Genomic DNA, 257119 nt, shown 5'->3' on the forward strand with positions numbered 1-257119 from the left:
GATGAGTGATCACACCATCGTGATTATCTTGGTTGTGAAGATCTTTTTTGTACAGTTCTTCTGTGTATTCTTGCCACCTCTTTTTAATATCTTCTGCTTCTGTTAGGTCCATACCATTTCTGTCCTTTATCGAGCCCATCTTTGTATGAAATATTCCCTTGGTATCTCTAATTTTCTTGAAGAGATCCCTAGTCTTTCCCATTCTGTTGTTTTCCTCTATTTCTTTGCATTGATCACTGAGGAAGGCTTTCTTATCTCTTCTTGCTATTCTTTGGAACTCTGGATTCAAATGAGTATATCTTTTCTTTTCTCCCTTGCTTTTTGCCTCTCTTCTTTTCACAGCTATTTGTAACGCCTCCCCAGACAGCCATTTTGTTTTTTTGCATTTCTTTTCCATGGGGATGGACTTGATCCCTGTCTCCTGTACAATGTCACGAACCTCATTCCATAGTTCATCAGGCACGCTATCAGTCTAGTCCCTTAAATCTATTTCTCACTTCCACTGTATAATCATTAAGGATTTGATTTAGGTCATACCTGAATGGTCTAGTGGTTTTCCCTACTTTCTTCAATTTGAATCTGAATTTGGTAATAAGGAGTTCATGATCTGAGCCACAGTCTGCTCCACATCTTGTTTTTGCTGACTGTATAGAGCTTCTCCATCTTTGGCTGCAAAGAATATAATCAATCTGATTTCGGTGTTGACCAGCTGGTGATGTCCGTGTGTAGAGTCTTCTCTTGTGTTGTTGGAAGAAGGTGTTTGCTATGACCAGTGCGTTTTCTTGGCAAAACTCTATTAGCCTTTGCCCTGCTTCATTCTGTATTCCAGGGCCAAATTTGCCTGTTACTCCAGGTGTTTCTTGACTTCCTACTTTTGCATTCCAGTCCCCTATAATGAAAAGAATATCTTTTTTGGGTGTTAGTTCTAAAAGGTCTTGTAGGTCTTCATAGAACCATTCAGCTTCAGCTTCTTCAGCAGTACTTGTTGGGGCATAGACTTGGATTACTGTGATATTGAATGGTTTGCCTTGGAAACGAACAGAGATTATTCTGTCATTTTTGAGATGGCATCTAAGTACTGCATTTCGGACTCTTTTGTTGACCATGATGGCTACTCCGTTTCTTCTAAGTGATTCTTGACCACAATAGTAGATATAATGGTCATCTGAGTTAAATTCACCCATTACAGTCCATTTTAGGTCACTGATTCCTAGAATGTCTACGTTCACTCTTGCCATCTCCTGTTTGACCACTTCCAATTTGCCTTGATTCATGGACCTGACATTCCAGGTTCCTACGCAGTATTGCTCTTTACAGCATCAGACCTTGCTTCTATCACCAGTCACATCCACAACTGGGTGTTGTTTTTGCTTTGGCTCCATCCCTTCATTCTTTCCGTAGTTATATCTCCACTGATCTCCAGTAGCATATTGGGCACCCACCGACCTGGGAAGTTCCTCTTTCAGTATCCTGTCATTTTGCCTTTTCATACTGTTCCTGGGTTTCTCAAGGCAAGAATACTGAAGTGGTTTGCCATTCCCTTCTCCGGTGGACCACATTCTGTCAGACCGGCCACTTGGGGGAGCTCAAGTCTCACATCCCTCAGTTACTACGCCACTTGCAAAGAGGTTGCCAGCAGACACTGGATGATTGGTCAAGTCCAAGAACACAGTTAGGGCATTGTGCGAGGGCCTGGAACTTTCTCTATGCCAAAAGGAAGGGGAAACACAATTCCTTTTCAGGGTCTCATATTGCAGGGTTTTCTTTGATTGAGTTTTTAGGAAAACAGGTTTCCTATGGAGTTGGGGTGATCAAAGAGAGCTCTTCCTGGACAGAGATGCTCTACTGTCCCCTGGATGGTCTAGGGGGACAATGAATGACTTTCGGTACTAAGAAGAACTTTTCTTTCTCTCCTTGATTTAATTGAAATTTCACTGGAATTGTCTTTTCTCTCCATCAGAGCCAAACAATGAGGATGACTGCACGCCAGTTAACCTCTCTGGATAATGGAAAAGAAGTGGCCATAGTGCACCAAGAATTAGTTTCAAGGGCAAAGGAGGGCTCAGCTCACAGAAGAAAGAGCTCTGTAGAGAATTTTCGACTGGCGGTGCTCGCATCTGTGGACAGGAGGGTGCATGCACTATCCAAGGGTTTTATTTCCCTTTAATCTCCTTTTTCTCAATATGGGCTGAGATAAATTCTAATAATGGCATAGATATTAGATCACTAGAAGTGTCTGATAAGACAGCACAATGAAATTCATCACTAAACAGATAAAGAGTCCTTTTCTCTCCTTTTTAGTTACCACTCTCCTTCCCTTCATTCATTCCTTTAAGCTAGAAAACATATGGGAGAAAACTTCCTTTCTCCCTCCCTCCTTTTCTCTCTCTCTCCCATCCTTCTTTCCTTCTTCTCTTTGTTCACTCATTCATCTTTTCCTTTTTGATGTGGTTCCATCTAAGATGTATCAGTAATTGCTTTTCCTATTTGGAATTGACTTTTAACAATATAAGTGATTCCTGAATACACTCTCCTTTCAACAGACCAGAAACCTACAGTTAAAGCGGCTATGAGGTCCTCTTGGAGCACTATCTTATTGCCCCCAGTGTGTATCCCAAGCATCATTATTAAAGGAGGCCTATAGCCAGATTATCTTGGCTTAAGTTGTACTCTACCAATTAACTGGCTGTGCAACTTTAGGCAAGTTACTTAACCCGTCTGTGCCTAAGTTTCTTTATCTGGAGAATGGAAATGTTGTTAATACATACCTTATAGGGTGGTTTTAAGGATAAAATGCAATAATTTATGTAAAACACTTCAATACTATATCATATTTAATAAACTCTTTAAAATATTGGCTGTTACTCTGGTTCCCATTTGTGACACATTCTTTTCCTCCATTCCTGGAGGTTATTACTATTATGAGTTTTCAGAATATTGTTTTAATATCATGTGTGTGTGTGTATTTGACAAATGGTGACCTATTAGTTCACCAGGCTCCTCTGTCCATGGAATTTTCCAGGCAAGAATACTGGAGAGGGTTGCCATTTCCTATTCCAGGGGATTTTCCTGACCCAGGGACTGAACTGATGGGAGGCGAATTCTTTACCACTGCGCCACCTGGGAAGCCACCAACATATTACACATATTATTCTGTAATTTGCCTTTTTAAATGAATGTTTATGTTTTATGATTTATCCATGCTGATGCAAATTGATTTAGTGTACTCCTTTTTCTGCTAAGTCACTTCAGTCGTGTCTGACTCTGTGTGACCCCATAGACGGCAGCCCACCAGGCTACCCCATCCCTGGGATTCTCCAGGCAAGAACACTGGAGTGGGTTGCCATTTCCTTCTCCAATGCATGAAAGTGAAAAGTGAAAGTGAAGTTGCTCAGTCGTGTCTGACTCTTCGCGACCCCATGGACTGCAGCCCACCAGGCTCCTCCGCCCATGGGATTTCCCAGGCAAGAGTACAGGAGTGGGGTGCCATTGCCTGTAATCTAACTTGTTTAGCTATTTCCTATTTGACAGATAGTTAAAATGTTACTAATTTCTTCTATCATAAATAGTGCTGCATGGAACCCACATATAAGTTTCTGGGCCATATTATGATAGAAATCTATGTGTAGAACTTATGAGTTGTAGCAAAAGTACAAACTGGTTGAGCCAATTTGTATCCCCACTACTAATATCTGAAAGTACTCATTCCCCAAAACCTTGCAAAAGTTCAAGAAGAAAATCAACCATTTTTGGCAATCTAATGCATAGAAAGTTTGCCATTATTGTTTTAACTTATATTTCTATGGTTACTAGTGAGATTGAACATCTTTTCATGTTTAATGGCCATTTGTATTTTTTGTGAATCATCTGCTCATAGTCTCTGTTTGCACTTCCATTATACCATTAATCTTTTTCTTGTTACTCTGTAAGATAATCTTTAAAGTACATGACAAATACTATCTCCTAATCAGGTTTGCTTATCTTTTAGATTTGTTCATGAGGTCTTTGATCATACATGCCTAAATTTGTTTTCAGTTATGCTTAACTGCACACTTATTCTTGTAAATACCATTTTCATGCCTTTAGTCCTTAGAAGGAAATTGAAGTTCCATAAGAAAAAACAAATTGTGTAGAAAGAACACATAGAGTGAGAAAGGGAGAAAGGTGAGAATCAAAGCTTGCTGCAAAGAGCACCTTCATGTACAAGTGGCAAGTCTGGAACATGGACAAGAATAGATCTAACTTTAAAAATATATTTTGTCTTGCAACTCAATGGAGAGAGAACATAAAGAAAATGATGACATCAATCAGACAAACAGTGTAACCCTAGACGTGGTAGAGGAGGAATGAGAATAACTTAGGAAAGGGTGGGAGTTTGGGGGAAAAGCCCCTAAATTTGACTCTAAAGGAAGAGGGATTCTCTAGGGGGAAATGGAAGTGGAATACAACAGTAAGGAATTAGGTTGTGTTACTATAGGGAAACTAAGATCATGGCATCTGGTCCCATCACTTCATGGCAAATACATGGGGAAACAGTGGAAACAGTGGCAGACTTTATTTTGGGGGGCTCCAAAATCACTGCAGATGGTGATTGCAGCCATGAAATTAAAAGACGCTTACTCCTTGGAAGGAAAGTTATGACCAACCTAGATAGCATATTGAAAAGCAGAGACATTACTTTGCCAACAAAGGTCCGTCTAGTCAAGGCTATGGTTTTTCCAGTAGTCATGTATGGATGTGAGAATTGGACAGTGAAGAAAGCTGAGTGCCGAAGAATTGATGCTTTTGAAGTGTGGTGTTGGAGAAGACTCTTGAGAGTCCCTTGGACTGCAAGGAGATCCAACCAGTCCATTCTAAAGGAAATCAGCCATGGGTGTTCTTTGGAAGGAATGATGCTGAGGTTGAAACTCCAGTACTTTGGCCACCTCATGCGAAGAGTTGACACATTGGAAAAGACTCTGATGCTGGGAAGAATTGGGGGCAGGAGGAGAAGGGGACGACAGAGGATGAGATGGCTGGATGGCATCACCGACTCGATGGATGTGAGTCTGAGTGAACTCCGGGAGTTGGTGATGGACAGGGAGGCCTGGTGTACTGCAGTTCATGGGGTTGCAAAGAGTCGGATATGACTGAGAGACTGAACTGAACTGACTATAGGAAAAGAGGTAGAGAAAGCAGTGTTCTTCTTGACCTGAAAGAAAGCTAGGACATGCATGGGATAAGACATATTGCTGTTTCCTGTACCACTAAAGGCTTGAGAAATGTTACCAGTGGTAACTTCAGAAATATACTGATGGAAGGATTCTCCAGCTGGTACAAATGTGGTGGCAGAAGGAAACGCTAACCTAGGAAGTAGGATTGTTAGGACTAAAAAAAATTTTAGACTCCAAAGTCTAAAACAGTAGCATCTTCAGCATAGATGACATCATAGGACTGGAAACAAACACATGACAGCTGGTGGGAGAAAGAGAAGCAAACATGCGCAGGAAATTGGAGGTATGGGGAAAATACACCGGGCAATGGGAGATGCCCTTTGTAAATGAGTGAGAACTGTTATAAGAGAGAACATGTGCTCTTTGATGGGGTTCAAACTCAGTTCAGCATTTGGACAGTAGGAATAAGGCAATAAATATGAAAGCAACTTAAGAAATTTTCAATATGCAGAATGAACACCAATGAGAAGAGAATCCTAGAAAGCCCTGGAGACTGGTGGACCCTCAGTGCAAATTTCTGAGTCATGCAATTAAAAGGACAGTTTACAGGGGTGATGGATTCTTTAATAAAATTTGGAATTTAGTATCATAATTAATCTCTTGGTTGCATTTCTTCTAGGTGTAAGGTCATGGGGTTGATGGAATGGACTATGGAAAATTGCATGGATTATCCTGGCAATGCTTTTTGTCTTTTCTCTATTCCTTTTTGGAATGTACCTGTGTTAGTCTTACAATAAATATGCATTTGAGCATTTTTCATTCCTTGGCTGGCACAGTTGTTCCCTTTGGTTAGGTTATCTTCGTGTCTTTGGAAACAAGGCCATCCTTGAGGACACTGTGATGCTCTTCAACTTCTGACTCCTGACCAACAGATTTATCTATAGTCACACTTTACTTTCGTTTCTTTCCAGACTTCCCCATCAAGTGGTACTGTGAGCATATCCTTAACATTTCCTTTCTGCTCCAAACCTAAAAGACCTAGCAATGAGGAACAAAAACCCAAACAATAACTCAACATTTTCATGCGCCAGAAATGGAAACACTCGGCAGTAAGCCGGGACTGCAGCATAGGCCTGCTGGGCTCTAGGTTCAGAAATAGACAGAGTTAGGAGAGTGACTTCTGCAGCAGAAAGAAAACCAAAGTGACTGATGTGGTGGGGCACCAGGGCCAGCCTCCCCATGTAAAGGCCCAGGCCAGGTGGGCCCACCCTGACCATGAAAGGAGGTGGAAACAGCTCTGATCACTGCTTGAAGCTGTGGCTTTATAAAACTGAGTCCCTGCAGGGGGGGCAGGAGGAAGTAGAGCAAGCCCAGCGGCAGGACTTGTTTGGCTCTGCTGCTAAATCTAAAATAGCCCCATCACTCTGCACTTGGAACTGTCCTTCAGTTTAAGACCTGGTTCTGGACTTGAGTGGTGGGTCTCCCTGGGGGCCGAGTGGAGGCAACCACATAGTTTATAGAGAGAGGTATCGTCACAGAGAGAGAAAATAAGATAATACAAAACAGCAACAAACCTGTTCCGTCTAAGATTAGCCTACCAACCCATAATACAAATTCAGCATTATGAAAACTACCATTAAAAAAGAGAGCAAAATATTCAGATGGTTCACTCCTAGTAAAATGCAAAACAATAGAAACATATTGAATGATTTTAAAAAATAGGTTTCTGATCTTCAAAAAAGAAAAAGAACAAGAAATTATAGGACTTCCCTGGTGGCACAATGGATAAGAATCCACCTGCCAGTGCAGAGGACATAGGTTTGATTCCTGGTCCAGGAAGATTCCACATGTGATGGAGCAACTAAGCCTGTGCTCCACAACCACTGAGCCCAAGCTCAAGGGCCTGTGAACCACAACTACTGAGCCTACGTGCTACAGTTACTGAAACACTCGCCTAGAATCTGTGCTGTGCAACAAGAGAAGCCCCCAAATGAGAAGCCTGCATACCTTAACAAAGAGTAGACCTCACTTGCTGCAACTACAGAAAGCTCGTGCAAAGCAATGATGATCCAGCACAGCCGAAAATAAATAAAATAAAAATATATGTAAATATGTATGTAAAAAGAAATTACAAAATAGGAATAGCAGATCTGAGTAAAGACCCAATAGGTCACAAATAAAAGACAATTAGGAATTGTGAGAATGAAAATTCAGTTAAGTTTAATAGGGTAAACAATACACTAGACACTGTAAAAGGACATTTTAGGAATTAAATAATCTTACAAGTATGACATTTCCCCTCTTCTTCTGATGGTCTTGTATGTGAATGCTCTTTAGAGCAATCTTTGATTGTCACTTTTCTCCCTTTCTCACGCTAAGTGGTCTTCCTACACAACTTGTTTTCTCCTGTGGCTTTAGTTTCCTCCTATAGCCTAAAGGCATGAAAATGTAGTTGCAAGACTAACTGTGCAATTATGTGTAATTATGCAAACATGGTCGATGATACATGAACCACTGTAGCTTTTGTTATTGGATAGTTTGCTAGAATAGTAAAACTGGTCTTCAGACAATGTAAAATATTGGCTGAAAATATTGCCACAGATCAGCTTCCAAAGTTTCTCCTAACTTTTCTGCAACAGGTACTATGATGAACAAGCTGCAGAGGTTCCAACTATTCATGTGACATATAAGTTATAGAACTATTCTGTCAGCTCACTCTCTCTTTACCACTGTATTCCTTTCATAAAATTGCTCTTGAATTTAAAAGCTGCTTGGAAGACTCTCTAACTGACAGGAAGGTCTTAATATGCATCTACTTGAATAAATAGTTGGCTTCCCAGGTGGCGCTAGTGGTAAAGAACCACCAGTCAGTGCAGGATATGTAAGAGATGTGGGTTCGATCCCTGGGTTTGGAAGATCCCTGGAGGAGGGTATGTCAATCCACTCCAGTATTCTTACCTGGAGAATCCCATGGACAGAGAAGCCTGGAGGGCTATAGTCCATGGAGTCGCAAAGAGTCAGACACGACTGAAGCAACTTAGCAGGCATGCACAGGACTTCTAGGCTGTGACCAGTAGTCTGATGACTAGGATGAGGAAGGTGTGGGAGACGCTTCTGGTTGCTTTCCAGTCTTTCTACTCCCTTCTTTGCTAACAGAGCCCCAGTTTTATTCAGGGTGGTAATGGGTTCAGTCTTAAGGAGGAAGAATTCCCAAGTAAAACCCATGGTCCAAGAAGCCAGTTGTGACAATCCTGCTTTGTTCTTTGTTCTTTCCGCCAGCCTCCCTCATCCTTCCCTGGTTGTGACCTTGTGACTCAGTTCTATTAAGTAGGATGTGAAAGGAAGACTACTAAGTAGAGGAGCCATGTGGTTAGTTCTGCTCCTGCCTCTTTCCTCCTGCCTTGAAACTGATGCTTGAAAACTGTGACAGCCATCTTGGGAATGAGGGACAGATCAAGAGAACCATAGGAATACCAGTCCTGGCCCACTGAGCTGGGTGAACGCCAGCAGTAACCTGCCATTGGACATTCTGTCACATAAGAAAAACTAGGTTTTATCAATGTGCTTTAAGCCATATGCAATTCTAACTGATACAGTGTGGGAATAAAATAGTTGGCTCTTTCAATCTACATTTTGAAGACTAAAGTGATTAGATCAATTCTAGGCTAAAGTAAAAGAAATACATGTTAACTGATCTGTATTAGATAAAAACATAGGCTTAAAGAAGAGAATAGGAAATATTTCCCTCACAACTCTTGTTAGAGTTTTTCAATGAATGTGGTGATGGACTTAAATATTTGAGCTCCTGTGATATCTCGACTGAAATAACTGAGTTTTTTTTTTTTTTTTTTTTTTACTATTCTTACCACTATATTTACAGAAATGAGAGTAGCATATAAAGATTAGAGAACTGAATATGAACTGAGGGTGAATGTGTTGGGCTCTTTCTAGCAGCTTATTACTGTCATCTATTGCCTTCTTAATATTCTTATTTTGAAATAATTTTAAGTTTATAGAAATGTGGTAAGAATAGTGCAAAGAACTCCCATATCCCCTTTACCCAGTTTTACTCATTGTTAACATTTTCCCACATTCCCTTTATCAGCCTCTCTATTTTTATTTATTTTTGGATGCAAACATATTTCATTATATTTTTTCATGGAAAGACATTTTATTTTAAATATAGCAATGTGTGCATGTCAGTCCCAAACTCCCAGTCTATCCCTACCCACTTACCCTCCTCCCACCCCCATATCCTTATATTTGTTTTCGAAGTCTGTGTACAATCTCTCTGTTTAGAAAAGCAGATATAGAAGTAAATATTTTTTTCTGAACTATTTGAGAATAAACTGTAGACCAGATGTTCCTTTACCCTTAAACTATTCAGTGTATATTTCTAAAGAAGAAAGAAATTCTCTATAGTACAATTATAAAAATCAGGAAATAACATTAATGGAATATTATTTAATAATAATATGGGCCTTATTCTAATTTTGGCAATTTTCCAATAATGTGATAGATAGATCTGTCTTTGGGTCCAGGATCAATTCAGGATTGCATATTGTTTTTAGTTGTCATGAACCTGTTAACTTTATAACTAAAAATATGCATATGTCTATTTTCCTAGATGGCTGTATATAACAATCAAAATACAAAATGCTGTATTTACTCACTGTCTGTCATGATTTGTAAGCATAAGGCTATTGTCTTTAATTAGGTTTTAAATTTGCACTGAAGTTTTAAACGCATGTAAAGAGTCAAATAATTCTAAAAGTTTTCTTACAAGAAAAACAATAACAGCCTCTATCTTGACTTTTTAATCTTTTCTATTTCTCCTTTCTTAGAAGCAAATGTGTTAAACAATCTTAGCTGATTCTTTTGATATTTACTTTCATTACCTAAATAGCATGCTTATATTACTATATATTTTTAGAAGAGATTATACAAAATCTATTGATTTCCTGCTGTGACAAATGAGAACATACCCTTCCCATATATCTGACCTAATTTACTCATATCATAATTTTGGTTAGATTGGCTTAAAGCTCAGCATTCAGAAAATGAAGATCATGGCATCTGGTCCCATCATTTCATGGGAAATAGATGGGGAAACAGTGGAAACAGTGTCAGACTTTATTTTTTGGGGCTCCAAAATCACTGCAGATGGTGATTGCAGCCATGAAATTAAAAGACGTTTACTCCTTGGAAGAGAAGTTATGACCAACCTAGATAGCATATTCAAAAGCAGAGACATTTCTTTGCTGACTAAGGTCCGTCTAGTCAAGGCTATGGTTTTTCCTGTGGTCATGTATGGATGTGAGAGTTGGACTGTGAAGAAGGCTGAGCACTGAAGAATTGATGCTTTTGAACTGTGGTGTTGGAGAAGACTCTTGAGAGTCCCTTGGACTGCAAGGAGATCCAACCAGTCCATTCTGCAGGAGATCAACCCAGGGATTTCTTTGGAAGGAATGATGCTGAGGTTGAAACTCCAGTACTTTGGCCACCTCATGCGAAGAGCTGACTCATTGGAAAAGACACTGATGCTGGGAAGGATTGGGGGCAGGAGGAGAAGGGGACGACAGAGGATGAGATGGCTGGATGGCATCACGGACTCGATGAATGTGAGTCTGAGTGAACTCCGGGAGATGGTGATGGACAGGGAGGCCTGGTGTGCTGCGATTCATGGGGTCGCAAGGAGTCGGACATGACTGAGTGAATGAACTGAACTGAACTGAACTGAACTGAATATTTGGAGTTAATGTTTTTATTGCTATAAAATGCTACTGATAGTTGATATTCTAGGATAACTTTTCTTTTTCTGCCCATATTTGCTTTCCTTGGACTTAATAATTGTCTTTTTATATTTGCTTATTTTCTATGTACAACATATAGCTCTAACTCAAGGCCACATTCCTCTAGTTGTCTGTCTCTTTTTATTATATTCAGCTGTATTATGTCTTTTATCAATTGATCTTCTTGACAAGATGTCTCCCAGAGCCCTCTGACCTTCTTCCATCTGAACCAGTTGCCCCTGCCTGTCTAAGGACCATTGTCATCAAGCATCTCTCTTTATCATCATTCTGAGGATTCTCATACCCTTTCTCTTTTGTTACATCTCCCATTTCCTATATTCTGTGTCTTAGTGTGTATTTATTTTTGGCTGTGCTGGGTCTTTCTTGACACGTGGGCTTTTCTCTAGTTGCAGTGCGCAGGCTTCTCATTGTGGTGGCCCCTCTCACTGAAGCACAGGCTCCAGGGCATGCAGACCACAGTAGCTGTAGACCTCAGGAGACGTGGATCTCAGTAGTTGTGGTTCATGGGCTCAGTAGTCACGGTTCCCAGGCTCTAGAGCACAGGCTCAATAGTTGTGGTGCATGGGCCTAGCTGCTTCGGGGCACGTGGGATCCCCCCAGACCAGGCATCAAGCCTGTGTCTCCCACATTGGCAGGCAGATTCTTTACCACTGAGCTACCAGGGAAGCCCTGTTCCATGTCATCCTCTTTCTTTTTTCTGTTTCCTGGCACTGTCAGTTTTTGAGATTTTTGACAGTTCTAATGTGTACGTTAAATCATATCTTTATCATTTTCACTGCTGGCTTTAGATTCTGGTTTTCTTATAATTTTTAAAGACTCAAGAAGCAACACATGTGACAACACAGAGGAACCTGGAGGACATTATTTTAATGAAATAAGCCAGTCACAGCAGGCCAAATACCCTGTGATTCCACCTATATAAGTACTTGCTACTGCTGCTGCTGCTAAGTTGCTTCAGTTGTGTCCAACTCTGTGCGACCCCATAGACGGCAGCCCACCAGGTTTCCCCATCCCTGGGATTCCCCAGGCAAGAACACTGGAGTGGGTTGCCATGTCCTTCTCCAATGCATGAAAGTGAAATCGCTCAGTTGTGTCTGACTCTTAGCAACCCCGTGGACTGCAGCCTACCAGGCTCCTCCATCCATGGGATTTTCCAGGCAAGAATACTGGAGTGGGTCGCCATTGCCTTTTCCGATATAAGTACTTAGAGTAGTCAAATTCATTGATATTTTACAGACGGTAAAATGATGGTTAACTTTTAGAGCACCTGCCACATTCACCAGAAGGTTTGGACCTTGTGGGTGGGCCGATGCAACCCCCCTGGCCCAGGCCGTGCCAGAGAGCTCACAGAGCCAAGGAGGCAGAGTAGAAGTATGTGCGCTCATCTCCTCCTGTGAGTACAGCCAAATTACAGCTAGCTGTTGAACACCCATTGACAGGAGGATGTTGGAACCCACCAAAAACAACATACCCCGTGTCCAAGGACGAAGGAGAAACTGCAATGAGACTGTAAGAGGGGCACAACCATGATAAAATAAAATCCCATACCCACTACCCACCAGGTAGGTGACCCTACCTGGAGAACTGGAGAACAGAAATACCAAAGAAGTTCTCGAACTGCTGTAAAAGTTCTAGGCCCCGCATTAGACTGCCCAACCTGGGAATCCATCAAAGAGACTGGGAATCTCCAGGGAATCTGACTTTGAAGGTCAATGGGATTTGATTACAGACCATCCACAGGACTGGGGGAAACAGAGACTTTTGAAAGACACAAACAAAATATTGCGTGCTCCAGGACCCAGGGGAAAGGAGCAGTGACTCCACAGGAAACGGAGCCAGACCTGCCTGCGAGTGTTGAAGTCCTCCTGTAGAGACCTGGATCGGCAGTGGCCTGCTATGGGGACAAGGGCACCAGCAGCAGCAGTCCTGGGAGGTGCATGTTGGCATAAGTCCTTTCGGGGGTCACCAGTAGCCCTTCTATGGAGCCTGTAGACTCCAGGACTGGGTCACTTCAGGCCAGACAGCTAACAGAGAGGGAGCACAGCCGCACCGACCAGCAGACAACTGGTTTAAAGATTTGCTGAGCATGGCCCTGCCCACTGAGCAAGACCCAGTTGTTCCCATGGCCAGACCCTCCCATCAGGAAGCTTGCACAGACCTCTTATCCTTATCCATCACAGGGCAGATGCATGAACTATAAGAAGCAAAAACTATAATCCCATAACCTCTAAAAGAAAAACTGCAATCACAAAAAGCTAACCAAAATGATCACATGCATCACAGCCTTGTGTAACTCAATGAAGCTATGAGCCATGCCATGCAGAGCCACCCAAGATGGTTGGGTCATGGTGGAGAGTTGGAACAAAACATGGTCCACTGGGGAAGTGAATGGCAAACCACTTCAGTATTGTTGCCTTTGAGGACCCCACGAAACGTAAGAAAAGGGGAGAGTGAGGAGTGGTGTATTATTGCTTAAAAGGTATAGAGTTTCAGTTTCATGAGAAGAATTCTGTGAACTGGTGGCAGTGACAGTAGCACAAAGTTGTGAGTGTTTTTAATGCCCCTGATGTGTGTACTTAAAAATGGTTGAGATGGAGCAAAACGAGGGAGTAGGGAGACTTCTGTCATTTTCTCTCCCATGGACACACTGATTCCACAACAATACATGGACCAATTTCCCCTTTTTTCCTCAAGAAATCAGTTGAGATGATTCTATCACTAAAGAGAGCAAAACAAGCCACACTGAAGCTGGTTGGAGAATCTGAGGCTCCATTTTGCCATAATCCTTCCCTTTGGTACAGTCCCACATGATGGGAAACTTCCAGCTCCCCAGATAAGGAAAAAAAGATTAGACTGTGTGTCCAACATTGTGACTTTTCTGTGGGCATAGACCATATACTGGGATTCTTCCTTGCCTGAATGTGAGTGCTGATAGATCAACACCCTGCCTTGGGAGCTTTTAAAAGCAAAGGCAGTTCTTTGGATTAACATGCAAGGACTCACCATAGCCTTTCCTGTTGGCTCAGTACTGAGTTAGAGAATGAAAAAAATTCCAAATTCCAGCTTCTCTCTGGGGAGGGAAAGGATTGGGCCACATGTCCAAAATTCCAACTTTTTTGTAGTGCTGTCTGAGAGACTGATATCTGTCTTACCTGTATCAAAGCACTGGATGGGATCAGCATATTCTAGATTTCTGAAGGCCATTGAGAATAAAGTCAATCATCCATCAGAGCTCCTCAAAACAGAGTGAGCAGAAAAAAAGTCCCAAATACAAGGTCCTAGCTGGGCAGGGATGGAGAAGGGGATGGCACTCCACTCCAGTACTCTTGCCTGGAAAATCCCGTGGATGGAGGAGCCTGGTAGGCTGCAGTCCATGGGATCGCGAAGAGTCGTGCATGACTGAGTGACTTCACTTTCACTTTTCACTTTCATGCATTGGAGAAGGAAATGGCAACCCACTCCAGTGTTCTTGCCTGGAGAATCCCAGGGACGGGGGAGCCTGGTGTCGTACCTAACTGAGGTGACTTAGCAGCAGCAGCAGCAGCTGGGCAGGGGAAGGATTAACAAAATGGTGACATCAAGTATTAACCTACTGACAAATACTTTTTGTCTAGAAGTGATGTTCATTTTTTTCTGCCTGCATCCCATTGGCTAGAACTCAATCATATGGCTTCTCACAACTGCAGGGGAGGCTGAGGAATGTAGTTTTACTTTGTGCCCAGAAAAGAGAAAGATTAGATTGCCATGGGCTAGTTGATGAGCAGCTAGGACCCTCTGTGACTGTGTCCGTCATTCCTTATATTTTACTTCATAGGCCTGTGATATTTATTTATCTGTATGTTCATTTTTTAAAATCTTAATATTAGAGGCATGTTCATCGACAGATGAATGGATAAAGAAGATGTGGTATATAGAATGGAATGTTACTCAGCCATAATAAAGAATGAATTTGAGTCAGTAGTAATGACGTGGATGAATCTAGAGCCTGTTATACAGAGTGAAGTAAATCAGAAAGAGAGAAACAAGTATTATATGTTAACATCTATATATGGAATCTACAGTAATAGTACCGATGAACCTATTTGCAAGGGAGGAATGGAGATACAAATATAGAGAAAGGACTTTTGGACTCAGTGTGGGAAGGAGAAGAAAAGACAAATTGAGAAAGTAGCATTAACATATATACACTATCATGTGTAAAACAGATAGCTGGTGAGTGGTTGGTATATAACACAGCGAGCCCAGCCTGGTGCTCTGTGATGACCTAGAGGCATGGAGTGGGGAGAAGGAAGGAGACTAAAAAGGGAGAGGATATATATATATGTATATAATTATGGCTGATTCCTGCTGTTGTATGGCAGAATCCAACACAACATTATAAAGCACTTATTCTATAATTAAAAAATAAAATTTAAAAGTTTTAGAAGCATGTGAGTAGAGGGAGTGGAGAAAAATGTTTGGATGTGTTTCAAAGGATCTTCTATATCAATGAACATTTGTGTTTATGGTAGAGTGACCGGGGTTATGGCCTCAGGGTGGGATAAGGAGAAAAGAGGCTTCTTGCTGAATAGTTTCTCTGATGCACTAAGTGCTTCATTGGAAAAAAAAAAGTCTTAATTTTAAACTGATAGTTCTTTGCCAGCTAAAATGCTGCTATATATAGTAATTCTTTTAATTCCCAGCACATTAAAATCTAAAGTGATTGGCAGATTCTTTCAGTTGGTAGTCTGAAGAACAGAAAGAAAAAAAAAATTTCACTGTTTGAATAATTTTGCATCTTTTATAGGTCCTTGGGGTCCTTTCTGTTTTCATTCTAAATAGCCAGAGTCCTTGGAAACACAGAATTGCTCATTTTCTAGCCCACTGGAGGTAATACCAGCCGGTACTTTGATAATTGGGCTTCCTGAGGCTCACACTGTCAGATTTACGAAGCACAAGGAAGGAATTTCAGTAACGGGACAACATTCACTTCCAAGAAGGGGAAATGTCAGCCATGTTGCTAGTTCATGTCAATATAGATCAATGGAAAGACAGTCTCCTTGACCATGTGTGGAATGTTGTGTCCTTTTTTGACTAACTCTCCACATATGTCACTAATGTAATGAATCTTGGTAAAACATATTGAAGGTGAAAAAGACAATAAGGAGACATCACATTTTTTTAATTGCCTTTATGCTAAACAGTATCTTGTTTCTAGAAATGCTTTAAATTTGAAAACTGACTTAGCTGAAGTTGTTTGGGATGGAAAGGGTACAGAAAATGTCAAAGTTTAACAGCTGCCCTCAAATCTACCAGTGACTGTGGACTAGATTATGAAGATGGAGTTGAATGGGGTCTTTTTCAGGCTTACAATGAGTCTGTTTTAGTCTCACTGGTGTTTTTGCCAAAGATTTTTTTCTTTGCATGCTAATAAGATCCTCCTCTAACTTACCCTTACTTAATCTCCTACTTTGAAAACTCTATCAAGTATCTCCTAATGGTTGCACTTAGAATGAAAAAATAAGGGACTTTATTGTTATCAACATCAAACTCATGCCTACTACTGACTAACTAGTTTGGGGGCAAGTTACTTAAATTCTCTGGAATTAATTCCTTTAGCCGCAATGATCAATGGGCAATTTCTGAGTTGGGCTGAATCTTCAGAGTTGAGAGGGAATGTGGTGGTTATATTTTTCAGAGGGCTCAATTAATAGCTTCCTAGTTCTCTAAACAGAGTCTATACAAGTCAAAAGAGGACTAGAGGCCAAAGCCTAATTCTGTTCTGATGGAGGACTTCTGTCCTCTGTGGGTCACTCAGTCCCAGTAGGAGAAAGGAAAGCTGATCGGTGATGTCCAGTTTATTCATCTCAGATTTACTCATCAGACAAATCACTTCTGTGTTCCAAAGGTGGAGCCGGGAAAGTGGCAGAGAGAAGCCAGGAGCAGAATGCAGTAGACTTCCACTCCCTTGGAAAGAAACATCAGGAATGGAATTATTTCCCACTAATAACATTGTATACATGTTAGTCACGTATGGAGGTGATAGTTGGACTATAAGAAAGGCTGAGGGCCAAAGAACTGATGCTTTCAAACTGTGGTGCTGGAGAAGACTCTTGATAGTCCCTTGGACAGCAAGGAGATCAAATCAGTCAATCCTAAAGGAAATCAACCCTGAATATTCATTGGTAAGACTGATGCTGAAGCTGAATACTTTGGGCACCTGATGCGAAGAGCTGACTCATTGGAAAAGACCCTGATGATGGGAAAGATAGAGGGCAGGAGAAGTGGGTGACAGAGGATGAAATGGTTGGATGCCATCACTGACGTAATGGACATGAGTTTGAGCAAATTCAGGGAAGCCTGGTGTGCTGCAGTCCCTGGGGCCGCAAAGAGTCAGACACGACTTAGTGACTGAACAGCGACAATAACAACAACATGTTAGAGCAGAAGATATAAACTAGGAGGTTTATATGGTAACCATGGGTCAGATCATGAAGGCTCTTGAAGTAAAAGGCAATAGAGAGTCATTGTAGGTACTTCAGAAAGAGCAAGATGAAAACAATTTAAAGAAAAGCGCAACTCAACAAAAAATTAAAGAAAAAATGATGGTTTGGAGAACAAAGAAGGTTAGAAAAGGAAAGAGGTAATAAAGGCTTAGGTATTTTGTTTTTGGAAGACATATTTCAAGAACAAAAAGCAAGTACAGGAACAGGATTCTCCTGTGTTGATCCAGAGAATAGAGTTATATTAAGTGGAAGTTACACTAATATTGAAAGCTTTGGTTCAGAATAGGGAAGCATTCAGGATTAGAGGTGTTGAAATGTTTATTGTGCTATCAGTCTGGTTTTTCATAGAGAAAAAGTCGCCACTGTGAATCAGGTCTGGTTCACGTCCAGGTTTTCTTTAACTTCAGGCAATATTTTAAAACATTTGAATAAGTTGCTAATATTTCATAATTTTTAAAAATCACCAAAAATCTGGATTTCCAGTTTTTAAAAAATTGAAAGGTCTAGCAACATTAAACTTACATTAGACAGACAATGATTGGACTGAGCTATGGAAGGACTGCCTGATGTAGACAAGACATGCACTTTCCTGTTTACCACCATGGCCACCATTCCTTATTGTATGGCAAATGCTTTTTTATTACCTGCTGGTACCTATACACGCATTTGACTTTTCAGCTCTTGTGCAAGAAATCTCTACACTAAGAGGGGGGATGGATTCAATAACTCTTGACTCATGGCTTCTCTGATTCCAAGGTCTTTGGCCATTTTTATCTAAATTTATCTCATTTTAAATAAGACCAGCTTCCTTCTGTGATGTGCTATTTTTATTACCATTTTTCATCTCATAGTTCATTTCATTGTTCTAGTAATATTTCCTTTTACTTTGGAACAACTATGTGAGGTTTTCACCTGGTATTAAGCATAGAAATGGCCCACAGAATCTGTAGGTAGGCCTGGTGTCAAGCAAAGAGGAATGTGACCAGATTAGCTAGAGGTACTACTTCTCCCTCTCAGTGTGTCATCAAGGAAGATGGGGGCTCTTTGGGACACTTGCTATAGGTATGTTGTCACAGCTTGTACTCTCAAGTCCCTACTTAACAAGGCCTCAGAAACCCTGGGCTTCCTAGATGCTCAAGTGGTAAAGAATCCACCTGCCAGTGTAAGAGATGCAGGTTTGATCCCTGGGTCAGGAAGATCCCCTGGAGGAGGAAATGGCAACCCACTCCATTCTTGCCTGGGAACTCCCACGGATAGAGGAGCCTGGTAGGCTATAGTCCATGGGGTTACAAAGAGTTGGACATGACTTAGCGACTGAACACACACACACACACACACACACACACACACACACACACACACAGCACTCTACATGGTTGCTGGCCAGCCTATTGGACTGCTTGCATGTGTGCTAAGTGGCTTCAGTCATGTCCAACTCTTTATGCTCTTATGGACTGTAGCCCTCCAGGCTCCTCTGTCCATGGGATTCTCCAGGCAAGAATACTAGAGTGGGTTGCATGCCCTCCTCCAGGGTATCTTCCTGACCCAAGGATCGAACCTACATTTCTTATGTCCCCTGCATTAGCAAGCGGGTTCTTTACCACTGGTGCCGCCTGTGAAGCCCTTGGACTGCTTAGCATGGCTTAATTTCTGAGAAGTGATTCTAAAGCCATGCCAGAATGGTTACATACTCCATAGTCAGCACAAGGAAACCTGATCCACAAGGAAATAGATAAGTCAGAAATGATTCTAGAGAAGCTAGAAAGAGATGCAAAGGACATCAGGGGACAGAAACATTAGGAGGTCAGGTGGTCAAGGGGGCATCAGTAGGGCAGGGGAGGGACTGTCAGGGGTGGGAGTAAGCAAAGTATCTGCATTACAGAGTGGGCGTAGGAGAAATGTTGTCAAGTAGGGATTCTGATTACTGTTGTCACCTTTATGTATATTTTGGTTCTGGACTGCAGATGCGTTGCTTTTTTGTTTACCTTACCTTGTTGACTGACCATGACTTGTATCTTATTTCTTCATAGTTATTAACAGAGAGCCAATAAATTGATGAACAGTTGATATTATGATAAAGGGAAAGGAACTCTTAGATACTAAGGAACATGTATATTGATAAAACCACTATAATATATTATATATATGCAGCACTGAACCTCAGAGGGTGGTTTTTCTCTCACAAATGTTGCCCCATGTCTGGGAGCTGTTCCAGAAAATGAAAGAGAATACATATCCTGGGTATCAACAAACTACAGCCATGATCTGCTCCAAGGCTCACATTACCGTAAAGCTTCATTTTCTTCCATGACATAAATATCAATTACCAGAGATGTATGTCAAATCTGTCCCTTGCCTCTAATAATTTTTATCAGCCATAAACATTTAATTAAGTGTAAATTCCAAAATATGATAATTGACAAGTTTGCAGTATGTCAGAGTTTATCTAGTAATTCCATGTGTACCCCTTTTAAAATTCTTCATAAGACTGTACTGAGACAAGACCTTCAATCGTGAATTGTATGCTCCCACAGGTGCACTACATTGCCTTTCTGCTGCTCTTACCAGTTCCTGATTTTTGCCAAAATGCATTATTTATCAGCCCTTCAATATAGCAAGATAGACTGTGTACTCCCCAAAGAATGTTATAAATGAGGATTGCCTTCTTTACTTAAAACATGCAATCATATTAAATAAATCAAAACAAACTACCAGTATTTCCTCTTTAAAATCCATTAATAGTAAGTCCAATAAATTGGAAAGGAATGTCTATACATGTTGATTTCACAACGGCTCAAATACAGCATAGTTTATATAAAGTTTGGCAAATTTCTAACTCTACTTTATCATAAATACCACCCATCTAAAGTACATATGCTGGTTAAAATAACCATCAATTAAATGTGCAAGACAGACCTATGTATTTTAATGTAACACTATAAAAATATTCAGTGATAGAGTTTTAGGTTCTACATTGCAACTAACCTTTTGAAAACCAACACTCATGTAGCTTTAGTTTAGTAGCAAAGAAAAAAATCCAATTATCTAAAATGGTTATGAATAGTACTCATATGCACTCATTGTGTGAGGCTGAATTTTTTTATATCCTGAAGCTCAAGCTGGAATTAAGATTGCTGGGAGAAATATCAATAACCTCAAATATGCACATGACACCACTCTTATGGCAGAAAGCAAAGAAAAACTAAAGAGCCTCTTGATGAAAGTGAAAGAAGAGAGTGAAAAAGTTTGCTTAAACCTCAACATTCAGAAAACTAAGATCATGGCATTTGGTCCCATCACTTCATGGCAAATAGATGGGGAAACAATGGAAACAGCGACAGACTTTAATTTTGGGGGCTCCAAAATCACTGCAGATTGTGATTGCAGCCATGAAATTAAAAGATGCTTACTCCTTGGAAAGAAAGTTATGACCAACCTAGATAGCATATTGAAAAGCAGAGACACTACTATGCCAATAAAGGTCTGTCTAGTCAAACCTATGGTTTTTCCCATGGTCACGTATGGATGTGAGAGTTGGACTATAAACAAAGCTGAGTGCAGAAGAATTGATGCTTTTGAACTATGGTGTTGGAGAAGACTTTTGAGAGTCCCTTGGACTGCAAGGAGATCCAGCCAGTCCATCCTAAAGGAGATCAGTCCTGGGTGTTCATTGGAAGAACTGTTGTTGAAGCTGAAACTCCAATACTTTGGTCACCTGATGTGAAGAGGTGACTCATTTGAAAAGATCCTGATGTTGGGAAAGATTAAGGGCAGGAGGAGAAGGCGACAACATAGGATGAGGTGGTTGGATGGCATCACTGACTCAACGGACATGAGTTTGGGTAAACTTTGGGAGTTGGTGATAAACAGGGAGGCCTGGCGTGCGTGGTCCATGGGGTCTCAAAGAGTCAGACATGACTGAACGACTGAACTGAACAACAATTAAAGTGAATATTATTCTATTTCAAAACCAGCCTCTGCAATATTCAAATACTGAATACATTAAAAAAATATATAAGAATAGCCATGATTCCTCTCATTGTTCTGTTTATAGCAAGAGATAAGGGGAACATTAGACTGGTTCCAATTAGACTGGTTGGAACAACAGACTGGTTCCAAATAGGAAAAGGAGTACGTCAAGACTGTATATTGTCACCCTGCTTATTTAACGTATATGCAGAGTACATCATAAGAAACGCTGGACTGGAAGAAGCACAGGCTGGAATCAAGACTGCTGGGAGAAATATCAATAACCTCAGATATGCAGATGACACCACCCTTATCGCAGAAAGTGAAGAGGAACTAAAAAGCCTCTTGATGAAAGTGAAAGAGGAGAGTGAAAAAGTTGGCTTAAAGCTCAACATTCAGAAAACTAAGATCATGGCATCTGGTCCCATCACTTCATGGCAAATACATGGGGAAACAGTGGAAACAGTGGCAGACTTTATTTTGGGGGGCTCCAAAATCACTGCAGATGGTGACTGCAGCCATGAAATTAAAAGACGCTTACTCCTTGGAAGGAAAGTTATGACCAACCTAAATAGCATATTGAAAAGCAGATACATTACTTTGCCAACAAAGGTCCATTTAGTCAAGGCTATGGTTTTTCCAGTGGTCATGTATGGATGTGAGAGTTGGACTTGTGAAGAAAGCTGAGTGCTGAAGAATTGATGCTTTTGAACCGTGGTGTTGGAGAAGACTCTTGAGAGTCCCTTGCACTGCAAGGAGATCCAACCAGTCCATTCTGAAGGAGATCAGCTCTGGGATTTCTTTGGAAGGAATGATGCTAAAGCTGAAACTCCAGTACTTTGGCCACCTCATGCGAAGAGTTGACTCATTGGAAAAGACTCTGATGCTGGGAGGGATTGGGGGCAGGAGGAAAAGGGGACAACAAAGGATGAGATGGCTGGATGGCATCACTGACTCAATGGATGTGAGTCTGAGTGAACTCCAGGAGATGCTGATGGACAGGGAGGCCTGGCGTGCTGCACTTCATGGGGTCACAAAGAGTTGGACATGACTGAGCGACTGAACTGACTGAAGGGGAACATACGTCTGAGTTTTTTCAAGATATCCCAGTTTATGCCAGTTCTTCTTTTGCTTTAAATATTAATCACGCTACTTTCACTCTCAAAAGTTTCTTGATTTGGAAAACAAATTTTCTATTCTCCTTGGTCAGGATCCTCCTAGTGCTTCTCATTGTGGGTGGGCACCATTTCTGACTTTTCAGAATGTGAAGCAAAGCTGCTGATCCATATATCTCCAGAGAGGGATCTACTTTCTTTTCTTAGGTCCGATTTAAGAAAATTCCATAAAAGGCAAGGATGTCCCCTCTCACCACTCCTTTTCTACACAGTGGAAATTCTGGCTAGTGCAAAAAGACTATTTTCCAAGAATAGACAGATACACACACACATATGTACATATGTGATATATACACAGATACACACACATATATATATGCTATATATATCACATGTTCAGTCCATGGGGTCGCAAAGAGTCAGACAGGACTGAGCGACTAAAATCACATTTTCTTTATTATGTGTTGATGGACACTTGGGTGACTTCTATTGTAAACAGTGCTGCTATGTACACTGAGGTACATGGATCTTTTCAAATTACTGTTTTCATTTTCTTCAGATATTCATTAAAGTGTGAAATTGCTGGATCATATAGTAGCTCTATTTTTAGTTTTTTGAGGAACCTCCAGACCATTTTCTATAGTGGCTGCACCAATTCATATCCCCTCACCAACAAGGTGCAAACATTCCCTTTTCTCCACATCCTTACTAACATTTGTTATTTGGAGATTTTTGATGATGGCCATTCTGACTAGTGTGAGGTGATAGCTCATTGTGATTTTGATTTGCATTCCTCTAAAATCAGCAATGTTGAGCATGTTTTCACGTGCCTGTTAATCATCTGAATGTCTTCTTTGGAAAAATGTTTAATTAGGTTTTCTGTCCATTTTTTAATCAGGTTGTTTGATTTTTTTTAATATTGAGTTATATGAGACTATGCATTTGTGGGAGTAGAGGGCATAGGGGAAATTACTTTACCTTAATCTCAGTTTTGCTGTGAAACTTCAGTTCAGTTCAGTTTAGTCACATCCAACTCTTTGCGACCCCATGGACCACAGCACTACAGGCCTCCCTGTTTATCACCAACTCCTGGAGTTTACCCAAACTCATATCTGTTGAGTTGGTGATGCCATCCAACCATCTCATCCTATGTCGTCCCCTTCTCCTCCTGCTATCAATCTTTCCCAGCATCAGGGTCTTTTCAAATGAGTCACCTCTTCACATCAGGTGGCCAAAGTATTGGAGTTTCAGCTTCAACATCAGTCCTTCCAATGAACACCCAGGACTGATCTCCTTTAGGATGGACTGGTTGGATCTCCTTGCAGTCCAAGGGACTCTCAAGTCTTCTCCAACACCACAGTTCAAAAGCATCAATTCTTCTGCACTCAGCTTTGTTTATAGTCCAACTCTCACATCCATACATGACTACTGGAAAAACCATAGCCTTGACTAGATGGACTTTTGTTGGCAAAGTAATGTCTCTGCTTTTCAATATGCTATCTAGGTTGGTCATAACTTTCCTTCCAAGGAGTAAGCGTCTTTTAATTTCATGGCTGCAGCCACCATCTGCAGTGATTTTGGAGCCCCTCAAAATAAAGTCAGTCACTGTTTCCACTGTTTCCCCGTGTATTCGGCATGAAGTGATGGGACCGGATGCCATGATCTTCGTTTTCTGAAGGTTGAGCTTTAAGACAACATTTTCACTCTCCTCTTTCACTTTCATCAAGAGGCTTTTTAGTTCCTCTTCACTTTCTGCCATAAGAGTGGTGTCATCTGCATATCTGAGGTTATTGATATTTTTCCCGGCAATCTTGATTCCAGCTTGTGCTTTATCCAGCCCAGCGTTTCTCATGATGTACTCTGCATATACGTTAAATAAGCAGGGTGACAATATACAGCCTTGATGTACTTCTTTCCGGATTTGGAACCAGTCTGATGTTGCATGTCCAGTTCTAACTGTTGCTTCCTGACTTACATACAGATTTCTTAAGAGGCAGGTCAGGTGGTCTGGTATTCCCATCTCTTGAAGAATTTTCCACAGTTTGTTGTGATCCACACAGTCAAAGGCTTTGCCATAGTCAATAAAGCAGAAATAGATGTTTTTCTGGAACTCTCTTGCTTTTTCGATAATTCAGTGGATGTTGGCAATTTGATCTCTGGTTCCTCTGCCTTTTCTAAAACCAGCTTGAACATCTAGAAGTTCACGGTTCACATATCACTGAAGCCTGGCTTGGAGAATATTGAGCATTACTTTACTAGCATGTGAGATGAGTGCAATTGTGTGGTAGTTTGAGCATTCTTTGGCATTGCCTTTCTTTGGGATTGGAATGAAAACTGACCTTTTTCAGTCCTGTGGCCACTGCTGAGTTTTCCAAATTTGCTGGCATATTGAGTGCAGCACTTTCACAGCATCATCTTTTAGGATTTGAAATAGCTCAGCTGGAATTCCATCACCTCCACTAGCTTTGTTCATAGTGATCCTTCCTAAGGTCCACTTGACTTCACATTCCAGGATGTCTGGCTCTAGGTGAGTGATCACTCCATCGTTATTATCTGGGTCATGAAGATCTTTTTTGTACCGTTCTTCTGTATATTCTTGCCACCTTTTCTTAATATCTTCTGCTCCTGTTACGTCCATACCATTTCTATCCTTTATTGAGCCCATCTTTGCATGAAGTGTTCCCTTGGTATCTCTAATTTTCTTGAAGAGATCTCTAGTCTTTCCCATTCTACTATTTTCCTCTATTTCTTTGCACTGATCACTGAGGAAGGCCTTCTTATCTTTTCTTGCTATTCTTTGGAACTCTGCAGTCAAATGGGTATATCTTTTCTTTTCTCCCTTGCTTTTTGCTTCTCTTCTTTTCATAGCTATTTGTAAGGCCTCCTCAGACAGCCAGTTTGCTTTTTTGCATTTCTTTTTCTTGGGGATGGTCTTGATCCCCATCTCCTGTACAGTGTCACAAACCTCCATCCATAGTTCATCAGGCACTCTGTCTATCAGATCTAGTCTCTTAAATCTATTTCTCACTTCCACTCTATAATCATTAGGGATTTTATTTAGGTCATACCTGAATGGTCTAATGGTTTTACCTACTTTCTTCAATTTCAGTCTCAATTTGGCAATAAGGAATTCATGATCTGAGCCACAGTCTGCTCCTGGCCTTGTTTTTGCTGACTGATTAGAGCTTCTCCATCTTTGGCTGCAAAGAATATAATCAGTCTGATTTCAGTGTTGGCCATCTGGTGATGTCCTTGTGTAGAGTCTTCTCTTGTGTTGTAGGAAGAAGGTGTTTGCTATGACCAGTGTGTTTTCTTGGAAAAACTCTATGAGCCTTTGCCCTGTTTCATTCTGTACTCCAAGGCCAAATTTGCTTGTTACTCCAGGTGTTTCTTGACTTTTTACTTTTTCATTCCAGTCCCCTGTAATGAAAAGGACATCTTTTTTGGGTGTTAGTTCTAAAAGGTCTTGTAGGTCTTCATAGAACCATTCAACTTCAGCTTCTTCAGCATTAGTAGTTGGGGCATAGACTTGGATTACCATGATATTGAATGGTTTGCCTTGGAAACGAACAGAGACCATTCTGTCATTTGTGAGATTGCATCCAAGTACTGCATTTCAGACTCTTCTCTTGACTATGATGGCTACTCCATTTCTTCTAAGGGATTCCTGCCCACAGAAGTAAATATAATAGTCATCTGAGTTAAATTCACACAATCCAGTCCATCTTATTTCATTGATTCCTAGAATGTCGATGTTCACTCTTGTGAGCTCCTATTTGACCACTTCCAATTTGCCTTGATTCATGGTCCTAACATTCCAGGTTCCTATGCAATATTGCTCTTTACAGCATCAGACCTTGCTTCTATCACCAGTCACATCCACAACTGGGTGTTGTTTTTGCTTTGGCTCCATCCCTTCATTCTTTCTAGAGTTATTTCTCCACTGATCTCCAGTAGCATATTGGGCACCTACCCACCTGGCGAGTTCATCTTTCAGTGTCCTACCTTTTTGCATTTTTATACTGTTTATGGGGTTCTCAAGACAAGAGTACTGAAGTGGTTTGCCATTCCCTTCTGCAGTGGACCACATTTTGTCAGAACTCTCCACCATGACCTGTCCATCTTGAGTTACCCTACTTGGCATGACTTAGTTTCATTGAGTTAGACAAGGCTCTGGTCCATGTGAATAGTTTGGCTAGTTTTCTGTGATTGTGGTTTCAGTCTGTCTGCCCTCTGATGCCCTCTCTCAGCGCCTACCATCTTAGTGGAGTTTCTCTTACCTTGAATGTGGGGTATCTCTTCACGGCTGTTCCAGCAAATTGCAGCCACTGCTCCTTACCTTGGATGTGGGGTATCTCCTCACCGCTGCCCCTCCTGACCTTGAACATCACGTATCTCCTCTCGGCTGCTTGCTGCTCCAGTGCCAGTCGCTGCTCCAGCTGTGAATCTTTTTTTTTTTTTTTTAAATTTAAAAAAATTTTATTTTTACTTTATTTTGCTTTACAATACTGTATTGGTTTTGCCATACATTGAGATGAATCAGCCATGGGTGTACATGAGTTCCCAATCCTGAACCCCCTCCCACTTCCCACCCCATATTATCTCTCTGGATCATCCCCGTGCACCAGCCCCATGCATCCTGTATCCTGTATTGAACATAGACTGGTGATTTGTTTCTTACATGAAAGCATACATGTTTCAATGCCATTCTCCCAAATCATCCCACCCTCTCCCTCTCCCACAGAGTCCAAAAGTCTGTTCCAAACATCTGTGTCTCTTTCGCTGTCTCGCATACAGGGTTATCATTACCATCTTTCTAAATTCCATATATATGTGTTAGTATACTGTATTGGTGTTTTTCTTTCTGGCTTACTTCACTCTGTATAATAGGCTCCAGTTTCATCCACCTCATTAGAACTGATTCAAATGTATTCTTTTTAACGGCTGAGTAATACTCCATTGTGTATATGTACCACAGCTTTCTTATCCATTCATCTGCTGATAGACATCTAGGTTGTTTCCATGATCTGGCTATTATAAACAGTGCTGCAATGAACATTGGGGTACATGTGTCTCTTTCAATTCTGGTTTCCTTGGTGTGTACGCCCAGCAGTGAGATTGCTGGGTCATAAGGCAGTTCTATTTGCAATTTTTTAAGGAATCTCCACACTGTTCTCCATAGTGGCTGTACTAGTTTGCATTCCCACCAACAGTGCAAGAGGGTTCCCTTTTCTCCACACCCTCTCCAGCATTTATTGCTTGTAGACTTCTGGATAGCAGCCATTCTGACTGGTGTGATATGGTACCTCACTGTGGTTTTGATTTGCAATTCTCTGATAATGAGTGATGTTGAGCATCTTTTCGTGTGTTTGTTAGCCATCTGTATGTCTTCTTTGGAGAAATGTCTATTTAGTTCTTTGGCCCATTTTTTGATTGGGTCGTTTATTTTTCTGGAATTGAGCTGCATAAGTTGCTTGTATATTTTTGAGATTAGTTGTTTGTCAGTTGTTTCATTTGCTATTATTTTCTCCCATTCAGAAGGCTGTCTTTTCACCTTGCTTATAGTTTCCTTTGTTGTGCAGAAGCTTTTAATTTTAATTAAATCCCATTTGTTTATTTTTGGTTTTATTTCCAGAATTCTTGGAGGTGGATCATAGAGGATCCTGCTGTGATTTATGTCGGAGAGTGTTTTGCCTATGTTCTCCTCTAGGAGTTTTATAGTTTCTGGTCTTATGTTTAGATCTTTAATCCATTTTGAGTTTATTTTTGTGTATGGTGTTAGAAAGTGATCTAGTTTCATTCTTTTACAAGTGGTTGACCAGTTTTCCCAGCACCACTTGTTAAAGAGATTGCCTTTAATCCATTGTATATTCTTGCCTCCTTTGTCAGAGATAAGGTGTCCATAGGTGTGTAGATTTATCTCTGGGCTTTCTATTTTGTTCCATTGATCTATATTTCTGTCTTTCTGCCAGTACCATACTGTCTTGATGACTGTGGCTTTGTAGTAGAGCCTGAAGTCAGGCAGGTTGATTCCTCCAGTTCCATTCTTCTTTCTCAAGATTGCTTTGACTATTTAGGTTTTTTGTATTTCCATACAAATTGTGACATTATTTGTTCTAGCTCTGTGAAAAATACCGCTGGTAGCTTGAATCTTAAACTGCTCTATAAAATCGTCTTAATTTTTAAAATCTCAGGTAAAAACTTGATCGGGCACACTGAGCTGGGGGAGCAGACCATGAAATATAGACATAATCATGGGCACCTACTCTCAGAATATTTTCAGCAGTGGGTGCGGGGGGCCAGCGTGAGGAACTCCGCCCATGGCAAAGGTCATGAGGGAGGAGGCTTGGCATAAGCAAAGGTGTGATCAAGCCTCAGGAAACCCCCTGTTCCCGAGCATCTACCCCAAAACCAGAGTCTGTTTTATGCTCTCACCTACACCTCTGACTTTACGGGGGGCTCTCCCCCATCACCATTTCTCTCGGAGAAGGAGTAAACGTGCAGCTCCAAGGCAATAAAAATTCCTGGGCGTGACAAGAGTGTTTCAGCTTACAGACTCCTCTGAAGGTTATCTAGCCCGCCTGTATAGGTTCGTCCGGCCACATGTGATTGTTTACAGCCTTCCAATCTGAGAGGCATAAGATGTTTTAGACTTACTAAAGGCAAATTCTTTTGGGGAGTTGGAAATTATTAGTATAGTGGGTTGGTTAGGAATTATATTGGTGAAGGGTTTTTCATTTGTCGTGCCAATAATTGCTGCTAATTCCCTGTTCTGGGTAGGACAAGGGTGTCTCAGGTCAAACCTCTCTGCTGACAGACTACCTTGTGTGACAGGATTATCCATACTCCTGCCACTATGCACATGATTGTTTACTACCTCTTAACCATAAACAGCACAGAGAGTTTTGGAGTATTTTGAGAGTCTTAATTAGCATAGGGCTTTTTCTTCTTGTTGAGTCAATGATTGCCGCCAGGGCTCCATATCCTTAGGCACCTGGGAAAATAATAATCAATATATTTGGAATATAGAAAAGAAAATATAGTAGTTTTTAAGGTTAGCAATACTAGACTTTTTGAGTTAATGGATTTTCTCTTTTGTAATCGATCACTGTGCTTTGTTATAAATCACTGTGTCCTTGTTATGTAAAAATGTAACTTTATCACTATCTTAAGACTAAATAGATCTTAAGGGGAGCATTGGTGAAAGGATTTTCATTTGTTGGGCTGATGTTTGCTGCTAAATCTCCATGTGCCCTGCCCTTATAATGAATATAACTAGCATATAGGAAGAAGTAAGTATTAACCTTTAAGCATATAGGAGAAATAAGCATTAACCTTTAAGATTAATCATGTTAACCTTGGGTTAAATAAATTCCTTTCTTGATTGTAACTCACTAACACCCTCACCCTATAGGAATGTAACTTTATTTGGAGGGTGGTGCCTGGTTTAAGAAAACACACCTTTGGAAGAAGTAAGTTTTTTGGTTATCAGAAAGAAAGGATCATAAAATCCCTAAGACCTTTTTATGTAAAGCACCTGATTTTGATAAAGGTCAGGACTGCTGACCCCTACGTGACTCTGTATTCATCCCTATGTGTAACAAAAGGTATATAAGCAAACCCAAAAATAAAGAAATCGGATCAGTTTCTGGAAAGACTGATACCCCCATGTCATTCTTTCTTGCTCCTCGTTTTTCTGGCTGAATTCCCATCTGGAGCATGGATGCTATTCCATGTAATCCAAGTTATTCAGCCTCTTTTTCTCCTCTAATCTTCCTACTACACTATCCGTTTCTAATCTCTCTATATATCTGTAATTAAATATGTATTTTTCCAAAGACGTCGACGCGGTCCCCACCTTCGAATTCCCTGGATCCACCGGGGCTGGACCCCGGCAAGTGGGCATTTCCCAAGAAGGGTCTATGTGTGGGACTACTTGTCTGTTCAAAATTTCTCTCTCAAATTTCAGATGCCTCACCTTCATTAAAATATTTTAGGATTTGGATGGTTATGTTCACCTTATCTACACTGTTCATGCTTTTAAATTCTTTGAAAATATTCCGTCTCATTCTTTATCTTGCCAGATAATGTGGTTCTTATCTTCACAGGTTGTTCTCATCTGACAGCAGCTTGGTCTTTTAAAATGCTCTTTCCTGAATCATGCCCAGTTGCTTTATAGAACTTGTGCATCACAGTTTGGTATAATTTTGATCATATTTTCTATTTGGTTATCAATATTGCTTTGCTGGCATTTTTAAATAAAGTTGTTTTATTCAAGTGAGAGTCAGCTCCACAGTCTAACTCCCATGTTGGTGTGCAGGGGTGTGTGTGTGTGTTATTGCCAGCTGTGATGTGGATAATACACTATGTGTGCTGTGATATTTGAAGGTGGGATGTATAGCTATGTAGATATATAAATAGTTTAGATTACTTTTTCCAAAACTTACTTGTTGATAATGAAATTCTTTTCTTAGTTTTTTTTTCTGGCCAGTTCACACAGCCTCAAAAATTTTTGTTTATAGTTTATCTCAGTTCAGCCAAACATTTTATTACATGGAAAAACTTCATGTTTTCTGCAAGAGCATCTTCAGCATGCAATCTATCCCTCAGATAATTTACCAAAATAGCAAACAAAAAAGTCTTAGAATTGGATTCAGGAGAAGCCTAGAGTTTTATCATTTCCTTCTAAAGAAGTGATTATCTCTATCACTCGTTTTCTATCTCTAAGCTATGTCTATGTCCGTGACATGAATAGTCTAATTCCATGACAGTCTTACAGAAATAATATAGTATTTTAGCTTTAACTCGTGTACCAGAATATAGTAAATGACAAATGTCACAGATAGCACCAGAGCACGCTATATGATCTAAGGAGCTGTTAGCTATTCCCCTTGCCTCAGAATAACAAAAGAATAAAAATATTCAATAGCTGCTGATCAGAGTTTAAGCGTTCTTTGTTACGTCATTAGAAATCTGAACGTGTTAATGTGTTGGCAAAAGCTAATATTATTTTATAGGAGTAGATTAATAAATGTTGCTAATTATAATTAAACTAACTTGAATGGGTAGCTATGTTGGTTAATTTGAAATGTAGAAAAAGTTGAATTCTCTAGTGAGGATCTTGGCCCTCTCTTGTGGAATGGTATTTTAATTAGAATACTAAATATCTGGACATAGCTAGGTTTTGTTTTGGAATTATACAAATAATTATATCGAATGGCGGTAGAGATTCAAAAAATCTCTTCTGTTAAGTAAGGAACACAATTCAGAACAATTCTGTGTGTAGATCAATATGTTTATGGGTTTAAACAGACAAAAACAAAAATAAAAATTCTATTTATAGTCAAGCGCCATGATTTCAGAGGGCTATAAGTCCTTTGAAACGACTGTTTCAGGTGTTTGTTTTGAGGCCAAATAAATTATACAGCATTGGTGTTTCTCAGCTCCAGTTTCAAACAAAATTAATTTCTGATTAAATGTGGGATGGATAGAGGATTGAATTTTAGTTATTTTGTGGTAAATTTGATTATTAGACTTGATAAATTGACAGTGTTTTTGACTCATCATGATGTGGTTGAGAGTTCATTGTTTGTAACAAGATCATCCAGTTAAAGTGCTTAACCCAGTATCTAGCACATCTTAGGTGCTGCATAAAAATTTCTCTTCTTCCTTTTTCTCTTTGTTATCATTGTTATTTTTTTATTTTGGAGGCTTACCAGGTGGCTCAGTGGTAAAGAGTCCACCTGCAATGCAGGAGATGCCAGAGAAGTGGGTTCAATCCCTGGGTCAGGAAGATTCCCTGGAGGAGGAAATGACAACCCAGTCCAGTATTATTGCCTGGAGAGTCCCATGAGCAAGGAACCTGGTGGGCTACATTCCATAGGGTCACAAAGAGTTGGATATAACTGAGCATGCACGCACTATTTTATTTTTATTGTTATTATTTGTTTTCTTTCTTGGTTTCTCACCAAATTTGGTACTACCTAAACCATGATTTAAGAAGTTACAGTTGTTGAATTCTTAAAATATGCTGAGGGTATTACAAGAAACTCATTGGATGAGAAAATTGTCCCTTGGAAATATTTCAGACACAAAAGACAAGAGAAATAGGAGAAAAATAGGTATTGTATTTCAATGGATTACCTCCAAAGATGTGTGGGACCTTGCCCCATAGTTTCTACCCCACCTCCTCCATGTTGAGCTGCCTCCATGCTGCTATACAAGACTGTATTGTGCTTCCATGCTGTTGAACTAGGCTTAGTGGAACTGATGCTGTAGGGCCCAGACCTCATAGCTCTATCTTTCTTTATCTTTACACAACAATGTCGAGTGGAACACTAAAAATGAATTACATTGCAGACTGACCAAGACTTTTGCAAGTCAAATTTTTTAAAGCAAACTATTTACAAAGTACAATGGAATGTACTGGAAAGCCTGGGAAGAGGAACTCTGAATCCAGCCCCAATTCTGCCACAGATTGGTGTGAATTTGGGTAACAAGCTTAAACTCTGGGTCTTTGTTTCCACAACAATGGGTATGAAATCCTGTATGTCTTCAAAGTTAACTTCTGGCTCAAATGCTAATTCTGTATTTTCTTAAATCCTGCAGCAATTGTTCTAAGTTAATTTTTTAAACTTTCCTTGTTCAGGGTAAACTTGTTATAAAAGCAGAAATAGGGAAGAACACCTTGGGAACAGTGCAGGACTTGAATTCAGGGTTCCAATTTGAGTTCTGATATGTTAATCTTGTTATGGTGTGTGATGTTGGGAAATCCCTCTTCTTAGTATATCTTAACTCTGCTTCACATTCAATTAAACTGGGAGAAATTTTAAAACACTGATGTTAGACTCCATTCATGAAGGTTCTAAATACTTAGCCATCAATAGGTTGTTAAAGCTTTCCAGGTGACTAGAATGGAAAGGCAGGATTGAGGATCACTGCAAAAACCAGGGGTTCTTAATGTCCTTGCATCCAAGATGGAACCCTTAGGAAGAATTGTAATTACTGTCCTCTCTGTGACAGAATTGAAGATCAAATAAAATAAAATAAAATAAAATAAAATAGAGAAAAGCACTTTAAGGCTTCCCAGGTAGCACAGTGATAAAGAATTCGCCTGCCAATGCAGGAGACGCAACACGGGTTTGATCGCCTGTAGAAGGAAATGGCAACCCAATCCAGTATTGTTGCTTGGGAAATCCCATGGGCAGAGGAGCCTGGCAAGATACAGTCCATGGGGTTAAAAAGAGTCGGACACTACTGACCACGAGTGTGCACCATGCAAAAGCACTTTGTGATGTGTAAATGCACAGTAAGTATTAAAGCAAATGTTATTAAAGAGCTTAAGTATTATTATTATGTAAATGTAGGGATTAGCTTTAGTACATTAACTCTGTTGGTGGGATTCTACCCTTTCAGATAAAATTCACTTACAGTCTCTAAAAGTATTGATAGTTGAGGACCTCCTTCCCCAGTCAGTACTTGGCAATTTACCACTGCAGAAACTCGAAGAGTTGCTCTGTGATCCAGAGAGAGTTTAATAGTGACGTGTTGCCTCAGTGATTATTATCAATAAACACAATTCTTCTGAGTTTTGCACAGCATTGATCATCACCACAAATCATCACGACACGCTTGTTTATCCCTTTGTACTACAGCTTGTAAGTGCAGCAAACTGCGATAAAATAGTCAAATGTTCGTGTAGTGGGGAGAGAAGTCAATTGTTTTAAAGCTGTATCTTATTCTGTCAGGAATTCATACTTAACCTTCATTTAGTATAAGTAATATCCTTTAAGAATTAAATTTTATGTGTTCCCAATGGTTATCTTTATTCAGATATATTCATGCTTTGACACTTGGATACATTTTTGTCTGTTCAACTATTCCATTAGAAATATGTCTGTGACCATTGCAGTTTTGATAATAAATACTTTTACTTTTCCCAGTAGAGTTAGAGTAAGTTACACCTTGACTTCTGAAATTGGCCCACTGTGGTCTATCCTTCAGATTGAGCAAGTGTATTTAGTACAGACTTGCAGACTTATTTTTCATGAATTTGTAGGCTGCCTGTGTAGCTGTGTACTTGCTGCCTTGCAGCTGCTCTTCAGGGTTGAGTTTGACGAACACATACTCAGGACACCTATAGTGACAGCCTCCAGGAAGGGCTGTCACTGCGTGTGTTAGTCCATCCTCTGACTTGTCACTGCTGGAACCTTCATTCAGCATCTCTCTGCTCACCAGAAAATGCATCTTGGCAAAACAAGACAAAGTCTGGGATGTTTTCTGTATCTGTATTTTTTTGGCAAATGATTTCTGACATTTCCCTCTGTTTTCTAAGTCTGGGAATGATCTCAAAATGTAGGAATGCTTCTTTCTTTAGGAATCCCTTCAACTGTTGAATGTCTATTAACAATTAAGCAATTACATACTGATTAAACAAATCATAAAGTTCAAGGAACAGCTAGTTCTTTTGGAGTGAGAGCCATGCATACTGTTGCACATGCTTTCTGCTCACAAGCATATTGATGCAGTTGATGAAAAAATTTAACCTGAAGTCATATATATATGTAGTTAAAAATGATAGGTTGACAAACTAGGGCCTGCAGGCTGCATGCTTTTTACATTTTTAAAGGGCTATTAAAAATACTGGGAATATGCATCAGAAACCATATGGCACACAGGGCCTAAAATATTTACTATATGAAACTCTAGAGAAAGTGCTTGCTGACCCCAGAACCATGTGGAAAGTGCCAATAAAGAGCTCACCCATCTTTGGCTTTTACCAAGAAGTACATTGTCTTGTTTTGAGAGGCTGGAGCTGGGGGATTGAGCTAAGAACATGCAGATTATGACCTGCTGAAAGGTGAGGGGCACAAGCCACTCACAGGGGCAGGCTAGTTTCTCTCTCAGTTATCTGAGCTCCCACTGTGGGAAAGTGTAATCAATTAAGTCAGTTGGATTGAAAGCACAGTTTCAATAAACCCACACAAAGGAAGCAGAGAGACAAGATTTATTACTTACAGATCCCAGAAGCTGGGGGAGTGGTGGGAGTAATGAGCTGGAGAAAGGGCAGTCCTCTGTCCCAGGTCACCAATGAGCAGGAGACAGAGAGTGTGGCAAGCACCCTTATAAGGTGGTTGGGGCAGAGGTCACTGGCCTTTTACTGGCTTAACCCTAGGTGGTTACTTGAAGAGGTACAGGGGAAAAAGCAAATGTGACCTTAAGATGGGAATCTGAAGGTCGAGTCCTCATCTAAATGTTGACTCTGGTTGTGAGCAGGGTTTTCATACTGTCAAATGCCTAGGCAGCAAGTCAGAAAAACAAAAAGTTGTTTTTCTCATCACACTTCTTCCCTTGGAAGCATTAATTCTCACTTGTAAAATCAGTCTTCACAGCCAGTCTAAAAAGAGAATGAGAAACCTCCTGTAGCAGACGCTGTAACAGAAATCTCGGCTCTTCAATCAGAGCTGCCACCCTTTGGCCCTTGTTTGCTCCTTTGCTCTCCCTCCCCCAGACCGCTCCTCAACATCATCACCGGCCACCAATTTGCCACCCGCTGTCTTTGACCTTGGCTTCTTGGTCAAATGATTTTTCCATTCTAATTGCTCTTGTGAATCTGCTTTGCTACATTGTCCTACTTTTTCACCTGCTTTCGTCTTCCAAGACCCCTCTTCTGTGATCTTTTTTTTTTCCCCTGCCTTCTCCACCAGAATCTCAGCCCTGTAGAGACAGATGTCTCCCAAATCGAATATTTCTACCCTTTTACTTGCTCCTGTGCAGGCCCAGTTTGCTCGCTGGTTCTGGCCAGGCAGGTCTGGTTCTGGCCCCTGCTGCAGACGATAGCAGACAGAGGACTTTGGGCATCTTCCTTCACCAGCCTAGCTGCACCACTTTTGGGGAGCAGCACAGCTATCTTTCGTGGACACTGCTTGCACACATCCTTCATCCTATTCATTTAGTATCCATATTGCTTGCTGTAATTTTCTTCCCGTGGACCTTCTGGCTGCTTGCTTTCCCCTATAACTGCAGCAGTTTTCCCTATCTATCAAACTGACCGGTCCACTCCAGTGGTGCCGGCTGCTCTTGGGGTCCAGCACCCGTGTCTAACTAGAGCTATTGCATGCTGAGTTGGTAAGTCATGCCTGACTCTGAGACCTGTGGATTGTAGCCTGCTGGGCTCCTCTGTCCATGGGATTTTCCAGGCAAGAATACTGGAGTGGCTTGCTGTTTCCTTCTCTAGGGGATTGTCCCAACTCAGAGATGGAACCTGCATCCTGCATCTCCTGCATTGGCAGGTGGATTCTTTTTCACTGTGCCTTCTGGGAAGCCCAATCAGAGCTATTACAGCATTCAAATTTCTGGTACATTTCTCTCTTCATTCCAGTTCAGCTTACTGAATCCCTCCCTCCTACCTGTGAGAGCCTCCTCTACCCAATACACATTTATCAAGTGTTGACCCTATTCTGGGTGCTATCTAGGCTCTGCAGATGAGGGATGACTGACAGGCAGCCTAGGTCTCAGTGTTTTTTGACAGAGGAAAGATGATATGCACAGACATGAATATAGAGCAAAGCAGTAGGTGGTGATGAATACAATTACTAAACATTATGAGAGCAGAGGAGACTGTTTAGAACTAAACTCTCTAATGATAAAACTTCCAAACTACCTAGTGAGGATACTACTAAATCAAACAAATTAACCACTTAAAGAATCTTTGATTCTGTTTTTAACCTTCCCTTAAATATATAGTTTAAAGGTCAAACTCCTGGGACACTTTTTTCTGAGTGACTTATTCCTTCTCTGACTCAGTTTCATTTACTGATACATTATCTTGCTTCCAGTCGAGTCTACAAACATTAAAGTTCTGTAAATAAATGCAGTTTTTGGATTATAGTGCAAAAGACAACATCTTTTTTTTTTTTTCTTTTTGCAAACACTCCTGCTTCTTACTAGAAATGAAATTCAGTCCTTATTCCGTTTCTCAAGTCTGTGGGATGGTGTCTGCTGACAGGTGGGTGTGCAGTTGATCCAGGGTGATTCATGGCTTTACTTATTGGAAGAGGCTTTGAGAGGTTGTCACTCGATTGCAAGAGATAGCTTTTAAAGAACTTTGCATCTGGGCATCCATTGTCTTCATTTCCTTTTTCCTTCTTATTCCTTATCTACCTCCTTTGGCCCAAACCCTTTCCCAGGATTATATTGATATATCAAATATAAATTGGGAAAACCTGGCCATGACCTGCTTGTCTTGAGGGGGATATCCCCAAGAGCACTGGGCTGCAAGTAGGAACTGTGGGGTTTTGAGTGTGTTTCATCAGCTTGTCCCATGTGACTCCTTGCCATGGGCACCACCGGCTGGTCTAGTCATTCAGGACATATTTTCTGAGAGCCTTCTCTGTGCCACAAACACCATGTTAGGTTCTAGGGACACAAATTGAGTCAAAAGGAAAACTGTTGCTGCCCACATTCGGGGGAGGTAGCATCAATTACAAGTTCACATTAATAAATTTGTTACAACAAATTATCCTACCTCTGATACAGAGAGGAAGAGCTACTATTAGTGTTTATTTCTCTAACAGTTCTGAGGTCTCTGCTCTCTGTGGGGTGTGTCTCATCTCTCTTTTTCCCCCTCTTCCCTCTCTTTTAAGTGAAAGTGGAGAAGACAGCTAACACAGAGTCCTGCATGGTGCAATATACCCACATCTTTTCTTTTATTATTATTGCTTTAATTGGAGTATAATTGCTTTACAATGTTGTTTTAGTTTCTGCTGTAGGACATGAATCAGCTGTATGTATACATAGATCCCCTCCCTCTTGAGCCTCCCACTGCTCCCCCATCCCACCCACCCCTCTAGGGTCAACAGAGAGTACTGAGTGGGACTCCCTATGCTATACAGTGGCTTCCAACTAACCCTAACACATCATTTAAAAAAAAAAATCTATTTTACACATTTTTTTAAAAATTGTGGAATTCTTGATCCCCCAAAGTAGACGTTATTATCTCCGTTTAAAATATAAGTAACGGAGAAAAACACTATTGTTATTACTCAGACTGTCATCGGGAGCGGGAATAAATGAGTGCTTGTATTATGGGAGCTGGGGGCCGAAATCTGCCACAGGCCCTAACCGGAAACCATCGGATTTAGTGGCTGCTAATCCATTCAATTCAGGCATTTATTTTTTACAGCGGTGAGAGAGAAATCTCTTTTTCTCTACAGAAGTCATTTCAGATCTCAAAATCTGAAATGCGTCCTCTCCGATGCATGCCCACCCACAGGGTTGACAAATGCTAGATTTCCCAAGATAGCTGCCACACGGTAGGTTTCTAATCTCCTTATTTATTCCCCGCCAGAATTTCTAAATCCTTCCCTAGTACATCCAGCCATCCTTTCTGAACCTTTGAGTTCCATCTGCTTTTCACAAAGCCCCTGGGCACTAGTCGGGCGACAGAGGCCAGGGCGGAGGGCCCAGTTGGGGGATCCCTGCACCCAAGGTCTAACTCTGCAAGGCCTCTGGGCGTTCTCGGGACAGCCAGCCCGCTACGCGCCAGCGTGCTTTCCAGTCTTAGTTCCCCCGGCGCTGCCAGGGAGCTGAATGAGGAGCAGCGCTATTTTTACCTTCTCGGCTGCAATCCCTTACATATATTTGCAGGAAGGAAATAAATAAAGGATTGAGAAGGAAAGGCTTGGCCTAAGTTTTACACTAGAAGGAGGAGGTTGGACTAGGAGCGGGTATGTAAGGTCTGGGGGGTGGAAAAGGCAGGTCGATTTCTCTGGGTGGTTGTTTCCTCCATATCCTTTTGCCTTGGAAATCCTCACACTCTTTTTTCCCCCTCTGGCTAATCCCTGACTGCCAGCGTCCTCTCTCCCCCGCCCCCACCTCTGGAGGTGCCACCATCACCTTTGATGTTGCATCACTCTGCTGCCGTCCCCCCCCCCCCCCCATCTCTTCTTCTTTTTCTTCCAAAATAAAGCATGCGCAGTGCGTCCGGTGCCGGGGAACAGCATCAGCATCAGCATCAGCATCAGCATCAGCATCAGCATCGGGACGCGGAGCCGCGCTCGGGCGCGCTCTCGAGGGCGGGGAGCACGCCCGCGCCACTCGCGTCCGCGCGCAGCCTCAGCATCCTTAGCCCCCGCAGTCGCTGGAGCTGCCGCGCCCGCCGCAGGGAGGGCGGAGCATCTGGGGAGGCTCCAAGTTGGCGGAGCGACTGGGAACCCCCGGACTCTTCAGCGGCCGCCCGGGGAGGGGCTGAGAGGCGAGCAAGGGAGGGGGCGCCGCCCAGCCCTTAGCCTGGACCCCCTGTTCGCGGCTGCACCATGCGCGACGAGCCGGCGTGACCGGCTCCACCCGCAGCCTCCCCTGCAGCCTAGACCCGCGCTCTTGCTGGCCACACCAAGCGGCGCCCGGGAGCTATGAGCCATGAAGCCACCCGGCAACAGCTCCCGGCGGCCACCCCTGGCGGGCTGCAGCCTTGCCCGAGCCTCCAGCGGCCCCAGCGGCGGCTCCGCCGCCCCGGCGCCCATCCGCGCCCTGGCCCGCGCGCCTCTCTGCCGCCTCCTCCTCGTCCTTTTCCTGCTGCCTCCACTCGCCGCCTCGTCCCGGCCCCGCGCCTGGGGGGCTGCTGCACCCAGCGGTGGGTATGGCCCCGGTACCCTTTGCATTGCCTTGCCCAACGGGCCCTGCAGAAGAAAGCGAAGGGCGCGCGGGACCGTGCGCTCCGGACACGTCCAGGGCTCGGCCTTTCCAAGCCTCCCTGCCTGTCCACCTCTCTCATTCTCAAACCCGCGTTCACTCCAGTTCACTTTTTGAAGTCCATTTTTTGTTGCAGTCACTAAATTACTGCCAGAAGGTATTTAGTGGATGCGGGGTCTCTAATTGATTTCTGTGCAACTTGGGGAGACCGGTGGACGGGAGATGCAGCGAGGGAGCAAGTTTTTTTCTCGGGTGGTGGAGCCTGAACGCGAATGCAGGAAGATGTGATGAGAACAGTGCTAATGTATCTTTTTAAATTGCCTAGTGGGTTTATTCACTGCTGTTGGAATTATAGGTGGGGGAGGGAAACCGGGGCTCTAAACCTTTGGCTTGTGATTTCTCAAAATGCTTATTATTATCATGAACAATTAAGATAATGTAATGTTCACTACATTGATGACGGAAAACCAGTGAGAGCAGAAACCTGGCCAAAGCAGGAAAATGAAATTGGAAAGCGGCCAGCCTCTGCATCCCTTTCTGGCAAAGGGTTTTTTTCTCATCTCAAAGTTAAAAGAAAAAGGAATTGTCCATTTTGTTTAATGAGTCAATCAACATTCAGTGTTCAAGAATTCAACACTCAAGTTATCTTAGGAGTATTCTTAGCTCTCAGGTGGGATACTGCTAGTCGGAGTCCCATTGAGCTTCTGCAGAAGCCGAAAGGGTGGAGATGAGGGTCAAGAACCACTGAGCATGTTTGTTTAATGACCCTACCTTCAAGTCCATTCCCTCCCGCCCACCCACACATATTTAGACATATAGACTTAAGACTATAAACAGTACATTGCTGTATATGCCTTATTGGCTATTAACCTATCCAGACCATTTCATTGTGGCAATTACTTGCTTTCCTGTGTCTCTACTCCTTACATGCTTTTAAGTAGAAAACTTTGGTTTTGCAATTAATGGAAAAAATGCATCATAGTACTTATGTATTGATAGGGTACTTGTGTGTTTGTCTATGTTTGTGTCCTTCCCCCCCACCCCAGCTCCGTATTGGAATGAAACTGCAGAAAAAAAATTGGGAGTCCTGGCAGATGAGAACAACACATTGCAACAGAATAGCAGCAGTAATAGCAGTTCCAGCCATGCAATGCAGAAAGAAATCACCCTGCCTTCAAGACTCATATATTACATCAACCAAGACTCGGAGAGCCCTTACCATGTTCTTGACACAAAGGCAAGACACCAGCAAAAACATAACAAGGTAGGCAGGGACTGGGTATGCAAAAGTGGCTGCTGTGAAGAGTTGTCCTTTGATTTGATTTTCTGCCAGAATCTGATTTTACAAATTTTACTGCAGCATTTTATTAGGAAACCAATTAATGATAGGGGAGAAGCTGAAGGGATTTCACCTGGAATCTACTTGGATAGGGTTGCTGTTTCTCTTTCCTTTCTGACTCTAAACTGAAATTGGAATTTTCTTAAGGCCTTATAAGTTTATCAGCTGAAATGTGGTCCATTTTTCTTGTAGGTGCATTGAACACTGAACAGTAGTTAAACCAATATGTTGATAGTCCTGACTTTTATCTGTGAGGCTTTATGTAAGGGTGCAGTATTCTACCTCCCATGATGAAAACTGCTTTCAGTCTGCACACCCAGAAAATTGCTATAAGAAGCTGTTGGGCCGTAGATTTCGCATCTACACTTTCACTTAGAAATCGAGTCATTAAGTTTAAACAACCTCTTTCTTTAGTTAGTCAATACTTTTTTTTTGGTTATATTTTCAGTAGGTAAATAATATGACATATTGAAGTATTATGGTGAATATAAACAAACAATTTATGTAACTCAGAGATCAGTTCTTTCAAGACTTTATCTGTCTTGTTCATTGTGAGCAGTTGCTTTACTTTGGTTCAGAAAGTGTCACTGATTTTTTTAAAAAAGCATTCAGTGGAAGATGAAGGTGCATAATATTCAAAGAGTTTAAGGAATCTTTTTTTTTCCTGCTTACTAGTCATTATTTGAGTTAATAATATTTTGGACCCCAAGCAGATTTCTGTAATGGATTATCAGTGCCTTTTTCTTTATTAGCAACAGAAAATAGAGTTTCTGTGTTAAATATTTTACTTTGGACTTGTGAGAGAGGAAGAAAACTTTCTTCTATGAAAACTTTCTTCTAGCTTTCTAGGTTCTTCTCGCTGGTCCAAATATTAAATTGACATGAGTTTGATTAACAAGAGAAAGTGAAATTTACTTTCATATGTATACATGTGCAGGTCTGAGGCCCCTGCATACCTGAGAGGGTCAGAGACGGAAAGATAAAATGAGGCATGTATACCATCTTAAGCTAAGGAATGGCATAGGGCCCTGGAGCTCCCAGGGACAGGAGGCTCATTCATAAGATGATAAAAAGAGTGGATGGCTGGTAATTAGATGTTTGCTGGCCATATAGATGGGGCCACTTAGCTAAAATTAATCTCTGGTAATAAATCTTTTCTGGGAAAAATCCTCAATTTAAATTCTTCTGAGTTGTTAAGGGAGGAGCAGTGGCTTCTCTTGAACTTGCAGGGTCTTGATTGCACCTTTAGCTCAAAATAATCCTGATGCAAAAGTGACACATTGTGGGGGAAGTGGTTCTGAACACCTACAGATTATACTTGTTCAGTTGAGAAGAGCAGTCATTTTCTAAACATCTGGAACTTAAGGAAAGTAGATGGTTTGCATCATTACTTTCCTTAGTTTTCTAAAACTTAGGTAACAGTATTTATTCCCATTTTCCAAATGGGGAGTTAGACATTTAAGGTCATCAGATGACTTTCCGTGACTGTAAAACCACCAACATAAAATTCAAGGGGCCTGAATATTTAATATTTACAGGTCAGGTTTCTGAGAAAATGCATCCTTCATATAAGATGTTATTGGAGAAGTTAACTTTCTTCACGTTGTTGTGAAGTGGCTGCTCCCCACCTTAGCTGAGGTGCAGGGGTCTCTATACTCACAGCCCTTTTCCCAGCTGCTTGTATGTAACTTGATGGGTTGACTCCTGAATCTTGTCTACCCATTTGTCTTGTTGGTAGGAGGAGTGGGTGAGTCTTCAAGGAAGAAAAAGTTCCTCTTGATAAAGACACTGAGGCCAATTTTATGGTTTTCCTACTAATTAATAAGATCTTCTATAGTTTGGTGACAAGTTCTCAAACTCACCAGTGCCTTTTGCATAGGGTGCTGGAGGAAGAAAAAAAAAATGGCCAGAAAGTCTATTTTAAAGAAGTTCTCTTGAGTTGAGATGAAGGAAACTTTAGGGGAACTTTTTTTTCTTTTTTTTTTAACAACTCAGGCTATGGCTGACTCCTGTCTTTGTTTGGTGGGACTTGGTTTGACTACAATATATCAGAAGTTTTATGATAATGAGGTTGTTAAAACTTTACCCACCGCTCATATAGAGGAATGGGTTTCCCAGATGGTGATAGTGGTAAAGAACCCACCTGCCAATGCAGGAGACGAAGAGATGTAAGTTCAATCCCTGGGTTGGGAAGATCCCCTGGAGGAGGGCATGGCAACCTGCTCCAGTATTCTTGCCTGGAGAATCCCATGGACAGAGAAACCTAGCAGGCTCCGTAGGGTATAGGGTCATAAAGAGTTGGACATGACTGAAGCAACTTAGCATGCATGCACTCATGTACACATGCAGAGGAGTAGATTTCTCACTGTGGAGCACACTTGCTTTTGGAAGGATATTACCTCTATTTCCACCGCTCTTGGTGGTTGAGTTTCTCCTATCTTCAAAACAGCTGTTTATGCAAAAATTACATTTGAAAACATTTTCTACTTATTAGTTTGACTCAACAAGTATTTGTAGCACTGTTCTCATGTGCAAAGTAGTAAAGATTCAGAGATAAGAGATAAGGAGAACAAGGATGAACAAGACATGGTCTGTCTTCTAGGAGATGCAAGAAGAGGTCAGCAAGATTCCAAACAGTGCTCTTGGACAGGTGTAAGCAGTGTTCTTCCTGTATGGTGGTTTCGCTGAAATTTCCCTTTGTGTCCTGTGATTTCCCCTGGGCTTCTGTTTTGAAGCTTCTCTCAAACTCGTTGACAAACGGTGTTCCATATGTTTTCTGCTAGATCTTTGGCTGACTTACCTAACATAGTGATGGGAGATGCATGTCAATCCAGCAGCTTTCCAAATGCTTCAGTAAGAGAGAAAGTATACAATTTCCTTATTTTTGCTTTTATAAGAAGTTTTGATTTTAATATCTGTGTATTTTGCACCTTTTTTTCTCCCCTGATTTTATTGCACTCAAGCACATTTTAATGAATGTCTTAGAAATGCTGAATCACTGTGCCATTCTCCTGGGTCCCTAGATTGGGGGATAGAGGTGGAGAGGGAGATTTCCAGATATAGATTTCGAGGCAGAGCTCCGTATTTACTTCTAAATATTCAGAGTTGACCAGGCGCTACTACTTTACAGCTGTGAAAGTTACAATGTTTGTTAACTCTTTCAAAATCAGTAAGTTTAAAAGCAGACTGCAAAGCACTGCTGTTAACACTAGTGCTTTTGAAAATCTTAAAGTTTTCTCTGTCAAAGATGGTTTAGGAATCCTTTTATCTCTAGATAGGGTTTTGTGTAACTCACCGTCCAAACTGTGACATTTTTTGAGAGTGAAAATAGGTGCACCTGGTAATTATGCCAGGATAATTGGCATAAACCTAGATGGTTTAGGGCGGACTGGAAACTTGGTTACTTCAGACCTAAGTAGTAATATTCCTTGATTTTTGGAACTTACCCAAATTCAGGTGTTTTTAGAGACAGCATTATTTTCTGATGATTTATTGTAATTTTTTTCTTACTAACTAGGAAGTTAGTTTACCACCATGTGGAAGTGATAGGGTCTGAATTGGAAACATAGTTTTGCTGTGTTATCAAGACTTTTCTTTACTTTTAGAGACTTTTATAAGCATAAATGGAATTTATGATTACTAAACACAAGCATTTTATCAACCATTCATTCAGTTTATTGATGAAATATACATTTGAAAAGGAAAATAATCCATTTAGATAAATAAATAAATTAATTAATTAATAGATAATCCTATGAGATCTGTTTCTGAGAAAGTTAATGAATCTGGGGAGGAATAAAAAGAATTTTTCTTCTACTTTTCAAGATTCTTGGCTGAGACACACCCTGTGACAGGTTAATAGGAGAAAAATAGAAGTTTAACACCATAACACTATAATATCGACAGTTAATAGTTGTATTTAATAATGTGTATGTCTTCTGTGTGCGTGGGAGAGACGGAGTAAAACCGAGTAACTTTGAAATGGCCCAGCCATCAGCTTAAATAGCTGTCCTGCTGAAGATCAGCTGTGGGGACTGGGGAGCCACTGATGAGAGACTGTCAGGAAAAGCACAGTAAACGAGGGTAAGATTGTATGCAGATTTAAATTGTTGCCTTTTATGCTGATTAAGTGTTTCTGGTGTCTTTGAGCATCTTCCTCTTTCCGGTATGGAGAGGGAAACCCCTTATAAATAGAGACTTCTTATACATATAAATGTCTCTTACAAAAGAGTAACTTCTGCTTGGTTTACAGAGCTTCTCCTGTGTCTGGTGTTTCTTAAAAATAACCAGCCTAAAATAATGTTTATGCCAAAGAGGCATATTTTGGGATAGTATATTCTGCTCCCCTTCAGATCTTTTCCTGAAACTTGCCTTTAGTCAAAGTACTTGCCTTGAATCCTACTTTTTGAGGATTCCTTTCTCTTGCAGCTGGGAAGGGATGGAACGGGTACCTTATGGACAGCACAGGCTCTGGGGGAAGATGAAAGTCATCTCCTCGGCTCAGTTTTTTGTTACCTTCCCTCCTGTGTTGAAAGTGTTAGTTGCTCAGCCATGTCTGACTCCTTGCAACTGTATGGACTGTTGCTCACTGGGCTCCTCTGTCCTTGGGATTCTTCAGGCAAGAATATTGGAGTGGGATGCCGTGCTCTTCTCCAGGGGAATCTTCCTAGCCCAGGGATCGAACCTGGGTCTCCCACATTGCAGGCAAATTCTTTACTGTCAGAGCCACCAAGTCAGGAATATCCTCCGGAGGAGGGCATGACACCCCACCCCAGTATTCTTGCCTGGAGAATCCCAGGGGAAGAGGAGCCTGGTGGGCTACAGTCCATAAGGTCGCAAACAGTCAGACACTACTAAAGTGAATTAGCACGCACACACGCAATGACCCTCATTACTGTGTTGAGGGGTTGGAGCTGGTGTATTGAATTAAGAACATACAGATTATGACCTGTTCAATGAGGGGGCTCAAGCCACCCACATGGTTTGGCTAGTAACTCCCTCAGCATCCAGGCTCCCACTTCAGGGAAGTGTAATCAATTAAGTCATTTGGATTGAAAGCACACTTTCAGTATACCGTGCAAAGGAAGCAGAGTCACAAGATTATTACTTACAGATCCTAGAAAGGGTTATGGGGCAGTGAATGAGAAGGAGGTGGGGAAGGAAAGTCCATTGTCCCAGGTCATCAGTGAACAAAAGATAGAGAGGGTAGCAAGTACCTATCACTTATAAGGTGGTTGAGTCAGAGGTCACTAACTGTTCCCAGGCTTACCTCTAAGTGATTATTATTATTATTATTTTAATATTTTTTTATTTGGCTGCACCAAGTCTTAGCTGAGGCATGCGGGATCTAGTTCCTTGACCAGGAATTGAACTCAGGCCCCCTGTGCTTTGAAAGTGCTGAGTCTTCGTCACTAAGTGATTATTTTGAAGGCATCTGTGGAAAGCAAAGAGGGACTTTTGGTGGGAATCCCAAAGTCAAATTTTTATCTAAATGTCCAGACCCTGGGTGTGAGCAGGATTTTCGTTCTGTAAAATGCCCCAGCAATAACCCAGAAAAACAAAAGTTGTTTTTGTCACGCCTATTCCCACCACCCCAGGGTGACTAGAAAGGTTTAAGTGGCTTTAGATCTCCGTGGTTATTGTTACTGCCTGCTCTGCTTCAGGACAAGGCTGGTTCCACATTTCTTGACCATCCAGAAGCCAGCTGCTCCATTGCTCTGGGTGTGGGACAGTGGAAACAAATACAGTGTCCTCAGAACTGATAGTGTGACCACTACTAGGTTATTTGGTAAAACAGACTTTGGTATTGGCCTCAGTGGCCTTCCCACATTTTCTAGGTCTTCCTAAGCAGTCATTACAAAATTGCAATACACAGAATTCAGGCCTGTAATGGTTTTCCTTATAATGCCTGGCATATAATAGGCTGTCAGTAAATATCTGTTTAATGAACTGATGGTTGAACACTCCTGTGTTAGAAAGAGTGCAGTGCTTTCTGTGAAATTTCATGTTATAATTAAATTGACATTCAAAAGAGCCTGAAGTTACTGTTAAGTATTTTTGGCACTGTGACAGAGCAGCCAGAGACAGAATTTTGGTCTCGAGTTATTAGCACTGCATAAATTGCACTTATATTACCTAAAATTGTGAGAATATTTGTATTAACAGTTCTTAGATTATTCCTGTCCCTGTCACTCACCGTTAATGTGGATAATCACGAGCTGACTGTGTGGGAGATTTTGTCATTGCAACTGGTTAATTCTCAATGGTGGAGCCCAAGGTATCCACTCATATAGTTTCTAGTCAATCAGATTTACATCTGTGAGGTGTTCAGTTCCATTGGGTTAATGCCTGTTTTGAATGAGGCCCTGTGTTAGACTCTGGGAAAAGTGAGGAAGAGAACTACTCAGTCCCTCCCTTTGCTCTGACTTGCTGGACATCAGCAACAAGGCAGCTGGCGGTGTGTGTGTGGTTCCTCTCAGAGTATTGCTGATTGTAGGAAGAAAGGGCTGCAGGGACTCAGGAAAGTCAGAGGAAACCTCAGCCAGGAAGAAATGATGGAGCTGGTCCTAGAGACCAACTAGGAGACAAGTTTTCGGGAGATGGAGAGAATGGAGAGGTGCAGAGGGGCCCACAGTCAGCAGCTTTGGCCTTGGGGAGAGAAGTGAGGTGAGTGTGGGAAATTTAAAAGAAACAGGTGTTATCATTGCATTCATGTTGCTGTTTAGTTGCTAAGGTGTGTCCAATTTTTGTTGCAACCCCAAGGACTGTAGTCCCCCATGTTTCTCTGTCCATGGGATTTCTCAGACAAGAATACTGAGTGGGTTGCCATTTCCTTCTCCAGAGGATCTTCCCAACCTAGGGAGCAAACTCACGTCTCCTGCATTGGCAGGCAGATTCTTTACTGCTGAACCACAAGGGAAGCTCATTACATTCAGAGTCAATTTAAAAAAGACTCACTTAATTCCTCCAGAAATCCGGTAATGGACATGTTTATAGAGGCAGCAGTTGAGAATTAGTAGTAGTAGTACAAACAGCTAGTGCATGGCTGACAGAGTCAGGATTCAAACCCAGGTCTTACCCTTTCCAGAGGCCAGGCTGGAGAGAGACTTGGGTGTGTTGGGCATGGCAGGTGGCCAAGGAGAAAGGCTATGAAGACTGTGAAGAGATCAAGCATTTTAATTTATTTTGTGTCAAATGGTTCAGTTCTGACAAGTCCAGAGGTGAGCGTGTGACTGGTTGAACATCGAAGGCCAGTTCTTGGCTCCTTAGGGAACTTGCCTTCCAGTGGGAGGAGACAGACTGTAAACACAGTAGCAACAACAGCACAAAGATTTCAGGCATTGGCAAGCGCTTGAAGAAGATGAAATGGTACATGTGGTAGAGAATCGTGGGTGGGATGGTTGCTCTTGGCGAACTGGAAGATCGGGCCTATGGTCTTGGGTGGGAGTAACTTACCTACTGTGGCTTCTCTTTAGATGGGGTGGGTGAGTGCTGTTTCAGTGCCCCGCAACCCCATCCTTACTGCCAAATACCTACCTGTCCTTCTGTTACTTGCCGGGCACTTGGAGGAGTTTGAGTTTGGACCCCAGTCTTTGATTCTTCTCTCCCACAAAGTCTGAACCATTTTTGATCATTTCACCTTGGTTTGATTTGATGGCCACAGTGCTTTCCATGGTAGGATTTCCCAGGTGGCACTCGTGGTAAAGAACCCACCTCCCAGTGCAGGAGATGCAAGAGATGCAGGTTTGATCCATGGGTTGGGAAGATCCCTTGGAGGAGGGTATAGTAACCCACTCCATGGGGTGGAGAATCCCATGGAGAGAGGAGTCTGTGGGCTATGGTCCTTAGGGTGGCAAAGAGTTGGACATGACTGAAGTGGCTTAGCACACATGCTTTCCACGGTAAGTCATGCCCTTCAAAGTCTTGCTTCATCCTGTGTCCCTACGTTATATTTTCCACTCTTTCTGTTCCTGGGTTGGCTCCTTCCTGATAACTATATAACTACTGTGCCATTCTGTCTTCACTTACTCTCAGGTTTTGTTAACAGATTATAGGCCACTGTTGTCTCTTTTGTTGTTGTCAGTGTTCAGTCTCTCAGTAATGCCCGAGTCTTTGCGACCCCATGGACTGCAGCTTGCCAGGCTTCCCTGTCCTTCACCATTTCCCGGAGCTTGCTCAAACTCATGTCCATTGAGTCACTGATGCCATCCAACCATCTCATCCTCTGTCGTCCCCTTCTCCTCCTGCCTTCTATTTTCCCCAGCATCAGGGTCTTTTCTAATGAGTCCGTTCTTGGCATCAACTGGCCAAAGTACTGGAGCTTCATCTTCAGCATCAGTCCTTTCAATGAATTATCAGAGTTGATATCCTTTAGGATTAACTGGTGTGATCTCCTTGCAGTCCAAGGGACCCTCCAGAGTCTTCTCCAACAACACAGTTCAAAAGCATCAGTTCTTTGACGCTCAGCCTTTATGGTCCAACTCTCACATCCATACATGACTATTGGAAAAACCATAGCTTTGATTAGGCAGATCTTTGTCAGCCAAGTAACTGTCCTCTCCAAAGCCAGTCATAAAATAACAAAGAGCATTTATTTGCTCATTGGCTTTGCCCAGGGACTTTCCTGGTGGCTCAGATGGTAAAGCGTCTGCCTACAATGCTGGAGACCTGGGTTCAGTTCCTGGGTCTGGAAGATCTCCTGGAGAAGGAAATGGGAACCCACTCCAGTATTCTTGCCTGGAAAATCCCATGGACGGAGGAGCCTGGTAGGCTACATTCCATGGGGTTGCAAAGAGTCAGACACGACTGAGCGACTTCACCTTTACTTTTGCCCGGCGTTGGTGGCATCACCCAGGCTGAGGGTAAAGTCACACAGGGCCAGAGCTGTCCTGGCTGCCTTGCTCATGTTTCTCAGTGGTACCACTGTTTTCTCAGCCACCTGAGAGTGAACCTTGGAAGTCATCGTTGACTCTTTTCTCTCCTTCGTCTTCTGTCTATAAGTAGTCACATATTAAGTCTTGACGTTTCTCCCCAAATCCATCCTTGCCTCCTCTTCTGCATTGTGTTCTTGTCATCGCCTCTTGTCTCTCTTTTTCTCTCTGTCAATCCATCAGCCCCAGTGCTGACAGATTAATCTTCCTGGAACACTTAGTGCATCACATGACTCCTTTTATCCACATGCAGCAAGCATGATTTCAGCTGATGAATTTTCCTTGTGGGATGAAGAAGAGAAAGTGAAGTGCTCTGGAAGAGAGCTGTTGCCCCTGCACCACCCCCCCCCCTTCTGAATCCTACACATTTGCTGGTCTTTTCTCCTTTCAGCATTTCTCCAGGCCTCTTTTAACCCAAAAGTCAGTCCATGGCAGGAGTTAATTTTGTCCAGATGATTCCATTCATATCCATGCAAACTCTGGGTCTTATTATGGAAAACCCTTGTGTGTGTATGTGTGTTGGTTGCACAGCTGTGTCCAACTCGTTGCCACACCATGGACTGTATCCCACCAGGCTCCCCTGTCCATGGAGTTCTGCAGGCAAGAATACAGGAGTGGGTAGTGATTCCCTTTTCCAGGAGATCTTCCCCACCCAAGGATTGAACCCAGGTCTTATGCGTTGCAGACAGATTCTTTACGATCTGAGCCAGAGAAGCCCCAAGGGAGCTAGTTATGGAAAACTCTTGTGATCAGTTGCAATAACTCAAACTGTCAGTAATGTGTTCTTGACCTATTTTTTTACGTTCAAATACCTAAATTTGCAGGTTAAATTCCTGCTTCAGAAGGTTCTTCCTCTCCGTCTTTAAGATCTGAATAATTAATTGCTCCTAGAGAATATGTTTTCAGATGAAAATATTTTATTCCTTTCAAAAATGTATGTAATCATAAGGCTTTATTCAAAGTATTCAGTTCACAAATGACGTGGGTATCTGTAGTTTTATGGAAACCTCATTCATTCACAATACACAGAGCCTCTTAATTTTGCAATTTTACAAAGGAGCTTTTGTGTTTAGAATTTATATAAATTCAGTACAATTTAAATCAAATCCAGTGCTAGGAATTCTATTATGAAAGGGTGGATTCAGTTATCATATTTTAGTTAGAATAATGAGAAGTTAAAAACAATTACGTTCATTCACAGCAAATCAAGATACGGTTTTTGTGTCTCAAGAGAAAATGAGAGGTGTGTCCTCCATCGTTGGTTACCAAGTACAGACAGAGCCAGACGGGGAATTATGTTCCAGATGATAAGGTTTTTTAATACAGGTGTCTTCTTTGGCTCAAGAGTAGACAGAGGTTACTTTCCTCATCTGGAGCATTGCAAATTAATGAATTCAAGATCTATGTTCAAATCTATTGTGATAAATGTTTGTCAACGAGAACTGCCTCAGTGCTAAATGTTCTCAAAGCTTTCTATTTAGACATAGAATGGATAGAAATATGTATCCAAGTATCTCTTCTACTGATAGACATGAATTACAGAGAGTTAAGTTAAACCAATGAACAGAGAAATACAAGTGGGACCCCATAACCAGTGGTCATGTTGCTCTTTAGCTGTGATTTGTTATTATATAGCTGGGGACATTCACCTCTTTTTTATTTGCGTGGCAGTGTCCACATGAGGGAGTCATTCTGGCATGTTTTAAACCTTTTGTGGATAGGAAGAACAAGATAATCACACATTCCTAGATCTTCTTCTGCCCTCAGTGGGGCTAAAGATTAAGTGTACGAGTCAAATCTAAGTATAACGAAAGACATATCATACAAAACAGTCCAGAGCCATGAAGACATTGATTTTTTGAGCATCTTCTTGAACTCCAGTATCTGTTCCAGTGCTGTTGCTGCTTCTTTTTTTTTTTTTAACTGTGGATGTTCAGGAATTTGCTGTATCAAGTTGTAGTCTGGATCACTTAGCGGGGTGCTTTGTATTGTCTTTTGATTGTTAACAGGCCTGCTAATACCGTAATACTATAATATCAATAGTTAATAGTTGTGTTGCAGATGGGCTCCATTAATAATATAAACCAGTCAACATTTAGATCATTCTTCCCACCTGCATGTGCCTCCTTGCTCTTCACTTTTTCAGCATTAAATCAACCTGCACTCATTCTGCAGTACACTGGTAGTAACACATATAATACTCATTTTGCAGTGAACCTGCACAGTTTTACTGAGGCATTTTCATATCTATAATCTCTCATGGTCCTCAGAGCAATAACACAAGTTTTTCTTTTACTAGATGATTATTATTTCTGTGCATGAGAAAACTGAATCCAAAGAGGCCAGATCAGTTACTCTAGGTCTTGAATTATTGGCATGACCAGAATGATCAGAACCTTGGTCTGTAGACTTTTAGGCCCTTGTTCTCTTTGCTTAGCACTTCTGGAGTTTGGGTTTGACTGGGGAAGTTTACAACCTTTTTAGACACTTTTCATCTCAATAATAAGGGCCTATGAACCAGGGCTTCCCTGGTGGCTCAGATGGTAAAGAATCCACCTGCAATGCAGGAGATCTGGGTTTGAGCCCTGGGTTGGGGGTTGGGCATATCCCCTGGAGGAGGGCATGGCAACTCACTCCAGTATTCTTGCCTGGAGAATCCCCATGGACAGAGGAGCCTGGCAGGCTACAGTCCATGGGGTGGCAAAGAGTTGGACACGACTGAGCGACTAAGCGCAGCACACACAGCACAGCACGTGAACCAATCACACACCAAGGGTTCACAACCACATACACCTCCCCTGGTCTTCCTCTGCAACCAGTTGGTTTTCTTAACATTTTTTTTTTTCCTAAATGAACTCTAGATAAACAATCTTGTTGAAAATGCTGCCATTTTCATAGTATTTTCATTATCTGCTTACCTTTGCTTATTGATCTTCCTTAATTTCTTTATTCCTCTATTAGATTCTCCTTCTGCCTTCTTTACTGAACAAGGGAGTTCTTGTTGGGCATTTCCAAATCACATGTCGGACATTTGACTGTTCTATGAGAGCCTTTTATTTTTTAGTATTTTAAAATATTTTTTAATGTAGTAGTGTGCATGCAGCCTGAAGAAATAGGTCATAAAGAGCTGAACTTACTAAGAACTGGTTAATTTGCCTTCTTTTCCCCATTAATGCCCAATTTAAATGTTTTACCAGCATGTGATAACCAGTGTTTCTACACAAACATGATATTTCAGTCCTAAGCAGGGAAACTGGTATTTTAATGATCCAGTATAGGCATTTATTTGTGGGATAAATATGATTCACACTAGGCTGTTTAGTGGAGAAGGCAATGGCAACCCACTCCAGTACTCTTGCCTGGAAAATCCCATGGAGCAGTCCATGGGGTTGCGAAGAGTCGGACACGACTGAGTGACTTCATTTTCACTTTTCACTCTTCACTCTCATGCATTGGAGAAGGAAATGGCAACCCACTCCAGTATTCTTGCCTGGAGAATCCCAGGGACGGGGGAGCCTGGTGAGCTGCCGTTTATGGAGTCGCACAGAGACGGACACGACTGAAGTGACTTCGCAGTAGCAGTAGGCTGTTTAGAGTGTCAGATATTACTTGACTTACTTAAACTCCTTTCCCACATAGCAGGGGAAGAATGGTTGGGGAGTCAGAGGTCAGAGGGTCTCTCAGATCTGCTAATACCAGCTATTTAGACTTGGGTAGGTTACTTAGCCTTTCTAAGCTCTAGATTTTTTTTGGGGGGGGAGGGGGGTCAATAACATGGACTTAATAATAGTACCCACCCCAGAGGCTATGCTTGGTCAAAATGGTATCACCCACGTAAAGTAGTTTGCACAGTGCCAGGCATGTAGGAAGTACTCAGTAAATGTTATCTGTTAATTACTGACTAGGAAATCCAAGCTGTGCTCTTTTATGGACAAACAGTTGTTTTATTAGAAAAGAAGGTGGGTTTAGAAGTAATTATGAGGACATTTGTGGGAAGGGTGATTCTCTGAGTCTTCCTGGTTTTATGGTTGCTGGTGAGCTCGACTGATCCACCTCAGATGAGACTAGAGTGTTTATGCAAGAATAAATACTTGCGGGGGGCTTCCCAGGCGGTGCAGTTAGTAAGGAATCCACCTGCCAATGCAGGGGACATAGGAGACTTGGGTTTGATCCCTGGGTTGGGAAGATTCCTTGGAGAAAGAAATGGTAACCCACTCCCTGTATTCTTGCCAGAGAAATCCCCTGGACAGAGGAGCCCGGTGGGCTGCAGTCCATGAGATCACAAAGGGTTAGACACGACTGAGCATGCATGTGCTATCACTAAGTACTCAAGGATGTGATATGATGCCTTGGAGGTTGCCACCCTCTAAACTGCAGTGTGTCTACGTGGTGTTTGTAGTCTGGCAGATAGAAGAGCTTTCCCTGAACCTTTGCAGTGATTAGTACACTCCAAGGTAGGCTTAGAATCAAGCATTTTGACACAGTTTTTAAGGTGAACTGTTTTCTGTGTCTAATTGTATGTCTGTGTGTGCATGCTCAGTTGCTCAGTCATGTCTGACTTTTTGCGATCCCATGGACTGTAGCCTGCCAGGCTCTTCTATCCATAGGATTTCCCAGGCAATAGTCCTGAAGTGGGTTGCCATTTCCTTCTCCAGGGGATCTTCCAGACTCAGGGGTGGAACCTGTTCCTCCTGTGTCTCCTGCATTGGCAGCTGGATTCTTTACCACTGAGCCACCTGGAATCCCTAATTATATGTCTATATATCTGTGTATGGCTCAGTGGGGAAATGACCTGCCTGCCAGTGCAGGAGACGCAGGAGGCGCAGATTCGATCCCTGAGTCAGGAAGCTCCCATGGATGAGGAAATGGCAACTTGCTCCAGTATTCTTGTCTGAAAAATCCCATGGACAGAGGAGCCTGGCAGGCTATAGTCCAAAGGGTCGCAAAGAGTCGCACACAACTGAACAACTAAACACAAAAACAACATCTCTGTAATTGCCAGTTACAGATATGGTGTGGCACCAAACACTGTGTGTAACACACATTCGTATGATAATATCCCTGGAACTGTCCCTATTGGATATTCACCTTTCTCTCCTCTCCCAAATTCCCCAAACAAGACAAAACCCAAGAAATATTTTCATTTGCTATTGATAGTTTTCTGGCTTTGGAAGGGAATGCCAACAGTTATAAAATCATAGCAGATAGAATAGTATGTAGTCCTCATAGCCAGAAATATTTAACAGGGTAAAAATATTAGAAATACAATTCTGTTTTTGTTTGGACCCTGTGATATTATTGAACAGGTTATGACCAAGAAGTGAAATTTTGGGCTATGCCTTTTAATTGCCTTAACCAAGTAGAGTTCATACACTGACTCCCCTTCTTTTATAAATCATGGCTAAAAATAGTTAGTGAACTCTTGTTAATTGCTATGGTCTGCCCTGTACAATGTAACGGACTTTCATCTCTGTAGAATGTTCAGACCATAGTTAGAGGCATTTATCACTGCTGGGCAGCATAAAAGCGATTACTCGTTCCCTTCAGAACCAGTGGGGCATTGGGATGATGCTGCCTTATTTTTGGCTTTGCAGTGGTGCATAAAACTTTTTTTTTGGAAATAGTTAACTATTATTGCTTCCTTTCTAATGAAATATGTCTATATTTTTCTTTTTATTCTTTTATTTGGGACATTAATCCTTTTAAGATCTGCTGATGCGCTTTAGGATTATTACTCAGTTAGTTTATTTATGAACTATCCTGTCTGCTCATCAGCTCTTATGTTGTTTTTCCATTTTAGTTCTCTGGAATTCCTGGCTCTGCCCTGATGTGTTTGAACACCCTAATGTGATAAATGTTCAGGAGCGTCTTTGATTCATTTCTGTCATACACTTGTTTGTCATGGAACATTTAAGAATTTTAGTTCTTTCACAAACAGCATCATCTTCCTTGATACCCAGACATTTCCAACTATTTATCTCACATCTCCACTTGGATGTCTAAAAGATGACTCAAACTTAACATGTTCAAAGAAGAACTTTTGCTTCTAATATCTCCTACCGCATTGTGCTCCTTCCATGTTCTTCTCATTTGAGTAAATGGAAAATCATCCTCCCAACTAAGCCCTAGAAGCTTTACCCTTCTCTTAAACGTAACTTCAAGCCATCAGATCTTGTTGATTCTCTCTTTAGGGCTATTTAGAATCTGACCATTTCTCATTGGCTCCACTGATGCCAACCTGGTCTAATCTACCATTACCTTGTATTATTAAAATATCTTTCTACCTCTTAATCCCTACTTGGGTCCAGTTCCTGTCAGTCTGGCTCCAGTCTGTTTTACACTCTTCAGGCATAGTGATTCTTTTAAATACTAATTGGGATCATGTCACTCTTCAGATCAGTAACCTGCAAGGGCTTCCCATCTGTTTCAGAGTGACTTTTTATCTCTCTCAATCATAAAGTAGTCACTACTAGTAGGAAGTTTTGTATATGTTTTATATACACAGCTTCAGTTCAGTTCAGTCACTCAGTTGTGTCTGCCTCTTTGCAACCCCATGGACTGCAGCTTGCCAGGCTTCCCTGTCCAACACCAACTCCTGGAGCTTGCTTAAACTCATGTCCATTGAGTTGGTGATGCCATCCAACCATCTCATCCTCTGTCATCCCCTTCTTCTCCTGTCTTCAATCTTTCCCAGCATCAGAGTCCTTTCTAGTGAGTCAGTTCTTCAGGTCAGGTGGCCAAAGTATTGGAGCTTCAGCATCAGTCCTTCCAAATGAATACTCAGGACTGATTTCCTTTAGGATTGACTGGTTTGATCTCCTTGTAGTCTCTAACACCACAGTTCAAAAATTCTTTGGCGCCCAGCCTTCTTTGTGGTCCAACTCTGACATCCATACGTGACTCCTGGAAAAACCATGGCTTTGACTAGACAGACCTGTGTTGGTAAAGTAATGTCTCTGCTTTTTAATATGCTGTCTAAGTTGTCATAGCTTTTCTTCCAAGGAGCAAGCATCTTTTAATATCATGACTGTAGTCACCATCTGCAGTGATTTTGGAGCCCAAGAAAATAAAGTCTGTCAGTGTTTCCATTGTTTCCCCATCTATTTGCCATGAAGTGATGGGACCAGATGACATGATCTTCATATTTTGAATGTTGAGTTTCAAGCCAACTTTTTCACTCTCCTCTTTCACTTTCATCAAGAGGCTCTTTAGTTTCTCTTCGCTTTCTGCCCTAAAGGTGGTGTCATCTGCTTATCTGAGGTTATTGATATTTCTTCTGTCAACCTTGATTTCGCTTGTGCTTTATCCAGCTCAGCATTTTGCATGATGTACTCTGCATATAAGTTAAATAAGTAGTGACAATATACAACCTTAATGTATTCCTTTCCCAGTTTGGAACACAGCTTAGGAAGATTGCTAAGACGTAAGCATCACGCTCACTCGTGGTTTACAAATACTATAATAAGCGGATTTACCTACTTTGTCCCATTCACATTTTAATTAAAATTTTTTTGATTTTTTCTGTTTTCAAGCCATAGATCAAGCAATTAAAATGGAGCCTTTTTTTGTTATAACAATAAAAGTAAGAATAACACCAAAATATATTTATTGACCTTGTGACAAGTTCAAGATTGTACTGTTTAAAAATGCTTTTGATGTGTCAGTGGCTTTCAAAATATTATACTGTATTATTTACTGCAAAAAGATAGATGGTGCTTCTGAGATCAGCAGACAGTGGGCTGAATGAGAGAAGGGTTATTGCTATAATAATGAGCGTCACAGTTTTTATTTCCATAAAGAGCAGTACTTTCTTTAGTAGTTGGGGAGATTGCTTGAGGCCAGAGAAGAGGAGCTTCCTTGTGAGGTCAGGAGTCTTCACAGAATTTTTGGAGGGGAACTCTTAATATCAGAGCTAAAGGAAATAGATTGTACTGTAATCACTGGACTTCCTGACGAGTGGATGATCACAGAAAAGTGGGTTTCAGCTGAAGCTCTTGAGAAGAAAATTGCTCAAAAGAAGTATTTGGAGATGTTTTGCTGGAAACTGAGATTTGCTAATTGCTAGATGAATAAAACAAATGGAGAGTAATATTTAAGAGAAAGAAAAAGGAGTAGTTCTGTTTTTGCAAGTTAAACTTCTTTATAGTTGCAAAATAGATATAACATAAACTTTAACATTTTAATCATTTAAGTGTACATTCTGTAGTATTAAGGAGGAAATGGCTACCCACCCCAGTACTCTTGCCTGGAATATCCCATGGACAAAGGGACCTGGTGGGCTAGAGTCCATGGGCCCTCAAAGAGTCAGACATAACTGAGTAACTGAGCACACGAGTTTTATTGTGCAACCATCATCATCATCCGTCTCCATAATGTTTTTCATCTTCTCCAGCTGAAGCTCTATAAGTATTTACTCCCTATTCTTCCCTCTCCCTGGCCTCTGGCAACTAGAATCTTACTTTTTATCTCTGCGACTCTGTCTTAGATACCTAATATGACTAGAATCATAACGTATTTGTCTTTTTTTTTGTGACTGGCTTATATTACTTAGCATAATGTCTGCAGGGTTCATCCCTATTGAAGCATGTATTGGAATTTCTGTTCTCTTTAGGGATGACTAATATTCCACTCTAGACCCAGGTTTGATCCCTGGGTTGGGAAGATCCCCTGGAGTAGAGAATGGCTACCTACTCCAGTACTCTTGTCTGGAGAATTCCATGGGTGTAGGAGCCTGGTAGGCTATAGTCCATGGGGTTGCAAAGAGTTGTAGACGACTGAGTGACTAACACTTTCACTTTTTTCATGCACACAGACACACACACACCACATTTTGTTTATTCATCAATTTGCTGAAAGATACTTAGACTGTTCTACCTTTGGCTGATGGGAATAATGCTGCTGTGAACATGGATATAGAAATATCTGAGTCTCTATGTTCAGTTCTTTTGGGTATGTACCCAGAAGTGGAATTTCTAGGTCATATGGTAGTTCTATTTTTAATTTTTTGAGGAATTACTATAACATTTTCCAAAGCAGCTTCATTATTTACATTCCTGCCAGCAATTCACGAGCATTCCAGTTTCTCCATGTCCATATCAAAACTTGTTTTCTGTTGTTGTTGTTGTTGTTAATAACAGCCATCCTAATTTGTGTGAAGTAGAATTTTATTATGGTTTTGCTTTACATTTTTCTGATGGTTAGTAATGTTGAACACCTTTTCATTTGCTTATTGACCATTTGTATATTTTTTCTTGGTGACATGACTATTCATTCCTTTGCCTATTTTAAAATTGAGTTGTTTGTTTTCTAGTTGAGCTGTAAGAGTTCTTTACATATTCTGGGTATCAATCGCTACCAGTCATATTTTTCTCTTATTCTATGAGCTGAGTTTTTTAGTTTTAAAATTTAGTTCTTAATTTTAATGAAGTTCAACTTTTTCTATTTTTTTCTCTTGTTGCCTGTGCTTTTGGTTTCATAGCCAAGAAACCATTGCAAAACCCCATGCCATTAAGCTTACCCCTGTATTTTCTTCTAAGAGTTTTATGGCTTATGGTTAAGCGTTCATTTTAAAATAATTTTTGTATATGATGTAAGTTAAGGATCCAGCTTCAGTGTTTTGCATGTGGTTATTAAGTTTGCTTTTTTTTCCCATCACCATTTATTTAAAAGTCTTTTCCATATTGAATGGCCTTGGCACTCTCATTGAAAGTCATTTGACAAGCATTTATTTCTGGGCTCTTTAGTCCACTGATCTATATGTCTATCTTTCTATCAGTATCATATTGTTTTGATTACTGTTGTTGTTCAGTTGGTAAGTTGTGTCCAACTCTTTGTGACCCCATGAATTGCAGCATGCCAGGCTTCCTTGTCCTTCACTATCTCAGGAACTATGAGACTTTCAGCTTTGTTCTTTTTCAAGACGGCTTTGACTGTTCAGGGTCCCTTGAAATTCCATATGAATTTTAGGATAGATTTTTAAATTTGTGCAAACAATATCATTGGAATTTTAATAAGGATTGCACTGAATCTGTAAATTGCTTTGGGTAGTATTGATATCTCAACAGTATTATGTTTTCCAATCCATGAATATGAGATGTTTTGCTATTTATTTGTGTTGTGTTTAGTTTCTTTTTTTTATCAGTGTTTTAGTGTTCAGAGTCCAGGTCTTTCATCTGCTTGGTTAAGTTTATTCCTAAATACTTATTCTTTTTGATACTATTGTAAATAGAATTGTTCACTTAGTTCCCATTTAAGATTTTGCATTGTTAATGTATAAAAATGAAACTAAGTTTTGTGTGTTGATTTTTGTATTCTTTAACTTTGCTGAATTCATCAATTAGTTCTAATACGGTTTTTTCCTTCTTTATTATTTTTTACTCTATTTATTTTAATTGGAGGCTAATTACTTTACAATATTGTAGTGGTTTTTGCCATACATTGACATGGATCAGCCATGCGTGTATATGTGTCCCCCATCCTGAGTCCCCCTCCCACCTCCTGCCCCATCCCATCCCTCTGGGTTGTCCCAGTGCACGGGCTTTGAGTGCCCTGTTTCATGCATCGAACTTGGACTGGTCATCTATTTCACATCTGGTTCAGTGCTGTTCTCTCAAATCATCCCACCCTTGCCCTCTCCCACAGAGTCCAAAAGTCTGTTCTTTACATCTGTGTCTCTTTTGCTGTCTCGCATATAGGGGTTGTTACCATCTGTCTAAATTCCATATATATGTGTTAATATACGGTATTGGTGTTTTTCTTTCTGACTTACTTCACTCTGTATAATAGGCTCCAGTTTCCTCCACCTCATTAGAACTGACTCAAATATGTTCTTTTTTTATAGCTGAGTAATATTCCATTGTGTATATGTACCACAGCTTTCTTATCCATTTGTCTGCCGATGGACATCTAGGTTGCTTCCATGTCCTGGCTATTGTAAACAGTGCTGTGATGAACATTGGGGTACACGTGTCTCTTTCAATTCTGGTTTCCTTGGTGTGTATGCCCAGCAGTGGGATTGCTGGGTCATAAGGCAGTTCTATTTCTAGTTTTTTAAGGAATCTCCACAGTGTTCTCCATAGTGGTTGTGCTAGTTTGCATTCCCACCAACAGTGTAAGAGGGTTCCCTTTTCTCCACATCCTCTCCAGCATTTACTGTTTGTAGACTTTTTGATAGCAGCCATTCTGACTGGCGTGAGATGGTACCCCATTGTGGTTTTGATTTGTATTTCTCTGATAATGAGTGATGTTGAGCATCTTTTCATGTGCTGTTAGCCATCTGTATGTCTTCTTTGGAGACACGACTGAGTGACTGAACTGAACTGATGATTTACAAACAGAGATAAGTTTATATCTTTTCCACCTCATTTTCATGCCTTTCCCCTTAGTTTTCATGAAAGGCAATGACATTTGTTTTTTTCTTATTTAAGTGTTCTGGCTAGGAATTCCAGTACTAAGTTGAATAGAAGTGGCAAAAAGTGGTATGTTTGTCTTATTCCTGATCTTAGAGAAAAAGCTTCCATAAAGTATGATGTTAGCTGTGGATTTTTCATGTGTAGCCTTTATTATGTTGAGATAGCTTCTTTCTAATGCATGTTTTATCTCCCAGGTTTCTTTAAAAGGGATACCAGAATATGTATGAGTAGAAAAATGAATTGGTTGCATATCAGGTGGGCAGTTTTGGACAGTTCACTTACCTCTCTGGATGTAACTTTCTTCATTTCAAAAATAAGGAGATTGGGTTAGATGAGGAATCTCAAACTTTTGTGTGCACTGGAACTTTCTGGGGTAAGTTGTTGAAAACATTGGAGTTAGTAGTTCTGTATGGAGTCCAGTGGTTTTTTATGTCTCGGGCTATTTTCATGTGGGTGTGTTTGTTCTCTGCAGCCCTTTATCAGTTCTAAAATTCTGTAAAGTATTCTTCATTGAGAGGTGACTGGGTATTCCTAAGAGGTAATGAAATACCGAGATTGGTGGTTGAGTTAGGGATTGTTCATTATTCCAGACAAGGTCTGTGTTTGTGGAGTAGTTGCTTCCTGAGTTTCTGGCATGTTGGAAAAAGACAAGGAATTCTAAAAGGTGGAGTCATTGTTTGAAAGTGTGAGAATAGCTGGCTCCAGAAGTAGTTGGCAATTCAGGAAGGAAGAAATTTTGGAAAATGGAGGCAGAAGAGGGCCTAAGGAACAGTTTTCCACAAAGAGACTGCTAGTGAGGTCACAGTGCCCTTCAGCAAGAAGTCCTTGGTGGGACAGTTTCTAGTAGGGGAATTCCAAACAGCAGTGCTGGGAATCGGAGGGAAAAAATGTTGCAATAGGTGAAAAACTGATGATCCATTTACGTATATAAACATGCCCACCCTCATGGGCAAAATTTGTGTAAATATTTGCGCAAAATTAGTCACTGCTCTACTGCATTTATTTATTTAGTCTAAGAATTCAGAGTTCATTTAAAAAATGAAATGGAAAGTTTCTCTCCCATAATTCCCCAAGGGCTGTTAAATTTTTATTTTTAGTTCTCTTAATGTTAAATAATTTATCTCTGCACTATTTTTAGACCCATCAAAAGACATTATCTTTTGTCTGCCTGTTATGAAATGTGAAGACTATATCACACTGTTTTGTGCTTCTTGCTTTCTTTCCTCTACCTCTTGATTTTTATTTCTTACGTTTCAAATTTTCTGGTAGCATTAGCAGGAATGTACGGTTAAAACAGACTTGGAGAGGGAGGGCATAGGTTTAGAATTATGTGGTAAGTTGCTGTCTTCTGCCTCTGGGGAGAACCATGAAGGTCAGCTCAACTACATGTACCTTCCTTTGATGAGCTGCTAACAGCTGCTGCTCAGCATACAAGGGTTTGAAAGGCTGATGGTAAGGGATGGAGAGAAATGTGGAGGAAAAAAGTTGCATTTTTTCTTCTCCATTATTTTTTAAAGGTGAGAAGGGACCAGAAGATGAAGTGCTTATTAGAATTTTGTTCTGGTTATAATGGCTAACCACTGATGGGTTTTAAATAAGGAAATAACATTGTCTGACTTATATTTTAAGAAGATCCTCTGGCAATTTATAGATGGGCTGTAGAGGGATAAGAGTTGCAGGAAGGGGATCAGTTAGGAGATGCTCACAGTTGTCCAGGGCAGAGTCTATGTGGCCCTGCACAAAGATGGTAGCAGAGGAATTAAAAGAAAGTAGTTCAAAGAAGGCAGAGAGCCAAAGAATTGTTGCTTCTGAACTGTGGTGCTGGAGAAGACTCTTGAGGGTCTCTTGGAAAGCAAGGAGATCAAACCAGTCAATCTTAAAGGAAATCGACCCTGAATACTCTTTGGAAGGACTGATGCTGAAGCTGAAGCTCCAATACTTGGCCACCTGATGGAACAGCTGACTCACTGGAAAAGACCCTGATGCTGGGAAAGATTGAAGACAGAAGGAGAAGAGGGTGACAGAGGATGAAATGGTTGGATGGCATCACTGATTCAATGGACACGAACTTGGGCAAACTCCGGGAGATGGTGAAGGACAGAGAAGCCTGGGGTGCTGCAGTCCATGGCATTGTGAAGAGGTTGCCAAGGTTGCAAAGGTTGCCAAGACCCACGACTTAGCAACTGAACAACAACAATGACAAAAGTTGATTAGAGATATATTTAGTGGTGGAGCCTTCAGACTGTTGATGTAGGAGTGGGTGAGCTAGAAAAGTCTTGCTAGAATAATAACCTTCCAAAGATGTCCACATCCTAATCCCCAGAAACTGAGTATGTTCATATGTGGTGGTAAACGGTGGCTCTAATCACTAAATTCTAACATGTGGAGAGGGTTTCCCATAGCAGCAAGCAATTCTCAGGACACAGCAATGTATCTGATACTGCAATTCATTTCAGACATTATTTACCTGGAGATAGGTAAATAAAATCACCCTCATTTCAGATGCCAGTTGCAAGCACTGGTTATCACCTGTACTTCTGACTGACTGGCTGTAAATAAGAGGTGCCCATGACCTCCTTGGGTTTGATTAATTTGCTTACAGCAGCTCAGAACTCAGAGAAACATTTTGCTTACTAGATCGTTGGTTTATTATAAAAGGAGATAACTCAGGAACAGCCAGCTGGAAGAGATGCAGAAGGCAAGGTACGAGGAAAGGGCGTGGAGCCTCCATGCTCTCTCCGAATCTCCATGTGTTCACCAAACCAGAAGTTCTCTGAATCCCTTTTTTTGTTGTTTTTAAGAACACTTCATTGCATAGGAATGATTGATGAAATCATTGGCCATTGAACCTCCAGCTTCTCTCCCTTTTGCGGAGGTCAGAGGGTGGAACTAAAAGTTCCAATTCTCTGTTCAGGATTGGTTCCCCTGGAAACCAGCCTCCATCCTTAGACGCTTTCCAAAAGTCATCTCAATAGCAAAAACTTAGTTGTGGTGAAAAAGGGCTTGTTATGAATAACAGGACACCCTTATGGCTCTGAAATACTTTCAAAAACTATGACAGAGACCAACTGTTATGACAAAAGATGTTCCTATTGCTCTTATTTCCCAGGAAATTCCCAGGGTGTGGGGAGCTGTGAACCAGGAACTGTGGATGAAAAAATATGTATATATTTTTGGTCATGTGACCAAATTCATATATTTCTTATAAATCACAATATTGCACATGGCAAATAGACCTTGTAGATGTGATCAAGTTAAAGATGAGGAGTTTATCCTTGAATATTTTAGTGGGCAGTGTCATCACAGGTCCTTATCATCACAGAAACAGGTTGGAGAGGTGCGAGGAAGGATTATTACAGAGCTGGCTGCCTGATGTGCACAGAAGTTAGTGCTATGGCTCTGGCTATGGAGGAAGCAAAGAACTTTATTTTGAGGTCATCCGGCAAGGAGACAGGAGACAGGACTCAAATCTGTATCTCCCATCCAGGGTTCAGGGCAAAATTTAAGGGCAGACTTGGCAGAAGCTGATTGCCTGGTCTCTTCCAGTCCCTCTGGAGGCCAGGTTTCCTTGCTGAAGAACTTCTCCCTTCAAAAAGGGCTCTGGTGGCAGCATTTCTGTCTGTAAAATAACTCCAGGTTTGAATAATCAGCCACTTGCTTCAAGAAAGCAAAGCCAGTTTAAGGTCGTCAGTGCTGTTTCGATTTCCCCCTTTTTCTTTATACATTCCTCAGTCTTGAGGGAAATCATGTGCCGACTGCTCTAGCTGCTTCCTGCTGATGAGGGGCGTGGATTTTTATGAGAAGAATGAAATTAGTTTGTACTTAATTGTAAATATTCTTGAGTCCCACCTTGAACTCTTACATCTTGGGTACTTATCATGCTAGTGGGGAGACCTTTTTAAGTATACAAGGCAGACAATATGTACAAAATTTTATAAGACCCATGAAGGTGTCTACAAATATCAGAAAATGTCTGTAATTTCCCATGGCTTTTGGCATAGCAGTAAAGTCAATTTGCCAGTTGTGCCTCGGTTTTGCACCCCTTAAAATATTGTATCTGGTTCTATCCCTTGGTTTTGCACCCCTTTTATTATTGGGGGTGGCTTGGTTTTTGGATTGTTTCTGACCAGGTCAGGAAATTTTGTGTTACCATTTGGTTGGTCCTTTGTGTTTGTGGACCAGCAGTAAATTGTAGCCAGTGATTGGGTAAGTCACTGCCATAATGGGTTCGTTGATGTAGATAACTAATAACTCTTTTCATTAACTGCTCAGGTATAAGCACTAGTCCTTGTTTGTTATAAATCCAGTCTTCTTTGGTGGTTTGGTACCAATCATCTAAGTCTTAAGGTTCATCATGAAATCTCCCTTCATCTGCTTTCTCTAGATCCATATCTGAATACTGAGACTTAAAGAGGGATAGGTCCGCTCTCGGGATGAGTGCTAAGGCCTGAGGATCTGGATTTTTGGTTCCGGCTGCCTGTTTGTGACCTGATCAGGCAAATTATTTCTGTTAGCTGTATAACATCAGTCTTTTGGTGGTCCTGGGCAATACAGTATGATAACTGCTAACATCATTATAATAGAGTCTAGTAAGGCCAGTATCTCCTCCATATGTTTTTTTTTTCTTCCAGATGTTAGTAGATTTGCCCTTCTGTGTGGCTCCATGTGTGTGCACAGTAGAGAGGGCATACTTAGAATCAGTGTAAGTGGTTATCTTATATTTAGCCCTAAGGTACAGAGTTCTCTTAAAGGCTATGAGCTCTGCCTCTTGGGCAGACATTCCTGGAAGGAGGGCTTCCACTTCTAAGACTTCAGCTTCCTGATGAGTTACTGCTCCTTATTCAGCCTTTCAGAGTCCCCAGTCCATGAAGTTGCTCCCATGTGTAAACATTTCTGTATCTGGTCGATCAGGCAGGTCAGGTCTGCTAGAATAGACTTCTTTAGTATTTGTATACAGTCCACAAGCCAAGGTAGCTTCTAGAAGCCAGAAAAGTAAGGAAACAGATTTTCTTCCAGAGCTTCCAGGAGAAACTGCCCTGCTGACACCTTAACTTTAAGCTCTAGACTGATTTTGGACTTTGGACTTCCAGAAGTGTTAAGGTAATTATTTGTGTTGTCTTAAGTCACAAAATTGGGCTTCCCAGATGTCTCAGTAATAAAGAATCCACCTGCCAATACAGGAGATGTGGGTTTGATCTTTGTGTCAGGAAGACTCTCTGGAGAAGGAGATGGCAACCTACTCCAGTGTTCTTGCCTGGGAAATCCCATGGACAGTGGGCTACAGTCCATGGGGTCACAAAAAAGTCAGACATGACTTAGCGACTAAACAACAACAAGTCACAAAATTATGGAAATTTGGTATAGCAGTAATAGGAATGGGGTCAAGGATGACTGTCAGGCTTTTTCCTGGGGAATATATTCATAGTTTTGGGTATTTGATGTGTGCTCAGTAGTGTCCGACTCTTGGCAACCTCATGGACTACACCTGCCGGGCTCCTCAGTTTGTGGATTTTCTAGGTAAGAATGCTAGAGTGGGTTGCCATTTCCTTCTCCAAAGGATCTTCCCGACCCAGGGATTGAACCCATGTCTCTTACATCTCTTGCATTGCCAGGCAGGTTATTTAACACTAGCAACACCTATGGGAATAGGCTACTATAGGAAAGGCTGGGGAGAAAAGAAGGCTAGGAAGAAACGGAACCTGCCCTCTTCAGGCAGACAGTTGGTCATCATTTGGATATGTTGATGGGTGAGTTGGCCTTGGTCTCAAGGGCAGCCCGGGGTGCGATGGAAATGTGGGAGCTACCACCATATAAATGATATTTTGAAACCTGAGGCTTTACACCCCTGGAGAAAGCATATTACATTAATCATGGAAAGACAGCTTAGTAACTTCCAAACAGAGGCCACATACAGACTTATTCCCCTTCATTACTTGCTGTTTAAATTACAGTTGTTTTTTTTTTTTTAATTTATTTATTTATTTTTTTATTAAATTTTAAAATCTTTAATTCTTACATGTGTTCCCAAACATGAAACCCCCTCCCACCTCCCTCCCCATAACATCTCTGTAGGTCATCCCCATGCACCAGCCCCAAGCATGCTGTATCCTGCGTCAGACATAGACTGGCGATTCAATTCTTACATGATAGTATACATGATAGAATGCCATTCTCCCAAATCATCCCGCCCTCTCCCTCTCTCTCTGAGTCCAAAAGTCCGTTATACACAGCTGTGTCTTTTTTCCTGTCTTGCATACAGGGTCGTCATTGCTATCTTTCTAAATTCCATATATATGTGTTAGTATACTGTATTGGTGTTTTTCTTTCTGGCTTAGTTCACTCTGTATAATCGGCTCCAGTTTCATCCATCTCATCAGAACTGATTCAAATGAATTCTTTTTAACGGCTGAGTAATACTCCATTGTGTACATGTACCAAAGCTTTAAATGACATTTCAAAAGATAATAAGCTGCCACTTTGGAAGGAAAAAAAAAACACATTAAGCATCCTTTTAAAAGATCACATTTCTGGACTGTATATAGTTGTAGTATTTCTTTCTTCATTGCTTTTGAAGAATACATGTGAGCTCACTTAACAGATTTAGACCTAAAGTTTAATTTGGGGGGATTTTTATGGGTATAAGGTTTTAAGAATTTGTTTCTTACCAGGTGGATAACCTTTACTTTTGAAAGAACCAAACTCCCCTTTTCTGTTGGTATCAGTCGCTTCGTGCTGTTTTGTTCCAAGGGTTTCAGTTGAAAATGAGCTTTGAAGTTAAAGTTAAATTTTATGTAAAGGCAGCTCATGTAGAGCAATCTGTGTAAACTCACATTTCTCCTAAACATATAGATCAGGGGTTCTCAACCAGGGACAGTTTTGTATTCCCTGAGGGACATTTAACAGTGTCTGGAGATATTTTTGGATGTCCTTATGGGGATGGGATGCTACTGGCCTCTCTTGGGTAGAGGCCAAGGAGGCTGCCAAACATACCACAATGCACAGGATAGCCCCTCCCCCCGTTCACATTAAAGATGTATGTAGCCTAAAATGTCAGTAGTGCTAAGGTTGGCAGACGCTGTAATAGAACTTGTCCACCTACAGGTTAAGAAAATGGGAATTATTATCTTTCTGTCCCTTTGAAAGTGAAAGTCGCTCAGTCATGTCTGACTCTTTGTGACCCCATGGACTATACAGTCCATGGAATTCTCCAGGCCAGTTGGGTAGCCTTTCCCTTGCTCCAGAGGATCTTTGCAACCCAGGGATCAAACTCAGGTCTCCTGCATTGCAGGCAGATTCTTTACCAGCTGAGCCACAAAGGAAGCCTAAGGATATAGGAGGGAATAGCCTATCCCTTCTCCAGTGGATCTTCCCAACCCAGGAATTGAACCGGGGCCTCCTGCAGGCAGATTCTTTACCAACTGAGCTATCAGGGAAGCCTTCTGTCCCATTACATATATACTGTTCCTACATAAATCTGATTGCTCATTGAGCTGGGAGACTTAGTTTTGCTGCCTAGTTGCAAGTACTTCAACATTCTTGCAGAGTGTTTAAGTGTTATTGTGTGAGAAACTGGCTAATTTAGTGTTAACTGGTTTGGAAGGCAAAGAAGAATTTAAAATAAATTTAAATGACTTCTTTGGGGGCTAAAATGAAAGTGCTAAATGTATTATAGTCCTGTTTTGGGGAAAATTTCATATTCTATAAGCAGTTTTTATTTTGGATTGTTTATCAGGTAGCACTAACATTGCACCCTTGCTCAGTTCAGTTCAGTTTAGTCGCTCAGTCATGTCTGACTGTTTGTGACCCCATGAATTGCAGCACGCCAGGCTTCCCTGTCCATCACCATCTCCCGGAGTTCACTCAGACTCACGTCCATCGAGTCGGTGATGCCATCCAGCCAACTCATCCTCTGTTGTCCCCTTCTCCTCCTGCCCCCAATCCCTCCCAGCATCAGAGTCCTTTCCAATGAGTCAGCTCTTCTCATGAGGTGGCCAAAGTATTGGAGTTTCAGCCTCAGCAACAGTCCTTCCAATGAACAGCAGGACTGGTCTTCTTTAGGATGGACTGGTTGGATCTCCTTGCAGTCCAAGGGACTCTCAAGAGTTTTCTCCAACACCACAGTTCAAAAGCATCAATTCTTCAGCACTCAGCTTTCTTCACAGTCCAACTCTCACATCCATACGTGACTACTGGAAAAACCATAGCCTTGACTAGATGGACCTTTGTTGGCAAAGTAATGTCTCTGCTTTTCTAGTCATGACTAATTAAATACTGCCCTGATACAGTTATTTACTTATTTCAGGTAAAAAAAAAATCATTTGAAGTAGCTATAATTGAAAAAAATAAAATTGTAAAAATTGCTTTGCTTCTTATTCTTTGGCATTATTGAAATAGAATAAGCATTTGATTTTAAAATGTATTAATATATTGAAGAAAAGCCTCCTTCCTATCATTTGCTAACTTAAGTAGCAGTCAGGAACAGATGTGGGAATAAAGACATTTGTACAGTGATCTCAAGTCTTTTCACTCCTAGATGCAATATGAACTTTAATTAAAATTGCTTAGAGACTTTCAGAAACCCACATTATTTAGTAGGGTGTGGGATATGCTTTCATTTCTTGCAATTTAAGATTAAGCCTCTAAAGGTAAATTGGTGCAGCCACTATGGAGAACAGTATGAAGGTTCCTTAAGAAACTAAAAATAGTCACCATATGATCCTGCAGTTCCATTCTGGGCATATATCCTGAGAAAATTATAATTCAAAAAGATACATGCATCCCAAATGGGCTGTAAAGCACAAGGAGCTCAGCTCGGTGCTCTGTGATAACCTAAGGGGATGGCATGGAGGGGTATGGGAGGGAGGCTCAAGAGGGAGGGTTTGAATGGGTATGGGAGCGTTTGAATACATTTAGCTGATTCACTTCATTGTGCAGCAGAGACTAATACAACATTGTAAAGCAATTATACTCCAGTTTAAAAAGATAGAAAAAAAAGATCCATGCAGTCCAATAAGTTCCATAGCAGCACTATTTGCAATTGCCAGGATATGGAAGCAACCTAAGTGTTCACTAACGGATGAATGGATAAAGAAGATGTGGGATATATACACAATGGAATATTAACTATGAAAAAGAGTGAAATAATGCCATTTGCAGTAACATGGATGGACCTAGAGATTATCATATTAAGTGAAGTAAATCAGATAGATGGAGAAAGACAAATACCATATGATATCACTTATATGTGGAATCTAAAAAAAAATGATATAAATGAACTTATTTACAAAACAGAAATAGACTCACAGACTTAGAAAATGAATTTATGGTTACCAGAGGGTATAGTGTGGGGGTGGGGAGGAAGAGATAGATTAGGAGTTTAGGATTAACATATACATACTACTGTGTATCCCTGGAGAAAGGAGAGGCTACCCACTCCAGTATTCTGGCCTGGAGAATTCCGTGGATGGTATATCCCATGGGGTTGCAAAGAGTTGGACACGACTAAGCAACTTTCACTTTCACTACTTTGTATAAAATAGATACACGACAAGGATCTACTGTATAGCACAAGGTACTATATTCAGTGTCTTGATAACCTACAGTGGAAAATAATCTGAAAACGGGTATATATACATATAGATCTGAATCACTGTGCTTACCAGAAGTTAACACAACATTGTAAATTAACTATACTGTGATTTTAAAAAGTGGTTAAAAAATTAAAGTAAAGTTTTATGGAGAACAGTGTGGAGATTCCTTAAAAAATTGCAAATAGAACTACCTTATGACCCAGCAATCCCACTGCTGGGCATACACACCAAGGAAACCAGAATTGAAAGAGACACATGTACCCCAATGTTCATCGCAGCACTGTTTATAATAGCCAGGACATGGAAACAACCTAGATGTCCATCAGCAGATGAATGGATAAGAAAGCTGTGGTACATGTACACAATGGAGTATTACTCAGCCGTTAAAAAGAATTCATTTGAATCAGTTCTGATGAGATGGATGAAACTGGAGCCGATTATACAGAGTGAAGTAAACCAGAAAGAAAAACACCAATACAGTATACTAACACATATATATGGAATTTAGAAAGATGGCAATGACGACCCTGTATGCAAGACAGGAAAAAAGACACAGCTGTGTATAACGGACTTTTGGACTCAGAGAGAGAGGGAGAGGGTGGGATGATTTTGGAGAATGGCATTCTATCATGTATACTATCATGTAAGAGTTGAATCGCCAGTCCATGTCTGACGCAGGATACAGCATGCTTGGGGCTGGTGCATGGGGATGACCCACAGAGATGTTATGGGGAGGGAGGTGGGAGGGGGTTTCATGTTTGGGAACACATGTAAGAATTAAAGATTTTAAAATTAAAAAAATTAAAAAAAAATAAAAATGAAAAAAAAAAAATTAAAGTAAAAAAGAGAAATATTTAGAGGTTGTGCATTTTAATCCTCCAGAGACATAACAATTGGAAAAATGGACTAAAAGTTTCTTGTTAATAAAGAGAAGAAAAGTCAAGTAAAAAAAATGATTCAGTTCAGTTCAGTTCAGTTCAGTCGCTCAGTCGTGTCCGACTCTTTGTGACCCCATGAATTGCAGCACGCCAGGCCTCCCTGTCCATCACCATCTCCCGCAGTTCACTCAGACTCACGTCCATCGAGTCGGTGATGCCATCCAGCCATCTCATCCTTGGTCGTCCCCTTCTCCTCCTGCCCCCAATCCTTCCCAGCATCAGAGTCTTTTCCAATGAGTCAACTCTTCGCATGAGGTGGCCAAAGTACTGGAGCTTCAGCTTTAGTATCATTCCTTCCAAAGAAATCCCAGGGTTGATCTCCGTCAGAATGGACTGGTTGGATCTCCTTGCAGTCCAAGAGACTCTCAAGAGTCTTCTCCAACACCACAGTTCAAAAGCATCAATTCTTTGGTGCTCAGCCTTCTTCACAGTCCAACTCTCACATCCATACATGACCACAGGAAAAACCATAGCCTTGATTAGGCTCCTAAGATTGTAGATACAGTTAGTAGGTTAAAATCACAAGGTGTATACCTTAAAAAATTCCTAAAATGGGATATGTAACAGTGTATTTCCAAAAGCAGTGACCAGTTTGAAATATTAAAAGTAATTAAGATATGACCACTTTTAGAATATGGAGGTGGACTTTTGGAAAATCAGAGATAAACATTGTATTGTTTCTTTGGAATACTTAATACAGATACGTTAATACTTTCAACTCATTTGGTTTGTTAAAGAACTGACATACTCATTTGCTAATCATTCTTTTGTAATTTTAACACACACACACATATTTACATAAGACATATGAAAATGATGCTCTTGGACTTAAATTCTTTTGGGGGAATTTGTAGTGCATTATATACCACTTGGATTCCAAAGTGGTACTGTTGTAACAGAAAATGTTATTGTAAAACTCAGTGAGTGAGTTGCTTTGTACTGACTTCTATAGTCCCCTTCTCCCTGTCCCGTTATCCCCAGTTATCTTAGCTTTCTCATTCAAGCCCAAATTATTTTAGACAGTAAGTTATCTGCTTAATAGATTTCAAACAGATGTTCTGAATTCTCTGTACCATGTTTTCCTTCTGCAGCATTCCCCATTTCAATACATTGCTCACTCCTTCTGGTTATTTAGGCCAAAATTTCTTGGTTCCCTTATTTCATTGGAGAAGGACATGGCAACCCACTCTAGTGTTCTTGCCTGGAGAATCCCAGGGACAGGGGAGCCTGGTGGGCTGCCGTCTATGGGGTCACACAGAGTCTGACACGAGTGATGCAACTTAGCTTAGCTTAGCTTATTTCATTTATAGTACATATCTGATCTGTAAGTAGCTCTTGTTGACTCTGCTTTCACTAGCTACCCAGAATCCGACCATGTCTCATCAACTCCACTGTTGCTACCCATGTTAAACCCATCATCAACTCCTGCCTGAATTATTGCAACAGCCTCTTAACTGGACTTTCTGCTTTCTCCCCTGGCCCCTCACCTTTAGTCTTTTGTCAATGCAACAGCCTTAGGGAATTTTGAAAAATGGAAGGCAGGTCATGTGACTCCTTGGCTTAAAATCCTCAGTGACTTCCTGTTTCATTAAGAGTAAAACGCAGAGGACTCACAAGATCCTATATAGCTGAACTTCTCTAACTTCAGTTGCTTCCCTAACTTCAATGCCTATAACACCCTGCTTGATCCAAACTGGCTTTATTGCAGTTCTTTACCATACCCACTATGTTCCTGCCTCTGAACTTTTGCAACGACTGTTCTCTCCACCTGGAATTCTTTCTGCAGATATCCGTGTGGTTTGTTCCTTCAGCTCCCACTCTTTGCTCAAATGGCACCTTTTCAAAGAGTTCTCTCTGTCCGCTTTATTTAATACTGTCACTTCTTCCTACTGTACACTCCCTTTGCCTCTTCCTTCCTTTATTCCTTTTACCTATAGCGTTTATCACCATCCAGTGTGTTTTACATTTATTAGTTGATTCAATTTCTCCCCGTTGCCCCTCAACACATTCTAAAATATAAACACAAGGAAACTGGAGCTTCCGGTTGAAACGTGGTAGATACAATAATTATTTGTTGAATGGGTAAATGATTTCATGTGTGATGTAGAAGCCAAGGAGGTCACATATAATCTGAGGAAATGGATGTGTTCCAAAGTACTATTTTTATTTTTGTATGTCTTCAAGGTTCCATGTAATTATAGGTTCTCATTTGGAGATAAAAATGAGCTTTAATGAACCTAAAACATTCTGGAGACATAGGGAGAGCTATCATTTGTTTTCTAAAATAATCAGAATATTTTGCATAGCAGTCAGTATTCTAAATACTAGTTTTAAGAATTCTGTGACTACAGGCTATGGTTGGCATTTTGAAGAATTCTATAGAAGTTGAATGTTAAAGAAGATATTAGCTTTTCTACATCTAACTTTGAGTAAGGTGCTGTAAAGAGCAATATTGCATAGGAACCTGGAATGTCAGGTCCATGAATCAAGGCAAATTGGAAGTGGTCACTCACTGGAAAAGACCCTGATGCTGGGAGGGATTGGGGGCAGGAGGAGAAGGGGACAACAGAGGATGAGATGGCTGGATGGCATCACTGACTCGATGGACGTGAGTCTGAGTGAACTCCAGGAGTTGGTGAGGGACAGGGAGGCCTGGCATGCTGCGATTCATGGGGTCGCAAAGAGTCGGACATGACTGAGTGACTGAATTGAACTGAACTGAGTATATGTAGTGCCCATGTTACTTGTTTTGAATAATATTATGATACACGACAGTTGTGAGCCTCTGTCCTAGAACACAATTTAATAGCGTGACTTTTGAAGCCTAATGGCATCTATTTGTGAAATGGGAAAATCCATTTTCGGTTTGGCCCCCAGTTTGTAAGTTACTCTTTTCATGCGAAAGGGCAGAATGCAACCCTTTCACGGTCATAGCTAAGATCAGAAGAAAGGACAGAGCCAGATACAACTGAGAACTGGAAAACACAGAACTCTTTCTAATCCATAAATGTAGGCAGAGCTGGGTCCTGTCTACCCAGGACCTGTCTACTCTACAAGACAGAGCTGAGTAACATACAAGTAACATACAACTTGTGACACACATCTTCCAGAGGGTAGTTAAGGGAAGCAGAGACCTCTTAGGAATACTGTTGTCAAATAGCTATGTATGTACCATGAACTCATAAGCAGAGCCTGAAACATTTCTTCAAGTAGAAATAACAGAGCTGATCTAGAGATTCCACTACAAATCAGTTCTGGACAAGAACAGTGTTAGGCCCACCAATGAAGATCAATGGAGTCAAGGTAACTCAAGTGAAATCTGGCCTGGACAGGTCTGCTTAGCCTCTCTAGATTATACATTTTCAGTAGTTTTTAAATGAAGGAGACATGGACATTAATATTTGAATTTGCTCTGTATAATTTATGGTTTGTTGTATATAATAATGCTTAAATGAGCAGTGAAATTACTCTCTCATTTTGTGTTGACTCATTCATTCTTAATTAATCCTTATGTAGTCATCTTAAAGATCCAAGTGAAAGAACCTTCTTTTGCTCTAGATAGATATTTGAGTTGACTTGAGTCCACTGGACTTCATAGGCAGCATTCCAAGGACCAGAGTGGGAAGCCCAGGAAAGTAGGGCTTGTCATGGAGAGCTGCCTCTCAGAGTTTTTTTTTTTTTTCTTTTCTTTCAGGAAAGTATTAATGTTAAATAAGCAAATTAAAAAAAAAACACCTGTCATGTATATGAGTCTAAGACATTAAGCATGGAGCTTGGTGTTTGTTTCTTTTTTGTTTTCTGAACCTTATATCCTACTTCTATTCTTTTATTTAAATTATTTAGTGGGTGTTCAGTAATTCTTGCTAAAAAGGCAGAATTTGTTCTTGTTTTATCATGGAAGTGTCAGCAGCGAGAGAAGCACTCCTTGGAGACTCACAGTTTGGTGATGTAGAAATTGACGAAAAAGAACGAGGTGAATCACACCTCAGCTACTAGATTAATGCATCAAATTAAATTTTACTATTCAGGAAGGCAACAGAAAGAAATGCTTCCATGGTAACTATTGTCAGAGTTGTATTTTCACTCATCTTTCAGAAAATATATGAAAGCTAAATAATATAGCTGTAGTGATATTTGTAATGATTTACTTATTTTCAAATGGCAAGAGCCCTAAGGCCTATGATTTCATCTCTCTCTTGAACTGGCATTGTTGATTTAATATCTGCCAACATTAATCACTAAGGGTAAATGTATAGAAGACAGTTCATATAAATGTCCATTTGTCTGTGGAAGTGTATTGTTCACAAAGTTCTTTTGGGTTGCTAAATGATCACTAAGGAAAATCTTAATGTGACCCATAAGGGCTTAAAAGACCCCCTCGAGCCCTCTTATAATATTAGAGGTAGCTTCTCTTCTTTGGCTGATCATGAGGAATTTTGCAAGTACATTTTTAGTAGAGATAACTCACGGTTTATTCACTGAAATATCTGATGGATTATCCATGCCTATTTTCTCTCTTCTTCAGTGTCTGTCTTTTGTCTGAATCCTACTTTGAGAGCACCTCAAACTGAGGGGTAGGTAAAAAAAGGGAGGAAGCTGAAACTGGATTCTTTTTAAAACTGGTTTATTTAGAAGAGCGCTCTTATAACAGATTTGGTCAGAAATTAGAATTAAACCTGTTGTCCTTTTTTTCTGTATTATCAGATTGGATAATTGGATGTTGGCTAGACTTCTTTCAGAACAGACGTTCTGTCTTCCTTGGCGAGGCTGCCACAGAGAACAAGGTCAAACGGTGTCCTGCTTCTTTCACAGGGAGAGCCTGATCTGCTCTGACCTGTGCAAAGTCTGTGCTTTGTGGTGTTTTCGTATTGTTTCTGTAATATCCGTCCAGGCTAAGATTTCCGCTTCCTAGTTTAAGGGTGAAAGATAGATTAATTAACAAATTATCTTAGTATTTGTTGGACTTGTATGTGTTCACATGACTTACTGATCTCGTGTATTCCTTGTTTTGTAATAAATGACCATGTTTTAATTCTCACAATTAAACTCTACAATCCAAACTGTAGTTTAACCCTCCAGAATGGAAGGCTTCTTGTCTTTTACCTTAAAGCATGTTTCTTAAGTTTCTATTTGTCAGGAAACACTTAGAAACACTTTGAAATTTTATCCTATTGAATCAGTCCTAGAACTATCTGAATTCTGTCTTTAAATGCTGAGAAGGATCTCCAACAAGCTTTTCTTAGTTCTCTCTAGACCTCAACATTCTCATTCCTCATATTTAAGTGCATTTGCTCTGTATACTGTATACTTGTTCATACTAAATTGAGTAATCAATCATGGTTACGTCATCTGTGCTGTCTTTATAAATAATATTACTATTATCATTTAACTAAAGTATTATATTTCTTTTTGGCTTCTCATTTCATTTCCCTAAACAGACTGTAAACTTTTTGATATAAATACTCATTCTCCTATACTTTTGGGCTTCCCTGCTGGCTCAAATAGTAAAGAATCTACCTGTAATGTGGGAGATTCTGGGTTCTATCTCTGGGTTGGGAAGATCCCCCGGAGAAGGGAATGGCTACCCACCCCAGTATTCTGGCCTGGAGAATTCCATGGACTGTGTAAATACTCATTCTCCTATACTTTTACAGCTGCCACAGTACTTCATACAAGATAGGGGTTCAGTGCAAGTTTGTTAATGGGTTAACCAATAATCCTGCGAAATGGAACATGCCAGAAGGAAATGTGATATTCTTTCCTACAAGCTACCTATTTAAATGAATCTTGGGAAGAACATTGAATAAATTACTTTAATTTGCAAAATTGCCTTCATGTAACATTTGCAGCTGTTCCACTTCTCAGGGAAATGATTCATATTATTTTAAAGACACAACAAGGTGAACAAGGTCAAAACATAATACCTGATGGTTATTAGCAATACAGATATAAAAGTTGCAAATTTTGCAGAATCTAAGTGCACATTGGATTTGCTAGGAGGTGGCCGGCTATAATGGGAGGGAGCTTTTAAGATGGAGCTGACTGATAACCTTTGTAAAACAGTAATATATTTTCTTTTTCTGTTTTTCTTTGTCCTTTTACTTTACCCCCCTCCTTTCTAAATTACTGAGCTCTTCCTATGTGGCCAGCCTTTTCTAGGAACTTTCTGTTACATTATTATATAATTTAATCATTGCATACATCCTGTTGGTAAGCTATTATTGTTTATTTTTTAATGACCAGGAAACATTGAGGTTTGGAGGCTTAAGGACTGCTGGCATGAACTTGGCACTTTTTCTCACTGAACCTGATCTTTCTTTCTTTGATGTGCCACCTTGGACAAAAAACATCATTTGACTCCTTTGTGCTTTTTAAAAATGTCTTTCTTCTAGAAGAGGCTAATAAAAAAATCTGCCTTACTAGCTTCATATTATTCTAGATAACTGAGATAATTAAAACATGAGAAATATTGGGCATTATTATTTTTATTATATATGAGTCTTGACTGCATTGGTGATCACCAGTGAGCAAACTTAGAAGAAGGGATTAGAACAAGATTGTAATTTAAAATGATCTGTTGATGTTTTCTTTTGCACTTTAAAACTCCTAAAATATGTTCCCATATTTGAGTTTTTGCATTACACAGAAAAAAATCCACAGGTTGTACTTCTATGTTTCTTTAGCTGTGTGATAAACCCAGATTAGTCAGGTACAGAAAAGCCTGAATGAGCTAAAAGAAAAGTAATATATTTTCTTGTTTATTTATGATTATAAATCTTTGCTATACAACTTTATTCAATAGAATATTAGATCGGTTCAGTTCTCAAGTGGTGATTTTGTACAGCTTATAAGGAAATCGCTTGATAGTGACATTGTTTTAACATTTTCTTTTACATTTTGCTTTTTTAAAAAACTTTAAAAATTTTTATATTGGAATATAGTTGATTTACAGTGTTGAGTTAGCTTCAGGTGTACAGCAAAGTGATTCAGTTATACACATACATATATCTATTCTTAAGAAAGTGATGTCTTTCCCTCAAACTGATTTCAATTTAAACTTGGCAGTTTGTTTCTTATTGCAATTTAATTATTTGGGTCACTGGATTCTGTGTCTCCTGTTTTTCTGTGAAGAGAAAAACATATTGTGCAACCAAGATTGACGCAAGGCTCCCTAGTGAAGCATCTTTCTTCAACAGCTCAACTCATTACAACAAAGGAGGCTCCTTGTATCTGAGCTGCTGGTTCTCTTCCTTCTTAGTTGGAGTATTTCCAAGGTTGTCTTGTCCGAAATATTGTAAAATATCCTGGACCTCAAAAGAAGATAGTCTTTGAAATTCTGTGAATTGTTTCCACTGTGAAGAAAAAAGGGTGGACTCTTGAAGGATCTTTGGAAAAAAATAATTGAGAGTAAGGGAAGAAACCATGAGCAAAAAGATAAACGGAGGAAAATCAATTCCCAAAAAAGTTATAGTTTATGCACCTGTGCATACAAAGATACACACACTGTCTATGTTTGATATTTTAATGAACATAGAATAAGAAATATTATCATAGGAATGAAGGAAATGAGAAAATTTTTACCTACAGTCTCATGTGTGTGTGTTAAGCCACTTCAGTCATGACCAGCTCTGCGACCCCATGGGCTGCAGCCCACCAGGCTCCTCTGTGTATGGGATTCTCCAGGCAAGAATACTGAAGGGGGTTGCCATGTCCTTCTCCAGGGGATCTTCCCAACCCAGGGATAGAACCTGTTTCTCTATGTCTCCTGCGTTAGCAGGCAAGTTCTTTATCTCTAGTGCCAGCTGGGAAGCCCACCTACAGTGTCTTTTCTGCTGGAAGGGATAATGGAAAACATGAAACAGCTGAACAGTTGATTACTAATGAGACCGTGTCTAATGAGACAGTTTTATTAATCTTTCTTTGAACTCTAATTATAGCAGTTTTCTTTCTCAAGCACCTTCTTTCCTGGAGCCCACAGCTCTCCTCTTTAGGAAGCAGAGCTGAAATCATCTCAGTGGTGTCTGCTCAGGCTTGCTTGATACCTTCCAGGTCTTTTGCTCCCTATTTGTAAAGCTTTTTCTTGTATTATTGCTCTGCCACTCTGGATATGTTTTCTTCATTGCTTAAATAAACTGAATATATCTTAAGGGCAGGGAAATGTCTAAATTTTCCTCTGTTACCCTAACCATGTCTCTTATAGAGCACAGTAAAGCAAAATACATGCTCAGTGAATGTTGACATTGATAGCATGGATACCGCAATTCAAGTTGCTCATTTTCTACTGAAATACAGAATTCAGTCTTGTAATGTTTTCTGAATTTGAGAAAGTGTAAACTGCTTGTTTCCCATATTCTGTTTCAGTTATGCACACACTCTGTAGAATTCACAAGTCCTTATAAGTAGGACAGAATACTAATGGAATACTTGTTATGTGTGAAGCATTTTTGCATGAAAACATGTATATCCTGGAAATACTTGCTTTTTTTCATTTCTATAAGTAGATAGCCATCTTTTTCCATTGTTTTCATGTCCATATTAATGTTAATTATTCTAGAATGTAAGTCCCAAGAAAACCACTGTGTCTCTTCAGCTTATATAGTGTACCTTACCTAAAGCTGAATATTTATGATTGCTTAGTAGCATAACACTGGTGGATAAGATGCAAAGGCAGTCTTAGCTGAGGAATCTAATGGTCTTGTAAGTTATTTAATATGGTATTAGATTGGCCACAAAGTTCGTTTGGGTTTTTCTAGAAGATGTTATGGACAAACCTGAACAAACTTTTTGGCCAACCCAATACCATTAGGTGCCATCTACTAAAAGGAAAAAAACACAGGGAAGCAACAGCACATTGTTAAGATGTGTAAATTGTTCTTTAGTGAAGGAGGTTTGTGTATATAATTGAGTTTAGTTGTTTTTGTTTATTGGGCTCCTGTAATTTCCCTGTGCCAGATTCTGAGTCAAAAGAAAAATACCAAAGCGCTTAGGCAACAGCTGCTCTCAGTCCTTCAGGGTGGTAGTTCTGAGCCCAGGGTTGTGCTTATTCTTGTCGTGAAATGACGCTCCTTGTCTCTAAAACCCTGCATTCTTCCACAGTGCTATTATAGTGACGGGCTTGTAAAAACAAGTGTTAATCTTTGAATCTGTTTAGCAGATATCCTGATGGAGAAAATAACCCGTTATGACCTGATGGGTGGTTCATGTACTCTTCTCTGGAGTATTCCTATGATTCTGTATTATTGAACATATTTCTAAACCTCGCTGTGCAGGTCCTTGTTTGTAAAAGAAGAGCAATGCTCTTTGAGGTTGTCTTTGTGTTTTCAGTGGTGCTGGTCAGTTAACTCTAAAATATTTAATAAGCTATAAACAATATGGCCATGTACTATAAAAATTTTCTACCTGTCCTGGCCATTCTTCTTTTTTTTTTATCTTTTAGAAGAATCGGGTTAATATGAAATAAAAATAAATAGTATCCAAAAATGTAATTTGTAAAACAATAATGACTCATTTTACCTGATTTGAAAACATATTTAAAATGAACTATTATCAAAACTATATACATGGTATTTTGTTGAAGAAAAAATGATCAATTGATGTGGAATAGCATAGAGACTCCAAAAGTTAAAGCCCATTTTAATCATGTCAAGGACAGAGCAGAAATAACAGAATGATAGGGAAAAGTAGCATTTGTCAGGTATTTATTTTGGTCTAGAGAAGAATCTGTTCTTTGTGTACAAAGGCAGAATGTATAGCAAAGGAAAGAGAATATGAGAAAAATAGCGTACACCATTGTATGCTATTGAAATTGCTTCAGTGGGTACAGATATTTTATTTTATTTTTCTTTATTTATTTTTAGTATAAAGTTATTTATTTGGAGGCTAATTACTTTACAATATTGTATTGGTTGGGTACAGATATTTTAGATGAATATACTAATTCCATTTGCTATCTATGCAACGAAGATGAATGTTTAAGGAAATCTGAAGTCATTTTATGGGAAAATTTACTCCCTCTCAGCATTAAAGTGAATTCAGATGTTAAAACAGTCTTTCTGATAAAGGTAACAAAATAAAATTTTTTTCCTATGGAGAAACAGGAATGTTTTTGATATCATCGTACTAATTGCTTCAGTTGTTGTGAAGAGGAGTCTGTCAATATGTTTGAATCCTAGTGTTGGTTCTGATGATGATGCTGGCATACGCCAGACACTGTGCTGAGTAAGTGTGGGGACATTTAAAGGAAAGCTCTCTGTCTGGGCCACATGTACACATGTATATGTGAGCAGACGTGTCAGTGAGCATGTCACACAAAGCTCCACAGCCCACCTTTTCAGATTCATTGTTTGACGTTTCCACCAAAAGCCATTTTCCTATAGGCGATTTCATTAAAACCTTTTTTAAAGTTTGTTTTCCACGTTAATTTTTTACTCTATTTTTATAATTGTTTTTCCCCCAGGCCCTGAATATCTTTTCTTCTCCTGGCAGGTGGATTCTTTTTATTTTTTTATCTGTAGCATTTAATTTTATTTTTATTGTTGTTCAGTTGCTCTGTTGTGTTCTGACTCTTTGAGACCCCAGGGACTGCAGCAGTCAGGCTTCCCTGCCCTTCACTATTTCCTGGAGCTTGCTCAAACTCATGTCCGTTGAGTCAATGATGCCATTCAACCATCTTGTCCTCTGTCACCCCCTTCTCCTCCTGCCTTCAATCTTTCAAAGCATCAGGGTCTTTTCCAGTGAGTCGGCTACTCACATAGAATGTATGCAAATATAGGTACTTTATTTTGTATTGATTAACAAACAATGTTGTGATAGTTTCAGGTAAATAGCGAAGGGATGCAGCCATACATATACATGTATCCTTTCTCCCCCAAACTCTCCTCCCATCCAGGCTGCCATATAACACTGGGCAGAGTTCCATGTGCTATATACAGTAGGTCCTCTGGCAGGTGGATTCTTACTCACTTTTAAAACCTTTGTTCAAACTGCACCTTGTCACTGAAGCCTTGGTCCTGGTGGCCCCTTAGACACGTGGAGGTTGATAGCCCTGCCTGCTTCTCTGGCAGATGCTGCTTTCTTGAGCCTGGGCTGTGTCCCAGCCATCTTTCTACATAGGGTGGGACTCAACACCTGTGTGTGGAAGGACTAAATAAAATAAACAAAGGAAAATACCAGTATTAATATTATTTGCCAGGTTTTCCATTAAATTCTGTTAAACTGAAACTTGCCACATTGACTCAGTATAAACTTACTTAACAACGATCAAATTGTCTGACTCTCAATAATTTCTTCGAAATGGAGTAATCAGTTATAGAGGAGCTTAGTGGGCTATAGTCCCTGGGGTCGCAAAAAGTAGGACATAACTGAGCAACTAACACACACGCATACACACAAGCAGTTATTACCCGGCTACATTATTTTGCAACAGAGTTTTCTTGGGGTTTATACTTGTCTCAGTGCTTATTTGCTGTAAAATGAGTCTTTTGCTGGGTCACTATCAGGTTCTTTAGATTAGTTACAGACATACAGAGATTTATCTAAGTTTGAATTATAAGCACTTTTCCTTGGAATACTTACTCATTTGGAAGTTTTACTCCATTTGTTTTGATGTCATAAAATTTACGTGAGGTTTTTCTCTTCAGTACTAAAGAAGTTACTTATTTTCGGTCGTGCTGGTCTTTGTTGTTGTGTGCAGGCTTTCTCTAGTTGCACTGAACTAGGGCTAGTCTTCCTTGTGGTGCACAGGCTTCTCATTGCAGCGGCTTCTCTTGTGGAGCAGAGGCTCTAGACAGCGTGGGCTTCAGTGGTTGTGGTGCATAGGCTTAACTGCTCCGCCGCGTGTGGAATCTCCTCGGACCAGGGATTGAACTCATGTCCCCGGAGTTGGCAGGCAGATTCTTATCCACTGTACCACCAGGGAAGTCCCTATGTGTAGTTTTTGTTTTATGTATAGCTATTCTCTTTTCATCACAGTATGTTCTTGTTTACAAAGATGCTCAAACAAGTACATTTAGCAGCTCTTTTAAGCCAGAGTGCCTTTAATGAACTCTTTTCTACTATTTAATATTCTTAAGAGAAAGTATGCCTAAGGGACGTGTTTTATTCCTAGGAAAAAAGCCGTTTTCTTTTCTTAAGCTTTTGGGACCCAGAGATGAAAAATTTCCCCCTATACAAATTATTCATCAAGTAAAAATTTTCATGCAAAAATTAGTGCTTCAAGACAGAATGAATTTAGGTGAAAGACTTTGTGATAGTTATATTAGGTGAATAGAGGTTTTGCTGCAGATGACAGAGACCACACCTAACAAGACAGAAAGGAGTTGTCTGAATACAGGAAGCTCAGATCAAGGATAGACGCTGTTCTACATGGTTGTTTGGGGTCTGACATGATATCCCATGGTATTAGGGATTGAGGCACTTTCTCTCTCATTGTTCTGTATTTAAAATTTAATATGTTAATTTCCTCTTAATTTTATTTGCTGATTATTGAGTGACTATCAGATCAGCAGTTATGCCTGACAAGAAGTTGAAGTCATGGTTTACTTATAGTATTTTATGGATTTGGCATGGCGAAATAGCCCTGATTATAAATATTTGGTTAGCTAATGAAAGTTCATATATTTTGGGGAGGGATGGTCAATGTACAGATGTTTGCAAGACCCCTGTGATATCAGTTGTGAAGCAAACCGTCCAGAATGGAAAGCGATCGTCCGTCACTTGGAGGGAGGGCACAGAGCTCCTGAAGCCTCAAGTTCATTCCCAACGGGTGTGTGTGAAGAAGACTTACTGGAAAGTAATGTCATTGGTCTGCCCTTGAAGGAAGGGTAGGATTTTGATAATGGGAAGCGGAGGAGGACCAAGAGTGGAACAAGAGGAACAAGCAGTGGCGTTGAGGAGAGTGGGAGTGAAAAGTGTCTGGTTGCTATGCATGTAGCGCTTCATAGATGACACCCACTGTGCCTTAAGAATGAAGTCTGGAGGAAGGGTGTTTGTGAGCAAGGGCTGGGGGGGGTGGTGTAGGTTACATTTATCTTTGTTCTTTTTTTTTCTGATAGGGTGACAAAGTAGAGATTTCTCTTGGATAATACTTTAACAAAACTTCATTGATTGGTTAATTTATATTATTCAAGATGCTTCTGTGAGCTATTCTAATCTTTAGGACCATAGCCCGCCAGGCTCCTCTGTCCATCGGATTCTCCAGGCAAGGATACTGGAGTGGGTTGTCGTGCCCTTCTCCAGGGGATCATCCTGATCCAGGGATTGAACCCGAATCTGTTATGTTTCCTGCATTGGCAGGTGGGTTCTGTACCACTAGCAGCAGCTGGGAAGCCCCTTTAATACCTAGAACATGTGACTCATGTTGAGATGAGATTATCTTTACATTTTGGGTTAAATCATAATGAGGACAGTATTTGTAAATACGTAACTTTCAAAGATGGACGGAGACTCTCAGTATCCACAGAGGGCCTGGTTTGACATGCTTCTGAAGTTGAAAGGTTTTTTTACCGGGACATTCTGCTGATAAATCATTTAGAGAAAGTTCCAATTCCTGATGAAGACCAGAACGCTGACATGAGTTTTCACTTAGGTGTGCAGAAAGAATTGGTTAGCTTTGTGCACAAAATAGGCTGAAATCAAGCTTTAATTAGTCAGACTTTTGCATAATTCATCACAGTCACTTTGAAAGTTCAGTTGAATCTGCTCTTAATTTTTATCAAGATGGATTCCTTTTTAAAGGACTTTTATTAGTTTCTTGCTGAACAGATATTTAGGCCTTCCAAGTAAAACCATGACGATATCCTTGTTCTCTTTTTAAATAGATAAATTATTATATAGGGATACATAAACGAATCAGTCCATAAAATATTCTTCTTATTAAATATCATTCTTGATATCAATATAATCAGCTTTAAAGATATGAAAGTAAACTAAGGTTCTTTCTGTCTTTTTGAATCCATAGGCTGTCCATCTGGCCCAGGCCAGCTTCCAGATTGAAGCCTTTGGCTCCAAATTCATTCTTGACCTCACATTGAACAAGTAAGTATTTAATTATGATCTTGTCAAGAAATAATTGCAATAAAACTCTACTTGATGATAATAGTTTTGTCAAAATAATATCTGTTGTTGAAGCAACGGATATTTTTAAGCTAATTATATGTCATATAGTGCCTAAAGAAAAAAATAAAGCCTGAAGTTAATTATTTTCTTTTGCTGAAAGAAGAGACATTTAATGTATTAAAAATCTCAAATGGAGTACTTAAATGTGATTTTAAATGGAATAAATATTTGAAGTGATGCTAGCTAATTAAGTGCTAACTATAATCCTTACTATATATATGTATATATATAGCAAGCATGATAAATTACTGACTCAAGTGTAATTGGACTTCAGTCTAGAAATTCCACTTTACCTTTCAGTATGCAGTTCATATGACTTCTGTATGAAGAGTAAAGAAAATGATGACTTGCAAATAGTACCTATTTTGAGAAGGTTCTTTGCTTCCTAATTTGCTCTAATACACTTTCTTAGAAATTTTGATCCTGATGAATATTTACCCGATTTTCCTCTGAGCATGTGTTTATGTTGATATTTAAATGCTATTTCCCAAGTTGGAACCGGTTGCACAGATGTCTTTGTACAAAGCATGAAAAAGAGCTGTTGCCTTAAGCAGGACTCTTCAGTCTCTAATTGAGCCAGCAGCGAATATTTCTTTGGTGAAGGAGCATTCCTGCATGGTTTTCTGTAGTTTGAGAAGCTCCAGTCAGTATCTTAAACTCTCATCAGTATTTTGACTAAGACTGCATTTTTGCCAGAAAGATACCACATAATGCTATCAGACACTCTAATGTAGGTGACCACAGTTCAATATCTGAGAAATTACAAAAGACTCTAAAGAACAACTATTAAATTTCTTGTGTGCCAAATTCTGAGAGCTCTGCAGAAAAAAAAAAAAATTGCAGAGTCAGCTTGGGTACTCCTTACTCAAGTGTAATTGCAGCTTTAAGTCAGGATGAATCAGCAGAACTCAGAATTTCCTGTGTTACAGATACTGCAGGTTTTTGTCTTTGAGTCTGCTGAGTATTAGTTGAGTTCCTTTTCACCATGCTGGGTCAGCACTGTGCCTGCCTGGGAGATTTGTCTTGCCAATACTTAGACTATGTTGAGTAACAAGATATAGCTAATTTTAGTTTGTTTGGATCTTCTGTTCCTTTAACTGTTACTGCAGTGGATGCTGTCATATCAGACTGTGCCTTGGTGATAGCAACCAACATTGCTATGAGGTTGAACATTAAAACATTCTGGCTATAGCACAGCGTCCCAGATGACTGAGAAAAGATCATATGGGGATGTCCAGGGTACTTAGAGGTCTGTAGGCACATCCAAAAATTATCTACCACTAATATTTAACATGCAGAAGAATCAAGTTGAGCACCTACTGTGAGCAGCCTTTGCCTTAAGGAGCTTATTACTTGGGAGAGGCCAATAGATATACTTTTACAGGAGTCTGAAATTCATTGTGCTGGTGATAATGAACCAGCAATCCATGTTGGTTGGAATGCTATGGAGGCACTGAAGATTGGAAGCTCTTTGGGCTGGAAGAGTGTGGAAAAGCATTTTAGGAAAGGTGATGCTTGAGCTAAATCTTGGAAGGCAGGTGCTAGTGAGGAAGAGAAGTGTTAGGGGTGGATCGGAGAGTGAGAAAATGGAGAACTGTATTCTAGGCAGAGCAGAGAGTGTATGCTATGGAGGCAGGGCCATGCAGCAGTGTGGCAAGTTAAATTTTGTTGAATTTCTTGGTAAATTACAAGATTGATGCAGAGGGAGATAAGTCAGGAGAGGTAGACCCAGGGACAGCTCAGTTCCTGGAAGATCTTGTATATCATGCTTAAAGTACTTGGCTATTATAGCCTAGACAGTGAAAAATGAAGTAAGGGGAATAAACACAAGTTCTATTCTCAAGAAATGCTAAAAGGCATGGAGAGAGAATGCTTTTAAGAAATCTTTGATTGATAAAAATCATTAGGATAGCTTTGATGTGGGTGACAAGGCAGAAAAAAGACTTAAAGTTAACTGGTACCTTGATTGCATAACTGGGTAGAAGATGGTATTGAGCTGAAATGGGCAGCACAAGGAGCAAACAGGTTAAATGGTGAAGAGAAAAGAATGTGAAATCAGGGTAGACATCATTGATTTGAGGGCTCTGGGACATGTCTACGTGGAGGCTGGATAGAGCGGTCTGAAGTACAGGGAAGAGATGGGGGCTGGAGGCTTAGCTTCCTAAGCTTTAGTTTGCTGTTTAAGCTATATGTTGCTATAAGGACTAACTGAGCTAATGTGTGGTACTTCAATTTCTATGTGGAAACCTTAACCTGAAACATGACTGTATTTAGAGACAGAGCCTCTAAGGAGGTAATTAAGGTTGAATGAGGTCATATGGTGGAGTCTTGATCTAATAAGATTAGCGTTATTATCAGATAGACACCAGAGAGCTTGCTGTCTCTCTCTCTATCATGTGAGGACATAGCAAGAAGGCAGTTGTCTGTAAGCCAAGAAGAGAGCCCTCACCAGGAACTGAATCTGCCAGAATGTTGTTCTTGGAAAGTCTTCAGAAGTGTGAGAAATAGATCTCTAGTTGTTTAAAGCACATACTTTATGGTATCTTATAGTGGCAGCCTGAGTTGATTAACACATTCAATATATATTTGTATTTATGCTTAATTATTATTGCCACAGCAAGGCAGTCATGGGGCTGGGTGTAGGGGAATTTAGGATTGAAAAAGAGAATCAGTGACCTCATGGAACTTATGGTCTAGTAAGAAAAGCACAATAAGTCTTTGCTTTGTTTTCTGTCAGTACTTTTTTTTCTCATTTTTGTACATGAGGGTAGTATACTCTGTGATCTTTACCTTGCTGAAAGTTAGACTGAAGGAAAACTTGAGGACAATTTGACAGGCCAAGGTTGATATGCATTCAAGGTAATGAGCACTGAGAATTCAGACAACATACTTTTGTTGAGTTAAAAACCTATTTGCAATACATTTGGTCCTTCTCCAGCTGCTTACCCGAAATCCATTAAAAAGCATGACAAGACTTGTAAGTCATTGACTGTTTGGATATTTAACTTTCCATTTGATTGTGTCTGATGTGGCTGCTGAAGCCTTCAGCATGCTCTCATGTTTATTGTAAAGTGAAATCCGTGCAGTCCTTCTGGCCTTTGCCTGGCACAGAGATGGAAGAAATCTCAGGATGTCTCAGGTGCAATAAGACAGCAGTTTGTTCCTGAGAGAACACTAGCCAGTGAGAGAATAAGGGGCTCTTACAAGGCTCTCCTGTACATTTGTCTTGAACAATCAGGAAAGCTCCAGTTGAGTGGAATCTGCGTGAGGCATCAGTATTGGAAGGTTGTAGCTTAAAAGTGAGGAGCAGACCTAAAGCAGCTTGGAGAGTCAGGACTTTGCCTTATGGGACCTAAGTGAGCTGACAAAAACAACTCTGACTTGATGAAAGACAGAGTGCTACAAGCTGCACCATTATTGTCAAACAGGGACCAAACTAAAATAATTATGCATGTGTAGTTATCAGCTGTCTGTGGTTTGCTTTCCACACTGCAGCGTGAGCAGAGTTCTGTCGTGAATGGGTCACTCTAGGGGAAGTGCAGGGGAAGGTTGTGGATGAACAACTTGTGTGGCCTTTGGTCTCTTCTTTTTTTTAATTAATTAATTTATTTTAATTGGAGGCTAATTACTTTACAATATTATAGTGGTTTTTGCCATACATCGACGTAAATCAGCCATCGGTGTACATGTGTTCCCCATCCTGAACCCCACCTCCCACCTCCCTCCCCATCCCATCCCTCTGGGTCATCCCAGTGCACCAGCCCTGAGCACCTTGTCTCATGCATTGAACCCGGGCTGGTGATCTGTTTCACATACGATAATATACATGTTTCAATGCTATTCCCTCAAATCATCCCACCCTCGCCTTTTCCCACAGAGTCCAAAAGACTGTTCTTTACATCTGTGTCTCTTTTGCTGTCTCACATATAGCGTCATCGTTACCATCTTTCTAAATTCCATATATATGCGTTAGTATATTGTATTGGTGTTTTGCTTTCTGACTTATTTCACTCTGTATAATAGGCTCCAGTTTCATCTACCTCATTAGAACTGATTCAAATGCATTCTTTTTAATGACTGAGTAATATTCAATTGTATATATGTACCACAGCTTTCATATCCATCTGTCTGCCAATGGACATCTAGGTTGCTTTCATGTCCTGGCTATTGTAAACAGTGCTGCAGTGAACATTGGGGTACACGTGTCTCTTTCAATTCTGGTTTCCTTGGTGTGTATGCCCAGCGGTGGGATTGCTGGGTCGTATGGCAGTGCTATTTCCAGTTTTTTAAGGAATCACCACACTGTTCTCCATAGTGGCTGTACTAGTTTGCATTCCCACCAACAGTATAAGAAGGTTCCCTTTTCTCTGTACTCTCTCCAGCATTTATTGTTTGTAGACTTTTTGATAGCAGCCATTCTGACTGGCGTGAGATGGTACCTCATTGTGGTTTTAATCTGCATTTCTCTGATAATGAGTGAGGTTAAGCATCTTTTCATGTGTTTGTTAGCCATCTGTATGGAAGACACCCTTGTTTATTCCTCCATTTCCCTGGGAGGTGAGTAGTTTGTTCTGATGTGGGGAGAATCAGGGGTATTTGATTTAAGATGACTATCTAGAAAATGTTGATTTAAAGAAGTACATGCATACAGTGGTTTGCTTATGAAGAATAGTTCATGCAATGGTTTTAAAAGAAGAGGGGCTTCTCAGGTGGCGGGGGCTTCCCTGGTGGCTCAGAGGTGAATAATCTGCCTGCCAGTGCAAGAGACACAGGTTTGATCCCTGGTTTGGGAAGATCCAACATGCTGCAGAGCAACTAAGCCTACACACCACAGCTATTGAGTGTGTGCTCTAGAGCCCAGGAACTGTGACTTCTGAGCCCATATGCCACAACTACTGGACCCTGCGCACCCTTGAGTCTGTGCTGTGCAACAAGAGAAGCCACTGCAATGAGAAGCCGGAACACCGTGAGTAGAGAGTTGCCACCCCCTGCTCAACGCAGCTAGAGAAAACCCTGTGCAGCAGTGAAGACCCAGCATAGCCAAAAATAGAGGAATACATAAATAACTGAAAAAAAAACCAAGCAAACAAAATCACAAAAATAATATAAAAAAGAAAGAAGGACACAGCTACATTGATGTAGTTTCAGCTAGATTAAATAAAAACCCTGGCTTTCATGCTGATTAATATGATTAATTTATTCTTTGTTTATTGAGCATCTAGTTTGCTTTAAGATACTGTGCTGAGCAACCCAGGGGTTTCAGGACTGTGTAAAAGAATCCCTCCTCTCTAAGAGCCCACAACAGAGAATAAAATATATACAAATTGTATTAAATATGATAGGAAGTGACTTGGGAGGCCTTAGTGCTGGAAGATCTTATGGGGAAGATGAGATTTAATATTTGTCTTAAAGGATGCTGTCTTGGGTTTGCTTCCCCTGGTAGCAGATCCTGAGGCAGGATTTCCAGAAAATATCTTCAGGGAGTTAGGAAGTGAGATGTGGATGGGGTGGGAGCTTTAAAAGAGAGATTTCCCGTGTGCCCAACTGGAGCTCATTCCCACTGAGGAAATCCTGGGAGTTCTTGGGTTCATTCTCTAGAAGATGCCAGAATATTATCCAACTGAGGATGGAGGAAACGAGTTTCATCCACTGACTTCAGTCTGTTGTTGGTTAAGGGCTGTTTCTGGGAGCAGTACCTCTTCAGCATGTTGCTCTTATCTCCTGTGAGGTACAAAAAAGCCAAGAGTCTTAGGTGTTTCTAGTCATCTGCCTTCAGCATGTTGAGGTTCCTGCTGAAGGCATGTGGACAGGGGATGTCAGGGTCTGCTACAGAAAGATGTGGGAGGGAGAAAGGTACATTCCACGTGGGAAAGTAGCAGAGCAAAGGTTTGGGAGCAGGGAAGCATCGAACCCCTGGTGTGAGTGAAAACCAGTGAGCCCCTTCTCTTGAAGAAGCTTGAACCACCCATTGGTGGATGGGAGGCAAGCTGCCCACCCCGAGTCACTGGATTCAGAGGGGGAATTTCAGTCTTGTTCTGTTGCATGTTTTTTTCAGCTCTTCACATTTGGAGATTTGAACTCAAAGTTGGGTTTATAAGATGCAACATGTGGAGGAGAATAGGCCTCCTGCCCCATTTTCCTTTTGTGAATGAACCAGAGAAGGAGTTCAGAACTGTGGCTGCAGAAGACTGAGGCAGATTTGCGTTCACTGCAGCCCAGGGCGGGCCATCCTGGCTTCCATCCAGGCTTTCATCTTGGCTTCTGAGTTGGCTTGACTCTTCTTTTTTTTTATAACAGAAAAAAAATATTTATTTTTAATTGAAGGATAATTGCCTTACAGTATTGTGTTGATTTCTGCCAAACATCAACATATAACAGAAAAAAAAATATTATTTAGGAAAGAAACCTAAGAAAAATATTAACTAGAAATGCAAGATAGTAAGATTAAATACTGTAAATAACCAAATTTTATACACACAGATTCTCTCTCTCTCCATATATATGTATGTATGTGTGTGTGTGTGTGTGCTCAGTTGGGTCCAACTCTTTGCAACCCTGTGGACTGTATGTAGCCCGCCAGGCTTCTCTGTCCATGGACTTTTCCAGGCAAGAGTACTGGAGTGGGTTGCTATTTCCTTCTCCAGGAGATCTTTCCCAACCCAGTAGGCTTGACTCTTGACCTAGGTTAGCTGGTCATGTAGCTCAGTGCTAAGCCCTGGCCCACCCCTCTTCTCTCCTGCTCTCCATCCTTTAGTCTCACTGCTGGAATTCCTCTTGCACATCTGGACGAGGGAAAGCACTGGCTTTTCGGAATTCAGGCCTTTGGTCTCAGATGTGTGCCAAGACTGCCAACTCAGGCATGTTTTCTGGGTTTGAGTCTAAAAGAGCTAGAAATGATGAGTAACATGGCTCTCTATCTCAGGATTCTGTTTCTTTAAGATGCTGCTAACTCAGAGGCTAAATGCTGCATTTCCTAGTTTCCAGAGTCTGTAGAAGGAAGGCTTTCAACTGCAGTCGTAATAGTAATAGAACCTCTGCTAAGCCCTTTACCCATTTTATCCAATTTAAATCCTGTGTGATCATTTCCAGCCTGAGACCTCGTGACATTCAGTTATGTGCTGGCGTTCAGTCTGTGCTGTCTGTCTGGAGTCTTCTTCTGTTGCTGCTTTGATCACTGGACTGTCAGTTTACAAGGGAGCTGGGCATAATTCTAGTGATTGCTCATCTCGTCACATTAAGTGAGACAAAACAATGTAGCGATTTTAGTCAATTATTTCATTTTATTTATTTGTTTTAAAATTTCTGCCTGCACAGGGTCTTCATTGCTCTGCGTAGGCTTTCTCTAGTTGCTGCGAGCGGGGGGCTACACTTGGTTGTGGTGCCTGAGCATCTCATTGTGGTGGCTTCTCTTGTTGTGGCGCACGGGCTCTCAGGTTCACGAGCTTAGCTGCTCCATGGCATGTGAAATATTCCCATACCAGGGATCGAACCTGTGTCCCCTGCATTGACAGATGGACTGTGCCACCAGGGAAGTCCTATTTTTATCAATTTTTAAAGATATAAAGAAAATACAGGAGACCAGGGTTTGATCCCTGGGTCCAGAAGATCCTCTGGAGAAGGGAACGTCAATCCACTCCAGTAATCTTGCCTGGACAACCCCATGGACAGAGAAGCCTGGCAGGCTATAGTCCTTGGGGTCGAAAAGAGTCGGACATGACTAAGCAGCTAACCCACAAAGAAAATGCAGAAGAAGGCCCAGTGAGGTGGAGGAAATGGAGCCTATTATACAGAGTGAAAAAAGTCTGAAAGAAAAACACCAATTCAGTATATTAATGCATATATATGGAATTTAGAAAGATGGTAACGATGACCTTACGTGCGAGACAGCAAAAGAGACACAAATATAAAGAACAGATTTTTGGACTCTGTGGGAGAAGGCAAGGGTGGGATGATTTGAGGGACTAGCATTGAAACATGTATATTGCCATATGTGAAACAGATGACCAGTCCAAGTTCAAAGCATGAAACAGGGCACTCAAAGCTGGTGTACTGGCACAACGCAGGGGGGTGGGATGGGGCGGGAGGTGGGAGGGGGGCTCAGGATGGGGGACACGTGTACATCCATGGCTGATTCATGTCAGTGTATGGCAAGACCCACTAAAATATTGTAAACTAATTAGCCTGAAATTAAAATAAGTAAATTAATTAAAAAAATAAAATTACCCTTTAAAAAAATTTTATTAGTAACATTGGTTTATACCATTATATAAGTTGCATATGTGCCACATTATATTTCTACTCATGTATACACTATAGCATGCTCACCACCCAAAATTTAGTTGCCATTGGTCACAGTACAGTTGACCCCCTTTACCCTTGTCATGCTTTCCCCTATTCATGCTCCTTCCCCTCTGTTAGCCCCACTCTATTCTTTGTATCTACTTGTTCATTTTTGTTTGGTTTGCTTTGCTGGATCATGAAAACGCAAGAGAGTTCCAGAAAAACATCTATTTCTGCTTTATTGACTATGCCAAAGCCTTTGACTGTGTGGATCAAAATAAACTGTGGAAAATTCTGAAAGAGATGGGAATACCAGACCCCCACCTGACTTGCCTCTTGAGAAATCTGTATGCAGGTCAGGAAGCAACAGTTAGAACTGGACATGGAACAACAGACTGGTTCCAAATAGGAAAAGGAGTACGTCAAGCCTGTATATTGTCACTCTGCTTATTTAATTTATATGCAGAGTACATCATGAGAAACGCTGGATTGGAAGAAACACAAGCTGGAATCAAGATTGCCAGGAGAAATATCAATAACCTCAAATATGCAGATGACACCACCCTCATGGCAGAAAGTGAAGAGGAGCTAAAAAGCCTCTTGATGAAAGTGAAAGAGGAGAGTGAAAAAGTTGGCTTAAAGCTCAACATTCAGAAAACGAAGATCATGGCATCTGGTCCCATCACTTCATGGGAAATAGATGGGGAAACAGTGGAAACAGTGGCTGACTTTATTTTTCTGGGCTCCAAAATCACTGCAGATGGTGACTGCAGCCATGAAATTAAAAGACGCTTACTCCTTGGAAGAAAAGTTATGATCAACCTATATAGCTTATTGAAAAGCAGAGACATTACTTTGCCGACTAAGGTCTGTCTAGTCAAGGCTATGGTTTCTCCTGTGGTCGTGTACGGATGTGAGAGTTGGACTGTGAAGAAGGCTGAGCGCCAAAGAATTGATGCTTTTGAACTGTGGTGTTGGAGAAGACTGTTGAGAGTCCCTTGGACTGCAAGGAGATCCAACCAGTCCATTCTGACGGAGATCAACCCTGGGATTTCTTTGGAAGGACTGATGTTGAAGCTGAAACTCCAGTACTTTGGCCACCTCATGCGAAGAGTTGACTCATTGGAAAAGACTCTGATGCTGGGAAGGATTGGGGGCAGGAGGAGAAGGGGATGACAGAGGATGAGATGGCTGGATGGCATCACTGACTCGATGGACGTGAGTCTGAGTGAACTCCAGGAGTTGGTGATGGACAGGGAGGCTTGGCGTCTGTGATTCATGGGGTCGCAAAGAGTCAGACACGACTGAGCGACTGAACTGAACTGAACTGAAATATTCTACATGTGAATGAAATCATATGGTATTGGTCTTTCTCCATCTGACATTTCACTTATCATAATACCTTATCAAAGTCCATCTATCTGTCATAAATGGCAAGATTTCATCTTTCTTATGACTAGTATTTCATTCTGAATATGTATATACCACATGTTTTGTGTCCATTCATCTCTTGATGGGCACTTAGGTTGTTTCCATATCTTGGCTCTTGTCAATAATGTTGTCATGAATATATGGGTGTGTCTATCTTTTTGGATTACTGTTTTCATACTCTTTTGATAAAAACCCAGAAGTAGAATAGCTGGATCATATGGTAGTTCTGTTCTTAAATTTTTGAGGAATATCTATAGTATTTTCCACCTGTTCACATTCCCACCAACAGTGTGTGAGGGTTTCTTTTTTTCTATATCCTTGCCCACACTTGTTATTTCTTGCCTTTTTGATAATAGTCATTCTAACAGGCATGAGGTGGTAGCTCATTGTGTTTTTGATTTGCATTACACAGTGATATTGAGCAACTTTTCATGTGCTTCTTAGCCATTGGTATGTCTTCTTTGGAAAAATGTCTCCTTTGCTTATATTTTTAATGGGTTATTAGTTTTTTCATTGTTGAATTGTATGAGTTGTTTGTATATTTTGGATACTAATCCCTTATTGAGTATATAATTTGCAGATATCTTCTCTCGTTCAATAGACTGTCTTTTCATTTTGTTAATAGTTTCTTATATTGTGCAGAAACTTTCTAGTCTGATGTAGTCCCATTTGTTTATTTTTATTTTTGCTTCCTTTGTCTGAGGAGATACATTCAGAAAGATAACATGAAGACAGATGTCAAAAGACTGTATTGCCTGTATTTTCTTTTCAAAAAAATTTTTTATTGGCGTATAGCTGATTTACAATATTGGGTTAGTTTCTGCTGCACAACAGTGAATCAGTTATATGTATACATGTATATACTCTTTTTTATATTCTGTTCTCTTTTCAGTCTCTATTTTATTTTTTTTCACTCTGATCTATTTTATTTCCTTCCCCCTATTGACTTTGGACTTCATTTGTCCTTCTTTTTCTGGGTCTTCTATGTGTGGGATTAGGTTGCTTGTTTGAGACTTTTCTTGTTCTGGAGGAAGTCCTGTATTGCTAGAAACTTCCCTCTGAATGAAAGTAATCCAGTTTGTTGAGCAGACCAGGTCATCTATTATGGGCTGCATTTTGTCCACTCGAATTTATATGTTGAAGTCCCAACTAGCCAGTAACTCAGAATGTAGCTGTATTTGGATATAAGGACTTTAAGGAGGTAATTAAATTAAAATGAAATCTTTACTGTAGACCCTAATCCAATAAGACTGGTGTCCTTTAAGGGATTCCCAGGTGGTGCAGTGGTAAAGAATCCACCTGCCAATGCAGGAGACACAGGAGATGCGGGTTTGATCCCTGGGTTGGAAAGATCCCCTGGAGTAGGAAATGGCAACTGACTCCAATATTCTTGCCTGGGAAATCCCATAGACAGAGGAGCCTGGCAAACTACAGTCCATGGGGTTGAAAAGAGTCAGACAAGACTGAGCATGCACACACACATGGTGTCCTTTAACAAGAGGAAATTTGGACACAAGCACTTGTGTGCACATGAGAAATACCATGTACCATGTGAAGACCTAGTGAGAAGGAGGCCATCTGCAAGTTGAAGAGAGAGGCCTCAAAATGAAACTAGTGCTGCCCATGTCTTGCTCTTAGACTTCTATCCTACAGAACTATGAGGAAATAAATTTCTGTTGTTTAAACCTCTGGTCTGTTGTACTTTGTTATGGCGGCTCTAGCAAAGAAATATACCAGTGCCATCCATTTACTTACTGCTTATTTACTTCGGTGAGACAGTCAGCATTAAACTGCTGCTTGTTAATGGGTGAGTCTGTTTGTCCTTGGTAGATAATTCAGCTACTATAATTTGTAAGTGTTGTTCTCAGAGATTATGGCCTCTTTGCATTTATGTACTTCAAAAAAAGAGTAGCATTATTTATGCAGTTTTGAAAAAGTTTCTGCCATAATAAGGAATCTTAAGAAGCAAAGATCTCTAAAGTTGCTATATTGATTGCCTCTGTGCTCTGTGCAACATGATGTAGATAACTATTGCTTTTTATTTGTCCTAGAGGCCCAGTAGTGTTCTAAGATTTCCAGTGCTGGCGGGATTGAGTTGCTATGGGATTTCTCTCGTTAAGTCATCCTTTCCTGTATATTTTTAAACATTTTGATTCCATAGTACAAGGTAGTTCATTTTGCCTTACTTTCTCTGATCAGGTCTCCCTCAGGCATTTCTGTTTGAATAATGAAGCCTGTAATGGATGCTTTGGATAATATCATTATCCTTTGCTTTTGATGACGCATCTTTAAGCTGGTAGATTAGATCCAGGAACTCTTGAAAAAATTTAAGATAAATGTTAGTCGGTTCTAGTTCTATTTTTGAGGATATGTGTTAATATTTGATCTCCTTTCAGAATAGTTTGACAGTGACTTCAACAATTAAATGTAATAGCAGAAGCATTAAAAATAAAATCACAATTGAACCATTGGTGTTTGTTTATTTTTATTTATTTATGGCTGTGCTGGGTCTTTGCTGCGCGCAGGCTTTTCTCTAGTTGTGGTGAGGGGGCTACTCCTCGTTGCGGTGCACAGGCCTCTCATTGCAGTGGCTTCTCTTGTTGCGGAGCATGGGCTCTAGAGCACATGGACGTCAGTGGTTGCAGCACGTGGGCTCAGTGGTTGCGGCCCTTGGGCTCTAGAGCCCAGGCTCAGTAGCTCTTGTGCACAGGCTCATTTGCCCCGAAGCATATGGAATCTTCCTGGGCCAGGGAATCCAACCCATCTCTCCTGCATTGGCAGGTGCGTTCTTCATCACTAAACCACCAGAGAAGTCCAAACCATTGGTATTTGTGTACTGATTCTTGGTGTAGGTGGATGAGGTCTCATGTAACTCTTGAGTGGTGAAGGACTGTGAATGTTTGACCTCTGCTTTCCTTAAGAGACTTCATTTATTCCGTCCTCTTCTTGTCTGTTGACCATAATTTTTATGTGGAAGGAGACCCAGGGAAATTAAACACAAGACTGAAGAACTCAGAAGGGCTATAGGAGCTAGATGTAGATTCTCTAAGCTCCAAGAAATGCAAAGATGTCAAAGTGAAGGAAAGCAAAGTTGCTCAGTAGTGTCTAACTCTTTGCGACCCTATGGACCATATAGTCCATGGAATTCTCCAGGCAAGAATACTGGAGTGGGTTGCTGTTTCCTTCTCCAGGGATTGCCCAGAAATGAGGAACTGCAGTGATAGCCCCTCACACAAAAAAGAAAAAAAAAAGGCATTTGATAATTTCTAGCAAAATCAAGTGATCTAATTACCAATGGGATCACATAGCACTGTTTTTTAATCCAGTATACAAATACCATGTATTGTTAAGAGACTATTTATTGACTGATGGATTAAAGGAGACCCTTTGCAGGTGTCCACCCCAATGCAGAATGTGGGCAAATTAAACTGGAACTTGGTTCATTCTTCAAACTACTTCTTGGTCTTTATGGTTACTGGGGGGAATGATGGGGCAGAGGTAAATTGGGAGTTTGGCATGTACACGCTGCTATATTTAAACACATAACCCGCAAGGACCTACTGTATAGCACAGGGAAATCTGCTTAATGTTCTGTAATAACTTAAATGAAGAAAGAACTCAAGACAGATTAATGATTACTGAAGAATTACAGTAGAAGTTAATTTTGACAAAAAATTGAGAAGCACAGAAGATTAGTGATATAAGGCATCTAAGAGAAGTTAATTGCATGAGTTACTGATTGAAGATCTTGCTTTTCTTACAGCTAAGTGAGAAATGCCAGGTGCTGGGGTATGTAATTTCCATTATCTGATAAAGAAAGCTTATCTGTCTAGAGATATAAACATTTTCCTATCAGGGAGAAATTTATCCCTTTGGTGCGGACATTGCCAGACGTTCAGTAGCATAATGGTTAATGTCTGTAACCATGATTTTGTGAATGACCCAGAAATGTTATTTAAATGGACTTCTCATATTGACCCTCTGTGGTAGCCAAGTGCATAACGTACTTTCTAACCTCAGTGGATTGATGAATAGATTCCTATTGATCAACCCTTTTAAGAACCATTTCAAGCACTTTTTTTTTTCCGAGAAATGTTTACTGAGTACCTGGTAAGTGCCAGACAATGAGGAAGCAGCCAGAGAGACGCTCTCCCCTCATGAAGCTTACAGAACAATGGAGGAGAAAGACAGTTCGACCACATCTAAATTATAGTCTGAGAAGTGCGATGGTGGGGAAAATTGAGGGTGCTTTTATCCCCTGTAGGAGCAGGATTGAAGAGGAAGCTAATGTTCCTGGAGCTAAATGTCTAAATTCAGACCTAAAGTGTAAGAGTTGTCCAGACAGAGGTTAGAGAGTCAGAGACTGTGAGGGTCTGAAAGGGGGCAAGAGAGATGAGACTTGTAGTGAATGCTCACTTGGAGGAATTGAGTTAGGAAAAAAAAATAGAAACTTTGTCCTGGCAGGGCAGTATATTTGGGGCAGCTTTGTAAATACACATCTGAAAGTACCACCACTTGCTATCTTTTACATAAATTTCTTTAAGCAATAGGATTTTTTTTCTCCTAGAAGAGCTGTGGGCAGGAAGGTTAATGAATTCTACGTTCTTCTTATCACCTGACTTAAATTGCTTTTTGCTCTAAGTAAACAGCAATTGCTGTTTCAGTACATCTCAGCAGAATTTTATCCCAACAGAAATGGTCCCTATTCCTCCCCATGTAACCTCCATAGATGGAATGATAGACAAGGGAAGCATGGCTGACCTGCTGACAGGTTAGATTTCTGACAGTCTGCTTCTGATTCAATGGCAGTTGTGTACATGCTTCTCACAATTAACAGAATATTATTTCATGGACTCTATCCTGGCCATTTATTTTATGCTGTGTTCTGACTTTTGATTTATTAAATAGCCTTTTTTTTCCCCTACTCTCAAAAAAAGAAAAAAGAAGAATCACACAGTAAGTGACAGAACTGGCATCAGAATTTAGGATCACCCACTGTCAAAGAGTAGTGATGTTTTCAGTAATAATCCCCTTGAAGTTATGTTTCGAAAGCTCAACAGAGGTGAACCTTAGTTATAAATAGAGATATAAATTTTATACTACTTGCCTTTTACATTTTTGCTTTACTTTCACTACTCCTATTTTTTGCAGAAATCTAGTCCCAAACAATAATGTATTAACTTTCCTCTAAATACTATAAAATGTGTATAAAGTGAGGGTTTGATCAGATAAAAGAGCTCATTAGGATTCTTGGTCATCATCTGCTGCCAATAAGAAGTATGTTATTTTCCAGAACCAATTTTTTGATGATTCATAGACTAGAATCATCATGCAAGATAATTTCTCCTATTCTTTTAAAATTTAATTATAATATTAGAATCTCCACTATTAGAACGTAAACCATGGTTTATTTAGACTTGCTTATAAAGGTGTCCTCTTTAAATGGTCAGTTCTAACTCAACTCCCATAATGATAACTGTGCGCTTTATGGTATTTTGATTGTGTTTAAAGACAAAATCTATTTAGGCTTTTTTTACATGATCATTTGTGCAAGAAGTTTCAAGTCAATTCAATTAAAATAATTTTAAAATGAAAAAAAGATCTATCTGTCTCTCTTACAGGAATATTTTTCAAACAAGAGGCCGAAAACCTCGAATACATTGTAGAATGAACATTTCATTTCTTCCTCCTTTACTTTTCACCAAAATGACGTCATGCACGTAGTAAATCAGACTAAACTATTTGACAATAAGGATCTTACAGCATTAGGACAAGACTATGTTTCTTATAAACTGGTAGAATTTCTCAGCGTCCTAATTGTGTCTGAGGCTCTTCCTCACTGCTCTTAGTGTTTTTTCATTAAATGCTGACTGACCTGGTACTTGACCCTAAAGAGATCTTTTGGTCTGTGAAGCTTTTCAGACAATGGAAAAGGGTTTCTTTATGTGACTTCTGGCGCTTGTCCCATCCTCCCTCCCTCCCTCCCTCTACACTGTCTTAAGGTTAAGGGAAAACAACAAAGAATAAGATGCAGTCTCTTTATGGAGTCTACACTTTAGGGCAGGATCAGGGAAGGCTACACGGAGGGGATGGTTGAGCTGAATTTTGAAGGATGAGTAATTCAAAGATGAATGGTTTAATACTTTTGCATGGGCTGGGCGGGCAGTAACTCTTTGGGGCACCCGTTTAATATTTATTTATTTATCTTGGGCTGTGCTGGATCTTGGTTGCCGTGCAGGTTTTTCTCTAGTTGTGGAGAACAGGGGCTGCTCTCTAGTTGCGGTGTGTGGGCTTCTTATGGTGATGTCTTCTCTTGTGGAGCACGGGCTCAAGGGTGCGTGGGCTTCAGTAGTAGCGGCACGTGGGCTCAGTAGTTACGGTTCCTGGGCTCCAGAGCACAGGCTTAGTTGTTCCACAGCATGTGGGATCTTCCTGGACCAGGGATTGAACTTGTGTCTCCTGCATGGGCAGGCAGATTCTTTACCACTGGGCCACCAGGGAAGCCCTGGGCACTTATTTATTTTTGCGGGTGAGTCAGCGTCGGATACGACTGAGTGACTTCACTTTTCACTTTCATGCATTGGAGGAGGAAATGGCAACCCACTCCAGTGTTCTTGCCTGGAGAATCCCAGGGACAGGGGAGCCTGGTGGGCTGCCGTCTGTGGGGTCACACAGAGTCGGACACGACTGAAGCAGCTTAGCAGCAGCAGCAGTGTTTGATGTGGCATGTTCACTGGACTTATACACGTGGTGGGTGTTGACACAGGGCAGTTATTTTGCATTCCTTCCTCGCCCCCACCAGTATCTTTACCTCATACAGTTTTAATAGTCAGGAGTAGTTTTATGGGCTGTAAAAACAAAGTACTATTATTTTACTGAAGTTAAAAATGCATCTGTGTCCTTTTCTTTTGGGGAGGTTTAGTTAACTATGTTCCTATGAAAATATTAATATACTTGTGATGGAATGCAAACGTTCAGTGACAGCAGTGATTTCAGAAGTAAATAATATATCTACCTTTTCATCCAGCTTTGAATACCTGGGTTCTTTGTGTGCTTTTGATTTCGTGAACTATAAAAAAATGAGAAACTGCAAGACACTATTAATTATTCTTTTTCATAAGAGCAGTTTGAGGCAAGGTTTCCAGGTCTGAGGATTAAAGACGACATACTGTTCCTACAGCCTGCACCATCAGCAAGGCGCCCTTACTGCCTGCTCCTTGTTTTGGCTGTATAGCTCTCCTTAAGATGGGCTGTTTGGATGCACTTTTTATAATTCAGGTATGGCATGATTTATTTGAATTTTTTTTTTCTGTTTTATAGGCAGGATATTTTTCTTTCCTTCTGCAAGGCCCAGTAGATAAGGGTTGCTTATCATCTGATTGTGTTGATCAGATACTAATGTCCACGTAGAGTATTTCATAGCATCGTCCCCGTTGTCCTATAGTAAAACCACATAAAAGCCAACAGAAAACCAATAATTTTGGCTCTTTGAAGGCCACTTCCTGGTAAGTAATAGTTAAATTACAGGGCCCTCAAAGTACAAGCTCTACAGATCCCTAGGAGTTACTCAGCAGGTGTGTACAGCGTAGGTGCCTCTCTCCTGCCTTTGTGCAAAATCCAGAGGGTCAGCCCATCTCTGCTTTGCTCTTGGCATCAAGGTAAGTCCAAGAATGTGACAATCTGTGTTTCTGAACTAGATGTACTTAGGTCTGTTGTTATCTGCCTTATCTCGGAAGGGAAGTCGGTGGTTAGCTGGCGGATACTTTCTTGACAATACTGTTCCTTCTGTCATCTTCCACTTCTGATTTAGGGCTTTGAATATAGCCCCATATTTATTTGGATAATTTTTAAAACAGAAGATATTTTCTTGATATTTAAAGAAAGCATGGTCCAAATTACCTTTTGAGAGTTGGACTTAATCACATTATTTCCTACTCTGGTGTTTTTAAGAGTTAAAAGTCAACATATGAATGTCTTAAAAAATTTTTTTTGAAAGCTGTATGACTGTTTTTTTTTTTTTTTTTAATCTTTTGGCTGCACTACATGGCATGTGGGATCTTAGTTTCTCGACCAGGGATCAAACCTGCATCCCCTGCATTGGAATCATGAAGTTGAAACCATTGGACCAAAACGAAGTCCCTATAAAAATGTCCTTTATAAAGGTCTTGTTTCTTGTATTAAAGGAGGCTAAGAGATGAGTTTGCTTCCTCTTTTGACTTCGCTTAAGTATATGATTTTTGAATCTCCACTTTGAAACTGAATGGATTTACAAAGACTGCTGAATTAATTAAAAGGGTTTTCACAATGTATTTTCATGTTAAGTGGTATCTGAGTCTGTGCGACCCTATGGACTGCAACCCACCAGGCTCCTCTGTCCATGGGATTCTCCAGGCAAGAACACTGGAGTGGGCTGCCATGCCCTCCTCCAGGGGATCTTCCCGACCCATGAGTTGAACCTGGGTCTCTTACCACTCCTCCATTGGTAAGCGGGTTCTTTACCACTAGTGCCACCTGTCAAATCATCACATTCTATACTTTAAATAACTTACACTTTTGTCAGTTATGAAATGTTTGTGATCCCTGAATGAAAGCTCTTGCAGGTATATTTGTGTATTTGGTTCCTGTTTCTAAGAATAATTTACAGCTTCTTTTATGAGCGTCCTTTGAATCAGGAGAGATTGAGGTTAGCTAGGGAAGCCTGGCGTGCTGCAATCCATGGGGTCTCAAAGAGTCTGACACAGCTGAGCAACTGAACTGAATTGAACTGAAATTCTTAAAAGTCAAGCAATCCAGCTCCCAAACTGATGATCAAATCCTTTCTTATCCCCTTGAGTAGTGGGGTGTGTTCTAGAACATCACCAGGCCTCAGGTAGCTGATTCTTAGGCTGTGTTAATTTATTAAGTCCTTTTAAAATATCTTTCTGAAATTTTTTAACTCCCAGTCTCAGACTTTATACTTGTTTGTGGAGACTAAATATTAGTCTACTTCATTCAGTTATCAGCACTTTCTAGAAATTAGTTCCTGAGGCTATTGTCCCCCACCAAATAGCCAAGATTCTGTTCATAAACTGTCCACCTGGATTATAAAATAAGAATGCAGATCATTTCCAAAAAGAAAAGATTGGAAAGTTATAAAAAGAATTTTTGTAATACTTGAAAAGTGCTATTTTTTTAAGCATGTAAGAAGTTATTTATAATTTCTTCCTGCCAGTGTTCAGTACTATTAAACAGCAGGAGCTTTTTGCTGTCTAAAAAATGGTATTTTGAAGTCTTTAAGAACTTTTTCAAGGCGAAAGCAATTCAGGTTGAATTCTGCCAGAGTTTTGTTATTTCAGTATGTTTTACAGATGAACTGGACTTAATACAGTATATTAAGAAAACAGTTAATAACCATTTATCCATTAATTTATATACAACCCAATATATTAAATATAATTTAGTTTTATTTCTAAAACTGCATTGAAATATGATAAACATTCTGATTAGAACTGAAATTCAGTGGCTCAAATATGTTTTTAGTGTCCCCTTTGAAGAAAATTTTAGTCTATTTCATAATCAAATTTGATGTTCAAATTTAATCTGTATGTGATCTGACTGTACTGGGAAGGATAGTAGGAAAAATATACTAACTTCCTTTGCCCTAGTTTGGAGAGTGAGGGTCATGCATAGAAAAATAATCTAATAGCCATCTGTGTGAAATACCATATTTTAAAATTATTATTATATTTATTATACTTAATCATTCAAATCTGATTGAAATTTCTCTTTTTATACACACATAGCAAGCACCTGTATATAAGGGTGTACCTTTTAAATTGGCTAAGTATTTGGCCATCCTCTTTTCAAAACAGATCACTTTCTGATGAGTTTCTCTTAAAAGATTCTATAAATAACTCTAGTTATTTTCTCCCATGTTATCTGTGAACCAGCAAAAGTGTTTGCTCTGGGTTCAGTTCAGTTTAGTTCAGTCACTCAGTCGCGTCTGACTCTTTGCGACCCCATGAACCGCAGCACACCAGGCCTCCCTGTCCATCACCAACTCCTGGAGTTTACCCAAACTCATGTCCATTGTGTCAGTGATGCCATCCAACCATCTCATCCTCTGTCATCCCCTACTCCTCATGCCCTCAATCTTTCCCAGCATCAGAGTCTTTTCAAATGAGTCAGCTCTTTGCAGCAGGTGGCCAAAGTATCGGAGTTTCAGCTTCAACATCAGTCCTTCCAATGAACACCCAGGGCTGATCTCCTTTAGGATGGACTGGTTGGATCTCCTTGCAGTCCAAGGGACACTCAAGAGTCTTCTTCAACACCACAGTTCAAAAGCATCAATTCTTTGGTGCTCAGTTTTCTTTATAGTCCAACTCTCACATCCATACATGACTACTGGAAAAACCATAGCCTTGACTAAACGGACCTTTGTTGGCAAAGTTACGTCTCTGCTTTTGAATATGCTGTCTAGGTTGGTCATAACTTTTCTTCCAAGGAGTAAGCATCTTTTAATTTCATGGCTGCACTCACCATCTGCAATGATTTTGGAGCCCAAAAAATAAAGTCAGCCACTGTTTCCTCTGTTTCCCCATCTATTTGCCATGAAGTGATGGGACTGGATGCCATGATCTTTGTTTTCTGAATATTGAGCTTTAAGCCAACTTTTTCACTCTCCTCTTTCACTTTCATCAAGTGGCTCTTTAGTTCTTCACTTTCTGCCATAAGAGTGGTGTCATCTGCATATCTGAGGTTATTGATATTTCTCCTGGCAATCTTGATTCCAGCTTGTGCTTCTTCCAGCCCAGCGTTTCTCATGATGTACTCTGCATAGAAGTTAAATAAGCAGGGTGACAATATATAGCCTTGACGTACTCCTTTTTCTATTTGGAACCAGCCTGTTGTTCCATGTCCAGTTCTAACTGTTGCTTCCTGACCTGCATATAAATTTCTCAAGAGGCAGGTCAGGTGCTCTGGGTTAAGGGATTTAAATGTTTGGTTTTTTTTTAAGCATTTTTTTTTTTCAATAGCATGTAGTTAATTGAATCTTTACCACATAAAACAAATGTAAGTTGTAAAAATCAGTATTTTCAATTGACTTTGCAGAACAGTAGAAAAGAAGTCAAACACCTATCAATAGTATATTTTGGTGATTATGACCGATACCTTGTTAATTTCCACATGAACTGCAGGCACAGAGGGTTACTATGATACAAACACCATACCGTTAATCAACTTTCTCATTCACGTATTAGATATACATATGGCAATGACATAATACACTGTGTCACTGATCTGGACAAAGCCTCAACATTGTTTGATGTTTTCATCCTTGTCTATCTCCAGCCCCCTTCTTATTCTCCCACCCCTATCCAAATGAGGCAACCATTTTAAGGTGTCTTACATGATCTTTTTTCTGTATGTGTTCTTACTAATATGTATATTTCAGTTTTGTGGGCATGTGATTTTATTTCATATAAATAGTGCTGTGCTACTCAACTCACATAAAGATTTATGTCTGTGACTTTCTAGTGCATTATACCTAACTGTTGGAAAGTACCCTATGGAGTGTGTCCAATACTCTTCTGCTCTCCCAGGGCAGAAATCTAGATTCACTTCAACTCTCTACAACCAGAAGCCATGTTATAATGGACCTGTGGACCCATTGTCCATGGACCTGTGTAAGAATTTCTCTGGTGTACGTTCCCTGGGGCAGGATGCTGGATCAGGCATTGTAGACAGGTTTATTCATAATCTGATGAAGTACTGTAAAGTTACTCTGCAGAAAGGCTCCCCTATTCTATTCTTGAGCAAGACCTGATGCTCAATAGTGTCCAAATTCCATTCATTTGTGGGATGGATCAAGTGATCGTTTTCCTCCAGGCATAGTTATTTTCTGTATGTTGGGAAGCTAATGGCTTATTTTTATTGGTTAATGATTTCAGAAGTGTAAAATTAAACTTATGAGCCAAAGCAGCATCTCCTTCAGTAAAATTAGTTCTATTGGGATCACATGAATTTGGTCAGGCCACTGTGATCCTTTGGGAAATGGACTTTTACTCTTCTGATGTGAAGTGTTGTCTGATGTTTGTCATGGTGTTAATTTGAAAAGCTACAATAATGAAAAAGGAGAAGCATATTCACTTTGTAGAACTGGATTTGTATTTACTTGAAGTCATGTGTCATACTTAAAGTTATATGCCAAGAGAATACCAGTACCTGCAGCATAAGAAGAAAAGTTTATGTGTATGACTTCTTACAGTAGATGAGATAAAAAGACACCAGTCTGAAAGTTGGATGAGAGGAGATAAGAGGTGAGAAAAGGAAGAGGGACAAAGGAATACATGGTCTGTTAGCACCTAGAACCTTGCCTGGCATGTGGTAGAGAAGCAATTGATATTTGTGTGATGAGTGAATTCATAGTGTGGTATGGTGGAAAGTATGCTTTAGATTTATAGCTAAGTTTTTTTTTTCAGGTTATTTTTACTTATTTTATTATCAGCTGCACTTGGTCTTTGTTGCTGCATATAGGCTTTCTCTAGTTGCAGAGAGCGGGGCTACTGTTTAGTTGTGGTGCTCAGGCATCTCATTGCAGTGGCTTTTCTTGTGGAGCACAGGTGGTAGGACATGTGGGCTTCAGTAGTAGCTGCATGTGGGGTCAATAGTTTCAGTCTGTGGTCTTCATTGCCCTGCAGCATGTGAGATCTTCTTGGACCAGGGTTTGAACCTGTGTCCCCTACATTGGCAGGTGGATTCTTATCCATTGTTACCACCAGAGAAGTCCCTGGCTAAATGTTTTGATTTGCATACTGATTCTGCAACTTGGGTAACTCATGGAACTGTTCCAAGCCTCAGTTTATTAAACTGTGCACTGAAATTGAAGAGAGGACTCACCAAGTTGCTGTCTGTTGAAGAGACCAGTGTATATAACAGACACCTAACAAGTGTTCAGTTCCTTGAGTAAAGTACACTTTCTATTTCCTTACCACTAGCAGTCTTTTGCAAATATTTTGTCATAAGTTGATTCAACAACACTTGAACTGTGAAATTCCAGATGTTCAAGCTGGTTTTAGAAAAGGCAGAGGAACCAGAGATCAAATTGCCAATATCCGTTGAATCATCGAAAAAGCAAGAGAGTTCCAGAAAAACATCTACTTCTACTTTATTGACTATGCCAAAGCCTTTGACTGTGTGGATCACAACAAACTGTGGAAAATTCTTCAAGCGATGGGAATACCAGACTATCTGACCTGCCTCTTGAGAAACTTATATGCAGGTCAGGAAGAAATAGTTAGAACTGAATATGGAACAACAGACTGGTTCCAAATAGGAAAAGGAGTATGTCAAGGCTGTATATTGTCACCCTGCTTATTTAACTTCTATGCAGAGTACATCGTGAGAAACGCTGGGCTGGAAGAAGCACAAGCTGGAATCAAGATTGCCAGGAGAAATATCAATAACCTCAGATATGCAGATGACACCACCCTTATGGCAGAATGTGAAGAAGAACTAAAGAGTCTCCTAATGAAAGTGAAAGAAGAGAGTGAAAAAGTTGGCTTAAAGCTCAACATTCAGAAAACTAAGATCATGGCATCTGGTCCCATCACTTCATGGCAAATAGATGGGGAAACAGTAGAAACAGTGGCTGACTTTATTTTTTTGGACTCCAAAATCACTGCAGATGGTGATTGCAGCCATGAAATTAAAAGACGCTTGCTCCTTGGAAGAAAAGCTATGACCAACCTAGACAGCATATTAAGACAGTACAGAGACATTACTTTGCCAACAAAGGTCCGTTTAGTCAAGGCTATGGTTTTTCCAGTAGTCATGTATGGATGTGAGAGTTGGACTATAAAGAAAACTAAGCACCAAGGAATTGATGCTTTTGAACTGTGGTGTTGGAGAAGACTCTTGAGCATCCCTTGGACTTCAAGGAAATCCAACCTGTCCATCCTAAAGGAGATCAGTCCTGGGTGTTCATTGGAAGGACTGATGTTAAGCTGAGACTCCAATACTTTGGCCACCTGATGTGAAGAGCTGACTCATTTGAAAAGACCCTGATGCTGGGAAAGATTGAAGACAGGAAGAGAAGGGGACGACAGAGGATGAGATGGTTGGATGGCATCACCGACTCAATGGAGATGAGTTTGGGTAAACTCTGGGAGTTTGTGATGGACCGGGAGGCCTGGTGTGCTACAGTCCATGGGGTCACAGAGTCAGACACTACTGAGTGACTGAACTGAACTGAATTGAAGTTGACTTTGGTCTTGGCCTTTCTGATGGCTGGTGTAAGGGTTTCTGAACAGTCCCTTATTTTCTACTTTTCTATTCATGGAAGTACTTGATTGAAAACTATAGTAAGGTTCTATTGAAAAACCACTCAAAGTGATTACCACTACGCTTACACAATTGTGTATTCTGAAACTGTGTAAAATTTTCAATTAGTTTATTTTTTGTTGAAGGATTATTGCTTTACAGAAGTTTGCTGTTTTTTGTCAAACCTCAACGTGAATCAGCCATAGGTATACATATATCCCCTCCCTTCTGAAGCTCCCTCCCATCTCCCTCCCCATCCCACCCCTCTAGGTTGATACAGAGCCCCTCTTTGAGTTTTCTGAGCCATACAGCAAATTACTGTTGGCTATCTATTTTACATATGATAATGTAAGTTTTCATGTTACTCCATACATCTCACCCTCTCCTCCCCTCTCCCCATGTCCATAGGTCTGTTCTCTGTGTCTGTTTCTCCATTGTTCCCCTGTAAGTAAATTTTTCAGTACCATTTTTCTAGATTCTGTATATATGTGTTAAAATATGGCATTTATCTTTCTCTTTCTGACTCACTTCACTCTGTATACTAGGTTCTAGGTTCATCCACCTCATTGGAACTGACTCCAATGCATTCTTTTTTATGGCTGAGTAATATTCCATTGTGTATATATACCACAACTTCTTTATCCATTTGTCTGTCAATGGACATCTAGGTTGCTTCCATGTTCTAGCTATTGTAAATGGTGCTGCAATGAACAATGGGGGTACATGTGTCTCTTTCAATTTTGGTTTCCTCAGCGTATATGCCTAGGAGTGGGATTGCTGGGTCATATGGTGGTTTTATTCCTAGTTTTTTAAGGAATCTCCATTCTGTCTTGTGTAGTGGCTGTATCAATTTACATTCCCACCAACAGTGCAAGAGTGTTCCCTTTTCTCCACACCCTTTCCAGCATTTATAGTTTGTAGACTTTTTGATGAGGACCATTCTGACTGGTGTGAGGTGCATCTTTTCCTCATCACCTAAAACCCATCAAGGACTATTTTTAAAGTTATTAAATTGTGAAACTTCATTTACACAAGATTGCTAGAAAATGGATTGTTCTACATTAAGTGGGTTTTCCAGATAACTAAAGTTTGTTCCTTGACATGCTAAGCTTTAAAACTGAGTTATTTTTGAAAGAATTCTTCTAAAATGGGGAAAATATTTTTCTGTTTCTTTGATAGAATATATTTTAGATGTAATTTAACTTTTCAAAAATGTGAAAGGTAATTGTTTTGCTTGCCTGAAGAACAATATAATAGGTATTCCATCTGATTTCTTGTTGCAAGCTGTACCTTTTGCTCTCAGTGAACCTGTCATTTTAGCCTAGGTCTTACTAATTTTTTTTTTTTTGGTATGTTACAGCCAGAATAAGAAATAACCAAAATGATTAGCATTTTATGTAAGAGTTGATAACCTTGAATAAAGACTTGAGGTCTTCTCTAGCCAAGTGTAAGAGATACCCTGCCTTTAAAATAGTGATTTCCGAGACTCAGTAAATCTTTTTTGCTTTCTATCCTGCATGGTGGTCACATTCCAGGTGGTTAAAAGTATCATGCATCTGAGGAAAATAAGGGGTATTATTTTACTTTATAACAAAATAACTGTAGAAACGTAGCTATCAATTTGATACATAGTTTGTAATTTATAGAGTCACAGAGTTTTCACCAAATTTCACCATTTACAGATGAAGACCCTGAAATTCAAAAACAGATTTTTTTGCCCAAGGTGACCCTGGGGTGCGTTGAGTCCCAGGACCCAGGTTCTTGTCATTCTCTTTTTCCAGTATGGAGGGCATTGCCTTAGGGCTCTTATATATACAACTGTGGATTATACACATGATATTATTCAGCTGTACATTCTGTACCCAGATACTTCAAATTATTCAAATAGTAAAGAGAAAGTAAAAAGATAAAGGTAAAATAGTAAAGACAGAGAAGAAAGAATGAATGTATCAGAAATGTGGTGAGGATTCTGGGGTTGATAAGGTAGGTTTTTGAGGCATTAAATACCAGACTTCATTCCCACAAAGTTTTCTCTCTTGGCTTTGATAGAGCCAGGAGGTTTGCAGAGCAAAGAAGGGACTAACACACCCTCCAGTGGTTGAATTTGCAAGTGGGTATGCATTGCAACGGCTTCCCTGGTGGCTCTGTGGTAGAGAATTCGTCTGTTTATACAGGAGACGCAGGTTCGATACCTGGGTCAGGAAGATTCCCTGGAGTAAGAAATAGCAACCCACTCCAGTATTCTTGCCTGGAAAATCCCATGGACAGAGGAGCCTGGCAGGCTACAGTCCATGGAGCCTCAAGAGTCGGACATGACTCAGCTACTAAACAACAACAGCAATATATTTGCAAACTAAGGCTTTTGACAACAGTGGTTTAGATCTGATTTTCTCCAGAATTATCTGCAAAGGGATAAAATTTTTATCCCAGGCTGACAAAGTTAACAGGACTTGGACTTCAGGTATAAATGAAAATAATAATTTCCGTATTGATCACTTCCAGGGTGTGCTGCAGTTCAGAGGACTGTATGTGAAATGACACATTTAATCTTCACCATAGCCAAAGTGATGAGCACATTATTACCTCCCCCTCCTTTACAGATGGTGAGACTGAGGCACAGAGAAGTTAGGTGTTGCACTTTTTTTTTAAAGTTGATTAAAGTATCGTTGATTTATTGATACAGTGTTGTGTTTTTTCGACAGCAAAGTGACTTATTAATACATACATATATTCTTTTTCATAGTCTTTTCTATTATGCTGTATCACAGGATATTGAATATAATTCCCTGTGCTGTACAGTAGGACATTGTTTATCATCGTATACTTTATATATATATGTGTGTGTGTGTATATATGTATATATATATATGTATATATATACATATATAGTTTGCTTCTACTAATTCCAAACTCCCATTCCTTCCCTCCCCTTCTCCTCTTGGCAACCACAAGTTGTTCTCTATATCTGTGAGTCTGTTTCTGTTTCATAGATATGTTCATTTGTATCCTGTTTTAGAGAGGTGTTGCATGTCAGTTCACACAGTTAGTTAGTTAGTGATAGCCCTGGGATTTAATCCCCGTTTTAGCTCTAGAGCTCTATTTCCCCTCTAAAAAGATAACCCCATCTAGTTGTAAGGAAATCTAGATTTTCACCCAGCTTTTTCTTTTCCTTGAGAGAGAGTTTGGGGCAACTCAGATTTGCATTGAATGCTGGGAAGGTCTGGCCTCAATTTAGTTGTGTGTTGACATTTTATAAAATGGATATTCACATTAAGAAGGGTTCAATTTAAAGTTTACTGTTCTCTTACAAGAGAGCATAATTTCTTTGCCCTAAGTTAACCTCTGATTTTCAGAGGGGTCACCAGCTTTTTATTTTCTTGTTTGTTTGGTTTTTGTTTAATTTTTATTTTTTGAAATTTATTTATTTTTAGTTGAAGGATAATTGGTTTACAATATTGTATTGCTTTCTGCCGTACATCAACATGGATCAGCCGTAGATATATTCATCTCCTCCCTCTTGAACCTCTCTCCCATCTCCCACCCCTTCCCACCCCTCTAGGTTGTCACAGAGATATGGTTTGAGTTTCCTCAGATACACAGCAAATTCCCACTGCCTATTTTACTATGGTAGTATACATGTTTCCCTGCTACTTTCTGCATTTGTCCCACCCTCTCCTTCCATCCATAAATCTGTTCTCTCTGTGTCTCCATTGCTGCCTTGCAAATAGGTCCATCGGTACCATCTTTTTACATTGTACATATATGTGTTAATATATAATAATTGTTTTTCTCTTTCTGATTTACTTCACTCTGTATAATAGGCTCTAGGTTCACCCACCTCAATGGCACTGACTCAAATGCATTCCTTTTTATGGCTAATATTCCATTTTATATATGTACCACAACTTATATTTATTTTTTAATTGAAGAATAATTGCTTTACAGAATTTTGTTGGTTTCTGCCAAACATCAACGTCAATCAACCATAATAGCTACCAAAACTTGTTTATCCATTCATCTGTTGATGGACATCTAGGTTACTTCCATGTCCTAGCTATTGTAAAAAGTGCTGCAGTGAACATTGGAGTACACGTGTCTTATTCAATTATGGTTTTCTCAGGGCATATGCCCAGTAGTGGGATTGTTGGGTCATATAGTAGTTTTATTCCTAGATTTTTAAGACATCTCCATACTGTCTTCCATAGTGGCTGTATCAATTAACATTCCCACCAACAGTACAAGAGGGTTCTCTTTTGTCCACGTCCTCTCCAGCACTTATTGTTTGCAGATTTTTTGATGCTGACCATTCTGACTGGTGTGAGGTGATATCTCATTGTAGTTTTGATTTGCATTTCTCTAATAATGAGTGATGTTGAGCATCTTTTCATGTGTTTATTAGCCATCTGTATGTCTTCTTTGGAGAAATGTCTGTTTAGGTCTTTTGCCCACTTTCTGATTGGGTTGTTTATTTTTCTGCTATTGAGTTGCATGAGCTGCTTGTATATTTTGGAAATTAACCCTTGTCAGTTTTTTCATTTCCTATTATTTTCCCCCTTTCTAAGGATTGTCTTTTCCCCTTGTTAATAGTTTCCTTTGCTGTGCAAAGACTTTCAAGTTTAATTAGGTCTCACTTGTTTGTTGTTTTTATTTCCATTACTCTAGGAGGTGGGTCACAGAAGATCTTGCTGTGATTAATGTCATAGTGTTCTCCCTGTGTTTTCCTCTGAGTTTAATGGTTTTTGGTCTTACATTTAGGCCTTTAATCCATTTTGACTTGATCTTTGTATATGGTGTTAGGAAGTGTTCTAATTTCATTCTTTAACATATAGCTGTTCAGTTTTCCTAGCACCACTTATTGAAGAGACTATCTCTGCCCTATTGCATATTCTTGCCTCTTTTGTCAAAGATAAGGTGCCCATAGGTGCCTGGGTTTATCTCTGGGCTTTCTGTCTTGTTCCATTGTCACCAGATTTGTTTGTTTGTTTGTTTTTTCTTACGAGGACTCTAGAAAAGTCCTGCATTATTTTTCACCGCTACAGTCTCTGCAGACAAAAAGCATTCTTCAGCTAATGGTAATTTTTTGTTACATTTGAGCGAGTCTTACAGGGGAAAGGGCTTTTGGGAAGAGATTTGTTATGGTATTCTGAGCCTAGGGCAGGCAGGATGGTGGGGGGCTGTAAAGAGGGAGAGGGGGATGGGGGATGCGAACAATAGTAACTTCAGATGAAAAGTAAAATGTAATGATTTTAAATTAAGCCCCTGTTCCCGAGATTCACCAAGAGGTTGGTGTTTTTGCCAGGTGAAAGAGAACCGCAGTTAGGACTCTCTCCTGGGCTACTCTACCTGCTCCCTATACAAGCTGTGGTACAATTTAATACTCCTGGGTTTCCACTTTCCAGCCTTTGCCCTTTCAAACTTCCTCAGTTACAGCTTGAACCTATATTTGCAGTTCCAGGTAAACGGGCTACCTGCATTTGAATTTTGCCTTCTTACTGTTGAGATCCAATCTTTTTATTTTTATAGATGTCTGCTGTTGAAAGGATAAAAGCTTCCTGTGTTTTATCATCAACTAGAAAAACAATTTTTATCTTCCCTATTACTAACAAAGCAACAGTTTTTTCTTTAACAGATGTATAGTTATGTCCCTTGCATGCATGCATGCTAAGTGGCTTCAGTCATGTCCAACTCTTTGCGATCCTGTGGACTGTAGCCTGCCAGACTCCTCTGTCTATGGGGTTCTCCAGGCAAGAATACTGGAGTGGGTTGCCATTCCCTTCTCCAAATTATGTCTCTTAGTTTCGTCTAAAAAGAATGAGAAGAAGTTTGTTTTCTAGTCAACCATACTTGTATTTTGACGTGGATGGTAGATGTTTGTCAAAACTACTGATTGTCTAAAACTGGAAGTATAAATGAAAGAGGGTACGGTGGCTGTAAAAAAATGTAAGAAGATCTTAGGGGATCTGAAAAACATTGTGGGGTTATATATTAGCTTGCAATATAAGGAGATTAGCCTCTATTTAAGGATTTTCACAGGGTTATTATTTTTTTTTTAACAAGAAGAAAGTGTATTTAAAGTTTTGACAGTTGACAAAGTCATGGCGTTCTGGATGACAATTTGCAGTCGATGCTTGCCTGATAGGATTTACTGTGTAAAGTTTTCCCAAGGGCTTCATTGGAAAATGCACTTTTCTTAATATTTTGTCTGCATAGTTGATGCTGTGTGTTTTCATGTCATAGTCTTATGCATGTGTCAGTCTCACTGATTAAAAAAAAAATACAAACTGCTTTTATGTTCATAGGTGTCTTTAAACTTTGCAAGAGTACTGTTTTTTCCTGGTAGCCTTTATCCCTATAAAGTGTTTATTTTTATAAGCTGGAAACAGATGAGGATTATATATCTGCAGATCATGGTGTGGACTGCTTGGGCTTCCTTCATTGCTATATCTCTTTTCCAATGGTCAGGGTATGGAGGGAATGGGGAGGAAGACATAAAATGATAGCATTTTTCTTTGAAATCGTGTTTGTTGTTGTTCATTTGCTGAATTGTGTCCAGCTCTTTGCGACCTCATGGACTGCAGCACACCAGGCTTCCATGTCCTTCACTGTCTCCCAGAGTTTGCTCAAATTCATGTCCATTGAGTTGGTGATGCCGTCTAACCATCTCACCCTCTGTCTTCGCCTTCTCCTCCACTTAATCCTTCCCAGCAACAGGATCTTCTAATGAATTGGCTCTTTGAATCAGGTGGCCAAAGTATTGGAGCTTCAGCTTCAGCATCAGCTGAATAAATACTCCAATAAATATACAAGGTTGATTTCTTTTAGGATTGACTGGTTTGATCTCCTTGCAATCCAAGGCACTGTCAAGAGTCCTCTTGAGCATCACAGTTCAAATGCATGAATTCTTCAGTGCTCAGTTTTCCTTATGGCCCAACTCTCATATCAGTATATGAATATGGGAAAAACCATAGCTTTGACTATACAGACTTTTTTGGCAAAGTGATGTTTCTGCTTTTTTAATATGCTTTCCAGGTTTGTCAGAGCTTTCCTTCCAGGGAGCAAGTGTCATAATTTCACGGCTATGGTCACTGTCCGAAGTATTTTGGAGCCCAAGAAGATAAAATCTGACACTGATTCCACTTTTTCTCCTTCTGTTTGCCACAAAGTGATGGACTGGATGCCATGGTCTTAGTTTTTTTGTATGTTGAGTTTCAAGCCAGCTTTTTCAGTCTCCTCTTTTACTTTCATCAGGAGGCTCTTTAGTTCCTCTTTAGAGTGGTACCATCTGCATATGTGAGGTTGTTGATATTTCTCCCGGCAATCTTGATTCCAGCTTGTGATTCATGCAGCCCTACATTTTTCTTGATTTACTCTGCATATAAGTTAAATAAGCAAGGTGACAATATACAGCCTTGTCATATTCCTTTCCTAATTTGGAACCAAGTCAATTGTTCCATATAAGGTTCTAACTGTTGTTTCTTGATCTGCATACAGGTTTCTCAGGAGACTGGTAAGGTGATCTGGTCTCATCTTTTAAAGAATTTTCCACAGATTGTTGTGATCCACACAATCAAAGACTTTAGTGTAGTCAATGAAATAGAAGTAAATGTTCTGAAATTCCCTTGCTTTCTCCATGATCCGATGAATGCTGGCAATTTGATCTCTGGTTCCTCTGCCTCTTTGAAACACAGCTTATACATCTGGTAGTTCTTGGTTCGCATACTGCTGAAGCCTAGCTTGAAGAATTTTGAGTATAACCTTGCTAGCCTGTGAAATGAGCATAATTGCCTGATAGTTGGAACACTCTTTGGCATTGCCCTTCTTTGGGATTGGAATGAAAACTGACCTTTTCTAGTCTTGTGGCCACTGCTGAGTTTTCCAAATTTGCTGACATACTGACTGCAGCACTTTAAAAGTGTCATCGTTTAGGAGTGTAAATAGCTCAGCTGGAGTTCCATCACCTCCACTAGCTTTGCTCGTAGTAATGCTTACTAAGGCCCACTTGACTTCAGACTCCAGGATATCTGGCTCTAGGTGAGTAACCTTATAAGAAGCAGCTAATGGTGAATGTTTTAATTAGTTTCCGTTTCATTGTCAGAAATCTTTGTATTTTTGAGACATAGAGGTTGTTGTTTTATTCACTAAGTTGTGTTCAACTCTTTTGCAACTCTGTGGACAAAGGACCCCATGGACTGTAGCTTGCCAGGTGCCTTTGTTGATGGGATTTCCCAGGCAAGAATACTGGAGTGGGTTGCCATTTCCTTCTCCAGGGGATCTTCCCAACCCAAGATCAAACCCACATCTTCTGCATTAGCAGGCAGGTTCTTTACCACTAAGCCACCAGGGAAGCTGGAGACATAGAAGTTGTTGTTGTTTAGTTGTGTCTGACTCTTTGCAACCCCATGGACTGTAGCACAGTAGGCTTCCCTGTCCTTTACCATCTCCCAGGGTTTGCTCAAACTCATGTCCATTGAGTCAGTGATGCCATCCAACCATCTCACGCTCTGTTGTCCCCTTCTCCTCCTGCCTTCAATCTTTCCCACCATCAGGGTCTTCGCATCAGGTGGCCAAAGTATTGGAGTTTCAGCTTCAGGATCAGTCCTTCTGATGAATATGTAGATGACTGGCTGTTAAATCAAAAGCAATTTTCTGATGGAAATATTTTATTGTTTTCATAAACTGATATGTCTCTTTATAAAATTTAAAGTCAGGACAAAATAAGCACAGAGGAAAAGTTTAAAATTACCATTCAGAAATAACCATTGTTATTATTTGTATAGATTTTTAGTGAATGCTCTATGCATACAGGTAGGTGTGGTAGATAATTTTCAAAAATAGGGTTATTTTATAGTAATATTGTAAATATAAATGATTACATTTAATGAAATGCAAATTTAATGAATATTACATTTAACAAAAGAAAAGAAAACAAGGGGAAAGGATGAGGGGAAGGGATAGGGACTTTGGGATGGACCTGTTCCACTGCTGTATTTAAAATAGACCACCAACAAGGAGCTAGTGTGTAGTGCACGGAACTCTGCTCAACCTGATATGTGGCAGTCTGGATGGGGGTGGGAACTTGGGGGAGAATTGATACATTTATATGTATGGCTGAGTCCCTTCACTGTTCACCTGAAACTATCACAACACTGTTTGTTAATTGACTATACCCCAATAAAAAATAAAAAGTTCTTCACAGCAAGGGATGTTACTTTTAAAAAAGTTCTACTAATGTGAAGAACATTGTTCTGAGTCATGAGAAAAAAACTTGTTTCAACTAGATTGTATATTCGAATGAAGTTAAAATTAACACACACTTTTTCGTTTGTTAGTTATAATGCTCTTTTTATGTCGTCAAGGTTTACCATGTTTGCATTTTGTTCAGTAACCACAATTTTCACAGTTAGTATTTGTTCTTAAAAGATTCGGCAGTCACCATGTGTCCTTTACAATGGTTTCTCCATTCTTCCTAGATATTTGTATTTTGCTGGATTGGAATTAATTGAACTTCCCCAGAACTAATATGACTCTTTAGTGTCAATAGTGTTCTATAAAATTTTCCAGGAAAGTGACTTGGCTCTTTGAGCTGCAAATTCAAACTTTTCTTTGATTTTAGGAAACTTATGTTCTATTTTTGCCTTTTTTTTCTTCCATATGTTTTATTCTTTTCTTTGGAAATATCAACAATGTACTTATGGTATCTTCTGCATCTGTTATTGCTGTATCATTTTATCATTGATCCTTGAATGTGTTTTCATTTTTTTTTTTTTGTTTCCAACTTGATTTGCATCCTTGTAATATTTATTTTCTATTTAGTCCTTTTCTTCTGATCCTTGCCAGCTTCTTTTCATTGATTCTATTCTTTTATCCAGTTCTTTTTTTGAAAAAAGAGGTCATTTCTGTTACTTCTTTGAGGTCATAGAGAGGTATTTGCTTTAACATTTTCAGTCTCCTTGTGATGTATATTCTTCATCTCCCCTGGCTTTAGTACTTCTCTCTTTTCTTCCTCAGTACCTCTGACCAAGTTCTTTATTCCTTTTAGTTATGATGACTCCCTGCATGGGGCTAGCTGTTTGCTGAGCATTGTGTGGAGAGGAGGGGCAGTGGCAACAGGAAGGGAGGAATGGCCCCGAAGGCCCCCAGCTTCTTTGGGGTTTGTTGCCTTGATCACTCTTCAGCAGTCTGTTACCCTCCTTTGGAGAGTCACATCTCTCAGCAGGGCCATGAAAGAGTCGGGGGAACTCATTGCACAGCCTCCTTGGAGCTCTGTGTTGTGAGCGGGTGTTTGCACTTTCACCGTCCTCCCTGTATCTCCTTCACTTCACCTCTGAAAAGTGCTCTGACCTGTTCAGATTCTGGGGAGAAGTATGTTGGCTCAGATTTCCAAGTATTCAGCTTCATAGTTTGAAATTAGAACCATTTCTCCTTGAGGGAAATGTAGTAAATTTTCATTCCTCTGTGATTTATTCTTCTGTTGTGATCTATATGGAGTTTATAATCTGTGTAAGAAACATGAAAAAAATCAATGATAGTCTAAGACAGAAAATGGGAGGGAGGGAAACATTTTCAGTCTTTGGAAGAATTCTGACCATCATGTGTTTCTCTTAGGTGTTTACACTGGCAGAGTAGCCTTGAATTTGTAGAATGGATGACTTGGTAACAAGTCTGTTATTAACTGGAAACTTTCACTGAGATGGAGATGACTGGGACATAGGGTATTTTAGATCATTGTTTCTATGACACCTGTGGTAAAATTTAGGCAACTTTAGAAAATGAGGCAGTGCCTCCAATCCAGACAAAAGAGCTCAGTTCAGTTCAGTCACTCAGTCGTGTCCAACTCTTTGCGACCCCATGGACTGCAGCATACCAGGCTTCCCTGTCCATCACCAACTCCTAGAGCTTACTCAAACTCATGTCCATCAAGTCTGTGATGCCATCCAACCATCTCATCCTCTGTCGTCCCCTTCTCCTGCCTTTAGTCTTTCCCAGCATCAGGGTCTTTTCCAATTAGTTGGTTCTTCACATCGGGTGGCCAAAGTATTGGAGTTTCAGTTTCAGCATCAGTCATTCCAATGAATATTCAGGACTGATTTCCTCTAGGATTGGCTGGTTGGATCTCCTTGCAGTCCAAGGGACTCTCAAGAGTCTTCTCCGATACCACAGTTCAAAAGCATCAATTCTTTGACACTCAGCTTTCTTTATAGTCCAACTCTCACATCCATACATGACTACTGAACAAACCATAGCTTTGACTAGATGGGCCTTTGTTGGTAAAGTAATGTCTCCGCTTTTTAATATGCTGTAGAGAACTAATATCCATATGCTTGTTATCTGAGCTTATGGGATAAAAATGAGTTTTATCTTTAATTTTTAATATACGCTATTTAATATCCTCTTAAGGGATAAGCAAACTAAAATTCTTTTCTAGTTAAGAATTCTAGGAATGATTGTGCTTGAGACACACAAAAAGGAAAAAAGTCTCATTATGATATTGCTTCACTCATGCTTTCTGATATTGAGTTACAGTTCATTGTGGGTATTTAAATTATTAGTCATCTCAAAAATATTCTCTGGTTTTAGATATTCTTAGGCATCCAAAAAGGCTAAGTGCCATTACATGGCTCTATGATTTTAAAAATTGTGTACAAAAATAGAGATACTAATTTGACCCTCACAGCATGCCTGTGAATACAGTCCTAGAATAACCTTTTTCAGAATTATTGGATATTCTAAATATCCACTACACTGTCTTTGAGGAAAATGAGGAACTCTGGAAAAGACTTTGTCTTTTTGAGCATACACTGTGGCTGGTATTGTGCCACATGAGTGTGCCTTTGTATAGCTGTGACATGGGTCTTGCTTGTCCTTGGACCCAGTGTTGGTTTTGTCATCCACAAATTCCACCTTCCTATGAACAGATTAGTCTCTTAAATGATAGGAGGATGAGGAGGCAAGAAAGGGAAGATACTTGTTGACATTATGAATTCATAAATTATAAATGGTTACTAAAACAACTGAGATTTGTCTTTTCCAGCCATGACAGTCTTGATGACTGAAAATGAGGAATTTTCTTAAAGAGGTTAAATGTAAGCATTTCAGTGATGGGTATGGGATGGGGTCTTTTGCCATTTTATCTGGAAGGCAGTCATTTGCCATGGCAGTGCTCTCTGGGAGGTTTACTTAACTTTGTATCACACACATTCTTCACTTTTTGAATGTGGTTCCACAGAAAATCCGTGCATAGAAGGGTTTCATTTGCTTCACGCCTTAATCTTCTGTTCTGTTAGCTCTCTAGTCTGAGAGTTAAGTATTTTGATAATAAAGTCATCTGTAGTTCAGATGACTTCTGTCTGGTCTCTTACATTTTATTACATTTTTGAACTTTTCTATACTTTGATATCCAGCAAGAACTTCTTTTCCCTTTCTAAGTTTTATTCTTTTAATAGAAATGGACTCCTACATGAACACTGGTGTCTAAAAGTGGCCTAATAAGCCTGCTATTTTTAGAGAAGGAGAAAGTTGCCTTTTGTTCTCTCTGTGCTTTTCATCTCCCACATGTTCTTTAAAGTTTTTTCCCCTCTGGTCTTAGTAGTGATGGCTTTCTAATTCCAGATGCCTTTTCCTTGGTCCATTTTTGGCTCACTTTGTCTCATGCTCAAATTTTTCAATGTCAGAATTGAACTGGGCTCATCTGTTTCTTGGAGAAGGCAATGGCACCCCACTCCAGTACTCTTGCCTGGAGAATCCCAGGGATGGGGGAGCCTGGTGGGCTGCCGTCTCTGGGGTCGCACTAAGTCAGACACGACTGAAGCGACTTAGCAGCAGCAGCAGCATCTGTTTCTATTACTTACAGATATTTTGAATTCCTTTTTCTTTAATTTACTAAAATGATAAAATATATACACAGAGAAGTAGAAATATATTTTTGCAATTTAAAGAAGAATGATAAGATGGCTGTTCATATAATACCCACCCTTTGGGTTGAAATAGAATATAGCTAGTATCTCAGAGGGGCTTCCCTAGTGACTCGGTTGTAAAGAATTCGCCTGTCCATGCAGGAGACGTGGGTTTGATCCCTGTGTTGGAAAGATCCCCTGGAGAAGGAAATGGCAACTCACTCCAGTATCCTTGCCTGGGAAATTCCATGGACAGAAGAGCCTTGTGGGCTGTAGTCCATGGGGTCGCAAAAGAGTTGGGACACAACTGAGTGACGAAACAACAATATCTCAGAAGCTCTCTGTGTCCCTGCACCAAAGTATTTCCTCCTTCCCATCCCCCACCCAGGTACCTGCTCATCCTAAAGCTTGTGTAGGAGATTTGGATTTTTTAACACAGACAGAAAGCAAGATGAAAGTGAAAGTGAAAGTGAACTCGCTCAGTCTGTCAGACTCTTTGAGACCCCATGGACTGTAGCCTACCAGGCTCCTCTGTCCATGGGATTTTCCAGGCAATAGTACTGGAGTGGATTGCCATTTCCTGCTCTAGGAGATCTTCCCAACCCAGGGATCGAACTCGGGTCTCTCGCATTGTAGACAGATGCTTTACCGTCTGAGCCACCAGGGAAGTCCAGAAAGCAAGATAGTCATAATATTAATTAATAATCACAATAGAGTTTTCAGAAGAAAATAAATGTGGATGCGTGTTTATTCCTTGCATTCTGTAAAAGAAAAGTTAGTTAAGAATTGTAAGGAAAATTAACCCTCTTGAAAGGATTCAGCCATTCATGGTGTCTTACTGGAATTAGAGTTAACAGGTTCGAACATATGTCATGAAAATATTCAGTGGACTGCTATGCAGCATACTCTTGTCTGATGTTGTAGAGATGAATTAGAAATTTCCTATCTTTGTCTGTCATTTTGAGAGCACACAAACTTCTCTTTATCTTGTTGACTCTCGGTGCTCGAGATCATTGCCACATTTCCATGTCTTACTGCTTGTTGTGGATAGCCCATTAAGAAATTACACACACACACACACACACACACACACACACACACACACATGCACACACAGTCCTGTCACTACCTGCCTAGAGGTAGTGGTTGGAATAGTCAAGAGCACTGCTCTTCGTGTAATTTCACAATCACATTTGCTCTCATCCTTCATTTTTTTCTCAGCCTTGTAGTCCCAGTCTTCATGGGCTGATTGCCTGGGATTGGCTTTTGACTTCATGGATACTTATCTATCTATAAGAGAGAGATTAAAAGTAGCCTGAGTCTTACTTTTTCTGTTGCTTTTGCCATGGACTGTCTCTGGCCCCACCTTGCTCACGTGGGGGTGCTGAGCTCTGCTTATAGGACCCTGGAGTTCTGTGGATTCCTTAAGCTAAAGTGTAATGTACCATCTTTTCTTGTCTTTTGTTTCTTTGAGCTCCCTGCTTGTGGACTCATCAGCCACAGGACTTTATATTAGATGTTTCCTCTGTGTAGGTGACAATACAAAGAGCTATGGATACAACATGGTACCTGCCATTTCTATGGAATAGTAGTTTGGAGAATCTCACTTGCTTCTGTGTTATTTATATGCTGGTGTGATCTCTAGACTCTTATCTGCATTTCAACTCATGAATATTCTCTGAGCCTGGAGTTTCTACTCTACTGGACTGTTAGTTTCTGGATTTTTCTCTGAATGTAGTCCACTCCATTTTCTGTCATCGTAGTGAATTACCTATCATGGTATGGCTTTCTTTAGGATTGACAGGTTCGATCTTGTTGTCCAAGATGAGATGCTTGAATGACATCACTGATTCAGTGGACATGAACTTGGGCAGACTCTAGGACATAGTGGGGTGCAGGGAGACCTAGAGTGCTGCCGTCCGTGAGGTCTCAAAGTGTCTGACATGATTCAGCAACTGAACAACAACATGACTTTCTTTGATGTCAGTCAGTTCACGTAGGATCTTTATTCTTCCCCACCATCTCCAACACTAAGTACTTATGATCCTGGAATTTGCTATTGATACTTAGTAACTTTGCCACTATGGATCACATTGTTAATTGTTAGAATTTCCTTCAGTGTTCTAAAAATGTCTGTTTTTAGGATTAAACTAAAAATAGCTTCTCTGAAAGAACCTAAATAGAACAGTTTCTCCTTTTTTCTGTGTCAGTCTCTCTGGGATTTGGCTGCTTCTAGAATCTTTTAAAGATTTCACTTTCCTCCAAACATTGAGAGGCACTTTAATTGTGAATGTGGGTAAGAATGTCTTCTTGGACTTAAAATTTTAAGACAATTTAATGAAAGTTGCCTGGCTTGAGAAAAAACCCATTTGCAGCAATTGTCTTAAAAGTCTGATTTATAGGTTTACTCTTTTGCTTTTTTCTACTACCACTGATTTTATTTTATGACTGGCACTTTACATTTCTTAAAATTGATGGAAAATATCTGATTATACAATATTTAAAATGAATTTTAAGACACATATTCAGAGACGTGCAAATAGCTAATGATCTGAGTAGCTTTTGAAAGATATAAATTCAGATATTATGCAGTATGTCTGGATGTTATTATAAGACTGAAACAGATGAAAGTACTCAGCTGTAATCACTGTTTTATACATGTCTTTCAAAATGATATCAGATGTCATCAGATTTGCTTATCATAAGTTACTTATGCAAACAAATTCTTATTTTTTCCTGTTATCTTTGGTTTTTAGTATCTTTATGATAAAGAATGATAGTTGACTTAAGTTTTTAACTTATTTTTAGTTGTACTCAAGTAACAGGTTTATAATTGTGTTGCCTGGCTTTCAGCATGCCCCTTAAATGTGTGCATGTGAGTGTGCTCCGTCGCTCAGTTGTGTCCAGCTCTTTGTAACCCATCAGGTTCCTCTGTCCACAGAATTTTCCAGATAAGAATACTGGAATGTATTGCCATTTCCTACTCTAGGGAATTTTCCCATCCTAGGGATCAAACTCTCATCTTCTGTGTCTCCTGCTTTGGCAGGTGTATTCTTTACCACTGAGCCATCTAGGAAGCCCTATACCCCTTAAATAGATTGGTGTTAATACACTATAATGTTATACACTATAGCATTGGCAGATCTTAATCATAGCTGAATTTCTATGTAAATTTTTTTTGTTCTTTATTAATCTAATCTGTAGAAAGAGTTTATCACTTCTCTTCTTGGAAATTGAGGTGTTCTTTTTTGGTGGAGGTACATAGAAATATGTAGAATTAGATAAAAATTATAAAGCAGAGCTTTGTAGTATATATGGAACATGAATGGAACTATTCTTTTAGCAGCATTCTGGAAAAGTTGGCCTGAAGTCATCCTAGTATATAGAAAGTTGATTACTTGACAAAGCAGGTACCAGATAGATGTGATATTGTGTTAACAATCCCAAGACCCAGCTTAGCAAGCTGTGCTTTTAGGGTAGGAGATGATGGCAGTCATTTAGAGGTCCTGTAATCCAACATTTTTGGTTTTTGTAAGGGAGAAAACTTGTTCCACAATATTAGGGACTTCTCCCAAGACCCAGAGACAGTAAGAGTCAGGTTAGGAGTTGGATCTCCTCATTCTTATTCACCTGTTTGTTCATTAGTTCAAAGAACAAATGGCTCCTGGCTGCCTGTATAGTTTGGGCATTCATCGTTGACTAAGGGTTTAACAGCGAGCAGAAGGAAATGGCAACCCACTCCAGTGTTCTTGCCTGGAGAATCCCAGGGACGGGGAAGCCTAGTTGGCTGCTGTCTATGGGGTCACACAGAGTCGGACACGACTGAAGTGACTTAGCAGCAGCAGCAGCAGAGTGAAAAAAGGCTCAGTTGGCACTTGAATGAACTACATGGAATCAGAAAGTCTGCAGTAGTTGGAAGAAATTCCCTTTCCAAAGAAGTCACCAAGTAATGGTAGTTTTTCCAATAAATTCTATCATTTTTAGAGGTCTGTTGTCATTATTTTGAAATGGTACATAATTTGGAAGAATGAAAAAATCTCTTTGATTAGAGAAATTAGGAAAATCATGATTTTTTTAAACAATCAAAAGCCCAGTGAATAATTTCTTAATGCCATGAAATGTGCTTAGAACACTGAAGATCATTATCCCAAGTGGTAATTTATTTGTTTATTTATTGGCACTTAAAAAAAATTGGAGTATAGCTGCTTTACAATGTTGTGTTAGTTTCTGCTGTACAACAAAGTTAATCAGCTCTATGTATACATATATCTCCTCCTTGAGCCTCATTCCACCCCACATTCCACCCCTCTAAGTTTTCACGGAGCTCCAAGTTGAGCTCGCTATGTTATACAGCAGTTTCCCACTAGCTGTCTGTTTTACACATAGTAGTGTGTACATGGGGCTTCCCTGGTAGCTCAGATGGTGAAGAATCTTCCTGCGATGCAGGAGATCCCAGTTCAATTCCTGGGTCGGAAAGATCCCCTGGAGAAGGGATAGGCTACCCTCTCCAGTATTCTTGGGCTTCTCTGGTGGCTCAGATGGTAAAGAATTGGTCTGCAATGGGGGAAACCTGTGTTCAGTCCCCAGGTTGGGGAGATTCCCTGGAGGAGGGCATGGCAACCCACTCCAGTATTCTTGCCTGGAGAATCCGCATGGACAGAGGAGCCTGGCGGGCTACAGTCCATGGGATTGCAAAGAGTCTAAGTGACTAAGCACAGCACAGTGTATATATGTCAAGGCTGTTCTCCTAGTTCGTCCCATCCACCTCTGCCCTCCCCCCAGGTGGTAATTTAAAAAAATGGGTGCCACTTTGTTTGAGAGTAATTTTGTAGTTTCTTGAAGAAACCACAAAAAAGTTCTCCTTTTCTTTCCCCCTCCTCTTCCCACTTCTTCTTGCTGTGTGGTATTCTTGTCTTCTGTACTGGTTTGATGTTAACACAGAACAGATTGCTATATTCTGACAATTTGATGAAAATATCTAATATTTAGGAAGGACCATGGTTATCATCTCTAAAGGGTCCTGTGTTCTATGTATGAAGGATCTCAGGATTGCACAGAATGTTGTTTTCTGACAGTAAGAGAAATCTAGCGTGACAGAATCAAATGTCTCTTCCTTTATAGGGCCTTGCAGGCCTTGGTTCTCAGGTCAGCCAGCAGATACCACGCATGCTCAGACTTCAGTAGCTCAAGAGAAGTAAAGGGTTAGGTTCCTCCTTGGTAGGGTAAGAAGAGAGGAAGAGAGCACACAAAGGACAATTGTGATTGTTCTACAGAGATTTTACTAAAACAGCATAAAATGCAGTAAAAATTTGCACAACAAATTTTAGGACAGATATCTGTAATTCACAGTAAAAACATTTAAAGAAATTCTGCCATTTACAGCAACATGGGCTTCCCTGGTAACTGCTCAGCTGGTACAGAATCCACCTGCAATGCAGGAGACCCTGATTTGATCCCTGGGTGGGGAAGATCCCCTGGAGAAGGGATGGGCTACCCACTGCAGTATTGTTAGGCTTCCCTGGTGGCTCAGACAGTAAAGAATCTGCCTGAAATGCGGGAGACCTGCATTCAATTCCTGGGTTTGGAAAATCCCCTGGAGGAGAGCATGGCAACCCACTCCAGTTTTCTTACCTGGAGAATCCCCATGGACAGAGGAGCCTGGCGGGCTATAGTGCATGGGGTCGCAAAAAGCTGGACATGACTGAAGTGACTAACCGCAGCACAGCACAGCAACGTGGATGGACTTGGAGGGGTTTATGTTAATGAAGTCAGACAGAGAAAGACAAATACCACATGGTATCACTTATATGTGGAATCTAAACAAACTAGTTAATGTAACAAAAAAGGAGACTCACAGATACAGAGAACAAGCTAGTGGGTACTGGCTGGGAGGGGAGGGTGGGTCAACATAGGGGTAGGGGAGTGGGAGGTACAAACTATTAGGCGTAAGGTAGGCTCAAGGATGTATAGCACAACACAGGAGAATATGGCCAATATTCTGTGATAACTGCAATGGAAAATAACCTTTAAAACTGTATAAAAATAAAAAACTGCATTAATACAAATAAAAAGGATATGGAAAATTTTAAAATGAATTAATCTTTAAATTTTGGTAATCACTTCTTTATCTAACTTCATCTGCCTTCTTTTTTCCTTTTTGCTTCTCAGTCTTCAGCCATTAATTGAATGATTGAAAGAAAATTAAAGCTACAGGTTTTCATATGTGGAAAGGCCTTTTCTTAATGTCTTTGTTGATCTCATGCCGTTCTCTCCTGCTGCTCACATTAATTACTTTGCAGATGGCTCTAATTGACCCAGTAAAAGAACCTTATCTGTGTTCAGTCCTTCCCAGGCTTTAAAGACTCTGCAGCTTCTGAAGACGCAGAATGCAGTGCTTACGCTCAGCTCTTCCTAGTCTGAGTACTTGGCCCTAGAGTTCCCTTTCCTTAGGAGGTTCAAACTTCTCTGCTTAAACCTGTGTCCTGTCTGGTCCCGATCCTATCTTTCAAACACCATCACCCCATGCCCGATGCCCTAGCCACTGGACTTCTAGCCACTCCCAGAATATCCTCTCTGGCTGCACACTTTGATCCCTGTCTATGTTACCTGCTCTTTCCTGCCTATTTGCCTATCTGTATTTTGTCCTGAATCTACCCTGGCCCTGTTTTCTTTTCTTTTTTCATATTTGTTTCTTTCTGGCTGCCCTGGGTCTTCATTGCTGCACATGCATTTTCTGTAGTTATGGCAGGTGGAGGCTGCTCTCTAGTTGTCTCTCATTGCGGTGGCATCTCTTGTTGCAGAGCATGGTCTCTAGGTGCGTGGGCTTAGTTGCTCCCCAGGAAGCCCGGGGGTTGAACATGTGTCCCCTGCATTTGCAGGTGGATTCTTAACCACTAGACCACCAGGGAAGCCCTGGCCCTACTTTCTCATTGAAAAGCTCCCAATCATCTTGAAAGTGAAAGTCACTCAGTTGTGTCCAACTCTGCAACCCCGTGGACTATATAGTCCATAAAATTCTCCAGGCCAGAATACTGGAGTGGGTAGCCTTTCCCTTCTCCAGGGGATCTTCCCAACCCAGGGATTGAACCCAGGTCTCCCACATTGCAGGTGGATTCTCTATCAGCTGAGCCACAAGGAAAGCCCACCTGATCATCTTAGTTGAAATTAATTTGCCCTTTAGGGGCAGCTTGATGGTTTACTGTTTATGATGTTAGGGTATATGCTGTCCAGTCTTATTTTAGCTGTGAGATTGTAGTCACCTTGAGGGTAGAGATCGCATTTTGTTTCTTTTCCTGTCCTCACCCCAACCTCCTTGTGTTCAGGTATTGTTGATCGCACTGAGTTGAGGGGACAGAAGTAGCCAGACTAGCTGCTGCCAACAGTGTGGTTGGTGGTAGTTGTCATCTCCTGTAACTCTTTTATTTACCTGTGCTTGCAACTGGTCACTAATTAATTAGTTAATTAATTAATCCTCTTCCTGAAGAGCTGTGTTTCCCTTCCTTTAAGAAAATATAACTTTTGGTTTCTCAAAGAAAATATATATTCATTGTAAAACTTTAGGAATTATGGGTAAGGAAAGAAAGAAAATAAAAACCTTTGAAAATTCTACAGGAAGCAAGCCTACAATTATATTTGTGTATCTTTGCAGATTTTTTTGTGTGTGAATATACACATACAGACATACTTTAAAAAAGTTACTGAACATAATATCATAGTATTTTCTCATTGGCTTTTTTTTGATGTGGTATTGTGAGCATCTTTCCAGTGTTTTCAAGCATCTTTAAAAACATATTTTTTAAAATTCAGTTTTTATTAATTTTTTTTTGGCTGCTCTGGGTCTTCATTGTGGCACGCTGCCTTTTCCTAGTTTTAGCCACACTCGGGGGCTTCTCTAGTTGTGGAGCACAGGCTCTACAGCGCGTGGGCTTAGTTGCCCTGCCACATGTGGGATCTTAGTTCCCTGACCAAGGAACTGAACCTGAGTCCCCTGCCTTGGAAGGCAGATTCTTAACCACTGGACCACCAGCAAGTGAAAGTGAAGTCACTCAGTCGTGTCCGACTCTTTGTGACACCATGGACTGTAGCCTACCAAGCTCCTCTGTCCATGGGATTCTCCAGGCAAGAATACTGGAGTGGGTTGCCATTTCCTTCTCCAGGGGATCTTCCCGACCCAGGGATTGAACCCGGGTTTCCTGCATTGGAGGCAGATGCTTTAACCTCTGAGCCACCAAGGAAGCCCAGGGACCACCAGCAAAGACCCCTGTAAAAACACATTTAAACCTATTCGCATTTACATCATCTGCAGAGAAGAGCTCCATGTGTATCTATGTTTGTTTTTGTCTAGTTATTTCCTCAGGAAAGCTTTATGAGCAGCACTTAAAAGATTATAAGAACTTAAGGATTTAAGGTGAAAGTGCTTTCAGTCTTTTAATGGCTATTGTAAGTTGCCCCCTGTGTGCTCAGTTGTATGTCCAATGCTTTGTGGCCTCCTGGACTGCAGCCCACCAGGCTTCTCTGTTCATGGGATTTTCCAGGCAAGAATACTGAGTGGGTTGCTGTTTCCTTCTCCAGAGGATCTTCCTGACCCAGGGATCGAACCCAAATGTCTGCTACATTTGGAGGAGAGTCACCTGGCAAGTTCAAGTTGCCCCCTAGAAAAGCATATAAATTCATGTTCCCAACAGTACTGAAGTGCCAATTTAACTTCAAATCTAGCTCCTATTACTCATTTTTTATCTTCTAAACTGATGGGAGAAAATGGTCTCTTAGAGCTATTTTGATGTACAGGTGTTTTATTACTAATACAAATGGTAGATTTGTATATGATTCATCACCGTTAGCATTTGCTTTCTTTCCTTCTGTGGATTGCATTTTGTACATAATATTTTGTGTATCATCTGCCCATGTCATTTGCCTTTTTGTTGGGTGGTTTGTTTTTGTTTTGGCTCCTTAAAAATTAGCAGCTCTTTGTTTTTCATGTACTTATTTTTTCTCAGTTTGCCTTGACATTGTTCATGTTATTTTAAATTTTAACTTGTGGAAATTAAAGAAAATGTATAGTCTTATCTGTTATTAAAGTTATTTCTGAGTTTAAGATCATGCACAAAATGATCTCTTCTTCCTAGCATTCAGTTATATTTTTTTATAGTAAATTGATTTTGAAACATATATGCCTTTAATGTATATATTGTTATTTGGTGTAAGATCTACTGTAGGGATCTAATTTTCCCCAAAAGTTTAGTCCGTTGTTCCAAACCTATCTATTCTTTATTGATCTTCTTCTTTACCGATTTAAAATGTCATTGTTTTCATGTATTACTTCTTTTGTATGAACTGTATTTTCTCTTTGTCCTTTGGAGTGTCCATCTAATCAGGCCAGTGCTCTGTATTTCATTTACTCTTGTAGTAATGTAAGGTCCTATTGTTATCCCTCTTTTGAAAGCAAACGGGTTGTCATAAACATTTATTCTTTAAAATAAACTTTAAAATACTTTGGTCAAGTTAAACAAACTTTCTGAGATTTTGTTTGGAATTACATTAACGGTATAGAGTATATGTTCATCTATACATATGTGTGTCAATATTCACATCCATAATACATATATAACATTTGTTGCCACTGTTGTCGTTTTTAGTAGCAACTTTCCCCCTGGATTATTTCTAGGTTATTTTTGCTTGTGCACATAGAATTGTATTTTGTTTTTGCATGTATATCTTATAACTGGCTTAGTTAGCTCTTACTATTTTTGGTAGTTTTTCCATTTGTTTCGCTTTCGTCTTTTTGACTTTTTCACGCATACCTGGGAAGACTGGACACTGTATGAACAAATGGAAAGTTTATCCCTATAGACTGAAAAATAAAAGAAGTAGGGAGATCTTGTCTTGGGAGATGACAAAAACTGGAGTTGGAAGGTAGTTTTTTCTTCTAGACAAAGTTCCAAGAAGGCAAGACTGATAAAGGATCTATGTCTATTTCTGTAAAGTTTCACTGCACGTGAAGCCTGGCTTGATGGTTTTATAAAGAAATGTTGGGCAGGTCAGAAAAGAACCTGAATTAGCAATATTCCACAAACTATGACATTCATTATCAATTTTGAAAATGCTACACCAAAGCATTTCAGTTGTGTATAACTGTGTTCAAAAGATATGCTATCTTTATTTGGATTAGGTTTTCCCTATGTTTAAAATTGTTCTTGTTTCATGACATATTGGGGTAAAACCACTTGTGTGAAAGTGACTGCAGTTCTATCATAAGAGGAATCTCAGAATTACTGATGTACTTACAGAGATAGTGGCAGCCACACTAAGAATGTGTTAACTCCCTCAAATGATGTGGCTTAAAAGTTAGGAAGGAGAAATTAAGCATCTTTCATTCTTATATGTGGTGTTTCCTTGTGGCTCAGCTGGTAAAGAATCTGCCTGCAATGTGGGAGACCTGGGTTCGATCCCTGGGCTGGGAAGATCCCGTGGAGAAGGGAAGAGCTACCCACTCCAGTATTTTGGCCTGGAGAATTCCATGGACTGTATAGTCCTTGGGGTCTCAAAGAGTCAGACATGACTGAGCGACTTTCACTTTCACTTTCATTCTTGGGTAATTAAAAATGTCTCTGTTGATTGATGCTACACCTCTGAGAACTCTTTTTTAAAAAATTTATTTGTTTTTAATTGAAGGATAATTGCTTTACAGTATTGTGTTGATTTCTGCCATATATCAACATGAACCAGCCATATATATATATATGTCCCCTCCGTCTTGAACCTCCCTGTCATCTCCCACCCCATCCCACTCCTCCAGGTTGTCAGAGCACCGGTTTGAGCTCCTTGAGTCATACAGTAAATTCCCCCTGGTTATCTATTTTACGTATGTTAGTGTTTACATTTCCATGCTACTTTCTCCATTTGTCCAACCCTCTGCTTCCCTCACAGTTTACACAAGTCTGTTCTCTAAGTCTGCATCTCCATTGCTGCCCTGCACATAGGTTCATCAGTACTGTCTTTCTAGATTGCATATGTATGCTTTAGTATGTGATATTTGTTTTTCTCTTTCTGACTTACTTCACTCTGTGTAATAGGCTTAGGTTCATCCACCTCATTAGAACTGACTCAAATGCATTCCTTTTTATAGCTCCTCAGAGGAGAACTCTTAATTGACTCCTTTTATCAGCTGATCAGGCCAGCTTGCATGGGGGTTCTCAGCTTTTACGTCATCTCAGGTTTATCCCTTACTTCTCTGCTAACTCTTCTTCTCTCTACTGCCTTATCTATTAACTTAAAAGGTTTTAAGTTTCCTATTCTTACTGTGTTGACCAAAAAGTTAGTTACAGAAAAACTCAAATGAACTTTTTGGACAACCTAGTATTTTATATGGTGTTCTTAACTGTATTATGGTGCACGGGCCGTCGGTTATGAGTGCCTACACATTAAATTACTGCAGCCTCTCCTGTGGTTCAGGAACTCATTGAATTCCTGTGGTGACCCTCAGAGAAGCTCACATCTCTACAGCTTGCTTGTACTAGGAGTGGTCTCCGCCTCCAGCTCCAATCCTATGAAATATGCCCACATTCTCCAGCCCTGGCCTAGCGTGCTGACACTGTTTGACTTAACACCAACCCTCAATTCAACCTGTAATTACTTTTACCCACTTAACATATCATTTCTATACTCTTAAATCCAAACCTCTTCTTGTCTACAATCTTTGAACACAGTTTTAAAATTCTCACTGTATTGTTTACACTAAAAGGAGTATATAGTTTCTAGCTGAAATAACTTTTGGTATTAAAAATTATTTCAGTTGGGTTGAGTCTAACTTTTTCTTAAAACTTGAGAAAAGTGGTGGTTGGAGAATCTTCTTACCTTTTAAGTTTGTTGTTTTCAAAAAGGAAAGCACCATGAGGATAATAGTAAATTTACAAGCTTCCACTTGTATGAATGTACTAAGTTTAAAGTCTGTATCTGTCTGGCAAAACCAATACAGCATTGTAAAGTAATTAGCCTTCAATTAAAATAAAAAATTTATATTAAAAAAATAAAGTCTGTATCTCTCCTCATTACAACTTAGAGTGATGATTTAATTAATTAAAAGTTAGGTGTGTAAAAGGAAAAAAGTAAAACTGGAAAGAGGGAGCAAGCATGGTGCTTCGTTGTCCAGTACTGTTCTCCTTGATGCCCCTTGAAGCTGAGACTCTCCATAGTGCTCAGCGTTTATTGTTGTCAAATAAATGAAGGTCCTGGGTCCTTGGACTTTTCCATCAGTAGAAATTGATAAGAGGGCAGATGAGAATTCCAGGCAAGGCTTTATTGAAACTTGTATTGTAGCATGAGAGAGCAAAAACAACAGGTACTCTTGCTTTCTCTCCAAGGAGGGCAGGGCTTGTTCCTCAAATAGGGTGGGGTGGGGGGATGGTGCACCAGTGAGTGGGTGGGGCTGGAGGGGTAGCTTAGGAGGTCTGCCCACCCCCTTGCTGATGCTGTGTGCAGGGATCATGTGCAGGACCTTGCTTTTGCTCCTGGCACCTCCATAATGGTAGTTGGTTTGTGGCCTTTTCGTATGTTATTGCTCATAATTGCTCCCGCTGCAGCAGGCATGTAGTTATTTTTAGTCTCTTATGGTTTCTTGTATTTTGTTGTGCAGGGGCAAATTGCAAGCACCCTGGAAAAGGGTCCCAGGTCCCAGCCTACTTCAAGTGTAAGACCTGGTGGGGTGAAGGGCAGACCTCCAGGGTGAATCTGTTAGGAGCCATGTAGGATGCCCAGGGATCCTAATACTGAGGAGTTAAACATGGTCAAGCAGAAGATAATCAGATGAGTGAATTTCTGTTATGAAAATGGGCATTGGTGACACTCCTTTCTTTTCTAGACATAATCTTTCACTGTTCATGCAAATATTGACCTTCCAGTCCCAGTTTGAAAACATATGGAAGTAATTTACATATTTTACCACCGAGAATGGAATTAGGGTATTAGTGACACTGTTTCTTTAAGAGCAAAGACATTGATTGACAAGGAGCATGACTGGTCAGGACCTGACAAGTCCAGTGTATTGCGGTGAATGTAGATTCACAACATTCTGGTTTTTGTATCTCAAACTGCTCATTCCCCTCTCATGTACTTCCTGACATCAAGCGCTGAGAGAGAGAGAGAGATCCTAAGTCTGTCCAAAAACAGTGGCCATGTAAAACCCAGAAGCAGCTGGAGAAGGCGACATATTCACAGTCTACTGGCTTAGTAACATCTCAGCTTTGGGGTATTTTTTGCCTCATAGACTAGCCTAACCTCTGTAGAACTTAATGTGTGTACCTTAAATTTGACCCTTAGGTAGAGCAACTGTATGTCCCCATTTTTCCAGGACAGTCCTTCCTGGTTTATGTCTGATGTCCTGGAATAATTATTAATATGCCTCTTTCTGTTTCCTGATTTGGATGATAAATCATATGGCCAGCCAGTGCTTCAGCCTTGGTGCTTGCGACTGTTCTTCTAGACTTTTCCCCTAGCTCTGCTGTTGAGGGAATGCCCTATTGGCTTCAGGTCCCTCCAAAAGAGATTGTTCTCAATTTCCTAATCAGAGGTGTAGACTGAGGGTTCATCTCATTAATTGCAGTGAATGCAGATTTCAGAACTGGAAGAGACTTTAGAGGCTGGTAGTTTGACTACTTTTTAAAGGAAGTAAATGATCTTTAACGGATGTAGAACAAACGACCTTCTTGTGGTCCCATGGTTGTCTTTCCTAGTAGACTTCCTTAGAGTGCAAGGGTCTTGTTCTCTACATCATCTCTTTCCAAACAAATTAGTTTGCTTGATGAACCCACTCATAGTCTGTCATGATCAGGATTGTCCAAAAGAAAGCATATAGTTCTTTCTTTAAAGTAAGGGATTCAAGTTATTTTCCAAAGAAGTCATTCACTCTTCTTCACTAATGACTTTTCCAGGCTCTAGGGATTCTTGGTAAGTAACTTTTCCAGTTACTCAGATCCTTCCTTGGCTTTTCTATAATGAACCTCCCTGGAGGAATGTAAGATATAAACTTTTGGAGTTTTGGCCACCTGACTGTTCATATATCTTCTTCCATTAGACACACCATCTCAAACTCAAGGATATCAACAAATATTTATATAGGCAAAATTTCTTTTTGTATGAATTTTCAATGTCTAGATCTTAATAGTAGTTCTCTTTGTATATTTGTTGATGATTCTGAAATTCTTTCAACATAAATTTCTAAAACTTTTTCTCGTGACACATGCTGGCTGTTGCTGCTGTTGCCAAGTCGCTTCAGTCGTGTCCGACTCTGTGTGACCCCATAGACGGCAGCCCACCAGGCTCCCCCGTCCCTGGGATTCTCCAGGCAAGAACACTGGAGTGGGTTTCCATTTCCTTCTCCAATGCATGAAAGTGAAAGTGAAAGTGAAGTCTCTCAGTCGTGTCCAACTCTTCGAGACCTCATGGACTGCAGCCTACCAGGCTCCTCCCTCCATGGGATTTTCCAGGCAAGAGTACTGGAGTGGGGTGCCATTGCCTTTTCGTGACACATGCTGGAATTAGGATCATTTTGAGCATGTTTCAATAATAAAGAGGAAATCTAAGAATTAACAGTGTAATATTTTGTCTTTTAACCATGGTACAGTCTAGTACAAATTGAGTGACTTTCCTAAGAAGCTGTTCTCCAAATCATGACGTAAGAACCCCTAGACTACATCCACCTTGTAGCTTTGCCATCTGGGACATATGACTTCCAGGATTCCAGGGAAGAGAGAGCTCTGATAGTCATGCCTGGATTTTAATGTTCAAACTGGAAGAGTGGACATCACTTCCACCCATATCTCTTGAGCCTAAATTCAATCTCTTGATCCCATCCTAGACACTGGGAAAGCTATGAAATGTAGTCTTACCATGCCAGGAAGAAAGACAAAATGCAACTGGGTGGATACTCAGCGTTATTTCTGCCACAGTCTCCTCCGTCATTGCTATGACTCTTGGTTCATCGCTATGTTTAAATAGTCTTTCCGTTCTCTTGCTCTTGGAGTTCAGCATCTTCAAGGTGCTTACATCTGTTCTTCATATGTTGAATAAAATCATAATGTTTGACTTTAGAGTTCAGGTTTTCTCCACTACCTTTGTGCAGATTCACCATGAAGGTGCTGAGTGAGAGGATTCCATAACAATATCAAAAGAGAATTTCCTTATTCCAATTCTTCCACTCTCTTCCACCTTGCTTTGAACTTCCATCTTATATTTATCCCTTTACTTCCAAAGGCCACCTCTCTTTCACCAGATAACCTGCATGAGAAGCACTATAGTAGCTGTGGTGTATAGCTTTTCTGTAACTTAAATGCCTAGAAAAAGGATGTATATTTCAGAATTTAAAATGTTCAGAAATTCCTTTTCATCAGTTCCCTCACATTATCAGATAACTTAGAACCAAACGCCCAGCTGGCTGATCATCAAAGTAAAATGACAGTTTATACTTGGAACTGTAATTGTTAAGTAGATCAGTATTGGACTGTTAGAACAGTCTGTTCCTGACAGGAAATTCTGCTAGGGAAACTGCAGAGGGCAGAGGTGGAGGAAAGGCCTTGGAGAGCATCTGCAGGCAGAGATTGCCAGACAGCTTATCTTCAGGCGTACAGAGATACAGATGACCTGCTCTTTCTTTGCAGGGTGTAGCTGGAGACAGGCCACCACACCACTAGCTGTTCAGTTCTTTTTCTCCAGTGTTACTTGTCCCTCACTGAAAAGTCTTGTTTTGAAATCACATTAAGACTTTAATAATGAGATTACATTTCAGTTGGCATTAATTCGCCTTCAGGAAGATTACAAATGCCATTTTAGGATGAAACGGCGAATCTCATACGTCTGTGCTGATTTGCTTAGTGTCAGTTTCGGAGAGTGGCAATCTTCATCCCCCCTTCCCAGCACACGGTGTGGGTCTGGCGTGGAGTGGATGTTCGTAGATGTTCGCTCACTCAGCAAATGTTGATTAGGCACCTGCTATGCACCAGGCATCTTGCCAGGTGCTGGGGACACTGATAAATGAAAGAAACAGTTTTAAGGCAGGGATGGCTCTGGTCAGACAGGAGGAAAGGACGGTGCAAGTGAGGATGTGGTGCTATTTATAGGAGGTGGGAGAGAGGAGCGCCTCTGTCACAGGGAGCATATGGTCTTAGGTCTATCTCTGTCTGTCATAGGCTCCTAGAAGAGTGGCTGTTTCTTCTTTAAGATTCTCACATGCGGGAGATAGTAGAAATAGGTATGTCCATGGTGGGTAAAAGACCTTGAAAAGAGAGAAATACGATAAAGTGACCTTTATCATATTTGGAGGTGAGTGGTTAGAATGTTATTATCTGCTTTTGTAATTACAAGCAAAAGTAGGGGGTCTAAAATAGCCTTGTTTTTCAACTGTTAGACATCCTCCAGGGATGGTGTGGTTAAGAATTTTGAAAATAATGAATTACCTGTAGAGAGAGGTAATTAAAATGCAGTTAGTGCAGCCTCTCTGCCTCTCGGTGTTGTGGAAATATTCCTGAGAGAAATGTTGTCATCCACAACCCTGCTTATGCACATTCACAGTGCTGACTTCATTAAGTAGAACTGAAAGAAGTTTCTGCACTGTGTCAGGTTCTCCCAAGTATAGAGAGCTGAAAACTGTCATTGAAGAAAGTGAAAGTGAAAGTCGCTCAGTAGTGTCCGACTCTTTGTGACCTAATTCTCCAGGCCAGAATACTGGAGTGGGTAGCCTTTCTTTCCAAGCCAGGGATCGAACCCAGGTTTCCCACATAGCAGATGGATTCGTTACCAGCTGAGCCACAAGGGAAGCCCAAGAATACTGGAGTGGGTAGCCTATCCCTTCTCCAGCGGATCTTCCTGATCCAGGAACCGAACAGGGGTCTCCTGCACTGCAGGTGAATTCTTTACCAGCTGAGCCACAAGGGAAGCCCCTGTCATTATTTCTGCTATTACTGAGATTTTGAGAAGGGAATGAGTAGATGTGAAGTAAGTGAAGTGAAGTGAAGTGAAGTCGCTCAGTCGTGCCCGACTCTTTGTGATCCCATGGACAGTAGCCTGCACCAAGCTCCTCCATCCATGGGATTTTCTAGGCAAGAGTACTGGAGTGGGTTGCTGTTTCCTTCTCCAGGGAATCTTCCCGACCCAGGGATCGATCAGGTCTCCCACATTGTAGACAGACGCTTTACCATCTGAGCCACCAGGGAAGTTAGTTTCAAATGTAGAATTTTCAATAGACACACATTTGATTAGTAATTTCAATAGAAAAACCTGTCCAAGATACAAGCATCTGCCTTATTTCTGTGTTGTAAAGGTTGTCCTTCAGCTCACACCAGAAACCAGGCTGGACCAGACGCTCATGTGACTCCCAGTTACTCTGTTGATTGGCTCCAAGCCTCCTCCAGACCCTGCACACTGGGTCATAGTAGAACCACATCAGGCGCAGCTCTCAAAATGATGCAAAATCCTTGAGTCCTCCCGTCCTTTTGTTAAAGAAGCAGTGTCGAGATTTCCCAACAAGAAATCCTACTGGGAGGCAGAGTTATGGAAGACAGAATGTCAGAGCAAGCCTTCCTGAGACATCGTCTGCTCCAGCCTTTTTTCTTACAGAAGAAATGGAGACCTAAATACAGGGCACACCCTTGGCTCATTGTTGAACCTACTGTTGTCCTTCAGTTACCATTAGGACTAAGTGAGTTCTCTCTTGATAGTCCCTAGAACAATGGCTGGGATGTAGTAAATACTCGGTCAGTGTGAGTGATCTCTTGTTACCATTATTTCTAGTGGTACAGCTGAAACAGGAACCTAGATGCCCTAGCAGTTCTGTGCTCGTTTGGAGGCACATATTTTGTATTTCCTACCTTGTATAAAGGGAAATGTGTTGGAGGAAGCTGAGTTAAAAATAGTGACAGCTGCAGTGCCCGTTACTGGGCATGTACTCAGCGCTGAGTTCTCATCTGGGTGGTTTCACTTAATCCTGTTAGTGTCTATGCGATTCACACTCTTTGTTGTCTTCGTGTGACTCATGTAAAGGCTGAGTTGGGTACCTTGCCCATGGTCACACTACTAATAAGGAGCTGGGCTAGGTTTTAAACCTCGCTCTGACTTAAAAATCTATGTTCTTAACTATTATTTTATTCCAGGAGTTAGCAAACTACGGACCACAGGCCATATCTGGCATTTCTGCTTTTGTAATCCTCGAGTGAAGAATGTTTCTTAAACTTCCAAATGGTTGCAAAAAATTAAAGAAAAAAAAATATTTCCTGATGGGTGAAAATTATGTGAAATTCAGATTTCAGTCTCCATGAGGTGTTATTGGAACACAACTGTACAGCCTGTAGCGACTTACACAATAAAATAGCAGAATTGAATAGTGGTTATACAGACCCTGTGACTTGAAAAGCCTAAAATATTTTCTGTCTGGTCTTTTCTCTGTACTCTTCCTCAATGATTGTTTTGAGTTTGCAATTAGTTGGAGTGTAATTGTGAATTTTTATAGCGCTCATCTTCTCCTGTTACCTGCCTCTTTGTTTGTTCCATATTAACATATCAATCAAATGATGAATGTGTGTATAAAAAGAGTTCATCTTTAAATTATCTGGGTGGGAGGGGGGTTCATGTTTGGGAACGCATGTACACCCGTAGCGGATTCATGTCAATGTATGGCAAAACCAATACAGTATTGTAAAGTAAAATAAAGTAAAAATAAAAATTAAAAAAAATAAAAATAAAAACAAACGAGGAAATTCGAAAATAAATAAATAAATAAATTATCTGTATTTTACCCTTTTTAACAAATGCAGGAGTGATTTGTTGCTGGATAACATTTGGCACTGTTGATGACATCTGTTCTGCCCTTACTGTGGACAGGAGAGCTTTGTGGTTTACATAGCTCTCACATCCATTTATTGAACTGGTTATTTTTAAAACCTCCAAGTATCTTAGATGTGGAAATCACTGTATTTTCTTTCCTTTGTAGTGGTTTGCTGTCTTCGGATTATGTGGAGATTCACTATGAAAATGGGAAACCACAGTACTCTAAGGTATGGTCAGCAGCATATGGACATCCTATAGTATAAATATTCATAGAACACTGTTCATGGCACACTGCATTGTTCTGCTGTCTGTCTCACGAAAATACTGTGGCCTCTTATAAAAGTTATTATTTTTAAATTTGATGTACATTTAGGAGAAATTTATTAAAATTTACAAATGTTTGAGATAACATTAAATGCTCCAGTCAATAAAGAAATGCTCATTGTCTTGGCTATGCATACGGTATCTTATGTAAGTGGACGATATCAAGACTTCTCCAGTTCCATGGCAGCACCAGGCTCATGGTCAGAGAAACTGAATGATCAGACTGGAGGGGCTGTTAGAGTGACTGTTTAGTCCAAGGGGTGCTCAAGGACGGAGACAGATGGGGAAAGGAAGATGTAGGGAACATTCTCCCTCTCAGTCTTCACAGTAGTTCTGTGGGTATTATTATTCCTGTTGTGCAAAGGAAGAAATGGAGGCAGAAAGAGGGCAAATAAACCTCATGGCCACCAAGCATTGTAATAGCAATGCAGTTGGGTGCTTGATTTCCTTCATTGGAGATTAACTATTCTTTTCATAGAGAATCAATAAGGAAAAGTGGATTTAGATTAAACAAGAGAGAGAGATTACTTGTATGTAAGGAACACAGTTGATCTCCCCTGGTCAGGGTGAAAATTCCTGGAATGGCTGCATCCAGAGAGAGACTGAGCTGTAGGAAGGTTACGGAGCACCTCTGAGCATAAGGTGTGTCCATGGATGCCTCAGGCATGGGATGCAAGCAGAGAAACAAAACAAAGTGGGGAAACATTACTGGATTTTGTTTCTTGATTGCTAATGAGCACTGGCACAAAAGTGTGGGCTTGCTGGGTGTACAGTGTGGGGAACTGGGCTGGTCCATCTTGTATCCTCTCCACAGATATCTCTAGGTAGCCTGAACTAACTACTGCCCAAGGGTCATGACATTTCTTAGGATTTATAATTGCCCACCTAACAGTGGGCACATTTGAAATTTGATGTGTGTTCCAAACCTTTGAGTTTTATGCCTCAGATTAAGAACTTCCATGTATTACTCATCTGTCACTTCTCACCTTAGGCTGCATCTTGGGCCGGGGGGTGGGTGTGGGGGGTTGTCGAATCTCCCTAAAAGTTAATGTTGTGGAAAGTGAACAGAAATGCTAAATCAAGCTCGGGAACAGTGCTGCCTGGCATTTGTACAAACCAAAGCTTCTGTCAGCTGTGCCAGTGCCGTGAGCACTGCAGATGCTGAATCATGAGTCTGGAGAAGAGAAGATTGCAAGAGACCTTTACAGACTCAGCAAATGAGCCACCTTTGCAGGCCTCTGTAACCTGATCCAAACTTCTCACTAAGAAAGTTTTTTTTTAAGGAAATGGAATAGCTAATTGGCCTCCAGAGGTCATTTGAGGTCCCAAATGGAGGTCCTATCATGGATTAGACATGTCAAATCTTGTATCAATTGTAACTGAAATTTGAAACAAAGAGTATTTTAGCACTGACAAAAGAAGTATTCATTGGAGTTTGTTTCATGTTTTTTTTTTTTCCTTATTTATGACCCATTTTCTCAAACCGCTTATATACTCAAACTTACTTGCTTCATATCTAATGAATAAGTGGTAACAGTCTGTTTATTTGTATGTATCTATATATATGGGCTTCCCAGGTGCCACTAGTGGTAAAGAACCCACCTGCCAATGCCAGGAGACATAAGAGATGAGGGTTTGATCCCTGGGTCAGGAAGATCCTCTGGAGAAGGGCACAGCAACCCACTCCAGTATTCTTCCCTGGAGAATGCCATGGATAGAGGAGCCTGGTGTGCTACAGTCCATAGGGTTGCAAAGAGTTGGACACGACTGAAGTGACTTAGCTTACACGTATGCCTCTCACACTCCCAAACCCGAGTTGATATGGTATACACTATCCTGTGGGAGAAATTTTAAAATATATATGTATACATATTTTATTTCGTTAAACAATATAAAGCAAATTTGTAATAAAATATTTCAGATTAGAACATTTTAAACAAACATGGCAATGTTCTGTGCCAATTTGTACATGCTTTGAATTAATCTAAATTACATATTGATAAAAGGTAAACCATTTAAGCACAAATGGATGAGTGACATAAATGTATATTTCACAAAAGAAAAATACAAATGGCTGGTAAAGTTTTTATAAGCAAGTACAAGTTAAAATGAGACTACAAATGGCTTCTTTTAAAATTTCTTAAAAAAATCATAATATCCAATAAAAGTCACAATAATATTGGTGGGAGTATAAATTTGAGGAACATGTCTAGAAACAACTTGATTACAGTTATCAGGAATCTGAAAAAAAAGTTCAAACCAAACAAATGGATCTTGAGAACTTGTTTAGAGGTTCCAGGAAGGGAATACAATTATCTATATATCCCTGATGGAAGAGTGGTCATTCTTTCAACTTCCAGGAAAATGACATTAGGATTGATGAAGGAATAAAGAAATACCCAGCTCCTCAGACCAGCAGAATACTGGAAATAACTTAGGCGATGAAAACTACAACCAGATCATTTATATAACCCCTTATATAACCCCTTTTGTACTGTTCATTTTCCTTCTGAGAATCAAGTCCTAGGTAATAATCAGAACTTATACCCATATATTTACTTGCAAAGGTTTGGTAATTTACAGTAGAACAGAGAAAATAAAATTGTTTTTAGCCTAACAATATTATAAATATTTTAACAGGCATTAAAATTTCTGCTAAACTTTTGTTTTTAAAAGATGTATAATGTTGTATCCAATTCATTTGCTATAATTTGTTTAATCCCACAATGATAGACATTTAAAATTGCTTCTAATATTTCACTGTACAAATAACTTTAAGTGCTGGTGCTTAGTCACTCAGTCGTGTCCGACTCTTTGTGACCCCATGGACTGTGGCCCACCAGCTCCACTGTCCATGGGGATTCTCCAGGCAAGAAAACTGGAGTGGGTTGCCATAACTTTAAGTAAAACCCTTCTAAATATATTTTGTGTACTTCTTTACTAATTGCTTAAGGATTACTTTCAAGAATGGAATTTTCTGGGTTAAAGAGTTGGTACATTTTTAAGGCTTTTGCCACATATTCACAGTTTTTCTTTCTAAAATTTTGTATAAATTCATACTCCTACTATCATTGCATATCTATTTTTAAAAGTGTGTCTTTAAAGTTCACATTGTGTTCCATGTTAAGAAAATCTTCATACTGAATACCAGAAAAGAAAATTAGTATGTAAGAATGGCAAGTTAAATAAGCCTGTTTTTACACCTTGCAAACTTTCTTCCAAATATCTCAGATTATTTAGACAAAAGTACACACGTGCATGCATACACACACACACACACACACACACACACACACACACACTATTATTTGTATGACTAGGGAGGAACAGAATCACTAATAGCTTACTTGGCTTTAAAGTGAAATATAAATGTAGACATTTAAAATGTTCTGGGAATTAGTTTCAAACAAAATGATGAGTCACACTTCAGAGCTACTACATGTCTAGGTGTTCCCATTTCATGACTACCAAGCCCCCACCTAGTTCCCACTTTTAACTAAGAGGAGGTTAATGTCCTATGTTTTTACTTTTGTTGAATGAAAGTGAATTAAAGGGGCTTCTTCCCTTGTGAAGTGAATATAGGAACTGAGAGGTCAACAGATTAAGTAGGCAGGATAGAATTCAGTTCAGTTCAGTTCAGTCGCTCAGAGGTGCCAGGTATTAGTAAATGCATATGACAGAACTTTGCTTCTGCACCAACAGTTCCTAGCATGATGCTTTGAACACAGTATACAACAAAACAACTTTGTTGGTTTGTTGGTCAGTTTTGTTGAAGAACCTATTAACATAAGTTATTTTTTAGTGTATCAGTTCTAAAGGAGTTAGTCATCAATATAATGGTATAATAGTTCTTTTTCAATTTAGTCTATTTCTATTAAATCCCTTTTAGGTGAACCATTCACTTTAAATGCTTGCTAATACTTTGGTTTCTCTTCTTAGTAAAAGAACTACCAGCAGTGGAAGACTGAATGGATAGATAACAGTGGTTGTGTCCCCACCTCCCTTGTTACTCTTCATTTTATGGGGTGGGGATATTGTCCTTTCCTAACTGTATTTGCTCACCCTGGCTTCTTCCTATTTCTTTGCTCCCTCTTGCCCAGGGAAGCAAGAACACTTTAACCGATGGGAAGGAGCTGAGCATGTCTACATAGTCCCTTCCTCTTTTTTGGGGGGTGAGATTCACCTCCCTACAGGAAGAACACACTTTCTCTACTTTCCCATATTCTAAGTTGTTCAGTGGCAGCCTCTATTTTCTTTTTTTTTTTGATTGCCCCCCCTTGGCATGTGGGATCTTAGTTCCCTGACCAGGGATAGAACTTGTGCCCCCTGCAGTGGAAGTGCAGAATCCTAACCACTGGACTGCCAGGGAAGTCCCACAGTTCTATTTTAATATATTAAAACTCGCTGAATCACAAAAGAGTGTCTCAAAAAGAAAAAAAAAAAAAACTCAATAGGTAATGGGAGTTTATTTACCCACTCTTTCAACAAACCTGAATCCTTTGATCCTTTAAGACTGGCTTCTTCATGAGCCTGAGTGACAAGACCTTTTTTATTCATTCATTAAACAGCTGTTGATTTCACTCACTCCGATCTCATCATTGTTCTAGAAGCTGGATATGCAATGGTGAACCTAGCAGATAAAAATTCCTGCCCTTGTAGGTTCTATATTCTATTCTCTCACCTTGGTTCTTTCCTTTGTCATTTTAATCATGTTTCCCTCCTAAAATTTTTTTGTGTGTGTGCTTTCCTTATCAAGTCATCACCATGGTCAAGTTTAAACTCACTTCTCCCATGAATGCTTCTTGGCAGGGAGTATTGTCAGAGGCAACGGGCTTCTGTGGGCAAGGCTCTTGGCTGGGAGGTTGAAAAAAATACTCCCCAGGAAATCAAGAGAGCATCCCACACTGGCTCCCTACAAAGTTATTTTAAATCTGAAGAGTATAACTTGTGTGAAATATTAAAAATGTATATAGCACTAAAATTTATATAGTTCAGCTATATATATATAAATATATAAATTAGGACATGTAAATGTTCTGATCCCTGGACATTTTTTCCCCTTGAGTTTAGCAAAGATAAACAATTAAACTGGTGTTGGGTTCTCAAGTTGTCCAATTCTCTGAAATGTTTTTTTGTATCCTTATTTTGCAATATTCAAATTCAGGTATATGCATCCTATTTTAAGTCCCTTTGACGATGCAATAATCTCCGTTTATTAGATTCTCCATTTTTGTTGAATATAAGTACCTGGCAGTTTTTAATCTGAAAATGCTGATGCAATAATCTCTATTTATTAGATTCTCCATTTTTGTTGAATATAAGTACCCGACAGTTTTTAATCTGAAAATGCTGATGCCCATGGAGACACATGTAGACCCGTGTCGTGCATCAATTGAGCCCTTTTTGATTCTCCTGCCTGCCATTTGCCTAGTTACAGGTCTGTGACCCCCTCATAGGTGGTGATCTCCAAGTCTCTGACCAGTGCTCTTGAACTGTCTGAGGCCTTCCTGATTGCAAAAAGAAACGCTGGAGCCTGCAGATGTGGGATTCAGTTTAGCTTTCCACTATCTGTGGCAGAGCCTTTTAGCACTTAGTGACTTTCTCCCTGTTTGTACACAGAGATGGCAGTTACTGTTAAGCAGTGAGGGTTTCAGCTGGCTAGTACCTTGGGTGGAGGCACCCTGGGAACTGACTATCCAGTGTCTTCATTAACAAGGCCCTCCCCCTGGAAGAGGCCTGACCTGACCTGCTCCTGTCAGCCTGATACCCAAGGGAGAATACTTCTCAACAGGGATTTATTTAATATGAAATACCCAAAGATCTTACTTTGTGGTGACATTAACAAAGTGCTACATAATCTGGACAGTTGCCAAATAGTATTTTTCTGGTAATGCTTTCTCAAAAACTTGGTGTAAATTAAGCAATAAGGAAGTCAGAAAGTCTTCTAATACTACTAATATTAACGCTAAATTAGGACTTGCCAAATTGTGTGTTGTGTTTAATATAATTACACAAGCTAGATAGTAAAGCTTTCTTATGATGATAAACATCAGGGATTAGATATTACTGCAAGTCTCAAAGTCCTGGAAGTATCGTGATCCACATCCACATATACCGTGAACTGAACAGTTCCCTTCAGATGATATTCTACCTTAATTAAAACAGGTACCAAAGCGCATCAGCTTTCAGTTTTCAGTACAAGCGAATGAAACTGAAGTGTAAGAAAAGACTTGGAAATACTTTCTGGGAAAAAAGATTATTTGCAGGAAAATATAAAAAATAGAGCTTTTCTTAGAAAAGTCAAGTAAATATGACAGTGTTTGCTGTGCACTTCTAACAGTCACTTGACTCAAGATAGCTTTTTGGTGTGACACAAACCGCTCTATAACTGATTTGATGGAATTTACAGTTTCCTATGGTTGTTTTTAGAATCATGGGGAGAGTCTGATATTTAATTACAAGGTATTAATCTGGATTCTCAAATTACTGGAATGTGTGGTACCATTTGCCCCAACAAGTTCCGGCATTGAATATGCAAATAGAATTTGACATAGCATATAGAAGTCAGTATTTGCCCACTGGGAGTAGATTTTTGAGAAGCAAAAGCAACACTTTACAAAATAGTAACAAGATTGTAATACCAATTTTAGAAACCAACATTGAAACTTTACTAAAAGGAAGCAAACTAAGTTAATTGGGGAGTGGTCATTTGATATATGGGTGTACCCTTTTACACACTTAAATGTCATCTGAGGCTATTGTAATACAGCTTAATAAGCAATGATCGAGATGACTGTAAATCAATAATAAAAAGTCAAAGTCAATATTCTGTTGAAGAAGTTTGGGATTAACATATACCTACTGTATATATAAAATAATCAGCAAGGACTTGCTGTATAGCACAGGGAACTCTACTCAGTATGTGTGTGTGCTAGTCACAGTCGTGTCTGACTCTTTGTGACCCCATGGACTGTAGCCCACCAGGTTCCTCTGTCCATGGGATTCTCCAGGCAAGAATACTGGAGTGGATTGCCATTTCCTTCTCCAGGGGATCTTCCTGATCCAGGGATCGCACCCAGGTCTCCTGCATTGCGAGCGGATTTTTTACCATCTGAGCTATAGGGAAGTCCCTTCTACTCATGTATGTGTGTATAACTGAATCCTTTTGCTATGCATGTGAAACTAGTACAACATTGTAAATCAACTATATGTGTGTGTGTTAGTGTCTCAGTCATGTCCGACTGTTTGTGACCCCATTGACTGTAGCTTGCCAGGCTCCTCTATCCATGGGATTTCCCAGGCAAGAATACTGGAGTGGGTAGTCATTCCCTTTTCCAGGGGATCTTGCTAACCCAGGGATTGAACCCAGGTCTCCTGAATTGCAGGCAGATTTTTTTTATCATTTGAGCCATGAGGGAAATTACATTTCAATATTAAATTAAAAAAATAGGAAACTTCTGGTTAGACAGTGTGGATTCTGTGCTTATATTTATCTCTAGTTCCTTATAGTGACATACTCAAATAACAGTTAAGGAATTTAAAAAAGGGTATAAACCCACAAGGATTAAGAGAAGAGAAAACAGCTAATAAGAGGTGTCCATAAGATTGTAGGAGCTAGAAAGCAGATGGATGAAGAGTAATTGTCCTAGGTTTGAGTTTTTCTTGCTCTGCTAAGTTCCACTGGGACAAAACCAAGCAGAACCAAGCCAACTTGTGTTTCTTCACCCATAAAGCCCCAGGAATTGAAAGTACCAGAAAACAGAAAGACTGGTTGAAAGTCTACTTGGTGAAGGTACTAAATCCCTGATCTACTCCCTACCCTAGAGAGCCAGGCAGCCATTCCTCTGCTTTAGTAGAAAAGCTCAATTTGTAGAGAAGAATGGAAAGGAAGGGACATATCAGAGAGACAATAGAAGTTTCCCAGAACTGAAATGCATGCATTGTGCCCTGGGAGTAGATTTTTGAGAAGCAAAAGTATGGGTTTTTACTTCTTATAAAGTATGGTTATGACAGTATGGGAAAACCAAAAATAATAATATATATATTATTATTACCTGCACTGACACATGCTCAAATATGTTTCATGTGGAGTTGTAGGGTTTTTTAAAAAAATTATTTTATATTGGAGTATAGTTGATTAACAATGTTGTATTAGTTTCAAACTAGTACAGCCACTATGGAGAACAGTGTGGAGTTTCCTTAAAAAACTAGAAATAGAACTGCCTTTTGATCCAGCAATCCCACTGCTGGGCATACACACTGAGGAAACCAGAATTGAAAGAGACACGTGTACCCCAATGTTCGTCCCAGCACTGTTTATAATAGCCAGGACATGGAAGCAACCTAGATGTCCATCAGCAAATGAATGGATAAGAAAGCTGTGGTACATATACACAATGGAGTATTATTCAGTCATCAAAAAGAATACATTTGAGTCAGTTCTAATGAGGTGGATGAAACTGGAGCCTATTATACAGAGTGAAGTAAGCCAGAAAGAAAAACACCAATACAGTATCAGTTCAGTCGCTCAGTCGTGTCCGACTCTTTGTGACCTCATGAATTGCAGCATGCCAGGCTTCCCTGTCCATCACCAACTCCCGGAGTCCACTCAGATTCATGTCCATTGAGTCAGTGGTGCCATCCAGCCATCTCATCCTCTGTCGGCCCCTTCTCCTGCCCCCAGTCCCTCCCAGCATCAGAGTCTTTTCCAGTGAGTCAACTCTTCACATGAGGTGGCCAAAGTACTGGAGTTTCAGCTGTAGCATCATTCCTTCCAAAGAAATCTCAGGGCTGATCTCCTTCAGAATGGACTGTTTAGATCTCTTTGCATTCCAAGGGACTCCCAAGAGTCTTCTCCAACACCACAGTTCAAAATACTAACACGTATATATGGAATTTAGAAAGATGGTAACAATAAACCTGTATGTGAGACAGCAAAAGAGACACAGATGTATAGAACAGTCTTTTGGACTTTGTGGGAGAGGGAGAGGGTGCGATGATTTGGGAGAATGGCACTGAAACATGTATAATATCATATATGAAACAAATCACCAGTCCAGGTTCGATGCAGGATACAGGATGCTTGGGGCTGGTGCACTGGGTTGACCCAGAGGGATGGTACGGGGAAGGAGGAGGGAGGGGTGTTCAGGATGGGGAACATGTGTACACCCGTGGCGGATTCATGTTGATGTATGGGAAAACCAATACAATATTGTAAATTAATTAGCCTCCAATTAAAATAAATAAATTTAAATTAAAAAAACAACAACAAGGAAGCAATGTTGTATTAGTTTCAGGGTGTGCAGCAAAGTGATTCAGTTATACATATATAGATATTCATTCTTTTCAGATTCTTTTTCCCATGTAGGTTATTACAGAATATTGGGTAGAATGCATTTTCTTGATTCGAAAGTGCCCAGCACAATCAATAAGCAAAGTCCCACCCTGAGGTGCATCATGAGATTTTGTGAAAATGGGTATGAATAGAATTTCCTGCAATCTTCTTGAAAAGGGAAATATAGATTGTATGGACAATGTTTAACATTCGAATAACTTCCAATTCTCAACATTAGAAGGTTTAAGAGTGTGCACAATGCCTTTGAAATACTGAGAGAAAGTAATTATCAATCTAGAATTCTCTCCCCACCCACATGATCTAGTGTGAAGATGGAAACAGGGTTTTCAACTTTCAAATTTATCTTTCATAAATACCTTTTTAACAAATTACCAGAGGATGTGTACCTCCAGGAAAGGGGATCATGAAAGCAGAAGACATAGGATCTAGGATTCCATACAGAAGGAGGACAGAGGAGTTCCCAGGATCGTGCTATAGACCAGCCTTGGGATGCAGCCATGCATCAGACCTAGCGTGAGGGTGAAACAAGCGGGGTGTCTCCAGGAACAAAATGGACTTGATAACTTACCTGCTATAACTGATCATAGGAGAAGAGTTGTAGATAATACTTTAGATGATAGGGTCTGTACACATGCTGAATACATGGAAAAGCAAAGAAGAAAGAGAAGGTCTCAAAAAATTTTAAAATAGAGCATGAAAGACAATGTCATCGAAGTGGCACAGCTATGAACAATATTTGTGTAGTCATAATACAAACTCTAAATATAATTTAACCAAAAGCTTCTGATGTGTGTTAGAATGTGTTGTGGGCAAGAAGAGTTTTCGAGATTCTATATTAGGAAGGTAATTTCTAAAGTGAAATAAATTAGGATATAACAGTATAAATATTCCATTCAGAAATACATAGGTAAACAGCAGAAGGAACAGCTGAAAGTGTTAAAAATAGTTGGTATGGAGGAGGTGAGAGAAAGTGCTAGGAAATTGCTGTGTGTGTGTGTGTGTTTAAATAGGTCTTGCAGTTACTATTTGCCTTTGGAAAGTAAGTTCATACATTATTTCTAAAAAATTTATCAACTGATTTTAAAAGGTAGGAAAACAAATCACCAAGTCTTATGTAGTCTTCCATAAAAAATGATGATAAACACCACCTTTGGGGGAATCACCTCAGTTATGTAGAAGATTTTATTCCCTAACAATATCTGCTAAGTGTTTACTCCCTCACATGCTTAACAAAGGTATAAAAGTTGTTCCAGCTGCATTAATGTCTTATTCCTGTTAAAGCCTTTTCTTCATTGCATCGAATATACACCTGCTTCTTATAGAAAAGTTGAAACATTGAGATTTCACAACAACCTGGAGGCGTTTCTAGGATCATCCCTGCCTTTCTTTTGGCTTTACAGATGCATCCCAAAGAGAGAATCATGCTGGAGACAGCGTAATTTATCGGTAAAATCTTCTTCTGTATTACAGGGTGGAGAGCACTGTTACTACCATGGCAACATCAGAGGTGTCAAGGACTCAAGGGTGGCTCTGTCAACCTGCAATGGACTCCAGTATGTGGGGCTCTCGTAGGGAGAATCCCCTGGCTTTCATCCGTTCCTTTCGCCCTTTCCATCTTGTCTTTCAAAGATATTTATTTTAGTGACTCTTCTGTACCAGTCCTGGGATAGAGACTGGATGTGGTTGAACAAGGAGGGCATAGTCCCTGCTCTCTTAACACTTAGAGCTCGCAGGTGATTTAGAGATTAAATGAATAATTATACAGATTGTTATTTAACTGACATTTTGGTGGGTACTGTGGAGGAGAAGGACAGGGACTTTGGGGGTGGCTGAACCTAGCCCAGAAAGGTTTCCCAGAGGTATTTCCCAGAAGAACTATCAGTCAGCTTAACCTAAGGATAAGGTGAAGGTGGCCAGGCAAGGGTGGTTTGAAAGAAGAGGAGCCCATGCTTCGGTTTTCAGGCAGGCTCTTAAAAAACATTTGTAGGTGCCTTTTAGATTCAAACACAGTAGCACTTTGTGGAAAAATCTGTTACGGCCATGTGATGAAACGGATCTTGAAAATCTTATTTACACACTTTACAAAAAATCCTGTGTCTCTCAAAATTAAATGTGGTTCCCAACACAGTCTTAGAAATTCACAATTTGCAAGCATAAAGATAATTCTGTTTGCCTCTTCAGAATCAAATGTTTTTAGATTATTCTTATACACTAAGAACCTGTTTCTTACAGATGATACTGGATTTGCGAATCAAATTTGTACTAGTTGTACATGGTTCGGTAATAACTCAGGATATTAGAACAGAATCAACAGTCCTATCCCAATCTGACCTTCTTATCTGTTCATTTAATTCCAAAAACTAATCAATCATACCAGGTATAATGTGTATGCTTCTCTTGTACACTTTTTGCACTTTCTGTAGCCTAGACATTGTCTAGTGCAATGCTAGGACCGCAGGGTGATTCCATGCAGATATGTGAATTTGATTTGAGGCAGAATAAAGGTATTTATTCAGATGCACTCATTTTTAAAGACAGTGTGTTTGCTATATGTGTTAACTCTCTTTCTGTGGTTCCTTGTGTCGTAGTGGTATGTTTGAAGATCATACCTTTGTGTATATGATAGAACCACTGGACCTGTTTCACAATGAGGTGAGTGTGACTGTGACATCAGTTTTTTTATGGTGCTTTATTTTTCCAGCATTTTGTTTTTGAGCAATCAAGAGATGATCACATAGATTTCAAAATACATTTATCTAGAGCACTACATGGGGTCACTAAGAGTCCAACACGACTGAGCGACTTCACTTTCACTTTTCACATGCATTGGAGAAAGAAATGGCAACCCACTCCAGTGTTCTTGCCTGGAGAATCCCAGGGACGGGGGAGCCTAGGTTGCATGTCGGAGGTGGCATGTCAATAAGGGATGGTAAGAAGCCTCAAATATTTTCTGAAGCTAAGGTCAGTTCTTCCCAGTCAGAAGAGAAAACAGATAAGATGCTTTGTTTTATACTGACCGATTTGTTTTCCTTTAAGCAAGCTTTTATTCTCATGGTCTTTAGATAGTTGTATGACTGTAAGCAAGTATATATATAACTTTTATGAGTCTAAGAATCTTCATTGGGGAGATTTGTGGGTTCAACTATGGTTATATTAAACAGTATTTATTTTTCTTTTGAGATATGGAAGAAAATAATATTTAGAGGCATGCATAGGCCAGCAACCTAGGTAAGAAATCATGAAGGCATAAGTGAGTTAAGTCAGCCGGAACAAGGCAAACATTATGTGATCTCATCTGTATGTGGAATCTATATAACTGAACTCACATGAACACAACAGATTTGTGGTTACCAGAGACTGGTGAGGGAGATGAGTGAAGGTGGTCAGAAGAACACACTTCCAATTTTAAGTTAAGTAAATTCTGGGAATGCAGTGTACAGCATGTGACTGTCATTAACAATATAGTATTATATATTTCAAAGCTGCTGAGAATAGATTTTAAACGTTCTCGACACAAGGACAAAAATGCATAACTAAGTGAAGCGATGGATATTAACTACACTTATTGTGGTGTTCATTGTATAATATGCATCTATCAAATTATTATGTTGTATACTTTAAACTTTTCCAGTGCTATATGTCAATGATATCTCAATAAAACTGGAAAAAAGAAATCATGTACTCTGATCATGTTGCTAACTAATAGAATGCAACTAAATTTAAAATTTGGTATATTTATGTATTCATGCTTCCCTGGTGGCTCAGACGGTAAAGAAATTTGCCTGCAATGCAGGAGGCCTGGGTTCAGTCCTTGGGTTGGGAAGATCCTGTGGAGGAGGGCATGACCCATTCCAATATTCTCGCGTGGAGAATCCCCATAAACAGAGGAGCCTGGCGGGCTACAGTCCATGGGATCGTAGAGTCATACGCATCTGAGCGACTAAGCACACATATATTCATCAATGTTGTAATAAGGGCTTTCTGCATACTGGATATTATTTTAGGTGCTGGGGATAAAATGGTGAACAGGATAGACCCAGAACCTGAGCTAATAGAGTGTGTAGTCTTCAGGGGCAGAGAAAGGAATAAATAGGTGAATAGGTAATTTTATATGGTATGTTAGATAGTGCATACTGAGGAGAGAAAAATGAAGCTGGGAAGGTGGTGCATGCCAAGTCATTTCAGTTGAGTCAGACTCTTTGGAACCCTGTAGACCGTAGCCTGCCAAGCTCCACTGTCCTTGGGATTCTCCAGGCAAGAATACTGGAGTGGGTTGCCATACCCTCCTCCAGGGGATCTTCCCGACCCAGGGATTGAAACTGTATCTCTTACATCTCCTACATTGGCAGGTGGATTCTTTACCACTAGTGCCACTTGGAGTGGTAGGGAGGAGAGTGAAAATTTATGTTAACTGTCCAGGGCAGGGCACATGAGGTGGTGATTTTTGGATGAAGACCTTCAGGAAATTAGGGGACTGGATGTGTATCACAGGAGAAGAAGTACAAAGGCCCTGTGGTAGGAGCATTCTCAGTGCATTTTAGGAACTGCAAGGAGCTCTGCTGGCTTGGAGAGGAACAGACCATAGGAGGTGAAGGTGCTGAGAGGTGTCAGTTGGGAAGTCCTAACAGTGAAAAGTACTGCTGATGGGAAAATAGCAGTTTGAAAGTGACAGCATCAGGATATTGCAGTCATTGATGGCGAGCAGAAAAAGGTGTTTTTTAAGTCTTTGGAAATTTCAAATGTAGATAAGATAAATTTAGAGACAGGAAATAGTCATTCAGGCTATTGATAATAATAGTTGAACAGATAAGTATTTATTTTCTTTATATGGCAACATGTGTATGAATATGGGGTAATTTCAAATTTGAGGCAGAAAAGTCTTTATGTTTGAGTAAAGCAGTATTATTTTTAACTGATAATTTAAAAATGATCAGATAATGAAGATCACCCCACCTAGATAGATAAAGACATTATGATTAAGTAAAATATTTTTCCCTTACTCTACTTGCAGGTAGATAAACTATGTACAGCACACTCATACAGTAAAAAATTGACTTTGATTTCTGGCATTGATTAAGGATCCTGTGACCCTAAAATAAAACAAAAACAAAGCCAAAGAGCAACACTCCCACCCCCGCCCCCCAAATAACAACTTTCTAAGCCTTGAGTCTTTAAATAGGTAAAATGAAATAATTTTCCATTACATCCCTCATAGGGCAATTTTATACATATGATGAATTAATAAATATATATGACTATGTCTGTTAAACTGTTAAAGAGATTTATAAGGTGTTATTATCATAATGTTTACAGCATTGGTTTTGCGTTGTTAAACCCGTAATCCTTTTCTTCAGGAGCTGATTGTTATATACTTAATGCCTTTTCTCTTTTGCCTTCGTTTTTACTGCCTGCCTTTCATTCATGCAACGATTTATCCTCATCTTTACCATGGGAGAGGGAAAGAAGCAATGCTTAAAACTTTAGCTGGTTTTTAAAATTATGTTGCTAGTTGTGGGTTTCATCACTCCATGTATCTTTTCCTTGATACCAGAATTAAGAGTCTATGGTACTTGAATTTAGATTTTTGATATTTAATTTACCACTAATTTTAGTATGCTTTATAAGTCCAATAATATGGATAGGGTATTTCCTGTGAGAACTCATGTTATTTCTCAAATAATAAATGAATGGCAAAACTTTTAATTATTATGTCTTTTATGTAACTTAATAAGATCACTTTTTAAAATAAGTTTTTTTTATGATTATAAAACATTGTGGGGAATTTGGAAAAGTGCAATAAGCAAATATTTAACTGAATAGTATTTATCCATTATCCCATCCCCTAGGGATAACTTCTCTTTACCTTTCAGTGCACATTCTTCCAGTTTTTCAGTGATACGTTTCCATATTTTAAAAAATAAATGGACCATTATTTTGTAATATAATTTGAACTCATTAATGTATCCTCTGAACCTCAATATGTTTGTTAAGTGGCAATGAAATATGCAACATATAGAGTGCTTATGAGCATTAAATTGGTAAATTGGTAACGCATCCTTTGCACTCAGTAATGGAAGCTTATAATGATGGAAATAAGACTTTAATAAAAGTATGTCTTAGGCAAAGGATATGGATATGTTCAAGATTGTTGATAGACTTATTAAATTTCTCTCTGACCTGTGCTACCAGCAGTGTGTAAGAGTGATTTTTGCCTTGCAACTGTAATTGACTGTGGTTGTCATAATTTTTAAACCTTTGCCAACCTGCTGGCAAAAGTTGGCATATCTTTTTACTCGCATTTTGAAGAAGTGTTAAAGTATTCATCTTACATTGTGCAGTCATTGCCCACTTGTGTTTCTTTCTTGTGAATTTCTTATGCATGTGTTTGAAGAAAGTTAAGGTTTAAGACTACTAATGAAACTATGCTTTTTATCTAAACTGGGACAATTGGATGATGCTCTATTTTATTTGAAGTTCAACTTTTAACAAGACATATACTTTTCATTTTTGGTAACTAAACCATCAGCATACAAATGTTCCCATTTTAAGGAGGATATTAGAGAAAGTGCTAGCACTGTTCCATACAGATGTAATCATATCTTGCTTTTTAATTGACTAATTGTTTTTGTTTCAGAAAAGCACAGGTCGGCCGCATATAATCCAGAAAATCTTGGCAGGACAATATTCTAAGCACATGAAGAATCTCAGTAAGTTTTAATTAAAGTAGCCATTCTGTTTTATGTACTAGAAGCTTTGACTTGAAGCTTGGTAGATATGCAGGCTTGTTGGAAAGTGGAATTGGTTTGAGATCTGGAGTGAGCAGTGTTGGTGGGCAGTTCGTGTGGCTTTCATGTAATGAAGCATGAAGAGTCGTTTCCAGTGGAAAGACTGAAATATGAAACTCAGATGTAAAGCTGTGCTAGAAACTGTAGACTGTGGCCATATTTAACAGAGTTATTTCAGGGAGGTTCATCCTTAGATTTTCGTGGAAGTTTGCTGCTCTTTGACCAGCTGGTATTCTCTCTCTCATGGTCTGGTTCTGAGGCATCTTAAGCACGCTTAAGATTTGGCAAAAGCCGCTTTTGGATTATTGGGGTATGCAATGTTATTTCTGTGTATCAGTACCAAACGTTTTTAGTAGTTTATGCAAAAGGTTATGCCATGCATTCTTTTTAAATCTAAAATAAATTAAGGGGACTTCCCTGGTAGTCCGGTGGCTAAGACTCCAAGATCCCAGTGCAGGGGGCCTGAGTTTGATCCCTGGTCAGGGAACTATATCCCACATGCCACAGTGGAGACTGAATATTTGGTGAAGCCAAATAATAAAAACCCTTTAAGAAAAGGAAAGCAAAAAAAGAAAAAAGAAAAAAAGAAAAGCTTTAAAAAAATAAAGTGAATTAAGCATTGTAGAATTCTAAATTTTCTGATATCTAAGGTCAGGTGCTTGTAGATCAAATATGCATATTCCTAGGAGTCTTGAAGAGCTCATTATGTTTTTCATGAGGTTTGGAAGAAAATGATGCTTTTGGATTACATTTGTGACCATGAAAATGTGAACAGTTTAATAATTGGCATGCTTTTTCCACCTTAGTTTATTTTGACTTTGAGAAGACAAATGCTATCAATGCTGCTATTCCCTCACATAATATTTTTAAAACATTCTCCCATTGAAATGCAGTCAAACATAGATTTTGGTATTCTGTCTCTTTTGCACAGGTATGGAAAGCAGTGACCAGTGGCCTTTTCTATCTGAATTACAGTGGTTGAAGAGGAGACGGAAGAGAGCAGTAAATGTGAGTGTGGCACTGAATTACTAAATAAGAATCCTGTAATTATATAATCAACAACTTTCATAGAGCTCCTATGTATTGATAAATGTATAGGGGCTTTCGAATTGAAATTATGTTCCTAGTGTATTTCATAATAGGTTAGAAAGCTGTAATGATGGGGACTGTTAGTAATTACATGGTGAATGCTATGTAACCAAAAATTAATTCCACAGCATATGGATTACATGGTAATTTACTTGATAACTTAATGAGTAATTATACTGAAAATTGCACTTTTTATTTTTTTGACTGTGTTGCACAGTCTGTGGGATTTTAGTTTGCTGACCAGGGATTGAACCCATGCCCCTGCAATAGAATGAGGAGTCCTAGCCACAGGACTGCCAGGGAATTCCCCAAAATTGCAGAGTTAAGATAGTGTTTTGCTAAATGTAATTCTTGCGGAAAATTAGACCACCAGCCATCGAGAACTTAGTGATAGGTCAAATCACCCTCTCTTTTATGAGCTTGTCTTTGTATTGTGGTGATTATGGATACAATTTTCTTTAACTTAAAGATCTGTTTTTGGTTACTCTTGAAATTGCAGTTGGTAATAATACATTTTATATAGACTGTTGATGTTTGACTGCAGTCCAGTTTTATCAAATATAAACTGATCAATCACCATGTGCTCTTCTAACTATGAAAAACAAATGATAGTCCAAATGACAGCTAAAATACTTAGCCCTTGCTCTTTAAAGGATTATCTAGTAATCAAACTTTAGAATATGATAATTGTCAACGTTTGTCCCTTTGAGAAGTTGTGTGGTTAGGAATTAGTACAGTATTATGAGACGTTCATTCCCCTGAATTCAGGTTTCTATATGACTACACTGGTACCTATTCCAGATGTACTATGCTGTTCTTATTGAGATTTATTTATTTTAACATATTAATAATTATGCTTTTTCTCTAGAATATTTTTACATGTAAAAATTGCATGAAAACCACCTGAGCTGCTCTCTATCTGGATGAGGACCTAATGATAATTAAAAATGCTTTTCTGAACCATTGTACATTTGTTGTTGTTTAGTTGCTCAGTTGTGTCCAACTCTTTGCAGCCCCATGAACTATATAGCCCAACAGGCTCCTCTATCCTTGGGGATTTTCAGGCAGGAATATTGGAGTGGGTGTCCAGTTCCCCTTCCAGGGGATCTTCCTCACCCAAGAATCAGACCCATGTCTTCTCCAGGTCTCCTGCATTGCAGGCAGATATTTGATCTCTAAGCCACTGGGGAAGCCCAACTGTATGTTTTGTCTTTTTTGTTCAGTTGCTAAGTTGGGTCTGACTCTTTGTGACCCTACAGACTATATGGGTTCTTCAGGCAAGAATACTAGAGTGGGTTGCCATTTCTTTCTCCAAAGGATCTTCTTGGACCAGGGATCAACCGCATGTCTCTTGCATTGGCAGGCAGATCTTTACCACTGAGCCATCAGGGAAGCCCAATTGTGTGTTTACTCACACTTTATAGTCAGTTTTTCCTTCCATTCCCCTGACCAAGTTTCTTTGAGGATGTTCATAAAGTGAGCAGCAAAGAGTTCTTCTGAAATTCTAAGTCAGTCTTCCATTTAACAGTCGGCATTAGAGATATTTTCTTTAACCACCATTCTGATCACATATTTTTATTTTCTACAGCCATCCCGTGGTGTGTTTGAAGAAATGAAATATTTGGAACTAATGATTGTTAATGATCACAAAACGGTAAGAATACAGAATCAATGGGTTTTAGACTGGACAGTTTACTTAAGAAACAACAATAATCTTCTCTTAACTTCTGTCAAAGTAAAATACTTAAAAGACATGTGAAGAATAATTATTATCCTCCATTGGCCCCTCTTGAGGATAAAGTAGGAATTTTCTTAACCATACTCTGCTGAACCACTTTCCTTATAAAATATCTTGGCTGAAGCCCAGAGCATTCTGAAGGGTCTTGGTCAGTAGGCTCTTTGCTAGTACAGTTGAATCCACAGATACAGATGGCCAACTGAATCTACTGTAATGTACTGCACAATTTTATATAAAGTCCTTGAGCATCAAGATTTTGGCATCTTTGCTGCTGCTGCTGCTGCGTCGCTTCAGTCGTGTCTGACTCTGTGTGACCCCATAGACGGCAGCCAGCATCTTTAAGGGCTCCTAAAGCCAACCACCCTTGGATACTGCAGGACCACTTTATACCCAAAACTTGTGGTGTGCTGGTAAATGCTTAACACTTGGTTCTCTGAAAAAGCAGCTTTGATTTAAAATGTTTGCTGATACTACTATATATATATATATATATATATTAGTTAACCTATTATATACATAATACATAATAATAGGCTATAATAATTATAGGTATATAATAGGTATATAATGATTATATACATATACATAATAATAGGTTAACTAATAAGGACCTACTGTATAGCACAGGGAACTCTACTCAATACTCTATAATGGCATATATGGGAAAAAAGTGCATATATGTATATGTATAACTGATTCACTTTGGTGTACACCTGAAAATAATGCAGCTTTGTAAATCAACTATACTCCAATAAAAAATGTTAAAAAATGTTTGCTGATATCCATGGTGTAAATGCTCCTCCATGGCTAATTTCAAGCTACCAAAATGAGGATCTAGGAAAGATGTATTCAGTTAGCTCATGTGAATTGGTGGGAGCTGGCTCCAGTACCCTACTGCCCCATTTTTCAAATTGTTTAGGGCACTTGTAATTTTTGTTGTAATTACACAATTCAGTTTTTTAAGCTGTATAAACTAAGGCAAAGAATAATTTGCTTTATGAAAGCTAAGTTACATTTTTGGAGAGTCTTTATTAAGATGGGACTGTTAAGACACACCTACAAGTCAGTATAGATGAAAAACTTGTAAAAAATTGCAACAAAAATTCAGATTTTTGGGAAATATCTTTAAGTCCTTGTTTTTCTTTAAGGAAATCAAAGTTAGGTTAGTAAACCTATTAGGTTAGATTTTATATAATGTATATATAATATAACCTATTGCTGTTTTGTCTGACTCTTTGCAACCCCATGGACTGCAACACTCCAGGCTTCCCTGTCCATCACCAACTCCTGAGCTTGCTCAAACTCATGTCCATTGAGTCGGTGATGCCATTCCACCAGCTCGTTCTCTGTCGTCCCCTTCTCCTCCTGCCTTCAATCTTTCCCAACATCAGGGTCTTTTCTAATGAGTCGGGTCTTCGTACTAGGTGGCCAAAGCATTGGAGCTTCAGCTTCAGCATCAGTCCTTCCAATGAATATTCAGGATTGATTTCCTTTAGGATTTGACTGTTTTGATCTGCAAGGGACTATTATATGAAATTCTAATCAGCAGGAAAGCCCTTAAAACTGTATGTTTTTTAAAATGTTGATTTAATTTATATCTAAACTTTTTTGGTGTCTCTGCTTTAACTGATGTTTTCCATTAATTACCAAGTACTGGCTCAATTATAGGGCTTCCCTTGTGGCTCAGACAGTAAAGTGTCTGCCTACAATGCGGGAGACCCAGGTTTGATCCCTGGGTCGGGAAGTTCCCCTGGAGAAGGAAATGGCAACCCACTCTAGTATTCTTATGCTGAATATGAAGCTATTCAGTAGCATGCCTCTTAGTATGATACACAGACTTATGTTTTGAACCAGTAGCTTTTAAGTACATTGCTTGAATGTTATTAGGAAGCAGAATTATGTATAATTTAGGACATATCTTTTGTGATAGAAAGGAAAACCAAAAGTGCTAATAGCCATTTTAGATAACAAAGGCTAAAATATGACTTTCTAAAGGACATTAATTTTCCTAAAATGCCAAGATAATTTTTTAATCTGAATTATATTTGTTGATTGGAGCTTTGAGATTATTACCATCTTCTGAATCTTTAGGTATGTGGTAAAATTATTTTAGAAGCCTAAACTTTTCCCAACATCCAGTGTACAATATTTTTACAGTAGTGAAAAAAATAATTAAGATATATACATTACCTTTAAATTCACAAAGTGGATTCACATATAGCTGGTAATTGATAGACAAATTCTCCAACCCATGACTTGTGATTCCAATCTCTTGTTCCACGACCCTGTTAGGAAGATTCATGAAACCATTAATCAAAGAGCAGATTTCAGAAACTGTACAAATAGGAAGCTTGATTAATTTAGAAAATTATATATTTTGAATTTATTTTTATGTCTTTTAAAATGGGAAGCCTTTAAATAATCTTGTCTTTATTTATGAATAATAAAATAGTACCCACCTTTAAAATATTGCTTTGTAGATAGAATATTTCTAATATTATTTATATTCTGTGATAAAGTTACCTTATTTAGGTTACCAGTCTTTTAATGGTGAATCTTAGTAATTTGTTTTATTGTTATTATTAGAGTGAGAATTAGAAAGTACATCTGTCTTTGAAACCAGAGAAAAGAACTATAATTCCCTCTGATAAGTTTGGAGGGAATACATGTTATGAAATGGAAAAAAAGAAAGCCTTTATTATTGGATGATAATAAGGCCTAAAGTAGAAATATATTAAGAAGATTTCTACTGTTTTTTAAAATTGAAGTATAGTGGGTGTTCATTGGAAGGACTGATGTTGAAGCTGAAACTCCAATATTTTGGCCACCTGATGCGAAGAGCTGACTCATTTGAAAAGACCCTGATATTGGGAAAGATTGAGGGCAGGAAGAGAAGGGGACGACAGAAGATGAGGTGGTTAGATGGCATCACTGACTAAAAGGACATGAGTTTGGGTAAACTCCGGGAGTTGTTGATGGACAGGGAGGCCTGGCGTGCTGCGGTTCATGGGGTCGCAAAGAGCTGGACACGACTGAGCGACTGAACTGAACTGAACTGAACAGTTGATTTACAGTGTTTCAGATGTATGGCAAAGTGATTCAGTTATACAGATTCTCTTCCATTGCACGTTATTACAAATATTAATATATTAATAAAATATTAAATATAGTTCCTTATGCTATACAGTGTGCTTCCCAGGTGGCTCAGTGGTAAAGAATCTGCCTGCCAAACGGGAGATATCTGACAAGCAGGAGATGCGGATTTCATCCCTGGGTTAGGAAGATCCTCTGGAGAAGGAAATGTCAACCCATTCCAGTATTTGTGCCTGGGAAATCCCATGGACAGAGGAACCTGGCAGACTACAGTCCATGGAGCTGCAAAGAGTTGTACATGACTGAACAACCTAACAGCAGCAGTAGTGCTATACAGAAGGTTCTTACTAGATTTCTGCTAGTTACATAAATGCTGCTTTGGAGCAATAGAACTAAATAGATTCCTTTTCTTAGACCACCTTGGATTCTAGCTCATAATAGTCCCAAATAAGTGGGTCATTTTATAAGAATTTTTTTTTCTTTTGAGAGTTATTGTTGTTCAGTCGTTAAGTGGTGTCCAACTCTTTGCAATCTCATGGATTGCAGCACCCTAGGCTTCCGTGTCCTTCACTATTTCCCAGAGTTTGCTTAAACTCATGTCCTTTGAGTCAGTGATGCCATCCAGCCATCTCATCTTCTGTCACCCCTTTCTTCTCCTACCCGCAATCTTTCCCAGCATCAGACTCTTTTCCAATGAGTCTGCTTTGCATATGAGGAGGCCAAAGTATTGGCATTTCAGCTTCAGCATCAGTCCTTCTAGTGAATATTCAGGGTTGATTTCCTTTAGGATTGAGTGGTTTGATCTCCTTGCCATCCAAGGGACTCTCAAAAGTCTTCTCCAGCACCACAACTTGAAAGCTTCAGTGCTCAGCTTTCTTTATAGTCCAACTCTCACATCCACACATGACTACTGGAAAAACCCTGATAGCTCACTTGGTGAAGAATTCGCCTGCAGTACAGGAAACCCCAGTTCTATTCCTGGGTTGGGAAGATCTGCTGGAGAAGGAATAGGCTACCAATTCTAGTATTCTTGGACTTTGCTTGTGGCTCGGCTGGTAAAGAATCCGCCTGCTATGTGGGAGACCTGGGTTTGATCCCTGGATTGGGAAGATCCCCTGGAGAAGGGAAAGGCTACCCACTCCAGTATTCTGGCCTGGAGAATTCCATGAACTGTATAGTCCATGGGGCACAAAGAGTTGGACATGACTGAGCAACTTTCACTTTCACTTTGACTATACAGACCCATGTCAGCAAAGTGATGTCTCAACTTTTTAATATGCTGTCTAGGTTTGTCATAGCTTTTCTTCCAAGGAGCAAGCTTCTTTTAATTTCATGGCTGCAGTCATCATCAGTAGTGACTTTGGAGCTGAAGAAAATAAAATTTGTCACTGTTTCTACTTTTTCCACATCTGTTTGCCATGAAGTGATAGGACTGGTTGCCATGATCTTAATTTTTTGAATGTTGAGTTTTAAGCCAGCTTTTTCACTCTCCTCTTTTACTTTTAACAAGAGGCTCTTCAGTTCCTCTTCACTTTCTGCTATTGAAGTGGCATCATCTGCGTATATGAGGTTGTTGATATTTCTCCTGGCAGTCTTGATTCCAGCTTGTGATTCATCCAGCCCGGCATTTCTCATGATGTACTCTGCATATAAGTTAAATAAGCAGGGTGACAATATCCACCCTTGAGGTACTCCTTTCCCAGTTTTGAACCAGTCTGTTGTTCATGTCTGGTTCTAACTGTTGCTTCTTGACCTGCATATAGGTTCACAGGAGTCAGGTAAGGTGGCCTGGTATTCCCATCTCTTTAAGAATTTTCCACAGTTTGTTATGATCTACACAAATTCATGAAATGAGAGTTGAGAAAAGCTATTTTTAAAAGATGTGCTTTATATGAGATGAAGATAGTTTTTGAATTTGAATACTTAATAAGGGATAAATCAGAATATGGATCAGGTTCTTAAATTTTGTGTGTCAAAGTAAAATTAAACTAGAATAATTGTCATCTATTTAAAAAAGTGTTTTTGGCTGCATTGCACAACAGGTGGGAACCTCCCTGACCAGGGACTGAACCTGTACACCCTGCAGTAGAAGCATGGAGTCTTAAGCACTAGACCACCAGGAAAGTCTGACATCTGTTTTCTAATATCTGGATGTTTACTGTTGGGTTTTAGAGTGTCTTCTCTCTGAGAGTGCTCATCTTATAATCTTTGTGCTACGTGAGACAACACATTTATTTTCATAACTATGACCCTCAGGTTGAAAATCAAGCTCTAATTTTAATTTTTTTCAAAAAGCAAATATCTTTTAAATAATTTTTATTGGAATATAGATGACTTACAACATTGTGTTAGTTTCAGATGTAACACAAAGTGAATCAGTTATTCCTATACATACAAGATATCCACTCATTTTTAGATTCTTTTCCTATACAGACCATTATAGAGTCTTCAGTAGAGTTCCCTGTGCTATATTGTAGGTCTTTATCAGATATCTATTTTATACATGGTAGTGTGTGTATGTCAATCCCAATCTTCCAGTTTATCCCTACCCGCCTTTCCTTCCTGGTAACCATAAGTTTGAGGCTTCCCTGGTAGCTCAGTTGGTAAAGAATCTGCCTGCAATTTGGGAGACCCAGGTTCGATCCCTGGGTTGGGAAGAACTCCAGGGGAGGGGAATGGTTACCCACTCCAGTATTCTTGTCTGAGAAACCCCAGGGAGAGAGGAGCCTGGTGGGCTACAGTCCATGGAGTCACAAAGAATTGGACATGACTGAATGACTCACACTAAATAACCATAAGCTTATTTTCTACATATTTAACTCTGTCTGTTTTGTAAATAGGTTCATTTGTACCTTTTTTTAAAGATTCTACATGAGTGGTATTATATGATGTTTGTCTATCTCTGACTTATTTCACTCAGTAAGATGTTCTCTAGGGCCATCCATGTTGCTGAAAATAGCATTATTTCATTCAAAAATCAATATCTTAAGGATTGTGCTTGTTCAGAAAGGAGAAGCAAATTTGACACTTTAAATGTAAACTATTCTCAGCAATTGGAAAATGTGAAAATAAATTCGTTCATAAATGGAGATTACATATTTTTCTTTGTGTGTATAATTAATTCTCACTCTTGCAGGAAATAGAAACACTTTGCCTACATTTACTTTCAAGTATACCTTCTTTAAAATCAGAGTAACCTAATATTGCCTTCCTGAAAAAATGCAGATATCTTATTTGGAACAAGCATCCTATATTATCAGTAGCTTTCAATTAGAAAAAAATCTCTCAATTTTGTGTAAACCATTTTAGCAGCAGGCTGGCGGAGTCTAATTTGTGAGCCAATTATAGCCTTGATAGGGGTCTGCAAACATTTCTTTGAGCTGCTTAAGCTAAATATTAATGTAAATATTAAACACCTTTTTCTATTAGAAAACTAATTGAAATATTTTAAAGTGCATGAAAAACAAATGTTTTTCTACCTTGTTACTATATCTTTATGTATAAGTCAATAGGTGAAAATATGTAATGATAACTCATATATTTCAATTTAAACCTCTTGTGGTTTTCCTTATTTAAAAGCCACTATATTTTATGGAGCTTCCCAGGTGACACTAGTGGTAAAGAATCCACCTGCCAGTGCAGGAGACATAGAGATGTGGGTTTGATCTCTGGGTCAGGAAGAATCCCTGGAGGAGAGCATGGCAACCCACTTTAGTATTTTTTTGTTTTGGCCATAGGCTGTGGCATGTGGGAGCTTGATTCCCCAACCAGGGATCAAACTCGTGCCCCCATAGTGAAAGCCAGGAATCTTAACCACTGTACTGCCAGGGAAGTCCCCCACTCCAGTATTCTTGGCTGGAGAAAACCATGGACTACAGGCCATACTATTGCCAAGAGTCAGACACGACTGAAGTGACTTAGCACACACACACACACATATTTTATAGGTACCCCAACAAATTATGATTTTTCATCAATGATCATGATTTATTAAGCATGTACATAAACTATTTTATATTACTTGTTAACAAGTTTATCTCTTATGTCGACCCAGAGTAAGCATTGAATTCCAGCTGTTTGATCTTGGATAATTAATTATCCTCTCTGAGCCTCACTTTCCACATTTATAAATGGGGATAATAAAACTTACCTCACTGAGGAGGGGCAATATTTGTTGTAGGGGAAACACTAATCATAGATCCTAGTAAATCCTAGGTACTCAATTATATGGAATTTCAAGTGAATAAACCTAGTGGTCACTCTTTTTCCTTGTCATACTTGTCTTCTCAGCAGCATTGGATAAGTTGGTTATTCTTCCCTATTTGAAATATTGTATTCATCTTTCTGCTTCTATGACACAATAGCTGTCTCACATCATTGTCCATTTTCTTCTTAGACTTTTATGTTTGGCCTTTAGAATTTTGAGAATGCCCCATAGCTTGATTTGGGCTCTCTTTTCTTTCTATAACTCTCCCTCAAGTGACCACTTCCAGTCCTAAGTTTTTAAATTATATCATGACTTAAATTCATCACTCTCAACTTTATACTCTAACCTGCTGAGTTCCATAGTTCTATTAATATAACTGACTGCCTACTTCAATATTAGGTAGACATCTCACATGTAACATTTATAAATCAGAACTCTTGGTTCCTTAGTCCTAAATGGCTTTTCCCCTAGTCTTTCTCATCATTTTAAATGGCACACTCCTGCCTCCACCCCAGCTATTCCAGTTCAAAACCTCGGAGAAATCTTTTACTCTCTTTCCTTAACTTCCACATCCTATACAGGTGTCCTGTCTTCATTGTTTTTTAACCTGGACTATTACCATATTTTCCCAACAGATCTCTCTTCCATTCTTGACCCTCTCTAATTCCCTCCCCTTATAGCAGGCAGAGTGATCTTTCTAAAAAGAAAGAGGTGGAAGTTACAAATATGAAATAAATGAAAACATCACATTCTGATAGACTTTCGAAGTTCTCATTTTTTAACTTGCAAGTCATACTTTCCGTGTTCATTATACTATAAAAAAACATTTCCCAAAAGGACAAATTAATGTTCAGAAGCAAAACAAATTCATTTGAATAGGTGTGTTACACCATTGCCCTAGAATAGATGTCAACTAATACTTTTTTCCCTTTCTTTTTTTATAAGTGCTTCTTAGTGTCAGGACTTTTTTTAAGTGTACAACTCAGTGACATTTAGTTTTACATCCATTACCTCTATCCAGTTTCCAAATATTTCATCACCCACAAGAGACTTAATGTTGAGACTTTTGCTTTTACTTTTAAATATATTTTTGAAAATTTTCAGCTTGTGTAATTTGCTAGGCAACTTAAAATGCTGAGCTCTTTGCAGCAGTTTCTTTGTGTTAAGTTTAAAAACACCTGTTAAAATATCTCTCTGTGTCCTCACATGATGGAAGGGACTAGGGATATCTTTAGATACTTTTTTTTATAAGGCACTAATCCCATTCATGAAGACCCCATCCTCATAACTTAACTACTGGTCAAAGGTTCTACCTAATACCATCATTTTGGAGTTTGGAATTTTAGCACAAATTTGTGGAGCACACAAATATTCACAGCATAGCAAATGTTATAAATATAAATAGCCATAAATTAATGATGCTCCTAATAACACAATACTAATTTATTGCACATTTGTTATGGGTTGTCAGTATGCTCAGTATTATAAAAATTTTATATCAGATATATAAGCATTAAGACATACTCTTCATTTTAAAAATATAGTAACAGGATTAAAGAGAATGAAATAAAGGGGTTCTGACAAATTTATAGTGTGAAAATGGACAAAGGAGAAAAAAAAGACTATTATGAAAAGTGCATTTTTTAATAATTATAATTGAAGTCAAATTTTAAAGATATGGTCCATATCTTATTTGGTAGTTTTAAAAATGTTTTTCTTTTTCTTCAACAGAAGGCATAATCCCCCTGTGGTAAATGTCGTCTCAAAGCCATATTAAGCTAAGAACTCCTTACTAACACTGTAGCCCTTCAGATGTTATGTAATTATTCTATTAATTTACTTTATTTCCTTAAATAGTCATAAATAACCATAAACAACCATACTGTTGGCACATTTCATGTATACTTTTCATCTCTTCTTTGACTTCTGAGCTGTCAAAAACAAAAGGCTTCGTTTGGAGGAGGTATTCTTCTGAAAAGATATACTAAAATGTATGACAGATGTAGTCCATAGTGTGGACTGAATCTAAAGTGTTGCCTAAGAAATCTTGATCTTTGTATGAGCTTGAATTCAAGTGAGAAGGGTGTCCTGTAGGGATTAAATTTCTTGGTCTACACTCTTGATAAACTGGTAAAGTCAAGTAACAAATTTAAAAAGGATTGCATTTGTTAGACATCGAGAGTGATTAGCAGCTTGCTGCTCAAATGTGAAGTTTCTCACACAGAATCACTTGGCTCTCCCCATTATCCAGAACATCATGGGTATTTTTTTAAATTAAAATAATTAATTTAAAATTATTAATTTAATAATTAATTTTTAAAATTGGAGGATAACTGCTTTACAATGTTGTGTTGGTTTTATCATGGGTATTTTAGACAGTTATACTCTTTCTGCTTAACAGAGAAAGAAAATAAGAACACTGCTGTGTCCAAACACAGCACAAACTGAATTTGGTATTTTTAATTCCCATTTCTACTCTTGCTGTCAGATTTCTGTTTTTGTGGAATTTTGAAAATATGTCATTAAATTATGGTTTGACAGTGACTGGTCTTTGTCTCCCCTCCCCCTGCTGCGCCCCCTCCTCCTGACCCCAGTACAAGAAGTGTCGTTCTTCTCTCGCACATGCGAACAACTTTGCAAAGTCTGTGGTCAACCTTGTGGATTCTGTAAGTATCCTGGTTTTCTTGAACCTGTTTTTCCAAGATGGAATGGTTTATATATCCATTATTTACTTGTTGCTTTAGTTGTTTCTGGGACAAAAGTAAAAACACTATCCTTAAGCTCATCTGGCTAAGAAATTAGAGACTGGTCTGAATCACAAAGAACAGTGTTATCAGAGTTTCAGAGGATTGTTGAGTTAGTTATTCTTGGGATCCCAAAGTTGCATTAATGTTGCTTCTGGGTGGTATCTGGATATTATTTTCACCAGAGTCTATGGAGGACAAAACATAGAGAAAATTAGCTACAGAACAGAGTGTAAATTAAACTTGGCAAGTGAGGCTTTGTTAATAATAATCAGCTGAGCTTATCATCTTAAATATATGGCAGAAAAAAATTATAGATTGAGGTGGATTATGTTTGGTGAATATAGGCAGTACAAAATTTTTTTTAAAAGAATCCAAATTTATTTTCTTAGTGTTCCTATGAGAATGCTTCAGACTGTATTTCTAGATGACAAAGTTAAGTGCAGTTTTCAAATAGAGCTAATTTAAAAGTAAAATATATATCTTCTTAAAAAAGGCTTTTAATCCCTAAATCATTCATACTGACATTTTTTTTCTTTTCTCATTCTGATAGTAAATCCATAAGTGTGAATATTATTCATTCTGTTCCAATAAATAATTCAATTTGAATAGTCATAAATAAACAACATAACATTTTGTATATATTCTAATGTAAAGTTCTGTTTTGCAAGCTATATATATATATTTATCCAATATTTATTGTATATTCCCTCTTAACTGGGAAAAAACATTATAAATTGCTTAATATCTAAATGATACTAATTTTTTCCAAAGAACTGCCTTCTTTTTTGCCTTAAATTTAAACAGTCCAAAAGCCTCTAATCATCTAAACACTCATATAGTACCTAGTAGGCACAGCTGGGCTTTCCTGGTGGCTCAGCAGTAAGGAATCCACCTGCAATACAGAAGCTGCAGAGACCCAGGTTCAATCTCTGGGTCGGGAAGATCCCCTTAGTAGGAAACGGCAACCCACTCCAGTATTCTTTTCTGGAGAATTCCATGGACAGAAAAGCCTGGTGGGCTACAGTCCATAGAGTTGCAAAGAGTCAGACAAAACTGAAGCAACTTAGCACAGGAATGGTTGAACAGAATAATATGGGTAGAGGGTAAGAGAATGTCACATAGAGTTAAGATTGAAATTCTGAAAGCCAGTTATCACTGGGTTTATTAATTTTCTTTAATTTCAGCCCTTGTCAGTCTTCTCAGAGGATAAGTATAAGTGGATGTGAAAAAGAGAATATTAAACCTCACTTTTCCCATGCCCTATCTATTTACTTGGTGGAATCTTAGTGTTTGTCATTTCACCATGATTGAATAGAATCACATCTTGCAATGTGTCATTTTTATTTTGAGTTATACAAGGTTCTGAAGTCAACCAACTATTTTTTCAAAGACATTACATTTAACTCACTTCTTGTTGTATAATCATTATAGTGTCAGATTAATTTAGATATGATGGTGTTTCCTTTCTTCAGTATGTTCTAAAGTCATCCGTTGTTTTCTTAATTAGCTTGAAAATAGGACAAAACATTCGTCAAAATTGCTTACATAAGTGAATTTTTTAACTACTGGGCCAAAAGGAGAGAAAGAGCAGAAAGTTACAATTTAAATATTGTGAGTGATGTCACCCTGTAGTGAGAGGTACATCGGTAATATAAGTCTGCTCTTCCTTCTTTTTGGCCTCAAATTGGTGTTTCTCTTCCGGTGTTATTTTACTTTTCATATAACAAGGATTCCAAGGATAAGCCAACCTTGGTGTTAATGCTTGTCCAAGGATTTAGTAATCTGTTCCAATCCTGCAGGAATAACTGATCATATCACACGTACTCAGAGCGAGTGTATCAGACTCCAGCCTGTTATTCCCTGAGGTTTGGAAGGGTGATTTTGCTGAACCTTGATTTAAATTTACATCCATACTTTAGGACTGTGATGCCCTAGAGAGATGCTGGCTACTAAAAGTGCTGACTGGGGATTGAAGTAACTTTGTCCAAGAGGCTGAACTTTGTGACTGTTCTTCCGTTCTTTTTTTTTTGCTCTTGAAAAAGAGAAAGGAAAAGAAGATTCTCTCTGAGGAGCTAATTCTGACCTCGTGTTCTCCTCTCACCTCCCCTCCTGTCCCTCCGCTGACTCTGAATCACTGATTGTGCATGTTTGACCCAGTGTTTTCCTCCTGCACCTGTCCTGTTGTCTACCCTCAGATTTACAAGGAGCAGCTTAACACCAGGGTTGTCCTGGTGGCTGTAGAGACCTGGACCGAGAGGGATCACATTGACATCACCACCAACCTTGTGCAGATGCTCCATGAATTCTCCAAATACCGACAGCGTATCAGACAGCATGCTGATGCTGTGCATCTCATTTCGTATGTATTCCCAGCCCTTGGCTTGATATTGATCTCTATCCCTTTATTGTTAGCAGTTAGGTTATATATTAGTAAATCCATCCTGAACAAGATTGAGGTTGATTCCTCTGTTACCTAAGAAGCACAGAAGTAGGCTGCCCGGTGTTGAAACAGTGGTTCCCCAGTCATGAAATCTACTTTTAGAGCACTTCCCTCCTTTCAGACCTTCCATCCTCAAGGTCAACTCATGACTCAAGATAGCTGCTGACACTCCAGCCTTCATCACAGGCAATAGGAATGCCAGGCAGGGAGAAGTGTGAAAGGACCCTCCCTCCAGCTAACCCATTGTAGTAGATTTCCTGAAAACATGCATGTATCAATTTCATCAACAAATCATCTACTAGATCTTTATCACAGTGGCCACAATGAGCTGTAAGAGAGTCTAGGCAAGATAGTCCTTTGAAATGAACTATTGAGTAAAATTGATGTTCCATCACTAAAGAAAGGGGATATCTTGTTTACTTCTGATAAGTTGTTCACTTCCCCACTGGTGGTTAAGCTGTTTTCAGACAGTCCTCTAAGGTTCTGTCCTGGGATCAAACTAACTGAAGTCCTTCTTCCTTCTTTATTCTCTCCTGTTATTCTTTGCTTTTCTCTCAGTATTTAATCAGCAATTTACAATTGTCAATATTTTGTATAACTACTAGGTAGTCTCTACTAAAAAAATCAAGGACTGTGGTCTCTTTATCTTTGTGCCTCAATTTCTGTGCCAGTGTGTGGTGCTTAGGTGCTCAATTGATTTAGACTCAATTGAGATTATTTAACATAACATTAAAGGTATTTATGATAACATGCATTTAGAAGTATTTAAAATGTAGTTTTTGGCTTCCTGAAGGAAGGTTGGTTTGGAGTATTCAGTGTAGGAGAATAGATGTATTGAAATTGAATATTAATAGAATAAAGTTGAAATTAATGGAATTAATTGGAATATTAATGGAATAAAATTTAAATATAATGGTTACTACATTGGTTTCCTAATAGCACTTATTTTTCCTAAGGCGTGTGACATTCCACTATAAGAGGAGCAGCCTGAGTTACTTTGGAGGTGTCTGTTCTCGCACAAGGGGAGTTGGTGTGAATGAGGTAAATGTTATCAATTTTCCTAAAGTAGAGCTTTATCTGTGCATCTGATTTCTTTCTTCCCTGTGGCCTAGTTTACAACCCTTCTCAGGCCTGTTTAGAATGATAATGACATTGAGAATATAGTGTAAGTGGTTTGTATTAGTAAATAGAACCCAAAGTGATCTTTGGTGTCAGAAAAGAGCTATTGTTTCATATCATAATGATAATTTTTCCTATTTATCAGGCAGATGCAAACTGAAGATTGGCCCAGAAATTTCTTGGCCTCTATAGATAAGTTTTTATAATCTTGTTAATCCTTCTGTTATGACTTTTTAAAGAATTATCTGCTCTTCTGCCCATGTTAGGTTTAACACACCCTCCAAGTAGAACCAACTAAATCTAAACCTTGGTCAGTTCCTGAATATATAATGGTACTAGATTATCCCAGTAGCCATCATTCAGTGGAGACTTCTCTTGACAGATTTGTAGTAAGTTGAATTTATTCTCGGTTTGGTATGAAGTGAAATGGGGCACAGCCTTTTATGATTTTATGTTTCCATGTGAAAACATCAAGTTCTGAGAGATGCCACATAGTGAGAGAGGCTTTCTGCTTCTTGGGCCCAGTTGCAAGGAAGAAGTGATAAGAAGCATATGCCGTCTTTTGATGCTGTGAGGCTCTACTTAGGGGACTGAGAAGATATGTGGTAATGATTAAGAAATAATAACTAGCTTTGTGCCCTCTCTCAAATGTTTCCCACACACTTTCAACTCTGAAAAACAGTATGGTCTTCCAATGGCAGTGGCACAAGTATTATCGCAGAGCCTGGCTCAAAACCTTGGAATCCAATGGGAACCTTCTAGCAGAAAGCCAAGTATGTACATTGACCTTCTTACTTTCATGTGCCATTCTGTCTGTATAATGCATGTCCGGTCAAAAAAGAAATATTTTTCATTCCTAAGTCATAGTAGCTTAACTGTGGTATATCTCCTTCCCCTAAACAAATGATAAAATGAGTAATTTAAGATAACTCTTAATTTGTGTGGGTTGGAGAAATGTCCCTTTCAAAGTCTGTAAAATCATCCTTTCTCAGGATGATCAGCTCTTTCTCATACTGCAGAATGTTGGGGTACTTAGAGGTGAATACTCAGCCACAGGGTCTAATCAGTTGAATACAGACACAAGATGTCAGTGGAGCTCCATCACAAGTTCAGCTGGATCAGAAAAAAGATCTGGAATTAAAAGGAGCTTAAACCCTAATGAAATTTACCAACATAGTACCATCATTAACATTAGAGAAGCTTCCCGTATAGGCATCCCATCCTGGGGGCAGGTGAGAGAAGATAACACTCCTCTCTACTGAGCTGGCAGGGCCTCAATGGAGTAGAAACAGCCACAAATCCCATCCTGTAGGAAAACACAGCCAGCGACTACTGGATATCACTTTCCTCATTAGCCAGAGGAGAGGCAGATGGAAAGACAAGTCTGAGATTCTAGAGGTGAGGTGTTAAAGGCCCACAGTAATTTGAGGGGGGGGGGGGTCCTTGAACATTTTAAATTTCTTTTAAAATTAGTATAAAATCCAGCTTGGATTATATTCCTCTTTATAGCAATACAATAGTAAAATATAATTTCTATTAATAATACACTTTTGTGGCAGAAGGCCAAAGTGCCTAGGAAGCCCATGATGTGATCCCGTGGGAAAAAAGACTGAGGTGTTCACTCCAACTAGTCTGTTACCTAGGAATCAACTGGAAATCTACTCTCCTCTGTGAAAATATCAGATGCTAGGGATAAAGGTGTCCTCCACCCCCTCCCCAAAGAAGAAAAGGATAAATATCTACCTTAACATTATCCTATGCTTTATACCTTTTTTGACTACTATCAAATAATTGTCATTAATGGATAGTGTTATGGAAACTTGAAATAAAATCTATATCCAGGGTGTCTTGATTCCCTTTAAGGGCCTATTAGGTCATCACTTTATGGGTACATTAAGTTTGGTGGCATTTAGCAAATCTCCACAAACTTTCATCTGTTAATTTCTTGCTCAGAGTGTTTGCTTTCCCAGAGTACGCATTAAAGGAGGTGGTTCAGGTTTCACTGGCTGGCATCAATGCCCGAAAATCAGAAGGAGTAGGACCCAGGTTTATGACCTTGTTTGAGAAACCTGGAACCAAGAAGAAGCCAGTGCTGGGGGCAGCTAAGAGATCTTACTGAGTCATATGATGGAGAAGGGTGAGCAATAGGGTTCATTACTAATACTAGGCATAGTTCCTTCCTTTCTAAAATTCTTTATTCCTTTGTGAATTGTTTGTTCAGATAGATTAGTTCTGAATTGTGAATTTTTAAAAATCCATTTGGAAGTCTTTAAAAATATCTTTGTCTATCACAGCAAAGAGAATAGAAAAAAATGAATGAAAAGTCTAGCCTGTCACACTGTCCATATGTCCATCTGTGGTATCTGTGTTAAGTTTATGATTGTTATTTAATTTAGATGATTTGACATTTCTATTTTAGATTGCTCTCTTTTACTGTATGTTTTAGCTTAGTGTTCTTCAAGCCTCTTGCTGATCCTCGCTTTGACTATAGCGGATTGAATTCTCTTCTCTAATGTCCAGTGTGCTCTGTTAGCAGGACTTCAGTGAGGACTCATTGAATTGTGCAGCAGAGCTTTGTAGTTCCCAGAGAACACGTAGGCTACCATCTCATGTGAGCCCCAGAACCATTCTGGGAGATGGGCACAGAGATACCTTCCCATTTTAGAGGTGGAAATCCTGAGACCCAAGAAATGTTAAGTCACTTGCCTATGAAACTCTCATCAGATAGAACTTGGACTAGAACACTAGTTTGTAAAGCCTACCCTGGACCACAGTACTTTCCATTAAACCTTAAACTAGAAACTGAATTGAATTCTCTGAGGTACAAAAATGAAGAGAGGCACAATTTTATTTCTTGGAGTTGTTGTCTTAGGAGGCAAGCTATACTTGTTGGAAAGGAAAAAGAAATATTAATTTAAATGAAATAGGTTTTGCTGTTGATTCTTTTCCTAGATTAAAGAAGTTAGCAATGAATAATTAAGGAGTTAAAAAATGACTAGCTCTCTACCCCTAGCAGCCCCTTAGCAATCCTGCAGGCAAATCAGCTGGGCAAGATAGCATCTGAAGAAAGATCAGGAGGAGTCAGGCAATTTGCACACAATGGGAAACAATGCAGAATCCAACCTCTTGCCCTCAGAACTCACTGAAATTTTTTCTCCTTTTTCCCTTAAAAAACTGCCATGGCCAAGCAGAATCTTCAGAGTTGGTTTGAGACATGAGTCTGCCTTCTCCCCAAGTGTCTGGCTTCCTGATTAAAGCAACCTTTCCTTTCCAACCAAAAAAAGAGAAAGAAATAGGTTTTGTTTGGTGAGACATCATGTTCTGTACCCATTTGACATGGAATTGGTAATAAGGAATTTATTTTAAGAGCTATGATGCAAATTAAAGATGTGACTTTTGTTGTTTCCCTTTTCTTCCATTGCTTTGTATTGTTTCACTGGACTAGAATGTGACTGCACAGAGTCCTGGGGTGGCTGCATCATGGAAGAAACAGGGTAAATTTTCATTGTACCTGCATGTGATGTATTACTGAAATTGGTATCTATTATCAGCTACAGTCTCTCAGATGCTGGTCTGTTAAGCTAAGCCTTAAAATAAATTCAATAATTCATTATCTGATATTTAAAAAAAATGAAATAGCAGGTTCACCTTGTACTTTGAGGTTTTTATTTAAAGTTGGTAATAAAAGTAAAATAAAGTAACTGCTTCTACTTCTATTAACCGTTAAAGGAAGCACATGATTAAGTGCTTCTAAGTTTAGTGGTTGCATTAATTTTTTAGTACACTTAGGATAAAAGCTGGTTGTCTAACTGTCAGTGAAAACCCATTTAGTCAACAATTTATATTTTAAGGAACTCATAAATAGACATGTTTACTGTAATAAAATTGTACTGTATTCCTTACATAATCAATAAGACTTAAAAGAATTGAGATAGATTTATCACGACTAAATTAGGTAGTCTTCTATTGATAGGCATTTAAACATTTCCTCACCTAACTCCTCTTTGGAAACTAGAGCAGCTGTCTCTGGGCTGCTAGTACATCTGTGAACCAAGGCCTAGAAACACAATCTTTCCCAGGGACCTCTGCCCCATCGCAGCCACTGCCCAAGGCCTCCTAAGCTAGAGTCCCCTCCCTATAAATAGAAGTTCCTCACTCATTTCTCTCCCACTTCCTGTGCCCATGTCAGACATCTGCTCAACACATCACCGTTTCTGGTCCTGCCCCCTCCCTGACCTACTTTTACAGAGTCCCTTCCTTATTTCCCCACCAGGAGTCCAGCTCAGGGGAACACAAGGTGTGTGAGCATGAAGGCTTGAAGAGAGACTCAGCCATTATGCCTGCTACTCTAGGGCGCATGTTTCTAGAAATTAGCTCAAACTTGACTGTTAACTTTGATGCTTCCCTTTTTATTGTATCATAGTTTTGCAACATTGTTGCTTAATCAGGCTTTTTTGAGGTAACACCATTCATAATATTGGTCCTATCAAGAGAGGTCTTCTGAACTTCCAATTTCTAAATGAATTTTTAGACTGACTCTCCATAGGATATAATAAAACTATTTAAACTTAATATGTATTTTCTGATGGGCTTCCCATGTGGCTCAGTGGTAAAGAATCCACCTGTCAAGCAGGAGACATGGGTTTGATCCCTGGGTCAGGAAGATCCCCTGGAGAAGGAAATGGCAACCCATTCCAGTATTCTTGCCTGGCCTATGGACAGAGGAACATGGCAGGCTAGAGTACATGGGGTCTCAAAGAACTGGACACACTAACAACTATACCCTACAGCCACAGCATGTACTGACATAGTGATAGAAATTTGGTTAATTAACTCACAAAGAAGTTATTATATTATATTCCTTTTGTTATTATTTTCCTGCAAAATCATGGATATTACCAAGTAGTAAGTTGAGAATAAGGAGCTGTTGCCTAATTCTAATTCAGAAGGAGCGTAACCTTAATTCTGGTTTGATTGTGTATATATACATATAAAAACATACAGAGTCTAACATCTCTTTAGGGTTTCCTTGTATACTTCAGTTCTGTTGCTAAAGCCTGCAATGTAATATCTTTAATCAATTGACTCTCACAATTCCCTCCTCCAAAGTAAAATCTTGTAGGTTCCTAAGCTCCTTTTATTTAGTTCAGAGGCAATAAAAAGGAAGTGCTTATCTTTACTATGTGCGTGCTAAATGCTTCAGTCGTGTCCGACTCTGTGTGACCCCATGGACTATAGCCTGCCAGGCTACTCTGTCCATGTGATTCTTCAGGCAAGAATACTGGAGTAGGTTGCCATGCCCTCCTCCAAGGATCTTCCTTATCCAGGGATTGAAACCACGTCTCTTACATCTGCATTGGAAGGTGGGTTGTTTTTTTTTTTTACCACTAGCACCACCAAGGAAGCCCTATGTTTACGGCTGCTGGTGCTAAGTTGCATCAGTCATGTCCGACTCTGTGCGACCCCATAGACGGCAGCCCACCAGGCTCCGGTGTCCATGGGATTCTCCAGGCAAGAACACTGGAGTGGGTTGCTATTTCCTTCTCCAATGCATGAAAGTGAAAAGTGAAAGTGAAGTCGCTCAGTCATATCTGACTCAGAAACCCCATGGACTGCAGCCTACCAGGCTCCTCTGTCTATGGGATTTTCCAGGCAAGAGTACTGGAGTGGTTGCCATTGCCTTCTCCATCTTTATTGAGACAGAGAAAATAAAGTGACCACATTTCTACAGCCTAGATGAAGTTTTGGGATGAACTTTTCAAAAAATCAAGTCTGAGTGCAAAAGGGCTTGACTGCTAAGGAGGTTGTAACCTAGCCTCCCAAATCTGTGACTTCCTTTGGATTTCTATTTTTACAGGCTCTAGCACACACACTTATTTGGCAGTTTGAACATAAGTGCCTTGTCGAAATTTGTGCTGAATCACGTGAGTCCCTGGTGGCTTCCCTGGTGGCTCAGGCGGTAAAGCGTCTGCCTGCAACGTGGGAGACCCGGGTTCAATCCCTAGGTCTTGGAGATCCCCTGGAGAAGGAAACGGCAACCCACTCCAGTACTCTTGCCTGGAAAATCCCATGGACGGAGGAGCCTGGGAGGCTGCAGTCCATTGGGTCGCAGAGTCGGACACAACTGAGCTACTTCACTTCACGTGAATCCAGAGTGATCATTTTGTTCTAATTCAAGGGTTTTAATTTTCTTCTTTGATGACTGTTTTGGGTAAATTATTTACATAATTGATTCTTTATTTTCTCAGGGTATCTCATTCCAGAAAGTTCTCAAAGTGCAGTATTTTGGAGTATAGAGACTTTTTACTGAGAGGGGGTGGAGCCTGTCTTTTCAACAGGCCAACAAAGGTTAGTAACTTAGAAAGTGTGCTTATTTCTCCTTTTCTTTTCTTTTCTTTTTTTTTAACAGTGGAAATATGCCAAATGTCAGATACTTGTTTTGGAAAGCAGTTTTCTTTCCAATCAGATTAATGTTTAGTTATAAAAGGCTTTATCGTGTTGAAGAGTGAGTCTTGTTTCAGTGAATAACAAGACCACAGCTTCACTGTTTCAAAACTCTGGTGTTTCAGCGCTGGTTGTACCTCCTCTCAGTCCTCCCCTCCAAAAAACAGACAGACAGTCCTTCAATTAAAATATCTTGAAGTTCTCATGTTAGGGTCTTTATCCTGCTGCAAAGAGATAGTGAGTTAGATTAAGATATATTACTTTAGTAATTTAGTAAGATATATTCCTTTAGTAATTACCATTACTCTGACAAAAATTCTGTTTCCCTTTGACATTTTCTCTAGGGGTATAAATAATTTCTTGGATTTTCTTTCTTTCTTTTTTTGGGGGGAGGAAAGGAATGGTCCATTCTCCCAGAGAGAAAGCATTGCTAATATCAATTAGCAAAAAAAAAAAAAGATCCAAAGTATTTATGGATCTTGTGCATACATACATGCATGCTGCTAAGTCACTTCAGTCGTGTCCGACTCTGTGCGACCCCATAGACGACCTCCCACCAGGCTCCCCTGTCCCTGGGATTCTCCAGGCAAGAACACTGGAGTGGGTTGCCATTTCCTTCTCCAATGTATGAAAGTGAAAAGTGAAAGTGAAGTCGCTCAGCCATGTCCGACTCTTAGCAACCCCATGGACTACAGCCTAGCAGTCTCCTCTGTCCATGGGGTTTTCCAGGCAAGAGTACCGAAGTGGGGTGCCATCGCTTTCTCCAACATACATGCATATTTGTGTGTATGTATTTCTTTACTTGAGAAGGTCCATTTGTCAGTGGCATTTCATTACTATTCATGTGTACAATGCAACAATCTCTTATCCACAATTCCTTCATTCAAAAGCTCTGAAAATTGGAAATGTTTTATATGAATTTATAGGACACATAGTGGACAGTAAAACTTGTCCTGAACTGAAAAATTTTATTTAACCCTCATAGTGTAAATATTCATAAATCTTACTGCAGAAATGTTAATGTGTTCAATTCTAGTCTGTATACCAGGCTTTTCTGGGCTCTTTTACAGAACATAGTAAATGCACCATTCTTTTCTAAAATTCAGCAATACCGGAATTCTTAAGCTCCTGGGCTTTTAGATCTGGGACTGTAGACCTATAGCAGAATCATTCCAAACGAAGTTGCTTAAAGGCAAAAAGACAGGACTGGTGCAAATTAGCAGATGGCATAGACATTCTAACACTGCACATTTCATATTTCTTTTTAAGACACTACATCATAAGTCAAATACAGTCCATTGCTCTGCAAAATATTTAATGCTCTGCAAATTGAGAGAGCAGTGAAATCATGTTAGCTTTTAAAAAGAAAACAGTGACTGATGTGGATAACTGACAGAATAATTTATTCCCATCCCCATAATTAAGTGATACTGCCAAGTTAAGGCTGATACTCTGATGCCTGACATCTGTATAAAATCTCAGCAAGGCTGCAGAAAAAGAAACAGGAATTTTAAAGTGACCTTGCATCATTAAACTCAGTCGCCTTCCTTTCATGGCACTGATCTCAATGCAACAGAAATTTGAAAGCTTCAGAGTGTTTAAAACGGGTGCAGTGAGTAATAATGAATTAATGTGAGCTGCTGGCATTTCTGAATTGCAAAGTACATGGCTAATTTTACCTGCCTTACAGCTCACCAGCTAATTATAAGCATCACGCCTGAAGAAACAACACTGAGTTGTTTGGAAATACTAGGAGCTCTAGTGAATGCATAAGGATCCATCATTAAATTTCTGAGATTGCCTGAGAGTAGAAAGGAAATTATTCCAATAAGCTGGAAACTATATAAAAAATTACCTATATATCCTCAATTTTAGCAGTTAGTGAATATGGAATTCTGTCTTTTTAAATGACATATTGGAATAATTTTTTAAAAGCCCCTGTGGATTACAGTGGGATGGTTTATATGCACGTATGAAAGAACGGACTTTTTTCCAAATGTTACAGTCAGCGGATGTATATATATATATTCATGAGGATCCCCTGGAGAAGTAAATGGCAACCCACTCCAATATTCTTGCCTGGAGAATTCCATGGACAAGGAGCCTGGTGGGCTATAGTCCACAGGGTTGCAAAGAATCAGACACGACTGAGCAACTAACACGCATGAAAGAACCGACTTTTCCCCAAGTGTTATAGTCAATGGGTATATATATATATATATATATATATATGCATGTTTTACGTGTTATTTTCACATTATCTATGGACATCTTTTCTGCTCTCTGGGAACCTTCTCAGCTGTCATGTTAGCCATCTGCTCTGTAACAGTGACCTGTCTCTGGGTGGAAGAAGAGCCCTAGGAATGAAATCCAGCAGTAGTTTACGTGGGAGGCCTGATACAAAGAGCTATCATGTTCCAGTCTGCCTTTCTCTTTTCTCCTCTCTGCTGACCAGAATATCACAGAAATGAGGACTGTTGATTTGAGTCATTGGATTTTCCCATGGGGAAGCCCCACCCAAGTATCCTGGAAACCTTCCTTGCTTGTTATAGCTGCGTTCCTCCTGGAAGCAGAAGGACGATCGGGTCTTCCTTGGGTGGACTCAGTGGGAGGCAGTCCTTCCTCTCTCAGATACATGGCTCTGAACATTTGGATTGGAATGCCCTGTTCCAGTCTTCGCCTGAGTATAGTGGACATACACAGAAAAATCTTGCCCCTGGTAATGGGAAATGGAAATGTTTCTCGTAAAAAAACAGCTGCCTCAATAACTGATCTGTAATAGAGTTTATTTGGCAATCAAGTTCATAGCATTAGGAGGGTGGATTATTCTAGAAACTTGGCTCTTCCGTCACTCCAGGAATGATTGAGAAATTTCTATAATGTATGCATATGCCCACATGTTTTCCTAATATGGTTCAGATGGTGCAGTTTTCTTTTCGGTGACGTGATGGGCGTGGATTTCCAGCAACAATTTTTCCCTAAGTTTATTTGCATTTAGCTGGTGGCGTATATCACCTTTAGCTGTGACTGAAGCATTTTTTATCTTTTTGACAGTTTTTGTATCTTCTCAGCTGTCTGGATATAAGTCAGCAAATTAGGTACCTGTGAGTCTTATTAGAGATGCATTTTAACTCCATTAGTAAATATGAAAAGTGATCTATTCACCTTGACAGCTTATTTCTATAAAAAGTAACTCTTATGGTAGAGGTCATCTCTGGAGCCCACCACCAGAGAATCAATCCTCCAAGAGATATTACCTCCATTTAAACTATGTTGTTTAGAAGTGTTATTAATAAATGAACAGTGTTTCTCACACAGATGTATCTGTAAGATGCCATAACAGTAGGTCATGGAGGAATATCTTGTGATAGCTGATTATAGGGTGTGTATATAACCTAATTGGAAAATTGATTTTCTGTGATAAATTGAAATGTTTTCCCTTTACCTTTCTAACCTCTTTCAGCTGTTTGAGCCCACAGAGTGTGGAAATGGATACGTAGAAGCTGGGGAGGAGTGTGACTGTGGCATCCATGTGGTAAGTATAAGAAATCTTTCCTACTTGCAGCACGTCTTCCACCCAGAGCAAACAGTAATAGCATTAGTGAGAAGCCTACCTCATCATCCACTGTGGCCTCACTGCCTTGACTTCTGAACTCTCTCATCAATGCTTAGTCCTAGCTCAGACATGCTAGAATTAAACATGTCCTTATGGCTCTGTCTGAAGAAACCGAACACATTCTTCTACCCAAATTCATATCTCTTAAAAATTCATAGCTCATATTCATCTCAGACAAGTTGTACCAAGTCATGAAAATTCTTTCTGTGTTGTATAATATTTTTGTCTTTGTAAAGCTAGATTGAGTGTTGAAATTATAATAGAGCTAACCGAGGGTAGGATGCCTGCTAAAAAATAAGCTTACTCTTTGGTAGAGAAGTCCTTTCTTAGAAGACTATACTTTGCTGAGAAGTATAGCAGGAAAGAATCTACCACTAAAATGATTAATTCTTTCCTAAAATATTTGCTTACCATTATATACATCTCCTCATGTAAATAATGCATGTCACATGTGGAGAAAATATAGAATGACCAGCGAGTGGGTTTCCTCACTTACTCACGTGAAGTGTTTTCTCTAGGAATGCTATGGACTGTGCTGTAAGAAATGCTCTCTCTCCAATGGGGCCCACTGCAGCGATGGGCCTTGCTGCAATAATACCTCATGTCTTGTGAGTTCTCTGACAGTTTCATCTCTCTTATCGATGACATATTAGCCAAATATTGCAATGTGTACCTTGAGTATTTGTACAGCTTGTCACATTTTTGTTGATAGACACTGTGTATTAGCCCAGCAATTTTATTGAATCAATAAATCTACCCAAATTCTGTGAGTTACTACAATTATCTTTATTATAAATCACTACCAACAAACCCTTGGACAGCAAGGAGATCAAACTAGTCAATCTTAAGGGAAATCAACCCTGAATACTCGTTGAAAGGACTAATACTGAAGCTGAAACTCCAATATTTTGGTCATCTGATACGAACAGCTGACTCATTGGAAACGTCCCTGATGCTGGGAAAGATTGAAGGCAGAAGGAGAAGAGGGTGTCAGAGGATGAGATGGCTGATGGCATCATTGATGCAATGGACATGAACTTGCGCAAACTTTGGGAGATGGTGAGGGACAGAGAGGCCTGCTGTGCTGCAGTCCATAGGGTGGCAAAGAGTTGGACACAACTGGGTGACTGAACAACAGCCAATAATCCTATTCTCCAGCACCTGCCTAAGAAAATATACCTATAATCCTTCCAAAATAATCATTGGCAATTGCTCTACTAACATGGGTGAAAACCAAGTAAATGGTTGAATAGAAGAGGGACAATTTCTGTAGTCTTTTTCATAATATGTCCCACTTACAAACTTTTTCTTTAAAACTCATCCTAATTTATTTTAGAGCCTGAGCATAAAACCTAGTCCTTATATTTTCACATTTGATGTTTAAAATCCCTTAGAAAGGCAAACGGGAAGGCAATGACAACCCACTCCAGTACTCTTGCCTGGAAAATCCCATGGGCAGAGGAGCCTGGTAGGCTGCAGTCCATGGGGTCGCTAAGAGTTGGACACACTGAGCGACTTCACTTTCACTTTTCACTTTCATGCATTGGAGAAGGAAATGGCAACCCACTCCAGTGTTGTTGCCTGGAGAATCCCAGGGATGGGGGAGCCTGGTGGGCTGCCGTCTATGGGGTTGCACAGAGTCGGACACTACTGAAGCAACTTAGCAGCAGCAGCAGAAAGGCAAACGAGCCAGATAAGGAAGTAATATATGGATGTAAGTTTATATGTGTATATGCACACCTTTTTTTTGTGTGGAAATATAGTTACTTCTATCTTTGGAAACCTGTGGTTAATTTTTAAAAAGTTATTTTTAAAATCTTTGTTTTTCTCATTCTATAAAATTCCTAATATTTTTTAAAACCAGAAAATAATATGATTTAACGTTATTCAATACCAAAGGGGTATTAGGCATGTGATATTCTAGAAGATTCCAGCTTAGATTTTCTTGCCTTAGGTCCCCAAGCAGATTATAAAATACTTGAAAATGATGGACTCTTTCCTTCATCTTTTACCAACCCCTCTCCTAGGCAAAATGCCTTGTATTCAGCAGTCATCCACTGGCATCACTGAAGGGAATTCATATGAATTAATTGAAATCTGATTGTATATATTTAGCTAAAGCAAGACTAGTATCCAAGCTAATAGATAAATTAGTGCAGATTGGGTGTGTATATCAGCCTTTAGAGAGGTCCTAAACATTTATATTTATATTTTAGTGTTTAATGCTTTTGTCTTAAGTCACACCAGTGTTTCTTCTTTACATAATTGCTATCACAGTGTTTTTCAAATATAATACTCTGAAATAGCAGATTTTGAAATCTGAACATTTAATGCCGTGGTTAATGATTCATATTTACTACAGGGAATGGTTTTTGGGAATTATCTCTATTCTGAAACTACCTTGCTGATTCATAAAGAGTTTGGCAGTGGTTATGAGAGGATGTCATGATTTCTGGTGAATACAAGAATACTAACTCTTTGAAATATTAATACTGGTTCCTAATATTGAGTTTTGATTTGTAGTTTCAGCCACGAGGATATGAATGTCGGGATGCTGTGAATGGGTGTGATATTACCGAATATTGTACTGGAGACTCTGGCCAGGTATGGCAAACTGAGTTTTAGGAAATAGATCTTATTTGCAAATACATATTATAATGCTTTCAATTTGAATTACATGTGTGATTATGATTTGGTTCTTTTGGGGTTTTTGGTTTTGTTTTGTCTGTTTTCTAGTAGTTTCTAGCTCCCACTATGCTTTTATTTTAGGAATATTTATTGGGCCTAAAAAATCCATTTTCTTCCAAATTTCCCCTTTATAATTAATTTCCTTTATTATTGCTTATATCCAATTAATTGGTATAGTTGTATGTATCAGCAATGTTCTGGTCCCCACATCTAAAACAGTAGGCTCACACTGATAAAGCACTAATGGTACTGTTTTCAAACAATTTTGAGCCACAAAACCCTTTCTTTTAACAAAATTTTGGACACAAGCTCAGTGTAGAAATCTGAAAGCGTCGCACTGCTGTAGTTGGAGTGGGATTGTCTGTCACCAGCTCTCTCCATTTATGTATGAAGCACTGGCTTCATGGCCCACACACTTGGCATGATCTTCTTCATGTTAAAATTATTGCATTATCATTAAGATTGCCTTTCGGCATTCCTTCTTTACTTTTTATGTTTTTAAACATTTATATCGTGTTGTTTTATGTCTTTGTCATTCAAATGGATATTTGTGGAGCCCCTGCTGTGTCTCAAGCACTGCTTTGAATGCCAGGCTTTGGGAGGAATCGAAATAGCCACCTCCTTGCTCTTCCCAGGCTTGCATTCTGCTGGGTTAGAAAGGTTAATAAATTAATGAGACCCAGTGAATACCGAATCATGGCTTCTTCAAGAGATGGAATGAAAGCAGGGATAGCTGGGAAATAGTGGAAATGATTCAGGGAAGAAGTCAGGAGTCAGGTGTAGGGGCTTGGTAAGAATTTTCAACTTCATCCTACCTTTAATATTATTCTGATGTTACTTCGACAGCATTTTCCCATGCTGTGATATAGTTTTTATAAATATTCCCTTTACAGTTGCATGAAAGTCAGCCATGTGGATTTACGAGTCACTTCTACATCTAGTGGTGAATATTTAGATTGCTGGCAGCATTTCATTATTATCATTAATATGGCTATAAATCTCTTTGCATTACAAAAATTTTTTTTCTGGCCCGGCCACATGGCATATGGTCTCTTAGTTCTCTGACCAGGGATCAAACCTGCTTTCCTTCCTGCATTGGAAGGGAAGAGTCTTAACCACTGGACCACCGGGGAAGTCCCTCTATGCATTTTAAAGAGTGTTTCTTGTTTGGAGTTAGCAACTTAGGGTAAATTTCTCAAGAGCAGAATTACCTATTGCCAGGTATTGTGGTTTACATGGGGTTCCTGATAGAGTATAGCTGGAAACTAAAATATCATTTTTGTTATTGCAAAGAGCCAAGTTGAAAGTGAGAGCTCAGTGTGAGGGCTAAATGGGCCTCTTTACAAATCCCAGATTTAGGCTGTAGTAACAGATTATTGCCATAATTGGGCCTGGAATGACCTCTCCTTGCCAAGGTGGCCCTTGCCTTGTATGCTATGGAGGAGCAGTAGAGAGAGGATGAATTATGTGAGTAGGCAGGAGAAGATGGCAGAACTGAGCCAGAATGCTGTGTTATTCTTCTGAAGTGTATCCATCAACCTGTAAATTGCTCTACCTGCCTGGAGAAGTGAGCACAGGAGCAGAGTAACTGGAGCAACACTGAGTTCTCCTCCCTGGAAGGAAACATGAGGAGAGGAAAACAAAATTTCCTAGTTAATCTTTTGAAAGGTTTTGATGTATATATTCTGAGGCTTGATTCAAATGGATATAGTACAAAGGTTATGGTATAGTGAACTGTATTCAGGTTATCCTTTTGTGATTTTTATGCATATCTGTCATTATATATAGCAGAGAAGGCAATGGCACCCCACTCCAGTACTCTTGCCTGGAAAAATCCCATGGGCGGAGGAGCCTGGTATGCTGCAGTCCATGGGGTTGTGAAGAGTTGGGCACGACTGAGCGACTTCACTTTCACTTTTCACTTTCATGCATTGGAGAAGGAAATGGCAATCCACTCCAGTGTTCTTGCCTGGAGAATCCCAGGGACGGGGGAGCCTGGCGGGCTGCCGTCTAGGGGTCGCACAGAGTCGGACACGACTGAAGCAACTTAGCAGCAGCAGTCCTTATATAAATACATAAATTGATTTCTTTGCAATTTTTAAATAATATAGTGTTAGTATGTAAGAACTGTGGATTCTGTGACTTATGTCAGTATACTGACATTTCTGATACACTATTCCACTGAGTTATATTTTTAGTTTTGTAGAATGAAACTGTTTTTATACCCATCGTATATGGGTTTGGTTTTGTGTGTTCAGTTCTTTTGAAAGTATCAGTTCAGTTCAGCGCTCAGTCGTGTCTGAGTCTTTGCGACCCCATGGATTGTAGCATGCCAAGCCTTCCTGTCCATCACCAACTCCTGGAGTTTGCTCAAACTCATGTCCATTGAGTCGGTGATGCCATCTGACTGTCTCATCCTCTGTCGTCCCCTTTTCCTCCCATCTTCAATCTTTCCCATCATCAGGGTCTTTCCAAATGAGTCACTTCTTCACATCAGGTGGCCAAAGTATAAAAGTATAGTTTTTCCATTCCAACCTTTAACTCCTGAATTGTCATAGGCTTTACTGGAAATAAAGTTTTTATAATAAGGGTTCTTGTTCAATCTAATATTTTATTTAAATTTTTAAAATATTCTCTTTATTTCATGTCCCAAGGTGAAAATTGTACTGTTAAATTCTCAGTGACGTATTAGAATAGCATGTTCCTTTAGTAACAGTTCCCTTCTATGACCAGAAGGAACCTGAACTAGGTAAGTGGAAGAGAGGGAGTTAAATACCACCACACCCCTGCCCCCAACACACAGTAATTCTTCTGTTTTGAAAGAAGCAGGAAACTTTGAATTTAATTGATACTAATAATAATTAAAATGGGATGTCTTAGAATCTCTGCATCTCTGAAAATCAGTACTTTTGGTGACATTATGTATTTATTGCTTTTATCTCACAGTATATTTCTGCTTATTTTTTATATTATTATCTGATGCTTCTGAGCTGCTCTTTAAATTCATGATTTAAAAGAGAATAAATAAGACATGGAACTGAGAGACATTCTGGGCAAACAATCTGGATGATCTAATGAAGATATTTTTGAAAGATATGGGAAATATGTTTTGTTAAACTGTGAAATATGTCATCAAAATGGGAGTATAACACAATTTAAAATAAGTACATTTAAAGGCTGTTGCACTGTGGAAGCTAGCCTCAGTTGGACCTTCCTGCACAGGGTAAAAATGTCATTTATTTTTCAGTATTATTTTTTATATGTTTTTAAATTTTTGACTGTGTCTCTAGTTGAGGCATGCAGGCATAGTTGCCCTGTGGCATGTAGGATCTTAGTTCCAAGATCAGGGATTGAACCCATGTCCCCTGCACTGAAAGTCAGATTCTTAACCACTAAACCACCAGGGAAGTCCCTCAGATGGCGTTTAGAGACCGAATCCAGAGCTCTGCTGACAAGCAGAATAAATTACACAGATTTATGGTTCTTCTATTTTAAATGTCTCCAGAGAACAATAGACATTTCATAATTTCTTTTGTTAAACATTTCAGTGTTAAACAACTGGCTTTTATTAGCCTAAACTGAAAATAGATTAGAAATCTCCTTCCATGTAGTTATGACAGTTTATAATGAGAACTTTTTAAATTTTATCAAATCCTACTAGTTTTCTCCTGTTGAAACATCACAAAAGTCAAATATGACAAGTTAAGTTTAGACCCTGATGTGTGTATTCAGCAAACGACATTTCTTTTGCATTTTGGTTCAATGTGGTTGCGTTCACCTTGGAGTAAGTGAGTAATTACTGTTAGTTGATTAATAAGATAATAACGGTGTTTTGAATGGATTTGGATGAATGAAAGAGACCATAGGGAATCTCTGTTTTTGTGCAGTTGGTCCAGTAAACCAAGTTCTCATGCTGATAATTACATCTTTTGAATAGTTACCATTAGGTTGAATGAAAACTGGTATGAAAATTGGTTGTTCTTTAGAAAGCTGTAGAACCAAAGCCTTTAATCTCAATGTGTTCCTTGATAAGTTACTGCTTCTTAGCAATTCTAAAGTAGTTCTATTATCTTTCTGTTGTGACCTTGATAAACAGCTTGCTACTGCAGAATAAAATAATTGTGCAGGTCATTTATTTATTTTCTCAGTCAGTCACTAGTCATTGAGCACCTTCTCAATAATAATTGAGCCCAGCTTTGTTCTAGGTGCCAGGGAGGGAGCAAGGACAGAAAATCCCTGCCTGCATGGAGCTTGCATTAGGATGGGAGCAGTAAACAAAAGCGTTTGCGTGAATCACAACAAAATGTGGAAAATTCTTCAAGAGATGAGAATACTAGACCACCTCACCTGCCTCCTGAGAAATCTGTATGCAGGTCAAGAAGCAACAGTTAGAACTGGACATGGAAAAACAGACTGGTTCCAAATCGGGAAAGGTGTACATCAAGGCCGTATATTGTCACTCTGCTTATTTAGCTTATATGCAGAGTACATCATGAGAAATGCTGGGCTGGATGAAGCACAAGCTGGAATCAAGATTGTTGAGAGACACACATTAACACTGTGGCTGATTCATGTCAGTGTATGGCAAAAACCACCACAATATTGTAAAGTAATTAGCATCCAATTAAAATTAATGAATTAATTAAAAAAGATTGCTGGGAGAAATATCAATAACATCAGATATGCAGATACCACCCTTATGGCAGAAAGCGAAGAACTAAAGAGCCTCTTGATAAAAGTGAAAGAGGAGAGTAAAAAAGTTGGCTTAAAACTCAGCATTCAGAAAACTAAGATCACGGCATCTGGTCCCATCAATTGATGGCAAATAGATAGGGAAACAATGGAAACAGTGAGAGACTTTATTTCTTGGGCTCCAAAATGACTGTAGATGATGACTGCAGCCATGAAATTAAAAGATGCTTGGTCCTTGGAAGAAAAGCTATGACCAACCTAGACAGCATATTAAAAAGCGGAGACATACTTTACCAACCAACTTCCATCTAGTCAAAGCTATGGTTTTTTCAGTAGTCATGTATGGATGTGAGAGTTGAACTATAAAGAAAGCTGAGTGCCAAAGAATTGATGCTTTTGAACTGTGGTATTGGAGAAGACTCTTGAGAGTCCCTTAGATGTCAGGGAAATCAAACCATCAATCCTAAAGGAAATCAGTCCTGAATATTCATTGGAAGGACTGATGATGAAGTTGAAACTCCAATAATTTGGCTACCTGATACAAAGAACTTACTCATTAGAAAAGACCCTGATGCTGGGAAAGATTGAAGGCAGGAGGAGAAGGGGGTGACAGAGGATGAAATGGTTGGATGGCATCACCAACTTGATGGACATGAGTTTGAGCAAGCTCCAGGAGCTGGTGATGGACAGGGAAGCCTGGTGTGCTACAGTCCATGGGGTCATGAAGAGTCAGATACAACTGAACAACTGAACTGACCGAACAGACAAACAGACACATGAAAGTTTGGTGATAAGTAAAACAGTGAATGGGGAACAGAGGATGCTAAAATGGGGGAGGAGGTTATGGGGTTGGAGGACATGGTTAAAGAAGGCTTCTCTGAGATGCTAATGTTCAGGCAATATCCTAAAAAAATTGAGAGAACAAGCTGGGTGGAAATCTGCGGGAAAGCTTGGAGGAAGAGCAAGAACAAAGACCACGGGTTGACAGCATGGCTGGTGCCCTCATGTGAGGTCAGGTAGGGGTGAGGGCAGGGTCAGTATAGGAGCAGATCATGAGTTTGGAAGACCAGTGAGTAGACCGGGAAGCCATTAGCAGAAGAGCAACATGATGTGGTTTAGGTTTTTAAAGGGACACTCTGGTCACTCTGTCACCTATAAGGAGACTAGAGGGGATGAAGGGAAATCAGTTGGAGGTGGTTGCATCATCAGGTGAGAAGATAGTGTTGGGTTCAATCAGCTGTTAGCGGTGGAGATGGAGGAAACTGGTCAGATTGTAATTATATTTGAAGGCATTGCTACCAGGATTCGTCGATGGACTAGAAAGAGAGTGTGAGTAAAAGAGAGGAACCCAGGATGACTCCCTGGTTTGGGGTCTGGGCAACTGGGAGAGTTGGGACTGTCATTTACTGAGAAGGTGAAAATCAAGGGAGGACCTCACAGGGTATTGCTATGTTTCTTATTCAGGCCTTAGACTTGACTCTTTTTTTTTTTTTTAATAGCTCTCTTAAATGTGATAAATAAGATGAAGAGAGAGTAAAAATGTGAATTTATCCAGGATAATGTTAGGGAAAATTGAAATGTACTTAAAAAAAAAATTTGATAAATAGACCTGGAAAAAGAAAGAACTATCACATTACGGTTGTTTTAACAAGTCTGTAGTCTGAGAGGTCAGAAATGTAGTGGCGGTACAGCACTTTTATTGAAGGGCTGGGTATTGCTTCTTTTTCAGTAATGTGGCATGGAGGTGGGTGTCATGGGTGTCACATGCGGATCTGACATTTTCATAGAGCTGATCGAGGTCTTATAAATTAGATCCTGAACGTATCCACTCCTGTGTAACAAGCTGATTTGTTCCCTTCATTGTCCATTTTAATCCCTTCTACTTTGAACTTTGTAGGCAAGTGAACGTAAATTATTCTAGTGCATCTCATGGAAAACAAACATAAGAAGCACCCACTGCTTTGACTGAGTGATTCATTTTTACCAATGACTGGAAAATAAATTTGGATTAGCTATTTAAGGAGTTACTCATGTTTTCCTAATTATAAGTTGTATTTTTTTAATATTTATTTCAAACTTTACTGATATGAATGATGGGTAACACACAATTTACAAATAGTAATAAAATCATCCTTAAATTTTTTTGCATTTTAATGTATTGTGCAAATAAGCTGAAAGTACTTCACGTATCGAATGTTAACTAAAAATATATTTTTCAGTGCCCACCAAATCTTCATAAGCAAGATGGATATGCATGCAACCAAAATCAGGTATGCTGGGCCATAGGTTTTAACTGGGATTTTATGAAAGGCTCAGTTTTCAGGGTTGTTTTGGATGAATGTAATTTTGATGGCAAATTGCAGCTCAAACAACAGGAAATTATTGCATTGGTCTTCTAATTCAGAGTTGTTTCATATCATATAAAATACTAAATATATTTATCTCTGGGTGCAAACTGTCCAGATTGAGAGTGTAGGGAAAAAAAGTAATGGCTGAAGAATTAGAGATCTAACTTATGGAGTCGTAACTATCTTTAATCATTTTAGCCTATTATGGGAAAATATGGTAATATATTGTAATGCTTTTTTTTTTCCTGAAGCTATGTTATGACCTAACCATTCACATACAAAATAACCTAAAAATCATTTTGGTGTCACTCAAAGAAATGCACCCATTTTTGTTTTCCATAACATTTTAGATGATTAATTGTACTTGAGCTGCACAGTGAGGTCTGTTCTGTTTTTTAGATTTTAATTTTCATTCTTCTGTGTCTCTTAAGATGTTTGTGAGTTTTATTTTCATTGTGAAAATACTAGGGTAACCAAGAAAACCCAACTTTGTCTGAAACAATGATAAGGAGACCTTGCAGTGAGAATCTGTGGGGAAAATGGGACTCCTTGTACCTTATGGCATGTATTCTGTCCTCAGGGCCGCTGCTACAACGGGGAGTGCAAGACCCGGGACAACCAGTGTCAGTACATCTGGGGAACAAGTAGGTCGTGTTTCCCGCTTGGTGGTCACACTCAGGTTTCTCTTGGGATTCTTTGCTGCCCGTCTTGCTGATTGGGAGTGATTAAAACAGGAGAAAAAAAAAACTAGAAAAGGCTGAAGAGAATGGTGAATCATAGTCGTAAAGCCACAGCAAACAACTGCTGACGTTGAAGACTTGTCATCAGAACCGAACAGTGCTATTCACTGATTGTGGCTGTGACAGAACGGATGTCACACCCACTTGCTAAGATTGGGTTGAGTGCAGTGGTCATGCTCATTATCCGTCCACTTGGGTAATTTTCTTTATACCTTGGATTTAACATTCACCGCTTCAAGTTAGCTTTCCATTCTTTTATCCTAGGAAAGTACCAGGCTTTTTTTTTTTTTTTAATTCTGTAATTGATTATCTCAGTTCGAAATGAAACACAAGTACTTCCTGATATACAGACAGAGATTTGGGTACATGGTCATTTTCTCAGGATGTTCCCTACATGTCAGTACACATATTCTCTTCCTGACATTTTCATTGTCTTGCCAGTGAATTTCAGTTAATGAGGTCCAGACTGGAAGAGAGAGAAATGGTTCTGTCTTGCTGGCAAAGACTCGGTCACCTACCAGGAAAAGAAGACAGCCAAAGGGGACTAGGACTCATGCACAAGTGCTTTAGTGTTTGGGAAATATCATTTAACTTAAAGATTTACTTTCAATCGTTCAGTTTTGACAAGGGAAAGATAATAGAGGTATATTTGTCTTTCAAAAAAGTTGAAATATCAAAATCCACGTGCCAACAAAATTTCGGCAAGCTCAGATTTTATGATGCTTCCTGATACTAATAGAAAGCAGGGTTACGAATGTTTATTAGTTTTTTTGGTGTCACCTCACTAATTCCTGCTGATGATTAATCCTACCTCCCATCCTCAAACCCACCAACAAGAATTGGGAATAAATTTGTCTCCCAAGTTAAAAAGAATGGTGTGTTTGAGCTGTTCTGTCTTAGCTTGCAAGAGCCATGGGTGAGATTTTCAGGAATTATAGGAGCCGATTGACGTCACATTCTTAGTTTCAAATTAGCCATGTATTACACTGTGGAAATTTACACCATGGAAATGGGTAAGTGCTACAAATTAGGAATTTGTGCCTTTTTCTGGAGCAACAGTTATTAAGATTTACTGGCACAGTACTGGTTATGGAAAACAAAATGGAACTAAAAGTAATTCTCTTTTCTTGCTCATCTCCAATAGAGGCTTCAGGGTCTGACAAATTCTGTTATGAAAAGCTGAATACAGAAGGCACCGAGAAGGGCAACTGTGGAAGGGATGGAGACCGATGGATACAGTGCAGCAAACAGTGAGTTGGCCGTCCCTGGGAACATAATGGGTGGACGTGGTGCAAGGAGCACAAAATAAGTGTTACTGATTTTTTAAAATAAATTGACTACTAAAATTTTTGAAGTATGAATTTAAAAGACTGTATATCTAGAAGCAAATGGCTATGAACTAAACTGTTTCTGTGGCACAGACACACCATTTCTGTAAAATTCAGGAAAGCTCTCACATGCTGTATTTTACTTGAAGCTTGTTTGGAAGAGATATTTTGCTAAGGTATTTTAAAGAAGGAAATGGCAACCCACTCCAGTATTCTTGCCTGGAGAATCCCAAGGACGGAGGAGCCTGGTGGGCTTTAGTTCACGGGGTCGCAAAGAGTCGGACACAACTGAACGACTTCTCTCTCTCTCTCTTCTTTTTGATTTTCTACTTTTGCTTTCAAAAAGCCTATGAATATACTAGTATAAGGAATTCTGCAAGCAAAAGATGTAGACTGTCTGTATTTCAGGAGCCATTTAAGATGAAATAACATACATTTGATTATTTTTCAAATGTAACACAATTTTATTAAATAGCTAATATCTGTATTCAAGTTTTATTTTCCCTTTTAAAAAGTATCTGAAAGTGAAAGTCGCTCAGTTGTGTCCCACTGTTTGTGACCCCATGGACTATGCAGTCCATGGTATTCTCCAGGCCAGAATACTGGAGTGGGTAGCCTTTCCCTCCTCCAGGGGGTCTTCCCAACCCAGGAATCAAACTGGGGTCTCCTGCATTGCAGACTTATTCTTGACCAACTGAACTATGAGGAAAGCCAAAAATTATCTGGTCAGTGCCTTCTGAGGACTCTTTACTCAAGAAATGAGACGCCTTCAGAGCACATTGGTAATATTCTCCCTTGATTTGTTGAGGAAAGTTAAAATTGCAATTTAGTAGTTTTTTACGGTTAACTCAATGACTTGGATCTCTCGGATCATTATGTGATAGACCAAAGCTCCTCCATTCTCCTTCCCTAACAGTGGGGATTCTTCTCCCATTGTGAAGCAGAGCTACGATTTAAGGGAAGTTTTATTTATCTAATTAATGGTCTCTAATGTTGTACTTTTTGAAACTTGGCAGTTGTATGTAATCTTTGGTGATGGATGAGGCCTTAGGAGGCAAAAAATCTTTGACTTCTTTAAAATTAAACCAAAATAACAGAACAGAGCTTCCCATCTGATGTCTCGTGACTGAGGTATAGAAGTTTTGAGATGTTCAGTCTTTGAGGTTCCAGGGAGGAAGTGGAGTCTAAACTAGTCAGAACCTATGGCGTTGGATGCCTCTGGCTTCATTCATTAAGCCAATGTCACAGACCAATCTGATCATTTCTCTGTGCCTCCGTGACTTCAGAAAGTTGGGAGGCATTGCTTTAGATCATTGTAGAAGACAGCTTCCAATATCTGGCAATAGAATATCCAGCCACAAGTGAGTTAAGGAAAATAAATGTATATTTTTTAAATTAAAAAAAATTGAGAAATATAGAAACAGAAAAGTGATTAATATACAAATATACATTTTGCCAAATAAATGCAAAGTGAGCTTTCATGTAACCCCTCTGTGTATCAAGAAACAGTGCATCCCAGGATGTATTCTTCACCCTCACCGCTCCTGTCTCCTGAAGTTACTGTTGTCCTCAATTTTATGGCAGTTGCTTTCTGAGTTTTCTTTAGAGATATACTGCTCAAGTTTTCAGCCCTAAACAGTTTACTTTGCCTAAAATTTTGGTAGCTTTATATAAAAGGAATCATGTTTCATGTATTGTTTTGTATTTTGCGTCTTAAGTTCATTATTTTGAGAGTTTTCCATGGTGTGTGTAGCCATAGATTCATATTTATTATTCTTTTATTTCATTTTCATTCATATTTATAGGTATATACCTTCTCCATTTTGTGTTGACAGACATTTAGATCGTTTCCATGTTTTGGCTATTAGGAATCGTGCTACTGTGAACATTCGGGTACATGTAACTTAGTTCTCATTTGTACATATTTTTCTAAGGCCATTCCTGGAAGAAAAATTGCTAAGTCATAAGGGATGTATATTCTCAGTGTCACTAGATGGTATGACACTATTTTCTAAAATGGTTGTGCTAGTAAATGCTGCTGCTGCTGCTGCTAAGTCGCTTTAGTCGTGTCCGACTGTGTGTGACCCCATGGATTGCAGCCTACAGGCTCCTCCATCTGTGGGATTCTCCAGGCAAGAACACTGGAGTGGGTTGCCATTTCCTTCTCCAATGCATGAAAGTGAAAAGTGAAAGTGAAGTCGCTCAGTCATGTCCAACTCTTAGCGACCCCATGGACCGCAGCCCACCAGGCTCCTCTGTCCATGGGATTTTCCAGGCAAGAGTGGGGTGCCATCACCTTCTCCGCTAGTAAATGCTCCCACTGATAATTTGTATAAGAGAGTTTTGTTGTACTATACTGTATTCTCACCAACACTTGGTGTCATCAGACATTTTACTTTTATGTATTCTGCTGGGTGTGAATTGCTTTATTATTGTGGTTTTAATTTGCATTTATGAATGGAATAGTACATTTTCATGCATTTACTGGACATGGATTGTGTGTGTGTGATATGCCATTTCAATTCTTTGCACATTTTTTAAGGAGTTCATTGTTTACTTAATAATTATGCTGGAGGTAGTTGTCCTCATGGTGAGTGAGTCATTTAACAATGTCACCAAGGACCCAGGTGATCTCTGCCTCTCTTCTCTGTAAAACTTGGACTTTGAATGCAGGAGACCAGGGTTCAATCCCTGGATTGGGAAGATCCCCTGGAGAAGGAAATGGCAACCCACTCCAGTACTCTTGCCTGGAGAATCCCATGGAGGGAGGAGCCTGGTAGGCTACAGTCCATGGGGTTGCAAAGAGTTGGACACCACTGAGCGACTTCACTCACTTCTCTGTAAAACTTAGCATGTTCACTTTGTATCTTTACATATGAATTCACGATTGCAAGGTGAATGCCAAAGTTCCGCATTCAAATGCAGGAAGCAGGGGTAGCAACAAAAGACCTTTTCCCTGTCAGGCTCTAAAAGCCTGTCCAGAGCATAAAATTCTCCCCAGCAACTCCCTATCTGGCTTTTCTTCACACCTCAATATTCCAGGGGCCACTGTTAGCTCTAGGAGGATGGGAAGGAGGCATGGCTAAGTAAGTGGGTGTAGAGAATGGGGGTGCCATGATAGGTTCTGGCACCAGTCATGAGCCATCTCTCAGAGCTGGTTACTTTGCTACCTCGCACAAGCTTTGATCCTTTTAGGAAGGAGGGGGAATTTTCACCAACCAACAGTATCTAAACAAATGTTTTCATTTAGAAGGAAAGGGAATATTTCTTATTTTTAAATATTTGTGGACCAAATAATTTAGATTTTTTCAGTTTGATCCCTCCTGTCTTGTTCTTTTTGTTTAATATGTTCAGTGATGTGTTCTGTGGATTTTTACTCTGCACCAACCTTACTCGAGCGCCACGTATTGGTCAACTTCAGGGTGAGATCATCCCAACTTCCTTCTATCACCAAGGCCGGGTGATTGACTGCAGGTAACATAGTAAATGTTGACAAGCCTAATGAATCGCGAGAATTACAAATTTAGAAAAAATCAAGGGAAATATTTCTATTTTTCATGAGAGAAATAACAACTTAGATTTTATTATCACTTTGTGTATTGAAAGGCATTTAAAAAACAAAGTTATATATCAATTTGCACATTGTATCTGCTTAAAGATTATGCCACTTATTAGTAGGGAGACATTCTTTGTAATTATAATTTTAAAAGTAGAATTTTATGATATTCATTTTGAATATGATTAAAGTTTTGAGCATTGAAATATGTCACTGTTTGAACATTGTATGTTTTATTTTTTGTGACAAAAAAAGAATTTAAGCTATACTCTATGTGCTTGCTTTAGAAGATTAATTGAAACCTAGTCACATATAGAAAGTATAGTGAAGTGAAAGTGAAAGTCGCTCAGTCGTGTCCGCCTCTTTGCGACCCCACAGACTGTAGCCCACCAGGCTCCTCTGTCCATGGAATTCTCCAGGCAAGAATAGTGGAGTGGGTAACAATTCCCTTATCCAGGGGATCTTCCCAACTGAGGGATCAAACCCAGGTCTCTCACATTGCATGTGGATTCTTTACCATCTGAGCTACCAGGGAAGCCCATAGAAAGCATATACTAAAATATTTATAGCTCTAGTCAGTCATGTTATATCCAATTATCTGTGAGTACAAGGCACAGAAGATACAAGACTTTTTTTTTTTTAACACTGGGAGTCATATTTATTTTAAATAATATTGTTCCCATTACAGGAGTTGTAATTCTAAGATGCTATGCTCTCATTCAAATGATAACATCCATTGCCCAAAACACTTTTGGGATTCCCCCTACAGAATTGCCCTCAGAATATGTAATGTTTATCTTTCAGTTCAGTTCAGTTCAGTTCAGTTCAGTCCAGTCGCTCAGTCGTGTCCAACTCTTTGTGACCCCATGAATCGCAGCACACCAGGCCTCCCTGTCCATCACCATCTCCCGGAGTTCACTCAGACTCACGTCCATCCAGCCATCTCATCCTCTGTCGTCCCCTTCTCCTCCTGCTCCCAATCCCTCCCAGCATCAGAGTCTTTTCCAATGAGTCAACTCTTCGCATGAGGTGGCCAAAGTACTGGAGTTTCAGCTTTAGCATCATTCCTTCCAAAGAAATCCCAGGGCTGATCTCCTTCAGAATGGACTGGTTGGATCTCCTTGCAGTCCAAGGAACTCTCAAGAGTCTTCTCCAACACCACAGTTCAAAAGCATCCATTCTTTGGCGCTCAGCCTTCTTCACAGTCCAACTCTCACATCTGTACATGACCACAGGAAAAACCATAGCCTTGGCTAGATGGACCTTAGTTGGCAAAGTAATGTCTCTGCTTTTGAATATGCTATCTAGGTTGGTCATAACTTTTCTTCCAAGGAGTAAGCATCTTTTAATTTCATGGCTGCAGTCACCATCTGCAGTGATTTTGGAGCCCAGAAAAATAAAGTCAGCCACTGTTTCCACTGTTTCCCCATCTATTTCCCATGAAGTGATGGGACCAGATGCCATGATCTTTGTTTTCTGAATGTTGAGCTTTAAGCCAACTTTTTCACTCTCCACTTTCACTTTCATCAAGAGGCTTTTGAGTTCCTCTTCACTTTCTGCCATAAGGGTGGTGTCATTTGCATATCTGAGGTTATTGATATTTCTCCCAGCAATCTTGATTCCAGCTTGTGTTTCTTCCAGTCCAGCGTTTCTCATGAGGTACTCTGCATATAAGTTAAATAAGTAGGGTGACAGTATACAGCCTTGACGGACTCCTTTTCCTATTTGGAACCAGTCTGTTGTTCCATGTCCAGTTCTAACTGTTGCTTATCTTTAGTATCCCCCAAATAGCAAAACTTCATCTTACATAGGTGAATGTAAGATTTAAAATCATCCCTAAATAATTTTGAACAAAATTTGGTAAATCAACTGGATAGCCACATTGGATATTGCTTTCTTGGTCAAATGGTTGCTGATTTCATGTCTTTTAAATGGCTCTAAAGATGATTTGAACAGGGTCTTAGACAAGAAGATCCTTCCTGGATAAATTTGTAGTATTCAAATGTAGTTACTTTGATGCACAGAATCTTCCTTTCAGTGTGTAGGTTTTCACAAATCTTTATTGGAACAACCTTGTTAAATTATATTGTTATAGTCTAAACTAGTATATTTTTAAAAATTTTAATATTAAAATATTTTATTTTAATATTTTAAAAATATTCAGCAAGGTATATAGTTAGTAATTATAACACTGATTATTATTCAAATTCCGGTTGTCCTTAGCTTTGAGATTTTAGAAGTATGTATCAATAGAGAGGAATCGGCTTGTTTTTTTTAATCATGAATAATCCAGCCCTCTAAAGTAATAATTTTCAAGATGTTTTCAGTTGCTTTCTATGCCCAACACCTGCCTTTTTGTATCAGAATGTCTTAGAGTGCTAATGATAGGATTGCTTCTGTTGTTCTTACGCACACCTCTCCTTTAGTCTTAATGTTGGTCTTGCAAACAAGGAAAGGTTTAGAACACACTTTGTGCAAATGACATATTTTTGTTCTGATGAAGTGCAGAGCAATAATGCTACTGAAAGGCAATTTCTTTTATCATACTCTTTTACTAAGGAGAGGTGGAGAAAGGGTGAAAGGAAAAGTAGAGAAATGCTGGGCGAAATCCATGTCCACTGACAGCCTCTTCAGTTTCCTTAATAGCAAACCTCGCTCATGTTGGTGGTATATTTCCAAGTGTGGTGCTAATGACTGTATGACTCTCTTTTTCTTTTTAGTGGTGCTCATGTGGTTTTAGATGATGATACGGATGTGGGCTATGTCGAAGATGGAACACCATGTGGCCCATCTATGATGTGTTTAGATCGGAAGTGTCTACAGATTCAGGCCCTAAATATGAGCAGCTGCCCCCTCGATTCCAAGGGTAAAGTGTGTTCAGGCCATGGGGTAAGTAGGCATCAGTGTCCGGCTCAAGTCTTCCTTGACTAACATCCTCCAAGTTCTCACTGGTTGGACTTCTAGTCCAGCCATTCTCCTTCTGTGATTCTAGGCACTGACTGTGATTATTTCCTTATACCCTTATCTTCTAAGAATAACACCTAAATGTGTTGATATGGTTTTAGGTTTGTTTTTTTTTTTATTACTTTGTATATTTGTGTATTTTTATTCACCACAGTCTCTTGGAATCCAAGGAGTTAGAAGAAAAATGATGTGATTCCTTAAGGAAGTATAGACCCTATGTGACTGCTTTGCACCATTCATAATAATTTATACTTTTCAGTAATTCCCTTTCAGCTCCTCAACTACTCAGTGTGCATACTGAGTATCTGTGTGTTGAAGATCACACTAGACTAGAGGTTGGATCACTGCTATAATTCGCATGTTAAAGTTGGACAGTTATTCTTGGACCATTGCCAGCAAAAAAGAAGGTGTGCTCTCTACACACACCTGTATGTATCTTTAATTCTGTGGACAAAGTTTTGGGGCAGGTACTTCCTGGAAAACCTAGGTTTATTACCTAAAAACACATTTTAGTGATTATTTAAAATTGGATTTAGTAAAAGAAAGATAGTTCAAAATTTATACAGAATTCAAAAATGGTAAAAGGCATGAAGAAACTCAGAGTGATCATATCAAAGGAAGATGCTGCAGCAAAGGTAAAAGTAATCCAAAATATAGATAGCTGAATGAGTGATAGGTCACACAACAAGGTAGAAAGGCATAAGGAGCTTATGCCCAATGACTTAGACTCATGGGTAGGCAGTAGAGACTAATGATCAAGAGCGTGGATTTTGTGGCTAGAAAGGATCCCTAGTTTGAATCCTGACTCTGCTTCTTTTTATCCTAGTTACTTTGGGCAAGTCACTCAGCCTCTGTCAATCATCAGGGTGCTAGTGATTAAATGAGATGTTATGCACAAAGCACTGAGTATAAATACCTAGCATGTAATCAATGTAGTAAATATTCAATAATTGCTATAGTAAATGAAAAGCTTCCCTGGTGGCTCAGTGGTAAAGAATCCACCTGCCAATGCAGGAGATGCAGGTTTGATCCCTGGGCCAGGAAGATCTCCTGAGAAGGAAATGGCAACCCACTCCAGTATTCCTGCCTGGGAAATCTGATGGACAGAGAAGCCTGGTGGGCTACAGTCCATGGGGTTGCAGAAGAGTTGGATACGACTTAGCTACTAAAAACAACAACAAAAGTAAAAGCACTGGGCAGACCACTCAGCTCCTCAGTTGTTGCTCTGAAAGAATTATATATAAAACTTAATGCATAAAAAGGTCCATGATTCTCCATTACCCCCCCACTTCTTCATCCTGTTGAAAAAAAGGTAAAATTCAGTGTGTTAATTATCATCATCACATTATATCATTTCAGATTAAAAAGCTTCTTATATCCATAAGCTTAAATTCAATTTTATCATCTCTAAACAATCTATCTCTGAATGTATTTCACAGGCAGATGAGGATTTAAACTACTCTGTCTCCAGTTTGTGGATGGTTATTTATTTCATCTAAATTACAGGTCCATTCCAGGGGCAGAGAGAGGGGCAGAGATCACTCTCGGAGGGTCTGCAGCCAGGCCGACTGAGAGAGGAGTGGCACTACAGGCAGGCAGGGAAGGTGGTGGTGGTGGGGAGCTTGTTTGGCTGGGAGGATGCCACCGAATGACTTCTGTGTTGAGCACGATGAGGTAATGCAGTGTGTTGGTGATTTATGTCTCCTGGTGTTTCATCTCTGGCAATGCCTTTTAAATCCAACAGGTATTAATTTCTTGAATTAAGCATATTGTTTCTAAGGTATGTTTCTAGAAGCAACTACTTCTGAAAAAGCTACATTGTCAGACGTGTATACTTAAATAATATCAACACCAGTAATTAACATTTAATTTGAAAATTTCTTCCTTTTAATCTTTGATTTTTCTAAGATTAACTGAAAAAATATCACCCAAGAATTGGATCTATACATTGTGTCTAGTATTCAGGACCAGGGGAGAGGCTTCACTGATGGATCAATGGTAAAGAATCTTCCTGGTCTGGGAAGATCTCACATGCCACAGAACAGCTAAGCCCGTGCGCCACAGCTATTGAGCCGGTGCTCTCGAGCCTCCGACCTGCAGCTACTGAGCCCGCGTGCCGCAACTGCTGACGCTCGCATGCCATAGAGCTCATGCTCTGTGACAAGAGAAGAAACTGCGATGAAAAGCTCATGCAGTGCAGCTAGAGAGTAGCTGCCACTCACTGCAACTAGAGACAAAGCCTGTGCAGCAGCCAAGACCCAGCACATCAAAAATAAAAAACAGAAACAAAAAACCCCCAAAAACAAAACCAGGGGAGACTTAAACATTTCAAATGGTTTTAAAGCTTCTACCCTGTCCCATGTGTCTTTTACATTTACCATCATTATTCTGCCAAGCACGGTGAGAATGCCCCATCTCTGTTCTTTGTTCTTCACAGGTGTGTAGTAATGAAGCCACCTGCATCTGCGATTTCACCTGGGCAGGGACAGACTGCAGTATCCGGGATCCAGTTAGGAACCTGCACCCCCCCAAAGACGAAGGACCCAAGGGTTTGTGTGATTTCAGTTTCAATTCCTTGCATACTGAATTCATTAGTATTCTTCCAATGGTGCCAATATAACAAGTTCATAGGTTTTCTGGAGACACATAAGACTATCTCTTTTTGTCATTAAAATGTCTGATTCATGTTCCCACAAAATTAAGGGTTCTTGGATATGACATTGAAAAAAATGCTTAAGTTACCCCTTAGTCTAGAACTGGAATTAGGAAGAGGTAAATATACCAATTTCCTTTCTTTCCTTTAAATCTTATTCTTCCATAATCGCAAATATTAATCATTTTATAGTTGGTTGAAGCTAAATCAATAGATGAACTCTTTTTCACTGACATGAGACTCTGATTATTCCTCAATACTTGAGTTCTTCCAGAGGGAAGTTGTAGTCTCCTATGTTCTGTTTAAGCACACTTTTGATTAGGAAGAAACTGGAATTCTTCACAGAACTTTAACACTGCAAAGAAAATTTGAAAGATCTGGACCTTTGTTTTAATCAACATTAAAAAGAGAAAAATGAGAATTTTAGAATTGGAAGGAGACTCAGTGGCCATCTAGAACCATCCTCATTTTGCTGATGGGAACTCTCAATCCCATCCTATGATTACTAAGGTAACCAGAGGCAGGGCTGGGACCAGAATCTCAGGTAACTTGAGATCGCAAATGCCTGATCTCAGGCCTTCTGCTACCGTGTTATAATGTAGCCTATGTCATCTAAATGTGGTAGTCACTTTCTCCTTATTCTCCCCATTCTCAACCCCTTTTATGATTTTCAAAGAGCTGGCGAAGTCATCAGTTACAGTAGACTTACTGTACCTGAGAAACCAAAAAATCACTGGAAAGGATATGGTCCACCAGGGGGTATTGTATATACATCAGGCTCTTCTCATGGTGCTGCTAACAGTATTTCATAAATAACTATTATCCTTTTTTCTGCAGGTAGGAAAAATACATGTAGAAATAGTGTCATTTTGATCTGCTTAGTTTTGGATGAAAGTGCCTTTAAACTCAAGCTTCAGTATTGTCCATATGGGGAGCTATGATTTCAAAAGTAAAGTTCCCTAAGTCCTCAATTCCTAAAGAGATTCAGGCTGATTTGCATGCATGTGTAATGTTCAGTAGCAGTGGGTGTTAAAACACTTCATGCATTTGCTTATTATGCCACGATGTTAACATTCTATAAGAATCACAAGCACACCCTCACAGTCTATTTCTGTTCTCCTTCTAGTTATAAAAAGGAACCATTATAAAAAAGGAACCAATTACACTTTTACATTTAGTCTTTTATTGCTTTAAAATTAGTATGAAAAATTCTCGGATCCACCTTCAGAACTTTGATTTAGAGAATATTTAGCCTCTGACAAGGAGAGATTCATTCTTTCCAAATTTTCTCTCCATGTCTGTGGTTCTCTTAAAGATCTAAATGCTGTTTCTTAAGTGATGTGTATGCCTGAACAGATGAGCACAGCTGAAGTGGCTTAGACTTTGTTCTTTTTCATAAGGAATTATTAATTTGTTCTCTCTCTTCTCCATTCCTTCACTCACCCATGCCTAAAAAACCTATTTGAAGGCATAAAGTAAATAAATACATTCTAGAGAAGAGAAGATCCCTGGCTGCCTTTTGTTTTGTTCTGCTTTTTTCCCATTTAATGTGATGCTGGTCTTTGTTGTCTTTTAAAGATAAACTTTTTGATCATTCAAGTAATACATGTTTATTGTAGAAAATTTTGAAAATACAGGAAAGGTTAAAAAGAAAGTAAAAATCCTTCTTAATCCAGTAACTCGGAGGTAATCAATATTAGCATTCTGGTTTATTTCCTTCCTGTTGGATATTTTCTTTTTTACTTAATTCTTAATGAAGACAGTGGAATCATTTGAATAAACCTACCCATGGGTTCTAAAATTGTTAAAATCTTCATGAGTCTTTAATAATCTTGATTCATTTGAAAAAAGGTATTAATTGATATAAATAAAGAGCAATTACTATTGTAAATTACCAGATTTCCAGAAAAAGTAAAGCAGTTTTAGAACAACTAATAATGGCTCTATCTGTACTGGCCATTTATATCTTTTCAGCCTCTATGGAAAATTCCATTAATATGCTAGGAAAACGGAAAACAACTGAAATGAAAATTTAAACCCTTTACTGTAGATTTTATAGTTTTAATTTTGATATTCTGATTAAAGAAGGTGGTAAGAGAGAAGCTAGATACTTTACTTCTATCTTTTTAATCCAGATAGCAAATGTTTATTGATTCTATACTATTTAAAAGTCAGCACATCCTTGCACATGGTAGGCACTCTATAAATACCATATCCCTTCTATTTGGGAATATGTAAAAGAAGTGAAATGGTGCGTGTTAACACTGATTTTCAGTTTATCAGAATCCATTTGTTGTATTGCCCTGATGAAGAGTAACAGGTAACAAACTCAAGGTACTGAAACCATCAGTACTTCCCTGACTGAAGGTTCAACACTTGTGTGAGGTGCCAAGGTTTTTCTCTATAACTTCGTGTTCTACATTTTCTCATGATTGGATTGGTTTGGTTGGCACTTGACTTACTGAGCGCAGTCTTTGGACCCTCCCTAAATACTTGCCATAAATAATGAGCAACATCCACAATGACCTAACTTGTCATTTGTAGATAAGGGCTTTTCTATAGAGACACAATGAGTGGGTATTAAAAAATACTTATTTTATTTAATTTCAATGTACTTCCTTATTAAGAAGAAAAAAATTTAAGAAACAGAATGAAAATATTTCTTTTTAAATCATGAGATTTTATCATAAAAGATGACTTGTACCCAACTACATCTCTTTGGATCAAGATTAAATTAGTAAAAACGAAGGTGAATTCTGTGACTCTTTGATTTGAGGAAATGAGAAATGAACCAATGTGTTTTCGATATTTCTTTCATTGTAACTACAGGTTACTAAAAGAATAAAAAGTCAACTTCATCTGGGTAGGGATGAATAACACACAGCAAAGTATTGCCATTGAAGTCACTCTGCACGGGCTCAAGTTGTCCATTGTTGACCCACTGTTTAAAGCATGGAAGATGAGTTTCTCCAGCTCTCAAATTAAAATTATTAAAAGACAAGAAATAGGCTTTTAAAGCGAAAATCATGTGAGCAAGATTTTTTAAAAAAGATTTTTCTATTACATATTACATGACTCATGTTTTCTACACTGTTCATTTTACGTACAAAGACGCTTCTGTCCCTCTTCTCCCAACCTGTTTCCACTAAACTCCCTGCAAGAAATTATTTTGGCCTGTTCTATGAGGGAAGAATATGTTTGAATTCTGTTTAAAAGACCTAGACTTTCCATCTGTTATAGGGAGAGCCATGTCAAGGACTGGTAATTTTTGTGTTGTGTAGGCATCTTTGCACAGTGCTGTCAGATACGACTGAGTGACTTCAGTTTATTATAGGATACAATGCAACTTTTCTCGTTGGATGGTTTGCAACACCTTGTAGGAGGGAAGAGAAGAAACTGGAACATATCAAATATTTTCCCTGATATATATAAAGTCAAAGAATGGTCCTGGGAAGCTTTGGTCAGATGCTGTCATTATGACAGTAGTAATCAGGTCAGAGATAGAAGAGCCTTAGGGGCATTGGAGAAGGAAATGGCAACCCACTCCAGTGTTCTTGCCTGGAGAATCCCAGGGACGGTGGAGCCTGGTGGGCTGCCGCCTACGGGGTCGCACAGAGTCGGACACGACTGAAGTGACTTAGCAGCAGCAGCAGCAGGGGCAATTCAGTTCAGTCCCACTTTTCTAAAAATGAGAAAACTAGCTAATTAATAAGGTTAACAGCTACTTAGGTGTAGAGCCAAGAATAAAACCTACATCACCTGATCTTCAACCCAGTGTGTTTTTTTCTGTTATTGCACACAGCCTGAGTTAAAACTGGGTGTTAAGTTATTCTGCTAGTTTGTATAACAGTACTAAGTAGAAAAGGTTAAAAAAATAAGTAATGATTAAGCTTATTAACTGATACATTACTTGTCAAAGGAAGTATTATATTGTTAGCATTTAGTATTTTGAAAACAGTAATTTCTAAGTCTGTGTTGAAGATTATTATTTAGTGTTTACTTTTGCATGTGTTTTTTGATGACTTTCTTTGTGAGTGCAGAAATCCTTGATTTTGTAATTCAGATGATTACATATGAGAAGTTATGATTGTCATATATAATTATGCTCTATATAATTATGTACCATCTCAGTATTTTTCTCATTACCTCCTCATACCTCCTCATCAATAACATAGGGATTTACTAAGTTTAAAATTTTTGTGATAATTCTGAGTTTACTTTGTTCAGAAAAACTCCATGATATTTTCATTGAGAGTATAAACAAATAATATTCTTATAAAAAATAATTTATTTTTTTATCCTTTCAGACATTTATCAAAAAAAAAAGACTCAATTTTTAAAGATTTTATGTAGAAGAGTAAGCAGATCTGGTTATACATCTAAATACTGAATTGTAGAGCTTGATAAAACATCTATTATGCTAATATTATACTCTAAAATATAAAGAATGTATTTAGTATTTATTTCTAATCTTAAATTTTAACAAAATACTAAATCTCTGCAGAAAGAACTTTGGTCCATAGAGTGCAAATGATGTCTTTGATGCCTCCAGCCTTTAAAGTATTTTAGGGTGCAGGATTGTAGCCCCTTTTGGTTCATTGGAGTCATATAGATGAAATACTGCAGTCTTTTGTTTCAGAAAGTCTCTAAAAGTAAGAAAAGAAAAAAAAATCAACCACTCAGTTTCAAAAACAGTTTCAAAGTGTCTGAAGCATGACTAGTCTGTGAAAGAATTGTACGTATAAAATAGAAATTCCTGAGAAAAGGAGAAAATCCTTAGTTCTTATTGATATTACACACTTCTCAAAAATTCTACCTTTTACATGTACAGCTGTGGCTGATGCATGTCAATGGATGACAAAACCCACCACAATATTGTAAATTAATTAGTCTCCAATTAAATAAATTAATTAAAAAAATTCTACCTTTTAGCACATATGATAGCTAGGAGGAAGATTAATAATTAACCAACAAATAACAGAAATAAGAAAACAAAAGTGAAAATATACTGCTAAGTAATAAACAGTTTCCATAAACAACTTAAATGAAAAGTAAGTACGGTGAAGAGTTGGAGAGCAAAATTAAGTTCCTAATATGATTGTGTTGTTAGCTGGAATCTGCAAGCCTTCTAGGTTTGGTAGGATGAAGAGAAAAATAAGGTGTATCACCAGCATGGTTCCTGGAACAACAATAACAAAACCTTTTCGTAGATACTGAATGAATGAATGAGTGAATGAAAGAGAAAATACAGTTACATAATAAATAAATTAGTAGGGAAGTAAAGCTAGATTATAGGTCCCTGAAGGTCCGAGAAAATTTTTTCAATGAGAAGATAAATTCTTTTTAGCTGGGAAGAGCAGCTGAGACCTTAGTTTTTAAATATCCCCTGTACACATCCATTGGAGAAGGCACTGGCACCCCACTCCAGTGTTCTTGACTGGAGAATCCCATGGATGGAGGAGCCTGGAAGGCTGTAGTCCATGAGGTCGCTAAGAGTCGGACACGACTGAGCAACTTCACTTTCACTTTTCGCTTTCATGCATTGGAGAAGGAAATGGCAACCCACTCCAGTGTTCTTGCCTGGAGAATCCCAGGGCGGGGGAGCCTGGTTGGCTGCCATCTATGGGGTCGCACTGAGTCGGACACGACTAAAGCGACTTAGCAGCAGCAGCAGCAGTATACATCCATCCACCTGGGAGCCACTCAGTAAATTCATGTCCATTTGAAAACAGGTTGAGTTACTACCTACTGGAAGAGATAAGCCTGTTAAGTGTCATGATAAAGAATCAAATGAATTTTGCATATATTTTTAGTTAAAAAGTAGTGGGAAGACAGGAGAGCAAAGAGGGGAAAGGATATTTTTGAAAAAGCTGTTTTTCCACTTACTTTTATCTTGTTTTGTTGTTGAGTACCCATCAGTTAAGAATTGGAGATAACTGCTCTTGCCCAGGGGAGATTGCAGATTATATGTTTATCTTGAATACATATTTGAAGCGTCTGTAGAATCGTGTTCATCTGGTTGTTTCTAACTCCTGTGTGATCAGTTTCCTAATTCTCTGGATTCTGTGGTGAGAAATTACATCCAGAGCAAATACAAAAAGCCTTTTAAAATAGATGTTATTATTTATCACTCACATAATGATTATAAAAATAACAAATATTCATTCAGCATTATGTTTTAAAGGGATTCTTTACCATCTGAAAGGGATATGTTAGTCTCCTATAATTTAGCACATACAGCTTTTATAAAATATTAAAGAGGTAATCGGACTCTCATATATTTTGGGTCTGAGGGACAATGCCTAACAAAAAGTATATATATAACATGATGTGTCCTAGTTAATTCTGAAAGCAATGATTTTCTATGGCCTCAAAAAAAAAAAAAAATGAGGCAGTCTATCTGGAATACATTTCATCTCAGTATTTACCTCCATAATTTGGAAGTCTGAGCTCTTATTTAGGTTATATTGAATTATAATGGATTGTCATATTTGGAAAACATTGCTCAGTTCTCAGCTGTGTCCGATTCTTTGCAACCCTTTGAACTGTAGCCCACCAGGCTACTCTGTCTGTGGGATTTTTCAAGCGAGAATACCGGATTGGGTTGTCATTTCCTCCTCCCGGGGCTCTTTCAGACCCAAAGATCAAACCTGAGTCTCCTGAGTCTCCTGCATTGCAGGCTGAGTCTTTACCACTGAGCCATGGGGAACCCTTGAAGACCGTTACCATCACCTTATATGTTGGTCTTCTTTTCTTCCCCTCAATGCTCTCCAGAGGCTTTCTCTGGTTTTTGTTGTGTTCCCTATCATCTTTTTTTTTGTTGTTATTTGAAGAATAACTCAGGTTGGTTTTAGTTAATGATAAAGCTAGACTATCTGACTCATACTATTTACTCTGTGATAAAATAAAGTAATTGTACCGTTGCTCATCAGGTTTACACATTCAAGGTCCTCTCTCTTCTTTGGGAGAATATTTAGCTAAAAAGGTCAACGAGCCCAATATTAAGCCTTAAAAAATTGTGACTTTGAGTCGTGGTTCTTTGTGTGTTTCCTTGTGTCTCAGAGCACACAATTTATGTGAATACAGCCTTGTGGAACCTAACTTTTTGTTTTCATTGTTTAAGTGAAGGGAACCGGTATTTTTGGTTCATATAGAAATGTGAGTTAAAGTGCATTTTTGTCCAGAGGTTTGCATGCATAGTCACAAACACAGACTCACAAACACACTCAACCATAAATAACCTGCCTTCCTCCAAGACTAAATTTCATCTTGCCTAATTAGGGAGCACTAGGGACCTGTGCTCTTTCCAGGCCCATTTTGCAATATTCAAAATCTATTCACAGAAGCTTTGATGTATGGGGATGGAGTGTCTCCACTGAGTCAAACACAGCTGGGTCGTCTGAAGCAATTACTACAGCATCATTGAGACCCTAACTTTCTCTCAGCGCATAGTTTATACACTGGAGACTATAAAAAAAAATAAAAGTGTTCCAGTACTATGTATGTCCCAAACACTGCAGGTTATTTGAAATATACTTTTCCAGAGAAAATAATTTTCTGGCTGAAAATGCAGTTCATTTTAAAGATAACTCTATTTTAAATTTGTAAGTATGTTCATAAAATTTGAATGATAAGTTCTGAGTTTTAAAAAAGATATAGCTTTTTAGGCATATTTTGCAGTTTGAGAAGTTTATAAAAAGTATACTAATGGTTTACTGCTTTTATAACAAAAACACAGATTTGCTGCTATGCAATTAAAATCATACTTTAATTTTATCTCACTCCATGTAGGACTACAACTCAAATTGGATTATGTATTATACATGTTTAAAGTATAAGACTGTGTTTTAAGTAGGGTTTGTGGAATTTGAAGGTACATTCAGAATTATTCTCAAATACTTGCAATGTGTATGTAGATCTTAATTTCAAATCTTTAGGCAAAGATCTCAATATTTGACTTTCACAGCATTTTCTGAACAGGTTATGTTGTATGTTAGTGATATCAGTGTGTAATTAATTTCCTTTGTTAAAAACTTTCCGTTTTCCCTCCACACAGTGAACATGGCCACAAGCAGGCTAATAGGTGCTGTGGCTGGCACCATTCTGGCCCTTGGGGTGATTTTTGGAGGCACAGGGTGGGGAATAGAGTAAGCATCTTTCTGAGTTTCAGAGTGTTTCTGTTTGATCCCTGGTGTGTGAGCTGATCCTTAGCACCTGACTCCCCATGTGTTGTCTTGTTGCTGTGTACCCCTTGTGGTGTGACTTGAATGTGTTTGTGTCCTGTGGTTTTCTTGTGCAGTGGAAAACCTTCTCCTGTCTGGAACAATGTGGGGCATAAAATAATATCGGGGTGCTTATGATGTCTTCACAATTAAGGCAATGGTCCCAAAGCTTCCATTGTTTCTCCATTTATAAAAGTAACTTTAGGATACAAATCTTTTTTTGACAAACCGTTAACACAAATGCTTTTCTAGGAGGGTTTTGTTAGGATTCTTATAACAAATTTAATCTTCACAGTCAAACGGTCTAATTGCTAAGTCATGTCCAACTCTTGTTACTCAATGGACTGTGACCCACCAGCCTCCTCTGTTTGTGGAATTTCCCAAGCAAGACACTGGAGTTGGCTGCCATTTCCTTCTCTATCACTAGTCAAATAGATCCACATATACAGCTGGAAATTATCAATAGTTGTCGTTCCTTTTAAAGAAAATCCAAACATTTGCTCCATTTATTTAGAGTGATATAGGAGGCTTCAGCTTAATTTTCTTTTTTTAAAGAAGCTATTTAGTTTACTGTTTTTTTAAAAGACATTTATGATACTGTCCTTATTTTCTTCTTTTAGAATAGTTAATCATTCAAATCCAAAGTTTACATAAATATTTGGAAACAAAGAGCATCAAGAAAAAAAAAGATATTTAGTGCAAACCTGCAAAACCTTAGGTGAACAGTTGCAAATAATCTGGTGTGTTTGTCTTAAAGAATAACCAGTGTATAAATAAATCTACTGTGTGCCACTTGCCCTACACAGAAATACAGCTCTCCTCGTTGGTGCTTTTATGTACGTTGCTTTGTACTTGATCCACATCCTCACAACAGCTGTCAGTTCTCCATGGGGTATTGCTCTTATGAGATTGCTAATCTGTAGACTAGAAGATTATCCTGATATTTTTTCCCCTCTAATTACAGAGAGAGCATATACAAATAATGGAAATACTCCCAATACATGCTGTCTTTTCTATTGAGTGTAGTGGTCATAACATTTCCCAGTGGCTGGAGAATGAATTCCTAGTATTTTAAGAAATCACAGATAACCTCTGTTCAACAACCTCCCCAAACCCTGGGCATGTTGCTAACATCACTCATGTTTCCCCTTAGTCCCATTAGTGGCCATACATGGTACAGTACCCGCCTGGGAGACTTAGACACTGAATTAGCATTAACAGAGGAACAAGTCCAGAGGTCACACTTTCCACTATAGATTTACTAAACTTTCTCTCCCCTGAATCAAAGGGCTTTGTCTAGACTGAGATCTTTCAATCTAGATGGGATCTTCACATCCCATCTCTATGGACTGTGAGGCTAATTAGCCCCAGGAAGCTAGAAATATTGGAAAAGATATTTTATTTCTCTTCACTTGTTAGAAAATAAATATTTTATTTCTCCTTACTTAGATATGACAGAGCTAAATACTTAGAGAAAGCAAGAACTTTGTCCTGTAAAATTTCACGTTGGGTGTGTTTATTGGATTATATACAGAAGCAACATTTCTTTTCCAAGAGAAATTCTTTATATACATTTATGTGAAATTCTTCCTTGAAAAAAGGTAGTTTTCAAAAAAGTCATCCCAGTTCCTTTTTTTATATTATTTATTGGCCATAACTGCAATGTACTAGTGAAATGGATACATTTTAACAAATTCCCCTTGGAGTCTTAGAGCTGGGCAAAATTGCAGGCAGTTCGTGTAAAGCATAGTCTTTGTTACCAACCTTTGTTTTATCTTCTCTTCCACTGTTGTAAGTTTGTGGCTATTTTTGGGTGTGACAGGTAAGTCCACATAAGTACTACTATATTTAAACTATGCAACCAATAGGACCTACTGTATAGCCCAGAGAACTCTACTCAATGTTCTGTAACAACCTAAACGGGAAAAGATTTTGGAAAAAAAAAATGGATACATGTAAACATATAACTGAATCACTTTGTTGTATACCTGAAACGAACACAACAATGTTAATCAACTGTATTTAAAAAAAAAAAAAAGAGAGCAGAAAAAGAAATGTGGGAAGGAGATACAGCTAAGTGGGATAATGTTTAGCAACCTTTGTGTGAAGACAGTAAGTTGCTTTGACTTTCCAGGGTGTCTGTCATAGCCTTGTGTTCGACCTCTGCTGTCTCTGCCTGAGCTCAGCCATAAACAGTAGGTAAACCAGTGATCGTGGCCATGTTCCTATAAAATTTCTTTGCCAAAAAATTCATCAGGGACAAATTTGGCCTGTGGGCTATAGTTGGCTGCCCCTCGATCTGTAGCATAAACTTGAGAGTCAGACAAATCTGTTCAGATTTTGCCTCTGTCGTTTATTAACGTCTAGAAGCCCCTGTTTCTTCATATTAAAGAAGGATAAAAATAGTTCCTATCTCATAGGGATTTTATGAGGATCAAATGAAATATTAATATTTGTCAAGTACTTAGAACTGCATCTGGTAAATAGTAAGTGCTCAATATACAGTAGGTAATCTGTTTTTCTTGCTCTCCCAATTATTTATTATTGTCAGTGGGACTCTATGGGCCACTGAGATTTGTGTTCTGTAGAACCTCAGTGGTGCATCTTAAGAGCATGTCCCTGTCCAGGAGCTGGTGAAGACCACATTCCTGACACTCCCATTGCACTATACTCTATCCCACTCATGCGCACAGCACTGGATGATCTTAGTAAAAACATATAATTCACACAGTTTTAGTGTGGTGGCATCCATTTATATACACAGCTGAGGGCACTAATGTGAGCAGAAAAGAGAATTTTTTACATAAAAATGAATGTATGCACAAATTCAGGATTTTAGGAGAACTATCAAAATTGGTTTCATGACTTCTGGAACAGAGATAAATAGAACTGGAATTAGTTTGCTATCAGGAGCACTGTGCCTGCATATTAGCCCCCTGGAGGATGTGATACTTAGAATAATTCATGTACTGAAGTTAATGTTGCTTAACATTTAAAAATAGTGTGCTAAGGCGTTTTCCATGTGAATGGAGAGGATTTGCTATATGTTTCAACTGTTACTAAAACAATTGACAAAAAAATTCCACTTTGGATTTTCATTCTTGCTGTCTTTATTTCTCACTTTTTTTTTTTTTTTCAAATGTCTCCAAGCCTCAAATTTCTCTTAGTAATGCCTGGAAACTTGAAGATCGAGTCAGTCGAACTTAAGGAATCTTTATCCTATTTCCCCAAAATTACTCAAATAAATTTTATGCTTCTTTGTATCTTGTCTTTGGAATTCCATGTTGCTGTATAAACACTGTATGGGTCTCTGCAATGAACAAGCATCTTTGAGCACCTCCCAGTTAGATCTTTGTTGGCACCTTCCTTCTTCCTTCTGAATTTTAACTGTCTTCAATGAGGGATAAAAAAATTTAGCATGTAGACAACTTTATCTGCTGCTTGCAAGAGCACTTTAGCGGAATAGTTTTCCTTCTTTTCATGCCTTCATTTGCCAGCCAGAGGGTACGAATTCGAATGCTGTCATGTTTGTTCCATCTTTTACTTGTTCACTTCCCGATCCTGGGGTAGGGGAGGAGAAAAAAGATGGGCGACGGCAGCAAGTGGGCATCTGTAACTTTCTTCAGATTCTGCAGAAGGTGAATGGAATGGAACTTATTCTGTCAGTGGTGCAGAAACTTTAGATTTATAGGCAGATGGATCTAAGCAATAGCTGTCTATAAACAAAGGCGATATTTAAGTGTTTAGTGATCTTTTTCAGAGGGGATTTACTTCCTGTAACTGCTTATCTGCCTGTCGCTGGTGGTAATGAAAGTGGTCAGCTCATCTGACTTTCTTCCCATGATCCTTTGCCACAGGTCCTAGTGCCACCAATCTCATAATAGGCTCCATCGCTGGGGCCATCCTGGTAGCAGCTATTGTCCTGGGGGGCACAGGATGGGGATTTAAGTAAGCAATGCCGCATGTCTTCTTCTCAGTGGCTCTGGCACTTCTCTATTCTGCTTACATAACCAAGTTTTGAGTTCCTGCTACCAGATTTTGAGTTTTAACAGTAAAACCACTAAAAATAGATATTTGTGTTCAGAAATGGGTCAGAAGAAACATGGAACCTCAAATATTATCTTCAGGCAGATGGGAAAACACAAAATGTAGAAAGCACTTACATGCAGAACTTAAAGGAAAAGTTCTTTGATAAAAGTAGTTTTAGGAGCAAGCATCCTGAGAAACATTTATTTATATGCAGATAATCCAGAAAACTGTTGTTGGATATAAGTGCATCTCCTCATACAAGTTCTTTGTGTCTGTTTAAAACTGCTTTATATGCCACTGACATTTTGAAATTTTCACCTTATTTTTCACCTGCATAGCTTTGTGATTTGAAAAGCTTTATTATTTTATAAAAACATTAAAAATAGTTTCATTAAGTCCCTAACCTACTAAATCGGTGTCTCACTGGAATTTGAAGTCTGTGGCTTTGTGTCACTTAATATTTTTTAATGAACTGTTAATATTGACGTGACTGGTAGACTAGGTGTGTTTTCATATGACCTTTCAGTTTGGATGGTACCTTGATCACTGAAGTAAGTTTGTTTAAGTAGACACACCAGATAATCATAAACAAACCTTGATTGTGGTCCACATTTTTGAACCTATTTTGTCCAGTTTGGTGTTTCCATACCTTGAATTCATTGGGTAATTGCTTCCTATATCTTTTTGTGCTGTGATGACTTGTTTATTGTGCTTTGTAGATAAGACCTAATACTCCCTGTGCCAAATACTCCCTGTGATAAATTCAGTTTCAATTAGATCTAGGGAAACAAATTTAAGTGGGAAATAACAATATTACCCAAGTTCAAAACCCACTTTGCCTCCATTTGGTTACCTAATAGAGAAAGTTTTTGACCTGAATTATCTGAGTAATTACCTCAATTATGAACTCTTTTATGTTTTATATTTAAAATTCTCAATTCAATACATTTAAACGAGGTAAAAAGTTATTATTAGAAATTTATTATGAAAGAAAAACAAGCCATAAGATGATTTAAACAAATTAAACTTTTTCTGCTAATTTTGTTATATTAAGATTTAATGAATAAGCCTACAAATTTTTGAGTGGCTTCAGCTTGGAAGGGTATTATCAGATGGTACCTCTTTTCTTCAGAGATATTTATAAATTTGAACCTGTTTAGTGAGACAGTAATTTTGACATCAGCACGCTTTCAAAGACACACAAACACATTTAACTTTCTCATCATGATATTAATAAGATTTTGCCCAGTTAATGAGTCACTCATGTGGTACCTAATTCTAGCAAAAACTTTTCTTAGTGTCTCATTACTGTAAAAAGATCGTTATAGTTTTCAGTAGTTCCATGATCTGTTACTCTAGAATGCTCCTTTGAACTTTTTCGTAAGTATGCCTCAAGGAAAATAAACTTGGCTCGTGCTAGGCTTATGCCTTCTTGGTGTTAGGAGACTTCAGTTTCAAAGGCCTGGAAAAGAGCCCGCTGGGCATCTTAGCCATCCAGCCGCAAGCAGTGACAAATGTGCCACTTCAGCATTTGGAGATGAGAGCACTGTTCTGTAGCAGGACCTCAAAACACTGGCCTGGCCTAGCTCACAGCTTGAATTGCATGTTTCTTTGGGGAAAAGCAAAAAAGCATTTATCACTGTATAAGTAGTTTAGGCCTGTATAGCGTATTTATATCTGAGAAAGATATCTAGTTATCAGAACAGAAAACAAAGGGGAAGAGATGGACATTTAGTGAGGTGAGAAATAGCCTTTGGGGGGATGCTGTGCAGACCTGTGTGGCTGGGTTCTGTCGATGCCCTTTCCCTTCCCTATGACGCTTATAGGAAAACACTGTAGAAGGCACACAGTAGTTTAAAGGAAAGGAAAGGAAAAAATGAAGACAGAATTCTTGAACATGTCATTTTAGCAGTTTAAATTTGTAGGAGGTACTGCTGTTTGTGCTATTTGTTGCTCCATGGGAATCTTTCGTTTAGATTTTTAGATGTTAGATCTTTAGATTTTAATAGTAGCTATGTGGTTTGTATGGAGCTTTAAATACCTACTTCAACCTTGCAATAAAAGCCTTTGGGTGCTGAATGATGAAGCTTCAGTGTTCCCACCCTTCACACAGTTTTGGAGATGATTAGTCTATAGATGATTTGGAAGTATAATTATTTGCAGTTTGAATTGAAACTTTGAAGTCTTTCATTGAGTTCAATGTAGATACAAAAGAGGTTTCTTTAGAATCAAAAGTTGAAAATAGTTTGTAAAAAGTATTGCTCTAAATATCTTTATTGGAAAGCCCTCCTGAAACTGGGTTTTTATTACTGGATGAGAAATTAGCAAGATAGCCTAAAGAATCTGAAGGTACATATACTTAGCCATCCAGGAAAATATAGTAACTGCTCAGGGGAAGTATTGGTTTTTTCTAATGTTGAATTTCTTTAGGTATAACATTCTGAATAATGTAGTTGTGGAAGAAGTTTCATACCCAGCATAACCTGTTCAAGTATGAATGAGAGACACAGCTGTGCTCTGACTCCTGACACTGGAATTATGGTTCTGTTTTTTTTTAACCATATTTACCCTTGAATAGCTGGTTAAAGCATAAGCTTATGTGAGTGTACATGCATGTGTGAATGTGTGCAAATTTGTGTGTGTAAAGTGATGATGAAGCTTTATCAAGATTGTGTGGTCAAAACAATAGTATGAATTTAGATTACTTCTTTTTAGCAGAATAGTAGAATCTGAAAATTTTGGTTAATGCAAGCAAGACTTCCCTGAGCAAGATGGTGAAACTCTTAAAAAGAAAAAAATGTTTTATTGGGTAGGTTATTTTTTAAAAATATTCTGATATATTGGGTAATGTGGTAGGCATACCTAAGTAATTTCAATAGTTCTGTATTCCAGAAGTGTGAAGATGCTAAAGGATAGTTTAGTCTATGGATTCTCAGTCTTTAAGGTGTTAGGATTTTTCTCTGTGAAAACTGAACATAGGCCCTTGTCATACCAGTTTGGTCAACTTTCTCCCACATCTGCATTCATTTGCTCTCACCCTCTGCTGTTTTTTTTTTTTTTCCTCTCTATCCCTGCACACACTAAATAAAGCTATGAACTGTGGTGCAAAAGATTGCAAACGTGGTAGCCAAGGAGGCTCATGGCTATCATTCAGCATTGAATAATAATGTTGCTCCACTAGGTCATTAGAGCTGTTGCCTTTCCTGGACATTGAAAAAAATCAAGAGACTGAAGTACATTTTAGTAGCATCTTTCTCTAAAGCTTAGGACGAGTGACAAGTGTATAAAAAGATAATTTCATCTCTTCATTTAACAATGAACAGAATTGCTGTTATTAACTTGGATGCAGCTTTTTATCTGAATTCTCTAAATCTGAAGACAGGAGTTTTGATGTGAGCAATATGGTCATCTCTATGCCCATAAAGTATATCCACACCATAGGTGATGGTGGTAGAAAAGAGATTCTAGGTGATGATAGGAAAAGAACTTGAAGGTTAATAGTGCCATAGTTTGCTGACAGTTCATATCACAAGATTTGAGGACAAATGTTGAGTTCTTCCAAAGGTGTTATAATTGCAGGCTATGGAAGACTATTGCCATGTCCCATTATTCCACCACCTGCTCTCTCCATGGGATTCAGCAGCAGGAGTGGCCATGTTGGCCTGGCAGAGCTGCCCGTGACATTAAAAGTGTTAATTTAATAAACCTATATTATTAAATATGTGGTTTCCTGTCTATGAGAAGTCAGATTCAGTCCCTACTGAACCTGACTTGGACGCTAGGAGATTGTTTGGCTTGTGTTCCTTGTCGTTGGAGGTGCTAAAGAAAGGACTGTTTAGGTATTTGCAATAAATGAAATTGAAAGGGTCATATCTGGATTATCACAAGGAAAGTCAACTGAATTGTTTGAACGGCATACTGAATGAAATTTGAAATGAATCTAATATTGCTAATTACATTTTCTCAAAAAATCAAATGTCTTTTTTCTGCTTTTGTTTTTTGTGGAGTTTAGAAATGAAATCAATTTTAGCTAGTCTTTCCATGAGGAGGATAACCAGATTGCTCCTTATCTAAATTCTATGACCATATCCCAGTGTAAAATAAGGGACCTGGTTTCCCCAGTATCCCTCTGACACTTGGGTTAGGCACTTTCTTACTCAGACCTAGCAGGTGGTGGTGGTGCCAGGTTAGCCAGAAAGAGCCAGTTCAGCTCCCTAACTCAACCACCCGGGGAAGTGAACTCAGTCTAAGGTGACCAAGGGGGCAGAGCTGGGCAAAGGGTTCTTGATGGGCAAGTGATGACTCATCATGGAAAAAGAAGAGACTCTTCATGGAAAAAGAAGAGACTCATCATGGAAAAAGAGATCTTAGTGGTGGATAAACATGCCCTTAAAAGAATATCTAAGACTTTACAATTCCCAAAATATTATTGTTACCTGAAGAGCCTTTAAAAAATCTTTTGTAGATGTATATATAGTATAACATGGGAGAAGGCAATGGCACCCCACTCCAGTATTCTTGCCTGGAAAATCCCATGGTTGGAGGAGCCTGGTGGGCTGCAGTCCATGGGGTCGCTAAGAGTGGGACATGACTGAGCGCCTTCACTTTGACTTTTCACTTTCCTGCATTGGAGAAGGAAATGGCAACCCAGTCCAGTGTTCTTGCCTGGAGAATCCCAGGGACGGGGGAGCCTGTTTGGCTGCCGTCTGTGGGGTTGCACAGAGTCGGACACGACTGAAGTGACTTAGCAGCAGCATATAGTATAACATATAGTAGACAAAAGTACAGGTTTTTCAGAAGTAGTAAAAATGGATGAAAACTGAGTCAATGCAGGGTTTATGGATTGCACTGATATTCTATAATGATTCAGAAATACCTTGCAGGTTATGATGAAAAAGTGAGCGGCCTTCAGAATCCAGTGAACAAAGGATTTCAGAGAAAACACTTGTGGAAGGAAAGCAGCAAGCATCTACGGATGAGAGATGTGCTTTCACATTAAAATAGAACAAAATAACTTGATAGGCAGTTCTCAGCGTATAGTAGCCAGTAGTGGTTTTACAGTTGACACGTGAGGAGCCCTGAAAGTCAGCCAACTGCAGGAATGGCCCTCACTGTCCTCATCACAGGGCTCCACCTTCTCTCTGCTGGGACGCCAGTGGTGGAAGCATTGTCCTGGACTCCTCATTAGGATTTAGAGTCCATTTTCCCTTAGACAGGAGGGTGGATTGGCCTCCTGATCTGCCCTGGGAGGCCAGTCATACTGTAGGACGTTGTTTTTATAAAAAATGCAATCTAAGCTTCAAAACTGACAACTTATGGACATGTCAGGCCGAAATGGAATTTCATATCTCCAAGTGAACCAGGGAATTCACTGGCAGTCCAGTGGTTAGGACTCAGGGCTTTCACTTCTAAGGATCCAGGTTTGATCCCTGTTTGGGAAACTCAGATCCTGCAAGCTGTGTGGCTTGGCCAACAACAACAACAACAAAAAGACCAGATTGCTATTACGACCTTAAATGTGACTATTTATGTGACATTCCCTGAGTTTGAATAAAGGGATTTATATAAGGGCGATAAAGTCATTTTGGGCTTCCCTTGTGGCTCAGCTGGTACAGAATCTGCTTGCAATGTGGGAGACCTGGGTTCGATCCCTGGGTTGGGAAGATCCGCTGGAGAAGGGAAAGGCTACCCACTCCAGTATTCTGGCCTGGAGAATTCGATGAACTGTATAGTCCATGGGGTCGCAAAGAGTCGGACACAGCTGTGCGACTTTCACTTTCAATATAGTCATTTACATGTGTACCATGAGCCCACTTGATTTTTCCTCCACACAGTTTTAATTGGGGAGACAAAAGTTTAATGGTTCTCTTGCATTCTGGCAACACACATCTAAATAGGTTGGGGCGCCTAGTCCTTCAAGGTCATTCCACAAGGTCAAAGAGTCGCTGTTTCCTCCCACCTGACTCACAGGAAGTGTGGTTCCTAATGCATCTACCTTCAAGGGCAGTGGCCATGTGGAGACACAGGCCCTGTGCTCTGAAGGAAACTGACTTAGTAACAGATACATCGTGGGAGACTTCCCGTTTGTTCTCACCTCTCTTTCCTGGGCAGCATCAGCAATGATTGCTTTTAGGGATACTGACCCAAAAGAGGGTTGAGAGGGAGGAAGGGGAATGGTGAAAAGAAAAAAGTAGCAGTGCTACAAACAGTGTTTGTACTATGTGTTAGCCAGTGATCCACATGCTTAAGCCATTAGTGAAGATGCCATAATGAAAACTTAGAAAAGGGGAGATTTTCTTTAAAGAGTTTTATATTTGCTATTGAAAAAGAGAAGCATCAAAGCAGTCATCTTGGGGAAAAAAAATAAGAACTTTGCAGGATGTCTTTCTACATATTTTGAGCTTTCGTATTGTTTTTATTTTGAATTACCTGTGGGAACGAGGAATATATTGCAGTCCTTTTGGTACTTAGGGCTGTAAGGGCATCAACTGGCCCCGAGTGAACGGGCAGGGAGGGGGATGAGGGGGCTCCGGTTTTGCATGATGCCATGGTGGCAGCTGTGTTGCGCCTTCCCAGTGTGCAGACTGAATGCATGAACCCCTGCTTGATGCCCCACATGAAGCCAGACCATGGGGAGGTTGCAACCAACTTTTGTTGTTGCCTTGTAGTGTCTTGCTGGTTCTCTTTCTCTTCTTAAACATAAGAACCTCTTTTGAGGAGACTGGACACTGTGAGCAAAGCATTTTAACTTGCTTATTTCAACTAAGCCAAGCCGCTCCATTTGCTTAACTAACCTGAGCCTGTGTCCATTCTCCTTGGAGTGTACCATCTGACTGTGCACTCTGGGTTTCTACTTTCTAGGTAAGAAAAACGCTTGTTCCAAAGTGAGGTAAGAGCTCACACCCCAAGGCAGCAAGATAACTGAGTAGAGCAAAGTTTTTTTGTTTTGCTTTGTTTTTGTCACTTTGGCAAAAACCAGTCCACAGGTACAGAACTCTTAAGTTCCCAAAGGAAACAGTTCTAAGACTTTCAAAATATTTCTTAGCTTTTCTAATAGCCCCCTAAGTGGAAGAGCCTCCTGGATTAATTTATACCTAGTTAACGTTAGCTATGTCATTTCCTTCTGAAACCTGCTTCCCTGATACCTCAGTTGGTAAAGAATCCACCTGTGATGCGGGAGACCCTGGTTCGATTCCTGGGTTGGGAAGATCCGCTGGAGAAGGGATAGGCTACCCACTCTAGTATTCTTGGGCTTCCCTTGTGGCTCAGCTGGTAAAGAATCTGCCTGCAATGTGGGAGAACTGGGTTTGATCCCTGGGCTGGGAAGATCTCCTGGAGAAGGGAACAGCTACCCACTCCAGTATTCTGGCCTGGAGAATTCCATGGACTGTATAGTCCATAGGGTCCCAAAGAGTGGGACACAACTGAGTAGCTTTCACACTTTCTTCTAAAATAGACAAATTGGGCTGCTGAGGCTTTCTGTTCCAGTGAACAACTGGAAGCTTCTTTTCGGCTTTCACAAATGGATATGCACTGGCAGGGAGGTTGTGACAACATCCAAAGTGTGAGCTGTTCTCTATTTCGACTTATTTTGGACAGTCTGCCTTGGGGTGAGTTGATTACTTTGCTCTGGAACTAGCATTGCTGTCATTATCATTACCCTTCTGTCATCATGATCTGATTAATATTGTGGATTTTTCCCCTTCTGCTTGCATCTTCTTTTGACGCACTCTGGAAGAAATGTCAAGAAGAGGAGGTTTGATCCTACTCAGCAAGGCCCCATTTGAATCAGCAACCCTGGATGAACAGCATCTTGCACTGTGGGATTCTGGGTATGACATACTTGCAGCATCATTGCCAGAACTGTTAAGTCTGTGAACAAAAACCTTGGGTGGTAATGACTAGAGAACTAACGTTGGGGTAACAGGGATGGAGTCAAAGAAAATTGTCCTTTTTGAAAATAATTTCAAAGAACCCCTCCCACCACCTATCAATAAAAGGGAGCAAAAGACAATATTGTACAAATAACTATTTCAGAATCTTTTTTTTCCTATGAAAGGAAGAAGGAAGAACAACAAAAATTAAGTGCAATAAAAGAACCATTAAAAAATAGCAAATGATCTTTTTCTTTCCTCAGCCTGCTACCACTTAATATCTTCTAAATGATTTAGCATGATTTTTTTTTTTCTTTTCTTACCAATGACACACTCCAGCGGCATGAAGATCTAATTTTCGAAAGGGTAAAATCTGCATGGCCTATATACAACCAACAGCTAGCAAGCCAATCCACAGCAAAACCTGCAACTGATTTCCTGAGATGAAAGTGGCAGATGAGCCCACGGAAGCTGCCTGCCCGCCTGCCCCCTGCTCCCTAGTCTTGACCAGGCCATGAGGAACTCCACACACCCCTGCTCTTGTTGATTCACTTCCTGTTGTCTTTCCTCCTGGACCTCACACCCTTTGGAAATGGAAGCTGGAATTTGAACAATGATGCTATTGTATAGTCCTTTTATAAATGTAAATATGGAAATAGATTTTGACACATCATTTTCACTTGTCTGTACTGAAGTATTTCTCTTGTAAAGGTTGTCTGTAAATTTGAGTTTATTGTTTGTTCTCCATCATTTTTATTCTTTTTCTCTATTTCTCTTTGTCTCTGTCCTCTCTTGTAACATGTTGTACAATGATTCTTGAGTTTGCTTAAAAAAAAAAACAAAACAGATATGGCCACAGATTCAAGGAGTTTGGGCACAAAACAGGTGCAATTAAAAAAATGAAATGATTGAATGAGATGAAATGCTTGAAACCAAAAATAAACAAAGGGTGGGGGACACAAAGAACAAAATAACCCATAGGAAAAACATAAAAATTTACATAAAAATGTAAATGCAAATATGTGTGCTCACAAGTCTCTACTTTTTTTTATGTCATTATAAACATCTGTATATAATGTAAGAAAGTAGACACCCTCTCAAATTAATCACAAAAGTGCCAAGCTCATGATGTCAGTTTTTGATTTTAACAGTTTTCTGTCCCTGTCTTTAATGTGAAAGGAGGATAAACTTAAAGCCTTAAATTTAAAAAATAATTTTTAAATGTTGAAAGCTTGGGGAAAAAGTTAAGCTTTTCATTTTATTCCATATCTATTATTGTCAGGATTTCATTCATGCCTTCAACTTCCTGCCTCAAGATATATATGGTAGATCCCCACTGTAAAGCTGGTAATGAGGACGGAAACAGCATTTACCTTTTTCTGAGCACTGTTAAGATAGGCTTTAATTCTGTGTGTTGTGTTTTTCAACCAACCTTGTCTGGCCCACGGTGTATGACTGATCTGTGGAATGTTGTGATGGATTACAGTGGGGTTCTACGATATACAAATTCACATCGTTCTTTTCCCTCCAGGCAGATATGCAGATGTAGTCTGGGTTCCCAAGCCCCTCTAAATTTAATTCACTGTCACTGATTTTTTTTTCTTCTGTTGATGGTCAAGATAGTTTTCGTTCAGGTGTTGAGTATCTACGGTAATAAAGAAATTTAGTTCCACCTTTTTTTTTCAATATAAAAGCTTGTACATGATCCCTTTAGTAAGCATCCATCTAGTGATGGTTTACTATTTTGCCCTAAAGAGCCCACACTTCTGTAACATCCCGTTTTTAGAAACAGGACATCCAGTTGTCCCATTCACTTCTTCATTACAACTAAATTAGTTGCTCAAGTGAGCTTTGAGTTCTTTTTCAGCAGGATTCATGACGCTAGTCTCACCAGTTTTGCCTGAACTTGGCAAAGGATTTTTTCCTTAAAATGTGCTGCTTTAAACAGTGGGGTTTCCCCCAAGTTATCCTTTGCTTTGGAAGTGTTGCAGTCGTAGAGCAGAAACCTTAATTTCTAAATGCTTCACTAGACCGTAAACTAACATCTTAATCCTGTTATTGCTTTCTGAGTCCTAGGTGCTACACAGGTATGTAGTCTTTCTCTAGAACTAGCTGTATGTCTATGTTGTAATAACAGGGTTACCTACAAGGTTTATCAGCCTTACCCTTGGTGTCATATGACATGAGTTGTATCCCTCTACCAAGCAGCATTGGCTCTTAGAGGGAGCCTGGAGGAAACTCAGATTACTCGGGATCTCTTCCTGTCACTCTGTTTGTGTCTCTCTGTTGTTGTGTCCTGTTCACCAGTGGATACTTAGCTGCTGCTGAGTCCACCATACACATTTCACTGCTGTTCCAGAGGTACAAAACCATGGTAGTACAAACAAGTTTAAACCTGTTGTTAACTTCTGAGCATTTCACAAACAACATTGTAAATGTGCGATGTTATGTTTTAAATCAGACCACAGTGGTCCCCAAATATTATGTACATATGGCAACTGTCAGTGTAACTTTTTATTACACTGGCACTTTCATAGGTAATGAAACCTATGCTCCAATGTTAAATTATTTGTGTGTATATGTAAAATACACAAGCTTTAAGCTATCTGTGTATGACTGTGAAAGATAATGCAACCATACCAGTTGTGAACAGTGGATTATAGTTATGTTTGGTGGTATTAGTTTATGTAAGATCAAGGTCTGTTGTATTTTCTCTTGCACATGCCATTCATTTGCTGATTCTTGTGGTGTGAATATGCCAGTTTATTCATTTGAGCTCAAAGCACAAGCATCTCACCGTTTAATGTTACCCTACAAGAGTTAGTGTAAAGTGATGACAAGTTCCCGTTTCACCCGTTAACTTTTGCTTCATTAATTGGTGACACTGGATGAGGAGATGTGCGCTGACTTCATTGCTCACCCTCGGATACTGCATGAACCCATCGAATTAGAGCTACTCTTCTTAGATAAATGAGCAGTACACATAGGTGCATGTTCTAAAACATGAATCACATAGAGCTGTGGAGTTTGGCCAAGTGGTTTGTGTGTGACTTTAGTTTCTGTTTTTCTTTCTTTCTTTTCTTTTTAACTATGCAGAGATGGGAAATGCACAAACTTCTCAAAGACTAGTGTCTGAAGAACTTTCCAAACAGTAATCGAATCCTTTCTTTAAAGTCATCCCACCATACTTTATAGCCATTGTTGCTTCCACTGTTAATTTTCATTTTTAGATGGTTTCCAGTTCTTTAAGTGCACAGCCTGAAGTTTTGCTGGAAGCTAAATAAATTCATTCGTATCTTGGTTGTCTATAGATGGAGATTCAGTCGTTCATTGTATGCATCTTCAGTCAAGTGTATATTAAAACTTTCATTAACATTGAATGTTGTAGTTTTATACTTTGGTCATTTTTCTTAAACCCTTTTTCTGTGCTCTCTTGTGTTGTTGATTCAATGGCCGTGCACCAGATATCTTTTAGCGCCGCTCTCTCAATCAAAGGCTCACTGAAAATTTAATCGGTCAATGGAGCAAAATAAAATCCTGATTGATGGTAAATATATTGCTGATTAGGATTCAGCTTCAGTGGATTTATTGGAAATGCTTTGCTTTTTGTAAGTCCGGGGTTGGGGGCGGGAACACAGTAGGGTCATGCCATTACTATATTTCTTTCTTTGTTGTCTCTCTTCTGAGTTTAAACAGGGGATGGCTAGTCATGACATCCACACTTTTGAGCCTGGTACCATTAGAATCAAACTAAAAAGAAAACAGAAGTGTTTGGTTGTCTACATTGTAATACCAAAAACATTCAAAGGAAGGTATTTCCTCACATCTTACATAGGATTGTTCATCAAATAATAATCCGATTTTCTGAATGTCTCTCAATGTCTCCTCTCTCTTCCCACTGCCCTGCTTTGGTTTGGCATCAACAACTGCATGTATCTCACATAAAGGTACTGCAGTAACACAGAGCCTAATCTGACTACGTCATTCCTCTGATAGAGTTTGTAGCAGTTCTTCATTTTCTATAAGATAAAGCCCAAACCTAACAATATGACTTGAAGTGCTAAGCTGCCTTTCGTGACCTCACCCTCGTTTATTTTTCTAGTCTTCATCAATTCTTACCCTCCCATAATCACCCTGCTTAGAGTTCCCCTCAAGAGCCTTATCTGCCCAAGTCGGAAGAGTCTGATGTAAATTTTATGTCCGATCACCATAGTTCATTTGTTTCTATGTCATTTTGTATGATAAAAGAAATATGGAACACTTAAAGTAATGTGAAGATTATCCTTTAAAGAATATTAGAGTATAATTTATCAGTATATTTGACTTTAAAGGAATTATCTCATTTTTATGTTTTTCTTTCTCATTCCATTTTTGAGGTTGACACCAAATTGAATTCTCTCATGCTCCCTTGGTAACTGACTGTGAAAGGTGACCCAGAAACTTTCTAGAAAATAGGACAGCAGGCCTAGAGTTAAAACTTTGATATAAATAATTAGGTGGGTAATCCATATACTCACAGTGAAATTCCTAAGTAACCTTTCAAATTTAATGTAGGCCCCCTTTAGGTTAATTACAAAAGTTAGGAATTTCTACTCATTAGCTTATTCATTTGACAAATGTTTATTAAGCTTCTGTGCCAGGAACTCTACCTGGGACTTGAAGGAGCAGAATCAAACTCTAGGCCCTAAGGTGCTCACAGTTTAGCATGGAAAGACAATGTGTCTAAAACAAAACAAAAAACCCCCTCTGAGCCCAAGGTGGTAAGTAAACTAAATCGTGTAGGAAGTTAAGATAAGAGGACTGGTGTAGGGAGAGGGATGCAGGAAGGCCTACTGAAAACGTGTTGACCTGTCTTGAAAGATAAGTTCTCTGGTCTTATAAACTGGGAAACACTCAAGGCTTAGGAAGTAGTATGCTTCAAGACTAAAGAAGAGGAGCCCAGACACTCTGGGTAAGTAGTACTAAGTGTCTTTTTCCTTCTATCTGGCCTACATTTCCTTACGTTCTGCTAGCCTGCCATCCACCTCTCCCCCTCCCCCACCTCCGTACTTCTTTCCTTCCTGCCTTTCCCAAACTTGATCTATAAAAATTCTGCAGTACTGTGCCAGGTCTCAAGGACTCTGTGACTCTGAGCTCTCAATCTTCTAGCAAGATGCAACATTTAAATTCAATGTGATAAGTGCCTTAATAGACTTAAGAAATTCGGTGCCTCAGAAGAGAGGAGGGAAACTGTCTCTGCCTTTGAGTTCAAAGAGGTAAGAGGAAGTGGCACTTGAGCAAAGAGGCTGTGCCGTTGGACCTAAAGCCATGATCATGTGCTGTTTCGTTTAACCAGGGCTTGCTTTTGTTGATGGAAAGAAGTCTGTCTACAAATGCCTTGGGAGTACAATAGTCTGTAATATTCAGACTTAAATTTCTGCTCCAGATATCTGGATTTCTTTTTGCTGGAGTGACGATTATTATTATTATAAGGTTCTCCATCAAAACCTAATATTTTTAGATATTTTCCCACCAATGAGCATATCATAGATCAATCTTCAGTGTTTGGGGCTGTCAGTAATGACAAAGAGGGCTTCTTGATCTGACCTGTAAACCCTATTTTCTTAGTGTAAAAGTCCCCAGCTAATCTCAGTCCATAGTGAGGGGATGGATAAGAACCATAAATGCTTTTAAAGCATTATTTAGTAAGTCTTTCAATTCATGAGGGATCAAAATCATCTTCCAAGTGTAATTTCACTTCCAGTCCACCAAAGTTACTATTTATCTCTTTTTTGTGTGTGCCTTACAAGGTTATACTTCTGCTGTCTTTTCAAAAACCTATTAGCTGCTCTGGCTCCTTGACTAGAACAAGTTACTGGTCACATACTTGGTTTCTGGTGAGAAAGGAAATACATGATCCCACATCACCTGAAAATAGTTGTCCTGCTGGAATCTTCCGAGGTCCCCTTTGCCAGTCCATCATCTGAGGACACACCTTTGTCCTGGTGTGGCTGAAAGGCTGCACTTGTGACCCCACAGTGTTCACCCATGAGAACATTTATCTGACTGTGATGATCACCGAAAGCCAGATTGACCCAGGAAATTGAATGGTCCCTCAAAAGCAAGGTAAAACAGAAAAATCTTCATCCTGAATGATCAGGAGGGTATCAAGAGTTCTTCAGATCTATTTGGAGCTTTAAATAGCTTCCAGCCTCAGGAGGTAAATGAGCTGACAGCAGAGCTCCCTGCTTCTTCAGACCCAGGTCTCAGACTGAAAGAAGGAAGACAGTAACTTATAAATGACATCAGGGTGGCCTCTGCCCTGCAGCAAGACAGTGCCGCTGAGCCAGGGTCACTCCCATAGACATAGTGAATGGACTGTACACAGTACATTTAAACTGCTTTTCCTATCAATACTTAGGTGAAATGGTATGAAGCAAGGGTGCCCATTATCCATATGAACAGAACAGCTGTCTAGGAGACAAAAGAGCCAAGGAGACCGAGCTGAGCTGGAGAGCACACGCCTGGTCTCTGTTCCACTCCAGTCAGTGGTCACCTGCGGAAAACTGGACCCTTCACTGCTTCGCGTGCATGCTAAGTCCCTGTAGTTGTGTCCAACCCTTTGTGACCCCAGGGACTGTAGCCTGCCAGGCTCCTCTGTCCATGGGATTCTCCAGGCAAGAATACTGGAGTGGGTTGCCATGCCCTCCTCCAGGGCATCTTCCCAATCCAGGGATCGAACCCACATCTATTGTGTCACCTGTGATGTCAGGAAGGTTCTTCACCACTAGCATCACCTTCATTGCCTCTCCCACTCATTTTTCTAGAGAAGCCATCAGTCCAGATTTATATATAGGATTACCTTTTTTTAAAAAAAAAATCATGCAGCAATTCATATTTTAAAAACACCATGTGGATAAAGGCAGTGCAAACAGAAACTGTCTTTGCACAGAACTGAGCCTATGGCCCCTTGGATGTAAGTTCGACATAAAATAATGAGACGTTTTCACATGCAGCCCCTGCAATCTGCTTGATCGTTTCAGCGAGTGTGCAGATGCAATCTTGACCTCAGTCAGGGTTGCACGTGGCCATGTGAAGAGTCATGCAGGCATTTTCATGAGCTGCCACTTACATGTCAACCTACTGCTGTTTCTTGGGGACGTGAAAGCCACAGGGGGTCAAAGGAAGCCTGCCTGAAGCTACTTCCTTTTGGTGGTGCTTCGAGTGCTAAGCTTATTCAGATGTGCTCATTTGTGGGAGATGGACTGGTCTAGTGTTGACAAATAGACATTATCTCAAAGCTTACTATAGCTGCGTAGTGGCTTCTTGGCTCCTTTGCCATATCTACCACTGGTTTGATAGAGTGCTGAAGTTGATTATGCATGTCTGCTACCTGGCAACAGGAAGTACAGGACTAGGTCCAACAAAATCTTAAGGACAGAATTGATTTCAGTCTGACTCTCCAGGTCAGTTAGATACAGGGATGAATCAGCCAATGTGGCAAGTCCAAAGATCCTTGTGTAACTTTTTGGATCCAAGGAAATAAAGGATTCTTGAGAAAAGAAATTCAGACACTGAAAAATCTATCAGGAAAGAGTGATGAAAAATTTACGTGTTTATTGAAGAAAATGTGGAAAACAAAAAAAATTCAAGAAAATTAAAATCACTGTAATCTAGTCATCAGCATATACACTCCATTAATACTTTGGTAATTTCTTGAACCTTTATTTTGCTTTTTCCCGTCAGCACAGAATCAGGTCACAAAGGTAGGCAGCCAGTGGGTCTCTCTGGGGATCTGTGGTTCTACATCCCTGCTCATGTGTGTGTGTGTGTGTGTGTGTGTGTAAGTGTGTGTTTATGTATGTGTGTGTGTGTGCATGCCTTCCTGGCTCCCAAAAAGGATGGGACAGTTGAATCATTAGAGAAAAGATATGCTTTCTAGTCTCTCAGCCGTGGCTCAGACTGTTTCCTTCACTGGGAAGAATTCCCCTTCCTGCCACAGCTCTAGTCACATTTCTGTGCATCCCCAAGCAATGCACAGGAATCCAAAATGACCTCCTGCACAAAGTTTTTCCCGATTCTTCCACAGCTTTCTAGATCATACAGAGTGTGAGAGCTCCACTTAGTGATGGAGTGAGAATGAACCCCCAGGTCTTTTAGGCTCCAGAGCCCATATTCCAACTACATCACTGTATTGCCCCTCTTATATTTCCATTTTATAGCTGAAACCTCGAAGTTGAAAAAGTTTAACGCTTTCATTGTGATCATCATTCTAGTAAGTGGTAGGACCAATGTCAGGACACAGACAGCCGAATTCCTAATCCTTGTCTGAATCCAAGACCACATGTGATGGACACATGCAATGAGTATGAGGGCGTAATCAGAAAATCCTTGGAGAGAATCACTTCCTGCCTGTGTTTGTGGGCTGATTCTGCTCGAAGCTACTATAGAAACCACTGCCACTAGGAGGTAGTGGGAGTGTCCCCAGTTACAGAACTTGTAATGATGTCACTGCTTAAATGTACCTTCTGGCCATTTGTTAGAACTAGACAGAGAGGATAGGGCTTCTCAGGTGACACTAGTGGTAAAGAATGTACCTGCCAGTGCAGGAGATGCAAGAGATGCAGGTTTGATCCCTGGGTCAGGAAGATCCTTTGAAGGAGGGCAAGGCAACCTACTCCAGGATTCTTGCCTGCAAAATCCCCTTAGACAGAGGAGCCTGGCAGGCTACAGTCTATGGGGTCGCAAAGAGTCAGATGTGACTGAGCACACCACACAGAGAGAGAGGACAGCAAGACCAAAGGAAAAGGTTGAACATGTATTCCTACAAAATTTATTCCACCTAAGAGGGAATGTGTTAATCAGCTTATGAATCTGCAGGATGTTAAGTGAGAGATGGGATTTTTCTGTTACCTCTGTTGAGTGAAAATTTTGTTACAAAACTGATCAGTGAAAATTGAAAGGAATGCCCCTTTTAATCCCATATGTTAAAAAAACCTCATTGAGTCAACAAATAATATAAGCATCTGCCAAATGAAAGATCTTTGCTGGATACAGCAGGTCAGAAGCTATGATGGTCAGATGCTGCTTTGTGTTCATGCTTGCTAAGTCACTCGGTCACGTCTGATTCTTTTTGACACTTTGGACTATAGCCTGCCAGGCTCCTCTGTCCATGGAATTCTGCAGGCAAGAATACTGGAGTGGGTTACCATTCCCTCCTCCAGGGGATCTTCCCAACCCAGTGACAAACTCACATTTCTCACATCTCCTGCACTGGTAGGTGGGTTCTTTACCACTAGCACCACCTGGGAAGCCCAGTGCTGCTTTACAGGACGTTATCACTTAGCACAGGATCTGAGAATAGGGGAAGAATGACCAGTTATTTATTCTTTTCTTTTTTAATCAAACTATAGTTCATTTATAATGTTTTAGCTATATAGCAAAGTGATTCAGTTATACATACATATACATCTATTCTTTTTTCGGATTCTTTTCCGTTATAGGTTATTGAAAGATATTGGGTATAGTTCCCTTGTGCTATACAGTTGATCATGTCAGTCAGTTCAGTCACTCAGTTGTGTCCGACTCTTTGCTACCCCATGGACTGCAGCACGCCAGGCCTCCCTGTCCGTCACCAATTGCCGGAGTCTACCCAAACCCATGTCCATTGAGTTAGTGATGCCATCCAACCATCTTATCCCCTGTTGTCCCCTTCTCCTCCTGCCCTCAATCCTTCCCAGCATCAGGGTCTTTTCAAATGAGTCAGCTCTTCACATCAGGTGGCCAAATTATTGGAGTTTCAGCTTCAACATCATTCCTTCCAATGAACACCCAGGACAGATCTCCTTTAGGGTGGACTGGTTGGATCTCCTTGCAGTCCAAGGGACTCTCAAGAGTCTTCTCCAACACCACAGTTCAAAAGCATCAATTCTTCAGCGCTCAGCTTTCTTTATAGTCCAACTCTCATATCCATACATGACTACTGGAAAAACCATAGCCTTGACTAGACGGACCTTTGTTGGCAAAGCAATGTCTCTGCTTTTTAATATGCTATCTAGGTTGGTCATAACTTTCCTTCCAAGGAGTAAGCGTCTTTAATTTCATGGCTGCAATCACCATCTGCAGTGATTTTGGAGCCCCCCACAATAAAGTCTAACACTGTTTCCACTGTTTCCCCATCTGTTTGCCATGAAGTGATGGGATCAGATGCCATGATCTTCGTTTTCTGAATGTTGAGCTTTAAGCCAACTTTTTCACTCTCTTCTTTCACTTTCATCAAGAGACTCTTTAGTTCTTCACTTTCTGCCACAAAGGTGGTGTCATCTGCATATCTGAGATTATTGATATTTCTCCCAGCAATCTTGATTCCAGTTTGTGCTTCCTCCAGCCCAGCATTTTTCATGATGTACTCTGCATAGAAGTTAAATAAGCAGAGTGACAATATACAGCCTTAACATACTCCTTTTCCTATTTGGAACCAGTTTGTTGTTTCATATCCAGTTCTAACTGTTGCTTCCTCACCTGCATACAGGTTTCTCAAGAGGCAGGTCAGGTGGTCTGGTATTCCCATCCCTGCAGAGTTTTCCACAGTTGATTGTGATCCACACAGTCAAAGGCTTTGGCATAGTCAATAAAGCAGAAATAGATGTTTTTCTGGAATTCTCTTGCTTTTTCCATGATCCAGCAGATGTTGGCAATTTGATCTCTGGTTCCTCTGCCTTTTCTAAAACCAGCTTGAACATCTGGAAGTTCATGGTTCACGTATTACTGAAGCCTGGCTTGGAGAATTTTGAGCATTACTTTAATAGCATGTGAGATAAGTGCAATTGTGCAGTAGTTTGAGCATTCTTTTGCATTGCCTTTCTTTGGGATTGGAATGAAAACTGAGCTTTTCCAGTCCTCTGGCCACAGCTGAGTTTTCCAAATTTACTGGCCTATTGAGTGCAGCATTTTCACAGCATCATCTTTCAGAATTTGAAACAGCTCAACTGGAATTCCATCACTTCCACTAGCTTTGTTCGTAGTGATGCTTCCTATGGCCCACTTGACTTCACATTCCAGGATGTCTGGCTCTAGGTGAGTGTGAGAGATCACACCATTGATCCTGTAGTTTACCTATTTTATATATAGTAGTGAATATATGTTAATCACAAACTTCTAATTCATCCTTTCCCACTTTTTCCCTTTGGTAACTATTAAGTTTGTTTTCTATGTCTGTGAATCAATTTCGGTTTTATAAATAAGTTCATTTGCACCATTAAAAAAAATTCCACATATAAGTGATATTATATATTTGTGTTGGTCTTACTTCACTTCAGAGAAGGCAATGGCACCCCACTCCAGTACTATTGCCTGGAAAATCCCATGGACAGAGGAGCCTGGTAGGCTGCAGTCCATGGGGTTGCTAAGAGTCGGGCACGACTGAGCGACTTCATTTTCACTTTTCACTTTCATGCATTGGAGAAGGAAATGGCAACCCAGTCCAGCGTTCTTGCCTGGAGAATCCCAGGGACGGGGGAGCCTGGTGGGCTGCCGTCTATGGGGTCGCACAGAGTCAGACACAACTGAAGCGACTTAGCAGCAGTAGCAGTACTACACTTGGTGTGATAATCTCTAGGTCTGTCAGTGTTACTACAAATGGTCTTATTTGAAGAATGACTATGATAAAAGTGTCATGCTAGGTAAAAGTGTCATGCTAGATAAACTACCATGGAAGGTCAGCAGAGGAGAATACTACTTCTTCCTTTGGGGCGTAGGAAGATCAACAAGATTCTCCAGATAAGGAAACATTTAAACTGGTGTCTGAACAAAAGGTGAACTATGGCCAGGGAAGCCTGGCAGGCTCTAGTCCATAAGTTGCACACAGTTGGACATGACTGAAGCGACTTAGCATGCACCAGGGACATGGAAATGGGAAGAAAACTGTTGCAACTTAAGTTAGGTAGATGAACAAGTTCAACTGAAATAACGAAGACCAGAAGACCAGTAGTTTAAAAAAGATAGAAGCTTTTCCCTTTTGAAGGAGCCACCTGGAGCTAATAGGTGGCTCCATACACCCTCCATCTTCTCATTGTGAAATCCTTAAGACACAGCTTCTGTCTCATGAAACAAATTCTCTGCTTCAGCCTGCATCAGCCTGTCTACCTTCCAGGAGGCAAGAGGAAAGGAGGAGACTTGGAGGGCCTATCAGTTCTTTTGAATGCAAATCTAGCAGTGCCATGTATCAGTTTTCATCAGAGGCATTGGTTGGAACTGTGTGATGTCCAGTGGCAAAGGAGACTAGAAGTTTAACAGGAATGAGGGCATGTTATTACCAAAGAAAAAGTTTAGAAATGGGCACAAAAGACAGATCTCAGTTTGCCACTAAGCTTATAGAAAAGTGCATCTGGTAGGGTGTGTGGTGTACCCCTTGGACCTACTTTGAGAAATAAAGGGATTATGTAAAGCAGGAGTCCCCACTGTCCGGGATCTAATGCCTGATGATCTGAGGTGGAGCTGATGTAATAATAATAATAGAAATCAAGTGCACAATAAATGTGTGCTTGGATCATCCCTAATCCATCCCCACTCCCAAGGTCACGGAAAAACTGTCTGCCACAAAAGCAGTCCCTGGTGCCAAAAAGGCTGTGAACTACTGATAAAGGGTTTATTCCTCTATGTGCTGGGAGGGCTGCCAGAAGATGGCAGCGGCTGTTGGCCCTTTTGGAGGCCTCCCCTAATGAAGAAAACTGCCCTGCATGAAGAGGCTATATCCAAAGATGGAGCAGTGCAGGGTTCTCAAGGTCCACCCCTCTCAACCCAACTCAGGATTCAACGGGCTCCAAGAGCGCCTCCTTTTCAGGGGCCTGCATGAAATCTCATCTTCCTCTGCCCAGTCCTATTTCCATCACTCCCCTGCCACAGCTACAGAAAAGCGCTTCCTAATAAAATTCTGCTCTAACCTCTGCCTTGGAGTTTGCTGCCTAGTGAGCCCCATCTGGGACAGTCATCAAGAGACTGATTTTATTGGAGCATAAAGTATATAGAGGGCTTCACTGGTGGCTTAGCAGTAAAGAATCTGTCTGCAATGCAGGAGATGCTGGTTCGCCCCCTGAACTGGGAAGAAACCTGGAGGAGGACATGGCAACCCACTCCAGTGTTCTTGCCTGGAGAATCAAGGGACAGAGGAGCCTGGTGGGCTACAGTCCATAGTGTCGCAAAGAGCATGACATGACTGAAGCGACTGACCTCATACGCACGCAGTGTATAAAGTGGAAAGGAGGAATGGAGGAATGACCCGCAACTCTGGGTAAAGTTGTAGAGATCTTGAACTGTCGTGCATGGACTTGGCCATGGCAAGCAGGCCCCTGAGTCTTGGAAGAGTGGAAACTGTCTGGCAACAGTATATAAGATGGACTGTGAATAAGAGAGGCAGGAGGTGGACAAGCCAGATAGGATACCAGGACCACACCACAGATCCAGAGTAATAAAGAACTGAAGCAGGGTTTCTGCAATGCAGAAAGGAGTGGGATAGATCACATGGGTAAAATAAACAGAATTGGGCAGCTGATTGAGGGAAGTATGAGACACAGAAGAGTTTGACACCTGGTGACTGGAAGGATGGAGATAATCTGGGAGAGATACTGATCTAGGGTGCAAAGATATCTTCCACCTCGGATATGTTGGATTTGAGAAGCTTGAAGGAAACCTGGGTGAGGATGTCCAGCAAAGATATTGAAATGAGGGTACAGGACCCCTTAGAGGGGTTAGGGTGGAAATATTTACCTGAGAACCATCTACAAATATAATTTAAGCCGTAAAATTGGAGGCAATTTCTCAAGGAGTTATCATCAAAAGGGAAAGGAAGAGAGTGGGGGAGGGAAAGGGCTGAATATTGGGAGAAAATATGGAATGAATGCAGCAGGGGAAGAAGATTCCTTTCGTGAGACTGACACTTTGTGCTCAAAGGTTACTGATAGCAGGACTGAATTCTTGGTCACAAGAACTGAACAAAAAAGGGTAAATCTGATCTTCCTGCTATAGCCATGATTCCAACTGATATGAAATCAACAACTACTTTCCATAAAGGGCAACAAACAACTACCCCCAAAATTGTGAGCTTCAGTAGGATATCTGAAAAAAATTTTGAGGAAAATAGGGATGTCTACACTTGAATAAACTTCTGATGATATTTACATGTTGCAAAAGAATTGATTAAAATGAATGAATTAAAAAACTCTTACTTCCATGAATATAACCATAATTATACAATTTTGGTCTGAAACTGAAAGTATAAGCACTCAGTATTCCAGAAACAAGAAATCAGAGTGTCAGTCCTCTCCTCTGTTGTTCAGTCACCCAGTCATGTCTGACTGTTTGTGACCCAGTGGACTGCAGCACGCCAGGCCTCCCTGTGCCTCACCATCTCCCGAAGTTTGCCCAAGTTCATGTCCATTGCACTGGTGATGCCATCCAGCCATCTCATCCCCTGATGCCCTCTTCTCCTTCTGCCCTCAGTCTTTCCCAGCATCAGGGACGTTTCCAATAAGTTGACTATTCTCATCAGATGACCAGAATACTGGAGCTTCAGCTTCAGCATCAGTCCTTCTGAGAATTGAGGGTTGATTTCCCTCAAGATCAAGACTGGCTTGATCTTCTCACTGTCCACGGGACTCTCAGGAGTATTCTCCAGCACCACAGTTCGAAGGCATCAATTTTTTGGCGCTCTGCCTTCTTTACAGTCAGTCCAGCTCTCAAAACCATACATGACCACTGGAAGACCATAGCTTTGACTATATGGACTTTCATTGAGTTACGTAAGCCCCTTCACCATGACAAAGCAGTGATCCATGAAGGGGACTCCTCTACTTATTAGGAGCCAAATACTGATTTATCAACAGAGCGCTGGGTTTCCCTAGTGGCTCAGACCGCAAATAATCTGTCTGCAGTGCAGGAGACCCGAGTTTGATCTCTGAGTCGGGAAGACCCACGGGAGGAAGAAGTGGCTACCCACTCCAGTATTCTGGCCTGGAGAATCCCATTCTGGCCTGGAGAATCTTCTGGACAGAGGATCCTGGAGGACTATAGTCAATGGGGTCACAAAGAGTTAGACATGACTGAGTGCTCACGCTCGTGTACACACACATACACACACACACACACACACACACAGAGTTGTTTCTTAATCACTTCATGGTAACTCTCCACAGAAAAATATCTTTCCTGGGCCACGATGACATAAGTGCAGACAGTGGGCATAAGGTGAAACAGAAGAAAGCTGGTAATTGCTCATGAGTCTCAAAACTACATTTTCAATGCCACACAAAGAGAGACGATGCTTAAGGCTTGTTTTTTTTTTTTTTTTTAATCAGGCATTTGGTAGTTTGAGAAACCGAGTTGAACTTAAGAAATAAAAGGAGCCAATCCAAGTAGAAACTCATGGTTACAAGTAATCACAATGGCTCTGTACTTCACTGAGTGCTCAGAAAGTTGTGTAACCTCTATTTTCATGGTGACGTGTTGCTTGGAGTCACATTTCATTACTTATCATTACAAAGAAATATTTTTTTCTTTATTAAAGTTAAAAAAAACTCCCAGAAAGCCTTGTACTCAAATACTTATATGAGACCAAACTCTCAGATGAAAGGAGGGAAATGAAGTCAATTCAGTCCATTTTTGCTTTGTTCTCAGGATCTATACCAAGTAGGTAGCTGCTCACATAAAATAAAAAGACTCTGGCTTTTTAAGGATGAATGAATTACAGATGGATGACCATGGAAGAAATCTTCTGACTAGTAAAGCCTGAGCAATTTACAGAATTATTTGCCAGAAGGTAAACAATTTGTATATCCACAGATCACATACCACTGATATTAGCAGACTATTATAAATATTTTATGACAAAAAATCATGTCTGTTTGGGTAGGTTCCTGCAATAATTTGACATTTAGCTAAATAGCTTTGCAGTTAGTTTGGTTTAAAAGCTTTATATGTATTTACTTTTATTATAGTGAAAGAGAAGTTTAAAATTTGAATTCCTTGAACAAAAGAGTGATTGACATCTAAAACTGAACTTCTTGCACAAAAAGTGAAAGTGAAAGTGTGAGTCACTCTGTTGTGTCCAACTCTTTGTGACCCCCTGGATTGTAGCTCACCAGTCTCCTCTGTCCATGGAATCCTCCAGGCAAGAATACTGGAGTGGGTAGCCATTCCCATCTCTAGGATATCTTCCTCACCCAGGGATTAAACTCCTGCATTGTAGACAGATACTGTACCATCTGAGCTACCAGTAATTGACAGCTAAAAATGATATTGACATCTTGCTTTTGAAACAAGAGGGGTGTTTTTTCCTACCATAGAAAAATGAAACCCTGAAGGCATCTCTGGCAAAATAATCCCAGCCTCTCATAATACTACTCTTCTTCCTTTCTAGATTTTACAAAGGCCTGAGTATGTGTGAACCTTTCTATTTACTGTGAGACAGACTATTTTTTATAATGTGTTAAATGTATTACTTGTTCTGGGAATCAGTTTTGAGAAAAGGAGAAGCATGGTTTCAGAAAGCTGCTGGGATCCTGGTTCTGAACATCGGTTCAACCATGGTGATTTAGAAGTAAACTGGGTCATATTTGTAAATACGACTTTTCAGAAATGGTGAGAGACAGAGTTTGGGTCTATCAGCAGATGAGCATAGCTTTAATTTTATTGTGTTTGCTCTGATTTTCTCCCCTGGTCTAAGGTTTTATGTCTGAAACATTTATACCTGAAGAAGGTAATGAAGAGGGTCAACGGTATTTACAACCAGCAGCGCTCTAGAGTGTGTCCAAAACTGCTGCGCATTCAATATACTGTTTAATACAAAAGCTCCAGGTGTGTGAGTTGTTGCTTAAACCTTCTGGTCTTAAAGCGGATGGATGCAGTGGTTGTACAATAGATCTTTTGGACAATTCTCTCACTTATGTCTGCTGCCTAATGAGGAAGAGGTATTGAACTGAAAACTCAAGAAATTTGCTGCAAAATCAAATTTCTTTTTCTGCTGGTGATGACAAGCTATGTTGGGTATCAAGTGCAGATGTCATGTTTGAGAGCGGAGGGGATCAGCTTTCTGATAGCAGTTCTGGAAAAACCATGAACTTATATATGATAAACCGTGAACTTATATATAATAATTTGTAAACTTCTCACTAAGATTTAATCAATGCCATTTGCTGATGTCACTATTTTCTTGCATGATTATCAATTCAAGGGCATGTGTGAATGCAGGCCCCACAAGTGTGTTAGGTATGAAACTTCATCTAGATATAGGATCCCAGGATAGGATGGATATACATACATATATATACATATGTTTGTATGCATATATATATACATGTATATCCATGTATCCATATACATGTATATCCATACATATATATATACACATGTGTATATATATCGATTTGAATGTGTAATATGATCTTCTAAATCTACGCTAGTAAAATTGTGTATAAATTTAAATTCTCTTAGGCTATTTCCTTCAGATATGTCAGAAGCATGGGACCTGTTAAAAGAAATTTATTCTTCTGAAGATTTTTTAAGAAAGAGGTGATGGGAGGGTTCCAAAGGACCCTGATTGCAAAGTGGCTGAATGGTGAAATGGTGTATGCTCTCCACTTATTTTGGTAGGTTTCAATTGTTTCAGATGTGTGTGCCTAACGACACTTGAATTTGGTTGATACAAGTCATTTTTATAAGCATAAGGGTCTGCAATTTTGTTCTAATGAGTTCTGATGCAATCTCAAAACTTGCATGAATTGAAGATTTTAAAAAGTTAGAGGACTGAAATCATTTGTGCTTTAAAGTAAAACTTTCCCCTCAGTCTCTATTATAATACATGATTTTATTTCCTCCATTTCACTTTTGCTCTTTTAAATTATCTTGTTTATTTGTTTACTTAAATATTGTCAGTCTTTCCCAGTAGAATCTAAGTTCCAAAGAGCAAAGACTGTGCTTATTTTGTTCATTGATATATATCCCCGTGCCTATAGTAGTAAATGGCATGTGGTGTGTGTGTGTGTGAGTGTGTGTAGTATATAGCAAATGAATTGTTCTGCTTTGGGCATATGTGTCATCAATGCTTTGTTCTTTGCCTGTCTTCATCTGCTGTGTTCCTCATTATTTGGGGATTCATCATGGTTTAAAACGTACCTTGATAATCTTTCATTTCACCCAATAGAGGAGATGCTTTGAAATACCAAGTATCTGGTCATTTCAATAATCTCCTTTCTGCTCAGGAAGATGGTGTGGATGGACTCTCATGTCTCACTGTCCTCACCTCACTCCAGAGAAGGAGAGCAAGGATGAGACTGGTGGTCAAAACAGAACAGTGACTCTTGTCATCTCCGGAGGGACTGCAGTTCAGGGTAGGGCATGGTATATTTGTGATTTTGCTCCTAGTTTTATCAGCACCACATAAATAACTAGGTGATCTAATAGGAGGCACTCTAAATAACCAAAAAATTATACTATTTTTGGTGAGTAAATTTTTGCATCATTTGTTTTATATGAAAAATGAAGAACATTAGCTTAAGGTATATTATTTTTTTTTGCTTATTTGTTTTGTCATCATTTATTTATTCTCTGACATATTCCTTTTTTTTAGGTTAATCTGAGTTTCTGAAATATATAATTTTTCTTCTTTTTAAAATTTTTTATTGGAGGATAATTGCTTTACAATGTTGTGTTGGTTTCTGCCATACAGCAACTTGAATCAGCCATAAGTATGTACATGTCCCTTCTTTTCTGAGTCTCCCTCCTGCCCCCTCAGCCTCCATCCCTCCCTTCTAGATCATCACAGAGCACCAAGTTGAGCTTCCTATGCTCTACAGCAGCTTCCCACTGGATATTTATTTTAGATATAGTCTTGTATATACATCAGTGCTGCTCTTTCAGTTTGTCCCACGCTTTCCTATCATTAGTCCGTCAGTCTTTTGTATGCAAGTATATATTTATTTTTCACCTACTTCTTTATTTAAAATTCTATAAAATATTTATGAACCTACTACTAAGTGTGATAATAAGAACATTGATGGTAGCTAACAAAGGTCCATCTAGTCAAGGCTATGGTTTTTTCCTGTGGTCATGTATGGATGCGAGAGTTGGACTGTGAAGAAAGCTGAGCACTGAAGAATTGATGCTTTTGAACTGTGGTGTTGGAGAAGAGTCCTGAGAGTCCCTTGGACTGCAAGGAGATCCAAACAGTCCATTCTAAAGGAGATCAGCCCTGGGAATTCTTTGGAAGGAATGATGCTAAAGCTGAAACTCCAGTACTTTGGCCACCTCATGCGAAGAGTTGACTCATTAGAAAAGACTCTGATGCTGGGAGGGATTGGGGGCAGGAGGAGAAGGGGACGACAGAGGATGAGATGGCTGGATGGCATCACTGACTCGATGGATGTGAGTCTGAGTGAACTCCGGGAGTTGTTGATGGACAGGGAGGCCTGGCGTGCTGCGATTCATGGGGTCGCAAAGAGTCGGACACGGCTGAGCAACTGAACTGAACTGAACTGAGCATTATCTATGTGAAACTTTTCCTTCTCATCCATTTTTTGGACTCCTCCTTGCTAATGTAATTATTACTTGACTCATAATAATCATTTCATTGCCATTTGAAACATACATAGTTATATATTTTTACATTTTCCTAATAAATGTGTTGCTGTGTGTATGTGCTTGGTCATGTCCAACTTTTTGTGACCACTTGAACTATAGCCTACCAGGCTCCTCTGTCCATGGAATTTTCCAAGCAAGAATACTGAAGTGGGCTGCCATTACCTACTCCAGGTGATCTTCCCAACTAAGGGACAGAACCCAAGTCGCTTGCATCTCCTGCATTGGCAGGAATGTTCTTCACCGCTGTGCCACTTAAGAAGCCCAGATGTGTTGTTTTAGCTATTTCAAGTTTACAAAAAGGGCCTGAAATTTTGAATATAATCTTTGGAGACTTAGTTTTTCTTCTCAATAATATTTATAAAACCATAAAACCCTGGTGTTCCAACTAGCTATACTCCCTTTTAACTGCTGCAAAATAGTCTATTGGGTAAACATACTACATCTTATTCATTTATTCCCTATTTTTTGGTATTTGAGTTGTTTCTGGTATTTTCTATATTAGTGTCTCTGTAAACACTCTTACATATATTTATCACTGTAAAGTATAAGAATTTCTCTGGTGTTTATATTGAAGGACATAATTGCTTACTCATTGGATGTATCAATGTTTAACTCTTTTCTACAGTGACTGTACCACTTCTAATTCTTAATTTCAGTTATTTGCTAAACTCCCAGATTTCTAGAGATTTATTCAATTAATAATTTATTACTGCAAATCATAAGATAATAAATTGCTAAAGCAGAAAACAATTTTGAGATTATCCAATTGGACCCATTTAATTTGTTGAGAACATCGATACACAGGAGAGATGAAATAAATTGCTAAAAGTCCTAGAAACAAGGGGCTTTCAGATTTATCACCAAGTAGTTTAGCAACCATCACTGGATTCTTATCAGCATTTTCTGTTTCTCAAATATGCAGTGTTTGGTGAATAATATTAAACCTTCTATTATTTGGTTAAGAAGTTAAGACTTAAGAAAATAAAAAGTAAACAGCAATGAATTTATCTCAATTTAGCATTAAAATTGAATTTATTCAATGCACAGTTTTCCATCAGCTCATATTGCTTTATGGGGTTAACTTTGCTGATTGTTCCCCCCAAAACCATTCCTAGCTCTCTAGAAAAACCACTTTAATATCTTATACTGGAGCTGTTTCCCCCAGGCTTTGATTGTATCCATAAATGACCATGTGACCTTGTTGTAGTCAATGAATTAAGTTTTATTCCACTGATGAAAGTTATAGACCTGCTTTCACTTTTTTGATTAAAAATTAACAGAGGTGACTGGGCTGTAACAATCCTTCCACCTATTTTCTGCCTTGAATGTAGATGTGATGTCTGGAACTGTGACAACTAACCTGTGAGTCCAAAGAAAGGGTAAATGAACCATAGAAATGTGAGTCTGATGTCCTTGAGCCACTGAACTGCCGTCAGCAACCACATGTCTCCAGATTTATAAGTAAGAAAAATAAACCCTGTTCCAGTAAGCTACATGGTCAGATTTTCTTTTACTGGTAGTTTAATGGATTCCTAGTTAATATAACATGTTACAAAAATGATCTCAAACTACATTTAGGATGTTTCTCTTTTTCCAGTGACTGATCATGAAAATCTTGTCATTGGATGAGAAAAATTTTCCCCCCTCTCAGGGAAAATGATATTTATGTTTATACTTAGCATCTACTTCTAGATTACAGTCTTTTTTTTTTTATCAAGAACCCCATTTCAGAAGATGTGTCCATAATCACATCAAAAGAATATTTCCATTCAGCAAAAATATGATTTGAAAAAAAAAACTAGGCACTGAATAAAGGAAAAAAACCCTAAATTGACTGATGGACATTTTGATTTCTTTTTCTAGATACGAGAAAGAAATTTTATCAATGCCAAGTTGACTAATGATACTCACCATTCCAGTCTTTAGTTCACAATGAGACTACTATTCTCACAAGTAAATTCTACCAACATTAATTAAGAAGTTATCACCTGTGTGTTGGACCCTAAAGTTAGGAATGGTCAGACACGATTCCCAGTCTGAAGGAGCTCTCTGCTGGTTAGGGTGGGAGGGGGATAATGAGGAGGGACAGATAAGCGTGCATAACAAATAGAATAAGAATCTGCCTGCAATGCAGGGGACCCAGGTTCAATCCCTGGGTCAGGAAGATCCCCTGGAGAAGGGAATGGCTACACACTCCAGTATTTTTGCCTAGAGAATTCCATGGACAGAGAGACCTGGCGGGCTCCAGTCTGTGGGGTCGCAAAGAGTTGGACATGGCTGAGAGACTAACACATAATGGAAGTATGAACATAATTGTATAGAAATTCAGAACAAAGGAGAGTGAAATCCCTTAGATATGCATAAGTCAAAGGAAAGTTCCTTATCCCAGGAGCCCTGCTCATACTGTCAGATGTTTTATGCCTTCAACATATAGGTCTATGTCCTTATTTGTCATTTTATGGATATTTTCTTCTTGGCAGAAGTCCTTAATTGTCAGTAAACCTCTGGCTTTCTGAGCTATGCAACCCTGTGGTCCCCCTATTGTGCTGAAGTAAAGATTTTATGTTGTTTTTTGACACTCCATCATAATTGAAGTCTTAGGGGAAGAATTTACTATTGCTAAAAGCTTAGACCTTGTTCTTATTGCCTTTGTATGTAAAGCAAATTGAAAACAAGTCACTTGTAGTGTAGTCTCCTTTGGAAATGAGTAGCCCAAGAGACAGGACAATTCTGTAAACTAGTACTTACAGTGGTCATTTAAAAGTGCTGGGATTATTGCAAAGACATAAAATCAACATTTGACAAAGCCACAAGAATCCATATGGGACTTGCAACCTCCTGGAAAAAAATGGGGGAAAGATGAATGCACCTTGGGAAGTGCCCTAGAAAGAATTCACAACTAAACCTGTTATCATAACCAGAGTATTTTCACCTGTATAAATAAGAAAAAAATATGAATGAGCCATTCTTGTATCTCTGAGTAACTTTCCTTTTCTGCACATTTTAGAATCAACGTCCAATATCATCTGACTACTTTACTTCAACTTGACCTTAGGAATTTGATGATACTTAAAAACTGACTCATCCACTTACCCCAGTGGGCATTCCAGGAAATTGTTCTTGTTTATTGCCACCTTCAAATGATAGAAAAGCATAAAAAGTGAGAGAAACTAATTATTTTTACTATCTGACCCTAAATGTTAAAGAAACATCCTATTCTTAAAGGCTAGCCCCATCATTTGCAAATTAATGCACTGCTGACGATGCAAACTATCTTTATAACTGCTCTCAAATTTCATTAAAATTAATCGGAAGTCCTTTTTAATGTCTGAGAATTGCTTCAAGTGGCAAAAATCAGAAAATCTGCCCATGGGGCATATTCTGCTAATTGCAATTTACTTTTCCACTAGTCATTCTCCCACCCTGGGCTGCAACTGCACAAAACTGAAACAACTCTCTGGATAACAAATGCCAGTCAAACCAGTTATTATAGCATCCTGTAATTTTAAATGGCCCATTGGTTTCCCGAATATTTTTTAATCAGTCAGAATGGTGATGTAATGGATTGATTCCAGATATGACTTGTGAAAATTATTCTCTCTGTAAGTTGTACCTGCCATATGCTTGTTTTGAGGGAGCCACGAGGGAATAAGGATAGACCACTGTGACGAGAATAGGGAGTGACCGTCGATGTATGTGTTTGTGTAAGCATGCTGTTTAGGATAGGTAAATGACAGCGAATAAAGCTAAGCTTTGGAAACAGGACCATGTTCTAATCCTTACCAACTAATTGACTCAAGGAAAATCCCTTAACAGCAAACTGGAGGAAAAGAGAGTAAAACGTGAGACCATGTATAATGAAAATACTGTTCTATAAAACAGAGATGCTGATCAAATGTGTGTCATCTTTAGAGAGCATCTAGTCTGTGGAAATGAAACCACAGGGATAAAATATTAAACTAAGCATCCGTATATGTTTACCAGTATTAGTTTCATTCAAATGATTTGATGGTGGCTTTCTTATAATTGAAGTATAAGAATTAGTGTGACACTTTCCTCTTGCAATTGTTAGTAAGTTTTAGATTGAAAATACGTATTACTTTCCAAAGAATCTCTCTAAATTGCCCTAACCAAGGAAGTTTTAAATGTATGTATACAACAGAGTATATAGTTATTAGGATCTTCTAAATAAAACTATTCATAAGATGACTACTTAAATTTCAAATGTAAGTTGGTAAACTGTATTTAAGAGAAATGTTTCATCAAAGAATTATTTTCCATTCTGGCACTATAAAAAATTTTACTGAAGGTCAAAACTTCCAGTTCCAAGTAATTATATTGAAAATGAAAAAGTATACAAGCAGACAATAACTAGGCTTTGAGAAATATTTATTTTTAAAGTCTTAGCTCCCATTGGCAAGAGTTGTCCTAGCCGCCTTTCTGGTTGTGATGCAATGTCACTCGCCCTCAGCTGCTATAAAGCTGGAGTAACCATTTCAATTCATTATCTTATAATACTTATTATTATTATAGTACAGGTTGGTCGCTCAGTTGGTAAAGAATCTGCCTGCAATTCAGGAGACCCCGGTTTAATTCCTGGGTCAGGAAGATCCCCTGGAGAAGGGATAGGCTACCCACTCCAGTATTCTTGGGTTTCCCTGGTGGCTCAGATGGTAAAGAATCTGCTGATGTGGAAGACCTGGGTTCAATCCCTGGGTTGGGAAGATGCCCTGGAGAAGGGAACACTATCCACTCCAGTATTCTGGCCTGGAGAATTCCACGGATAGAGAAGCCTGGCAGGCTACAGTCCTTGGAGCTGCAAAGAGTTGGACGTGACTGAGCGACTTTCACTTCACTTTCATAGTATAGGTGGGGCCCAACTACAGTGGTCTTTGCCTTCACTCCACCTCAGCGACTCATTTCAGAGGTTGTGCTCAGAATACAGAGCTGCTCTCCTCTAAAATCTGAAGCCTTAACCTCCCTCTTCCCGACTAGCACCTTTCAGTACCCTCTCTTTTACTCCTCTTACACTTTTTTTCCCCCCTTCAACAAGGCTTCAGTTTTCATTTCCAATGAGTCTGTTATCTCTCTACCCCTTTTCTCTTCTCTTTTTCTAACCTATGTATACCCTTGATTCCTTCACCTCCCTCTCCTTCATCAGCATTTACCCAATAAAGCACTAACATTATCAATTTAACCATGACAGTTCTTTTCTCCTACGTTCAGTCAGATGAGTATTTCAGGAGGAAAATAATAACTAGCATTTACTGAGCACTAGCTACCTGTGGTGGAGAAGGCAATGGCACCCCACTCCAGTACTATTGCCTGGAAAATCCCATGGATGGAGGAGCCTAGTAAGCTGCAGTCCATGGGGTCGCTAAGAGTCGGACACAACTGAGTGACTTCACTTTCTCTTTTCACTTTCATGCATTGGAGAAGGAAATGGCAACCCACTCCAATGTTCTTGCCTGGAGAATCCCATGGATGGGGGAGCCTGGTGGGCTGCCGTCTATGGGGTTACACAGAGTCCGACACGACTGAAGTGACTTAGTAGTAGTAGCTACCTGTGGTACCATTCTAAGTGCTTCTTATGTATGAACTCATTTTATCCTCACTAGCCATAGGAGTATTTTTGCCCATTTTACAGGCAAAAAAACTGTCTCACAAAGGTTGATTTGTGCAAAGTTATTATATCAAATCAAAGACACTCTCAATTGTAGACATCTCATTATTTTAATAAAGCAGAGGAAAATGTTGCAATTCTGATTGTAAGGTGCCATCACTTGATAGATACAACCTGATTTCAACAGACGTTTTGTTAAATGTGAAAATTTGTATCAAGAATCAATAAAATATGACACATATGGGAAACAAAGAGCAAAGGCAGGCAGTTTGGATCTTCATCTGTGTGCTATTCTGCCTCATAAAAACCACACAAGTGCATAAAACGGTCTGTTATAAATTCATGGTCTCAAACTCTGTCTTGGCATTTAGTACTTTCTTTAGTTTCTGTCTCTCTTTCTCTTATCTCCCCTCTCTCTTCTTTTCAAAGATTATTCCAAAGCCTTTCCCTTCTCCTTAATTTCCTTACTTAATATGTCCTCCTGTTAATTTTTTTTATAATGATTATGGACCTTACTTCATTAAGAAAATTGAGACCACTCACCATGATCTCGCTCAACCCCTGTTCCCCCATCCCAATATTAATCACAAATGTATCCATAAGCAGAGGGAGCCTTTCTTTCTCCTTGTTCAGAAAGCAAGCTATCCTTTCTGTAAACTGCTGGCTCCTCCTTATTCTCTTATCCTGTTGCTTCTGTATCTCCTGAGATTGTTAGTTGTTCACCTTTGAATTTCAACTGCTCCTTTTCTGCGGGCTTTTCTCCATCAGCCTGTAAACATGACTAAGACCCAACACTGACCTCCTGTTCCAATTCTTCTTCCTCTTCTATTCTAAACTTCATAGAAAGTGCTTCCCAGGGGTGATCTGCATTTCCTTGCTTTTCTTTTCTGCCTCAGCTCACCACGTCTCTCCCCAACCTCAGTCAGAATGTTTCTCAATGAGCAATTTGGTGATCTTCTATTTTCCAATGGAAAATGCTTTGTCTTCATTTGATTGACCCCTTTTTCTGATTCTGTGTGCTGTGGTTTGTTCCTTCACTCTTCGTGAAAATCTTAATCTCATTGGTTTCCAAGGCACCACTTTCCCCTGTTTCTCTTAACTCTTTTTCTTAATCACTTAAACATTGGCATTTTCCAGGTCCTATCCTTAGGCTACTATTGCACCCACTTTAGTACAATTAAGCTTATGAGGTTTTTAATTATTGCCCATAGGTTGACAAAATCCCAAATCCAGACATTTTTTTTCCCCTGAGTGCTAGATAAGTATACATCTTCAGTCCCTTCTTCTTCCTTGCCTGTTCAGCCTATCCATTTGGATGTCATTCATCTCAAACTTAACATGCTGAAAAGCAAATTATTTTTTGTAATTGAAGTCTATTAATTTTCGATGTAAAATATGGTGATTCGAAATTTTCATAGATTATAGTCCATTTAAAGTAACTATAAAATATTGGCTCCATTTCCTGTGCTGTAAATATACCCCTGTACAAAGGCAAATTCTTGAGCTCTCTTCCCCAAACCTGTTCCTCAAACCATTTTTTCTGTCTTAACTTATGGTTCCAATCTTCCATTTGCTTAGTGCCCAAAACATGAAGTCATCTTGAATTTTTTCCTTGTTCACTACATCCAATCTACCAATAAATCCTGTCCTTTCTATCATCAAAATATATTCAGAGTCTGATCATTTTCACCAATTGCACTGCTACCAGCCTTATGTACCCTGGAGGAGGGCATGGCAACCCACTTCAGTATTCTTGCCTGGAGAATCCCATGGACAGAGGAGCCTGGAGGGCTCCAGTCCATAGGGTCTCAAAGAGTTTGTCACAACTGAAGCAACTTAGCATGCATACACGCATCCTTATCTAAGCTGCTGTCACATCTCATCTGGATTATTTCAGTAACTCCTACTCAGACTCTCTGCTTCTGTCGCTGCTCCCCACTAGTCTCTTCTGTATTGAGCAACAAGAGTGGATTCCTGGCTACCTTTCTGACCTTATCTCCTATCACTGTACCCAGAAAACACTTTTATGACACCACATACGTTCCAAGGCCATCATGCTTCCCTTATGTTCCTCCTGGAGCATTCTGTCACATGTATATGCATAACTCTTTCATGTTAATAAATCTTTAATGTAACTATCTATCAGGAAGGACTTCTTAGTATATTATATAAAATAACTCTTCCCCATCATCCTTTCCTAGTCCCACTTTACATTTTCTTGGTGACTGTTTGTTTTTTCTTACCATCACTGACATATTACACATATGCTTTTTCCTTGGGTTTTAAAATACTAAACTCTTATTATTGACTCATGGTATATTCGTTTATTTAATTACCCAGTTGTCTGTTTGTTTTTGATGCATAGCTATAAGCTCATCACTTAACATAGAAACTAGAAACACAGATCATTATACATTTAATTTTAAAATTAAGATGTAAATTTTCCTCTCACACCACCACTGCAGTGTAAGTTCTGAGTATAAGGATTTGTTTTGTTCCTTCCGTGTACGCAGCATCTAGAATAGTACCTGACACACGGGCACTGGAAAATGAAGTAAGCACTGCCTATTTATGACATACCAATATTTTCAAGGGTAATGTGAATTTCAAGATGTCTAAAACCAGAATTAACCTTCCACATCCTTACCTAGGTTCTCGTTTCTCTTTCCACACTCCTTCCCTTGACTCTGCTCCCCAGAAGCACAGAATTTCTTTGAGCACTCCCTCCATGCCTTTGCTCACGCTAACTTCTCTGCCTGGAGGAGACCATCTCCCACCGCAAAGGCCCCAGGACACCTGTGTAACTCCTCTCCAAGAAGCTCACCAGTCACTCCCTCAAAGATGCCATCTCTGCCCCTTCCTTTCCCCTTTCCTCTCTCAGGGTTCTCCCATGCCAGTCGCTGTCCCTTAGGCTCACACACTATGCTTCTCTAACTATTTTCTCCAAGAGGCCAAGAGCTCCTTGAAGTTCAGGAAGCAAATTGAAGCCTTTACCCATGACCTCTTCCAACTTCCTCAGAAAATAAATAGAAACAGACATTAGTATGCCTGGTTCACAGATTGCAAAATTAATTTCAGAGGAGGAGAAAAAGTCCAGAACCCCTCAGGAATCCTCTCAAGCGCGCTTTATTCCTATCACTTGGGTAGAGGCATCATTCCTCTTGTCTTTGGTAAACTTTGCTATAAGCCTGGGTTCCTCCTTGTGCCCCTCTGGAAGGTAACCATGGATACTGGTTTTGAGCTGGCACAAAAACTTTCAGTTAGTGGAGGCTACAAGTGGTTTTCAGGATGCCTAGAGAGTTTTGGGGTGAAGGGACAAAGCCCGGAAACACTGACATAGGTAAGACCTTTGCCTTGGGCTCCTGGTCTGGATGTATTTCATTTAGGGTGAGCCCTAAAGCTCAGCAGAGTCCCTAAAAGGTGACAGGTCTGACTAGGATATTAACTAGCTTTCAGTTGAAAACCAAAGAGAATCCCAGACATCTCCTTTTCTTGGAGAGCAGGACCCCCCTCTGTGAAATCTGAAGCAGAGTGTTGATGCAACCAATACCAGCAGCAATCCTGGGGTCCTGGGGTGATCCAAGACACAAAGTCTGGAGACAACAGGTCTCCTGTCCCCAGTCAAAGGGAGCTTCCAGCAGCAACTTGTCCACACCCACCTTCTTGCCCCAAAAGTGTGTTTCTTTTCGTAGCCCAGGACCATAGGCAGGCAGGAGATATTCACACTCAGGGCGTCTCCCTGAGGCACCTTCATCTCCTCTGAGCCCTTACTGACACCTGGGAGGGCGCCGAAGAGCATTCTCCCTCCTAGGGGTCCTGGGTCTTCCCTGCCATTACTTTATTCTCAAACAAGGCACGTCTGAAGAGTAGAGATCTGGGGAGCCCCACTCGCTCTTAGACGGGAGCGGAACTGGGTCCCAACTTTCCAATTTCGGCCGACCGAGTTTCGCCTCTCAAGGTAGGACCAGGAAGCCAATCGCACCAACGCTCGACTGAGCAGGGTGGGTGTGGGTCAGAGTCAAAGAAGTGTGTGCCGCTAAGCCTGCTTGTTTCCTGAAGCGAAATTTTAAGGGGAGGGAGAGAAGAAGAGGGTGTGGGAGATGGAATTGGGCGCGAGAGGTGCCGGCCTTTTCCCGGGGCGTTTTGACGTAGACTTGAAGAGGCGCCGAGCACTCCCACTGCTTAAGAAGAGACACCGTAGCCATCAGGACGCCGAAGCTGGGGACTGTCGCTTGCTCGGGGAGCAGTCTGAGCATTTCCTCTCCACGCACTCTGAGGAATCCAGAGAGGGCTGCAAAGGTAAGTGAGAAGGGGCGCCCTTCTGCCACCTGGGAGTAAAGCCGCGGAGTAAGGAGTCTCGTGGGGCACAAAAGACAGCGAGTGTCCCAGGCAGCTCCGCCCTGAGGAGGGAGAGACGGTAGAACCAGGCTCAGGATCGAGACGTGGGGAGCACCCCGCGAGACTTGTAGCAAGACAGACGCAGGACCCCAGGGTTGGGGAACTTACAGGCTCGGGGAAGACTCGAAACGGAAGGGAACACGAAGAAGCCTAGGTGAGCGCTGTGGCGCCAGCAGACAGCGAATCCCGGATTCTCCAACTTCAGCACCCTGGACAGTGTCCCGCCCTTGGTCTTCCGATAAACTTAGCATTGACACAGTTTTAACTAAGGAAAAACTAACTTTGCATCTCCTCGACTTTAATATTTTAGTTCAGAAGAGTTTGATTTTGTTCATGTCAATATCCTGTGTAAATAATCTGAAATACAGAGGAAATGTTTTTAAATAGCTTTGTATCTCAATATGCCTCTTCAGGAATGTGTCTATTCAAAGACAGTTTCTGAAATATTGATTTAACCCACTCCAGTATTCTTGCCTCTGGGAAATTCCATGGTCAGAGGAGCATGGTGGGCTACAGTCTATGGGATCATAAAAAGTCGGATACGACTTAGTGACTAAACAATATGTTTTGCTGTTATACAGAAGAGAAAGATTCATCTTATGGTGTTATCATTAAGCATTCTAATATAGACATATCCTCAAAACAATTCCCATGAGCTGTGCCTGGCTTGCCTTCATGATACTAACATCTAGAAGATTTGGAAATATAAGGTAAAAGTGAAAGTGAGCTGTATATAATCTCCTGCTTTTTCTTTAGGGTTAAGTGTGATATAGTCTGTGAAGACTCAGAAAGCCATTTTCAGGGACAAATTATTATGTTAAGTACATCATTTCTCACTGGACTTGTCTGAAGTTAAAAGCAATTTCAAAGTGTGTAAGGATGTCTTGGTTTTATTGCAACAGGCTTTGAAAGCCAGAAAAGTTGAACAAGAGACAAATAATTTTTGTTAAAATATTTGAGATTTATAGCAAGAAGAGAAAAATGAGAAAATACCATTTTTTTGTGAAAATTATGTAAAAATTACAGAATATTTTAGATGTTTGTAAAATTAATTGTACAATATTTATTAATTCTAGTCTAATCAGTTGAATATATATAAGTATTATAAGTGTATAGATAAGTATATATCCCATACTTTTAACACACTGTCTTGTGTTTATTTTTATTTATAACAT

The 257119-nt window shown here is 39.6% G+C and overlaps 1 protein-coding gene across 1 annotated transcript; it reads left to right on the forward strand.

Annotated features, from left to right (window-relative positions):
* Positions 1–39953: 39953 nt before the first annotated feature.
* Positions 39954–226228, forward strand: ADAM23 (ADAM metallopeptidase domain 23). Its single transcript, XM_068968677.1, has 26 exons — positions 39954–40167; positions 41273–41490; positions 86392–86468; positions 142428–142491; positions 153414–153496; positions 154532–154595; positions 158578–158650; positions 159660–159736; positions 161406–161471; positions 171450–171521; positions 173798–173961; positions 174999–175083; positions 175844–175934; positions 178607–178655; positions 181410–181509; positions 185069–185140; positions 185740–185829; positions 187745–187825; positions 194821–194871; positions 195530–195593; positions 196834–196939; positions 200372–200491; positions 203294–203462; positions 205975–206086; positions 218270–218360; positions 226180–226228. Exons 1-26 carry the CDS (start codon positions 39954–39956, stop codon positions 226226–226228), a joined length of 2502 nt encoding a protein of 833 aa, XP_068824778.1.
* Positions 226229–257119: the final 30891 nt, after the last annotated feature.

This window comes from Capricornis sumatraensis, chromosome 3, assembly GCF_032405125.1.
Source record: "Capricornis sumatraensis isolate serow.1 chromosome 3, serow.2, whole genome shotgun sequence".
In the NCBI taxonomy this organism is placed as follows: Eukaryota; Metazoa; Chordata; class Mammalia; order Artiodactyla; family Bovidae; genus Capricornis; species Capricornis sumatraensis.

Coding starts and splice junctions, on each gene's coding strand:
- ADAM23 (XM_068968677.1), top strand. CDS start 39,954: ATGAAGCCACCCGGCAACAGCTCCCGGCGGCCACCCCTGGCGGGCTGC. Junction 153,497..154,531: donor TCAACCTGCAATGGACTCCA/GTATGTGGGGCT, acceptor CTTGTGTCGTAG/TGGTATGTTTGAAGATCATA. Junction 218,361..226,179: donor GGCACAGGATGGGGATTTAA/GTAAGCAATGCC, acceptor GCACTCTGGAAG/AAATGTCAAGAAGAGGAGGT.